Source organism: Epinephelus lanceolatus, chromosome 8 (genome assembly GCF_041903045.1).
Source record: "Epinephelus lanceolatus isolate andai-2023 chromosome 8, ASM4190304v1, whole genome shotgun sequence".
In the NCBI taxonomy this organism is placed as follows: Eukaryota; Metazoa; Chordata; class Actinopteri; order Perciformes; family Serranidae; genus Epinephelus; species Epinephelus lanceolatus.
The window spans coordinates 82,239-360,000 of record NC_135741.1 but is presented as its reverse complement, the minus strand read 5'-3'; the positions used below and the strand labels follow the sequence as shown (position 1 = coordinate 360,000).

At 44.3% G+C, this 277,762-nt stretch overlaps 6 protein-coding genes and 1 non-coding gene across 13 annotated transcripts in view; 3 read left to right on the top strand and 4 right to left on the bottom strand.

Annotated features, from left to right (window-relative positions):
- LOC117258228 (extracellular sulfatase Sulf-2-like) overlaps positions 1–25,124 on the top strand; it is a 100,751-nt gene extending 75,627 nt beyond the window's left edge. For 4 of the 7 annotated variants that reach the window (XM_078169685.1, XM_033628881.2, XM_033628883.2 and 1 more), the window contains 16 exons: positions 299–398; positions 1,836–1,911; positions 3,184–3,312; positions 4,384–4,440; positions 4,551–4,680; positions 9,309–9,552; positions 11,711–11,912; positions 13,881–13,977; positions 14,499–14,593; positions 14,726–14,782; positions 15,261–15,430; positions 15,593–15,735; positions 16,544–16,667; positions 17,303–17,339; positions 17,534–17,590; positions 20,662–25,124. In XM_078169685.1, the coding sequence (XP_078025811.1) occupies positions 299–398; positions 1,836–1,911; positions 3,184–3,312; positions 4,384–4,440; positions 4,551–4,680; positions 9,309–9,552; positions 11,711–11,912; positions 13,881–13,977; positions 14,499–14,593; positions 14,726–14,782; positions 15,261–15,430; positions 15,593–15,735; positions 16,544–16,667; positions 17,303–17,339; positions 17,534–17,590; positions 20,662–20,692 (1,749 nt within the window). In that variant the 3' untranslated portion in view covers positions 20,693–25,124. The remainder of the gene's footprint in view (positions 1–298; positions 399–1,835; positions 1,912–3,183; positions 3,313–4,383; positions 4,441–4,550; positions 4,681–9,308; positions 9,553–11,710; positions 11,913–13,880; positions 13,978–14,498; positions 14,594–14,725; positions 14,783–15,260; positions 15,431–15,592; positions 15,736–16,543; positions 16,668–17,302; positions 17,340–17,533; positions 17,591–20,661) is intronic. The other 3 variants (XM_033628886.2, XM_033628888.2, XM_078169686.1) reach the window with 3 other exon arrangements.
- Positions 25,125–26,275: 1,151 nt separating this feature from the next.
- LOC117258227 (myosin-7-like) lies at positions 26,276–63,951 on the bottom strand. The gene is made up of 46 exons (XM_078169684.1): positions 63,875–63,951; positions 58,289–58,388; positions 57,779–57,882; positions 57,413–57,556; positions 57,056–57,212; positions 55,789–55,816; positions 55,551–55,644; positions 55,133–55,225; positions 54,972–55,035; positions 53,605–53,703; positions 45,710–45,813; positions 45,473–45,611; positions 45,162–45,280; positions 44,915–45,064; positions 44,286–44,456; positions 43,960–44,139; positions 42,919–43,051; positions 42,720–42,796; positions 42,532–42,619; positions 42,004–42,121; positions 41,726–41,849; positions 41,451–41,587; positions 40,684–40,854; positions 40,467–40,551; positions 39,663–39,905; positions 39,374–39,550; positions 37,551–37,696; positions 37,286–37,376; positions 37,044–37,201; positions 36,629–36,860; positions 36,241–36,367; positions 35,478–35,596; positions 35,149–35,345; positions 34,884–35,067; positions 34,594–34,759; positions 33,437–33,561; positions 33,233–33,348; positions 32,887–33,073; positions 31,444–31,653; positions 31,196–31,321; positions 30,958–31,048; positions 30,788–30,867; positions 29,251–29,355; positions 29,040–29,135; positions 27,961–28,104; positions 26,276–27,887 (listed from the first exon to the last, which is right to left on the bottom strand). Exons 2-46 carry the CDS (start codon positions 58,386–58,388, stop codon positions 27,876–27,878), a joined length of 5,811 nt encoding a protein of 1,936 aa, XP_078025810.1. The 5' UTR covers positions 63,875–63,951; the 3' UTR covers positions 26,276–27,875.
- Positions 63,807–69,614, top strand: LOC144464178 (uncharacterized). Its single transcript, XM_078170341.1, has 5 exons — positions 63,807–63,882; positions 64,601–64,831; positions 65,120–65,623; positions 65,956–66,232; positions 69,557–69,614. The coding sequence occupies exons 1-5, from the start codon at positions 63,807–63,809 to the stop codon at positions 69,612–69,614; spliced, it is 1,146 nt and encodes a 381-aa protein (XP_078026467.1).
- A 21,562-nt stretch (positions 69,615–91,176) lies between these two features.
- Positions 91,177–217,488, bottom strand: itpr3 (inositol 1,4,5-trisphosphate receptor, type 3). The gene is made up of 60 exons (XM_078169682.1): positions 216,938–217,488; positions 192,371–192,441; positions 188,420–188,541; positions 187,787–187,873; positions 180,570–180,728; positions 179,940–180,038; positions 179,677–179,760; positions 178,424–178,570; positions 178,186–178,281; positions 177,774–177,818; positions 177,515–177,657; positions 170,016–170,115; positions 169,198–169,358; positions 168,391–168,532; positions 168,146–168,310; positions 167,871–168,043; positions 167,601–167,720; positions 167,399–167,480; positions 163,271–163,386; positions 162,812–163,063; positions 156,186–156,330; positions 155,935–156,079; positions 154,755–154,963; positions 153,902–154,022; positions 153,438–153,492; positions 152,417–152,582; positions 149,536–149,703; positions 147,159–147,233; positions 141,977–142,096; positions 140,427–140,549; positions 137,822–138,022; positions 137,623–137,738; positions 134,696–134,831; positions 134,172–134,297; positions 133,972–134,097; positions 133,749–133,869; positions 128,577–128,758; positions 126,703–126,851; positions 126,516–126,624; positions 126,148–126,241; positions 122,776–122,951; positions 121,126–121,285; positions 117,786–118,003; positions 117,471–117,671; positions 117,280–117,390; positions 111,910–112,005; positions 111,666–111,767; positions 111,416–111,499; positions 111,134–111,244; positions 110,650–110,842; positions 110,190–110,309; positions 103,113–103,288; positions 102,161–102,325; positions 101,827–102,016; positions 101,110–101,214; positions 98,895–99,013; positions 98,486–98,651; positions 95,723–95,883; positions 94,263–94,424; positions 91,177–92,211 (listed from the first exon to the last, which is right to left on the bottom strand). The coding sequence occupies exons 1-60, from the start codon at positions 217,027–217,029 to the stop codon at positions 92,095–92,097; spliced, it is 8,076 nt and encodes a 2,691-aa protein (XP_078025808.1). The 5' UTR covers positions 217,030–217,488; the 3' UTR covers positions 91,177–92,094.
- On the bottom strand, positions 99,034–100,824 carry LOC144464101 (uncharacterized). The gene has a single exon (XM_078169683.1). It carries the CDS (start codon positions 100,681–100,683, stop codon positions 99,043–99,045), a length of 1,641 nt encoding a protein of 546 aa, XP_078025809.1. The 5' UTR covers positions 100,684–100,824; the 3' UTR covers positions 99,034–99,042.
- Positions 150,548–150,620, bottom strand: trnak-uuu (transfer RNA lysine (anticodon UUU)). The gene has a single exon. It is a non-coding gene; the product is annotated as a tRNA-Lys (tRNA).
- Positions 217,489–234,403: 16,915 nt separating the features above from the next.
- LOC117257844 (G-protein coupled receptor 37-like 1) lies at positions 234,404–254,438 on the top strand. The gene is made up of 4 exons (XM_033628190.2): positions 234,404–235,763; positions 248,293–248,601; positions 249,634–250,005; positions 253,165–254,438. Exons 1-4 carry the CDS (start codon positions 235,056–235,058, stop codon positions 253,336–253,338), a joined length of 1,563 nt encoding a protein of 520 aa, XP_033484081.2. The 5' UTR covers positions 234,404–235,055; the 3' UTR covers positions 253,339–254,438.
- The last annotated feature ends 23,324 nt before the right edge of the window (positions 254,439–277,762 follow it).

The window sequence follows — 277,762 nt, the reverse complement described above, 5'->3', positions numbered from 1 at the left end:
TTTTAGAAACATGCCCTCCAAATTGTGAGAACACACCTTCTACACTCACCATGTTTTCTTTAAAAGTCACCACGACGACTCCATTTATCAGCCAGAAACTGTAAAAACAGAAATTATTACTGTATTTTGAAATTTCCAACAGTCCTTGAATGCATCTTATACAAAGATTATCAGGTACAGTGTTTCCCCAGGTCTGTTTGTAAACTTAAACCCAAAGTTAACTGTGAGTCCTTTAAAAAAAAACTACACTATATCTAAAAGGTGTCTCCTTCTGTCTGTCTGTCTGTCTGTCTGTCAGCTATACAACATGCTGGTGGAGACCGGAGAGCTGGAGAACACCTACATCATCTACACGTCTGATCATGGTTACCACATCGGACAGTTTGGCCTCGTCAAAGGTAAAAAATAAATTCTGATGTATAAACAGACCTGGGTACAGTGGTACAGTGTCACAGTGTCACAGTGGTACAGTGATACAGTGTCACAGTGGTACAGTGGCACTGTGCCACAGTGGTACAGTGGCACCGTGGTACAGTGTCACAGTGGTACAATGTCACAGTGGTACAGTGGTACAGTGTCACAGTGGCACAGTGTCACAGTGGTACAATGTCACAGTGGCACAGTGTCACAGTGGTGCAGTGGCACAGTGGTACAGTTGCATAGTGGTACAGTGGTACAGTGGTCCAGTGACATAGTTGTCCAGTGACACAGTGGTACATTGGTACATTGGCACAGTGGTACAGTGACTCAGTGGTACAGTGACACAGTGGTACAGCGGTACAGTGACTCAGTGGTAAAGTGACACAGTGGTCCAGTGACACAGTGGTACAGTGGAACAGTGGTACAGCGGTACAGTGACTCGGTGGTACAGTGACACAGTGGTACAGTGGTACAGTATCACAGTGGTCCAGTGGTCCAGTGACATAGTGGTCCAGTGACACAGTGGTACATTGGTACATTGGCACGGTGATACAGTGGCACAGTGGTACAGCGGTACAGTGTCACATTGGTACAGTGACACAGTGATACCGTGGTACAGTGGTGCAGCGGTACAGTGACACAGTGGTACAGTGGTAGAGCGGTAGAGCGGTACAGTGACACAACGGTACAGTGACACCGTGGTACAGCGGTACAGTGAAGGCCTGTTCATTACTATGAAAGCTGATCAGTGACACATTAATTCAATTCAGTTTTGTAAAAAAAAACAGTATGACTGTTTGCTCTCAATGAAACTTTGCTTCAAAGCTTGGGACACTTCCTGTGGGTGTGATCTGAACAGGAAGTCTGTTCAGATCACCTGACGTTATAAACAAATGAAAAGTCTTTCAGTGTTTTACTGAGACATTTTCAGCGTTGTGGCCTGTGGACTGATTCTGTCCTTCTGATGAAGTCAGCGAGCACAGAGGAGGAAAACGTCCTGTGAATCAGAGTCAGTGAGACAGTGACAGATCTGAAGGCACCAACATTCACCTTCATGATGGTGATGCATTTATGGTTCAGCGTCTCCTCACAGAACGGTCTGTATGATATCCTGTGAATCAGATGAGTTACTGAGGTCAGGTGTAGGAACAGACACATGGTGAAGAGGAACCTTAAAGTGACTCAGAGTTCACACACCTGTCTCCAGGTGAAAGTCCTGTGTTGTGTGACCACCTCAGTCTGTCTCCTCTCTGCACCGCTCACTGTTGCTTCCTTTTGTTTCTCCAATCAGCGTACTGGTCACATGATGCACAAATGTTGGTGCGTTAGTTTTTGTAGGAACACGTACGAATAGTTTCTGAGAACAGTCTGAACTGTGTGTGTGTGTGTGTGTGTGTGTGTGTGTGTGTCTGCAGGTAAATCCATGCCATATGAGTTTGACATCCGAGTCCCGTTCTTCATCAGAGGACCCAACGTGGAGCAAGGCAGCATGTAAACACACACACACACACACACATACACACATACACTGATGCTGCAGTGTGCCCAGAAACAATAATGGCGACTGCCATTTCTGCCAGTGACACTAGAGGTCACTGACAAAGTGCCAGTATTTGACGACTTCAGATTGAGACCAGGATGTACGAACCTTTCTTTTAATTTCTGACGGTCCTTGAACACAAAATGTGTGACGAACACTTCCATCAGAAAAAAACACCATAAGTTCATGTGGTGTTAAAACAGTGATATTTCAGTGAAATCACTTTATTCTACATCTTGTTTAAATTGCTCCAAAAATAAAGTGTTTGTAGGACGAGAGTGAAAAACTTTTGACTTTCAAACATCAAACATCATCATCTGAAAGATACACCAGTCCCTGAGCACAGTCACTGTAACGCCTCTGTAAAGGGACAGTCTGCCTGTCTGTCTGTCTGTCTTTCTGTCTCTCTGTCTGTCTGTGGCTTTAACGCAGCGTTTAAAGATTCAAATATCTAAAAATAAAACTGAGTCTGTGGATCAGAGAAACACTGGAATAAAATATGTGACACACTTTTTAGTCCGTGTGTGTGTGTGTGTGTGTGTGTGTGCGTGTGTGTGTCCTGCTAAAGTAGATTACAGAGGCGAGCTGTTCCACGAGGTGATCATGAGTTCAGAGCTGCACACACACGTTATCACATTATTAAACACCATCACATCAAATGAAATCAGACTTTAACAGGAAGTGTGAAGCTGAGATCCGGATGTTGAAAAAAGTCTCAGTTTTTCACTCTCGTCGTACGAACACTTTATTTTTGGACAAATTTTAAATGAGACGTAGAATAAAGTGACGCTGATGAAATGTCAGTTTTAATGTCACATGTGGTTATGAGGTGTTTTTTTCCCAGATGGAAATGTTCATCATACATGATGTGTTCAAGGACCGTCAGGAATTTGAAAATCCAACAATAATTTACATTTTTACAATGTGTGGCTGTGAGACATTGTGTCATTGTTGCCAAAATGACCAAAATTAAATTGTCAATATTTGGAAAACATGTTTTCTTTAAAAGGTGGCAGTGAAATAAACCAAAATACCTTTTATATCTGTAAGCCCCTCAGCCACAATAAAAAACAGAAGCCCCTCCACAGTGCTGAAAAAATTATTTGATGTCTCCTCCTTTTTGCACCCCGCCTCCCCCATCATAAATAACAACCCGTCCCTTTATGTTATATCATGTTTATGTTATGAATGAGTGTGTGTGTGTGTGTGTGTGTGTGTGTCAGTAACCATCACATGGTCCTGAACATCGATCTGGCTCCGACCATCCTGGACATCGCCGGCCTCGACACTCCGCCAGACATGGACGGGAAGTCGATCCTGTCTCTGCTGGACACCGACAAACCTGCCAACAGGTACACTCACACACACACACACACGCACACTCTCACACACTCACATACACACATATGGACATACATTCTCAGTGCTTTTATTTGAGTGCTGATCAAAGTAAATCAGAAGGTTCCTGTTTCAGCACATGTGAGAAAAAGACTGATTGAAGGCAGCTTCATGTGGCATCACCGCAGTGACAGACAGAGGTCAGAGGTCAGAGCAGAGAGTCACTGAAGCAAACACCTGAGTGCTCGTCCATCACACACAGTGATCAGACACCACCTGCCGTCTGCTTCACCTGAAGAGATTTAGATTTTCATTAATATCAGTAATGATCAAAGTATCCACGAAGGAAAACATAAAGGTCAGGAGGTCGACACAAACACATAGACACAAACACAAACAAACACAAACACACAGACACACAAACACACACAAACACAAACAAACACAGACACAAACACACAAACACAAACAGAGGATGTGACTAACCCATGTCTAACACAAATTCTATATTTCTCTTATGAAAACAGAATATTTGTGTCCTGCTGCCACAGAAACTCACTGCAGCACCAGGGGCGGTGGGGGGGGTGCAGCACGTTGTTGGTCTCAGTGATGTCTGAGGGAATTTTACTTTCACTTCTGCACAGTGTTTTATTTTTTCAGTCTTTCAGTGTCTCCTGAAATTGAAAAAGTCCTGTAGTTGTTTCCACTCTGGTTCTTCTTTTAACTGTGGCAGGAAAAATCCAAATATTATTCCTGAAAGTCAAAGTTACAAACATCCCAGAATAGAAAGCAGATGGAGGCAGAGTGTGTTATGAATATAATATCATTTTACATGTGGTGCTGAGAGGAGCTGAAACCACAGCCTGAATTTTTTATCCAACTCTGGTTGAACAGTGATTTTACATCAGCGTTCAGCAGCTCTGAGCCTGAGTCACCAAACAACAACTTCCTGTCGAGTTTCAGGAGTTAAAGCATTAAAAAGGTAGAAATAAAAAGAGGAGGGATGAAGGTGGAGGTGATGACTCTCTTATTAATAATGAATTCATGAGAATGAATGATGATCACATTTCCTCTGCTGTTTTCAGGTTCCAGCTGAACAGGAAGCCAAAGGTGTGGAGAGACTCCTTCCTGGTGGAGAGAGGGTAAACACATGACATCGCTATGACACAGTTTATTTACACCTGAATTTACCTGTTAACAGAGTGTTATGACATCAGAGCTGATCTGATTTTATTACACGCCGTGTTAACAGGAAGCTCCTGCACCAGCGTGTGGAGGGAAAAGAAGTGTCGCAGGAGGAGAACTTCCTGCCCAAACACCAACGAGTAAAAGACCTGTGTCAGAGAGCCGAGTACCAGACGGCCTGTCAGCAGACTGGACAGGTACAGAAACACCTGGAGTCTTAGACCACAGTTATCTGTCCTACTCCTGAAACACATACTGTACTCTCATCACTTTACTCCCATCACAGTGTTTTACTCCCCATCACAGTGTTTTACTCCAATTACAGTGTTTTACTCCCATCGCAGTGTTTCACTCCCATCACAGTGTTTTACTCCCATCGCAGTGTTTCACTCCCATCACAGTGTTTTACTCCCCATCACAGTGTTTTACTCCCATCGCAGTGTTTCACTCCCATCACAGTGTTTTACTCCCATCACAGTGTTTCACTCCCATCACAGTGTTTTACTCCCATCACAGTGTTTCACTCTCATCACAGTGTTTTACTCCAATTACAGTGTTTTACTCCCATCACAATGTTTCACTCCCATCACAGTGTTTTACTCCCATCGCAGTGTTTTACTCCCATCGCAGTGTTTCACTCCCATCACAGTGTTTTACTCCCATCACAGTGTTTTACTCCCATCACAGTGTTTCACTCCCATCACAGTGTTTTACTCCCATCACAGTGTTTCCTTCTAATCCCAATCACATTACTTTACTTCTGATCCTGCACAGTTATCTGTCCTACTCCTGAAACACATACTGTACTCTCATCACTTTACTCCCATCACAGTGTTTTACTCCCATCACAGTGTTTTACTCCAATTACAGTGTTTTACTCCCATCACAATGTTTCACTCCCATCACAGTGTTTTACTCCCATCACAGTGTTTTACTCCCATCGCAGTGTTTCACTCCCATCACAGTGTTTTACTCCCATCACAGTGTTTCCTTCTAATCCCAATCACATTACTTTACTTCTGATCCTGCACAGTTATCTGTCCTACTCCTGAAACACATACTGTACTCTCATCACTTTACTCCCATCACAGTGTTTTACTCCCATCACAGTGTTTTACTCCCATCACAGTGTTTTACTCCAATTACAGTGTTTTACTCCCATCACAATGTTTCACTCCCATCACAGTGTTTTACTCCCATCGCAGTGTTTCACTCCCATCACAGTGTTTTACTCCCCATCACAGTGTTTTACTCCCATCGCAGTGTTTCACTCCCATCACAGTGTTTTACTCCCATCACAGTGTTTTACTCCCATCGCAGTGTTTCACTCCCATCACAGTGTTTTACTCCCATCACAGTGTTTCCTTCTAATCCCAATCACATTACTTTACTTCTGATCCTGCTCCTTTACTCCCAGTCTTATTACTTTGCTCCCAATCCAGGTGCTTTACTTCTGATCCTAAACCTTACAATCCCATTACTTTATTCCTGATCTTATTAATGTACTCCTTGTCCTAATCCTTCTTCACTTCTGATCTTCTTAGTTTACTCCCATCCTGATCGTATTCTTCTCAGTTCTGTCACTTTACTACAGATTGTGTTACTGTACATCTGGTCCCATGACTTTATTCACCCCTCTCTTCACTCACTTTGCTCCTGATCCTGATCCTTTCCTCCTCTGCTACACCTGCTGACCATATCACTCAGTCGTGTTACTTTGGGTCACTTTATGTCTGATCCAGTTGATCTGATCGAACTCTGATAATTATTGATACTTTACATTAAATTCCTGCTCTCTGTTCAGATGTTAAACATGAGCACATTTTCCTTCCCAGAATGATCTAGAGCTTTTGTGGAATCAGACCAGTCCTGAGAACAGAATAAATGCAGATGAAACAGTGATGGTTCCTGTTCCTGTAACAAACAGAGATAGTTGAAAGAAAGCAGAGTAGAACAGAGAGAGATTCTGTCTCAGAGATGAAAACCAGATGTCGTCTCTACAAAGCTGACAGATACAATAACAGCAGTAATGACTCGCAGCAACACAACACAAAGGACCCAAAGCTGCCGAATCAAAGAGACGAGATGTGAAGAGAATCAAGATGGAAACTTTTAGAGAGCCATGTTGCTGTGTGTGTTTGTGCGTGTGTGTTCACGCTTGTTTGAAGTTAATTACACTTGTCGAAAAATCCCTTTAGCCAGTTGATTAGTCTCTTAGCAACAGTGTCTGCCGGCTGCTGGATGGCTCTGATAAACAGCCTGAGAAGACTCGCAGTGTGTGTGATTAACAACTCAGGCATTTGTCACTCTGTAATAACGAAGTGCGAAAGTAGGAGCGTGTTCAGCTCCTGATAATCAACTGCTGCACAGTCACAACACAAACTGATGCTCAGAGCAGAGTCTGACCTGCTGATATTCTGCAGGTGTCAGTCATGGTGGAGGGCTGATGCTCCTCTCTTTACAGGCTGCGTTCAGTTCATCCCACAGGTGCTCAAGAACGAGACACTTCAAGTCATGAATTAATCCAACTTTGTTAAGTTTAACTGAACTTTGACATCAGAAGGTTCTCTGATTTTCAGCCAGGTGAAGAGAGGTGAGCAGGATCCACCTGTCTGTAGGACATATTGATTGTTTCTGTCCTTGTTTGTCTTAATAAGTCTTAATAACAGGTTGGATAATAGTAGGGCTGAGAATCACCAGAGGACCCATGATATAATATTATTGTGATTTATGACCTTTTTTCCCCAAAGGAAAACTTAGTCAGCCTCAGTTTGACCTCCTCAGATCATAGACGTTGGAACTCGCACCCCAGCCTCCCTAACCACTGCATTACGCTTTAAAAAAAATAAAGAATCTGAATTTAAACTCAATTTGTCTGACTTACATTTATCTCTTTCATATCATTAATGCATAGATCTATGCTTTTGATGTGATATGCAGCCTGCCTGACTACATACAGTAGCCTTGGCATCCAGGATGTTGTGTCCATCCTGCAAACCTTGCAACCCCAAATCCGCCCTGCCCATATCTGTCACGGCATCCGAGCGCTCTTTCTGAGCCTTGCGCAGGCTGGAAACCTGGCTGCGCAACACCATGACGCAGGAGAGACTAACACATTTGGCCATTATGAACTCTCACAGTGACCTTATGGATGAAAGCGATGTCTCGACCCTGCTTAAAATCTTCATCAGTAGGTCAACTGAGAGAAGGTCCACTTTTGGAAATGCATGAAAGCCCTGAGTCAGGAGCGCAGACTTTTCTTTTTTTTCATTCAAGGTTACAAATAATGTTATGTTCCTTAAATGGCTTGATTTAGTTATCAAAGTTTCATTTTCTTAACAATAAAGATGCCTGGTTCATCAATTCTAGTTCTCTTATAACCGCATGTTATTATAAAATAACTTCAAATCAAATCCTTAATCATTGATAAGTGTGCGTGCTTCCCCCGCCCCTCCCAACAAAAATCCCGCCCCCCCTCTCAGAAAATAGTTCCGATGTCCATGCCTCAGATAAAGTTTTCAGTCTGTTCATCTTTAATCATTTGTATTGCAGCAGAGTGTGACACTGAGCAACAGCGTCGTAACACCTGCAGATCCTGACAGACTGAACTATGGGCAGGTTTAACGCCCTCTCAGAGGACAGATTAAGACCTGAGAAAAACACGTCACATGCAGGTATCCTGCTAACTGAATGACAACACCCATGTTAGAAGTGTCATCTGCTAGAGGAGGTCTGCAGTGGGGGTCACATACCTGTGTTCACGTGTTTTTAGCATGCAACAAAAGCCTTGGCTTCAGTGGCGCTGTATGGATGCTTGGGATGGGTCACGATTTTCGAATTTCGAATAGTCATTTTATTTTTGAAAAATCAATTTTTTAATGCGACCGTGCCGTCTTATTTGCCCCTTTATTTGACATGCAATTCAGATTATTCAAAAAATTGTTGAATAGTTGCCACAATTTTCGAATAGTGTTTTTGCTTGCGCTGCCCATCCCTAATGGACGCAGATCTTTCACAGGAAGTAGGTGATGGACTGTGTTGTTTTCTGAATGTAGCTGTGTTGAGCTCAGTGTGTCCAGTGTTGGGTGATTTTTAGTGTTAGCTTGGCCATCAGCGGCTAACGCTATCTCTGGATGGTGGCCTGTGAGGTCAGCCCTCATGTTCGTGTTTTATTCTCAAATGACACAGCTGTAAATCACGTGTCATGTCCAAGTCCTCTGTCTATGGTAAAACATCCAAAATAAGTCCAGATGTTTGATTTAAACACCGACGGCACATTTCTGATTTCTCTCTGTGCCGCCATCTTTGTTCTGATGAACTTCTGACTGAGACCTCTGCTGACCTCACCAGGAAACAAACCTCCAAATAAAACCAACTAATTCTATTATTCTAGGATCAAAAGTTGGATTCAAATGTGGATTTGCAAAAATGAATAATGTTTATAATAAACGATCGATACTTGGCATCCGTGTGTCGATACAATATTGCCACGCTAAATGTCACCATACTGTGCTGCATCCATTTTTCCCTCAAACCTCGATATCAGCTGCCACAGTTTATAGCCACATAGACTGACCACAGTGTTTTCTGTTCCGCCCACAGCGCACAAGTAAAACTCACTCACACTGCAGTTTAGTTTCTGTAAAAAGAATCAGGTCAGATTTATTATTATCTGATAAATTTAAATCAAATGGAGCTCAGCGTCTGATCAGTCCTGAAGTCATCATTTCATCAGCGGCTCATCCATCAGCTGACTGTTAATACTGTTACACAGATCTGACACTACATTTAATGTGTGTGTATGTGTCTGTGTGTTTGTGTGTAGAAGTGGCAGTGTGTGGAGGATGCCACGGGTAAACTCCGCCTCTTCAAATGTAAAAATGAAGGGGGAGGGGCTAAGAACTTCCAGAGGGGCATGGCCAGTCGTCAGCGTCCACTCAGCATCAAGTCTCAGCTGTACCACCGCAACCTTGATGCCTGTGACTGCAGCCTGCGTGACCTCCGACCTCTGAGCCCGCGGCCCTCCACGATGAGACCGTTCAACAAGAAACCTTTCTTCTCCAAGAAGAGTGAGTGTTGATGGTTCAGTCCAGCAGGGGGCAGCAGAGACTGTTAAACGCACCCGCTGCTAACTGTCATCACAGCAGCCATTTCTAGTTTCAGACCTACACAGTCATTTTCACAGCACAGAAAGTTTAGTTCTGTTTCCTCTGTAAAGTTTATAACTACAGGTCTTAGTCTGAATATTTGCTGCAGTGACAGTGTGTAAAATGTGAACGCAGCAGAGATCAGAGCAGAGCTGCAGAGACACACTGTGCACATGTATACACAGCGTCACTGTGTTGATTATTTCAGAAGCTAAAAGTTTAGCTCTCTTTCCTCTGTCAGGTTCATAACTACAGGTCTTAGTTTGAATATTTGCTGCAGTGACATCACCGCGCTGACCGCTGCACTCTCAGCAGAAAACTGCTCGCTGCTCCAATCTGCAGAGTCCTCCATGTAAAAAGCATCAGGTGCAGACACACCTGGCTTCTAAAGGAAATGGAAGACGACACACACCCTTTGCCTCATGCTCCTGACTCTGTGCCCAGATTATGCACCATGTAACTGGCAAAGGAGGAGATGGACACGCCCCAAATTCATTTGTGCCATGAGATATAGAGCACTCCAGGGATGATGTTTTTCTGTAGTCCGACCCTGAGGTTAGCGTCGCCCTGGTTCCCTCATCAAACAGCCAACAGGATGTCTCTTTTAGATTTTGGATCATTGCAGCAAATAAGCAAACGTTTGCTTTCAGGTAAAAAGTAAACAGCTAATGTTAGGCTGTAAACAAACTACACCACGGTCACGACTTAACGTCACCACCACAGTGAAGCTGTGATGTCGTGTTGGGCGTGATGGCGATCTGTAGTCTCATCCTCTCAGAAACCGACAGTGGAGTATTTACTGACGGAGAGTGGATGGTGAAAGTCACCAGGGAACAGGAAGTGCTAACATGCTAACTCATTAGGACTCTATAGATCATGTTGGTGAAGATTCGCTAAAGGTCACGCTGAAGTGTTTTGAGGTCGTTTCACCTCTGATCCAGGAAGCATCTTCAGTTCAGTTAAAACCAACCCAGAACTGATGAAGCTTCCTGGATCAGAGGCGAAACCACTTCAAGACACTCGAGCATGTCCAGTTAACTGCGATACAGCACTTAGGATCACTTTATAGACGATTTAAAAACGTCCCTGAGGCTGCAGCTAATCATTATTTTCTTTATCCAATAATCTGCCCATTATTTTCTTAATTAACTGATTAATTGTTATGAAAATAAAAAGGTTCAGAATATCATGAAACTGTCCCGCAGAGCTCATGGTGATGTTCCTGCAATGGTCTGTTTTATCTGACCAACGGTCCAAAAATCCAAAATCTGCTTATTATCAGCTTATTATCATACGACAAATAAAAGAATCAAACTCTCACTTCATGAAACCATCAAGTGTTTTTGATTTTTGCTTGAAAATGACTTAAACTGTTATTTGACTGTCAAATTAGTCGCCAGTTAATTTTCTGTTCTTGATTAATCTAATCAGCAGCTCTGATAAACACCCAGACAGTGCCTGTCATCGTTACCATGGTTACCTCCCAGGAACACGTCACTGTGTTTACTTACTATTGAAGTTTGAGTTTAAACACGCAGTGGATCATTAATAATCACTGTATTGATCCCTGAGGGGAAGTTATGAGTCGTTACAGTTGCTCTGATGTAAAAAATAGATCATAAGAGAATTATAATAAGTAACAATTAGTGTATGAAATAAAAGTATGTAAATATAAAGTAATAAAATAAATTAGAATAGAAATAATATGTGCGTTGTGCTACTGTGTTTAACATCAGTGCTTAACATATAAAACATTAAAATAAAATATATCGTCAGTGTGCTGAGGCTGTAAGTGTGAACATTTAACTACAATAGAAACAAACTCACAGAATTATATTTTATTCCAGTGTGTTTGAGTTTCTGTCTCCAGGAGGAAACACCTCTTGTTCCTCTGCAGTGTTTCAGTCGGCTCACCTGGTTTCCTGACGTGATGCTGACCTCTAGTGTCTGACATCAGAACTGCACATCACCTTTTTATTCTCTCATGAGTCTCTCAGAGCCTGACGGACATCGTTCAGAAACATCTGTGTGTTGTTGATCCTTCTGTGTGTGTGTGTGTGTGTGTGTGTGTGTGTCACAGAGTTTAAAGCCCTGAAGAGTTACTCCAGGAACCGTTACAGCCGCTCCGTGTCCATGACCAACAGTTATCCCGGTAACCACAGCTTGGGGGGCGGGGCCAACTGGGCTCAGTCAATAACAGACGAGCCTGAGGATGAGTTCAGCGGGATGGGAGGAGTTCCCAACGTCGTGGCCCCGCCCAACTCCCACAAGGTCACACACAGGTGAGTGTGTGTATGTGTGTGTGTGTGCGCATCAGAGTTTCAAAAGGCTGATAGCATGTTAGCTGTGATTTTATAAAATATTCGTAGAAAAATGAATGAATGAATTTTGATGATAAAATGTATTTCCTGACAGTTTTATTTGAAGCTACACTTCTTTAAAGGAAATCCATCTAAAGTTCTACATCATACAAACTGAACTCTGGAACTTCATCTTTATTTCTATGTAATCAAAAACAGTCACAGATCTGTGAACTGAAGCTTCACTGTTGTATTTTATTTGGAGAACTACAGCTTCTGATGTCGGGTTCAGACTTCATGATATCAGCCTGATTTACAGCTCGACGCAGCGTCGTACGGTGTCGGCTCGGATTGTGAATGACAAACAGTGTCGTACATGATAATCCATGGTTTCATCTGGTGTAGTGTGTCATAGTAGACGACAACTGACACCACGTCTGGGACGCCCCACAACGTCCTGACAGAAAGTCTAGCATGTTTGATTTTCTTTTTGTCTTCCACAACTTCTCCCATCACAGCCGTCACTTTGACCAATAGGAACATAGAGTGATCTGTTGCCGTGGAAACTGTACAACAACAGCCCAGCCTTTTAGATATTTCCTGTAGGGACGTTAGCACACAGAGTAAAAAAAATCAAGCTAGCAAAGAATGTTCTTTCTTCATAATGGAGGATATAAAGGAATCAAACCCACAGATAGTGTCTGGGCCTTTACTCAGCACAGCTGCAGAGGCTACAAGCCGCATCTCAAACACACCACACCATTTATCATTCTGGTTTTAGTTTAATCAAACGCAACACTTCCTGTTTCTGTTTCAAATTAAAAAGCCCCATTATCATTTCAGCAGCCAGAATCCCTTCACTTTCTAAACAGGCTTTTATTGTAAAACATTTGCAGGAACTTCCTGCGGAGGATTCAGTGATTCAAATGTAGCTCTGCCCACCTGCTGGCACTTTTTCTGTTGTTACAGTAACAGGTCAACTGGAACATGTACAGACACAGTGACTGAAATAATAGTAATAATAATAAAAATAGGACAATAATAATTTGATGACATCACACACGTCGTGAAAGATGACCAGTGATGATTGGTCGTGCACCAACGTATAGTCTGTCATGTCTGCCGGTCAAGTCACGGCACGATTTTACAACTCCACCATCACCATCACCATCACCTGATGTGACACAGAGACTGGTGACAAACGTCATGAAGTCTGAACCAGACAGAAGTTTTGGAATGAGCCTAAAAGATGTGAATGGTTTTCACTGGATTTCTCCCAGTAAGGTTTCTACATCCTCCAAAATCCCAGACACAAATATGGAGGATTCAACCTCAGTGTGTTCATTTCAGATCTACAACCCTGGTGTTGGTTACCAGGAGTGACCCACTGATACGTTGTGGTCTCTACACAGTGCCTGCTCTGATTCATTATTGTGGATAACACAGTGTGTAAATTAATACATACTTGAACTCAGTAAAAGAAACTATGGTTTCACAGCTCACCACTGGTGGGCAACAAATGCAGCTTTGTTCCAAAGGTGGTGTCAGAAGGTTTCTCTGTTTCAGGACATGTCAGAATCAGCTTTACACAGACGGACTTTAAGTGTCCTTAAACTCTTGGCTGCAGCCTTTAATGAGTATGTTATGGAGAAGCTGTAACTTAACTCCAGTGTGTGGTCTGGAGGAAACGTTGTGTAACAGCTGATGAATCCTGACTAACTCCTGTAAATGAGAATCATCAGCACAGATGGACGAAGGCTGTGACACGTCCCTTCAGCAGCTGTGAATTATTAAGAAAAATAATCTTTCTATCATAAACTAACACCTTCAGGGGAAAGTGTGAATTCTGCTCTGTCATTAAAACATAAATGTCAGCTCCTGTTACAGACTGCTGTTTATATAGTTTATGTGTTAATTATCACAGTTAATGATAATGTTATGCACCTGCAGATGTTCCATCCTGTCCAATGCCACAGTCAGGTGTGATACAGGAGTCTATCAGTCTCTGCAGGCCTGGAAGGATCACAAGCTGCACATCGACCACGAGGTAACACTCAACCAAGAGCTGGAGGAAGTACTCAGATACTTTACTGCAGTAATCTGGTACAGGTTACTTCAGTAGAATCAGTAACATGTTTTTAAAGTATTAAACATGTTAAAACTGTTGTAGTTGTTTGGGGTGGAGCTCATTTTAACTGTTAACTACTGATTGTTTTCATTATGGACTCATCTGCTGATTATTGTTGATCCATCGATCGATTGGTTGCTTTGTAAAAACAGTAGGAATATGGAGAGATGTTCCTCACAGTGAGCCCAAAGTGTTGTTTAGCCTCAACAGATACATTACAGTTACTAACATTATTAATTTTACATTACAATTATTAATATTGTTTTGTGTATAAAAATCTTAATCTGTCAGATAAATGTAGAACAAGAGAAGTAAAAAAGTATGAAAACCAAAGACTCAGTAAAGTACAGGTGCCTCAGGTGTGTCCTCTGTACTCAGTTATATTCCATCACTAACTGTCTCTGTTTCACCTGTGACTGAACGTTTTCTCTGTGTGTCAGATTGAGACGCTGCAGACCAAGATAAAGAACCTGAGAGAGGTCAGAGGTCACCTGAAGAAGGCCCGCCCCCTCCAGTGTGACTGTAATAAATATCTGTAAGTCAGACATGAGGCACAAACACACCACAGTCAGATACCAACGAAGAAGGAGCCAGGAGAATAATCCTGAGCTGCTGTGTGTGTGTGTGTGTGTGTGTGTGTGTGTGTGTGTGTGTGTGTGTGTTTCAGGTATAAATCCAAACTGAAGAACAAGCTGAGGTTCAGAGGAGGAGGACACCCGTTCAGGTTAGACTCAAACACTATGAACAAGGAGCAGACAGTGAATGCAGCTGATTGGCTGTGACAGAAGGTTCATTTACTCAAGTAAAGTACTGACGTACAAATTCCAAGTACTTTATTTGAGTATTTCCCTTTTATGCTTTTTCATACTTCTGCTCAGTCTCAGAGGGAACTTGTACTTGTTTTAACAAGCAGTAGATTTTCTGTATCTCCAGATGTGTTGATGTTGAATGTTTGTGACAAACTGAAGGATGAGGAAACTGAAGACAAGTTCTCACAGAGCGCAGAATCACAGGTTGATTCATTGGAGACATGAAAGTGTAGAAATACAAACAGAAGCTCAATCGTTCACTAACCAAGACTAGAAGACCCAAAACAAAACCCTGAGGAACTCCAACAGGAAATCACATGTCAGAGGGTTCCATGTGTATTTGCTGATGGTGATGATGATGATGTGTGTGTGTGTGTGTGTGTGTGTGTGCAGGAAGGGCGGAGCTCGGGACAAGAAGGCGTGGCTTCTAAAGGAGCAGAAGAGGAGGAAGAAAATGAGGAAGATGATCAAGAGGATCAGAAACAACGACACATGTTCAATGCCCGGACTCACCTGCTTCACACACGACAACCAGCACTGGCACACTGCACCATACTGGACATGTACGACACACACACACGCACACACACACACACACACACACACACACACACACACACAAACACACACATTTGATATTTGTATTCAATATGCTGTTTTACCAGAGACACAGTGTGTGATATTAATATATAATGTGTGTGTGTGTGTGTGTGTGTGTGTTGCAGTGGGTCCGTTCTGTGCCTGCACCAGCGCCAACAACAACACCTACTGGTGTCTGAGGACGATCAACGAGACCCACAACTTCCTGTTCTGTGAGTTCGCCACCGGCTTCCTGGAGTACTTTGACCTCAACACAGACCCATACCAGGTACACACACACACACACACACACACACACACTCAGGCGTATGATTTGAGGTTGAGCTCAAAGAAGAGATTAAAAACAAAATATCGGAATCACTTGGTAGTTTCACTTACTGGCTTTTATTTACATCTCATGGTCGAAACCTCTGGACAAAAACTCGTAACCTTGAGTGGAGACTGTTTGATCACAGATTATATTTCCACAGCAGGTTTGCTTTTTAAGAGAAGGGGTGATGCTCGATGAAGCGTCCATTATCACTTTCTAATGGCTGACGTGGAGGCCTGTACCATCTGACGCACAGCAGAGGCCATTATCCCGCTCACACTTATACTGTCCAACCTGCAGGGGGCGCTACAGTCTCCATCCTGTGGTGCTCACAGGACTGAAGGACTCATGTTACTCTCAGTGTTGGAAATGAACTGTAATCAGATTACAGACAGTGATACTGTTATGTGGGCGGTGCAATAACTTAGAACAGTAAACAGACAGTTTCACCAGAACTAGGTGTCCATTATCTGTTTTTAACAGACACCCTGCAGCCAGTCAGAATCCAGTATAGACCCACACCATGGTATAAACCAACTTAACTTGTCATGTCTGCAGCAGAACTTGACAACACATTGAATCTGTGAGAATCCTTGGAGAGACACAGACTGAGTAAATTTGACGGATCTGTTGGAGATCACCTGAAACATGTCGCCTGCTCAACATCTATGAATCTGTCCTGTGGTTCAGACATCAGTCACAGCTCTGCACATTTCTCTGTCCCTAACCCCGTCCCCTCTGACCTCTGACCTCTGTGTGTCTCCAGCTGATAAACGCCGTCAGCTCTTTAGACCGCACCGTCCTCAACCAGCTCCACGTTCAGCTGATGGAGCTCCGAGGCTGCAGGGGACACAAGCAGTGTAACCCCCGCACACGCTCACTGGAGCAGGGTAGGACACGCACACACACACACACACACACACACACAAACACACACACACACACACACACACGACTACCTCTTGAAGCTCATGGAGAGAATGCCAAGAGTGTGCAAAGCAGTAATCAGAGCAAAGGGTGGCTATTTTGAAGAAACTAGAATATAAAACATGTTTTCAGTTATTTCACCTTTTTTTGTTAAGTACATAACTCCACATGTCTTCATTCATAGTTTTGATGCCTTCAGTGAGAATCTACAATGTAAATAGTCATGAAAATAAAGAAAACGCATTGAATGAGAAGGTGTGTCCAAACTTTTGGCCTGTACTGTACCTGTCACTGACATTTCACATACCTGTCACATACCTGTCACTGACGTGTCACATACCTTTCACTGACGTTTCACATACCTGCCACTGACGTGTCACATACCTATCACATAACAGTCAGTGACCTGTCTGCAGGTCCACACACAGCTTGCTCATTGACACAGCCTCTATATCCCAGAATCCTTTGCACCCTGTCAGTCAGTGATGGTGCGTTGACGTGAAAAGTAAAGTCAGGAAATTAAGATGTCAAATTACATCTCTCTGAGGTGGAGACACAGGTGGCCTCTGCTCACTAACCAATCAGAGTGTCTCTTCAGCAGGGGGGCGGGAACACGGCAGCTTCGATGACTACAGGTACACACACACACACACACACACACACACACACACACAGTGACAGTGTGTTCTCCTGCTCTGAATGCTGCATGACTTCCTGATGGAGCTGATGGCTGCTGGTGACGGAGCAGAGTGTGTGTCTGTACATGTGTGTGTGTGTGTGTGTGTGTGTGTGTGTGTGTGTGTAACACGGTGTGTGTTTGTTGCATCAGGGTGTTTGAGAGGAGGAAGTGGCCGCGAATCAAGAAACCTTCATCGTCTCGAACCCTGTGAGTCTTCCTCTCTGTAGATCAGCTGGCTGCGTTCTGCTTACTGCTGTAATACTAAACCTGTCTGTCCATCTGCCTGCCTAACTGTCTGTCTGTCTGTGTGTCTGTCTGTCTGTCTGTCTAACTGCCTGCCTAACTGCCTGCCTAACTGCCTGTCTGTCTGTCTGTCTGCCTGTCCGTCTGTCTGTGTCTATCTGTCCGTCTGTCTGTGTCTATCTGTCCGTCTGTCCGTCTGTCTGTCTGCCTGTCTGTCTGTCTGTCTGTCTGTCTGTCTGCCTGTCTGTCTGTCTGTCTGTCTGTCTGCCTGTCTGTCTGCCTGTCTGTCTGCGTCTGCGTCACTGCTCTGTCTATAGTAAATTCACCATATCGTATTTCTGTCTGAACGTACAGTGTGAATTATTCTACCCTATCCACCTTATTTTCAAACACGGAAGTAAATAGTGACCAACTTCCGTTTTTTTGTGCGTAACTTCCGGTCAGCCACTTTCCCTCATGCTTTCCCTTACCGGAGCTAACGGTGCAAGCTAATTTTTTTTCAATTTTCAGTTGTTTATGTTAGTCAATCAGTTAGTTAGTTAGTTAGTTAGTTAGTCTGTGTATTTTGTATAACGTTAGATAACTGTGCCCACGTTTCCGTTATAACGGAAATTTATTCCCCCTAAACGCGAATAAATCGCACGTCAATCATAAACTATGAACCAAAAAAGCACAATCTATCCCGAGTGAGACAAACTGCTTGATCCCCGTCTCCAGTGTACCAGCAGAGAACCTGCAGAACCGAATCAGTGAAAAAACACACCGGGCTACACAGCCTCTCTACCTGAGCAGCTGAAGCTGCGGCTCACACCCTCGACACACAGACACACAGACGGTGCTTCTGCATGCCAGCCACACGTGTGCACAACTGTGAGAAATAAATATGTGAGGTGTACGCTGCTTTTCTATCTTTTTTCCCTTTTCTTTCTTTCTTTCTTTCTTTCTGTCAGCGACATACACTCCTAACACAGGACGGGTTGTTTTAATTGACTGAGTTGATCATTAAGCCATAGTGATGCGCGGATCGGCTCTGATAGCACCTGAATCAGCATGTACGCATCAACCATCCAGCCGTTACAACATGATTGAGCTAGCAAAGCAGTTTTGTGTTGCTATGTGTGGTATTTATTCAGTTTTGGGAAATCACGATGTCTAGAAAGCATCAGTGGCTGCAGCTGACAGGGACAGCTAACGTTAACACTAGCAGCAAAGCTAACATCAGGATCGTCATCTGTTAAAAGCCTCCCGTTGTCGGATACGACATGAAACTACTCCAGTTAGCTCAATCATGTTGTAACTAAGACATCCGCTGGAGAAAATATTTTTTTCACGGGCCACTTTGTGAGTTTAGTGAGTTATTACAGACACGGCTAACGGCTAACAGCTAACGGTTAGCCCAGCTAATCTACGATAACCATGTTATTAACTACACACAGAGAAAATACTAATGTTTGTTCAGTCATTGTGTTTATAGACTTTACAAACATCAGATTAGTCTAAACGGTGATACAGTGACGTGAAAAATGTGATATATACATATATATAGCTAAACTCAGCAAGGTAAACAACAAGGCGATTCCCATTTACACAGTGGTAAGAGTGCTGGACCGGAAGTGTCGCACAAAAAAACGGAATCTGGCTGCGTTCTGTTTTGCTTCTGTGTTTACGTGAAAAATAAGGTGGATACAGTGGACTCAAAGTATCCCACAATGCATTGTGAAAAGTGGTGTATAACCAGCGGTCTCTAACCAATCACGATATGCCATCATACACTGCACCAAAGGAATATATGTACTGTTGGGACTCAGCAGCATGATTACGACCTGCTGTTCATGATGAACTGTCAGTGACATGTTAAAGGTTGTTTCATGTGTGTCTGAGCCATGTTATAAACTGTTCGCTTCATGTGTCGTCGTCAGAACTTAAAATCAATTGGCGAATGATTTCCTTTGGTGCTAAACAAACTGTCGGCTGCAGGAGAGGGCTAATCCCACCAGCTAATGTTAGCGAGCTGGGTCGCTGCTCACTGTGATTTCCCTTTTCCACACGGGAGGGTCATAGGTTCATTCTGAACATGTGACTCACAACCATGTCAAGTTTGTAAAAACAAAACAAACCAAAAAAAATAGCAAAAAAAACCCCAACAACTTCATTTTGAAGTACAGTGAATTTCCGGCACAGAGCTTTTATTTTGAAGTGCTGTTTCCTGCTGTAGGTTGAGTGACAACTGCAGATCAATGATGTCATCTCTGACATGTTCAGACTCTTCTTCTTTGGTTTGGTGGTGATCATGGGAAACACGGTTTACAATGCTAAACATGTTAGCATGCTGCTGTTAGCATCTGAGCCTCAACAAACCTGGGACCACAAAACACCTTAAGTTTTCTCCTAAGTATGACACTTAAGGCTTAATTTCTCCTTAGCTGAGGGACTTACACAGTTGCACAGAGGGTTTCCTTAATTAACGAAAAAATTAAACTTCTGGAGGAATACAATCAGAGAAAGAACAAACTACAAAGTAAATCTGATCCTCAGGAAACAGAAAATGAATTCAGTCGAATCTAAAGGTTAAAATCAGAAGTGGTTCTCGTGGTCTCAGAACTCTTTATTTATCACCATGAACTCGTCATGTTGCAGTTAAGACAGAGTCAGAGGGACCTTAAGGGCTTTTTTAACCTTGCTTTGGTTTCTAAGGGCTTTTGTACAGCGGTCGAGGGATTCCTTAAGTTTCAGACCAAGACCAGGAGAAAACCTTAAATACTTAAGTGAACATTTTAAGGGAACCTTAAGGTGAAGATTTAAGGGTGTTTTGTGCAACTGATTTTATTTTGAGGAAACCTTAACTAGGACTTTAAGGAAAACCTTAAGGTGTTTTGTGCAACTGGCCCCAGATTCTTAGTGGAAACCTGAGGATGCTTCTGCTGCTGCATGTTGGCAGCTCACTGTCTGTCTGTCTGTCTTTCTGTCTGTAACTCACACACACACACACACACACACACACACACTCTCACTGTGGTCTCTGTGTGTCGCTGCAGAGGTCCGATCTGGGACGGCTGGAAGGGCTGAGCCTCCTGATTGGTCGGAGCAGGCTCCTGACTCCACCCACAGCAGCCTGAAGGAGCAGGGCGTGGTCGTCGAGGCGGCAGCGGCACCAGTCAACAACCACGCCCCCCTCTGTCTCAACCGGTTAGCCAGTCAGCTTCTGCCATCTCTGTGACATCACTTGGCCCCTCCCACCCCGCTGCTCAGGGAGACGCTGGGACGAAACACTGTTCATCAGCTGCTCCTCCTCCTCAGCTCCTATCTTCTCCCTGGAGGAGGAGGAGCAGCTTCGGGCAGAGGAGCCAGAGGAAGGAGGAAGGAGGCAAGGATGAGGACAGAGAGGAGGACGGTGGTGATGAAGAGGAGGATGAGGAGGAGGAGGAGGAGAGCAGGGTGAATGAAGTCCACAGACGACTGTTAAACATCAGCAGGGTCATTTAAGAGTCAGATATTTCTCTGATACTCCTGGTTCAGTCTGTAATCTGATTACTTTGTGTCTGATTTCCTTTAAACAGGTGAAACAATCTGTCCGTTTAGTCCGAGTGTTTCTGACGAAGATCATGTTTCAGCTTCAGCTGAGTGTCCATGATGTCGTATTTAAGATGACAAGTTTGAGCTCTTTATTCATGACAGTAATTTAGCTGGTTTACACCTCTTGACACATCTTGAAATGCATCTTGGGTGATCGGATCAAAACTGGACACGAGTGTTAAGGCCTCTGCACACTGAGTCCTTTTTTATCATCCAAAATTGTCGCACAACTAAAAATAAATATGACTTCACATTGTATTCATCATGTTTGCACACTGAGTCCCAATCTTTAGTCTTTCATTACATTTTTGGAACAGGTTCAATTTCCTGTGTTTTTCTCCTCCGTCAGAGTCGTTAGAGACGTCTGACTGAATCAGTGAAGAGGAGGAGGATGTGGACCTTCATGCAGCTGTGGTGCCAAATGAAAAACAGGGAGGAAGTGATGTCAGTCAGAGAGGTGACTCCAGAGGAGAGAGGCAGAGGAGGAAATGTGTCTTCATTTTCTCTCGTGTGGCGATTTTTCATAACAAGTAGAACAAATAGTCCTGTTTGTGCATGTGTGTGTCTTTCGGACCTGTCCTGTGTGTTAATGACAACAAGAGTGAAAAAACTGAATTTCCCCTCAGGGGGATTAATGAAGTATATAAAAAAATAAATAAATAAAAATAAAACTCATCAGAATCAGTGTGAAAGGTTTCTGTGCATGTTGATTATTTTCAGATGACAGATTAAAAAACGCATCCGAAAAAACGGACTCAGTGTGCAGAGGCCTTTAACGACCACCAAGGCACATCAGCCTCATCTCCACCAAACCCTTTCAGTGTAGAACCAGCAGTAAGCCTTCAGACATGGTACCTAGACCCTCGGTGTGTTCAGACAGTCCTCTTAAATGTGGGCGGGGTTGTTGTCACTCACTGCTCCGTCCAGCACTCGCTGTATTTCCTCATCAGCGGTGACACAGATGGAAGTCTGCACCTGGTTTATCGTCCACAGAACGAGGCTGCACGCCCACATTTTCACAACAAAATAGAACAGGCTGCAGTGAGAGTCTCTCTCCATGGGATATTTAAAAATAGCAGCTTTGTGCATTTAGTCCTTCTCAGGCAAGCTCAGGGGTTTAGTGTTGCTGTAGCCCACAGGAAGTGAGGATTAGAATATATGACCTTCACATAATCCGCTCCAAATTAATCTATATTTTTAAAGTCATTACTAAAAGTGTGTGTCATATAGAAACTAAAGTGATGGTCAAAGTTGTCACAGTGAAATTTAAGGTGTGCTGATGGATTCACGTCATCAACGTGGTGAATGTGAATGAATTATTTTTTCTCAGCAGCAAAACTTCCTTTCATTTTATAGTTTACTGATGTTTGTAAGAGCTGTGAGTGAGGACGTGTTGGACAGACGCAGGTGTGAGTGCCGTTCTGTCTCTGCTGTTGGTTTGTGTTTAAATCACCAGAAGCCATTTTAAACTGATTGAACAGAGTTCATAGTGAAAATCAGATCATCAGTAAACTGTTTTTGGCTCCACCCACTGAGGTTTAACTTTTCTGTCTCCAGAGCTGCGCCCCTTACAAACAGCGACAGAAAGCAACACTTCCTGTTTAGTTTCTTTCCCACCACCTTCATCGTTAATTTAATGTTTTTTCACAATTCAGTCTAAAAAGCTGAAAATCTAAGGTTAGTTTTATCGTCCAATTAAAATGAGTAAAACTCACAAAGAACAAAACCTCAAATCTTGCTCCTCCTCCTCCTCGTCCTCCTTGTCCTCCACCTGCTCCTCTTCCTCCTCTTCAGGTGACCTCCCAGCGGCCATATTTGTTTTACATGTTGATATTTAGTCTTTCTAACAGTCTGTAAAGACGTTAAAGGACCAGTCCGCCATGTTCTTATTGTTACTAAACTCAGACTGAGACGTCAAACACTGTGACATCACTGCTGATGTAACTGTGATGTCATGTCTTTTGTTTTTTTATTTTTTATTTCTTCCACTAACTAGAGTGTTGGTTACCGTGGTGACCGACGGCTTTACTGACAACAGAGCTACAGTTGTACTAACCTGGTGACTGACTACAGTTCCCACGATGCAACACGGCAGCCCTGAAGAGACCACGGCGAGAACATTTTGGATGAAAAACAAAAAAAGAACAAACAAGGATTTAAAAACAAAAAAAACTGTGGGAACTCGAACTCTCTTCATGTCTTGTGAGCCAATCAAAAGAGGACGACATGATGATGTCACTGTCACTGATGTTCCATGGGGGACGATGGTTTCCAGTTAAAGCTGAAAAAACCTTTTTTATTTCTTACTGGTGAAAACCATCACACGCCACCGTCCAGTCTCCTTCCTCTTGCACATGCCGTCACTTCCTGTTCACCTGATCTTTCTTTGTTCTTGTCCACTGTCAGATTTTTCACTGAATCCACCGACCGGTCTGAAAGGTTAAAGTTAGGACGTGTAACTTCAGAGATGTAAAATAGAAGTGTAGAAAAACACGACTGGATTCACACAAGAAGCAGACGTCAGACTTTGCACACGTCTGGTGGTCATGTGACTTCCTGCCTTCATCTTGTGACACAGCACAGATCAGATCTGATCCTCTGTTTTTAAACTTGAATTAAACACATCAGATGTGGGTCAGTGTTTCGATCACCTCTCACACACTCACACTGTCACTAAGGTCCCACTGCTGAAGGGTCTCTGGTGCAGCTCTGTCCTGACGACTGCTGCCTCACTGTGTCATTTCCTACAGCTCCCACAATGCCTTTCAGCAACACTCAGAGAACAGATAATCACTGTGTCACAAACCGGTGGTGTTTTCTGTCTGTAGGTTGATATCGTGCATCATCCTCACTGTGACCTCGTCACATGACCACCTTTGGTCATTAACATATGACGTCCACGGTACCCTGGGTGTGTTGGTTGTTGACGTTCTGGGACGCCGTGTCAACTTCAGCCTGTTACATGCATTGTCTGTTTTCAAAATACACTTCTGTTTTCACAGGAAATGTACAGTTTGATACAGTCTCTTTCAAAATAAAAGCACTACGTCGCTACACGACACACACACGTGGTTACATTTAGCCAACACACTCACGTGTTTACATTTAGCCGACACACACACATGGTTACGTTCAGTGAGGACACCATGTTACTGGATTGCCACTTTTCTTTAGGAGCATTTTGCCTCCATGGCGAGCTGCTGTCCGTCCATTTGTTTGGGTTTAGCGCTGATCAGTGCATCATATAATGCTGCATTTCTATTGGTTGATTAGTGGAGGTAGGTGGTAACAGCAACGTTTGATCAGCCTTCGCTCTTTGATTCTGACACCAACAATAGTGACGTGACGCGACGTCCAGTTATCGATGTGAGGAAGAAGACACAGCCTGCACCATGACATCATCACAGCGGTTTGATTCTGACAGTGTCAGAGTGTCGGAGGTGATCACTTCCTTCCTGTGTGAGCTCAGCCGAACGCTCTGCTGTCCGTAGGTTGTTTATTTTTAACCCCTCATGTGTTGGCTCTGCGGTGCTATTCACTAACAAGAAGCTCCTGGTTGTCTCTGAATGTATCTGTAAATGTTTTGGTGTGTTTTCTCAAGACTCGCACGAGAATCGCACCGTCCTGGACCAGCTGAGACTTCAGGTCAGAGAGTCCTGGTCCTGATCCGGACAGACTCACACACACACACACACACACACACACTGAAGGACAAACTGCTGAGCACTTTGACTGGAGGATGGAGGGATGAATGGACGAATAGAGGACTGGACAGGAAGTGAGGTCACATGATGTGAACCTGCCGTGCGCAGCCAGTTAATACTGATCTAACACACCTGTACAGTCGCCCGCTGACCTGAGGACAGTCTCTGGGTTTAGTTTGTGAATAAAGTGTCCAATGAAACATGGACCTGTTTCCTGCTCAGATTTTGTCTGTCTTTGTGTTTTAATTTGTCAATTGTTTGATCTGTGAATGTTGTCATGTTAAATGTATATGAGGTGACACGGTGTGCAGTGGTTAGCACCTTCACCTCACAGTAAGAGTGTTCTTGGTTCAGACCCCAGGGTGGGGGAGCCCTTCTGTGTGGAGTTTACATGTTCTCCCTGTGTCAGCGTGGGTTTCCTCCAGGTGCTCTGACATGTTCTCCCTGTGTCAGCGTGGGTTTCCTCCAGGTGCTCTGACATGTTCTCCCTGTGTCAGTGTGGGTTTCCTCCAGGTGCTCCCACATGTTCTCCCTGTGTCAGCGTGGGTTTCCTCCAGGTGCTCCGACATGTTCTCCCTGTGTCAGTGTGGGTTTCCTCCAGGTGCTCCCACATGTTCTCCCTGTGTCAGCGTGGGTTTCCTCCAGGTGCTCTGACATGTTCTCCCTGTGTCAGCGTGGGTTTCCTCCAGGTGCTCCCACATGTTCTCCCTGTGTCAGCGTGGGTTTCCTCCAGGTGCTCCCACATGTTCTCCCTGTGTCAGCGTGGGTTTCCTCCAGGTGCTCCGACATGTTCTCCCTGTGTCAGTGTGGGTTTCCTCCAGGTGCTCCCACATGTTCTCCCTGTGTCAGCGTGGGTTTCCTCCAGGTGCTCCGACATGTTCTCCCTGTGTCAGTGTGGGTTTCCTCCAGGTGCTCCCACATGTTCTCCCCGTGTCAGCGTGGGTTTCCTCCAGGTGCTCTGACATGTTCTCCCCGTGTCAGTGTGGGTTTCCTCCAGGTGCTCTGACATGTTCTCCCTGTGTCAGCGTGGGTTTCCTCCAGGTGCTCTGACATGTTCTAGACCGTAATGATTCAGGTGACACTTGACGTTTCCTCCTGTGTCACCATCAGGCTGATGGTTGGAACAGAGTCAGTGTCGCCCTGGTTCAAAAAGCAGAATTTTTCATTTGGACTTTATTTTTTTGATTATTACAGAAAATTAACTCTGAGACAAATGTTTATGATTCTTACAGGTTTTATTCAGCAGGATATTTTTTACTAATGAATATCAGGTTTATGATTATAGAAACGTAAATGTGTGTTTATATGTGTGTCGTCATGGTAACTGTTTTGTTGGATACCTTCATGGTTTGTTAAAGAAGTCAACAATTCGTTCATCAAACACCAAAAGGTATTTATTTTTCTTTTCTTGTCACTACACTGAAGCTTTGAGTCAGAAACATGGACTCCAGTAAAACACACATGTGCAGTCACATAGTCTGAAGACAGGCACCCTGACCCTTTGTCACCACCAGGGGGCAGAAGACCTGGAGTTTCATCATGTAAAGAAGCTGTGGCTAAATGTTAACAGACAGGTGTGGATCATAAGATGATGGGCCACAGACATGCAGAGGGCTCCACCACCTCCACTACACCTGAGCAACCACACAGACCTCAGAGCTGTCACACCTGTCTGATGTCATTTTGTGTCTTTGACCTCTTGTCCACCAACATGAAATGGGTTTTGTGCAGCTTTACTCACCTAAATATTAACATGAATATGAAAACAATTTAGTTTGTTAGTCTGTACATTTGGTTCCCAGTGGGAACCTGAGGTGTTACTGTGATGTCATCAGTGGGCGTGTCATGTTCTACAGGTTAGAGAGAGAGGACGGAGAAGTCAGGTAAGGAACTGTCTTCTAATCATCAATATTTGATTCATAAAAACAAATATGTGTAATAAAACAACACAGAGCTCGATATGATCTGCTGTCATGTTCCTACTGTTCACTGACACTGTGTGATGATGGCGAGTGATCAGAACGGTTCCCTTCAGAATGAGCAGATTTGCTTGATGACGCCCAAATTCAGCTTCAGGAACCAAAGCTAATGAGGTGGAAAGTTGTATCTGTGGTCACTGCGGTGAAGGCCAGTGGGGCCCCTGACACTTTGGGCCCCTGGTTCTGTGCCTGGTAGGCCCGTTCAGTAACCCCTGATGTCAGAGCATCATCCCTTTGTTTGTTTGTTTTGGAAACAGCTGACTGTAGTGGTGAGAGCCTGATGGACTCAACGTGCTGTTGAAACAAAGCTAGGCGCTAACAAAGTGTCAGACTGTTGTCAGTATGTTCTGACACATGTTTACATCACTGTCCTTAACGTATTAAAAACATCATGTAAATATAATGTAGCTCATATAAACACAGCCACTGTCTCTGCAGCAGTCGTTAGTCACTTCCTGTCCGGTCTTCTTAACTTCCTCCTCCGCTCTCACATCCACAAACATCCCTCAACTATTTCAGCAACAAGCAGCAAAGATTTCACTGAGAATGAGGAAGAGGAGAAGAAGAAGATCAGAGTCAGTGTCCATGTTTGGTGCAGACTGAGTCTGTGCTGGTATGTACTGCCTCCAGGAAATAGCCACAGCCATGTATCCCACTGATAAACGCTGTCTCCTCCTCACAGCTTTTTTATATTTGATGAACAGACAGTGATCAAAGATAACATCATGTTCTCCCCTTTGGAACTGAACACACACACACACACACACTGCTGAGACTGCGCAGGATTGTACCGTACTCACACTGCAGCTGACACCAGCGCTCGTACGTACTAGCTGCCCTCGCCACTTCCTGTACAAGCCTAACAGCTTTACAGTGGAGAAACACTGAAACATGATTACATACAGAAGCTGATACATCAGACTGAAACACAGCAACCAAACGCCACACAAACAGCAGACACACACTGACGGTGTGTGAGGAGGAGGCGGAGCTTCACTCAGCGATCTGCAAACAAAACAGGAAGTTAGAAATGCTCAACGTTAACACACAGCATCAGTAGCGTCTGACTGTGACTCACCATGGCGACCTTGCTGGTCTGTTCGCGGACTCGGATCCGCAGCTTGTTGACAGTCGTCTCGGCCATGTCGGCTCTCTCCTCTGCGTCGTCCAGCTCGTGTTGGACTTTCCTGAAACGCACCGTGGTGGAGCTCACCTGCTCCTCCTGGTGGACAAACAGAGGAACGACAGCTTTAAACCTGCAGTCACTTCTTTCTTTAGCCACCTGGGGGCAGCAGAAACAAGCTGTGAACATAACATTGAAATATCAGCATGTTTTATGTGTCAGGGACTGACAGGAACGTTAGAGAGCGCTGCGGCAGAGAATCAGGCTGTGATGTCACCACTCTGTTCACAGAGTCAGTGTCCATCCACTAACAGTGTTTTTGTCACTGACAGGCTCAGACTGTTATTCTGAGTGTCTGACAACATGATGACAGGATCCCTACAGAGATGGAGCTTTGAGTTAAAGAGGAAGATCCATTTTGTTTAACCAGAAATCACCATCACCGAACCCTCCAGACTCCATTTAGATAATCAGTCATGTTAGCCTGTATAGATCCAGCACTGTCTTCACATCTTACCTGTGAATTAAGGGTTAATTTCAGCCACACCAGAGCTGGTGATTGTTGGAACAGTGAAGAGACGAACCAAAATAATTTCTGTGCATCTTATTTAGTTTCTGTCGACTGTGAATGAAGTGAGTCTTATAAAGATAAAATGTTTATTTAAATGGAGTCTGGTTGGTTTGGAGATTTAAGACAGGTGGAGCAAAGTGTAATGACCCCTCCACTCCACTAGATGTCCCTGCGTCCTGGTGCTGCTGTTTCTAACTGTGTGTTGCAGGTGTTGAAGGAGGGTCGTCTGCTGGATGAGCTCCACCTGGACCAGCTGTGCTCTGCCAACAAACACCTGTCGCCCCCTGCAGTCGCCCTGTCCTCCCTCACAGACACAGCTGCTCTGTCTCCTGGTTGTTCCAGATATTTCCACACATGGCTGATGACTGACTGACCCTGTGGTAAACTGGTCTGTTCCTCCATCGTGTGTGTGACCTGTGTCATCTCACTTTAATGTGACGATGTCACAGTGATGAAGACTCACAGCGTTCTCTGCTTGTCTCTTGTAGCTCTTGACTTTGGTCTGAAGCTTTTCAATGAGCTCCTGCATCGTCAGCAGAGTCTTCCTGTCCTCCTCTGTCTGCAGGAACACAAGGAGAACCGTCACAACACAGAACCATCTGAACCATCAGACCATCAGAACGTGTGTATGACATGGACAGAAGCAGCAGCTGGGCGCTGTGAGGTCATCACACCTGGTACGTCAGCTCTTTGACTCTCTTCTCGTAGCGACGGACTCCTTTCTGATACTCCTCGCTCTTCTTCTGCTCCATCATCAGCTCCGTCTGCAGCTCCCTCACCTGCACACAGACAGGTAAAGACACAGTCCTCCATCACTACATCCTCTCGTCAGCTTTAACAGTGATGTCAGGATCACAGGAGGCTTCTCATCTGAACATGTCATCAGCTGTAGCAGGAGTTAGACAGCCAACAAAATTAAACTCTTTCCAGTGTTTCTGGATTGGACAGTTTTCCCACACTTAATAAACGTGTCATTCGGTTTGGGATCATTCAGGCTCTTTTATGTCATCGGGGTGTTTTCCACCAACAATAATTTGTCCCCTCTCTGACGAGTGTGATTGAGCTCAACGTGTAATGATTTCTAACTGATGACCAATGAAACCAAATGTCATTTCACCTCATTACCTGCAGGTTAACATTATTTTTCTTTTATCAAAATGCTCCTTGGTCAAATATGTACACACGAGTAAAGATTTTAACAGTTAGAATAAAATGCCATTATTGTTACCATGGTTGTGACTTTATGTCTAATCACTGCTTCACTTCCTCACTGCTTCACTTCCTCACTGCTTCACTTCTTCACTTCCTCACTGCTTCACTACTTCACTTCCTCACTGCTTCACTTCCTCACTACTTCACTTCCTCACTGCTTCACTGCTTCACTACTTCCTCACTGCTTCACTTCCTCACTGCTTCACTGCTTCACTTCCTCACTGTTTCACTGCTTCACTTCCTCACTGCTTCACTGCTTCACTTCCTCACTGTTTCACTGCTTCACTTCCTCACTGCTTCACTTCCTCACTGCTTCTCTGCTTCACTTCTTCACGGCTTCACTTCCTCACTGCTTCTCTGCTTCACTTCCTCACTGCTTCACTGCTTCACTTCCTCACTGCTTCACTGCTTCACTTCCTCACTGTTTCACTGCTTCACTTCCTCACTGCTTCACTGCTTCACTTCCTCACTGTTTCACTGCTTCACTTCCTCACTGCTTCACTGCTTCACTTCCTCACTGTTTCGCTGCTTCACTTCCTCACTGCTTCACTTCCTCACTGCTTCTCTGCTTCACTTCCTCACTGCTTCACTGTTTCACTTCCTCACTGCTTCTCTGCTTCACTTCGTCACGGCTTCACTGCTTCACTGTTTCACTTCCTCACTGCTTCTCTGCTTCACTTCCTCACTGCTTCACTGCTTCACTGCTTCACTTACTCACTGCTTCACTGTTTCACTTCCTCACTTCCTCACTGCTTCACTTCCTCACTGCTTCACTGCTTCACTGTTTCACTTCCTCACTTCCTCACTGCTTCACTTCCTCACTGCTTCACTGCTTCACTGTTTCACTTCCTCACTGCTTCACTTCCTCACTGGTCAGTGTCTGAGGTCTCTGTAGATCATCAACCAACCTCAGCGCTGTGGTTTTGACTCAGACTCTCAGACAGTAACGTACCAACCAGACACCAGCTGTAGAGACACTGTGGAGGATTTTTCACTCACTCTTGTCTCCAGTTTATGAATCTGTTTCTTTCCTCCCTTCAGCGCCATCTGCTCCGTCTCGTCCAGTTTGATCTGCAGCTCTGTGACAGAGACACAGTGTTAGCATCAACCTGCAGTGTCTCAGGTCGTCCGTCCAGCAGCTCAGCTCCTTCATTGTGTTTGTTTCGTACCTTTGACTGTTGAGATCATGTTGTTCTTCATCCTCTCCATCATACTGCTGCTGTCCTGCTCCTTCTTCAGCTCCTCCGCCATAACAGCCGCCTGATCAACAACACACAGAAGGTTCAGGTAAGAGCAGCGGTATGACCTCACATCCTCCCAATGACACATGAGAGGGTTAAAACCCAACAACACAGGAAACACCATCAGAAACAGGAAGCAGCTCAGAGGTCAGAGGTCAGGACTGACATCAGTGATGGCCTTCTTGGCCTTCTCCTCAGCACTGTGGCTCTCCTGCATGGCGTCGTCCACCTCTCCTGTCAGCACCGACAGATCCGCCTCCAGCTTCTTCTTCTGGTTCATCAGACCTGAGTTCTGAAACAGGAAATGAGTCCATCAGTCAGTTTGACATTCAGTCAGTCCCTCCATTAGTCTGTCATGTTATAGTTAACCTGTATCTGTGTGTGTGTGTGTGTGTGTGTGTGTGTGTTGTGTACCTGTGTGGAGAGCAGGTTAACTCTCTCTGTGACCTCCACTAGCTCATGTTCAGCCATCTTGCGGACGCGGTCGGTTTGTTCCAGGACTTCACGCAGCTCCTCCTCCTCGGCCGTCATCAACGTACAACGTCGCTCCAACAGGGTGATCTGTTCTTTGAGCTGATGGGCTAAATTAAGTTTATCCTCCAGTTCCACCTGATGCTCTTTGACCTATCAGAGGACAGAACACAGTGACATCAGTTTAAACACTCTGTTACATCACATGAGAAGAGACGCTACATATCTGGAAGTAGAGAAAGATTTAAAGAGGACCTGTTGTTCTCATTCTCAGGTTCAGACCTGTATTTTGGGTTTTTGATGGAACACATTTTAATATTCTATAAACACTTTGTTCTTCTCGTCCAGTCTGAGACGCTCCATGTTGGTGCCTGTCTCTTTAAGAACCCCTCCTGAAACTGCCCAGTCTGATCTGATTGGTCAGTGCTTCTCAGCCCCGGACCTTGATCAGGTGAGACTACCTGTGTCTGTAGGTGTCTAATGATCAGGTGAGTCTACCTGCGTCTGTAGCTGTCTGATGATCAGGTGAGTCTACCTGCATCTGTAGGTGTCTGATGATCAGGTGAGTCTACCTGCGTCTGTAGCTGTCTGATGATCAGGTGAGTCTACCTGCGTCTGTAGGTGTCTGATGATCAGGTGAGTCTACCTGCGTCTGTAGGTGTCTGATGATCAGGTGAGTCTACCTGCGTCTGTAGGTGTCTGATGATCAGGTGAGTCTACCTGCGTCTGTAGGTGTCTGATGATCAGGTGAGTCTACCTGCGTCTGTAGGTGTCTGATGATCAGGTGAGTCTACCTGCGTCTGTAGCTGTCTGATGATCAGGTGAGTCTACCTGCGTCTGTAGCTGTCTGATGATCAGGTGAGTCTACCTGCGTCTGTAGCTGTCTGATGATCAGGTGAGTCTACCTGCGTCTGTAGCTGTCTGATGATCAGGTGAGTCTACTTGCGTCTGTAGCTGTCTGATGATCAGGTGAGTCTACTTGCGTCTGTAGCTGTCTGATGATCAGGTGAGTCTACCTGCGTCTGTAGGTGTCTGATGATCAGGTGAGTCTACCTGCGTCTGTAGGTGTCTGATGATCAGGTGAGTCTACCTGCGTCTGTAGGTGTCTGATGATCAGGTGAGTCTACCTGCGTCTGTAGCTGTCTGATGATCAGGTGAGTCTACTTGCGTCTGTAGCTGTCTGATGATCAGGTGAGTCTACTTGCGTCTGTAGCTGTCTGATGATCAGGTGAGTCTACCTGCGTCTGTAGCTGTCTGATGATCAGGTGAGTCTACCTGCGTCTGTAGCTGTCTGATGATCAGGTGAGTCTACTTGCGTCTGTAGGTGTCTGATGATCAGGTGAGTCTACCTGCGTCTGTAGGTGTCTGATGATCAGGTGAGTCTACCTGCGTCTGTAGGTGTCTGATGAGCCTCTGGCTCTCGGCCGCCTGTCTGTTGGCATGTCCCAGCTGCAGCTCCATCTCGTTCAGGTCAGCCTCCATCTTCTTCTTCAGACGAACGGCCTCGCTGCGACTACGAACCTCCGCCTCCAAACTGGCCTGCATGGTGTCCAGGGAGCGCTGGTGGTTCCGCCTGGTGGACAGTGCTGGTATTACTGCCTGAATTCGTGCATTCTGCTATGGTTAGTTGGACGATTTAAAGTTCTGTTCTCTGGTGTTACTCTGGCCTCTGGCTGACTGTTGTGCTTCCGCTACATCTGAGTGTGTTATCTACTAACACATCCTGGGGTACCTGAGGTTGTCGATCTCTTCATCTTTCTCTGCGATCTTGCGCTCGATCTCAGTCCTTATCTGCTGCAGCTCCATCTGAAATCTCAAGGTCTTACTCTCCTCGTGCTCCAGAGTCCCCTGATGATGAGTCAGTGGGTACAGTAGTTCAGTAAACACTTCAGGGGGTACAGAGTTGACAGGTATCTACAACAGGTGAGTCATTTACCTCGGCTTCCTCCAGAGCTGCTCTGATGTCACTCTTCTCCACATCCAGGATCTTCTTCAGTCTCTCCAGCTCGTAGATGGTCTTCCCTCCCTGACTGATCTGATCTGCCAGGTCCAGGATCTCCTCTGGAGTCAAACACAGTCAGTTTGTCAGATAATCACAATATGAATTCAGGTCTATAACAGTGTCATCTCACTTTTAACTGTTGGTATCAAGTCTGATCCACAGCTTAGTCACAGTGATTTAGAGGTGTTTACTTTGATCACAGATTTTTATGGACTTTCAAACGGACCACAGGTCGGTGCTCTGGTCTGATGTCAGCTGTGAAACTGTCTGAAACACTGAGCCGTGGAAAATATTACAAACAATCAGATTCAAGATCTGGGGTCGGTTGCATAAAGCACTTAAAGATTTTCCTGTAACTCCGAATTAAGGTGTCCGGTTAACGGTTGCACAAAACAACTTCAGGTCCTCTCCTTAATGTCACCATAAGTTTTTCACCTTATCTTGGTCTCATACTTAAGGAATTGCTTAAAGTTCATAAAACCATTGCACAGAGGACCTCAGCAACTAAAGTAAGGACAAAAACACGAGGTACCTCTGACTGCATCTTAACGGCAACATGGCACTCAACTTTCTGAAGCTGAACTCTTCCTGCCCCGTTACAGTGAATGCTTGCTTTGTAGTTTTATGCAACAGGATCTTTTGAGTCAGATATTGTCGGGGCATTTCATGTACACAAAATAATGGCGTACCAAATCATTCACCGAGTGTCACTGACCCTCACCTGTCTGCTGAACACCGTAGTGAAGGTCCTGTCCCAGCAAGAGGAGGATGAGGTAGCAATAACAGGTCGGCCATCACAAGCACAAGTGCAAGCAAACAAACGTTCTCCATGGAAACAGTTTAATTTTACTGCTGTAAAATCTCTTTCAGTGCAGTAAATAATGAAACATCTTTTCTTGACTACAGAAACCTTTTGAGAGATTCTGTGCAACACCTTGAAGTAATTTCCTCACCGAAGGAAAAACTAATCTCTAAGTGCCAAATTTAAGGTGCGTTGTGCAGCCGGCCCCCCGAACTTTAAAATAACTGAAGTGATGTACGTATGTGGCTGCTGTAAGTGAAAAGGACAGACAGACAGACAGACAGAATACCCTGCAGGTTCTTGTTCTCTCGTCTGACTGTCTCCAGATGGTCGAGAGCTTCTTCATAGCTGTTCTTCAGTTTGAAGAGTTCGGTGCTCAGACTGCGCGACTCTCTCTGCGACGCCTCCAGGTCCGTTTGACTCTCCTCGAACTTCAGCTTCCAGTCACTTAACAACTGCATCAAACAACAAAAGCAAACTTGTTGCTGAACGTATCATTGTGCCGTCCTCCATGTCCACAGGTGATGAGTACTGCAGGTGAGACTGTGTTGAAGGACAGGGCCAGTGTGGCTGACTGACCTTGTCAAAGTTGCGTTGCCTCTTGTCCAGAGCCAGAGCAGCAGCGTTGGTTCGTTCCAGTTCAACCATCAGGTCTTCTATCTCCGTCTGCAGACTGTGTTTGGTTTTCTCCAGTGAGGAACATTTGGCATTAGACGTCTCCACGGCCTCCTCGGCTGTCTGAAGTTTGACGACCAACTTCTTTCTACAAACAGCAGCAGCGTGTAGTTAAAGGGACAGTTCACCCTAAACTGAATAACAGTTGTAGCTGCAGTGACTTTCTTACTTGGCGTCCTCCAGCTCCTCGATCCTCAGCACAGCGTCAGTCTCATACTTGGCTCTCCACTGAACCACCTGTCCATTGGCTTTGGACAGCTCCCTCTGCAGCTCCGCCTTGAACTCCTGCTCCTCCTCCAGCTGCTCTCTGAGCAGACTGCAGTCATGACGGGACGCTTGCACCGCGTGAGCCAGCGCCACACGAGCCTGAAGGACATGCATGTACACAGTAACCATCGCAGCTCACACAGAGACAGGTCAGATCTGTATTCATCTGTGAGTCTGAATGGATCCTGAACAGAGTCAGGAGCAGCAGATAAAGATGGAGGTCAGTCTCACCTTGGTCTCCTCCTCCAGCTGCTTCTTCAGGTCTTCAGAGTTTTGGCAAAGCCCCACCTTGGAGCGCTGCAGCTGACCAATCATAGCGTCTCGTTCCTCCAGACGACGGCTGTACTCAACTAGAGGAACAAGAGAAGAAGTTGAGAGCAGGTCAGTCGAACTCTGTATCAGATCTCGTGTTCATAACCTGAGAATTATATTTAATCCTTTAGAACAGAGCTCCTGCAGGAGACTGTTGTTGTCTGCATGAAACCAGAACAGGTAGAACAGTCTGTCTTCTATGTCATCGCCTTGGACACTCACACTCTTCATATAAAAATCATAATCATAAAATCATATCACAAAAACTAACTAAACTAACTTCTGGAGTGTTAACAAATATTTTGTTTATGTTTCTGCCTTTAAATATTTTGCATCAAAATGTTTAGTGTTTTGATTTAGTAAAATATTGTTTAAAAAAGTCTACTTTTTGTATTATTTTTAAATGACAATTTTTTTATACTTTAATAAATGATCCTGGTCTATATACCTCCATAACCTCTGAGCTCAGGTCATACAGATTTTAGTGACATGAGGCGTTTGAAAGCACTCCAAGAAATGACATCACAATGAGCTATGGGCACTGGTGGTTCAAAGAGTTAAGATGAATTCTTTACCCTCGAGCCTTCGAGGTATGAACACATGAATTCATGCTCTCATTGACTTGAAGTGTGTATTTTTATTACTCTGTGTGTGTGTGTGTGTGTGTGTGTGTGTGTCGTACCGCTCTCTGCAAGCGCTCGAGCTTTCTGAGCAGAGACTTCATTCAGCTGTCTCTGCAGCTCGTCGGCTCGGCTCCTGGTGTCATTCAGCTGGTCCTCAAATGCCCTGCACATCTTCTCCACAGTGCCCTGCACACACACACATGCACACACACACACGCACGCACACACACGCACACACACACACACACACACACACACACACACACACACACACACAAAGCAGCCATATCATCTGATGTCTGATTGTAAACGTGTACACAGTTTGGGGAATATCTTATTTGCCCAGTGCACTGCTGTGAGCCGCTGAGGGGCAAAGTGACAAAGTGTTGGTCTTTGATGACCTGGGAATGAGAATGGGTTGAGGGCTTCTTTAAACAGGAGTCTGACCTTGTTCCTGGTCAGTTGTTCCACGTTAGCAGCCAGGTCATCAGCCTCCAACCTGATCTCCACCTTCTCCTTCTCCAGTTTCTGTTTGACTCTCTGCAGAGCGTCGATCTGCTCGCTCAGCTCCGCCACCATGTCCGAGTGTTTCTTCCTCAGAGTGGCGGCCGTCGCCTCATGGTGAAGCCCTGCCTCCTCTAGCTCCCGTCGCATCTTCAGAAAGTCAGCCTCCCTTTTCCTGTTTGACATGAAGGGAGTTCTGTTCAGGTAAATACACCGTCAATTATTACAGTTCACCCTGATGAACCAAAGTTCACCGTCCAACAGCTGCTGAGATATCTGAAACAGTTTGAGTTGGAGTAGATTTGATGATGATGATGATGATGATGGTGATGGTGATGATGATGACAGTGATGATGACCTGTTGAGGGCTATCTGAGCAGCAGATGCTCCTCCCGCCTCCTCCAGTTTCTCTCCCAGCTCCTCCAGCTCTCTGCTTATGTCGTTCCTTTGACGTTCAGCTTTGGAGCGCCATGCCCGCTCCGCCTCCAGCGCCTCCTCCAGCTCCTCCATACGAGTCTGAGTGAGCGATGACAGAACACAGTGATGAAGAAGAAGATGAGAAAGCTAAAGAAAGTCCTACTGTGGATCAGTCTGACCAACCTGAAGCTCTTTAATCTTCTTCTGAAGCTGAGACACCAAACTCTGCTCGTCCTCCAGTTTGGACTGAAGCTGACTCGACTCAAAGTCTTTCCTTCAGTAGACATGGACAGAGACAGACAGAGAGAGGAAGACACAGAATAGGAAATGACATCATCTAAAAACCAGCAAATGTTGTTATTCAGTGGAGCTGAGCTCTTGTTGAGGAATCACCCCATCAGTACAGATAAACCTTAGAGACAACCAGCTCCAGATGTGGAGCTCTTACTTCTTCAGTCTGTCCTCCAGCTCTGTCTTCTGGTTCTCCATGTCCCTCACTGAGTCCATGGACAGCTTCAGATCCCCCTCCAGCTTCCGTTTGATTCGTTCCACTTCCATCCGAGCCTTCTTCTCCTGCTCCAAGGAGCTTTCTACCTGCAGGAAACAGAGGGAGAATGGGCTGTCAGGAACCAGGAACCATCTCAGAGAACAGAGTACTTTGACTTTGAAATGTACCAGAACCTTATAAGACCTGTATGTAAGGTTCTACTTTAATGTTTCACTCATCTGTGAATTAAAACCTTTAGGAAGTTCTCAAGGAGGTCTGGGCTGTCTCTTCTGAGGTTTTCAGGGTCCTTCAGGAGGTTCATGGGTCATTAGGAGGTTTCAAAGTTACATAAGGTGGTTCTTATGGTCACTGAATATGTTCTTAGGGCTTTTTGAGTTGTTCTTGTGGTCCTTCAGGAAGTTTCAGGGGTCTTGGTTGCTTATCTGACTCATTGGACATAGGCTGTGGGTACAGGTCTGACATGGGCCAGGTATTTCAGCAGGTACTCTCCTCCCCTTCCACTGTCTGTGTGCTATCATTCTGCAGGAGCACCACTGTTGCATCCTAGACTCAGCACCGCCAGAGACTACTGATGATATGGTGGTTCCACACCTTTCCTCAGCACTGACGCAAACTTGTGGACACAGGTCTGACTATGCAGTGGCCCTCTAGGATATTCTGGGGGTCATTGATGAGGTTCCAGAGGTCATTTAGGTGGTCCGTCTGGTCAATGAGGAAGTTCCAGGGTTTCTGTAGATGGTTCTAGTGGTGTATTAGGTCTTTGTAGTGGTCCATAAGGAGGTTTAGCTCGTTCTGGTGGTTTTTGTGGTCATTCTGGTGTGATCCAGTGGAACCTTTAGGAGGTTCAAGGGGTCCTTTGGGTAGTTGTAGAGGTCTACAGGAGTTCTGCTGGTCAATAAGCAGGAGGTAGAGATCCATTTTGTGGTTCTGGTGTCACTGAGGAGGTTCTAGCACCTTGCTGGATGATTCTTAAAGTTGTTGAGGAGGATCAGTGGGTCCTGTAGATGGTGTCTGGTCACTGGGAGGTTGTAGGAGTACTGTATGAGTGTAGGTGGTTCTCTGGGGATTTCTGGTGATCATTAAAAAGGTTCTAGAGGTTCTTTAGGCTCCTGTGGATAGCTCCATAGGTAATTGAGAAGATTCTATGGGGACTTTTAGGTGGTGCTCGTGATCATAAGAGAGGCCATAAAGGTCCTTGAGGAGGTTCTAGATGTTCTTCAGGTGATATTTGTGGTCACTGATGATGTTCTTGGTGTTCTCAAAATTACTGTAGTGTTCCTTTATTCATAGAACGTTCTTGTGGGCTTCGACTGTAGATGGTCCTTGAGAAGATTCCAGGAGTCCTGTGAATGGTTCTCTGGTGCTTGAAGAAGGTATGCATTCAGGAGGATCTAAAGGATCTATATGTGCTGCTAGTGGTCAATGAAGATATTTTAGTTCTCACGGAGGTGTTTCTTGGTTCCCTGTAGATGGTTGTAGTGGTCATTCAGGAGGTTCTGGAGGTCCCTTTGATTGGTTCTTGTGGTTATCCAGAAGGTTCCAGGGTCCTTTGGATGTTACTCGTGTCACTGAATGGGATCTAGAGATATTTTAGGGGTCCTTATGTAAGTTGGTACCTGTGGACTAGTACAGAATCTGACTAACACACTTGCTTAGCTTTTTCCTTTCATTTATCATGTTCCACGACAGTAGAACTTAGCAGACAGACAGACTCACAGACAGACAGTCACATTAAACCAACTCTGACTGAGATCAGTTCTTACATTGTCCACCTGCTGCTCCAGTCGAGCTTTGGCCTTGACCAACATGTTGACCTTGTCCTCCTGCGCCTGAAGGTCGTTCAGAGCCTGCTGATGAGCTTCCTGCAGAGCGGCTTTCTCTCTGCTCAGAGATGCTATGGATTCATCCAGAACACACATCTCATGGGACAGGTTCTTCACCTGGAAAGAGAGAGCAAGCTCATCAGCTCCTCCTATCACTGGACTGAAAACAGACAGCGGGTAAAGAGGAACCATGAAGTGAAGGAACCTGCTGTGGTTCTGGTTAACACACCTTGTTCTCCATTCCATGTCTCTCCTTCTCCACCTTAGCCAGAGTCATCTCCAGGTCGTCCATGTCTTTCTTCAGCGACACTGCTTCCTCCTCCAGCTGACGTTTCTTGGTCGTCAGCTTGGCGGTCACCTCCTCCTCATCCTCCAGACGTTCCTGCGTCTCCTTCAGCTTCGACTCCAGAGAGATCTTAGACTGGATCAGCTGGTTGCAGCGATCCTCTGCATCCGTCAGGTTCTCCTGCTCCTGGGTTGTTAAGATGGAGAAAAAAAAACATGACAAATGTTCTTTGAGATATTAAAGAAAAGAATGGGTTTATAAGATACCAGCTGATTCAAGAAGTTGCATTTGCAGAACTTTCTTTTTCTGAATAAATCAAAAATAAATATCTTAAGTCAAAACTAGAGATCAGTTTGTCTTTTAAAAAAAGAAATTCGGAGAAACGTTTTAGTGTGTCACGTTCAACATCACAGACAGGCCTGAAAACAGGTTAGTGAACGATATAGAGCAGCATAGAGGCCAGTGAAAATGTTACTTGTTTTTAAATCTCTTACGTATTCAGTCTTTCTTTCAAACTAATTTGGATCAATGTTTGAGTGGAGACAGGTGTGTCATTGTATCTCGCTGGTTAAGGGGCTAAAAATAGTGCTGTCACTTTGGTGTTGTGTTTCCATCATAGCTGATAAGACACGATGAACACCTGCAAGACTCGTGTGTCCTGGGTGTGAATGCTGATCATAACCTTAAATCCAGATGTTAGTGGATGTTAGCAGAGTTTTTCTGCAGAGGTGAAGTAGCTTTACTTACAGCCTGGAGCTGCAGAGCCAGGTCATTTTTCTCCTGAACCAAATCCACCTGACGCTCCTCCGCCTCCCGACGCTTTACCTCCGACCTGACGGAGAAAATAAACAAACCAAAGTGTAGGAAAAACTCTGAGCTGCAGATTTAAATTCATGTTGTACATTTTACTTTAGAAGTCCTGATTTATATAACCATGTTGACAGAGAGCAAGCAGCGAACTCACCTGTCGAAGGCCTCCTTCAACTTTTTGAACTCCTCATTGAGAGCAGCCAGTTCCTTCTCTATCTGGGCACTCCGCAGCAGGGGGCGGAGCTTATAGAACAACATCATCCACGGCCAAGTCCTCACACTAAAGTACGCTCTGAGGTTGAACTGGATCACCATTATGGCATCCCTGAGGGGAGGAGTCACAGACCACGCTCATCTTTACAGTCTAGCTGATGTTTTTACAAAGTCAGGTTTTCATTCTTCCATCAGACATTCAGATCAGTGGAACGTTCAACTAACTGAGGAGGTCAAACTTGTCCGATCACAGAACAGTCACCAGGAGAAAATGTTGGCGTTGTACGTTTCTGAAAACTACAGATACGTTTGATACATATCATACCAGTGTTTCTAAAGTGACGTAGTATCTGAGCGGACTCTGTCATCAGGAGGTGGAGGGGATGGTGGATGGTGAAACACCTGGTTGAGACACCTGCCAGACTGCAGACCACTGTTTAACACCAGCAACCTACAAAACTGGTTGTTTGTTTTTTAGTGACTTTTAGCCAAGAAAGAAGGTTGTTTTTGACATTGTTACTATACTGCCGGGGTTGTGCACATTATCTGCAACATGATAATGTGTAGACGTAATGTATCTGTGGTTTGCACAAAGGTACAATGCCAACATTTATTCTGGCAGCTTGCTGCAGATCACCTCCACTGAATTATTTCTTTGCAGTTAGTTTTGATATTGTCATTCATTCCTCTGATGGTTGTCATATTGACCTTTGCACCATCATCTTTTCGCGCTGCACCCTCATCAACTTCCCTCTGGCCATGGCCTGAACGATGGTGAGGAGCTGAGACAGACGGATGTCCCTCATGTCCTCCAGCTGACCCAACAGCCCCGCCTTAAAGAACACCTGAGAGGAAATAGATCATCAGAACACCATCTAGTCTTCATCTTATCTTTCCAAACTGAAGTTAGTGATGTTACAAACTGTACGACATACGACACCTCTGCCTTTAGACCGTGGTTATTCACAGTACTGGTGCTGTACCTTGGTGTGTCCAAACTTGTACTGGTTGTGGTCGATGTCTAGAGAGCCCAGCAGTTTCTCCACGGCTTTCCTGCTGTCCACAAACGAGTCCTCTGGAATCGCAGAAGGATTCAAGATGCGATAACTGAGACAGAAAAGCACACGTGGGTTACCAAAGAGTTCTGGGACCAAAAGTTCAGCAGGAGTGAAAACTCGAGGAAGGATTAAAGCTCACATCAGATCAGTGAAACACCTGAGACAGAAGCTTCAGTGTGAGTTTGGTTTGGTTTGGGACTGACCGTTGTTTGAACTCAGCGTACAGGATCCGGTTTGGAAAGCCCTTCCTGCAGATCCTGATCCCCTCGAGGACTCCATTACACCTCAGCTGGTGCAGGACCATGAAGGGATCGATCACACCTGGAAAACACACCAGCACACCTCAAACATCTTCAGCGAGAACGTCAGGATCATTTTGATATTTTATATTCAATCTGCTGTTTGTTCACTTCGCGGGGAACACTGATGTTTCGTTACTCTGCTCTTCTCTCTGTTTTCAATGACTTTGACCTGATGTTCTGTGAGTTTTGGGCCTTTGGTCGGACAAAATAAAAGATTTAAAGATAGTTGACCTTTTTTTTCATATTTTATAGAGAAAATATTCATGAAAAAGGAGCCGTTCTTAAATTCACACCACCACACTGGTGGTAATTAGCTGCTGTACAAACGGATAACTTCTCTGGGGGAGGACAGTCTCATGGTATGACACAGCAGCTACACGAGGTTGCTGGCGAGCCTGCAGACTTTCAGTGCTGCTGCTGTTTGGTTACCTGGACTCTTGTTGTCATTGGGGATAATGCAGCGGACAAAGTGAGGCTGAGTGCTGCGGAGGTTCGCCATCAGCTTCTTTAGATTCTCCTGCATTTAAACACACAGATGGACAGAAGAGTTGGAAGCGATCTTCAGGATGTGTCTCACATACAAATTGTCCTGCAGCAGAGTCAACAGTCCAACTGACCTTATGTAGCTGTGACACTGTCTGGAAGGAAGCTGCTTTCCTCTTCCTGTGTTTGCCTTCAGCCTTCGGATCACAGGCTACAACAACAAACACACTCAGTGTCACCACACACACACTTATATAGCTGATGTCTCCAGAGTGTGCCGAGTCTTTGCTGTTTGTTAGTCACTCTGTAAGTAATTTAAACTCTGTTAATTACCCATCTCAGAGCTGACGTAGTTCTCAAACAGTCCAGCCATGAGTTTGTTGGAGGATTTCTGGAACAGAGCCACCACCGTCTCGTTCAGAGGATCTCTGTTCTTATCCAACCAGCCTGTGATGTTGTACGGCACCTGCAGAGGGACAAACATCAGGTCATTCTGTGATGTACCATCAGCCATACAATACTCATCATCTACAGTCTCCTCTGTGTCCATCAGTACGCAGCAAACAGGAAACAAACATGTTGTTAAGTTCCCCAAGGCTCCGCCCTTGGGCCTCTTCTCTTCAGCACCTACAGGCTCCCACCAGCTGACAAACCAATCAGTGACATCACCATAGCTACGTCCATTATTCTTCCTGAAATTTAATCCATCATTAGTTACATTGCTGTGTTATTAGACACACGATAAATGCTCCCGCTCTGCCACAGTGTTTCTGTTTTCTGGTCCAGCACCATGAAATTTTATAAAGGCCTCAAAAATCTGATTTTAAAATGTGATCTCTTCCCTACTTGTCAGATTTTGACACTTGTGTGCAGGCTGTCAGCCTCGGGGTCGTGGTTACGTTCAGGCAACAGAAATACTTGGTTAGGGTTAGGATCGTGGTTGATATGAGTCAGTGAGCCGACTCAGGCTTCACCTCCAGCACGCCGCTGTTCATGTCCCCTGTGAATCCAAACGTCAGCGTTGAGTTATTTTAACTTAAATAATATATGTTGGTGATATGCACTGTTTTTCCAGCTGCTTTATAGGCACTAACCATGGGTGTTTGAAGCGACCTGACACTGTTTTCCCTCAGGGCACAGTGCCACAAAAAGTGGTTGTTTCATAGTTGCATAGCTCAGCTGTGTCTGAGGCTGATCAGGAAACAGAAACAAATTTTTACATAGCAGCATAAATTATATCACCGCTCACTTTTTCTGATCTTGAACCAGCAGTAAGATCACCTGTAATAAATACTGGTCAGTTCCAGCTGGATCCAGACTGAGTGAAGTCCCTTCAACAACAGGAGGAAAATGACACCATGTGCTGATACTCACCACGCCGGCGTAATGAACCAACTCAAAGTGTGTCTCATATTTGCGCTTCTTGTCCAGCCGTGGCCGCTGGAAGTTGGGCGACTTCCCGAAGTGGTTGTCGTAGAGTTTGGTTTTAAAGCTGTTGTCTGTGGCCTTGGGGAACATACACTCCTCCTCCATGATGGACAGAATACCCATGGGCTGAAACAAGATTAATCTCTGATCATATCTTTGATCATTCAGAATAATTCATTCATCAGATTTGAAATCATTACACACTTCTGCCTCATCTAATGAGACATATAACCACCTGGTGAGTACGTTTGGATGATGTCAGACATACACACCTTCTCGATGAGGTCGATGCAGGCCTGCAGGTCCAGGCCGAAGTCTATGAAGGTCCACTCGATGCCCTCGGTCTTGTACTCCTCCTGCTCCAGGATGAACATGTGATGGTTGAAGAACTGCTGCAGCTTCTCGTTGGTGAAGTTGATACACAGCTGCTCAAAGTTATTGAACTGCAGAAAGAGACAGACGATACGTCTCTGTAGGGTCAAAGGCAGGAAGGGGCGGAGCCAAGATTCATTCATCAAAGCAACGCCCACAAATCAGATTCTGTTCATCTGGATTGTCTGTGATCATGTTGAAGTCTTTGTGAAGGTGCTGTCAGACAGTCAGTGGTTCCACCAGCCTCTTAAAACTCACCTTCAAAGCTCTGCGCTCCACCAAGAAAGATGCATTTATTCATTTAAATGATTTTAACAGAAGAACTGTAAAACTGAATGGCACATATTGGTATTAGTCTTTAAAACTCTTACCCTGCACAACTTTGAATAAAATATAATGTGACGTAAACTTTCCAGAAACAGCTCACAGAAAGATCCAAAGTGACAGTCTACAGTCTGCCAAGTCACTGCTCATGTGGTTTGGATCCAAAACCTCAGACAGAAGTTGACTCTGTGACTCTCGTCTTTACCTCAAAGATCTCGAAGCCGGCGATGTCGAGGACCCCGATGAAATACTGTCGGGGCAAAGTGGTGTATAAGGACGAGTTGATGTGGCTCACCAACCACTTAAACATTCGGTCGTAGGTGGCTTTGGCCAGAGCCGCCACGGCGAAGTTCACCTGTAAGACAGCCAATCAGAGTCTTTGTTTAATGGATCGGTTGTTAGCATGATGGACCACAGACACAACAGGTACAAGAGATTGATTGATCGGTTACCTGTTCGACAGTCTGTCCTTTAACGATGAACTCGTGGCCGACTTTGACGCGGGGGTTCAGGAGGCCTTTCAGCAGGTCGGCAGAGTTGATGCCCATCAGATAGGCCGCCTTATCCACACCTAAACACACACACACACACACAAAACACACACACCTCTGTAAAGATGACATGGTATTTTATCCAGTCTACACTGATTTCCCTTTTTTTGCTGTTTGTTTTTAATGTGATCCTAATGCTTTTCTTTGTGTATGTTTTAATGTGCTGTAAATATGAGACAGGATAATTACTGTATCTGTATAACTCGTCTTACTCTCTGTGCCGTCGGCCTCGGCCTGCTCCTCTCTCTGCCTCTTCTTGAACTTCATGTTACCAAAGTGCATGATGGCTCCGACAATCTTGTAGCAGCCGTACTTCTCCTCTGGAGTGAAGCCCAGCGTGTCCATGGCGTGCTGCGTGCACACACACATCGTTTATATGTTATCAGACAATAGTGTGTGTGTGTGTGTGTGTGTGTGTGTTATTTGGTGGTGAAGAGTGTGTTTGTTACATCGGTGAGCTTCAGCTCCTCTCCGTCATTGATCCCGGCCACTGTGGTCACACCCTGAGAGCAGAACATGTAGTCGTACGGGTTGGTGGTCACCAGCAGCATGTCTGCAACACAGGACAACCTCGTTATTACAGCAGGAGACAGTCGTCCCCTGAGCCAGTCTGTGACACCAGGGGTCAACACGCCCGGGGCCCCGCTCCTGCCTGCTGCATGGCACAGCTCCACAGATACATTAATATAGCCTATATCAGTGTGTGTCACAGCACAACACATTAACACACAGATCAACACTACCTTTTATTTACTCACTTCATGAGTTTTAATTTTTAATCTGTGTCTGTGTTTCTGTTGGAAAACACTGTTGTTAATTATTTCTTTAATCGTTTAATTCCCTGGTATTTCCACTGCAGTTAATTTAAGTCTCTGTGTTAAACTGTAATTATGAAATGTTAATAAAGCTGATTGAACTGAATTGAATAGAAACAGCGCCCCCCTTTGTCACTGTGTGGTCGAACATAGTACTGCAGCCTGACAGTGGAGACCAGGTGAAGGTGGAGTCATTAAATAACGGACAGGTATCGTCACTGACATGGAGTGACATCACGGCTCACCGACACGGGACACGGAGAACATCCTATGACGTCACCCGGTAATCAAACTCCGGTCTGAAAACTAACAAGCCGAAGTTAGCATGTTTGACAGTTAGCTTGTTAGCAGGTGTTGCTAATGATGTCAGAGAAGCTACATCACAGCAAAGATGGCGGAGGGAGGAGAAGAGTTCTGTCAACATGTCAGAGAGAGAGAGACACCATGATGAGGGACAGACAGACTGCTGCATCAAGACAGGTGAGTCAGATACCTGTCTGTCTGTGTGTCTGTCTGTCTGTGTGTCTGTCTGTGTGTCTGTGTGTCTGTCTGTGTCTGACTGTCTGTCTGTCTGTATGTCTGACTGTCTGTGTGGGTACGGGTCGACCCGCTCATCACTACTCAGCTCAGTCTATAAAGGCTGTACACAACAGTAAGGCTATAGACATTATATTCTATTCTATTCTATTCTAATCAAAAGAAAGCATAGAATAATGTACTGAAGGAGACTGTTGTGCCATCACATTTTTTTGTGGTTTGGGAGGAAAGATCCGGTCACTGCTGTGCAAAACTCCGCAATACAATTAGGTCCGAAAAAAACTCCGGAGTCCCAGGTAGTTGGACAGGTAGTTGGACAGGTGGGTGGACAGGTTATTGGACAGGTAGTTGGACAGGTTATTGGACAGGTAGTTGGACAGGTAGGTGGACAGGTTATTGGACAGGTAGTTGGACAGGTGGGTGGACAGGTTGTTGGACAGGTAGGTGGAGTTAGACTGTTGTGCCATCACATTTTTTTGTGGTTTGGGAGGAAAGATCCGGTCACTGCTGTGCAAAACTCCGCAATACAATTAGGTCCGAAAAAAACTCCGGAGTCCCAGGTAGTTGGACAGGTAGGTGGACAGGTTATTGGACAGGTAGTTGGACAGGTTATTGGACAGGTAGTTGGACAGGTAGGTGGACAGGTTATTGGACAGGTAGTTGGACAGGTTGTTAGACAGGTTATTGGACAGGTAGTTGGACAGGTTGTTGGACAGGTTATTGGACAGGTAGGTGGACAGGTTGTTAGACAGGTTATTGGACAGGTAGTTGGACAGGTTATTGGGCAGGTAGGTGGACAGGTTGTTGGACAGGTTATTGGACAGGTAGGTGGACAGGTTGTTAGACAGGTTATTGGACAGGTTGTTAGACAGGTTATTGGACAGGTAGTTGGACAGGTTATTGGACAGGTAGTTGGACAGGTTGTTGGACAGGTAGGTGGACAGGACATGGACAGGTTGTTGGACAGGTTGTTGGACAGGACATGGACAGGTTGTTGGACAGGTAGTTGGACAGGTTATTGGACGGTTGTTGGACAGGTTGTTAGACAGGTTATTGGACAGGTAGTTGGACAGGTTGTTGGACAGGTTATTGGACAGGTAGGTGGACAGGTTGTTAGACAGGTTATTGGACAGGTAGTTGGACAGGTTATTGGGCAGGTAGGTGGACAGGTTGTTGGACAGGTTATTGGACAGGTAGGTGGACAGGTTGTTAGACAGGTTATTGGACAGGTTGTTAGACAGGTTATTGGACAGGTAGTTGGACAGGTTATTGGACAGGTAGTTGGACAGGTTGTTGGACAGGTAGGTGGACAGGACATGGACAGGTTGTTGGACAGGTTGTTGGACAGGACATGGACAGGTTGTTGGACAGGTAGTTGGACAGGTTATTGGACGGTTGTTGGACAGGTTGTTGGACAGGACATGGACAGGTAGGTGGACAGGTTGTTGGACAGGTAGGTGGACAGGTTATTGGACAGGTAGTTGGACAGGTTATTGGACAGGTAGGTGGACAGGTTGTTGGACAGGTTATTGGACAGGTAGTTAGACAGGTAGGTGGACAGGTTGTTAGACAGGTTATTGGACAGGTAGTTGGACAGGTAGGTGGACAGGTTATTGGACAGGTAGTTGGACAGGTTGTTAGACAGGTTATTGGACAGGTAGTTGGACAGGTTGTTGGACAGGTTGTTGGACAGGTTGTTGGAGTTAGACTGTTGTGCCATCACATTTTTTTGTGGTTTGGGAGGAAAGATCCGGTCACTGCTGTGCAAAACTCCGCAATACAATTAGGTCCGAAAAAAACTCCGGAGTCCCAGGTAGTTGGACAGGTAGGTGGACAGGTTATTGGACAGGTAGTTGGACAGGTTATTGGACAGGTAGTTGGACAGGTAGGTGGACAGGTTATTGGACAGGTAGTTGGACAGGTTGTTAGACAGGTTATTGGACAGGTAGTTGGACAGGTTGTTGGACAGGTTATTGGACAGGTAGGTGGACAGGTTGTTAGACAGGTTATTGGACAGGTAGTTGGACAGGTTATTGGGCAGGTAGGTGGACAGGTTGTTGGACAGGTTATTGGAGAGGTAGGTGGACAGGTTGTTAGACAGGTTATTGGACAGGTTGTTAGACAGGTTATTGGACAGGTAGTTGGACAGGTTATTGGACAGGTAGTTGGACAGGTAATTGGACAGGTAGTTGGGCAGGTTGTTGGACAGGTAGGTGGACAGGACATGGACAGGTTGTTGGACAGGTTGTTGGACAGGACATGGACAGGTTGTTGGACAGGTAGTTGGACAGGTTATTGGACGGTTGTTGGACAGGTTGTTGGACAGGACATGGACAGGTAGGTGGACAGGTAGGTGAACAGGTTATTGGACAGGTAGTTGGACAGGTTATTGGACAGGTAGGTGGACAGGTTGTTGGACAGGTTATTGGACAGGTAGTTGGACAGGTAGGTGAACAGGTTGTTAGACAGGTTATTGGACAGGTAGTTGGACAGGTAGGTGGACAAGTTATTGGACAGGTAGTTGGACAGGTTGTTAGACAGATTATTGGACAGGTAGTTGGACAGGTTGTTGGACAGGTAGGTGGACAGGTTGTTGGACAGGTTGTTGGACAGGTAGTTGGAGTTAGACTGTTGTGCCATCACATTTTTTTGTGGTTTGGGAGGAAAGATCCGGTCACTGCTGTGCAAAACTCCGCAATACAGTAGTTGGACAGGTAGTTGGACAGGTAGGTGGACAGGTTATTGGACAGGTAGTTGGACAGGTTATTGGACAGGTAGTTGGACAGTTAGGTTGACAGGTTATTGGACAGTTAGTTGGACAGGTTGTTAGACAGGTTATTGGACAGGTAGTTGGACAGGTTGTTGGACAGGTTATTGGACAGGTAGGTGGACAGGTTGTTGGACAGGTAGGTGGACAGGACATGCACAGGTTGTTGGACAGGTTGTTGGACAGGACATGGACAGGTTGTTGGACAGGTAGTTGGACAGGTTATTGGACAGGTAGGTGGACAGGTTGTTGGACAGGTAGGTGGACAGGACATGCACAGGTTGTTGGACAGGTTGTTGGACAGGACATGGACAGGTTGTTGGAGAGGTAGTTGGACAGGTTATTGGACGGTTGTTGGACAGGTTGTTGGACAGGACATGGACAGGTAGGTGGACAGGTTATTGGACAGGTAGCTGGACAGGTTATTGGACAGGTAAGTGGACAGGTTATTGGACAGGTTATTGGACAGGTAGTTGGACAGGTAGCTGGACAGGTTATTGGACAGGTAAGTGGACAGGTTATTGGACAGGTTATTGGACAGGTATTTGGACAGGTAGGTGGACAGGTTGTTGGACAGGTAGGTGGACAGGTTATTGGACAGGTTATTGGACAGGTAGTTGGACAGGTTGTTGGACAGGTAGGTGGACAGGTTATTGGACAGGTAGTTGGACAGGTAGGTGGACAGGTTGTTAGACAGGTTATTGGACAGGTAGTTGGACAGGTAGGTGGACAGGTTATTGGACAGGTAGTTGGACAGGTTGTTAGACAGATTATTGGACAGGTTGTTGGACAGGTTATTGGACAGGTTGTTGGACAGGTAGGTGGACAGGTTGTTGGACAGGTTGTTGGACAGGTAGGTGGACAGGTTATTGGACAGGTAGTTGGACAGGTTATTGGACAGGTTGTTGGACAGGCAGTTGGACAGGTTGTTGGACAGGTTATTGGACAGGTAGGTGGACAGGTTGTTGGACAGGTAGGTGGACAGGACATGCACAGGTTGTTGGACAGGTTGTTGGACAGGACATGGACAGGTTGTTGGACAGGTAGTTGGACAGGTTATTGGACAGGTAGGTGGACAGGTTGTTGGACAGGTAGGTGGACAGGACATGCACAGGTTGTTGGACAGGTTGTTGGACAGGACATGGACAGGTTGTTGGAGAGGTAGTTGGACAGGTTATTGGACGGTTGTTGGACAGGTTGTTGGACAGGACATGGACAGGTAGGTGGACAGGTTATTGGACAGGTAGCTGGACAGGTTATTGGACAGGTAAGTGGACAGGTTATTGGACAGGTTATTGGACAGGTAGTTGGACAGGTTATTGGACAGGTTATTGGACAGGTATTTGGACAGGTAGGTGGACAGGTTGTTGGACAGGTAGGTGGACAGGTTATTGGACAGGTTATTGGACAGGTAGTTGGACAGGTTGTTGGACAGGTAGGTGGACAGGTTATTGGACAGGTTATTGGACAGGTAGTTGGACAGGTAGGTGGACAGGTTGTTAGACAGGTTATTGGACAGGTAGTTGGACAGGTAGGTGGACAGGTTATTGGACAGGTAGTTGGACAGGTTGTTAGACAGATTATTGGACAGGTTGTTGGACAGGTTATTGGACAGGTTGTTGGACAGGTAGGTGGACAGGTTGTTGGACAGGTTGTTGGACAGGCAGTTGGACAGGTTGTTGGACAGGTAGTTGGACAGGTTATTGGATGGTTGTTGGACAGGTAGTTGGACAGGACATGGACAGGTAGGTGGACAGGTAGTTGGACAGGTAGGTGGACAGGTTATTGGACAGGTAGTTGGACAGGTTATTGGACAGGACATGGACAGGTAGGTGGACAGGTTGTTGGACAGGTAGGTGGACAGGTATTTGGACAGGTAGGTGGACAGGTTGTTGGACAGGTAGGTGGACAGGTTATTGGACAGGTTATTGGACAGGTAGTTGGACAGGTTATTGGACAGGTAGGTGGACAGGTTGTTAGACAGGTTATTGGACAGGTAGTTGGACAGGTAGGTGGACAGGTTATTGGACAGGTAGTTGGACAGGTTGTTAGACAGATTATTGGACAGGTAGTTGGACAGGTTATTGGACAGGTTGTTGGACAGGTAGGTGGACAGGTTGTTGGACAGGTTGTTGGACAGGTAGTTGGAGTTAGACTGTTGTGCCATCACATTTTTTTGTGGTTTGGGAGGAAAGATCCGGTCACTGCTGTGCAAAACTCCGCAATACAGTAGTTGGACAGGTAGTTGGACAGGTAGGTAGACAGGACATGGACAGGTTGTTGGACAGGTTGTTGGACAGGACATGGACAGGTTGTTGGACAGGTAGTTGGACAGGTTATTGGACGGTTGTTGGACAGGTTGTTGGACAGGACATGGACAGGTAGGTGGACAGGTTGTTGGACAGGTTATTGGACAGGTAGCTGGACAGGTTATTGGACAGGTAGGTGGACAGGTTATTGGACAGGTAGTTGGACAGGTAGGTGGACAGGTTGTTAGACAGGTTATTGGACAGGTAGTTGGACAGGTTATTGGACAGGTTGTTGGACAGGTAGTTGGACAGGCAGTTGGACAGGTTATTGGACAGGTAGTTGGACAGGTTGTTGGACAGGTAGGTGGACAGGTAGTTGGACAGGTTATTGGACAGGTAGTTGGACAGGTTATTGGACAGGTAGTTGGACAGGTTGTTGGACAGGTAGGTGGACAGGTAGTTGGACAGGTTATTGGACAGGCAGTTGGACAGGTTATTGGACAGGTAGGTGGACAGGTTATTGGACAGAACATGGACAGGTTGTTGGACAGGTAGGTGGACAGGTTGTTGGACAGGACATGGACAGGTTATTGGACAGGTAGTTGGACAGGTAGTTGGACAGGTAGTTGGACAGGTTATTGGACAGGTAGTTGGACAGGTTATTGGACAGGTAGTTGGACAGGTTGTTGGACAGGTAGGTGGACAAGTAGGTGGACAGGTTATTGGACAGGTAGTTGGACAGGTTGTTGGAGAGGTAGGTGGACAGGTTATTGGACAGGTAGTTGGACAGGTAGGTGGACAGGTTATTGGACAGGTAGTTGGACAGGTAGGTGGACAGGTTGTTAGACAGGTTATTGGACAGGTAGTTGGACAGGTTGTTGGACAGGTAGTTGGACAGGTTATTGGACAGGTTGATAGACAGGTTATTGGACAGGTTATTGGACAGGTAGTTGGACAGGTTATTGGACAGGTAGGTGGACAGGTTATTGGGCAGGTAGGTGGACAGGTAGGTGGACAGGTTATTGGACAGGTAGTTGGACAGGTTATTGGACAGGTAGTTGGACAGGTAGGTGGACAGGTTGTTGGACAGGTTGTTGGACAGGTAGGTGGACAAGTAGGTGGACAGGTAGGTGGACAGGTTATTGGACAGGCAGTTGGACAGGTTATTGGACAGGTTGTTGGACAGGTAGTTGGACAGGCAGTTGGACAGGTTATTGGACAGGTAGTTGGACAGGTTGTTGGACAGGTAGGTGGACAGGTAGTTGGACAGGTTATTGGACAGGTAGTTGGACAGGTTATTGGACAGGTAGTTGGACAGGTTGTTGGACAGGTAGGTGGACAGGTAGTTGGACAGGTTATTGGACAGGCAGTTGGACAGGTTATTGGACAGGTAGGTGGACAGGTTATTGGACAGGACATGGACAGGTTGTTGGACAGGTAGGTGGACAGGTTGTTGGACAGGACATGGACAGGTTATTGGACAGGTAGTTGGACAGGTAGTTGGACAGGTAGTTGGACAGGTTATTGGACAGGTAGTTGGACAGGTTATTGGACAGGTAGTTGGACAGGTTGTTGGACAGGTAGGTGGACAAGTAGGTGGACAGGTTATTGGACAGGTAGTTGGACAGGTTGTTGGAGAGGTAGGTGGACAGGTTATTGGACAGGTAGTTGGACAGGTAGGTGGACAGGTTATTGGACAGGTAGTTGGACAGGTTATTGGACAGGTAGGTGGACAAGTAGGTGGACAGGTAGTTGGACAGGTTATTGGACAGGTAGTTGGACAGGTAGTTGGACAGGTAGGTGGACAGGTAGTTGGAGAGGTAGGTGGACAGGTTATTGGACAGGTTGTTGGAGAGGTAGGTGGACAGGTTATTGGACAGGTTGTTGGACGGGTTGTTGGACGGGTTGTTGGACAGGTTGTTGGACGGGTTGTTGGACAGGTTGTTGGACAGGTAGGTGGTTGTGGGTGGAGTCACCTTGTAGCTCTGGCTTGTAATTGGACAGGATCTGGTAGTAGATGTGGTAGCTTCTCTCTGCAGGCTGCTGGAACACCACTCTGGACTTTTCCAGAAGATCTGATCAAACACACACATTAACACACACATTAACACACACAGTAACGCATGCAGTAACACACGCAGTAACACACACAGTAACACACACAGTAACGCACGCAGTAACACACGCAGTAACACACACAGTAACACATGCAGTAACACACGCAGTAACACACACAGTAACACACACAGTAACGCACGCAGTAACACACGCAGTAACACACACAGTAACACACACAGTAACGCACGCAGTAACACACGCAGTAACACACGCAGTAACACACACACAGTAACACATGCAGTAACACACGCAGTAACACACGCAGTAACACACACAGTAACACGCACAGTAACGCACGCAGTAACGCACGCAGTAACACACACACAGTAACACGCAGTAACACGCACAGTAACACACACAGTAACACACGCAGTAACACGCACAGTAACGCACGCAGTAACACACACACAGTAACACATGCAGTAACACACGCAGTAACACATGCAGTAACACACACACAGTAACACACGCAATAACACATGCAGTAACATAGTAACACACGCAGTAACACAGTAAAACATGCAGTAACATAGTAACACACGCAGTAACACAGTAACACACGCAGTAACACACGCAGTAACACATGCAGTAACACACGCAGTAACACACGCAGTAACACACACAGTAACGCACGCAGTAACACACGCAGTAACACACACAGTAACGCACGCAGTAACACACGCAGTAACACATGCAGTAACACACACAGTAACACATGCAGTAACACACGCAGTAACACACGCAGTAACACACACAGTAACACACGCCGTAACACGCACAGTAACGCACGCAGTAACGCACGCAGTAACACACACACAGTAACACACGCAGTAACACGCACAGTAACACACACAGTAACACACGCAGTAACACGCACAGTAACGCACGCAGTAACACACACACAGTAACACATGCAGTAACACACGCAGTAACACATGCAGTAACACACACACAGTAACACACGCAATAACACATGCAGTAACATAGTAACACACGCAGTAACACAGTAAAACATGCAGTAACATAGTAACACACGCAGTAACACAGTAACACACGCAGTAACACACACAGTAACACACTGGTGTACTGCAGGACTGTTATATATAGAATGACTACATTTATATTTGCAGCCAAATCAAAGCAGAGGTCAGAGGTCAGTGTGTTGCTGCTGTGTGTATTTTAAAGGGTGTTCACACACAGTCACACTGAGATAACTGTGACTCACAGATGTCGATGTCGGCAGACGCCAGCCTCCCTGTTGGCCCAAAATGAATCCTGATGAACTTCCCCTGAGATACACAAAGACAGACGAGTGAGGACGTTGTCCTCTGCTCCGCCCCCTGCTCCGCCCCCTGCTCTGCCTCACACTGACTTCATTTAACTCACAAAGCGAGAGGAGTTGTCGTTACGGATGGTTTTGGCGTTGCCGAAGGCCTCCATGGCCGGATTGGCTTCGATGATTTGGTCCTCTAAAGATCCCTGAGGACAGACAGACAGACAGATGGACAGTTGGACAGACAGAAAGACAGACAGGTAACTTAGTGCAGCTATTAAATGAATCTCAAACTAATGTGATAATAAGTCAGAGTCGATGTTTAAATGTTCTCTGCGGCTCTGTGAAGCTGAGCTGATGACACGAGACACGTGAGGACGCTGCCTCAGCTCTGATCTACAGTTTTCACCATTCTGACATTTTACAGACCAAAAGACAGATCAATTAATTAATTGAGGAAATAATTGACCCTCATAGAAAAAGTAAACGGAGAGTATTAATAAATGTTGCATAAAGAGAAACATGACTCACTCCTTTCTTCACGTTCTCTCCCAGAGCAGCGATGATGGCAAAGTACTGAATCACCCTCTTTGTGTTGACTGTCTTTCCTGCGCCGGACTCACCGCTGACAGGACGACACAACACACACACACACACACACTTTCACCAATATTACACTGCACTTAAATTTAAATTAAAAATGTGTAAATTCAAATTTGTCAGAAAAGTAAACTCTGCAGCCCGTCACGTTGAATCTGATCTGACTCACGTGATCAACATGGACTGGTTCTCTCGATCTGCAGACACAAATAAAAATCATGTCAACAAACAGCCAAGGAGAAAACATGAACATTTCCAGGACCAGAGGACGAGCCCTGTCGTCAAAGGAATTATTCCAGATTATTTTATATGTTCAATAAGAAGTCGTGTCGGTCGCAAATAACTTCTGTAAAGGCAGCTCTCGTGTTTCCTCACTCCTCCTTCCTCCCTCCTTGACTCCTAAAAGCACAATAAAGGAATCAAGACGTCCTTCAAGAAGGCAGGTCTCTAACGAGTGATGGAGGATAGAGGAGTGGAGGATAGAGGAGTGGAGGGTAGAGGAGTGGAGGATAGAGGAGTGGAGGATAGAGGAGTGGAGGGTAGAGGAGTGGAGGATAGAGGAGTGGAGGATTGAGGAGTGGAGGGTAGAGGAGTGGAGGGTAGAGGAGTGGAGGATTGAGGAGTGGAGGGTAGAGGAGTGGAGGGTAGAGGAGTGGAGGATTGAGGAGTGGAGGGTAGAGGAGTGGAGGGTAGAGGAGTGGAGGATTGAGGAGTGGAGGGTAGAGGAGTGGAGGATAGAGGAGTGGAGGATTGAGGAGTGGAGGATAGAGGAGTGGAGGGTAGAGGAGTGGAGGGTAGAGGAGTGGAGGATAGAGGAGTGGAGGATAGAGGAGTGGAGGGTAGAGGAGTGGAGGATAGAGGAGTGGAGGGTAGAGGAGTGGAGGGTAGAGGAGTGGAGGATAGAGGAGTGGAGGGTAGAGGAGTGGAGGATAGAGGAGTGGAGGATAGAGGAGTGGAGGGTAGAGGAGTGGAGGATAGAGGAGTGGAGGGTAGAGGAGTGGAGGATAGAGGAGTGGAGGGTAGAGGAGTGGAGGATAGAGGAGTGGAGAATTGAGGAGTGGAGGGTAGAGGAGTGGAGGATAGAGGAGTGGAGGATAGAGGAGTGGAGGATTGAGGAGTGGAGGGTAGAGGAGTGGAGGATAGAGGAGTGGAGGATTGAGGAGTGGAGGGTAGAGGAGTGGAGGATAGAGGAGTGGAGGATAGAGGAGTGGAGGATTGAGGAGTGGAGGGTAGAGGAGTGGAGGGTAGAGGAGTGGAGGAGGGACACTGGGATGAACCCTGGTTGGAAATCGTTCCTTTAACTGAGATAAAGCCGCAGCAGAGATGAACAGTAGATGGCGTCATGCTAACAGACTTGTAGCATGGTGAGCCAGTTAGTTGCAGTTCACCATGCCGGCAGGGCTAATGTCAGAGGTCATAGGTTACAGGTGACTCACTCTGCAGCATGTCGATGTAGGCGTTGTCAGCGATGGCGTAGATGTGTGGCGGTGTCTCTATACGGCGCCTCCCTTTGTAGCCCGCCACCACAGCAGCAGAGTAGACCGGCAACCATTTGTACGGGTTGACAGCCACGCAGAACAGACCGGAGTAGGTCTGAGACACAGGTGCAAGAGACAGGAGATGACAGACAGACAGACAGACAGACAGACGGGTAGAAGAAACAAGAGAAGACAGACAGATGGACAGACAGAAGAGAGCAGAGGACGGACAGACAGAAAAAAAAATCAGATCATTTGTTTGTTTTCTTCCAGGTGTGTAACGATTCATGAAGCCACGCCCACTAACACACTAACATAGATCATCCACATGCTGAACCTCCGTTTCATGTTGAAGAGGACGGACGCCTCGTTCAGGTGGGTCAACATGGCCATGTCCTCGATCATGTCAAACTTTGGAGGGTTCATCGGCTGGAGGTCGTTTTCTTTAACCACCAGGAACTGAAACACACACACACACACATCACAGAGGTTACAGACAGACCAGAAGACGCTCAGAGAGACAGCAGAGAAATGAAGTGGCTCCTGAACTCCAGGACTGATATAAATGTCATGTCTGTATTACAGCAGACGGCAGTACTGACCTTGAGTGACTTCTGAATGTGACGACTGAATCATGAATGATTCACATTAAATCAAACAGCCTATTATTGGGACACTTACCCGTCCGTCTTTGGTCTCCACCGTGGTTTTATCTCCGTTCAGCTCTTTAACCTCGACCTCAATGTACGCTTCCACATCATCAGGCATCCACACACGCTTCGTACCTGGGAGAATGACATCACACAGTTTTTACCCTGTGTACAGTAGAGGTCAGACCTGCGTCCTTCACCTTCTCAAAATGATCCCACACTTTGGATTTCCTGCCCGACATGTTATTAACTAGCCTGTGGAATAACTGCAGGTACCAGCCCTGGAGATTAACCTGACTCCTGTCTGACTGCTGAGCGTGGACACTTCCTGTGTCTGTCCTTTCAAAGTTAAGTCATACATGGTCCAGTCATATAGGTTTGGGTTTATTCTGACAGGGCACAGCTCCTGATAGAGTTTCATGGTTTTTGTTTTTGTTGTTTATTTCTGTGATTAAGGGACCCAACAAAATCTTGCCGACTAATGACCTTTGTGGTCGACCAACGTCTGGTCGACAGCCCAAAAGGCGGTATAAATACGTACCATCAAAAGCCAGGGCCTTGGCAGCCAGCTGCTCCAGGTTGGTGAGACGGAGGTAGCGAGCAGCTTCTCCAAACTCTGCCATATCTAGGAACCGAGACATCTGAGACACAACACGTGATAAATCACAGTATATGTTACCACAATACAACAAAATGTGATAAACCCCAGTGACACTGTCTCCTGATGATATCGAGTCATTAGGTGACTCCCGTCCTCACCAGGAGGTGCAGCAGGTTTGTTCTGACCCAGATCTGTGAGGCTGATAACATCACTCAGGTATAACATCCAGTTACACCATCAGACCAACAGGAGGATACAGGACCTCTGTCAGGGACTATTTTCAGTAGCGGATTAATCCACACATGGTGCTGTACTGAGTGTTAGTGTCAGCAGGACGGTGTGTGTGTCTCACTGACAACAGTATCTGTCAGCAGACACTCAACATGAACATGAAGACAAATATTAAACACATCAGCAGACATGAATATAATGTGGCATCATGTCCTCTCCTGCAGCCAGTGCTGTGAGTGGAGCCCAGAGTCAGACCTGAACTAAACCATGATGTCAACAAACAGGCATGGCGACCATCCTCACAGCACATTTGGCCTGAGTTGAAGCATTAGTCAGGATTTGAGACGGAGCTCACAGCTGCCACATCAGCTCAGGAGGATCCACTCACAATGCTCGGACCGCTCCCCGGATTATTTTCACTGTCACACCCTCAAACACACGGTCGGGACCAAACACACACAGTCGGGACCAAACACACACAGTCGGGACCAAACACACACGGTCGGGACCAAACACACACGGTCAGGACCAAACACACACGGTCAGGACCAAACACACACAGTCGGGACCAAACATACACGGTCAGGACCAAACACACACAGTCGGGACCAAACACACGCGGTCGGGACCAAACACACACGGTCAGGACCAAACACACACAGTCGGGACCAAACACACACGGTCGGGACCAAACACACACGGTCAGGACCAAACACACACGGTCAGGACCAAACACACACAGTCGGGACCAAACACACACGGTCGGGACCAAACACACACGGTCAGGACCAAACACACACGGTCAGGACCAAACACACACAGTCGGGACCAAACATACACGGTCAGGACCAAACACACACAGTCGGGACCAAACATACACGGTCAGGACCAAACACACACAGTCGGGACCAAACACACACGGTCAGGACCAAACACACACGGTCAGGACCAAACATACACGGTCAGGACCAAACACACACGGTCGGGACCAAACACACACAGTCGGGACCAAACACACACGGTCAGGACCAAACACACACGATCGGGACCAAACACACACAGTCGGGACCAAACACACACGATCAGGACCAAACACACACAGTCGGGACCAAACACACACGGTCAGGACCAAACACGCGGTCAGGACCAAACACACACAGTCGGGACCAAACACACACGATCAGGACCAAACACACACAGTCGGGACCAAACACACACGATCAGGACCAAACACACACAGTCGGGACCAAACACACACGATCAGGACCAAACACACACAGTCGGGACCAAACACACACAGTCAGGACCAAACACACACGATCAGGACCAAACACACACGGTCAGGACCAAACACACACACGATCAGGACCAAACACACGCGGTCAGGACCAAACACACACGGTCAGGACCAAACACACACGGTCAGGACCAAACACGCGGTCAGGACCAAACACACACAGTCAGGACCAAACATACGGTCAGGACCAAACACACACAGTCAGGACCAAACACACACGGTCAGGACCAAACACACACGGTCAGGACCAAACACACACAGTCGGGACCAAACACACACAGTCAGGACCAAACACACACGGTCAGGACCAAACACACACGGTCAGGACCAAACACACACAGTCAGGACCAAACACACACAGTCAGGACCAAACACACAGTCAGGACCAAACACACAGTCAGGACCAAACACACACAGTCAGGACCAAACACACAGTCAGGACCAAACACACGGTCAGGACCAAACACACACAGTCAGGACCAAACACACACGGTCAGGACCAAACACACAGTCAGGACCAAACACACACAGTCAGGACCAAACACACGGTCAGGACCAAACACACGGTCAGGACCAAACACACACAGTCAGGACCAAACACACGGTCAGGACCAAACACACACAGTCAGGACCAAACACACACGGTCAGGACCAAACACGCGGTCAGGACCAAACACACACGGTCAGGACCAAACACGCGGTCAGGACCAAACACACACAGTCAGGACCAAACACACACGGTCAGGACCAAACACACACGGTCAGGACCAAACACGCGGTCAGGACCAAACACACACAGTCAGGACCAAACACACAGTCAGGACCAAACACACAGTCAGGACCAAACACACACAGTCAGGACCAAACACACGGTCAGGACCAAACACACGGTCAGGACCAAACACACACAGTCAGGACCAAACACACGGTCAGGACCAAACACACGGTCAGGACCAAACACACACAGTCAGGACCAAACACACGGTCAGGACCAAACACGCGGTCAGGACCAAACACACAGTCAGGACCAAACACACACAGTCAGGACCAAACACACGGTCAGGACCAAACACACGGTCAGGACCAAACACACACAGTCGGGACCAAACGCACACGATCAGGACCAAACACACACAGTCGGGACCAAACACACACGGTCAGGACCAAACACACACGATCGGGACCAAACACACACAGTCGGGACCAAACACACACGATCAGGACCAAACACACACAGTCGGGACCAAACACACACGGTCAGGACCAAACACACACGATCAGGACCAAACGCGGTCAGGACCAAACACACACGGTCAGGACCAAACACGCACGATCACGACCAAACACGCGGTCAGGACCAAACACACACGGTCAGGACCAAACACACACGGTCAGGACCAAACACACACGATCAGGACCAAACACACACGGTCAGGACCAAACACACACGATCAGGACTAAACACACACGGTCAGGACCAAACACACACGGTCAGGACCAAACACACACGATCAGGACCAAACACACACGATCAGGACCAAACACACACGATCAGGACTAAACACACACGGTCAGGACCAAACACACACGGTCAGGACCAAACACACACGGTCAGGACCAAACACACACGGTCAGGACCAAACACGCACGATCAGGACCAAACACGCGGTCAGGACCAAACACACACGGTCAGGACCAAACACGCGGTCAGGACCAAACACACGGTCAGGACCAAACACGCGGTCAGGACCAAACACACACGGTCAGGACCAAACACGCACGATCAGGACCAAACACACGGTCAGGACCAAACACACACGATCAGGACCAAACACGCGGTCAGGACCAAACACACACGGTCAGGACCAAATACACACGGTCAGGACCAAACACACACGATCAGGACCAAACACACACGATCAGGACCAAACACACACGGTCAGGACCAAACACACACGATCAGGACCAAACACACACGGTCAGGACCAAATACACACGGTCAGGACCAAACACACACGATCAGGACCAAACACACACGATCAGGACCAAACACACACGATCAGGACCAAACACACACGGTCAGGACCAAACACACACGATCAGGACCAAACACACACGGTCAGGACCAAATACACACGGTCAGGACCAAACACACACAATCAGGACCAAACACACACGATCAGGACCAAACACACACGATCAGGACCAAACACACACGGTCAGGACCAAACACACACGATCAGGACCAAACACACACGATCAGGACCAAACACACACGGTCAGGACCAAACACACACGGTCAGGACCAAACACACACGGTCAGGACCAAACACACACGGTCAGGACCAAACACACGGTCAGGACCAAACACGCGGTCAGGACCAAACACACACGGTCAGGACCAAACACGCACGATCAGGACCAAACACGCGGTCAGGACCAAACACACACGGTCAGGACCAAACACGCGGTCAGGACCAAACACACGGTCAGGACCAAACACGCGGTCAGGACCAAACACACACGGTCAAGACCAAACACGCACGATCAGGACCAAACACGCGGTCAGGACCAAACACACACGGTCAGGACCAAACACGCGGTCAGGACCAAACACGCACGATCAGGACCAAACACGCCGTCAGGACCAAACACACGCGGTCAGGACCAAACACGCACGATCAGGACCAAACACGCAGTCAGGACCAAACACACACGGTCAGGACCAAACACACACGGTCAGGACCAAACACGCGGTCAGGACCAAACACGCGGTCAGGATGCATCAGCACTGGAAATAGAGGCGTTTTATCGTAGAGAGCCTCAGGTGAGACACAGCCAATCAGAGAGCCTCAGGTGAGACACAGCCAATCAGAGAGGTCCAGGTTCTGTTGATGTGATGCGATGCTTCATTGTATTGATTTTCTCCCTCGTCTGTCCTGACCAGTGGGACACTGAGGAGACACAGGGAGCAGATGAGACGTGACTCATGTCCAGTCTGTCTCCTGGAGGACGTTGATGATGTTCAGACTCTGAAGTGTTTTAGAGATAAAACCTGCTGCTGACCTGTGCTTCAGTTCATGTCTGATGGAAGACAAGTTTATGTTGGAGAATAATCCTGTGAGGTCTCAATGAGGAGGGCGAATCAGGAGTTTATCAGGATGTGATATTAAATCTGTTCTCTGGGTAACGACATGATGCTTGCTGATGTCACAGAGACAGTCAGTGGTCTGCGATCGATACGAGACGACATCAGTAAATATCCTGGTTCATCGTCGTCTGCTGTCAGTTCAGGAAGAAGGAGTGTGTGACAGAAACAGTGACTCAAACATGCTGTGAGATTTTCAAAATTGAGGCGCGTCTTAAAGACGAAGATTTCTATCAATGATTTCATTTTGTTTTGATAATATCGGATTGTTGAATCTAGTATTGACAAAAAGGCGAGCACGAGATGAGACAGGAGAGCAGGATCCACCTCAGCGGACAGTGACATATCAGTGCAGTGAGACCCAACTTGGCCCTCCGCAGGGCGCCAGGTGGCCCCTCGACTGTTTTAAAGTAAAGTGACTCACTGTGGAAACTTGTTTTGGACTTTGAATGTGAAAAAGGTTTGTTTATTAAAGAGAGTGCTGACACGGGTCTGAGATGATTATTATATATTAATATTTGTTTAATAACGGCCCTAACCTCCTGTCGTTCTGACAGCATGGCGCTAGAGCAAAGGAAGGTGATTATCCCTTCCTAATTAGTCATTAATCCAGAAGCTAAAAGACAGGCTGATAATCTGTGTCTCCGTGGACACCCTCAGGTCAGGGAGGTCCAGGACAGACCTGTCCCCTCTGACTCAGTCTGAACTCTGTAAAACCTGTTGGATAAATTCAGGAGGTCACACTTCGTCCTGACTCATCATGAGACTGATGATCCAGTGCCATGTCTCTGAGACAGACAGTGATGAGTGAAGACAGAGGCGATGTCCTGAGAGCAGGTGGAGTACTCACCGTGCCGGGTCAGTGTGAGACACTGCTGCTGCTGGTGGGTGTAGTTCAGGTGGAGTAGGAGCGTAGTCTGAGAGGACGTGCAGGAGGACAAAATAAGTCGTCCCACAGAGCATCACCTCTCTTTATCACCTCCCTGTGAAGCTGCCTGCATCATGTGACCTGCTGCGCTGCAGCTGATTGGTTGGACCGGTCCTGCTGAAGGATCATAAAAGGCCTGCTGTGGTGAGATGGACAGAAGTAAAGCCGGGTCGGCTCCGTCCTCATCCTCTGTGTCTCTGTCTGTCCCCTCCTCAATCTGAGGCTATACATGGAAACTGACTGCACATGTCTCACTGCTCTGTCCAGTCTGTCTCTGTGTCTCTCTGTGTGTCTGTGTCTCTGTGTGTCTCTGTGTCTCTGTGTGTCTGTGTCTTTGTGTGTCTCTGTGTCTCTGTGTGTCTCTGTGTCTCTCTGTGTGTCTGTGTCTCTGTGTCTCTCTGTGTCTCTGTGTCTCTCTGTGTCTCTCTGTGTGTCTCTGTGTGTCTCTGACATGGATTTGTCCATCAGTCTATGTATGGACATCTGTCCTCTCTGTGTCTCTGTGTCTCTCTGTGTCTCTCTGTGTGTCTCTGTGTGTCTCTGACATGGATTTGTCCATCAGTCTATGTATGGACATCTGTCCTCTCTGTGTCTCTCTGAGTCTCTCTGTGTGTCTCTGTGTGTCTCTGACATGGATTTGTCCATCAGTCTATGTATGGACATCTGTCCTCTCTGTGTCTCTCTGTGTCTCTGTATGTCTCTGTGTCTCTGTGTCTCTCTGTGTCTCTGTATGTCTCTGTGTCTCTCTGTGTCTCTGTATGTCTCTGTGTGTCTGTGTCTCTGTGTCTCTCTGTGTCTCTGTATGTCTCTGTGTGTCTGTGTCTCTCTGTGTCTCTGTGTCTCTGTGTGTCTGTGTGTCTCTCTGTGTCTCTGTATGTCTCTGTGTCTCTCTGTGTCTCTGTATGTCTCTGTGTGTCTGTGTCTCTCTGTGTCTCTGTGTCTCTGTGTGTCTGTGTGTCTCTGTGTGTCTGTGTGTGTCTCTGTGTCTCTCTGTGTCTCTGTGTGTCTGTGTGTGTCTCTGACATGGATTTGTCCATCAGTCTATGTATGGACATCTGTCCTCTCTGTGTCTCTGTGTCTCTCTGTGTCTCTGTGTGTCTGTGTGTGTCTCTGTGTCTCTGTGTGTCTGTGTCTATGTGTGTCTCTGTGTGTCTGTGTCTCTGTATGTCTCTGTGTGTCTGTGTCTCTGTGTGTCTCTGTGTGTCTGTGTCTCTGTGTGTCTGTGTCTCTGTATGTCTCTGTGTCTCTGTATGTCTCTGTGTCTCTGTGTCTCTGTGTGTCTGTGTCTCTGTATGTCTCTGTGTCTCTGTATGTCTCTGTGTCTCTGTGTCTCTCTGTGTCTCTGTGTCTCTGTATGTCTCTGTGTCTCTGTATGTCTCTGTGTCTCTGTGTGTCTGTGTCTCTGTATGTCTCTGTGTGTCTCTGTATGTCTCTGTGTCTCTGTGTCTCTCTGTGTCTCTGTGTCTCTCTGTATGTCTCTGTGTCTCTGTGTCTCTGTATGTCTCTGTGTCTCTGTGTCTCTGTGTCTCTCTGTGTCTCTGTGTCTCTGTGTGTCTCTGTGTCTCTGTGTGTCTCTGTGTCTCTGTCTCTGTGTCTCTGTGTCTCTCTGTGTCTCTGTATGTCTCTGTGTCTCTGTGTCTCTGTGTCTCTCTGTGTCTCTGTGTCTCTCTGTGTCTCTGTATGTCTCTGTGTCTCTGTGTCTCTGTTTGTCTCTGTGTCTCTGTGTTTCTGTGTCTCTCTGTGTCTCTGTGTCTCTGTATGTCTCTGTGTCTCTGTGTCTCTCTGTGTCTCTGTATGTCTCTGTGTCTCTGTGTCTCTGTATGTCTCTGTGTCTCTGTATGTCTCTGTGTCTCTGTGTCTCTGTATGTCTCTGTGTCTCTGTGTCTCTCTGTGTCTCTGTGTCTCTCTGTGTCTCTGTGTCTCTCTGTATGTCTCTGTGTCTCTGTGTCTCTCTGTGTCTCTGTGTCTCTCTGTGTCTCTGTATGTCTCTGTGTCTCTGTGTCTCTGTGTCTCTCTGTGTCTCTGTGTCTCTCTGTGTCTCTGTATGTCTCTGTGTCTCTGTGTCTCTGTTTGTCTCTGTGTCTCTGTGTCTCTGTGTCTCTCTGTGTCTCTGTGTCTCTGTATGTCTCTGTGTCTCTGTGTCTCTCTGTGTCTCTGTGTCTCTCTGTGTCTCTGTATGTCTCTGTGTCTCTGTGTCTCTGTATGTCTCTGTGTCTCTGTGTCTCTCTGTGTCTCTGTGTCTCTCTGTGTCTCTGTATGTCTCTGTGTCTCTGTGTCTCTGTATGTCTCTGTGTCTCTGTATGTCTCTGTGTCTCTGTGTCTCTGTATGTCTCTGTGTCTCTGTGTCTCTCTGTGTCTCTGTGTCTCTCTGTGTCTCTGTGTCTCTCTGTGTCTCTGTGTCTCTCTGTATGTCTCTGTGTCTCTGTGTCTCTCTGTGTCTCTGTGTCTCTCTGTGTCTCTGTATGTCTCTGTGTCTCTGTGTCTCTGTGTCTCTCTGTGTCTCTGTGTCTCTCTGTGTCTCTGTATGTCTCTGTGTCTCTGTGTCTCTGTGTCTCTCTGTGTCTCTGTGTCTCTGTATGTCTCTGTGTCTCTGTGTCTCTGTATGTCTCTGTGTCTCTGTATGTCTCTGTGTCTCTGTCTCTGTGTCTCTGTGTGTCTGTGTCTCTGTGTCTCTGTGTCTCTCTGTGTCTCTGTGTCTCTGTATGTCTCTGTGTGTCTGTGTCTCTGTGTGTCTGTGTCTCTGTATGTCTCTGTGTCTCTGTGTCTCTGTATGTCTCTGTGTCTCTGTATGTCTCTGTGTCTCTGTCTCTGTGTCTCTGTGTGTCTGTGTCTCTGTGTCTCTGTGTCTCTCTGTGTCTCTGTGTCTCTGTGTCTCTCTGTGTCTCTGTGTCTCTGTATGTCTCTGTGTGTCTGTGTCTCTGTGTGTCTGTGTCTCTGTATGTCTCTGTGTCTCTGTGTCTCTGTATGTCTCTGTGCGTCTGTGTCTCTGTGTCTCTCTGTGTGTCTCTGTGTGTCTCTGACATGGACTTGTCCATCAGTCTATGTATGGACATCTGTCCTCTCCGTGCCTCTGTGTCTCCGTCTAAACAATAACATCACTTTATTACAACTTCAATCTTTTTATAGCTGAGTGACCCTGTGATAAGCCCCGCCCCTCTCAGCTACTCAGTCCCTTCTCATGTGACACACATGTAGTGGACATTTATGACTGTCTCTGGATTAAGCAGGATTTATAACTCTGCGTTGTAACGCCACGTCACAGTGACGCAGACCTCCTGTTTGTCTCTGTAAGCTGAAACCATTTCCCTCAGTGGAAACAAAGCTTTGATTTACTTTAATTTCACAGATAAACAATAAATAGTGAAGACAATAAAGCTTCCACACACTGTGTGAGATTTATCCTGGCTGAAATATGGGAGTCCTTGTCATTGGTCCGACATCCCATTAGTCCGACGGTCCACGGTGCTGAATGGCTCCTGGTGGGCGTATTTCTGCCTTGATGGTGCGCCGCGACCGGCTCTGGGTCAGCTGGGAAAGGCTTGAGGTGAAGCAGGCTCACGGCTTATGAGTTTGTCACTTTCTTTTTCATTTTAACCCACACCATGATCTTTTCCTGACCCTAACCAAGTGGTTTTTGTGCCTAAACCTAACCAGACCTTAACCACAGGGCATCATGATGATTTCGGAATGGCTTTGGAACAATGGGTTTACTATGGTCGGAACAATTTGCTGTCGGACCAATGGGCATTTCCCAAATTATGAGCAGAGGAAATCTCTGCTAGCTGCTAGGCTAATTTATACAATGTAAAATACCATAGGCTTATGCTAATAACGTTAGCATGTTGTATTTGTGGGGATCTGTGCCATCACATACAGGGTTCCTGCAGATCCTTCAGAAGTTTTAAAAAGCACAAAATTCATTCATCTAAAGTCAGGCCTTAGTTTGTATTGAAGCGTCTGTAATCACTCTGTCCACAGATTGTAAAATGACGAGATGTAGGTACGTGACGCTCAGGTGAGAGGATCCACTGTCTGACACTCAGCTGGCACTGTAACCTGCTGAACCACAGCTCAACAAAAAGAAAACTCTCTGACTAACTCCAGGCGCTTCTCACTTCTCTTCTTTCTCACAGTCCTGCACCGAGTCAGGTACCTGACAGGTAACTTGCAGGTACCTGACTTGGTGCAGGACCACATTCATCCAGTCTCTGCTCAACCTGTGAGACCCACAGTGACACATAGACACCTGTAGCACACGGGCTGAGTAAACAGTTGTACTTTATTGGACTGGGTTTATTTTCTTTACCCTCCATCAGCCGATAATTCTCTCTTTAAAGAGTGGATATCTTCCTCACTCCCCACAGACCACGTTCTTACAGGCTGTCATTTTATCTTGATCTCACTCACCTTACTCAGAATGAACTCTGCACAGAGTTGCATCCCCCGGTAGTGCTGAGTCACTTTATGTCAGAAAGGTGCACTTTAAGCAGCATCACACAGTGCACAGCAAAATGACAATCATTCGTTCGTCGACCGTCATCATGTGGTGTTTAGAAGAGAACAAATCACATGCACCTGAAAAGACACCTCAATCTGCAGCATGATGAACACATGAATGAATCCCCGTCTGTAGCCAGCTTCAGCTCAGATAAAGATAACAGCACCATCATCATCATCATCATCATCGTCATCGTCATCATCATCATCATCACTGCACTGCGACCATTATTGTTATTATTTTATTCAGTATTATTTCAAGTCTTATTTGATGCACAGATTTGTTAGTTGGCAGGAAATCAAAACTGTGTCTGTTTAATTTGGGGTAAAAAAGTTTTTTTATTTCTCTGAGATGAGGTGAATTCAGGTGATGAAGAATTTTACTTAACGTCATATTTTGATGCCCAGATGAGGACATTAGCAGGAGTGTAGCACAGGAAGTGAACGCAGCGTTCTGTTAATTGAAATGTGAAAGTGAAATAAAAATATAAACAATCAATAATCATGATCTCACTATCGATCAATGTGATCATGATCATGTTTTTGCCCATAATGGTGCAGCTGCACTAACCAGCCAGCCAGCTAACATTATGTTACTAGAGCTGATTTGTGCAGGTCCAACATTTTGACATATTTCCACGTCCGCCCTCCCTCTGATGGACATGACCACGCCCACCTGGAGAAACAGATTTCTGATTTGGAAAGAAAATGTTTTTGTAAATTTATCAAATACGATATATCAGGCAAAAACCATTGAGCAGATTTTGATTCTGGATCACTGCTGAAAACTGAAAAATAAAACCCTGCAGATTCTGTTTCAGTCTGGATACGATGTCCAGAATGTCCCTCAGCAAAGTCCCTGTCCTGGTTGTTGCTCCTCAGATCAGCTGTTGCTGTCTGCGGTCGGAGGTCAAGTCCAGGTCTCAGAGTGGTCTAATGCTGCTGATTGTCTTGTCCCTGAATCCTCACAGAGACTCACAGAGGCCTCGTGTTACTGCAGGACTCCCCGATGGGCTCTAAATCCTGCAACAATGTTAAGACACCTGTAATGCTCCAAACACGTCCTTTAAAATGTCTCTTTGTGTTGGTGAATTATTGTCCTGGCAGGGTCCCAGTGGAGGTCACAGCGGGCCCCATCGGGGCTTTAGGTTGTCTGGCTGGTTAGAACGACACAGCTCAGCGACGGATCACAGCGACATGTTGAAGCTACAGTAACAGCAGTGCTCTCTGAGGGCTGTGTCTGATCTTAAAGGTTAAACACAGGAGCAGATAGTCAGAGATGCGTTCATGTTCCCAGAGGATGAATCTGAATGATTGCAGAGACCCTTTGACCTTTTGTTTTGCTGCCATTGAAACTAATTTCAACTTAACTCTGATGTGGTGGGGAGGCGGGGCTCTGAGCTGGGGTTTGATCTGACTGGGTTCAGGCCGCTGTCAGGAGGTCAGTCCCTGGATCTGCTGCCCACTCTCCTCCTGGTGAGGTGGTCTGGAGCGGCGGGGAGTGAGGCGGAGGACACCCTGTGATTCGAGGCTTTAGCTAACGTTAGCTACATAAACATGAAGCTGCAGTTGTGAGTCTTTAGCTACTGTTAGCAGAACGCTAAACATTAGCAACATTTTCTGTCCATCTCTGAAACTCTTCACTGTTACTGACTCATGTTTTATTGAGCTTCCTGTCAGACTGCGTTTGATCAGTGCGACTTCCTGTTTGTGTTGCTCTGCAGTGTAAATGCATCTGTGTCTGTACAACAGCCAATAGGGGACGTCCTCTCTCTGAAATGACCTGTGATCGGACAAAATCTCCTCACAACAAGAGGAGGAGCAGGAGTCCAGTTCTCTGTCAGTGAATCACAGTGTTATTAAAGATTATTATGGGATGTTTGCCCAGTGATGTCAGAATCAAACAGCCTAACTCAGCTGTAAGAAAACCAGTAAACGGTCACATGTGAGAAACTGGAACCAGTGAAAGTTTGGCGTTCTGTTATTTTTCCATGGATGGACTGATCAGTGAATTTCATGTTTTACATGTTTAAAGAGGTTAAAAAACGTCTCAGGATGAAATCACGTCACGGCAGTGAAACCTGCTGCTGTCTGTGTCCACGGACTGTCGGTTAGTTGTTATTGATGGATTAATAACTGTGTTTGGTGTGAACGTTGTTGTGGTGTTGCTGCTGTGTGTTATGGACGTATTAGTTTTTAGTGAAAGGGTTAGTGTGAACGTCTCCTCCGGTGTTGGCTGAGCTGTGTGACCCTCTGTGTGCCTGGACCTGTTTTATAAATAAAGGTTTACTGCTGATGCCACTACACATTTCTCTGTAAGCCCTCCATCCATCCTCCCATCCCCACCAGCTGTCTTTCTCCTCTTCATCCCTTCATCCCTCCATCTGACAGTGGACGAGAAAAAACCATTGGAGGATGGATTGTTGGCTTCCCAGAGAGGTTAGATTTTCTCCGGGAAAGGAACCAGATCTGTGCCGATTGAATGACTTCTCATCTCTCTGTTATATACCTCCATCTCTCTGTCATCCCTCCATCATCTCTCCTCCCTCCATCCTTCTCCAGTTGTCTGTCCAGTTGATTCTCTCTAATCCAGGGTAACTTTGTTTGAAGCCTAAATACTGACTCACACACCGCTAATAATACCACACACACACACACGCACACCTCTAATAATACTACACACACACACACACACGCACACTGCTAATAATACCACACACACACACACACACACACACGCACACACACCCACACACGCACACACACACACACACACACACACACACTCAGAAAATTCAGTTTATATCTGCAGACACCCAAACATGTCACCTTCAGCTGTGACCCAGTAAACACTGCAAACTCTCTGTGCCCCCGACTGAAGATTGAAGACTGGAGACTGGAGACTTAAGACTGGAGACTTAAGACAGTAGACTGAAGACTGGATACTGAAGACTGAAGACTGAAGACAGGAGACGGGAGACTGGAGACTGAAGACTGGAGACTTAAGACAGTAGACTGAAGACTGGATACTGAAGACTGAAGACTGAAGACAGGAGACTGGAGACGGGAGACTGGAGACTTAAGACAGTAGACTGAAGACTGGATACTGAAGACTGAAGACTGGAGACTGGAGACGGGAGACTGGAGACTGAAGACTGGAGACTTAAGACAGTAGACTGAAGACTGGATACTGAAGACTGAAGACTGAAGACAGGAGACTGGAGACGGGAGACTGGAGACGGGAGACTGGAGACTTAAGACTGGAGATGGGAGACTGAAGACAGGAGACTGGAGACTTAAGACTGGAGATGGGAGACTGAAGACTTAAGACAGGAGACTGAAGACAGGAGACTGGAGACTTAAGACTGGAGACTGAAGACTGGAGACTGGAGACAGGAGACTGGAGACTTAAGACTGGAGATGGGAGACTGGAGACAGGAGACTGGAGACTGAAGACTGAAGACAGGAGACTGGAGACTGGAGACAGGAGACTGGAGACTTAAGACAGGACACTGAAGACAGGAGACTGGAGACTGAAGACTGGAGACTTAAGACTGAAGACTGGAGACAGGAGACTGGAGACTGACGACTGGAGACTTAAGACAGGAGACGGGAGACTGGAGACAGGAGACTGAAGACAGGAAACTGGAGACTTAAGACTGGAGATGGGAGACTGAAGACTGGAGACTGAAGACAGGAGACTGGAGACTGACGACTGGAGACAGGAGACTGAAGACAGGAGACTGGAGACTTAAGACTGGAGATGGGAGACTGAAGACTGGAGACTGAAGACAGGAGACTGGAGACTGACGACTGGAGACAGGAGACTGAAGACAGGAGACTGGAGACTTAAGACTGGAGATGGGAGACTGAAGACAGGAGACTGAAGACAGGAGACTGGAGACTGACGACTGGAGACAGGAGACTGAAGACAGGAGACTGGAGACTTAAGACTGGAGATGGGAGACTGAAGACTGGAGACTGAAGACTGGAGACGGGAGACTGGAGACTGAAGACAGGAGACTGAAGACTGAAGACTGGAGACTGGAGACTGAAGACTGGAGACGGGAGACTGAAGACTGGAGACTGGAGACTGAAGACTGGAGACTGGAGACTGAAGACAGGAGACTGGAGACTTAAGACTGGAGACGGGAGACTGAAGACTGGAGACTGGAGACTGAAGACAGGAGACTGGAGACTTAAGACTGGAGACGGGAGACTGAAGACTGGAGACGGGAGACTGAAGACAGGAGACTGGAGACTCTGGGCAGATTTAACGCCCTCTCAGAGGACAGACGGGTCTGTCTCTTGATCTGCTTTTAAAATGTAGAATTACAGCCTGTAGTGAGGAACAGCCCAGAGCCAGTGAAACTCCACCAGATCGTCTCCATCATCCGTCAGATGTGGGCACTGGTTAGTTAGCATCATCTCAGACACAGAGTCTTGACAGATGTGTCATGTGAACACTTTAATCTGACTTCTAATCTTGTTTTTGTAGAAAAATATAATCCTGTCTCAGACCATGAAGCACTCTGACACACTGTGTGGATCTGTTCTGAATCAAAATGGCCGCCCTGGATTAGAAGTTTAAACAAACTCCATCACTTGGTATGAATTAAACACCCTGAACAGCAGCTTCATCTACATCAGTGTGTAAAATATAAATAATACACACACACACACACACACACACACACACACACTGCCTGTGCACAGTGTTAATGCCAGTATAATACAGTATAAACCTTCTACATATGAGCCAGACCACACACTCACACACCTGTCATACAACCACACACACACACACACACACACACACACACACACACACACACACACACTCACACACCTGTCATACAACCACACACACACACACACACACACACACAGAACAATGGGGCTATAAACTTATTTTAGTTACACAACAGACACACCGAGGAAACCCTGAGCTGCTCAGCTAAATCCCTGCGCTGTCACTCACACACTCCTCAGCATACACAGTACCCACACACACACACACACACTAATGTGTGCTCATGTTAAACTGAAAGTACAAAAGGTGTGTATCAGACCAGTCTGCAGTGTTTCCTCTGTGTCCCTGAGCCGTGAGCTGCACATGTATCTGTGGACGGAGAGGAGCTCAGAGTTACTGGGGGGCTCTCTGGTTTATCAGTGAATGAACTCAAGTGTCACAGAGATGCAGTCACAGCTGACTCACATGAACCGCTCCAACACAGGTTCAGTTTGCAGTGGCAGGTTCTTCTCTGCACGTCTGTCTCGTCACACTGCATTTCTATAAACATCGGAAACAGAAGCCGGATGTAGTTTGGTTACAGGACGCAGTGGTCTGGTTGCTGTAGCCTGCATGAGACCTTTTTAGCTGATCTGTAGTCTGTCTGAATCAGAGGCAACATGGTGATTACACTGCTGTGTGTGTGTGTGAGAAGCCGTAAACCTGTGGATTTGATTCATTAGTAGTGAATGAACTTGGTGGAGGTGGAGGCGAGTAATGTAACTGTAACACTGTAGATATCAGGACGAGCATGACAAACAAAATATATCTACAGAAAGTACAGTTACAAAGTAATCCCTAAGAACTGTATCCAAAAAATGAGGTCTCATCCTTTAGGATACTCTGACAGATATTTGTGAGGATACTTTACAGTGAGGCAGATATAACATCGTAGAAGTAAAGGAACATCGGTAAATTGTAACGTTTACCAATAGGCTGCGTGCACCATGTTTGGGGCGTCTGTCAGAATGTTGACGGGACAAGCTCATTTATGACTCGGTTCTGAATTTTTGATCCTTGAAGGTTTTAGGCCCAATCCCAATTCCTATCTTAACCCTCAATCTTAACCCTCAGTGTCAAAAATCCACGCTCCCGCAAAGTGCTAGTGCTGTCCCGATTCTCCGAGTGTTGAGTTGAAGGTCAAGAATAAGGGCTGTATGGACCTCACTTTTAAGATTTTCCAGGACCACCCTTGGCAATAAGTGCTATCCCAGACTCCTTTGCGTATCATCCGCCGAGCTCAGCCGAACCCAGCCGAGTACAGACGATTCGGTCAATGCAAGATGGCGGCGACAAGCGTAAGGAAGCGGAGTTATCAATGTGAGTATTTTCCTTGTTAATAGTTGTTTTAAAATTATGATAACCATTGCATTATCTTAATTTAACGTCATTTTACGGACTATAGACCTCTTTGTAGCGTAACACACATATTTGGCTTGCCTGCCCCACTGCACGTAACCCTGGTTCTCTGATAACCGAGTATGCTGTCATTCAGTCACAAAAAGTCATTTTTCTTAGTGATAATGTAGTTGTTAAGTTGTGTTAATATACATGAAATGTTTGCATCAACATTTTTGTAAGATGACCGGACGGTGTCATCTCCTGTAGCTGTAGAGTCTGCACCTGGTAACGTTACAGCTGCAGGTTAACGTTAGTGATCGTATTATCTGGTGACTTTCCGCTGAATAAGTTACGTCAGTTGTTGTGGTACAGGTTATTTGGTTGAATATCAACTTAAAACCCAAAGAGTGAAATGTTAACGTGGATGAAAGTCACCAGATAACACTTGTGTGACTGTGTAAACAGCCTCACCAGTTCTGCTGGATGTTGACTACAGTATTCATTGTGATAATACTTGCAATACTGCATGAAACTAAACTAATAACTTAACGAATATATGACAGGTAGCCCAAAAAAGATATAAAAGAAAAGAAAGTAATGTTGTTATCTCTGTTCCATTTCAGGGCCACCAGACAAAACACAAGCCCTGATTCATTTCAGGGCCACCAATGAAGACAAGTTTACAAAAAGCAAGCAGGCTCCAAAAAAACTATGGGAGTGAGTAATTTGTAACTTGTGAACTGTTCATATTCATAACATAATTCTCGGTCACAACGGCAACTGTTCCCCTAATGATCAAGCATTCTGTTTCAATATGAAATCAGCACAGCTGCAGACGGCATTGTCGAGTTTGGTAACTGTACATTTGTTTTGGAGCTGCCCCTATACTGTCACTTTTTGGAAAGATTTTGTTGAGTATATTTGTTGCAACATTTATGTTCTATTTTCACTACTGTACAAAGATGTGCTGTTTGGATTTTATGATGTCAGCATTTCAAAACAAAAACAATTCTGTATCATTAATCTATCTATTATCTTAGCGAAATTCCATATTCATAAGAGAAAATTTTGAAAATATGTAAACAATTTAATTGTTTGAGCTGCTGAACTTTTTTATTTATTTATTTGTTTATTTTATTTCTTTTTCTTTTCTCTTAACCCTGGCATATTTGTTCTGTTCATGTCTGTCACTGCTTGTTTTGTACAAGTATTGAAATAAAGTGTTGGGAAAAAAAACCTCATCACGTCTTTTTATCGACGACTACTGATGACATATATTTCTTCTTCTTTGAACTGACAGACTGGACGGAGTTTTGGCATATTGTTGCCCCCGACAGTCTTAAGACGTATTTGCCTTTGAGGGGTGTCCCATTTTAAAGTCACAAGATAGCCCTTAACACTTGGTTTTGAGGGCTAGTGAGATTGAGGGTTGAGCTTGAGAATTAAGATTGAGGGTTAAGATGGGAATTGGGATTAGGCCTTATATTTGTTAAACTTTCCTCAAGCTGAGAAAAGAGATTTAAAATCTGTGACATCATCACGATGTAAGGTTTATGAGGTGAGCAGGAACTTGTGGGTGGGGCCAGCATTAGAAACACTCTTGAGCATATTCAGTGGTGGTGGTAAAGCTGGACACCAGAAACTTTATTTGGTGTAGAGCCAGGTGAGCAGCTCCATTGGACTGAACAGGACCCATCTGTGTCTGACTGATGTGGGACTGCTGACTCTGATTTTAGAGGAACCATTTATTGATCACTGATTCAGCGAATATTTAGAGCTGAAGCGAAAATAGATCATTACTATGTGCTCTGATTTACCGCTGATGTGACCCTGCAGAGGTGCTCAGAACGCTGCTGTCTGACTGATGACTTTATGAGAGAATATTTAACATTATTATAAACTGTAAACCAGTTCCATACATGAACTTATGACTAGATTTGTCAGACCTGCGGCTTCTCTTTGCTCTGCAGCTATAAAGTCCAGTTCAGACCAAAGATCAGTGACAAGATGAAACCATTTTAGAACGTGTCAGAGAAAAGTGTCAGCGGTGTGAACTGGCCGGTCTGAGCTGGACTCAAGCCGGCTGATGATGTCATCTGATGCTCAGCTGGTCAAATGGCTGGCGGCTGGTTTTTAAGCACGTCACCTGTTTCAACAGCCTATCAGCTTGTAGTGAAGTCAGATGGTCAAGTCAAAATGACCACAGACAACGTGTTGGCTTGCTGCAGCACTTCCTGTCAATGTTACAGATCAGAAGCACAGAGAGTTGTTGACTAGAGATGATGCGCCGTCTCATGGTGGTCACTTCCTGTCAACGTTACAGATCAGAAGCACAGAGAGTTGTTGACTAGAGATGATGCGCCGTCTCATGGCGGTCACTTCCTGTCGACGTTACAGATCAGAAGCACAGAGAGTTGTTGACTAGAGATGATGCGCCGTCTCATGGCGGTCACTTCCTGTCAACGTTACAGATCAGAAGCACAGAGAGTTGTTGACTAGAGATGATACACCGTCTCATCGTGGTCACTTCCTGTGAACCAACAGCTTTTTACAACATTACAGAAAGAGCACTGACAGTAGATGTTTGTTTCAACTCGTCTCATCATGAATCTTTGGTTGGAACTGGACTTTACTGACAACTGCATCACCATCCTCAGAGAAGTCGTCCCACACTGCGCGTTCACTGCCTCATCTTCCTGTAGGTGACACAGGAATAAACATTTAATCAAAGCTACACGTTGTTAAAAGCAGGAAGTAAAAGTAGGAACTGAAGCTGTGACTAGATGAGTTAGAAGTAAAATATCTCTTTGAAATAGTGGAGTAGATGGATAGAGTAAAGAGATCAAGTATTAGAAAATTAAAATATGTTTGAACTGTACTGATGTCCTGCTGGTTGTTAAACCTGTGTAGCATTCTGTTACTGTCTGACAGTTAACGGATCACCTTTAGTGTGACAGACCGAAGCTGAAGCTGAATGAGCGAACAACAGCTGCTGCAGCCTGTGACGAAGAACAGCTGGAGCTACATTCCACTGAGGCTCCAAAGCAAAGCTCCAAAATCCTGCTGGATGCTACAGACACACACACACACACACACGGACCATAGGTAGCTCAGACTGTGAGGTCACCTGTTCTAATGGAAACCAGTGCTGCATATATCCATAGGACAAACATACATAACATCAGATCACACACACTGACAGATGGACGGACAGACGGATGAGCTCAGAAACACCTTTTTATAGAGCATTATGCACTCTCTCTCTGTCTCTCTGTCTCTCTCTCTCTCACACACACACACACACAGAATAACCTTACTGTGTGTGTGTGTGTGTGTGTGTGTGCGCGCATTTGATGCAAAACACAGCATTAGTTGGAGCCGTTCTCATCTCTAGAAATCTAGCCATGTTTATTAGTAAATCAACCCAGAGCTGAGATCAGGACTCAGAGTCGCAGTCCTGTACGCTTCTCCGAGCTTCTAGTTCAGTTACCCAGCCATAGTTTTCATAGTTTTATACAAACGGTGTCTGTCCCCTGACCACCTAAATTATTTAAATCTAAAATTAAACAAAGAGGAGTTTTGCATAACAACCTCATAAAAATTAAAACCTCTTCTGTGACAGAAAGACAAAACAGGAGAATTAAATGCGGACTGTTAAATATCAGGTCTCTATCGTCTAAAGCAGTGTTAGTAAACAAATTAATATCAGATAATCATATTGATTTACTCAGTCTCACTGAAACCTGGCTTCAGTCAGGGTGTACATGAACCCACTCCCCCACTGTTTTAACCATACCCTCAATCTAGTTCTGATGTATGGAATTGAAATTGATAACCTAAAAGTCTTTCCACAGAGTCCCTTGCTATCGGATCATTATCTGATTACTTTTGATTTCTTTTTACTCGATTACACGCCACTCAGCAACAGTTACTATACTAGATGTTTATCAGATAGTGCTGTCGCAAAATTTAAGGAAATGATTACTCCGTCGTTAAATTCAATACCAAGTCCCTCAGTAACAGAGGTTTCCCGTACCGACTTTAACCTCTCCCCAATTGATCATCTTGTCAATAGCGCCGTAGGCTCGCTGCGAACAACACTCGACTCTGTAGCTCCTCTTAAAAAGAAGTTAACAAAGCAAAGAAAGTTCACTCCTTGGTACTGTCAAACTCAAAAATTAAAACAAATATTGCGAAAATTTGTTAAATTCAGACAAAACTGAAGTTATTGTTCTCAGAGACTCTTTATCTGATGACATAGTTTCTCTAGATGGCATTGCTCTGGCCTCTAGCACTACCGTAAGAAACCTTGGAGTAATATTTGATCAAGATTTGTCTTTTAATTCTCATTTAAAACAAACCTCACAGACTGTGTTTTTTCATCCGTGTAATATTGCGAAAATTATCCTGTCCAAAGAAGATGCAGAAAAACTGCTCCATGCTTTTGTTACCTCTCGGCTAGATTACTGTAACTCCCTATTATCAGGTAGCTCTAAAAAGTCTTTGAAGACTCAAACTAATTCAGAACGCGTGTACTAACAGGAACTAAGAAACAAGATCATATTTCTCCTGTTTTAGCTTCTCTGCACTGGCTCCCTCTAAAATCCAGAATTGAATTTAAGATCCTACTGTTAACTTATAAAGCTCTAAATGGTCAAGCTCCGTCATATCTTAGAGAGCTCATAGTGCCATATTATCCCACCAGAACACTGCGCTCTGAGAACGCAGGGTTACTCGTGGTCCCTAAAGTCTCCAAAAGTAGATCAGGAGCCAGAGCCTTCAGCTATCAGGCTCCTCTCCTGTGGAATCATCTTCCTGTTACGGTCCGGGAGGCAGACACCGTCTCCACATTTAAGACTAGACTTAAGACTTTCCTCTTTGATAAAGCTTATAGTTAGGGCTGGCTCAGGCTTGCCCTGTACCAGCCCCTAGTTAGGCTGACTTAGGCCTAGTCTGCCGGAGGACCCCCTATAATACACCGGGCACCTTCTGTCCTTCTCTCTCTCTCTCTCTCTCTTCTTTGTGAAAAGTTGGTTATTCTTCACTTGCTAACATTCATGTCCTATTATTGCATCTTGCTAACTCGGCCATTCTGGATGTCACTAACTCGGCTTCTTCTCCGGAGCCTTTGTGCACCACTGTCTCTCAGATTAACTCATATCACAGCGGTGCCTGGACAGCGTGACGTGTGTGGTTGTGCTGCTGCCGTGGTCCTGCCAGATGCCTCCTGCTGCTGCTGCCATCATTAGTCATTAGTCATACTTCTACTGTTATTATACACATATGACTATTGTCACACATGTATACTGCCAGATATTAATACATACTTTCAACATATTGTACCACAGTAGCCTGCATCTCTGTCTCTCTCTCTCTCTGTTTCTATCTCTCTCTCTGTCTCATTGTGTCATACGGATTATTGTTAATTTATTATGCTGATCTGTTCTGTACGACATCTATTGCACGTCTGTCCGTCCTGGAAGAGGGATCCCTCCTCAGTAGATCATCCTGAGGTTTCTACCATTTTATTTGCTGTTGAAAGGGTTATTCCTGGTCAGCGGTGAGGGTCCTAAGGACAGAGGGATGTCATATGCTGTAAAGCTTCTGAGACAAATTGTGATTTGTGATACTGGCCTTTAAAAATAAAATTGAATTGATAAACTATAATATGACGTTTGTTCATGATTTTGGACGACATGCTATACTATGACGTATTTTCATTATTTTGGATGACATGCTGTACTATGATGTTTCTTTCTAGATCTTGGACGACATGCTATACGATGACGTATTTTCATGATTTTGGATGACATGCTAGACTATGATGTATTTTCATTATTTTGGACGACATGCTATACTATGTCGTTTCTTTCTAGATCGTGGACGACATGCTATACTATGACGTATTTTCATGATTTTGGACATGCTATACTATGACGTATTTTCATGATTTTGGACGACATGCTATGCTATGACTTGTTTTCATGATTTTGGACGACATGCTATACTATGACGTATTTTCATGATCGTGGACGACATGCTATACTATGATGTATTTTCATTATTTTGGACGACATGCTATACTATGGCGTTTCTTTCTAGATCGTGGACGACATGCTATACTATGAAGTATTTTCTTTATCTGGACGACATGCTATACTATGACGTATTTTCATGATTTTGGATGACGTGCTATACTATGACGTATTTTCATGATTTTGGACGACGTGCTATGCTATGACGTGTTTTCATGATTTTGGACGACATGCTATACTATGACGTATTTTCATTATTTTGGACGACATGCTATATTATGACATATTTTCATTATTTTGGACGACATGCTATACTATGGCGTTTCTTTCTAGATTTTGGACGACATGCTATACTGTTACATTTCTTTCTAAATTTTTGATGACATGCTATACTATGGCGTTTCTTTCTAGATTTTGGACGACATGCTATACTGTTACATTTCTTTCTAAATTTTTGATGACATGCTATACTATGATGTTTTTTCAGGATTTTGCATTATTTTTGATGACATGCTATACTATGACGTATTTTCATGATTTTGTTCATCATGCTATACAATACTATGACGTATTTTCATGATCTTGGACGACATGCTATACTGTGATGTTTTTTCAGGATTTTGGAAGATATGCTATACTATGACGTATTTTCATGATTTTGGACGACATGCTATACTATGACGTATTTTCATGATTTTGGACGACATGCTATACTATGACGTATTTTCATGATCGTGGACGACATGCTATACTATGACGTATTTTCATGATTTTGGACGACATGCTATGCTATGACTTGTTTTCATGATTTTGGACGACATGCTATACTATGACGTATTTTCATGATCGTGGACGACATGCTATACTATGATGTATTTTCATTATTTTGGACGACATGCTATACTATGGCGTTTCTTTCTAGATCGTGGACGACATGCTATACTATGACGTATTTTCATGATCGTGGACGACATGCTATACTATGATGTATTTTCATTATTTTGGACGACATGCTATACTATGGCGTTTCTTTCTAGATCGTGGACGACATGCTATACTATGAAGTATTTTCTTTATCTGGACGACATGCTATACTATGACGTATTTTCATTATTTTGGACGACATGCTATACTATGACGTCTTTTCATGATTTTGGATGACGTGCTATACTATGACGTATTTTCATGATTTTGGACGACGTGCTATGCTATGACGTGTTTTCATGATTTTGGACGACATGCTATACTATGACGTATTTTCATTATTTTGGACGACATGCTATACCATGACGTATTTTCATTATTTTGGACGACATGCTATACTATGGCGTTTCTTTCTAGATTTTGGACGACATGCTATACTGTTACATTTCTTTCTAAATTTTTGATGACATGCTATACTATGATGTTTTTTCAGGATTTTGCATTAATTTTGATGACATGCTATACTATGACGTATTTTCATGATTTTGTTCATCATGCTATACAATACTATGACGTATTTTCATGATCTTGGACGACATGCTATACTATAATGTTTTTCCATGATATTGTTCGTCTACAATGACGTATATGCATTATTTTTGAAGACATGCTTTACTATGACGTTTTTTCATGATCTTGGACGACATGCTATACTGTAATGTTTTTTCAGGATTTTGGAAGATATGCTATACTATGACGTATTTTCATGGTTTTGTTCGTGATGCTATACTGTGACGTATTTTCATTATTTTTGATGACATGCTATACTATGACGTTTTTTCATGATTTTGGACGACATACTATACAATGATGTTTTTTCATGATCTTGGACGACATGCTATACTAAGACGTATTTTCATGATTTTGTTTGTCATGCTACACAATAACGTATTTTTATGATTTTGTTCATCATGCTATACAATAACGTATTTGCATTATTTTGGACAACATGCTCTGCTATGATATTTTTTCATGGTTTTGGACGACATGCTATACTATGACGTTTTTTCATGATTTTGGACGACATGCTATACTATGATGTTTTTTCATGATGTTGTTCATCATGCTTTACAATAATATGTTTTCATGGTTTTGTTTGTCATGCCATACAATAACGTATTTGCATTATTTTGAAAGACATGCTCTGCTATGATATTTTTTCACGATTTTGGACGACATGCTATACTATGACGTTCTTTCATGATCTTGGACGACATGCTATACTATAATGTTTTTCCATGATGTTGTTCGTCTACAATGACGTATATGCATTATTTTTGAAGACATGCTTTACTATGACGTTTTTTCATGATCTTGGACCGCATGCTATACTGTAATGTTTTTTCAGGATTTTGGAAGATATGCTATACTATGACGTATTTTCATGGTTTTGTTCGTGATGCTATACTGTGACGTATTTTCATTATTTTTGATGACATGCTATACTATGACGTTTTTTCATGATTTTGGACGACATACTATACAATGATGTTTTTTCATGATCTTGGACGACATGCTATACTAAGACGTATTTTCATGATTTTGTTTGTCATGCTACACAATAACGTATTTTTATGATTTTGTTCATCATGCTATACAATAACGTATTTGCATTATTTTGGACAACATGCTCTGCTATGATATTTTTTCATGGTTTTGGACGACATGCTATACTATGACGTTTTGTCATGATGTTGTTCATCATGCTTTACAATAATATGTTTTCATGGTTTTGTTTGTCATGCCATACAATAACGTATTTGCATTATTTTGAAAGACATGCTCTGCTATGATATTTTTTCACGATTTTGGACGACATGCTATACTATGACGTTCTTTCATGATCTTGGACGACATGCTATACTATGAAGTTTTTCCATGATGTTGTTCGTCTACAATGACGTATATGCATTATTTTGGACGACATGCTTTACTGTGACGTTTTTTCATGATCTTGGAAGACATGCTATACTATGGCATTTTTCATGATTTTGGACGACATACTATACTATGATGTTTTATCACGATTTTGGACGACATGCTATACTATGATGTTTTTTCACGATTTTGGATGACATGTTATACTATGGCGTATTTTCATGATTTTGGACGACATGCTATACTATGATGGTTTTTCGTGATTTTGGACGACATGCTATACTATGAAGTATTTTCACGATTTTAGACGACATGGTATACTATGATGTTTTTTCACGATTTTGGACGACATGTTATACTGTGATGTTTTTTCACGATTTTGGACGACATGCTAAAGTGTGACGTTTCTTCATGATTTTGGACGACATGCTATACAATACTGTATTTGCATTATTTTGGACGACATGCTGTACTATGACTTTTTTTCATGATTTTTCACGACATGCTATACTATGACATATTTTCATGATTTTGAACGACATGCTATACTATGACGTATTTTCATGATTTTGTTCGTCATGCTATACTATGACGTAGATGCATGATTTTGGACGACATGCTATACTACGACGTAGATGCATGATTTTTGACGACAAGCTATACTATGATGTTTTTTCATGATCTTGGACGACATGCTATACTATGATGTTTTTTCATGATTTTGTTTGTCATGCTATACAATAACGTATTTTCATGATTTTCTTCGTCATGCTATACAATGACGTATTTGCATTATTTTGGACGACATGCTCTGCTATGATATTTTTTAATGATGTTAGACGACATGCTATACTATGATGTTTTTTCATGATTTTGGACGACATGCTATACTATGATGTATATGCATTTTTTTGGACAACATGTGATACTATGACGTATTTTCATGATGTTGGACGACATGCTATACTATGATGTTTTTTCATGATCTTGGACGACATGCTATGCTATGATGTATATGCATTTTTTTGGACAACATGTGATACTATGACGTATTTTCATGATGTTGGACGACATGCTATACTATGATGTTTTTTCATGATCTTGGACGACATGCTATACTATGACGTATTTTCATGATTTTGGATGACATGCTATACTCTGATGTTCTTTCATGATTTTGGACGACATGCTATACTAAGATGTTCTTTCATGATTTTGGATGACATGCTATACTATGATGTTTTTTCATGATTTTGGACGACATGCTATACTATGATGTTCTTTCATGATTTTGGACGACGTTATACTATGACATATATGCATTTTTTTGGACAACATGTGATACTATGACACATTTTCATGATGTTGGACGACATGCTATACTATGAAGTATTTTCACGATTTTGGACGACATGCTATACTAAGATGTTCTTTCATGATTTTGGATGACATGCTATACTATGATGTTCTTTCATGATTTTGGAGGACAAGCTATACAATGATGTTCTTTCATGATTTTGGACGACGTTATACTATGACATATATGCATTTTTTTGGACAACATGTGATACTATGACATATTTTCATGATGTTGGACGACATGCTATACTATGATGTTTTTTCATGATCTTGGACGACATGCTAAACTATGATGTTTTTTTCATGATGTTGTTCGTCATGCTTTACAATAATGTGGTTTCATGGTTTTGTTCATCATGCCATACAATAACGTATTTGCATTATTTTGGAAGACATGCTCTGCTATGATATTTTTTCACGATTTGGGACGACATGCTATACTATGACGTTTTTTCATGATCTTGGACGACATGCTATACTATGAAGTTTTTCCATGATGTTGTTCGTCTACAATGACGTATATGCATTATTTTGGACGACATGCTTTACTGTAACGTTTTTTCATGATCTTGGAAGACATGCTATACTATGGCATTTTTCATGATTTTGGACGACATGCTATACTATGATGTTTTTTCATGATTTTTGACGACATGTTATAATATAATGTTTATTCATGATCTTGGACGACATGCTATACTTTGACGTATATGCATCATTTTGGATGACATGCTATACTATGATGTTTTTTCATGATTTTGGACGACATGCTATACCATGATGTTTATTCATGACCTTGGACGACATGCTATACTATGACGTTTTTTCATGATTTTGGATGACATGCTATACTATGATGTTTTTCATGATTCTGGACGACATGCTATACTATGATGTTTATTCATGATCTTGGACGACATGCTATACTATGATGTTCTTTCATGATTTTGGACGACATCCTATAATATCATGTATTTTCATGATTTTGGACGACATGCTATACTATGACGTTTTTTCATGATTTTGGACGACATGCTTTACTATGATGTTTTTTCATGATTTTGGACGACATGCTATACTATGACGTTTTTTCATGGTTTTGGACGACATGTTATACTATGACGTTTTTTCATGATTTTGGACGACGTCCTATAATATGATGTTTTTTCATTATTTTGGACGACATGCCATAGTATGATGTTTTTTCATGATTTTGGACGACATGCTATACTATGATGTTCTTTCATGATTTTGGACGACATCCTATAATATGATGTTTTTTCATTATTTTGGACGACATGCCATACTATGATGTTTTTTCATGATTTTGGACGACATGCTATACAATAATGTTTATTCATGATCTTGGACAACATGCTATATTGTGACGTATATGAATTATTTTGGACGACATGCTATACTAAGATGTTCTTTTACGATCTTGGACGACATGCTATACTATGACCTTTTTTCATGATTTTGGACGACATGCTATACTATGACCTTTTTTCATGATTTTGGACGACATGCTATACTATGACGTTTTTTCATGATTTTGGACGACATGCTATTCTATGACGTATTTGCATTATTTTGGACGAAATGCTATACTAAGATGTTCTTTCACGATCTTGGACGACATGCTATACTATGATGTTTTTTCATTATCTTGGTCGACATGCTACACTATGATGTTCTTTCATGATTTTGGACGACATGCTATACTATGACGTTTTTTCATGATTTTGGACGACATGCTATACAATGACGTTTTTTCATGATTTTGGACGACATGCTATACAATGATGTTTTTTCATCATTTTGGACGACATGCTATACAATGATGTTTTTTGATGATTTGTGACGACATGCTATACTATGACGTTTTTTCATGATTTTGGACTACATGCTATACAATGATGTTTTTTCATCATTTTGGACAACATGCTATACAATGATGTTTTTTCATCATTTTGGACGACATGCTATACAATGATGTTTTTTCATTATTTTGGACGACATGCTATACTATGATGTTTTTTCATGATTTTGGACGACATGGTATACTTTGACTTTTTTCATGATTTTGGACCACATGCTATACTATGACGTATTTTCATGATTTTGGACGACATGCTATACTATGACGTTTATTCATGATCTTGGTCAACATGCTACACTATTATGTTTATTAATTATTTTGGATGACATGCTATGCCATGACGTATTTTCATGATTTTGTTTGTCATGCTATACAATGACATATTTGCATGATTTTGAACGACATGCTATACTATGACGTTTATTCATGATCTTGGTCAACTTGCTATATTATGACATTTATTAATTATTTTGGATGACATGCTATACTATGACGTATTTTCATGATTTTGTTTGTCATACTATACAATGACATATTTGCATGATTTTGGACGACATGCTATACAATGACATATTTGCATGATTTTGGATGACAGGCTACACAATGACATATTTGCATGATTTTGGATGACAGGCTACACAATGACATATTTGTATAATTTTGAATGACATGCTATACTATGATGTTTTTTCATGATTTTGGACGACATTCTATAGTGTGACGTATTCGCATTATTTTGGACGACATGCTATACAATGACATACTTGCATGATTTTGGACGACATGCTATTCTATGACGTATTTGCATTATTTTGGACGAAATGCTATACTAAGATGTTCTTTCACGATCTTGGACGACATGCTATACTATGATGTTTTTTCATTATCTTGGTCGACATGCTACACTATGATGTTCTTTCATGATTTTGGACGACATGCTATACTATGACGTTTTTTCATGATTTTGGACGACATGCTATACAATGACGTTTTTTCATGATTTTGGACGACATGCTATACAATGATGTTTTTTCATCATTTTGGACGACATGCTATACAATGATGTTTTTTGATGATTTGTGACGACATGCTATACTATGACGTTTTTTCATGATTTTGGACTACATGCTATACAATGATGTTTTTTCATCATTTTGGACAACATGCTATACAATGATGTTTTTTCATCATTTTGGACGACATGCTATACAATGATGTTTTTTCATTATTTTGGACGACATGCTATACTATGATGTTTTTTCATGATTTTGGACGACATGGTATACTTTGACTTTTTTCATGATTTTGGACCACATGCTATACTATGACGTATTTTCATGATTTTGGACGACATGCTATACTATGACGTTTATTCATGATCTTGGTCAACATGCTACACTATTATGTTTATTATTTTGGATGACATGCTATGCCATGACGTATTTTCATGATTTTGTTTGTCATGCTATACAATGACATATTTGCATGATTTTGAACGACATGCTATACTATGACGTTTATTCATGATCTTGGTCAACTTGCTATATTATGACATTTATTAATTATTTTGGATGACATGCTATACTATGACGTATTTTCATGATTTTGTTTGTCATACTATACAATGACATATTTGCATGATTTTGGACGACATGCTATACAATGACATATTTGCATGATTTTGGATGACAGGCTACACAATGACATATTTGCATGATTTTGGATGACAGGCTACACAATGACATATTTGTATAATTTTGAATGACATGCTATACTATGACGTTTTTTCATGATTTTGGACGACATTCTATAGTGTGACGTATTCGCATTATTTTGGACGACATGCTATACAATGACATACTTGCATGATTTTGGACGACATGCTATACTACGATGTTTTTTCATGATTTTGGACGACATGCTATACTATGATGTTCTTTCATGATTTTGGACGACATGCTATACTGTGACGTATATGCATTATTTTGGACGACATGCTATACTATGATGTTCTTTCATGATTTTGGACGACATGCTACACTATGATGTTCTTTCATTATTTTGGACGACATGCCATACTATGATGTTTTTTCATGATTTTGGACGACATGCTATACAATAATGTTTATTCATGATCTTGGACAACATGCTATATTGTGACGTATATGAATTATTTTGGACGATATGCTATACTAAAATGTTCTTTTACGATCTTGGACGACATGCTATACTATGACCTTTTTTCATGATTTTGGACGACATGCTATACTATGACGTTTTTTCATGATTTTGGACGACATGCTATACTAAGATGTTCTTTCACGATCTTGGACGACATGCTATTCTATGACGTATTTGCATTATTTTGGACGAAATGCTATACTAAGATGTTCTTTCACGATCTTGGACGACATGCTATACTATGATGTTTTTTCATTATCTTGGTCGACATGCTACACTATGATGTTCTTTCATGATTTTGGACGACATGCTATACTATGACGTTTTTTCATGATTTTGGACGACATGCTATACGATGACGTTTTTTCATGATTTTGGACGATATGCTATACAATGATGTTTTTTCATCATTTTGGACGACATGCTATACAATGATGTTTTTTCATCATTTTGGACGACATGCTATACAATGATGTTTTTTGATGATTTGTGACGACATGCTATACTATGACGTTTTTTCATGATTTTGGACTACATGCTATACAATGATGTTTTTTCATCATTTTGGACAACATGCTATACAATGATGTTTTTTCATCATTTTGGACGACATGCTATACAATGATGTTTTTTCATTATTTTGGACGACATGCTATACTATGACGTATTTTCATGATTTTGGACGACATGCTATACTATGACGTTTATTCATGATCTTGGTCAACATGCTACACTATTATGTTTATTAATTATTTTGGATGACATGCTATGCCATGACGTATTTTCATGATTTTGTTTGTCATGCTATACAATGACATATTTGCATGATTTTGAACGACATGCTATACTATGACGTTTATTCATGATCTTGGTCAACTTGCTATATTATGACATTTATTAATTATTTTGGACGACATGCTATACTATGACGTTTATTCATGATCTTGGTCAACATGCTACACTATTATGTTTATTAATTATTTTGGATGACATGCTATGCCATGACGTATTTTCATGATTTTGTTTGTCATGCTATACAATGACATATTTGCATGATTTTGAACGACATGCTATACTATGACGTTTATTCATGATCTTGGTCAACTTGCTATATTATGACATTTATTAATTATTTTGGATGACATGCTATACTATGACGTATTTTCATGATTTTGTTTGTCATACTATACAATGACATATTTGCATGATTTTGGACGACATGCTATACAATGACATATTTGCATGATTTTGGATGACAGGCTACACAATGACATATTTGCATGATTTTGGATGACAGGCTACACAATGACATATTTGTATAATTTTGAATGACATGCTATACTATGATGTTTTTTCATTATTTTGGACGACATGCTATAGTGTGACGTATTCGCATTATTTTGGACGACATGCTATACAATGACATACTTGCATGATTTTGGACGACATGCTATACTACGATGTTTTTTCATGATTTTGGACGACATGCTATACTATGATGTTCTTTCATGATTTTGGACGACATGCTATACTGTGACGTATATGCATTATTTTGGACGACATGCTATACTATGATGTTCTTTCATGATTTTGGACGACATGCTACACTATGATGTTCTTTCATGATTTTGGACGACATGCTACACTATGATGTTCTTTCATGATTTTGGACGACATGATATACTATGATGTTCTTTCATGATTTTGGACGACATGCTATACTGTGACGTATATGCATTATTTTGGACGACATGCTATACTATGATGTTCTTTCATGATTTTGGACGACATGCTATACTGTGACGTATATGCATTATTTTGGACAACATGCTATACTATGATGTTTTTCATGGTTTTGGATGACATGCTACACTATGATGTTGTTTCATGATTTTGGACGACATGCTATGTTTTTTCATTATTTTGGACGACATGCTATAGTATGATGGTTTTTCACGATTTTGGACGACATGCTATACTATGATGTATTTTTATGATTTTTGACGACATGCTATATTGTAACTTTTTTCATTATTTTGGACGACATGCTATACTATGATGTTTTTTCAGATATTATACCTTTTTGACAATTGTTTGGTATAATACATATAATCAGTGTCTTTATTTAATTTTTATTGGTTATTATTCCATAAATTGATAACATTTGTTTGACATGTAGAAAATTGTCACATCACGGTGTAAAATAATCATTTAAATATAATTTCTGCATTTTTAATGTAAATGTAAGTGTATGTACAAACGTAATGCAGAAACGTCATGTTTCTCATTAAAATATTTTATTTATTTTGAAGATGTGATCTACATGACACTCTCCTGCTCCTGCTATTCGTCCCTCCTCCGTGTACCCGTCTGTTCTCATTCAAAAAAAAAAACAGTACATACTTTTCTTGCAGTTAATCTAAAAGCAGCTCAGTTGAAATCCAGTGTCTGTAATGAGCTAGTTACAGTGTCAAACAAACAAGAGCTGCTCTCTTCATAAATATATATCACTATTAAACCTTAATAATATTTATATCACTTAAAAACTAGTCTCCCCAGATTTAAAATAAAAAACACACAACTGGGTTCAACTCACTTTACATTCACACAGATATTACTGAAAAAGTTAATTCTGCCATCAGCAGATACATGCTGCACGTCAGTCTCTGTAAAATAACTAAAGTGAGTTGATGGTTATTCTTTAAGCGCACACACACACACACACACACACACACACACACACACACACACACACACACAAGCACATTCCAGCAGTTTCTATGACACAGAGCAACTTGTAGTCGTTCAACCAGGAAGTCTGTGATTCTCCTCAAGTTTTTTTTAGCCGTATGAGTTTTTCTTTGTGCAGAAAATCTGTTGCAGTGTTTGTTCTTAACCACAAACCAATATAAGTTAGTTAGATTGAGTATTTAGGTCAACAGGTGTGCTGTTCCTGAGACAGACGTGCTGATCCTGAGACAGACGTAGACTACAGATCTAACTCTGAATCAGCCAGACATTAAAAAGTCAAAGCAAACAAAGAAATGTACTTCTGATGAAATATGTATCAGTAGTTTGTTTCATAGCTTCATTCTAGTGTTTTTCTTGTCTCCTGTGAATCAGTCCATCAGTCCAGCTGGATGCTTTGAACATGTGGATCCTGTAGTCAACAGTCCGTCTGATCATTTGCAGTCTATGTTTTGTAGATCTGGTGGTTTCCTCCCGCGGCACTTGGAGGCAGCGCAGCGCTCGCCCCTGCCTGGACGTCAACAAATCCCATCCTCTGCCTCCTCTTCCTCTGCTCCGTCATCTACAGGAACACAGAAGGTACAGTGAGTATGTTTGAGTTTAACATCCCTCAGTGCAAGTGAGAAAAACAAAACTACGTTATAACTGACATATGAGTGTCCTAATACAGTATGTCATAACATGTAATCAGAGAAATGTCAAAGTATGTTCCAACATTTGATTAAAAACATCATGTTGCACTGTGACTTTTAAATGTTAAAACACACACTGGTTTTCTTGGGTGGGACTACTGGCCTTGACAGACAGACTCCTTCAGCCAATCAGTAGAGAAACAACAGTGAACGTTGGATTTTTATCAGTGAACAGAGGAGTGACTCATTCACACCATGAGGACAGAAGGAAGAGATTAATCACAGTCCTCAGCTCCTCTGCTGAATCTCTGTCCCGTCTTCTTCTGAACAGCAGCACAGGGCAGAAACCAGCTGAATGTGGGGCGGCGGGTGCAGGGCGAGCAGCGGGCAGGACGCTGCTGAGCGTTCTTTGTGACTGAGCCTTCATTGACAACAGTTTGTTACTGATGTCACACTCACAGTTTGGACCGACAGACAACAGAACCACCTGAGTGAGGTCGGTTCTGAAAGTCTCACAGTGACACAGACTGATACAGGAGCACTGTGGGGACTGATTGGTCAGTCTGCTCGGCTCTGAGAGCACAACGTGACAGCGTCATGTTTCCTGTGGTGACAGTGAGGCGAGACACGCAGCTGACACGTTAACGTGCTCGTGTATTATAAAGCTAAAATATGTTTCGCTGCCTCGTCCAGCGTTAGCAGAGAAACACATCTGTCAGATGGAGACAACTCAGTGAGGTCATACTGCTGTTGTTGTTGTTGTTGTTGTTGTTTACTTGTTGTTATTGACTCAGTGATGTCACTTATTGCTGTGTTTAATCTGTGTTTACACTTAGCGCTTGTTGCTTCAGGAGCCACTGTCATTGATCTGGAAGCTGTGGCCTGAATGTTACCTCATCAACTACAACTCAGTCCCTGATTGGCTGCTGACGCTGTCAGTATGGCTCCTCTCCTGTGGAATCATCTTCCTGTTACGGTCCGGGAGGCAGACACCGTCTCCACATGTAAGACTAGACTTAAGACTTTCCTCTTTGATAAAGCTTATAGTCAGGGCTGGGCTCTCATGTCCTATTACTGCATGTCACTAACTCGGCCATTCTGGATGTCACTAACTCGGCTTCTTCTCCGGAGCCTTTGTGCTCCACTGTCTCTCAGATTAACTCATATCACAGCGGTGCCTGGACAGCGTGACGTGTGTGGTTGTGCTGCTGCCGTGGTCCTGCCAGATGCCTCCTGCTGCTGCTGCCATCATTAGTCATTAGTCATACTTCTACTGTTATTATACACATATGACTATTGTCACACATGTATACTGCCAGATATTAATACATACTTTCAACATATTATACCACAGTAGCCAGAACTATAACTATAATATTATTACTTTCATTAATGTTGTTGTAAGCTACTGTCATTACCTGCATCTCTCTCTCTGTCTCTCTCTCTGTCTCTCTCTCTCTCTGTCTCTCTCTCTGTCTCTCTCTCTCTCTGTCTCTCTCTCTCTCTCTCTCTCTCTCTGTCTCATTGTCTCATACGGATTACTGTTAATTTATTATGCTGATCTGTTCTGTACGACATCTATTGCACGTCTGTCCGTCCTGGAAGAGGGATCCCTCCTCAGTGTCTCTTCCTGAGCTTTCTACCGTTTTTTCCCCATTAAAGGGTTTTTTGGGGAGTTTTTCCTGATCAGCTGTGAGGGTCATAAGGACAGAGGGATGTTGTATGCTGTAAAGCCCTGTGAGGCAAATTGTGATTTGTGATATTGGGCTTTATAAATAAAATTGATTGACTGACTGATTGATACGGTTCTGACCCCTGATTGGCCCGACTGGAAGTGTTTGTGGCAGCAGACTGAGTCCAGACTGATACAGTGAGAAACAGGATGTTGAGCTGTCGTCACCAGGACAGTCGCACCAGGGTAGTTTCCTTGTAGTTCAATGTGTGTGTGTGTATTTGTGTATGTGTGTGTGTGTGTTCCTACCTGCTCTTTGAGCTCTGTCAGCTGAGTGGTCAGCGTCATCACCACTTTCATCGTTGCGGCCAGTTTGTCCTGTAACATCCTCATCTCGTTCTGCTCGCCGTCGCCGTCCGTCACCACCAGAGACATGGCCTGCATCCGTGGAAACCAATCCAGGTTGTTGTTCTGAAACAGAAGTGACTGTTGATGAGGTGTCTGTTGTTTACATGTCTGTGTGTACAGAGGGGTATTCCAGGTAGGAGGTTCAACATACTCTGAGTCTAATCCTGAACTCTGACTTGACTTACCCTGAGCTGGGAAACTCTGATTATCCGGTTCCAGAACAGCTGATTTGAGTTAGTTCAGTCAACTCTGAGTAGGTACACCTTGAGTTAAGCACGTGCACAACCACAATAAAAAGCCATCATCAATGGAGCCCTGATACCTCGAGTCACCATGGCAACCGGAGAGAAAAAGTGATCAACTTATTTCACACCTGTGGACTTGGAGGTGCTCATGAATGCCTACAGTGAATATGAGCATATATTTCATAAACAAAGTAACAGCACTAAAGCTGCCAAGGAGAGAGAGGCAGCATGGGAAATTTAGCAAGCAGGATCTTATTTGACGGGATGTTGGTGGCTTAGTGGATAGAGCAGGCGTCCCATATATAGGTTGGTTTGGGCGCAGCGGCCTGGCTTCAACTCCGGCCTGTGGCACCTTGCTGCATGTCACTTCCTTTAAAAACTATCATACCCAAGATCTCCCCCCCCCCCCGCCACCCAGCAAAAATCTCACTCTGAACTGAGATCAAAACCTGAGAGCCCTGCCATTAATTTACATTTAACCACGCCTAATTAAAATCGTAGCTTACAGGTGAAAAAACTGGTTTTGAATAAAATCTGATTTTCATGTAGGTTCAATCTCACAGGGGAAAAACACACTTCAGCTTAAAATGAAATATAAAAACATCATTCAAACAGGTAAGGCACATTTGACTTGGCCATGACTGTACCTTCCTTTAATTTGATTCATATTTGATTTATTAGATTTATATAGATTTTATATAGATTTGATATGTGTGTCCGGTAAATGATTGAGTCTAATGAAAAACTGTACGGTTCAAACAGATATTCATTGGGGAAAGACAGCACATCTAGACGGGGTGTGAAGATCCTCTCCCAGCGTAAAGCATTGTGAATTAATTCTGCCTACATACGAACAACCCATGTGTGTCTGCCAGCTTGCTTCAGGCTCGGCAGTAGGGAGGATTTCTTGTAGGGTTTCTTGTAGAAAACCTGCCAGTGAGCAGGTTAGGTTCACAGAGTCAGTTGCCATGGTGATTGACTCAGAGTTTGACTTACCTCTCTGTCTGGAACTGAAAACCCAGAGTTTCCCTCATCTCAGGGTTAACACACTCAGAGTTTTCACTAAACCCGCTTTCTGGAACACCTCCCATGTGACATCTTGTGTGTGTGTTTTACTTTGATCATGTGAGCCACGTAGCTCTCTGGTCCCGTGTAGTCCGTCTTGTTCTTCTCTCGCACCAGGACGATGAAGTACAGGTAGTTCCAGATGTTGTGTTCCAGTTTGATGTGTTCTTCAAACGACACCGTCTTGTTGTCAAACTTGTCTCTCTCCAAACCTGCAACCACACACACAGCGCCACTGGTCACATGACCTACAGTCCTCACATGACCTACAGTCCTCACATGATCTACAGTCCTCACATGATCTACAGTCCTCACATGATCTACAGTCCTCACATGACCTACAGTCCTCACATGACCTACAATCCTCACATGATCTACAGTCCTCACATGACCTACAGTCCTCACGACCTACAGTCCTCACATGACCTACAGTCCTCACATGACCTACAGTCCTCACGACCTACAGTCCTCACATGATCTACAGTCCTCACATGACCTACAGTCCTCACATGATCTACAGTCCTCACGACCTACAGTCCTCACATGATCTACAGTCCTCACATGACCTACAGTCCTCACATGACCTACAATCCTCACATGATCTACAGTCCTCACATGATCTACAGTCCTCACATGCTCTACAGTCCTCACATGATCTACAGTCCTCACATGATCTACAGTCCTCACGACCTACAGTCCTCACATGATCTACAGTCCTCACATGATCTACAGTCCTCACGACCTACAGTCCTCACATGACCTACAGTCCTCACATGATCTACAGTCCTCACATGATCTACAGTCCTCACATGACCTACAATCCTCACATGATCTACAGTCCTCACATGACCTACAGTCCTCACATGACCTACAATCCTCACATGATCTACAGACCTCACATGATCTACAGTCCTCACATGACCTACAGTCCTCACATGATCAACAGTCCTCACATGACCTACAGTCCTCACATGATCTACAGTCCTCACATGATCTACAGTCCTCACATGACTTACAGTCCTCACATGATCTACAGTCCTCACATGACTTACAGTCCTCACATGATCAACAGTCCTCACATGATCTACAGTCCTCACATGACCTACAACCCTCACATGATCTACAGTCCTCACGACCTACAGTCCTCACATGATCTACAGTCCTCACATGACCTACAGTCCTCATGACCTACAGTCCTCACATGACCTACAGTCCTCACATGACCTACAGTCCTCACATGATCTACAGTCCTCACATGACCTACAGTCCTCACGACCTACAGTCCTCACATGATCTACAGTCCTCACATGATCTACAGTCCTCACATGACCTACAATCCTCACATGATCTACAGTCCTCACATGATCTACAGTCCTCACATGCTCTACAGTCCTCACATGATCTACAGTCCTCACATGCTCTACAGTCCTCACATGACCTACAGTCCTCACATGATCTACAGTCCTCACATGCTCTACAGTCCTCACATGATCTACAGTCCTCACATGATCTACAGTCCTCACATGACCTACAATCCTCACATGATCTACAGTCCTCACATGATCTACAGTCCTCACATGATCTACAGTCCTCACATGACCTACAGTCCTCACATGATCTACAGTCCTCACATGCTCTACAGTCCTCACATGACCTACAATCCTCACATGATCTACAGACCTCACATGATCTACAGTCCTCACATGACCTACAGTCCTCACATGATCAACAGTCCTCACATGATCTACAGTCCTCACATGACTTACAGTCCTCACATGATCTACAGTCCTCACATGATCTACAGTCCTCACATGACTTACAGTCCTCACATGATCAACAGTCCTCACATGATCTACAGTCCTCACATGACCTACAACCCTCACATGATCTACAGTCCTCACGACCTACAGTCCTCACATGACCTACAGTCCTCACATGACCTACAGTCCTCACATGATCTACAGTCCTCACATGACCTACAGTCCTCACATGACCTACAGTCCTCACATGACCTACAGTCCTCACATGATCTACAGTCCTCACATGACTTACAGTCCTCACATGATCAACAGTCCTCACATGATCTCCAGTCCTCACATGCTCTACAGTCCTCACATGACCTACAGTCCTCACATGATCTACAGTCCTCACATGACCTACAGTCCTCACATGCTCTACAGTCCTCACATGACCTACAGTCCTCACATGATCTACAGTCCTCACATGATCTACAGTCGTCACATGATCTACAGTCCTCACATGACTTACAGTCCTCACATGATCTACAGTCCTCACGACCTACAGTCCTCACATGATCTACAGTCCTCACATGCTCTACAGTCCTCACATGACCTACAGTCCTCACATGATCTACAGTCCTCACATGACCTACAGTCCTCACATGCTCTACAGTCCTCACATGACCTACAGTCCTCACATGATCTACAGTCCTCACATGACTTACAGTCCTCACATGATCTACAGTCCTCACATGCTCTACAGTCCTCACATGACCTACAGTCCTCACGACTTACAGTCCTCACATGACTTACAGTCCTCACATGATCTACAGTCCTCACATGATCTACAGTCCTCACATGACCTACAGTCCTCACATGACTTACAGTCCTCACATGATCTACAGTCCTCACATGCTCTACAGTCCTCATATGATCTACAGTCCTCACATGACCTACAGTCCTCACATGACTTACAGTCCTCACATGACCTACAGTCCTCACATGACTTACAGTCCTCACATGATCTACAGTCCTCACATGAGGACACATGGAGGTCACATGTTCTTATACTCACCACAGATGAAACACGTGGTCTTCAGGATCTCCTCTTTCTTCTGTTTCTCGCTCCTCAGGTCGGCGAATGTGTCGATGATGACGCCAAAGATCAGGTTGAGGACGATGATGATGACGATGAAGTAGAAGAGCAGGTCGTAGACCACCCGGGCAGGAAACAGCGGCTCCTACACACACAGATACAGGTTAACACGTTACGACGAGTTTTAACTCCACACTGTGAAATGAAGTCGACCCTCTGCAGGATTATGTCATCACATATTGATGACATCAGAGTGTCAGCAGTGTTTGAAGGTTGTAGTGATGAAGCTTCAGCTTTACTGTTAATGAGTGACCTCTGCCCTCAGGCTGCTCCTGTCCTGACTGATGTTAATGATGGGATGGAAACAGGAATATAAAGTGTTGTTTACGTTCTTGGATGGTTTGCGGAGAACGTCTCCGACTCCTCCTCCGTTCCTCAGTCCATGGTTCAACACGGTGACGATACACATCAGCAGAGTGTCACATGCTCGCTCCGAGCTCGCCTCCTCTGAAACACACACACACACACACACACCGTCACTGCTGTAGTAACAAGAGTTTTAAGGTTGTGAGTTCCAACACCTGTACCTCCTGTATCTCCTGTACCTCCTGTACCACCTGTACCTCCTGAACCACCTGTTCCTCCTGTACCTCCTGAACCACCTGCACCTCCTGTACCACCTGTACCTCCTGTACCTCCTGAACCACCTGCACCTCCTGTACCACCTGTAACTCCTGAACCACCTGTACCTCCTGAACCATCTGTTCATCCTGTACCACCTGTACCTCCTGTATCTCCTGAACCACCTGTACCTCCTGAACCACATGTACCTCCTGAACCACCTGTTCCTCCTGTACCACCTGTCCCTCCTGAACCACCTGTACCACCTGCACCTCCTGAACCACCTGTTCATCCTGTACCTCCTGTACCACCTGCACCTCCTGAACCACCTGTTCCTCCTGTACCTCCTGTACCTCCTGAACCACCTGCACCTCCTGTACCTCCTGTACCTCCTGTACCACCTGCACCTCCTGAACCACCTGTTCCTCCTGTACCTCCTGTACCTCCTGAACCACCTGCACCTCCTGTACCACCTGTACCTCCTGTACCTCCTGTACCTCCTGAACCACCTGTTCATCCTGTACCTCCTGTACCTCCTGTACCACCTGTTCCTCCTGTACCTCCTGTACCTCCTGAACCACCTGCACCTCCTGTACCACCTGTACCTCCTGTACCTCCTGTACCTCCTGAACCACCTGTTCATCCTGTACCTCCTGTACCACCTGCACCTCCTGAACCACCTGTTCCTCCTGTACCTCCTGTACCTCCTGAACCACCTGCACCTCCTGTACCACCTGTACCACCTGTACCTCCTGTACCTCCTGAACCACCTGTTCATCCTGTACCTCCTGTACCTCCTGAACCACTTGCACCTCCTGTACCACCTGTACCTCCTGAACCACCTGTACCACCTGTTCCTCCTGTACCACCTGTACCTCCTGAACCACTTGCACCTCCTGTACCACCTGTACCTCCTGAACCACCTGTACCACCTGTACCTCCTGTACCTCCTGAACCACCTGTACCACCTGTACCTCCTGTACCTCCTGAACCACCTGTACCACCTGTACCCCCACCTCCTGTACCACCTGTACCTCCTGTAGCACCCGTACCTCCTGTACCACCTGTTCCTCCTGTACCACCTGTCCCACCTGTACCTCCTGTACCTCCTGTTCCTCCTGTACCTCCTGTACCACCTGTAACACCTGCACCTCCCGTAACACCTGTACCTCCTGTAACACCTGTAACACCTGCACCTTCTGTAACATCTGTACCACCTGTAACACGTGCACCTCCAGTAACACCTGTACCTCCTGTAAAACCTGTACCACTTGTAACACCTGCACCACCTGTACCACCTGTACCTCCTGAACCACCTGTTCATCCTGAACCACCTGTACCACCTGTACCTCCTGTACCTCCTGAACCACCTGTACCCCCATCTCCTGTACTACCTGTACCACCTGTATCTCCTGTACCACCCGTACCTCCTGTACCACCTGTCCCACCTGTACCTCCTGTACCACCTGTTCCACCTGTTCCTCCTGTACCAGCTGTTCCTCCTGTACCACCTGTACCTCCTGTACCTCCTGTTCTTCCCGTACCTCCTGAACCATGTTTTCCTCCTTTGCCTCGTGTACCTCCTGAACCACCTGTTCCTCCTGTACCGCCTGTAACACCTGCACCTCCTGTAACACCTGTACCACCTGTAACACCTGCACCTCCTGTAACACCTGCACCTCCTGAACCACCTGTTCCTCCTGTACCACCTGTAACAGCTGCACCTCCTGTAACACCTGCACCTCCTGTAACACCTGTACCTCCACACCACAACAGTTCAGCAGAGGAAGATTCAGTGTGTCTGCAGTTTGCAAGTCAGCATGATTTACTTTCTGTTCTGACCCACAATCCTCTGCACAGCGGACAATACGTCACATTGACTGAGCCGCAGACAGATGATTGACAGCTGATTGACAGATGACTGACAGCTGACAACAGTCGAAATCGTAAATGGATTGTACTTGTGTCAGTCTATCTCTTACCTTCGTCATCTGGGACACTGAGGGCGTCCGTCTCATCGGTGCAGCTGACGCTGTCTGCTGAACATGACTTGAGGAAATCCTGAGACGCTTCAGTCTGCTGAGGAGCTGAACACACACACACACACACACACTGTTACACACACAACCAGTAAACCTGACCAGTATAAACACACCCTGCATGTTAGCACTCAGTTCTCAGCTCAGCTGGTTTATTTTGTTGGCTGTTTATCTTTACTCACAGCACCTGATATTCTAACCAGAAACATCTTCAGATAACCAGTGAGCAGAGGCTCAGACTGGTGGTGACAACATCACATCTGATGTGAGCTGTGTTTCTACTACCACCTGACGACCCGACACACAGAGTTCGTTTTTTATCTTTAAACTCTGAACACAGTGAATTATAATAATCATATAAACACTGAACGGTCTTCAGTCTGATGGATCTGATTAATAAAGAATCAGAATCAGAGGATGAATTATTGAGTTCTGGCTGAAACATGTTTTGTAAGGTCACACTGACCTTTGACCACTAAATTCTAATCAGGTCATCATTGAGTCCACGTGGACATATGTGCCAAATTTGAATAAATTCCCTCAAGGTGTTCTTGAGATATGGCACTTACAAGAATAGATGGCCGGATAGACGGACAGAAAACCTGAAACATAACACGCCCACCTGCGGCTAATGGTGGCGTGGAGGCATGATAAAGTCACCTGCTGCGATCTGCACCAGTGGGTCGACCTCCATGATGAAGTCCTCCTTGAGACACAAGAAGCCGACGATGGAGAAGAGGTAGACGAGGATGAGGGCGAGCAGCGCCGTCAGCAGGATGGAGCGACCGTTACGGGTGACGCTCTTAATCACGTTAAACAGAGTCTCCTCCCGGTAGATCAGGTCAAACAGCTGGACACAGAGAGGGACAGGGGACAGAGGGACACGGGACAGAGGGACAGAGAGACAGATAATCATTCAGAGAGTTAGTGTTGGTTGGAGCTGTGTAAGAATGAGCTCAGTGTTGTTGTTGTTGTTGTTGTTGTTGTTGTTTACCAGGATGCTGTAGAAGAGCTCGTGGACAAACAGTCCCAGTGTGGACGTCAGAACGTACGCCAGGTGGTACAGGAACTCCACGTCCATCACCATGGCCTTGTATCCCATAATAAAGGTCCCGTTGTTTCCGACGAAGCTGACCACGAACACCACCTTATTGATCAGCTGGAAACAGGAAACACAGTCATGTGACTGACAGACAATAGAAGAAGAAACCTGAGGACGTCTTACAGAGGACACACAGCCTACACACAGTCTGATTAACACACTTTAAGAAAAGGCACAAATACAGGGAACCTTCAGCAGAGTCCTGCAGCGGGTCAGGTACCGACAGGTGACCCTCAAACAGCTGTGTCACAGGTACCAATATGTATTTATATATAAACTGAGCTCCAGGTGGGCAGCAGGTGAAAACGACAACATACTTTTTATTTTTCAGAATAAAACGCAGCACAAAGATGTGCAGTAATATTCTGACAGTTGCTTTTATTTTGAAAGTCAGTGACACCAGTGTAACCTTTGACCCCGTGGTCACATTGGACGTGGAGGACTCCAGCCATGACACTTTGCAGCCCGAGGATGAGGTGGCAGCCTACATGGAGTTCAGATCCTTTGGAGGTTTGATGGTGGTGGAAGGAGCATGCTAACATGTTTCCTAACCTGGCAGTGATTGAATGTTTCCAACATCCAGTCAAAGAGACGTCCAATTCAAGAATGGAGAACCAGCTTCATGTGAGGGACTGGAGCCTGGGGGGGTTGATCGGGGGGGAGGGGCGCAGGACTTTAATTAACGGGTGACTTAGACATAATGACGGGTAACGGGTTGGGTCTGGTACTGACAGTCGATTCAATCTGACCCCTGATCAGCTGATCTCAGTCTGCAACACCATCACTCTACAACTCTGAGCACTCCTCACCTGCCCAGATGGATTATGGGTAATGTGTTACTTACGTTGAGTGACCCCAGCAGTATGAGCGTGTTGCCGATGCCCAGGTGATAGATGGATCTGAGGATCAGGGCGATGGTTAGAGGCTGGAGGCCGTAACGCTGAGAGAACAGGCCCAACACTGACAGACCGGTCAGGATCCAGAACAGCATCAGCAAAAGGGAGTCATCAATCGCTCCTACTGTGGGGGGAGGAGGAGAGGAGGAGACAAGGAGGAGAGGAGGAGAGGCGAAGGGGTTGAGAGAAACTTTAGTTTTCAGCTCAGTTAATGTTCCTGTACGGAGGCCTGTAGGTGTCACTGTTACATTTCATTAATTGTTCATTTCTAATAAATTTCAGGTTTAAATATTAAAAAATAAATAATATTTCCTGGTAAAATAAAATCATCAGATGAAAAACGCAGTGAGAAATAATGTTGACAATATTCCACAGCTGAAAACTGACATAAAGAAAATAAAACTTAATGTGACATTTGATTTCTCTCTCTCTCTCTCTCTCTCTCGTATTCTATTACTGCATCTTGCTAACTCGGCCATTCTGGATGTCACTAACTCGGCTTCTTCTCCGGAGCCTTTGTGCTCCACTGTCTCTCAGATTAACTCATATCACAGCGGTGCCTGGACAGCGTGACGTGTGTGGTTGTGCTGCTGCCGTGGTCCTGCCAGATGCCTCCTGCTGCTGCTGCCATCATTAGTCATTAGTCATACTTCTACTGTTATTATACACATATGACTATTGTCACACATGTATACTGCCAGATATTAATACATACTTTCAACATATTGTACCACAGTAGCCAGAACTATAACTATAATATTATTACTTTCATTAATGTTGTTGTAACCTACTGTCATTACCTGCATCTCTCTCTCTCTCTCTCTCTCTCTCTTTCTGTCTCATTGTGTCATACGGATTACTGTTAATTTATTATGTTGATCTGTTCTGTACGACATCTATTGCACGTCTGTCCGTCCTGGAAGAGGGATCCCTCCTCAGTTGCTCTTCCTGAGCTTTCTACTGTTTTTTTTCCCCGTTAAAGGGTTTTTTTGGGGAGTTTTTCCTGATCAGCTGTGAGGGTCTTAAGGACAGAGGGATGTCGTATGCTGTACAGCCCTGTGAGGCAAATTGTGATTTGTGATATTGGGCTTTATAAATAAAATTGATTGATTGATTGATTGATTGATTGATTTTCTTTTTTTAAACAGTTCAGTGGATGTTCAGCCTGAACCTGAAACTGGACCTTTATATTTCATTACCATCTCAGTTTGAGCTCATTTCTGATTAAAATTTAATTTTTATTTACAAACATCAGGATTCTTCTTCTTGTTCATTTGATTATTCAAATACTGAGTATTCTCAGTAGTACCCACAGTACTCTCAGTGGTACCGACAGTACTCTCAGTGGTACCGACAATACTCTCAGTGGTACCGACAGTACTCTCAGTGGTACCGACAATACTCTCAGTGGTACCGACAGTACTCTCAGTGGTACTTACAGTACTCTCAGTAGTACCGACAGTACTCTCAGTAGTACTAACAGTACACTAACGGTACTTTCAGTAGTAAAAACGGTACACTAACGGTACTTTCAGTAGTACTAACGGTACTCTCAGTAGTACTAACGGTACTTTCAGTAGTACTAACAGTACTGTCAGTAGTGCTAATGGTACTCTAGGGACTACTAACAGTGCTCTCAGTAGTAGTAGTAGAAGTAGTACGCTTCCTGCTTCTGAAGAGTGCAGACACTTTCCTGCTTGCTCCAGCCTGCTCCCTTCTTTACTCTGCTTTTTAATCGTTTTACTCCTTCTACAAATCCTGGAAAATCTCTATATCCATCATTTCATGAATTATTTTAAGTAAACCAAGACTTTGAAGAACATTTTTATATTTTTAACCGATCTGACGAGCCAGCAACATGTCCGGGGGAAGAAACCAAACAAATTCCTTCTGTGAACGCTGTCGGAGATATCAACAAGAAATGAATGAGCTACAAGCACGGATATTTGCTTTAGAATCTGAAAAAGGACTTCACAAGATGCTCCCAGTGACATCCGGTGGTAAGAAGCCCACAGTTACTTTCAGTAAAAAGGGTGAAAAACCTGCTACTTTCATCTTAAACGTGAGTGATACTGTGTCTTTTCCAAAACTCTGTAAAGACCAAAATGCCTCATCCTGGAGAGAACTTGGTGCTAAGCCAAAGCAGCACAAAGTGATGAGAGACAATGTTAATACCTACATAACATCACCCAAAATACAGCTTACAAACAGATTTTTGCCACTGTCAGAGACTGAATTTAATGTTTTTAACAAACAAAGAGAAAATGGATTATCTTCACGAAACTGGAGCCATAAAGTCGGCAAAAGACAGCAGGCAGACAGACAATCTGGCCCAAACGTCAAGGTCAGAGATACGCTGCTGATAGGAGAACCATGGAAGAATTCCAACATGCTGCTGTCCCAGTGCCACTGTCTCTGAGATGACAACACTCCTTCCAAAAGTTTTGTCTACACACCGAGGAGTCAAACAGCTGATCGTGCACGTGGGTGCAGTGGACATCAGAAAGGAACAGACTGAAGTCTTGAAAAGGGATTTCACTAAGTTCTTCAAGGAGCTTGATAAAGTGAAGGTCAAGGCATTCATTAGTGGACCTCTTCCAAACATAGACAGGAAGATAAACAAGTTCAGCCGGCTGCTTCAGCTGAACACATGGCTGTCCAAAGAGTGTGCGCACAGAGGTTTGCACTACATTGAGAACTTTTATCTGTTCTGGAAACGAGAGGACCTGTTCAAGGGAAAGGGCCCACACTTGTGCAGAGGTGGGAGGAGAGTGCTGACGGAACACCTCCTCCACGCTCTGAGTCATCAAAATGGGCCGGGACAGGGTCCTGAGTGACCAGTGAGAGAAAAGAGGAACGAGAGAAGCATCTCTGTCGCAGAAGCCAGAGATCAAGCCAGTGTTTCAGCACCAGCTGCACCACAACAGCCTCCACCGCCTCCAGCGAAGGATTCAGCTCCAGCACCACAACAGCCTCCACCGCCCCCAGTGAAGGATTCAGGCCCGCCATCGGTTCCACCTCCCCCCGGGCCCTCATCACAGGCCTTGGACTCATCTGTGACGGCCCCAGCAGAAGTTTCAGACCTGGCAGCACCCCTATCACCTCCTCTACCCACAGACCAGCCCTGGGCCCCCCCTGCCACATCTACCCCCTCTAGAGATTTGTCCCTCTCCTTTTCATCCCCACCTTCCCCCATGGGCCTTCCCAACCATCTTGAAAGCCTGATCAAATCAGGGATTAAGATGGTTCCCCTCACCCCTAATATAGCAAGGTCAAGACTTCTATCACCAACTATGCTGAACTCTTCCCCGTATAAAACTGTGCCCCTCAAGTCACACAGGAGCTTCAACTCTTCTGCTTCACAAACTAAAGCTCCCCCAGTTCCTCCCCCTCGGTTTTCATCTGGTCCATCACCCAAACTTTCCCCTGCTCGTCCTCCCCTGCCTGCCCCCAGAGCTGGTATCCCTAAGAGCTAGGATGCACAGGGCCTTTGCTGTCCCAGAACTTACAGCCATGATAAAGGTAATATCAAACTGGGGCCCTGTGAGACAATATTCTCCCCTAGTGCTATATCTACAGCCACACCACATAGACCAGATTACAGAAGGACAGTTAGACTGTCCAATCAGAGAAATTTAATCCATATCCCTTGTAAGAAGATAATGTCCAGTCCTACTGAAACTAATCTGAAACTTGCTGTGCTTAATGTCAGATCCTTGTCTAACAAATCATTTTTAATTAATAATTTGATCTCTTTGTATAATCTTGATTTTATGTTTTTAACTCAAACATGGCTTGACAAAAACACAGGTAATGCTGTTCTAACGGAATCAGCTCCACCCAACTACAAATTTGAATCTGAAACACGAGAAAACAAAAAGGGTGGAGGTGTCTGTGCAATATTTAGAGATCATATGGTTATGCACAGGTTGTCATTTGGGGTGTTTTCATCATTTGAGTATGTATCCTTTAAAATGGAGCTAAAACAATCTCCGTCCATACTGTATGTAGTTATATACAAGCCTCCCCAGCACTGTCAAAGTTTTATTGATGATTTTACCAGGATGCTTTCAATTGTATGCACAGACTTTGATGGTTTGGTCGTTACAGGTGATTTTAATGTACATGTGGATAATGTCTGTGACAGAAATGCTAAAGAGCTCACCGCTGTCCTTGAAACCTTTGGCCTGACTCAGCATGTGTGTGAGCCCACCCACAGCAGAGCGCAGCACACTCTGGACCTGCTCATTACAAAGGGGGTTAATATTTCAAACGTCAATGTGGTTGATGTTGCTCTGTCTGATCATTTCTGTGACTTCTTTGACCTGTCTGTTTCTCCCAAACCACCGGCTGGTCCTGCAGTTGTTCGGAGGAGACATATAAATAACAGCACAGGTGCTCTGTTCATGGAAATGATAAACTTTGAAAATGCCTCATGTTCTAATGTTGATGATTTGTTGAACTCTGTTACTTCGAGTGTTTTGAATGTTCTGGACACCATTGCCCCTGTGAAGGTTAAAATGGTTAAAAATAAGCAGAAGGCGCCATGGAGGAATGACGACTCGGTCAGGGCACAGAAAAGGGAGTACCGGAGGGCCGAGCGGAAATGGCGCAAGTCAAAGCTTCATGTTCATTATGAAATTTCTAAAGAAAAGTTGTACGTGTTCAACCGGATCTTACGTAGAACAAGGGAGAGGTACTTTTCTGAAATTATTGGAAACTGCAGTAACAACTCGCATGTCTTATTTGCAACAGTGAACAGATTAACAAACCCTCCAGCTCAACTGCCGTTGGAACTGATCTCCACATCTAAGTGTAATGAGTTTGCAGTATTCTTCAGCGACAAGGTTCAGACCATTAAAAATGCCATCAATTCCACAACACCAATAACAACCCTGCAGCCACCTAGACACTTAGAGCTGACTCATTTTGCACCTGTAACTGACAAAACTGTCCAAGAGATCATCACCAGTCTGAGTTCATCTACATGCTGCCTCGATGTGTTACCCACTAGATTTCTAAAGTCTGTGCTGAGCAGTTTGTTACCACCACTCGCTCACATAGTTAACATGTCACTACAATCTGGAACATTCCCAAAGGCCTTGAAAACTGCAGTCATAAAGCCTCTCCTAAAGAAGAGCAGTCTTGATGCCACAGTACTGAACAACTACCGGCCCATTTCAAATCTGCCATTTTTAGGCAAAGTCCTTGAGAAAGTTGTTTACCAACAGCTTACTGACTTTCTCCTAATGAACAACTCCTTTGATGTTTTCCAGTCAGGTTTTAGACCCCATCACAGCACTGAGACCGCTCTTATTAAGGTGACAAATGACATCCGCCTGAACACTGACACAGGCAAAATCTCAGTTTTAGTCCTGCTAGATCTGAGTGCTGCTTTTGACACTGTCGATCATGAGATCCTTTCACAGAGACTAGAGGACTGGGTGGGCATCTCTGGCACTGCCCTAAATTGGCTGAAGTCCTATCTAGAAGACAGGAAGTACTTTGTTGAAATTGCTAACTGTGTCTCAGACCACATGGCCTTGACCTGTGGGGTGCCCCAAGGGTCAATCCTGGGACCCCTTCTGTTCAATCTCTACATGCTGCCTTTAGGCCAGTTAATACAAAGTAATAATGTGTCCTACCTCAACTATGCAGACGACACTCAGATCTATGTCTCACTGACAGCAGGTGAATATGGACCAGTGGATTCACTCTGTCACTGCATCCAACAGGTCAGTGTGTGGATGCAAAACAACTTTCTCCAGCTAAATTCAGACAAGACTGAAGTCATCGTATTTGGTCCACAGAAACAAAGAGAAAGTGTCAGCAGTCACCTCCAGTCTCTCTCTCTAAAACCTACAAATCAGGTTAGAAATCTCGGGGTAATAATGGACTCAGACTTGAACTTTAACAGCCACATCAAATCAATAACATCAGCAGCTTTTTACCATCTAAAAAACATTGCCAAAATCAAAGGTATAGTGTCTAAACCTGACTTGGAGAGACTTATCCATGCATATGTCTCTAGTAGGTTAGACTACTGTAACGGCCTGCTCACTGGCCTCTCCAAACGGGCCGTAAGACAGCTGCAGTACATCCAGAATGCTGCTGCTCGGGTCCTGACCAGAACCAGGAAGTACGAGCACATTAGTCCTGTGCTGAGGTCTCTACACTGGCTTCCTGTGGCTCAGAGAATAGACTTTAAAGCAGCTCTGCTTGTGTACAAGTCTCTCCACGGCCTAGCACCAAAGTACATCTCTGACATGTTAGTGCCATATGAACCATCTTGGACTCTGAGGACCTCAGGGACCGGCCTCGTGCTGGTGCCCAGAGTCAGGACTAAACATGGGGAATCAGGATTCCAGTTTTATGCAGCTAAAATCTGGAACAGTCTTTCTGAAGATGTGAGACAGGCCTCTACTCTGACAATGTTCAAATTTAGGCTCAAAACAGCTCTATTTCACTGTGCATATGACTGAAAGGATCTTATCTGCACTCTCCTCTTTTAAAGTTCATTTTATAATGATTATTTATGTTTTTATTTTGTATTGTGATTTTAATGCATTTTCTTGCACTGTAAAGCACTTTGAATTACTTTGTGTACGAATTGTGTTCTACAAATAAACTTGCCTTGCCTTGCCTACTAACGGTACACTAACGGTACTTTCAGTAGTACTAACGGTACTCTCAGTAGTACTAACGGTACTCTAGGGAGTACTAACAGTACTCTCAGTAGTACTAACGGTACACTAACAGTACTCTCAGTAGTACTAATGTACTCTAGGGAGTACTAACAGTACTCTCAGTAGTACTAACGGTACACTAACAGTACTCTCAGTAGTACTAATGTACTCTAGGGAGTACTAACAGTACTCTCAGTAGTACTAACGGTACTCTCAGTAGTACTAATGGTACTCTAGGGAGTACTAACAGTACTCTCAGTAGTACTAACGGTACACTAACGGAACTTTCAGTAGTACTAACGGTACTCTAGGGAGTACTAACAGTGCTCTCAGTAGTACCTTGTCCTGAGTCGTAGGGGTAGAAGAAGGCGATGATGAGGTTGATGAAGACAGCGAGGTTGAAGGAAATGGTTCCCCATAGAGACATCCTCCTGGAGAACCAGTACAACACAGGCATACCTGCAATACACACAGGTACACACAATATATACACAATGTACACACACAGGTACAGAGTGAAACTGCTTAGGATCTTAATATTTTAGTGTGTGTGTGTGTGTGTATGTGTTACAGGGTGATACAGTGTGTGTTGTGTGTGTTACTGTGTGTTACTGTGTGTATTGTGTGTGTATTGTGTGTGTTACAGTGTGTTACTGTGTGTGTTGTGTGTGTGTTACAGTGTGTGTTGTGTCTTACAGTGTGTTACAGTGTGTGTTGTGTGTGTTACTGTGTGTGTTGTGTGTGTTACAGTGTGTTGCTGTGTGTGTTGTGTGTGTGTTACAGTGTGTGTTGGACTCACTCCTGAGCTTCTTCTGCCACTCCATCTCTCCGTGCAGGAAGGATGTTTGTGCGAAGAAGTGTGTGACCTTTGACCCCTGCTCGTCCTGCTCCGTGGTGTTGAACACTCGGGTCTTTGACTCCTCCGTCAGGAACTCACAGATGGGATGGACAGGAAACACAATCTGCTCCATGCTGCGGTCATCACGGACGATCTGTCACAACAATTGTCACTGTCATCATCATCATCATCATCGTCGTCATCATCACCATAACCATCATCATCGTTATTATCATCACATGGAGTCAACAACTAACCCATCTCCATGACAACAGAGCCAAAGCTCCTGAGGATGCCCACCAGGATGAAGGCTTGAAGGGAAACACTGGTCATGTTTTACCTGGACTCAGTTTCCCATGATTCTGTGTGTCAGTGTCCGAGACAACGACAGCTCTGACATGTTGTATCACTGTATACAGGAACACTGAACAGGTAGTGTCAATACCTCTATCTGTGAGGTGAGCTGGTCGTAGAACTCCAGTGGGTCCTGTTCCACCACAGCAGCTGGAGCTGTGGACTTCAACATCTGGGACAGAGGACGGTTGTTCAGGTTCAACTGTGGACACAAAGCACAGGGTGAGGACTACTAAAGTAATCAGAGTACTGCTCAGAGTACTGCTGGCATTAGACGGGTGTTGACAGACACCTGTCTAATGCAGACAGTACTCAGACAGACAGACAGACAGACACTGAGACAGACAGACAGACAGACAGACAGACAGGTTACCATGGAGGAGATCCCCTCGTCGCCCTCTATATTTTTTTTCGGAGGTTTCAGGAGGTTCTGAAGGACCTTGTTGTGTCTGGCCAACTGCAGACAGACGAACAAACAAACAAACAAACAAACAATAGGAGCATAAAGTTATTCACAGAACAACAAACTGTGGCTGAGACAAGAGGAGAGTGAAACCTCCTGTCAGCCAATCACAGAGCACAGAGAGGTACTACGAGCCAATGAGGAGCTTGTGTTCGGTCACCTGCTGAGCCAGGATGTAGATGTTGTGTCCCACCTCCCGGGGGGAGACCTCCACCCCCTCACACTCACTCTCCTGATGGTAGGCCTTCTTTATCACCTCTACCTGTCGATGTGCACACACATACAGACAGACACAGACACAGACGCGTACACACACACAGAGTTAGATGACATGTGAACACACACACACACACACACACACACACACACATCAGTAACATGAAATCAGTAGGAGAGAGTGGTACCAGCTCTCGGGGTCGGAGGTTGAACAGGATCCTCTCTGCGTTCTCGCTGTCATGGCGACTCTCCATCAGAGCCAGCAGCAGCTTGGAGGCGTTGTCCTGGTAACGGAAAAGAAAACAGCAGCAGGTAAACAGGTAAACAGCTGTGACTCTGACGGGTGGGGTACCTGAGCAGGTAGAGTACAGAGTACCTGAGCAGGTAGAGGACAGAGTACCTGAACAGGTAGAGGACAGTGTACCTGAGCAGGTAGAGGACAGTGTACCTGAGCAGGTAGAGGACAGAGTACCTGAACAGGTAGAGGACAGTGTACCTGAACAGGTAGAGGACAGTGTACCTGAGCAGGTAGAGGACAGAGTACCTGAGCAGGTAGAGGACAGAGTACCTGAACAGGTAGAGGACAGTGTACCTGAGCAGGTAGAGTACAGAGTACCTGAGCAGGTAGAGGACAGAGTACCTGAGCAGGTAGAGGACAGAGTACCTGAACAGGTAGAGGACAGTGTACCTGAACAGGTAGAGTACAGAGTACCTGAGCAGGTAGAGGACAGAGTACCTGAGCAGGTAGAGTACAGAGTACCTGAGCAGGTAGAGGACAGAGTACCTGAGCAGGTAGAGGACAGAGTACCTGAGCAGGTAGAGGACAGAGTACCTGAACAGGTAGAGGACAGTGTACCTGAGCAGGTAGAGGACAGTGTACCTGAGCAGGTAGAGTACAGAGTACCTGAGCAGGTAGAGGACAGAGTACCTGAGCAGGTAGAGGACAGAGTACCTGAACAGGTAGAGGACAGTGTACCTGAGCAGGTAGAGGACAGTGTACCTGAGCAGGTAGAGGACAGAGTACCTGAGCAGGTAAAGTACAGAGTACCTGAGCAGGTAGAGGACAGAGTACCTGAGCAGGTAAAGGACAGAGTACCTGAGCAGGTAAAGGACAGAGTACCTGAGCAGGTAGAGGACAGAGTACCAAAGCAGGTAGAGGACAGAGTACCTGAGCAGGTAAAGTACAGAGTACCTGAGCAGGTAAAGGACAGAGTACCTGAGCAGGTAGAGGACAGAGTACCAAAGCAGGTAGAGCACAGAGTACCTGTTAATAATTGGCAAACTTTCTGGGGAAAACCTGGTCTTATTAGGAGAGACGGCATTCACCCCACTTTGGATGGAGCTGCTCTCATTTCTAGGAACCTGGCAAATTTTATTAGTAATTTAAATCCCTGACAACCCAGAGTTGAGACCAGGACAGAGAGTCGCAGTCCTATACGCCTCTCTGAGCTTCTAGTTCAGTTACCCAGCCATAGTTTTCATAGTTTTATACAAACGGTGTCTGTCCCCCGACCACCTAAATTATTTAAATCTAAAATTAAACAAAGAGGAGTTGTGCATAACAACCTCATAAAAATTAAAACCTCTTCTGTGACAGAAAGACAAAACAGGAGAATTAAATGCGGACTGTTAAATATCAGGTCTCTATCGTCTAAAGCAGTGTTAGTAAACGAATTAATATCAGATAATCATATTGATTTACTCAGTCTCACTGAAACCTGGCTGTGTCAAGATGAATATGTTAGTCTAAATGAGTCCACTCCTCCCAGTCATAATAATACCCACATTCCTCGAGGCAGCGGCCGAGGAGGGGGAGTTGCAGCCATTTTTAACTCTAGTCTGTTAATCAGCCCTAAACCTAAACTAGATTATAATTCATTTGAAAGCCTCGTTCTTAGTGTTTTACATCCGACCTGGAAAACCTCGCAGCCACTTTTATTTGTTATAGTGTACCGTGCTCCTGGCCCGTATTCTGAATTTGTATCTGAATTCTCAGAGTTTTTATCCAGTTTAGTTCTTAAATCAGATAAAGTTATTATTGTAGGCGATTTTAACATTCATGTCGACGTTGATAATGACTCCCTGGCTACCGCGTTTACCTCATTATTAGACTCCATTGGCTTCAGTCAGGGTGTACATGAACCCACTCACTGTTTTAACCATACCCTCGATCTAGTTCTGACGTATGGAATTGAAATTGATAACCTAAAAGTCTTTCCACAGAATCCCTTGCTATCAGATCATTATCTGATTACTTTTGATTTCTTTTTACTCGATTACACGCCACTCAGCAACAGTTACTATACTAGATGTTTATCAGATAGTGCTGTCACAAAATTTAAGGAAAAGATTACTTCGTCGTTAAATTCAATACCAATACCTTCAGTAACAGAGGTTTCCCGTGCCGACTTTAACCTCTCCCAAATTGATCATTTTGTTGATAGCGCCGTAGGCTCGCTGCGAACAACGCTCGACTCTGTAGCTCCTCTTAAAAAGAAGTTAACAAAGCAAAGAAAGTTTGCTCCTTGGTATAACTCTCAAACCCGTAGGTTAAAACAAATATCGCGAAAATTTGAAAGGAATTGGCGATTAACCAAACTGGAAGAATCTCATTTAATCTGGACAGACAGTCTCAAAACTTATAAGAGGGGCCTCCGCAATGCCAGAGCAAACTATTACTCAGCATTAATAGAAGAAAACAAGAACAACCCCAGGTTTCTTTTCAGCACTGTAGCCAGGCTGACTGAGAGTCAAAGCTCTATTGAGCCTTGTATTCCTTTAGCCCTTAGCAGTAATGATTTTATGAGCTTTTTTAATGACAAAATTCTAACTATTAGAGGCAAAATTCATGACCTCCTGCCCTCAGATGGTAGGCCTACCTACCTAACCTCAAACACAGCTGTAGAATCTAATATATATTTAGATTGCTTCTCCCCAATTTCTCTTCAAGAATTGACCGCAGTGATTTCTTCATCTAAATCATCAACGTGTCTCTTAGACCCCATCCCAACTAGGCTACTTAAGGAGGTCTTTCCTTTAGTTAACACTCATATATTAGATATGATCAATATATCCCTATTAACAGGCTATGTACCACAGTCTTTTAAGGTAGCTGTAATTAAACCTCTCCTAAAAAAGCCCACCCTGGATCCAGAGGTGTTAGCCAACTATAGACCAATATCTAATCTTCCCTTTATGTCAAAGATCCTTGAGAAAGTAGTCGCAGACCAGCTGTGTGATTTTCTCCAGGATAATAATTTATTTGAGGAATTTCAGTCAGGATTTAGAGTGCATCATAGCACTGAGACAGCTCTAGTTAAAATTACAAATGACCTTCTGATTGCTTCAGACAAAGGACTCGTCTCTGTTCTTGTTTTATTAGATCTTAGTGCGGCGTTTGACACAATTGACCATCAAATTCTACTGCAGAGACTGGATCACTTAATTGGCCTAAAAGGTTCAGCACTAAGCTGGTTTAAATCTTATTTATCTGATCGTTTTCAATTTGTTGACGTTCGTAATGAATCATCCTTACGTACCAAAGTTTGTTTTGGAGTTCCGCAAGGTTCTGTGCTCGGACCAATCCTATTTACTCTATATATGCTTCCTTTAGGTAACATCATTAGAAATCACTCTATAAATTTCCATTGTTATGCGGATGATACACAGTTGTATTTATCGATGAAGCCTGAAGAAAGTAATCAATTAACTAAACTCCATAACTGCCTTAAAGACATAAAAAATTGGATGAGCACCAATTTCCTGATGTTAAATTCAGACAAAACTGAAGTTATTGTTCTTGGCCCCAAACAACTCAGAGACTCTTTATCTGATGACATAGTTTCTCCAGATGGCATTGCTCTGGCCTCTAGCACTACCGTAAGAAACCTCGGAGTAATATTTGATCAAGATTTGTCTTTTAATTCTCATTTAAAGCAAACCTCACGGACTGCATTTTTTCATCTGCGTAATATTGCGAAAATTAGGCCTATCCTGACCCGAAAAGATGCAGAAAAATTGGTCCACGCTTTTGTTACCTCAAGGCTGGATTACTGTAACTCTCTATTATCAGGTAGCTCTAGTAAGTCCTTAAAAACTCTCCAGCTAATTCAGAATGCAGCAGCTCGTGTACTAACAGGAACTAAGAAACGAGATCATATTTCTCCTGTTTTAGCTTCTCTGCACTGGCTCCCTGTAAAATCCAGAATTGAATTTAAAATCCTACTGTTAACTTATAAAGCTCTAAATGGTCAAGCTCCGTCATATCTTAGAGAGCTCATAGTGCCATATTATCCCACCAGAACACTGCGCTCTGAGAACGCAGGGTTACTCGTGGTCCCTAAAGTCTCCAAAAGTAGATCAGGAGCCAGAGCCTTCAGCTATCAGGCTCCTCTCCTGTGGAATCATCTTCCTGTTACGGTCCGGGAGGCAGACACCGTCTCCACATTTAAGACTAGACTTAAGACTTTCCTCTTTGATAAAGCTTATAGTTAGGGCTGGCTCAGGCTTGCCCTGTACCAGCCCCTAGTTAGGCTGACTTAGGCCTAGTCTGCCGGAGGACCCCCTATAATACACCGGGCTCCCTCTCTCTCCCTCCCTCTCTCTCTCTCTCTCTCTCTCTCTCTCTCTCTCCCTCTCTCTCTCTCTCTCTCTCTCATATCCTATTACTGCATCTTGCTAACTCGGCCATTCTGGATGTCACTAACTCGGCTTCTTCTCCGGAGCCTTTGTGCTCCACTGTCTCTCAGATTAACTCATATCACAGCGGTGCCTGGACAGCGTGACGTGTGTGGTTGTGCTGCTGCCGTGGTCCTGCCAGATGCCTCCTGCTGCTGCTGCCATCATTAGTCATTAGTCATACTTCTACTGTTATTATACACATATGACTATTGTCACACATGTATACTGCCAGATATTAATACATACTTTCAACATATTGTACCACAGTAGCCAGAACTATAACTATAATATTATTACTTTCAATAATGTTGTTGTAAGCTACTGTCATTACCTGCATCTCTTTCTCTCTCTCTGTCTCATTGTGTCATATGGATTACTGTTAATTTATTATGCTGATCTGTTCTGTACGACATCTATTGCACGTCTGTCCGTCCTGGAAGAGGGATCCCTCCTCAGTTGCTCTTCCTGAGGTTTCTACCGTTTTTTTTCCCCGTTAAAGGGGTTTTTTTTGGGGAGTTTTTCCTTATCCGCTGTGAGGGTCTTAAGGACAGAGGGATGTCGTATGCTGTAAAGCCCTGTGAGGCAAATTGTGATTTGTGATATTGGGCTTTATAAATAAAATTGAATTGAATTGAATACCTGAGCAGGTGGAGGACAGAGTACCTGAGCAGGTGGAGGACAGAGTACCTGAGCAGGTAGAGGACAGAGTACCTGAGCAGGTAGAGGACAGAGTACCTGAGCAGGTGGAGGACAGAGTACCTGAGCAGGTAGAGGACAGAGTACCAAAGCAGGTAGAAGACAGAGTACCTGAGCAGGTGGAGGACAGAGTACCTGAGCAGGTAGAGGACAGAGTACCTGAGCAGGTAGAGACAGCATACCTTCAGTTGGAGAACCATCTCCATCTGATAGCGGCACAGAGGACTGATATCATTTAGGATCAGAGCTGTGATGATGTCGATGCCGTTGGACTCGTGGGTCACAATACATGTCTGTAACACACACAGAGAAACTGAGTGTCCGCGTCCATGATGAATGTCCCTCTGTCCGTCCTTGTGTTGACTCTGTGTACCTGGTTCTCCTGGCAGGGTCCCTGGCAGTACTCGGTGAGTGTCTCCAGGGTCTGAGTGATCAGGTGGACGTTGGATTCATTGATGTAGAGGCCCAGCAGACCCAGGCCTCCGGTGGTGCTTCCACACATGATGTCCAGGAACTGAAGAGTCTCACACACCAGGTTGTAGTTGGTCTTATTGTTCTGACAACGCAAGAAGTTCTGGAAACACACACACACACACACACACACACAAAGTCCTAATGTCATTCTCCTTACCTGGTTCCAGTCCTTATGCTAAAGTAGGCTAACCATGTCCGGACTCCAGAAACTGACCTGCAGGTCCTGGTTGTGGTTCTCACAGAGCAGCTGGAGGAACCTCAGGATCGGCTTCATGATTATCACGGCTGGTCCCATCTCCGTCTCCACCTCCCGCTGCTCTGCTACTGGCTGAACTGGCAGGGCAGAGGCGCCTGTTACCGGGGCGATGGACTGACCCTGGACCAACAATGGGTGACCGCCTGTACCAGGAAGTACTAATGTTGCAGAGCCACCTGTACAAAGAGGAAAACTATTAGTAACTAGAACAGAGGACCCAGTAGAGAGCAGGTCTCCACCAGGCAGCCGCCTTCTGGCTGCAGCTGCCAGAGTTGATCTCAGACACTTCAGGCAACACAGACGGTGCAGCTGTGGCCTCCTGAGTACCTTACAAGTTGGCAGTGAAGACAACAAGAACAAAGTTTTTTTGTGTCATCTTATATCACACCTGCCTTTAGTCGCTCATAACAAAACGTGTGGAATTAATCTGCAGATGCTCTGGGTCAAAATGAGACCAGACATGTTGTGTGATGTCAGTTTTTGTGAGATGAGCTGCAGACAAACGGATTCACACTCACGACCAAACACATGATCCCCTCCAGGCAATATGTCTCTGTTTAAGACCTCGTGATCTCAGGGGGAACGTGTTGTCTAATATCTAACATGATCCTAAATTAGTTCATCCATATGTATTCAAATATTCAACAGGTAAAAAGAAAGGTATCTCAAATAAGACGAAACAAACCAGAGCTCCAGTGAGGACTAACACCACTCTAGATTGAATTCAAACTAAATTTAAGTAAAACTGTTAAAATGTAAATTAAACAAAACCAATCATGACGATTAAGGTCGGTTCAAATTCAGCTTGACTCACAGAAAATAAAATCTGTTTAATAAACTTTCTTAGGTCTGACTGAGTATTTTAGAGAAACATTCTAAGATTTTAATACGGAGGACATCACTTTTCCAGAATAAAGTCAAAACATCGTGAGGAATGTTTTGAGAATTAAGTTGTAATGTTCCAATTAAAATTAGGGCTGGGTTAAAAAAAAAAAAAAATTCTACGATTTTTAATCAATTCTCATTTTATTTCCTGGAGATCGATTGGTACGTCCAAAGATTGATTTTTTAATATTATTTCCCACCACAAACTTTAACCCCGCTAGTCTCGCGTCATCGGTTTTGTGCATGTGTACCGCAACCTCTCTCAGTGCAGTGAATTGTGAAACCAAAACCTGCAACATGGCGGAGTCAGACACAGGCAAAGCCCTTCTCAAAACGCCGCAAAAACTTAAGGCAGAGGTCTGGCACCATTTCGGTTTCAGAAACCTTAAAGAAAAAAAAACGAGCTTGACAAAAGCAAAGCGATTTGCAAGGCATGCCAAATGGTAAATACTGCAGAAACACGACTAATCTCCGTAACCACTTGTTGAGACATCACCCAGACCTGCTATCTGAGCCGTCCACCACCGGGTCGCAACAAAAGAAACTTAAGGATTCTCTACAATTACACGTTCCAAGAAAATAACCAAGGCTATTGCAACTTTCGTGTGCAAAGATATGCGCCCATATTCCGTCATGGAAAATGAAGGCTTCAGGAGGGTCATGAAGGTAGCCAAACCACACTATGTTATGGTGACACATAAACATCTGTGTGAAGACATTATCCCGAACATGTAGAAATCTGTGAAAGAAAGCATCAAGATTAAACTGCAGTCAGCTGAGAGGGTTGGCATCACCAGTGATACCTGGACATTCGTGGCGACGGAATCCTACATGACTGTTTCCACTCATTACATAGACGACGAGTAGAACCTCCTCTCACATGTTCTACAGACCACAGAAGTTGAAACTGACCACAGCTCTGTCAGTCTAGCTTAAATGTTGACGACGGCGATACAGGAGTGGGAGCTGACGAGCAAAGATTCAGCCAGAGGAGGACAGTTTACAGCCTAAGTCAAGTTTAATTTCCAGTTTGAGTTTATTTTGTTTGCACTTTAATAGGCAATGCCTTTCTATTTCTAATGCAAAATGCACTAAAGCTTTGATGGGACTTTTAGACAGTTTACAGTTGGAAGTTTAAAATGTCCAGTTCACATGGTTGCACTTTGAAGGCAATTGAATGTCTTTTGCATTTCTAAAGAAGCTACACAAAACTGTGAGACACAGTGAAGTGTATTTATGTTTCCTTGGGTACCTTTGATGTTTATTTACACGAGGTGATGAGAGTTTGGTTACTTTGAAGCCACTACTAGCCAGTAACCAGCACTTTGTTTACATTTACACTGCCTCAATCTTTGTTACTGTTTTCATATTGATTAGACTGATTGCATTAGAAAGACTGGTGATAGTAGTTAGTCATTCTGCTTGTCACACTGATGCTGACTGGAGAGTCTGCACAACATGCAGCACAAAGTCTACTGTGACCCTACAGTAAATGTGCTGTTCACAGCTGTTTGTGGGCCAAATGGCTATGACAAAATTAAAATAAAAGTACATTTGTATTTGTTAACAGCTTTGGGGTCAATTCTTAATAATAATAATAATAATAATAATAATAATAATATTAACAATAACGATAATAATATTTTTTTAATAATGCACCAAGTTAGAGATCCAGTACAATTAGAGCTTTTGTTCATTTTGAATCTAATTCTGCCCACAGCATATTTTTGAAAGCAATACTATCAACATTCTGGGAGGGGGATTGATCCTTGCAATTTAAAACAGTTTCAGCCATTAACTACCAATATTTCATATTTATTTGCTGTCAAATGACAATATAATACTAGTACTGATGTGTTGTATAAATGGGCAGTCATGCAATTCAGGTTACAGCTCAAAAAAACAGGTTTCGTTCGTCCGATAGTAATACTAACGGAATCGATATTGAATCAAATCGAATTGAATTGAATCATGATCATCAATTCTGAATCTTGTGAATCGGAATCGAATCGATTCTTGAAATTTGAATCGATACCGAGCCCTAACTAAAGCTTCTGTCTGTTCCGCTCAGATTATGAATGAATATGTAAAAATAATATAACTTCAACTTTTTTTCTTTTAAAATCACAACTTTTTTTCTCAAAATATATATAAAAAATATATATATTTTTTTCCAGTGGCCGTCACAGAGCCTCAGAATTATGAACTTTTTTATCTGATTTCAAATGGAGACCGCAGAGTGCTCAGACACACTTTAGACAAAAGCAACAGAAAACATGAAGACAGCATTTTAATATTTTTATATTTAAACTCTGATCAGATGGACTTTTTATAAATGTGACATCAGATGAAAACAGCAGTCAGAATATGAAGGTATAAAAACATCAGAGGTCTGAGGAATCGTGGTTCTCACCGTTCTCCAGCTCCTTCTCGTTGGCCTTGTGCGTCATCTCTCCGACATTAACAGAAACTGTAGCTTTGATATCCGTCTGAGCTTCTTTCATCCGGTCATGAAGAACCTTAAAGAACTTCTCTGACTTGTTGTCGCCCATCATCAGTTTGTAGAACGAGTTCTGCAGAACGATGTTTACACACAGTGAGCTCAGACTCTACCTGTTGATGTTCTGACTCTACCTGTGGATGCTCTGACTCTACCTGTGAATGCTCTGACTCTACCTGTTGATGTTCTGACTCTACCTGTTGATGTTCTGACTCTACCTGTGGATGCTCTGACTGTACCTGTGAATGCTCTGACTCTACCTGTTGATGTTCTGACTGTACCTGCGGATGCTCTGACTCTACCTGTGAATGCTCTGACTCTACCTGTTGATGTTCTGACTGTAGCTGTGAATGCTCTGACTCTACCTGTTGATGTTCTGACTGTAGCTGTAAATGCTCTGACTCTACCTGTTGATGTGCTGACTCTACCTGTGGATGTTCCGATTCTACCTGTTGATGCCCTGACTCTACCTGTTGATGTTCTGACTGTAGCTGTGAATGCTCTGACTCTACCTGTTGATGCTCTGACTCTACCTGTTGGTGCTCTGACTCTACCTGTTGATGTTCTGACTCTACCTGTTGGTGCTCTGACTCTACCTGTTGGTGCTCTGACTCTACCTGTTGATGCTCTGACTCTACCTGTGAATGCTCTGACTCTACCTGTTGATGTTCTGACTCTACCTGTTGATGTTCTGACTGTACCTGTGGATGCTCTGACTCTACCTGTGAATGCTCTGACTCTACCTGTTGATGTTCTGACTCTACCTGTGGATGCTCTGACTCTACCTGTGAATGCTCTGACTCTACCTGTGAATGCTCTGACTCTACCTGTGGATGCTCTGACTCTACCTGTGAATGCTCTGACTCTACCTGTGGATGTTCCGACTCTACCTGTTGATGCCCTGACTCTACCTGTTGATGTTCTGACTCTACCTGTGAATGCTCTGACTTTACCTGTTGGTGCTCTGACTCTACCTGTTGATGCTCTGACTCTATCTGTTGATGCTCTTACTCTACTTGTGAATGCTCTGACTCTACCTGTTGATGTTCTGACTGTACCTGTGGATGCTCTGACTCTACCTGTGAATGCTCTGACTCTACCTGTTGATGTTCTGACTCTACCTGTGGATGCTCTGACTCTACCTGTGAATGCTCTGACTCTACCTGTTGATGTTCTGACTCTACCTGTGGATGCTCTGACTCTACCTGTGAATGCTCTGACTCTACCTGTGGATGTTCCGACTCTACCTGTTGATGCCCTGACTCTACCTGTTGATGTTCTGACTCTACCTGTGAATGCTCTGACTTTACCTGTTGGTGCTCTGACTCTACCTGTTGATGCTCTGACTCTATCTGTTGATGCTCTTACTCTACTTGTTGATGCTGTGACTCAACCTGTTGGTGCTCTGACTCAACCTGTTGATGCTCTGACTCTACCTGTGGATGTTCTGACTCTACCTGTTGGTGCTCTGACTCTACCTGTTGGTGCTCTGACTCTACCTGTTGGTGCTCTGACTCTACTTGTTGAAGCTCTGACTCAACCTGCTCTAGAGGTGGATCTCACCTGGATCTCAGTGTTCCCTCCCTCCAGTAGACAGATGGCAAGCTGGATGCTCTCCTGGAAGATCTTGTCGTTCTTGGTGCTCATCACCAGATCAGTGAACAGCTTCGTTCCTCCTTCTCTGTCCAGACGACACTGAACAGCCGCCACCGCCGCCCAGTCCCGGTCCTGCTCTACCCCTGTGACATGAAGGAAACACATATTCATAGGATGACATCACAAACACATGGCTTCTAAACATCAGAGTTGTCGGTGAAGATTCTCAGCCATCCAGGTCATGGTAATTGTAAGTACTATATCATTGGCAACTGGACTTGCTTGCATCGGGTCGAAAATGTGCCCATGAGGACAGAGGTGAAGGTGAAGGAACAGAAACACATCAGGGAAGCACTTCAAACCTGTGGCTACCCCAATTGGGTCTTTGCAAAAACCTCTAAAAGACCCAGAGCAGACAGAGAGGAAGGGACACAAAAACGTAACAACATTGTCGTTCCTTATGTCACAGGAGGATTTTCAACAAACACCACATCCCGATGCACGTCAAACCCAGTAAAACACTGAGACACTCCTTTAAGGACAGCAATGTGCACATCTTGGCCAGGGAGGGCCATCTATGTCAAGCTGGAACGACCATCGTTAAATAGAGGGGGTGACTTACGACACCACTTATCATCCACCTACAATGCAGTCCTGGGATCCCTCCCCACACGACTTCACACCCATTCACCCCTGGTCCCATGTGACCCTAATGAGTCACATGGTGACCAGGTGGGCTAATGACTCACATTGTGACCTTAATGACTCTGAAACTAAGAGCTCACGTGACCCCTATGACTCTGCAAGGGTTCCCACACACACAGGGTTTATAGCCTGCAACTTTGTACCAGTCATTTAGAACTGAAGAAGCTTATTGGATGAGAGGTCATTGCTTCAAGAAACGCAAGCAAGTCCAGTTGCCTCCGATATAGCACTTATGAAGAAAAGAAAAGCCACCAAAGAAACTTAACAGTACGTTTTGTTTCTGTTTGTGTGTTATTTATTTGTTTATTCATGTATTTACTTGGCCTACTTATTTATGTATTTTTCATTCATTTGTTTATTTATTTTAATGACAAAAGAATAACATAGAGAAGTTCAGGTAAAGAGCAGCAGACGGCCGACAGATCAAACAGAAGCGATACATGTTAAGAATATGAAGTGGGAGGAAATGTTATTTTTCTCCATGGTAACGAAACATTACATCAGTTCCTGTTTCCAACACAGAGAGGGAAGTTTGTCCAAAAGCTGCTGCCGTATTTGTCCCCTACACCGTGGTAGAGGAGCTTTGTCCAGCTGTGAAGGAGACGAAAGACGAACTGAGGAGGGTCCGGTTTAGGAAAGGTCCAAAGACAGGAATCCATCAGTGGGAAGACTGTGAGGGCTCATTTATGCTTAACGTTAGAGATGGAGACAGACGGAGCCTTCTCTTTGTGTTCATTTCGTCCGCATTTGTGTAGGATAAGTGAGATACGGCTGTAGGAGACGACAACTGCATTTTTTCATCTGCGTAATATTGTGAAAATTAGGCCTATCCTGACCCGAAAAGATGCAGAAAAATTGGTCCATGCTTTTGTTACCTCAAGGCTGGATTACTGTAACTCTCTATTATCAGGTAGCTCTAGTAAGTCCTTAAAAACTCTCCAGCTAATTCAGAATGTAGCAGCACGTGTACTAACAGGAACTAAGAAACGAGATCATATTTCTCCTGTTTTAGCTTCTCTGCACTGGCTCCCTGTAAAATCCAGAATTGAATTTAAAATCCTACTGTTAACTTATAAAGCTCTAAATGGTCAAGCTCCGTCATATCTTAGAGAGCTCATAGTGCCATATTATCCCACCAGAACACTGCGCTCTGAGAACGCAGGGTTACTCGTGGTCCCTAAAGTCTCCAAAAGTAGATCAGGAGCCAGAGCCTTCAGCTATCAGGCTCCTCTCCTGTGGAATCATCTTCCTGTTACGGTCCGGGAGGCAGACACCGTCTCCACATTTAAGACTAGACTTAAGACTTTCCTCTTTGATAAAGCTTATAGTTAGGGCTGGCTCAGGCTTGCCCTGTACCAGCCCCTAGTTAAACTGACTTAGGCCTAGTCTGCCGGAGGACCCCCCTATAATACACCGGGCACCTTCTCTCCTTCTCTCCTTCTCTCTCGTATTCTATTACTGCATCTTGCTAACTCGGCCATTCTGGATGTCACTAACTCGGCTTCTTCTCCGGAGCCTTTGTGCTCCACTGTCTCTCAGATTAACTCATATCACAGCGGTGCCTGGACAGCGTGACGTGTGTGGTTGTGCTGCTGCCGTGGTCCTGCCAGATGCCTCCTGCTGCTGCTGCCATCATTAGTCATTAGTCATACTTCTACTGTTATTATACACATATGACTATTGTCACACATGTATACTGCCAGATACTAATACATACTTTCAACATATTGTACCACAGTAGCCAGAACTATAACTATAATATTATTACTTTCATTAATGTTGTTGTAAGCTACTGTCATTACCTGCATCTCTCTCTCTCTCTCTGTCTCATTGTGTCATATGGATTACTGTTAATTTATTATGCTGATCTGTTCTGTACGACATCTATTGCACGTCTGTCCGTCCTGGAAGAGGGATCCCTCCTCAGTTGCTCTTCCTGAGGTTTCTACCGTTTTTTTTCCCCGTTAAAGGGTTTTTTTTTGGGGAGTTTTTCCTTATCCGCTGTGAGGGTCTTAAGGACAGAGGGATGTCGTATGCTGTAAAGCCCTGTGAGGCAAATTGTGATTTGTGATATTGGGCTTTATAAATAAAATTGATTGATTGATTGATTGAATTGACAAAGAAATACAGGTAGAAATATAAATAATGGCGCTGCAGAACATATAGAATAGAATTCTCCATCCACATGTTGTGATGTGTTTAATGACGCACAGAACACTACCTCTGTTTAAAGGTGCAGTATTACGACCTCCTCCACCGTCACCTCATTTGTTGTTGTGTGAAAGTTTTGACTCCGCACTCTGGTGCCATCTATTTGCTGTATCTATGACATCATAACGGACACATGGACGCATGAGGACAGTGACGTTTATGACGTTTGAAACAGACAGATCTATTTTCATTTCACGTGTCTGTAAGGCTTGAGTTCATCGCAGCAGCGTTTTGATTTGACCAAAGGTTTTACTACGTTGTGTCAATGCTGAATGCAGCTGTGATGTCACTGTTTCATGTGTTTGACATCATCAGTAAATAATCATTTAAAGTTACATGTGTGTCTCCTTCCTCTGTGTGGCGCTGTGACGCCATTTTAATCTCTGCTGTGACAGAAGGTGTGTGTGGTATGAAGCAGTGTACCTGAAGCTCCGAGCTCGGCCAGGTCAGACTTTGGGTTGTTCTTCTTGTTTGGAAACAGATAATTCTGCAGTAAAACTTTCCTCAGAGAGATTCCCTGAAACCACAACACACACGGTCACTGCAGTCAGACCCAGAAACACTTCACTGACCCCTGCGGGGAAACGGTCAATCATTACAGGTCAAACATGAACTAAAAATAATAAACTATCAGGAGCAGCTGCAACATCCTGCGTGCACACTCAGCACACATGCACCAAACAACAGCCACCAGCTCTCAGTGTGAAGAGGAAGTTTCACAGCCAGAGTGCAAACGTGATCGACACAACCGGAGGTCATATTGATCTTTAAATGTCCAACAACTAACTGACCTTCTCATCAAAGTCCAGTGTCCTGATCAGCATCTCCTGCAGAGTCCTCAGGACTTTAATACACAACTTCTCCTCTGCACACATCAGCGCCTTGGTGTGCTGGATCAGCCTACAAACACACGCACATTTCCCATCATGCATCTGTGTATCAGAAGGTCACTTGGGGACTCAGAGGACCTGGACCTACTTAGAGATGAAGCCTCCGGACTCGCAGCGCTGTCGGGCGTCAGTTCCCTCCAGAAACAGCAGCTCCGGCTGGTGCAGGACGTCCACCAGCACCGACAGCTCAGCGTTGACCAGCGGCTTCAGACGCTCCTCCAGAGTGTTGATGATGTCCTGTGGTCACAGACAGGTCACAGACGGGTCACAGACAGGTCACAGACGGGTCACAGACAGGTCACAGACAGGTCACAGATGGGTCACAGACAGGTCACAGACGGGTAACAGACAGGTCACAGACAGGTCGTAGACGGGTCACAGACAGGTCACAGACAGGTCACAGATGGGTCACAGACAGGTCACAGACGGGTCACAGACAGGTCACAGACGGGTAACAGACAGGTCACAGACAGGTCACAGACGGGTCACAGACAGGTCACAGACAGGTCACAGATGGGTCACAGACAGGTCACAGACAGGTCACAGGCCACAGACGGGTCACAGACAGGTCACAGACGGGTCACAGACAGGTCACAGACAGGTCACAGACGGGTAACAGATGGGTAACAGACGGTCACAGACAGGTCACAGACGGGTAACAGGGCACAGACGGGTCACAGACAGGTCACAGACGGGTCACAGACAGGTCACAGACAGGTCACAGACGGTCACAGACAGGTCACAGTCAGGTCACAGGCCACAGACGGGTCACAGACAGGTCACAGACAGGTCACAGATGGCTAACAGACGGTCACAGACAGGTCACAGACGGGTAACAGACCGGCCACAGACAGGTCACAGACGGGTCACAGACAGGTCACAGACGGGTCACAGACGGGTAACAGACGGTCACAAACAGGTAACAGACAGGTCACAGACGGGTCACAGACAGGTCACAGACAGGTCACAGACGGGTAACAGATGGGTAACAGACGGTCACAGACAGGTCACAGACGGGTAACAGGCCACAGACGGGTCACAGACAGGTCACAGACGGGTCACAGACGGGTCACAGACAGGTCACAGACAGGTCACAGACGGGTAACAGATGGGTAACAGACGGTCACAGACAGGTCACAGACGGGTAACAGGCCACAGACGGGTCACAGACAGGTCACAGACGGGTCACAGACGGGTCACAGACAGGTCACAGACAGGTCACAGACGGGTCACAGACGGTCACAGACAGGTCACAGGCCACAGACGGGTCACAGACAGGTCACAGACGGGTCACAGACGGGTCACAGACAGGTCACAGACGGGTAACAGATGGGTAACAGACGGTCACAGACAGGTCACAGACGGGTCACAGACCGGCCACAGACAGGTCACAGACGGGTCACAGACGGGTCACAGACGGGTAACAGACGGTCACAGACAGGTAACAGACAGGTCACAGACAGGTCACAGACGGGTCACAGACGGTCACAGACAGGTCACAGACAGGTCACAGACGGGTCACAGACGGGTCACAGACAGGTCACAGACGGGTAACAGACGGTCACAGACGGTCACAGACAGGTAACAGACAGGTCACAGACGGGTCACAGACGGTCACAGACAGGTCACAGACAGGTAACAGACGGTCACAGACAGGTCACAGACGGGTCACAGACGGGTAACAGATGGTCACAGACAGGTCACAGATGGGTAACAGACAGGTCACAGACAGGTCACAGATGGGTAACAGACGGGTCACAGACGGGTAACAGACGGTCACAGACAGGTCACAGATGGGTAACAGACAGGTCACAGACGGGTAACAGACGGTCACAGACAGGTCACAGATGGGTCACGTTTGTGTAGCAGTGTGTTTGTGTAGCAGTGTGTTTGTGTAGCGGTGTGTTTGTGTAGCAGTGTGTTTGTGTAGCAGTGTGTTTGTGTAGCAGTGTGTTTGTGCACCTGAAGCTTCTCGATGATGTTCTTGTAGTCCCAGGGGTTGCTGGGAGTGATGGGTCTGGAGGAGCGCAGGGAGGACTTGTAGTTTGGGTTGGAGCGGGACAGAGAGTTGAGAGCAGAGCTGGACAACATGGAGCTGATCTGAGCCTCCAGGTCCAGAGGAAGAGAGATGGAGCGACTCTTCGCTGAGGAAGAAGAAATAAGAAGAAGACTCAGTTTCTGTGAGGAACAAACTCAGATCATCTCGTCGGTCTGAGGAGAAGCAGTTCAGTGGTGATCCTACGATATGAAAATACTCTGTTATAAGTTGAAGCCGTGTATCTAAGTACCAGTGAAGCAGTGAACTGTCCTCATATCAGTTAAAGGTAAAGGTTCAGTCTGAACAGACTCCATCCTCACCGCAGTCTCTTTATTATTATCATGATTATTGTTAATTCTTATTATTAACACAATAACACACCAAATATATTTAATGTATCTGATGTTTTACAGTTGAATTTACTGAGTAATAATGTGATGTATTTTACATGTTTACCAGTGGTTTTAAAGCTCCAGATTAAAGTGAATATAATCAGCGTGTTTTCTTTAGTGTGTGTGTAACAGAGTTAATAAGGTCAAAGGTTAAACCCCTCTGTCCATTCAGTCTGTGTGTCTCAGATAAATCTGTATCTCTGCTGCTGAGATGATTTAAGTTCAGATTATATTCAGACTGATGGAGCGACAGTTAAATCTTTTCACACTGTTTCCTGTGACATATGACAGTGTGCATAAACACTACACCAACATTAATATCCCACAGTGGATCAGTGTTTATGACCACAGATGGAAACAGTCTGGGTTTCCCAGTTTGGATGAACCTTCGCGCTCTACGAAGGTCTGTAAGATGTACCTTAGCTAAGGGACTTCTGCTAAGGTACATTGTAAGTTGGAGCTGTCCGTGCCTCCAGCTCTGGTCCACCCAGACAGTGGACAGTGGTCCAGAAGAAGTGGCAAGACTCCGCCAGTTTGGCCAAAAGGCGAGGGGCGGCAATTTGCCGAGAGGCTGCCAAAACCAGTGGTGGACTCAGGACTGCTCCCACCCTCACCCCCGAGGAGGAAAAGGTCCTGTCAGTCATTGGCCACACAGCCTCCCAAGGCATCACGGGGGGCATTGATTGGCAGCAAAATGTTTTTAAAAAAGGAATTGGGGTACTTTATGATAGTGGGCTTATTGTGTTGAGAAATAAAGGGTAACTGTGATGCTTTGACTGTGGGACAGGGACCGTTTGCAAAGGAAAAGTGGAGGAGAAAAGGAACTTCAGGCAAAAATGTTGATGATGTTTTGTCTTGTCTTGTGCTGCACGATATTCAGGCGGGGGGTTGACACCATCGTCGTCGTCATCATCCTCTCCTTCATTCTCCTCCAAAGGAAGACATGCTTGCGCACGCACAGCAATTCTGTTACATTGCTGTGACCAAGGTGACAACACAGCATTTTGCGGGGTTAAACTTAAGTCCTCCCGTCGACCAAAGGATGCATCTGGACCGGAGCTTCTAGCGGCCAACGGTGCCTTCAACCAAGCCCCTGGTGCGGATGTGGGCAGAGTTGTACTCCTGCTCGGCATGTGTAATGGGGACAGTCACTGGTGTCAGCAGGTAGGTTCGGAGCGGGTAGCCACTATCCCCGAGGAAAAAACCTCTGCCAAACGCTTCTCTGGCAGCATCTTGTCCCACAGATGAGTCAGCCCAGATGTAACTGTCGTGCGTGCTGCCGGGCCACTTTGCAACAACATCCACAAAAGAGCCCTCTGTGGTCCATCACCACTTGGGTGTTGATGCCGGAATATCCCTTCCAGCAGATGAAGGCCTGGTCATCCATGGACGGGTTGGACACGGGATTAGGGTCCCATCCACCAGTCCAATCACCCGGGGAATACCAGCCACAGCATGGAAGCCCTGGTGAGCCTCGGTGATGTCCTCTCTCCTTGCAGGCATCTTTATGTAGTCTTGTTCATGACCAGCAAGGACATTGGTCACCGCTTCCACACTCTGTGAAACCGATGCCTTGCTCAGCCCGAATCCGTCTCCCACCACCTCCAAAAAACTACCCACTGCCTAAAAACGCAGAGCTGCCAGAAGCTGTACGTCTGGGCTGAGGGTGAAGTTGCACTTGGTAGCTCTGGAAGTGTGCGGGGACACAAGTGCCAGCAGATTCAGGATCTCCTCACGTGGCAGCCAGTATTGTGACAAGATGGCCCTGTCATTAGACTTCAGTTTGATCAATTAGTCAAGTATCTGTCAGATATTCAGTATTTGGTGGGAGGGTACAGCCTGTAGCCTCATCAGAAAAGACATATCCTCAGTTAGTTAGCTCCATTAAATAAATGAATGATTGAATGAATAAATAAATAAACCCACATATTCATAATATTCAATATTCATGATTATTTTTCATGAAGTTAATTATAAACTGACGATGTAATGTGCATAAGGAGTCTAGATGTGAATTATACTGCAACTGTCCATTTAAAAAGCATAATGTTGGCCTCATAGAGCTCAAACTGTGACAGGATGAACAGAGCGCATCACTAAGGGACAGATCTACCTGTCAGAAGACAGATCTTCACCAAGGAGAGTCTGGGAAACAGCCTGAAGCTTAAGGGAGACCTTAAGATACAACTTAGGATGCACGTAGTGCTACAAAGGCTCTGGGACACGGGGCCCTGATGGTTTACATCTACACTGTAAAAACATTTTGTCTGTGAGGTCAAAGGTAAACAGACCTGAACAGGAGATAGATTCACCTGTTACTTTCATCATGGGTCACTACAAAGACAGTATGATGTGTTCAAAAGGAGTCACACAGAGAGAAACTAAATCCTGCACAGAAACATTCAGAAGGACTGATGATGGTTCAGAGAAGCAGCTGCTGCCCTCTGGTGGTCGATTCAGAGCGTCTCACTGCTGACTGAACACATTTAATAATTCATTTTGGAGTCAGATCAGACACTGGGTCATGATGATGTCATATATTTATCTTTGCTATGTTTTGTGTATGATGCTGACGTGTTTAAATGATGAACGGACCTGCACTTGTACGGCTCCTTTCTCATCACCTGACCACTCAAAGCACTTGTTACACTATGAGTCAAATTCACACACCAATGAACAGCCATCAGCAGCAGTCTGGGGTTCAGTATCTTGCTCAAGGATACTTCAACATGTGGACTGAAGGTGCAGGAGATTGAGCACCCAATCTTCAGATTGGTGGTAGACCCACTCTGCCTCTGAGCCACATCCACCCCAACTGTTATATGTTGTATTGTTTATGGCTGCAGTTTGGGTGAAGAGCCCGAGACGAGTGTCCCACTGTGAAGGGCAGTAAAGTTCATCTGGAATCTTCAACCTTGATTTTAAATCGTCGCCCTCTGAACCTGAACCTGAACCAGATTAAATTGTGAGGTACAGATTCTCATCCTGAGCTCACTCTGACACACTGAACCTTCAAATCTTCATCTGCTGAGTCACTGTAAAGTTTTCACATAAATGTAGTGAAGTAAAATAAAAATATAAAGTAACACTGCAGTGAAACACAAACACCTCAGAGTCAATGATACTGTCATCCACTGGCTGATGGAGTGTGTGTGTCTCAGCGTGTGTGTGTGTGTGTGTCTCAGTGTGTGTCTCAGTGTGTGTGTCTCATTGTGTGTGTCTCAGTGTGTGTCTCATTGTGTGTGTGTCAGTGTGTGTGTGTCTCAGTGTGTGTGTGTCTCAGTGTGTGTGTGTGTGTGTGTGTCTCAGTGTGTGTGTGTGTGTGTGTGTCTCAGTGTGTGTGTCTGTGTGTGTCTCAGTGTGTGTGTCTGTGTGTGTGTCTCAGTGTGTGTGTCTCAGTGTGTGTGTCTGTGTGTGTCTCAGTGTGTGTGTGTGTGTGTCTCAGTGTGTGTGTGTGTGTGTGTGTCTCAGTGTGTGTGTCTCAGTGTGTGTCTCAGTGTGTGTGTGTCTCAGTGTGTGTGTCTGTGTGTGTGTCTCAGTGTGTGTGTGTCTCAGTGTGTGTGTCTGTGTGTGTGTCTCAGTGTGTGTCTCAGTGTGTGTGTGTGTGTGTGTGTGTGTGTCTCAGTGTGTGTGTGTGTGTGTGTGTGTCTCAGTGTGTGTGTCTGTGTGTGTGTCTCAGTGTGTGTCTCAGTGTGTGTGTCTGTGTGTGTGTCTCAGTGTGTGTCTCAGTGTGTGTGTCTGTGTGTGTGTCTCAGTGTGTGTGTGTCTCAGTGTGTGTCTGTGTGTGTGTCTCAGTGTGTGTCTCAGTGTGTGTGTGTGTGTGTGTGTGTGTCTCAGTGTGTGTGTCTGTGTGTGTGTCTCAGTGTGTGTCTGTGTGTGTGTCTCAGTGTGTGTGTCTGTGTGTGTCTCAGTGTGTGTCTCATTGTGTGTGTCTGTGTGTGTGTGTGTCTCAGTGTGTGTCTCATTGTGTGTGTCTGTGTGTGTGTGTGTGTGTCTCAGTGTGTGTCTCATTGTGCGTGTCTGTGTGTGTGTGTGTCTCAGTGTGTGTCTCATTGTGTGTGTCTCAGTGCGTGTGTCTCAGTGTGTGTCTCATTGTGTGTGTCTCAGTGTGTGTCTCATTGTGTGTGTCTGTGTGTGTGTGTGTCTCAGTGTGTGTCTCATTGTGTGTGTCTGTGTGTGTGTGTGTGTGTCTCAGTGTGTGTCTCATTGTGCGTGTCTGTGTGTGTGTGTGTCTCAGTGTGTGTCTCATTGTGTGTGTCTCAGTGTGTGGGTCTCAGTGTGTGTCTCAGTATGTGTGTGTCTCATTGTGTGTCTCAGTGTGTCTCAGTGTGTGTCTCAGTGTGCGTGTCTGTGTGTGTGTCTCATTGTGTGTCTCATTGTGTGTGTCTGTGTGTGTGTCTCAGTGTGTCTCATTGTGTGTCTCATTGTGTGTGTGTCTCAGTGTGTGTCTCATTGTGTGTGTCTCAGTGTGTGTCTCATTGTGTGTGTGTCTCAGTGTGTGTCTCATTGTGTGTGTCTCAGTTTGTGTGTCTCATTGTGTGTGTGTCTCATTGTGTGTGTGTCTCATTGTGTGTGTCTCATTGTGTGTGTCTCATTTTGTGTGTGTCTCATTGTGTGTGTCTCATTGTGTGTGTCTCAGTGTGTGTCTCATTGTGTGTGTCTCATTTGTGTGTCTCAGTGTGTGTGTGTCTCAGTGTGTGTTACCTGTCATAGCGAGGGTCTTGATGCATGTCTCCACCTGTCCTCGGTGCTGCTGCTGCAGCCAGGGACAGTCCAACAGACGGACAGATGACTGCAGCAGCTGAGTGACGATGGTGTGATGAGTCTGACACACAGAGACAGACACAGAGACAGAGACGTTCCTTTTAATGTGTGAAGCTGAAAATGAAGACGTGTGGACAGAGTCCTGTCTCTGTCATGTCCTCACCTGCAGAGATGTGCTGTTCTCAGAGAATGGCGAGCTGAAGAAGGCGCTGATGGTGTCAAAGACCACGTTGATGATGTATTTCTCCAGAATGGGGTCGGACAGACGTTTGTCTCGTTTGTTACAGACCTGCAGAGGACACAGAGGACATTGGTCTCTTGGTCCAATAAGACATCAGTCAGAGGTACAGAGATCTGTCTTACTCTGGCCATGTCCACGGTGAAGTCCTCAAACAGCTTCCAGATGTGATTGGACGTGTAGATCTCCTTCATCTCCACCTCTGTGTCCACGTAACAGTGATTCACAAAGTTCACATAGGCCACCTTCACCTAGGGACAGAGACAGATGGACAGACAGACAGACAGACAGACAGACAGACAGACAGACACACAGACAGACAGACAGACAGACAGACAGAGAAAGACAGACAGAGAAAGACAGACAGAATTATAATGAGCTCCACCTGCTGCAACATGAAACTGTTAATCAGATCATTACTGCAGAATCAGAGTACTGCTGATACTTTATTACTTTGATACTTTTACTTCAGTCAGATTCTGACTGCAGGACTTTAACTTGCAACAGAGTAATAGATTACTTGGAGTAATAGAGTATTTTTCTGCACAGCGGCTCAGTGGTACATTTACACAGTTACTTCAGTAGGAGATCTGAGTACTTCATCCACTAGAGCCACACACACACACACATACACACAGTGTGTCAGTACCTCAGTGATGCAGTCCTCGTGTGTCACTACTCGGACGACGTCCTCCAGAGGCAGCAGAGATGTACATTTGATCTCAGTGTAGACGTTCTTCCCCTCAGCGCACGCCGCCAACAGCTCCACCAGAGAGATGTGGTACCTGCACACATCAACAACACACATCAAAACACAACAACACACATCAGAACACAACAACACACATCAAAACACAACACACAACACACATCGACACACAACAAAACACATCAAAACACAACAACACACAACAACACACATCAAAACACAACAACACACATCGACACACATCGACACACATCAACACACAACAACACACATCGACACACATCGACACACATCAACACACAACAACACACAACAACACACATCAACACACAACAACACAAAACAACACACAACGCATATCAACACACATCAACACACAACAACACACAACACACAACACACAACAACACACAACACACAACAACACAAAACAACGCACAACGCACATCAACACACAACAACACACAACAACGCACATCAACACACATCAACACACAACAACGCACAACAACACACATCAACACACAACACACAACAACGCACAACAACGCACATCAACACTTATCAACACACAACACAAAACAACGCACAACAACGCATATCAACACACAACAACGCACATCAACACACATCAACACACAACAACACACAACAATGCACATCAACACACATCAACACACAACAACGCACAACAACACACATCGACACACAACACACAACAACGCACAACAATGCACATCAACACACATCAACACACAACACACATCAACACACAACAACGCACAACAACACACATTAACACACATCAAAACACAACAACACACATCAACACATCAACACACATCGACACACATCAAAACACAACAACACACATCAACACACATCGACACACATCAACACAAAACAACACACATTAACACACAAAAACACAACAACACACATTAACACACAACAACACACAACAAGACACATCAACACACATCAACACACAACAACACACAACACACATCAACACACAACACACATCGACACACATCAAAACACAACGACACACATCAAAACACAACGACACACATTAACACACAACAACACACAACACACAACAAGACACATCAACACACAACAACACACAACACACATCAACACACAACACACATCGACACACATCAAAACACAACGACACACATCAAAACACAACGACACACATCAAAACACATCAACACACAACGTACAACACACAACAACACACATCAACACACAAGACACATCAACACACAAAAACACACAACAACACAACACACAACAACACACAACAAGACACATCAACACACAACACACATCGACACACATCAACACACAGCACACAACAACACACATCGACACACATCAAAACACATCAACACACAACAACGTACAACACACAACAACACACAACAACGCACATAAACACACAACAACACACATCAACACACAACACACATCAAAACACAACAACACACAACAAAGTATAACACACAACAACAACACACAACAACACACATCAACACACAACACACATCAACACACAACACCCAACAACACTCAACAACACATCAACACACATCAACACACAACAGCACACAACAACACAACACACATCAACACACAACAAGACACTTTCACTCAACATCTTCACATTATGAAACTTGACCTTTGTGTGTGTGTGTGTGTGTGTGCGTGTGTGTGTGTTCATGCGTGCGTGTGGACAACTTCCATCACAAAATCCATCATCTCAGGAGACAGAAACACATGAACTGAAGTTTCTAATGTCATTCTTTTAGACTTTTACTCCACCTGAGGAGTAACTGTGGACACTGACACATTACTGACACATCTGTGTGATGTCGTACTGTGTGTCATCATGTCATCAGACACATTACTGACACATCTGTGTGATGTCGTACTGTGTGTCATCATGTCATCAGACACATCACTGACACATCTGTGTGATGTCGTACTGTGTGTCATCATGTCATCACAGACACATCACTGACACATCTGTGTGATGTCGTACTGTGTGTCATCATGTCATCACAGACACATCACTGACACATCTGTGTGATGTCGTACTGTGTGTCATCATGTTCAGTGTGTTATAACGTCTCCTCCGTATCCCTTCCTGCCTCTGCGTCCTGAGGCTGCCTGCCAGCAGCGGGGATCAGAAGCTGACCTCGTCCTGGTGATCGGCACATCTGGATGATGTCAGTATATGTTGGATGTGTTGCGTTCACATCTCCTGCAGCTGCGGAGCGACGCCGACACACAGCCCTGTTCTTAAACAGAACTCTCTCTGCGGTGCTGCTGCAGCTGACCGACAGCGGGAACCTGCAGGTGTGTCTTCAGCTGTTGTGTCGTGTTCTTCAGTTTGTTGTATTTCATGTCATAGGCCCAAAGATATTGATCCATATCTGATAATGATCAGACTGTGACCCTCTGCCTAACCCTCCCTGTGTCCACAGAGATTCAGTTATTTATTTAATCTTCTGTATCATCAGACTGTTGTTAATAGAAGTGGGGTTATAGTAGTAACCACTGTGTATGTGAACGTATGAACTGTGATAAACAACATGATCCTCATCCATTACCATCAACCTTACTTCTTCTGATAAGTAACTGATTACTCTACAAAGAAATATTGAAAAGTAACTTATTACTTTCAAATGAAGGTAACTAGTAATATGTAATCTATTACATTTTAAGAGTAACTTGCTGAACACTGTTGATCAGTGCTGATAGGACGTTTTACAAACTGTCATTGACACTTACTTTAGTAAAGTATCTGAGTACTTCACCATTGCTGGGGTACATACTGTTGTTGCCATGGTTACCTGAGTGGGCTGTTCTCGCTGACCCCCTCCCTGCTCTCTGCCATCAACTCCAACATGACGTTGAACGAAGCCTTGTCGTTGTAGAAGACGACCACGTCCTCCCCTGCGTTGGTTAACTGTGGACAGATAACGGCGTCACGTCAGCTCTCAGACACACAGAGACATTCTGGACATTTGAATGTCTCGTCCCTGTCCTCACCTCGGTCATGATCATGTCCTGACACTTCTTGACGTACTTGCCCTCGGCCTTGATGATGGTGTGCAGGAAGTTGAGGTACTGGACGTGGCGGCCGTGCGTGGCCAGGCAGTGGATGAAGTGCTGCAGGACACTCTCTGAGATCTCACTGCACAGCTGGTAGTTGTTGTTGAAGATGTGCTGCACCGTCTCCGCCTCCAGCAGCTGCAGACAGACGAGGACGAGGACATCATATCATTATTAGTGTGCAATGAATCTTTCAGTCATTCAGTTTGTGAAACGTCAGAAACAGCTCTGACTGATGTGATCATGTGGTCATGATCTCATAACACTGTCGGTTTGACGAAGAGCCTCGGGGGTGGGGCCAAGATTTCAGTCTGATCTGATGAAGTCAGCTGACATCAGAGTCATGACTTCTTCTATCAGCTGATCTCTGCATGTGAAGGCTGATACATTTTAAAAAGCTAACATAAAGCTAACTCATCATCAGACCAGAGCCGAAGTCTTCCACTTCTCCACAGCAGCTGTTTACCTGACGCTCGAACGTGATTGGTCAGTACGACTCAGACGTCAAACCAAAACCATAAAAACTTCCGATTCTCGGTCATCCAGGTCATGGTGATCTTAAGTGTTATATTATAGCCAGCTGGACCTGTTTGAGATGTTTCATGTCTCATCTCTCACCACCCACTGCAGCACAAGTTGGGAGTCATCAGGACCCAGGTCTGAGTGTGCGGAAGTTCGCTGCATAGATCAGCCTCTCATTGGCTACTCCAACTGGGCCAAAACCTCGCAGAGACCCAGAGCAGACAGAGAGGAAGACACAAAAAACAAACAACACTGTCATTCCTTATGTCACAGGAGTGTCTGAGAAACTCAGGAGGATCTTCTCAAGGCAATTGAATCGAAAGCAACTGGACTTAGTTTTGTCTTAGAAGACGTTTCACCTCTTATCCAAGAGGCTTCATCAGTTCATGCTTGTCTGACTAGGCTGGAACTAGTCTGACAAACTGGTGTGGAAACAACCCAGGTATTTAACCTCTGGGGAGGTCTTCACAAGGCCAATGATGTCATTGGTTCATTAGTGCTACAATGGTGTGTCAACGACGGTCACTGAAACTCCTGCTGCAACGGTAGTCGTTGGGAGTCATTAGAGTCACATGAGGCCATTTGTGAACGACCGTTGTTTTTAGAGGTTAAATTTCCTGGGCAAGGATGAAAGGACAGCATTATAGGTGGGGGATAGGGAGGAGGATCTTCAGCAAACACCACATCCCTGTGCACATCAAACCCAGTCACACACAGACAGAAACTTGTCCACCCTAAGGACAAAACACCCAGACATAAGCAGAGTACTGTAGTGTGAGTAGTTCAGTGCAGCCAGATGCACAGATCTGTACATGGGTGAAACAAAACAACCGCTCCACAAACACATGGCACAGCACAGGAGAGCCAGCTCCTCAGGTCCAGACTCAGCTGTCCACTTACATCTACAGGAGAAGGGACACTCTCTAGAGGACAGCAATGTGCACATCTTGGCCAGGGAGGAAACATGGTTTGAAAGATGGGTGAAAGAAGCCATCTACGTCAAACTGGAACGACCATCTTTTAACAGAGGAGGTGGCCTATGACACCACTTATCACCACCTACACTGCCATCCTTCGACCCCTCCCCAGAAGAACTTACACCCATTCACACCTGGACCCATCCAACACTAACAACACACGTGATGTGTGGGTGGGTCAACGACTCACATGTGACCTTAATGACTCTGTCAGGGTTCACATCCACACAGAGTTTAAAGCCTGCGACTCTGCACCAGTCCGTTAGAACTGAAGTCGCATTTCATCACCTACAGATTCTATGGTCACATTCAGATATCTGCTTATAAAGATTCATGTGATCATAAAGACGTTCAGCTTCGTTCTAAAGTTCTGACGAGCAAATGTTTGTTCTTAATCAAATCACTGTAATTAAATTATAAGTCTTTGTTTCTGGTGAACTGTGTTGTTGAAGGTGACGTCTTGATTTGTCAGACAGTCCAAAACTACAAAATACTTAATTAACAATCAGAAGAACAGCACACTAAATAAACTGGAACCACAGTTATACAACAACCAAAACTAGTCCTCAGTCATTAAAACAGCGGATTCATTTTCAGTCCATTAACAGACTGTTTGTTGTTGACTTGTCAAGTCAAGTGTTTCTGAAGCTCAAAATCTCGTAAACTGTGATGAGTCACACTGGAGACAATCCACATCACGTACGCTCCATCAGAGGAGTTTTGTAACTGTTACATAATGAAATATTCTTTTAAAAAGATGACACGCAGCCTTTTCCCTCGACTCTACAGGGGAAACAGTGACACTATGAATATTAATGCTCTCCAGAGGATGAACCCTTTAGAGCTTAATGACTCAGTGATCTTTCCTTCATCAACGCCCTCAGATCAGACTTTACATGTTCAGATCCAGGACTCATCCAATCATTAGTCAGCTGTGTTGAACACTGTAATGACCCCTGCAGCCTGTAGGGGGCACTGTTGAACGTTTACGTTGTCTGATAACAGACTAAAATCTGTATTGATCTATTATAGAAGCAGCGTACCCCAGGGTTGAGGAAGAGGTTGAGGTTCTTGTGCAGCAGCGCCTGGTTCTCCTGGTTTCCCATACAGAACTTCTGTAGGAACAGGTGAGTGTACCTGATAATCTCCTGCATCTTCACATCATTCTGCAGACAAACATAGAGATGAAGAGGTTAACACTGTGGTGGCAAAAAGGCCCAGAAATGTCAGACAGTTAAGGTCAGACTAGAAGCAGAATATGTACCTAGATTTAACAACCGTCAACGGGGCAAGGTAATAAGAGCAGAGTGTTCCAAAACAATTCTCTCTCTCTCTCTCTCTCTCTCTCTCACACACACACACACACATACGGAAAGTTAGGTAGGATGTCTGTCAAAAGAGGAATATAGGAATGTTTGGTGAGCTGTTCTCCTGGGCTGCGCTTACAATAAAATACCTGCAAAAGGCTGTGAACTGACCTCATGTCATCGAGTCACTGAGAGGGATCTGTTGGTGTTTTTAATCCAGCTGAAGTCTTCCCTAACTCAAACTAACAGGCTCAGGACTGATGTCCCAAAGATTCAGTGGCTCAAAACCTGAGCTTCAGTTCCACGTAGCTGTTTTTAACATTCTGGAACAACGCTGCTTTTCTCCAGTCAGCTAGATGAGTTCATTTATTTACTGTATGAGAGGGAGAGGGTCTTAAAGGTTTTTAGAGACAGAAAAATACTGAAACAAAAAGCTTAACTAGGTCCAGCTGACCACTAACCCCAAGTTCAGACTACACGTTATCAGCCTGATACAGTGTCGTCTCAGATCATGAACGACAGCGAGTGTCGTACACGATAATCCATGGTTTCATCTGGTGTAGTGTGTCATATTAGACGACAACGTCTGGGACGCCTCACGACGTTCAAACAGGAAGTCTGGCATGTTTGATTTTCTTTTTGTTGTGTTTTTTTTAGTTTAATCAAACTCAACAATTCCTGTTTATGTTTCAAATTAAAACCTGAGAGAATCCCTTCATTTTCTAAAAAGGCTTTTATTGTTAAACATTTGCAGGAACTTCCTGTGGAGGATTCAGTGAGGATTAGTTTACACGTGGTACTTCAAATGTAGCTCCGCCTATCTGGTGACACTTTTTATGTCACTACAGTAACAGCTCAGCTGGAACATGAACAGACACAGTGACTGAGATAATATTAATGATAATAATAATAATAATAATATTAATGATAATAATAATAATAATAATAATAATAATAAAAACAGGACAATAATAATTTGATGACATCACACATGTCGTGAACGACGACCCGTGATTGGTCGACCAACATGCAGTCTGTCATGTCTGTCAGCCAAGTCACGGCACGATTTTATGACTCCACCATCACCTGATGTGTCACAGAGTGTCAGAATGACAACCGTGGTGTCATCTGAACCCGTCACTACAGCCTGAAACATTCTGTAGACACGACAGTCTGAGAAAATAAAGACACCACTGACCTTCATTATTTCCAGGCTCTCAAAGTAAATCAGCCACAGCTCAGTGACTCTGTTAGAACGCTCTTATTTTGACAGTCCCCAGACTCACCTGGTCGTAGGACACCTGCAGAAGGTCCAGCATCACTTTATGAGCTCCCATGTTCTTCAACAGCCTTTGTTGCTTCTTCCAAACTCCACTGCTGCACATTTTATTCAACCTCTCCAGGATCTGCAGACGACAGAGACAAGATGGCTCTCACTCCTCTGACCAATATGTTTCTGATCAACGTGTTTCTGATCAACATGTTTCTGATCAATGTTTCTGATCAACGTGCTTCTGATCAACATGTTTCTGATAAATATGTTTCTGATCAGTATGTTCCTGATCGACGTTTCCGATCGATATGTTTCTGATCGATGTTTCCGATCGATATGTTTCTGATCGACGTTTCCGATCGATACGTTTCTGACTGACATGCTTCTGATCTATGTTTCTGATCAGCATGTTTTTGATTGACATGTTTCTGATCAATATGTTTCTGATCGACATGTTTCTGATCAATATGTTTCTGATCGACATGTTTCTGATAAATATGTTTCTTATCGACATGTTTCTGATAAATGTTTCTGATCAGTATGTTTCTGAACGACATGTTTCTACTCAGTATGTTTCTGATTGACATGTTTCCGATCGACATGTTCCTGATCGATGTTTCCGATCGATATGTTTCTGATTGACATGTGTCTGATCAGCATGTTTCTGATCGACATGTTCCTGATCGATGTTTCCGATCGATATGTTTCTGATTGACATGTTTCTGATCAATACGTTTCTGATTGACATGTTTCTGATCTGTGTTTCTGATTGACATGTTTCTGATGGACATGTTTTTGATTGACATGTTTCTTATCAACATGTTTCTGATCAATACGTTTCTGACTGACATGTTTCTGATCTGTTTCTGATCTATGTTTCTGATCAACATGTTTTTGATTGACGTTTCTTATCGTGTTTCTGATCGACATGTTTCTGATCGATACGTTTTTGATTGACATGTTTCTGATCAATACGTTTCTGATTGACATGTTTCTGATCTGTGTTTCTGATGGACATGTTTCTGATCTGTGTTTCTGATGGACATGTTTCTGATCTGTGTTTTTGATTGACATGTTTCTGATCAATACGTTTCTGATTGACATGTTTCTGATCTGTGTTTCTGATGGACATGTTTCTGATCTGTGTTTTTGATTTACATGTTTCTTATCAACATGTTTCTGATCGACATGTTTCTGATCAATATGTTTCTGATCGACATGTTTTTGATTGACATGTTTCTTATCAACATGTTTCCGATCGACATGTTTCTGATCAATATGTTTTTGATCAACATGTTTTTGATTGACATGTTTCTTATCAACATGTTTCCGATCGACATGTTTCTGATCAATACGTTTCTGATCGACATGTTTCTGCTTGACATGTTTCTGTTCTATGTTTCTGACTGACATGTTTTTGATTGACATGTTTCTGATCAATATGTTTCTGATTGACATATTTCTGATCAATATGTTTCTGACTGACATGTTTTTGATTGACATGTTTCTTATCAACATGTTTCTGATTGACAAGTTTCTGATCAATATGTTTCTGATCGACATGTTTCTGATCAATATGTGTCTGATCGACATGTTTCTGATTGACATGTTTCTGATCAATATGTTTCTGATCAATGTGTGTCTGATCTACATGTTTCTGTTTGACATGTTTCTGATCAATCTGTGTCTGATCAGTATGTTCCTGATCAGTATGTTTCTGATAGACATGTTTCTGATTGACATGTTTCTGATCGACATGTTTCTGATCAATATGTTTCTGATCAATGTTTCTGATCAGTATGTTTCTGATAGACATGTTTCTGATTGATATGTTTCCGAACGACATGTTTCCGATCGACATGTTTCTGATTGATATGTTTCTGATCAGTATGTTTCTGATCGACATGTTTCTGATTGATATGTTTCTGAACGATATGTTTCCGATCGACATGTTTCTGATCAACATGTTTCTGATCAGTATGTTTCTGATCGACATGTTTCTGATTGATATGTTTCCGAACGATATGTTTCCGATCGACATGTTTCTGATCGACATGTTTCTGATCAGTATGTTTCTGATCAGTATGTTTCTGATTGACATGTTTCCAATCGAGATGTTTCTGATCAATGTTTCTGATAAACATGTTTCTGAACGACATGTTTCTGATCAATATGTTTCTGATTGATATGTTTCTGATTGAACAGTTAATGGAAGCTGCTGTTACTCACAGTGAGGTAAAGTTACCTACTGACTTCTGATCCAGAAAACAAACAGATGAAGAACAGAGAGACTGAAACATGTTTTAGTTCAAGTGATGATCAAAACATATATTTATATATCTGACAGATAGAAACACAGTCTCCATCCATGTCAGTGAAAACATGGATGCTTCACACACAGAAGATCTATACAATCAGCACAGTTTCAAGATTAGAGTCACCAATTCAGTATCTGACCAAATGTCTCCCCTTCTGTTCCTGAGATATGACGTTAAAACATGATGATGTCACAGTCAAGCTGACCTTTGACCTTTTGACCTTCATTATTTTATCCTGTTATCCTGTTGTGTCAAGTTTTGTGAGGTGACACTGACCTTTGACCTTCATTATTTTATCCTGTTATCCTGTTGTGTGACCTTTGACCTTCGACCACAAAATTCTAATCAGTTTATTCTACAGTGGACGTTTGTGCCAAATATTAAGACATTCCCTGATGTGTTTCTGAGATATTGTGACACTGATATATTCTGTGTTTCCCGTTAGTTTTGAAATGATCTTTTCTCAGATGGATGGATCTGGGGCAGGGTGGGACTTCATGGGTTAGAATCAAACCCACGGCCGCTGCAGCGAGGACAAGGCCTTTGTATGTGCGGTGTCGACTCTACTAGGTGAGATAATGGGCGTCATGTTTCCTGTTACTTTTGATGCCAAACAGGTTGTTTACTGTAAGAATGGTGAGGGTAAGATGGTGACCTGAGGAGGATGAAGTGGTTTGATGCTTGGGCTAAAAACTCACTGAGTATAAAGTTAACAAGTTCAAGCTGTCAGTTTGAAACCATGAGAGAACTTTGATGATCTGGTCATAAGTCTAACAGACAGAAGGCGGTAACATGGACGGGATGAAAAAGATAAAATTCCAGCGTGAACGTTTCGTGTGATTCACTGACACAGACTGTGATTAAAAACAGAAACAGTTTGAAAGCTGAACTTAAAGCGATAGAGGAAACATAAGATCATCTGGACTGAGGTAAAGTCGACACATCGAGGCATCAATCAAATGTTTGGAAGCCAAAAAAACACAAACAAACATTTTGATTGGCTAAACTTTATACTGTAATTTTACAGAAAACATGACCTGCAGATTGTTTCCCTTATTTCTTACAGTGCAGTTGTTTTAGGTCACGTCTACAGATGGTTTTGAAAATGATATTTTCCTCCACATGTCTCCTCATCCACACAAAGAGACTTCAGATCACCACAACAGAGTTTATAAAGGTGCAGAGTTTTCCAAACTCTGGTTTCTTTGTTTCTGTGTGGTTGTAAAACAAAACATCATCTGTTTACTTCACATACGCCCACTGCTCCATCCATTCATCCTTCCTCATCCTCTTATCTGGGGTCAGGTCTCTGGGGCAGCAGGTTGAGCAAAGTGCTCCAGACGTCCCTCTGCTCAGCAACACTCTCCAGCTCCTCCTGGAGGACCCCGAGGTGTTCCCAGACCAGATGAGATCTATAATCCCTCCAGTGTGTTCTGGGTCTGCCCCGGGGCCTCCTACCAGCTGGACCAGGAGGATCCTGATCAGATGTTGAACCACCTCAACATGAAGGAGCAGCGGCTCTACTCCGAGCTCCCTCCAGATGTCTGACTCCTCCCCCTATCTCTAAGGCTGAGCCCAGACACCCTACAGAGGAAACTCATTTCACACGCTTGTATCAGTGACCTCATTCTTTCAGTCACTACCCAGAGCTCATGACCATAGGTGAGGGTTGGGACGCAGGTAGACCAGCTCAGCTCCCTCTGAACCACGATGGTCCAGCACAGTGCCCACATCACTGCAGACACCACACCAAACCACCAATCCATCTCATGCTCCAACCTACCCTCACTGTGAACAAGTCCCTGAGATACTCCTTCTCTTGGGTCAGTAACTCTCTCCCAACCCAGAGGGAACAATCCACTGTTCTCCAGCAGAGAACCATGACCTCAGACTGGGAGGAGATGACTCTGCAAACCACCCCCATGAATACAGCAAACAGGATCGAAGACAGAATCTGTCATGTTGCTTTGTGCAATGAGTTCGCACCAGAAACTAGAACAACAATGACGACTGTCAGTTTGCTTATGCTCTGCTTGGACTCATGATGACTTTACATTTAAACTCTGTATTGCTGCACAACTTCCTGGACAAACAGAGGCGTCTGCTGCGCTCAGTGTGATCTGGTCCTTCTCAGTGTCTGAAGTTTAAAGTCTGGCAGATCCAATGGTTTTGTATCAGGACCAGTGGAACCAGCAGATGGTGGGACACTTCCCACAGTGGGACTGTTGTTGATGAGCAGTGGGAGGAAAACTTTCACATGTCCAGAGGATGAGTCGTACGTTTAAATAAACATTTAAATAAAATTGACTGATTGATTGATGTTTGAGCTCCTTCGTCCTTACATGAAAGACTCAGCAGTGATGAGATCTCCAGCAGGTGTTTGAAAAAGGTCAAAGATTCTGTTTTTATAAAATAGAGTGGGAAAATATCTGTTTTCAAAACTATCTGTAGGTGTGTGGACAGACAGGGTGTCAGGACAGGGAGCTGCTTCAGAGCCAGTATGAACAGGAGGAATGATTAGACACACCTACAACTCTGTCTGTCAACACACAGTGTGAGTGAGTATAAATCTATAATAATTAAAACCTGTCATTTATTTTTCTCTTTATTTATATTTATGCATTCTGTCTGGTTTTTATCCAGAGTGATTTTTAGGAGGAAATAATTAACCTGATCATTCTGATCAGTGAAACCCATCATTTCTGAAGAGACTAAGACAAAAGCACCACATCAATGAAGAGACATCACAGCCCCGCCCACACGGATTGACTGACAGGTGATCTGTTGCACCACAGGAACACCAGGACAGAGACGGAGACCAAAACAACCCAGAATCAGTTGATAACTGATCAAAGACAGACTGACAAGTGTGCTCACCTCTTTGACCTTCTGGTAGTTCTCATTTCCTTTCTCCAGCTTGTCCTTCTTGGGCGTGGCGTCCTCTGATGCCCCCTGCAGGGTGTAGAGGGTAAGACAGCATATGCAGTTCTCTCTGGGTACGTTACTACATTATATAGACCTGAATCATGTGTTAAACATTATAAACACATATATGTTAATGTGAGTGTTGGGCTGATTGGTCAGATATGAACACATGAAGACATTTAAGTCTCGTGGATCCTCGGGTAGCTCTGTGGACACAAACGCTTATCTGACTTCCAGTTTAACTAAACTAACTCTGCAGCACAGAGTTCAGTATGAAGACAGAGACTCCTGCATATCTAAAGCAGCAGAACTTTACTGTCCATAAAAAAACCTGAATATCATGTGCATTAAGGCTGTGCAATTAATCGTCTGGTGATCGCAATTACGATTTTGAGGTCAAAAGATTTCAAAATTAATAAAATCGAGGGTAAACGATTTTTGGTCACGGACACCTGAAGATGTTATTTCTCTTCTGTGGAAGCCGCGCATGTGCAATACCACCCCCTCCCCTCCTGTCCTCTGTTCACTCCACGAGCCAGTCAAGTAGGTGAACTACGAAAATGTGAGGGGCAGGTGATTGCAGAAGATTTCAACAACAGTGTGCGGAAAATGGCAGAGGGAGAGCGAGAGAGGTTGGTCTGCAGGTGTGTGTGTGTGTGTGTGTGTGCGTGTGCGCGCGTGCTCGCATTGGGGCCAAACTCCGCCATGCGTGATACAGAGAGCAGAGGAGAATTGTAAACGTGCGACCACGTAGAGACAGAAATGACATGCCGTCGTGTATAAACAATATAAATCATCACGTGCGCCACATAATCGTGATTTCAATTTTGACCAAAATAATCGTGACTATGATTTTTTCCATAATTGAGCAGCCCTAATGTGCATGTAGCCGTGGTGACTTTCAGACTCAGTGATGAAGACAAATGAAATAATATCAGACCAACTTTGGCCTGAACCCAACTGCTGTTTGTTAGGTTGTTGTTTTAATGGTTTGATATGTGAGTGTGTATAAGATGGATGACAGTGGTAAAAATGAGTTGTTACGACACGTTCAGAGGATTGTGCGTCAGTTTCACAGCAGAACAAAACAACAAAGAGACAGGGAAGTGTGACATGCAACAAAAACCCTGAACCAGTTCTGACCCAGGCCTGGACAACTGCACCTCAACCATCCGAGACGTCCACAAGCACCACACCAACGTTCAGCACAGGAAGTGCAGAAACACAGATGCAGAGGTTCAGCAGGTAGTTTTAGAGTTTATGTTTAGTGGTTTAGTTTCATTAGTGATATTAATGTTAATAATAATCTACTGAGAAAATGTTTCTGATGCTGGTTTGAGTTGTGACTGTGAGTCAGTTAGCTCGTTAGTGTTTAAACTCTGTTAGTTGTTTGTGAGTTATTTACAGAAGCTTCGAACGTCACTCAGCCGTCAGCATAAAGATGTCACAGCTGTTCGTTCTGACAGTGTTAGATAATAACCATAAAGTGTGTGGAAGTGTGACCCTCAACTCATGTTCACTTTTTCAGATACTTTAATTCTGTGTCCAATAATTAGCCTCTGGAAACAGATATGACCCCGTCCGTTATATCATCAACTGTTTGATGTCGAGGTGCTCAGGGAGAGTTATTAATTGGATGAATAATTAACTCTGAAACACCAACAGCTGTCAGCAGAAACAAGCCTTCATCAGGACATCAAAAAATATATGATAATATTCTTTAAAACACAATAATCTGATTAGTGAAAAACCTGCCAGGAAATACTGAATTAAAAACAAACCAGAAGCACTTTGTGACTGATCTTTAAAGACAAACAGGAGCTCAAACAGTCACAGGAAAATCACACAAGGAACTATATGAGATCGTTTTTTTTTTGTTTTTTTTTAAAGATATTTTTGGGGGCATTTTTTGCCTTTAATGGACAGGACAGTCAAGCGTGAAAGGGGGAGAGAGAGAGGGGATGACATGCAGCAAAGGGCCACAGGCTGGACTCGAACCCGAGCCGCTGCGGCAACAGCCCCGTACATGGGGCGCCTGCTCTACCACTAAGCCACCGACGCCCCGTTTTTTTTTTTTTTGAGAACATTTCAAACGTTTAAAAAGCAGAACTGAACACAAATGGAGGAATGAGGCTCTAAGTGAGACAACAAACTGCGTCCTAAACGTCAGCTCTGCTGTTTGACACATTGATGAAGGCTTGTAAAGCTTTATTAACTTTAATCATCCTCAGTTTACGTTTAACCTCATCTCCAACAGGTACTTTACCTTTTTCAGTATTAAGGCTGGTTATGAAAGTAAAGCTGACAGTGATGATGTGTTTGTTCCCACCTCTCCTTTCTCCTTCTTGTCTTTCTTTTCTTTCTTCCCATCACCTCCTCCTGAGCCCTTCTTCTCCACCCACAGCTCAGATTTCTCCACCAGCGTTCGCAGTCGATCCAGATCTGCCTTGATCAGCTTGTAGTTCTCCACATCCTGAGCTGAGATCAGCAGCTGGACCTGCAGAGACACAAGAACACATTTAGGAGGATTAACATGAGCGTCCTGGTCAGTTGATCTGTTGGTAATCTTCTTCCACTTCCACTGATTCAGAGTGATTCACACTCAGTAAAGCGGGGTCAATAATGGACGTAGAATCAATCAACGCTGCAGCAGTTTTAGTCACAATGATCCAAATTTAGCTGGAGCTGGGACGAACACTAAAAACCTCATCATATGAGAAACTACTGATCATGGCAGCCTAAATCGACTTTGCTTCTTTCCTAAATCAAATCATAACTTGACCAGAACTACGAACCAGACTCGACACACAGAATCTGAATCTGACTGAATGAAATCCAAACAAAACAAACCTCAGATAAAGGCCGGACTGTCAGGTAGTAAAACAGTTCACAGGGGAACACTGTCTGGTGTAAAGGATAGAAACTCGTCTGTCAAAGCTTCACGAGATGAATCCCGATCCTGGGTTTGTCAGATTTTATTCCCATTTGAGTTCTTCTTCTCACTTCTTCAATGAACTGCTGTTTTATTTGAATGAAAACTCATTTATGGACTGGATCAAGAACCTGTGATGGTGTGTGTGTGTGTGTGTGTGTGTGTGTGTGTATGTGCCGACATTTAGATTCAGACGGTGATGTCAAAGCTCACAGATGACACACTGACAGACGCCTGTTAACTCAACTGTTGATCAAGTCTGCAGGTGAGCACACAGATCACCTGTAAACCTCCATCCACACCTCACACATGATCCAGTCGTACAAAATCAATGTACAGTCTCACATGAATGCTGCTCACTTCACCTGAGACATTCTTGATCAGACTTATCATGTGAACAAAGACATATCGCCTGAACAGGGACTTGAACCCTGGACCCTCAGATTAAAAGTCTGATGCTCTACCGACTGAGCTACCCAGGCTTCAGACATACTTCAGAAAGCAGCTGATGTGGGTCCAGAGTCTGTATCATGTTCCTAGTGTTCAGTAAACTCCACCTTTAACTCCACCTCTCAGTGTTTTAACAGTTACAGTACAGGAGATGGATCTAATCTTATGTCCTGTTGAGTGTTACAGAACAGTTTTAAAACTACCGCCAACTTCAAATTTGAACTTCTCTAAAAAAAGAAGGTAAGGTAAGTGTTTGATTCTGAGGATTTATTTTTCTGGACGGCCCACAGTCCACAGTTTCCTGTCACTCTGCCCCTACTGTGATCAATGACACACACATCTGTTGGGTTTTTAAAGTCTTCCATATCATCACACACAGAGACATATTTATCAAAACCCTCAGATTAATTATATCACGGTCACAAATATGAGTCAGACAGTGATGTGATCAGTCAGAAAATCATACATAATCCTGACATGACATGAAAACGGATCAGCTCTGCAGATGTCACGATGCAGCTGACCCAAGACCTCAGGCACAACAGGGGGACATCTGGATTCACCCAATGAACTGAAGGACTTTATGGACATATTGACAATGTTGACTCAGTGAAACAAGTGTTGAATCAACAGATTACACAAAATCTGTATTGCCTGAACAGGGACTTGAACCCTGGATTAAGTCTCTAGGGCTCTACCGAAGGACCTACCCGGTGTTCTTCGATGTAACGTCAGGACAACAAAATGTCTCCAACTTTACAAACTAAGTGACTGTGAGCTGGGTCGGCCATTAGTTTAGTGAAGAGGCTGTCGGATAGTTCTCTACCATCATCAGAACATCACGTAAGGAAATATCCCTTATAATAACCACATCAAGTGTTAATTATAAATAAGTGTTGTTCACGTGTTGATGGACAGTTGTTAGCTAACACTTGCTAAACTGTTAGCATCATTCTTCTTCTGGTGTTTTGGTGAAAACGCTTCAGGTCCAGGGTCCAGAGGACCTCCGGTAGAGCTTCAATCAGTGAGTACAACACTGAGCTCTGCAGACACCATACACACCAGACTCATCACCTTGACCGTCACATCCAAAGTCTGATGTGACAAAACAGTCAGACAGTACCAAAACTGAGACACTCAGTCCGTCTCCAGTCACAGTGTAGTGGAGCTACAGTCCCAGCTGGACGAGGACATCTAACTGGCCTACTGTCCTTGTCCCAGTATACAAGCACGGGAGGGGAATCCATTTATTGGGCCAAGTATGTGCGACTCCTCTACGATAGGTGGAGATATGCCCCCTTTCAGCTTGTTAGTATTGAACCTTTTCCTGTTGACCTATTACGTCACAGACCAAACAATGGACAAACAAGTTAGCTACGGTTAGCTAGCAGCTAACTGCTACCATGGTGGACAACTTTACAGCTCTGTACATTTGGTCCGTCCAAAAAGTCACGGCTCTGGATGTAGATTTCTCCATGTTGTTACCGGCTTCTTCTTCTCTTACACATTTAATGCTATTGGACTTCCGGGTCAAAGCCCGGGGCGGAAACTGTGGAGCATGCTCAGAGCGCCTCGGCCAGTTTGGGTCTGATTGACTGTATACATGCAGGAGTCACATGATCTGGGTGTGTTAGTCCCACTGTGACAGTCAGAAGATTCTGTGGAAAGTGAAGTGACGTCACTTGAAATCAGGCCAGTTTATGATGCTCGCCGCTTTTGCCATTCTGTTTCCTGCTTCAGCTTTTGTGTCTAAGCACTTTGACATGGATTATGGTTGTGTGTGTGTGTGTGTGTGTGTGTGGGTGTGTGTGTGAGTGTGTGTGTGTACCTGTTTGAAGGTGTGCAGCACTTCCTGTCTCTGGCTGAAGTGTCTGAAGAGCAGCTGCAGAGCTCCAGACACCAGAGGAGGGTAGTCGTGCATCGTGAGGTGGATCAGCACTCGCAGGAACATCCGACCGCCTTCATCGTCCACCTCCAGGATACTGTTCCCCTTACTGTACAGACATACACACACACACACACACACACACACACGGACACACACGGTCACACACACACACACACACACACGGACACATTATGTTTATGTAACAGTTAGTTCAGACTGAGTGATCTGATTGGACAGGAGACATTCAGTGAGTGCTGATATACATACGCATGTATCTGACACATTAAGAGTGGTCATGTGACCACCAATAACCTTTGACTTAAATACTGAATGGTCAAAAAAGGACGAAGGGATGGAGCCTGAATACTTGACTGTAAATCTGCAGGTGTGATCACGTGACATCAGGTGACGCATGCTGATGAAGCTGTTAACTCATCATCATCATCATCACACGTGCTCCACCACAGAGACCGTCAGACTGATGTCACACAGATGAAGCTACATGACACACAGCAGCTGCTCTGAGGTGACGTGTCGACCTACACAGATGTTAGTTAATGTGCAGGAATGTTTGTGTTGCTTAGCAACAGTCCAGTCCACTTGCAGAACTATTTGTGTGGGCGGAGCCATATAAATCATTAAATAAACAAACAATCAGAAGCTGTTGTCACTTTTTACTGTTGATAAATGAAGCCTGTAGAGCTGTGGTATAACAGTGATGTCACACTGGAGGCGGAGCTGTTGGACTGAAGATCAGGCCTGACGATCTTCATCACTCGGTCTGTGGCCTCGTGTCTACAACTGAATCACAGCTATGATGACGTACAAGACAACAGCGCCACCTCCAGGGTGATGATTAAATATCTGCTTCTTAAAATCAGTTCATGTTCAACAGTGACTCAGTTTGTAATGAATGAATGAATCCGTCAGTGTCACGTCTGTGTGCAGCGTCACCACGTACCCGACTCCAAACATGGCCTCCGCCTGCTCCCCGATGTGCTGCAGGTTGATGGTGGCTGAGGGACAAACACACAGAGGGTTAATAAACAACAGGACTACGTTCACACACACACACACACACACAGGTGTGTATGAGTTGAAATGATTCATGTCAACAGACATGAAACAGAGACACATGGTGTGAACACTGCCTCCACGTTTAATCTCTCTAACATAAGTGTTTCTACCTGTGGTTTCCATGGTGACGGGGACATCTGACAGCGTTGGGAGGAGCAACAACACAAACACTTACTAAACTCTGCAGGATGTGTGTTACAGTAGATCACACACTCACGTAGATGTTTTTAAAAAGTCATATCTAAATAAATAGTTTATTTTTCTTTTTTCAAATCAGTTTTCATCAGAGACAGTGAGAGCAGCACAGACTGGTTGTTATACTCTGTTCGTGTGTGTGTGTGTGTGTACCTGCGTGCTCCATGTTGGTGGTGGCGTCAGCGTCGGCCATGGGATACACATCCACAAACTCCTTCTTAAAGACGGACAGCAGAAAGGAGAGGCGGTAATCCAAACGGACGTTCAGGATGAACTGATGAAGAGGAGGAGGAGGAGGAGGACAAGATGGACAGGTCACAGCTCAACAACACGTTTTAACATCAACTAAACACAGGGTCGACTGTGGAGACATCACTAAACCAGCACAAACCCTCCTCTGATGGTGCGACTCAGAGCAACAGGAAGTCAGCCTGGGTTTAACGCCAATCAGTGACTGAACTGTGAACTACGACCTCTGCGAAGATCAAACGATGACACGAGACCCAAGAAGATTTTTCAGTGCCCGTTACTGACAAAAGAGACAGTTTGAACCAAAGACAAAAAAAAAATCTGTCTACAAAACAGATTTCAGTCTTTAATTCAGACCCAAACACAATCTGTGGATTTTATAATTGTTCTCAGTGTTTGATCCAAAATGAGAATCTGGTTCTTCTCTGCTCTTTGACATGAAAACGTCATGTGTTCACACTGAATCTCACAGGTTCATATCATCAGTGATTCAAGGTGATATATCAAAGTTTAGTTCTCTCAGTATGAAGTTGTGTTCAGTGTCTGAATCACAGACTCTGTCCTCAGGATGAAACAGGAAGTGCCTGGAAGTTTTATTTTGAAGTGTCCTGTAGCGTTGTCAGCAGTGTAGCTTCATTTAATAATAAGTTCAGTAAAATGTTTTGTGGCTAACAGACAGTAGAGGGGGCAGAATATCACTTCACTATGATCTTAATGCTAAATAAACTCGTCTCTGACAGACTGAATTACCAGATACCTGTAATATCTCCAGGATCTTCAGCTTGGTATCCATCACCGTCAGGTCCATCTTATCAATACTGTCTTTACTGCCTCTCTGCGGGTCAAGCACGAGTCCCGCCGCCGCCCCTCGGGCTCCTCCACCTCCAAATATGGACTGCTTCCTGTTGAGGACCATGGTGGACATCATCTGACCCATCCCGTGGATGGAGCGCTTCACGTTCTTCCCTTCAGATGGGGAACAGAGGAGCAAAGGTCTACGTTATTAACCTGACACAGATCAGACGCTGAGGCATCATCATCATCATCATCTGAAGTCACGTGAAGATTCTCAGTCATCAGACACGTACGGTGACAAACTGAAGCAAACGCAGAGTGAGCTTCGGTTTGATTCACATGTGCTGACCTAAGGAGGTCCCACAGAGGTATGACCGCTTCATTATCATCCTCCTGCCATCACCTCTCAGGTGCTTTCACATTAATTAATTTCAATAATCTGACTTTAACGACTCGCACAAGCTGTCTCCTGACATGACGTCATCAGACCTTACCTGCTTTTTTAACCTCCTAAGCTTCCTACGCCTGCCAGCTGTCCCTTTCATGCAGACATAAATTCAGCACCTGAAAGTGAGATGACTCCCCCTCTCTGAGATCGTACCTTTCATACAGAATGGTGAGGTGGAATAATGTGACTTTCTCACATTGAACAGGTGGTGTGACGACGCTCCAGTAATAAACCTGACTTACTGATCAACAGAAACAGAGAAAATTATAAATAACAGAATGTAAATCATAAATCTGACATGAGCCAAAGTACAGGTGATGACACAGAGCAGGAGAACTACTGAGCAGAAGTCTGACCTGCTGAAGTTCAGCAGAGGAACCAGAAAAGCAAAACATATCATCCTTATAAAAAAAAACACTGAGCTCTGTCAAAGTAAGACAGTGTTTTATCAGACAGAAAGTTCAGCTTTTAGCAACTCATTTAAAGTTTTCTAATCAGACCCCATTTGGAAGTTTTCATCAGATAAGTTTTTACTGACTCCAGTGACAGTAAAGAAAATATCTTTCAGCCAACGAAGCTTTAAACATGAGACACACCAGGTTTTAGCAGTCGTCAGCACTGATCAACAGCGTGAGAATAAACCAGACCTGTGTTTGCTGGTTTAGGCGAACAGGAGCCGGAGCAGAGACAGTACCTGATCCATCATCATGGAATAACATCCCGGCGTATCCAGGGTTGGGTCTGCAGTCAATGATTCCTAGCAGGGTCCTGGTGAGTCGGAGCAACTCAAAGAAACTGTAGAAACCAAAGTAAATCAAATGTCTGGCCAAACTCACCACCTGAGGACAGAGAGGACAGAGAGGACAGAGAGGACACAAAGGACGTGATCACAGGACTGAAGGACTGAGACAGCTTTACATTAGGACAGGAAGTAAAGGGACCAACCTCATAGGTGAGCTTGTTTTTCTCCTCATTGTGGAACGGCAGCTCGTCGTTCAGGACGTTGTTGAGATATTCCTCCATGAATGCCATTGTGTTGGAGAAACGGTTCTTCTTGTTGTCTCTGCTGTCGTCCATGTTGGAGTCGTAACTGAGGATCACACACATCACAACACATTAAGTACAGTAAGTAAGAACCAGCTGCAAACTTGGTCGACTCTGTGATTCAAGAACGTCTGATCTGGTTGAACCTTTTATTCTGTGATTAACGGAGCATCTCCCTGCACATCACAGATTCTCTACACCAACCTTCATCATGTTTCTGCAGACAGGATTATTAACCAACAAACTTCTGCCAGGAGAAGAAGAAGGAGAAGGTTCCTCTGGAGGAACCGATCAACTGAAGTGACCTGAGCTGTGAAAACTATAAAATGTATGTCAGCCAACACTTTCCCCTGGACTGGACAAGGGTAGACCTGATTTGGGTGTCCTTATAAACCAGGCCTCAAAGACTTGTGGACATAATAGACATGTTGCTGAGGGCTGCACATATTCACATGTCATTCATGACCACAAGCAGACTGTGGACCTCCTGCAGAGCACTACTGATAATATTATCACCTGAACAGGGACTTGAACCCTCTAGAGTGAATACATGCAGCTGTGCATATTCAGATCAACCAGCCCTAACATGCTGTTTATTACGTCAAAATATGGAAGAGTGAAACACAGCTTGTGTCAGGACTCTGGTGGCAGACCTGTTGAACTTTGTGAACACAGCCTCCATCTTTCATTCCTTGAACCACCTTCTTAGAAATATGATGTGTATCATGATTCTTACACATATCCAAAAACTTTCAATCCAACTTGGCATCTGTGGGACATAGCAGTGTTGAGGCTGTGTTCCAAAATGTTTAAAAGTGGCTAACAAAGGCTAACCTGGTTACAACTGGTACTACTAACAACATCTTGATTTTCCAACTTGTTGTGATGGGACTCAGGTGTGACGTCATTCCCAGCTCCGACCTCCCAGGTCAATGGAACGAAGCATTTCTCCTTCCCAACAGAAATATGAGCTTTTCTTCTGGGCATGAATCTCTACCCCTGCAAACTGTTGGCTGGTTGGTTTGTACACAACGTATCCATGACAACGGAGCTGACCGTCAACAGGCAAGTGGCCGGGTGTCAGCTATGCAGACTTCCAGGAGATATTTCTCAAAATTATCACTGTGGATCTCCTAAAGACCTCCATGATCTTATCCACGATCTTATCCATGATCTTATCCACAAGATAACCTTGAGGAAATCTAAACAAAAGCGTCCCAGTGACAGAGTTTTGGATGTAACGCAAATGTTCCAGGGAAGTCTCCAAGTGTCCAAATCAACAATATACACAAGACACAAGCAGACTTCCGGCAGACCTCCGTTAAAGGGTTTTTTTTGGGGAGTTTTTCCTTATCTGCTGCGAGGATCATAAGGCCAGAGGGATGTCGTATGCTGTAAAGCCCTGTGAGGCAAATTGTGATTTGTGATATTGGGCTTTATAAATAAAATTGATTGATTGAATGATTGAATGACAACAATAATGATCATCACAGACACATCAGAAAACAAACTTATCACCTGAACAAGGACCCTGGACCCTCAGATTTAAAGTCTGACGTTATACTGACTGAGCTAGCCAGGCTTCAAGAAGAGTATCATAGGGAGAAGACCATCACCCAAAATGATTTAAGCCATGAAAACCATAAAACCTTTGTCCATTACCGCCTCCTTCTGGACTGGAGGAGGACAGACCCTGATTTACATGCAGACTGTAGGATGGGTTGTATCAGATCTCTGATCTGACCAACAAAAACACATAAATGTGGCTGATACACAACTCATTTATGACCATGAGAAGACTGAGGACCTCCTGTAGACAAACTCTAACTGCATCACTCTTGGCAGAAAACCACTCACTTTTCATATTTAACAAATCCATCATGTAAACAACAGAGCAGGTGCAGACACACCTGGCTTTTAAAGGGATTTGGAGAAGACGCCCCGATTGGGTGAATTCATGTTACACCCAAAACACTGCTGTGAATACAAACCCTTTGGGCCTTACTTTGCTCCCAGCTTATGTGTCATTTAACTAGTAAAAGTGGAGTTGAAGACTCCCTGCATGCAGCTGCTCCATGCTCTGTGGTCCATGATCTATACATTGTCTAAACTGAGTCCTGGATGTGTTCAGACCTGCACCAACACACAGCTCATTTAGGACCACATGCAGACTGAGGACCTCCATGAATAACGGCAACAGTGATCATCTCAGACTCTTCACACAGCAGACTTATAGCCTGAGCAGAGACTTGAACCCTGGACCCCTGGAATGTTGCTGACCCTGATTTACATGTAGACTGGTAAAAACCAAGTCAGGATACAATCAGACATCTGATGTGGCCAAAAAAGACACATACAGTACAGGCCAAAAGTTTGGACACACCTTCTCATTCAATGCGTTTTCTTTCTTTTCATGACTATTTACATTGTAGATTCTCACTGAAGGCATCAAAACTATGAATGAACACATGTGGAGTTATGTACTTAACAAAAAAAGGTGAAATAACTGAAAAAAAATAACTGACTGTGGAGGCCAGGTCATCTGCCGCAGCACTCCATCACTCTCCTTCTTGGTCAAATAGCCCTTACACAGCCTGGAGGTGTGTTTGGGGTCATTGTCCTGTTGAAAAATAAATGATCGTCCAACTAAACGCAAACCGGATGGGATGGCATGTCGCTGCGGGATGCTGTGGTAGCCATGCTGGTTCAGTGTGCCTTCAATTTTGAATAAATCCCCAACAGTGTCACCAGCAAAACACCCCCACACCATCACACCTCCTCCTCCATGCTTCACAGTGGGAACCAGGCATGTGGAATCCATCCGTTCACCTTTTCTGCGTCTCACAAAGACACGGCGGTTGGAACCAAAGATCTCAAATTTGGACTCATCAGACCAAAGCACAGATTTCCACTGGTCTAATGTCCATTCCTTGTGTTTCTTGGCCCAAACAAATCTCTTCTGCTTGTTGCCTCTCCTTAGCAGTGGTTTCCTAGCAGCTATTTGACCATGAAGGCCTGATTGGCGCAGTCTCCTCTTAACAGTTGTTCTAGAGATGGGTCTGCTGCTAGAACTCTGTGTGGCATTCATCTGGTCTCTGATCTGAGCTGCTGTTAACTTGCGATTTCTGAGGCTGGTGACTCGGATGAACTTATCCTCAGAAGCAGAGGTGACTCTTGGTCTTCCTTTCCTGGGTCGGTCCTCATGTGTGCCAGTTTCGTTGTAGCGCTTGATGGTTTTTGCGACTCCACTTGGGGACACATTTAAAGTTTTTGCAATTTTCCGGACTGACTGACCTTCATTTCTTAAAGTAATGATGGCCACTCGTTTTTCTTTAGTTAGCTGATTGGTTCTAATATGAATTTTAACAGTTGTCCAATAGGGCTGTCGGCTGTGTATTAACCTGACTTCTGCACAACACAACTGATGGTCCCAACCCCATTGATAAAGCAAGAAATTCCACTAATTAACCCTGATAAGGCACACCTGTGAAGTGGAAACCATTTCAGGTGACTACCTCTTGAAGCTCATGGAGAGAATGCCAAGAGTGTGCAAAGCAGTAATCAGAGCAAAGGGTGGCTATTTTGAAGAAACTAGAATATAAAACATGTTTTCAGTTATTTCACCTTTTTTTGTTAAGTACATAACTCCACATGTGTTCATTCATAGTTTTTATGCCTTCAGTGAGAATCTACAATGTAAATAGTCATGAAAATAAAGAAAACGCATTGAATGAGAAGGTGTGTCCAAACTTTTGGCCTGTACTGTATATGTGGCTATGTGTAATTAACAATGTTCTCATAAACAGGGCCTCAAAGACTTGACATAACAAAATGCAATCTGCTTAGAAGGTGCTGAGGGTGCATGAATGCACAGCTCCTTCATGCCACAAGCAGACTGTGGACCTCCTGCAGACCTCCATGAATAGTGACCATGAGGGGCATCAAACATGTCCCACATTAAAACCTGAACCCTGGACCCTCAGATCAAAAGTCTTATGCTCTACTGATTAACTACCCAGGCTTCGTGGAATCAATCAATCAATTTTATGTATAAAGCCCAATATCACAAATCACAATTTGCCTCACAGGGCTTTACAGCATACGACATCCCTCTGTCCTTATGACCCTCACAGCTGATCAGGAAAAACTCCCCAAAAAAACCCTTTAACAGGGAAAAAAAATGGTAGAAACCTCAGGAAGAGCAACTGAGGAGGGATCCCTCTTCCAGGACGGACAGACGTGCAATAGATGTCGTACAGAACAGATCAGCATAATAAATTAACAGTAATCTGTATGACACAATGAGACAGAGAGAGAGAGAGAGAGAGAGAGAGAGAGACAGAGAGAGAGAGAGAGACAGACAGAGAGAGAGAGAGAGAGAGAGAGAGAGAGAGAGAGAGAGAGAGAGACAGAGAGAGAGAGAGAGAGACAGAGACAGAGACAGAGAGAGAGAGAGAGATGCAGGTAATGACAGTAGCTTACAACAACATTATTGAAAGTAATAATATTATAGTTATAGTTCTGGCTACTGTGGTACAATATGTTGAAAGTATGTATTAATATCAGACAGTATACTTGTGTGACAATAGTCATATGTGTATAATAACAGTAGAAGTATGACTAATGACTAATGATGGCAGCAGCAGCAGGAGGCATCTGGCAGGACCACGGCAGCAGCACAACCACACACGTCACGCTGTCCAGGCACCGCTGTGATATGAGTTAATCTGAGAGACAGTGGAGCACAAAGGCTCCGGAAGCTGTCCTCTGGAGGACTTCAGGACCTGACAACATCTGAGACAATGAAAACCATAAAACTTCAGTCCATCACCACCTCCTCGTGATTTGCATGTAGACTCATATTCCAGTTTACATGCAACTGTGCATATTCAGATTAACGAGCCCTAACATGCTGTTTATTACGTCAAAATATGGGGCCTCTTTGTCACATTCTTTAGGTCATTCCTGAGCAGTTTTTATGTTGTGACATGGTTCATTGTCCCACTGGGGAGAGTCTGTCTGTGCATCTGTCTGTGTGGACGCCCTCAGGTACCAGTCTAATCAGTGTTGACAAGGTAATCAGTGTTGTTTTCTTCATCTATCAGTGGTTTTAATAGCTGACTGGTGTCTGTGGCTGAGTTCAAATGACCTTGCCCTAATTCACAGGACTCAAAGACCCAAAGACATGTTGCATGAGATTTCTGATCTGACCAACAGAGACACATAAATGTGGCTGATACACAACTCATGACTCAAAAAGACTGAGGAGCTCCTGTAGACAAACTCTAACTCATCACTCTCAGCAGAACTTCTCATGTTTGCTAAACCCATCATGTAAACAGCAGAGCAGGTGCAGACACACCTGGCTTTTAAAGGGATTTGGAGAAGACACTCTGATTGGGTGAATTCATGTTACACCCAAAACACTGCTGTGAATACAAATGTTTTGCTGCCTTGGGCCTTACTCAGTGTGGTGAACTAGTAAAAGTGGAGTTGAACACTCCCTGCAGGCAGCTGCTCCATGCTCTGTGGACCATAAGCTATACATTGTTTAAACTGAGTCCTGGATGTGTTCAGACCTGCACCAACACACAGCTCATTTAGGACCACATGCAGACTGTGGACCTCCATGAATAACGACAACAGTGATCATCTCAGACTCTTCACACAGCAGACTTATAGCCTGAGCAGAGACTTGAACCCTGGACCCCCAGACTGAGGGCCTGGGGCTCTACCGACTCAGTCCTCTGCAGGAGGGCAGACCTTGAATTGTATGTGCCCTGTCAAACCAAGATAGGTTGCAAACTGATTTCTGACCTTGCAAAAAGAGGAACATATACTGTGTGTGGATACATGTCAATGACAGCGTCCTCCTAAATCGGGCTTCAAAGACATTTGGATGTAACAGGCACACTGCAGAGAAGTCAGAAAGTGCAGCAGCCGGCCAAAATTCACCTCTCATTCATAACCAGAAGCAGACTGTGGACCTCCTGCAGAGCTACTTGAATGACAGTGAGCACTGCAGGTGATTTTATCGCCTGAACAGTCTCAAAGACCTTTGGACTTGGACTACAGGCATGTTCCCACTGGAAGTCTGAAGCTTGGTCAAACGGCAAATCCAATCACAGCCTCATGCAGACTGTGGATGTTCTGCAAGTTAATACTCTTGTGAAGCCTGGGCAGCTCAGTCAATACAGCATCAGACTTTTAATCTGAGCATCCAGGGCTCAAGTCCCTGATTACAGGACATGTGTGATGCTGACTGTTGTTATCAATCATGAAGCTCTGCAGGACGTCCACAGTCTGCTCCTGGTCATTAATGACATGTGAATATGTGCAGTTCTCGGCATCTGTTACATCCACAGCTCTTTGTGACCTGTTTATGAGGACGCTGTCATTCAGAGTCGTCTTCTTGTTTTCAAACTAAATTACAGTCGAAGTCTGTCCAGAAACTCCAGTTCAGGCAGGATAAAAACAAACTTCAACAATACCCAGAATGCACTGCTGCAGTATTAAAATCTACCAACTCTTTGATGGTGATGGACGTGGGGATCTCGGTCCAGAGGCGGGCGAACTTCACAGGTGTGACCAGCTCCTGAGGGTCTCGGTCTACGTGTGCGTGGAGCATGAGGCGGCAGAAGGACGCCCGCAGGTCAAAGGGCAGCGTTTCGTCCATCATACACAGGAAGATCAGCTCCACGTCCAGCTGCTTGGAGATCTCGTCTATGGCCAGATACTGACGGTCCAGACACATCCGGGCAAACAGCTTCAGCTGGTACCTGAGGGCATCCACACAGACAGACAGACAGACAGACAGACAGACAGACGGATGGATGGACAGACAGGCAGACAGACAGACAGACGGATGGACGGATGGACAGACTCTGTGAGCTGTGATTTCTTTTGTTGGAGTTAATTTACAATAAACTGAAAGTTAACAGTTTCATGTTCATGACATCATCTCTGGACAGCAGCTGTGTGTCTACCTGTAGTAGGTGAGGACGTTCTCATCGTGAGCGTTTCCTTGTCTCGCCTCCTGAGCCAGCTGTCTGATGCTCTTCTCCTGTCTCTCATTGGTCTTATCTGTCCATACCAGCCACACCTGCAGCGAGAGACGAGGACAAAATCAAACTGATGAGACAGAGACGACCACCTGCAGCTTCATGTGGTGAAGGTGAAGACACTGTCTTTGTCCGCTGTGTTTCACCCTGCATGTTAACTGTACTGAGTGTGTGCATCAGGTGCTTCCCCAACAGCAAACCGTGGATGACAAGGGACGTCAAACATCTGCTGCAGGGAAGAATTACAGCCTTCAGGTCTGGCAACAGGGACCTGTACAGTGCTGCCAGGTCCAACCTGAAGAGAGGCATCAAGGCAGCCAAGGAGGACTACAGCGAGGGAAACCCACAGAAGGCATGGCAAGGTATTCAGCACCTGATCTAATATAAATACAGCAAAGACACCTCCACCACCTCCAGTGACTCTTTGGCAGAGGAACTGAATCCCTTTTTTGCCCGCTTCGAGGTGACTGATACAGCCAGTGGGAACCTGCTGCCTCCAGCCTCAGACAGCCTGGTGCTTACTGTGAGCACAGAGGACGTCAGGAGGGTGCTCTGAGGTGTTAACTCCAGCAGAGCTGCTGGTCCTGATGGCAGCCCGGGGAGGGCACTTAGAGAGTGCGCCGACCGGCTGGCAGAGGTATTCAGCAAAATCTTTAACCCCTGTCTGTCTACATGCACTGTCCCCAAATGCTTTTAATCTGCCACTTTAGTTCCTGTCCCCAAGAAATAATCCATCAACAGCCTCAGTGACTTCAGACCAGTAGCTCTCTCAGCCCAGAACATCATTGGTACACAGTTGCAGCACTTGAGGACTTGTACAAAAGCAGCTGTCTCCGCAGGGCCACAAACATAATTAAGGACTCTTCCCACCCAGGACACCAACACCTCACGCTGCTGCCCTCTGGAAGGTGATACAGATCTATGATAGGCTTGTGCCGATTTCCGGTTTAACCGGTTCAGTCCGGTTTAAGAGCTCCACCCGGTTTAAAGCCATATTTGGTAATCCTGTTCAGAAACACTTTTTGTTATACTGGGTGAAATGGTCCTTCATCCTGAGAGTAGTCAATACATAATGTGTTCAGAAAAGGAATGAAAAAAATCTGATCTCTGTTGCAGCTGCAGGCCTGTAAAAACTCTGACCAATCCCTGCCCCTCGGTGCGAGTGGAAAGAACCAATCAGATGCCTTCATGTCTCATCCTTATATATTGCTCTGGCCCTGCCCACGCCCCCTCTGTCCCTCCCTCCTCCCTGCGTGCACTCATCACGTGTCACCGTTGCCGGAAATATTCAGCACACTCCTCAGCAGAAATACTGAGTTAGCAGGAGTTTGCCGAACAATGGCAGAGAAAATGCAGCCAAAAGTACCACTTCCAGCTTTACTTGTAAAGGCTTGCCCCACTAAACAGGCTGAGAAAAGAAAGTTAGAGGCAGAAAAGGCTGCTACGAAAAAGACTTTGGATAAAGCCAGAGGACAAACCAGAGTCAACAACGGTGCAGCTTTTGAACGGTGGAGACAACTGAGGGAGCTGAAGGGCCTGCAAAGTGATGCAGAGGTTGCTGTTAGAGGTGGGATACCCGACCGAAGCCCGACGGGTCCCTTCGGGACCCAACAGATCGGGACGGGTTCAGGTAGTATTCTAGAAGTGGCGGTCGGGCCGGGTCGGGTTCGGCGGCCTATTTTCTATATGTTTTTCCCCTCTATTTTCCATTCAGAGCTGGGATTTCCGTTTTTAAGATTCGCTTGAGGGCACCTGAATGCACCACAGCCTTTTAGGGACCCTCTGCACCGAAAAGGGCTGCTTTTGACTTTGAAGACTGGGAAAATCTACCCCTGGATAACAGTATCGATGAAGTGGAACTGTATGCAACACAGAATCACGTCAAGACGAACGAGAGGGATCTTTTGGGCTGGTGGCGAGAACACCAAAACACCTATCCCAAGCTAAGTGTCCTGGCTCGCGGCATATTGGCTATCCCAGCTAGCAGCAGCGCAAGTGAGCGCAATTTCAGTGCTGCAGTGGACGCTATCCTCTTCCTTCATAGCTCCAAGTAAACCATGATGGTTGGATGTAAATAGTTCAGTTAAACGGCTAAGTTACAGCTTCAAGTTCAAGACTGGGTTCGAGTTAACAACGCTTCAAAATGAGTTCAGCAAGAGACAATGGACTTCAATCATTAATGGTAAGACATATTTTTTTAATATTTATCACTTCTGAATGCTGATAATGTGTAATGTGTTAGGTGTAGGCTACACCTGCTGTGGTGTTATACAGCAAACACCTGCTGTTGTCCTGTTTTGTTTCACCTTCACCCGCCGTGGTGATTGTTGTAACGTTAATATCAAGGTTACATGATAAACATGATGTGGTGCTGCTGTTTTCGCCTTCACCCGCCGTGGTGATATTGGCTTAATATTTGGCATCTGCCGTGGTGCTTTTGTACATTATTATCCCTGGCATTTACATTCTTTTTTTTTTTTCTATAAAACCTTGTAAGAGTGCCTGATTGGTGCCACGTATGTGAGGAATCATGTCATATTTTCATGTCGGAAATGACTCGTTTTTTGGCTTTATGGCAAGCATGGCAGTATTATTTTATTTTGCTGTATGTTGCGCATCTGCTTATATAAGTCGGGCTCGGTCGGGTCGGTAATAATTTTGGTCGGGTCGGTCAGTACCAAGTCGGGTTTGGTCGGGTAACAGTCTGAGAATCTCAGCCCGACCCCACCTCTAGTTGCTGTCTTTCTGTTGGACAAGTAATTATTTGTTTGCTTCGGGGGGATTTGTTATTTTCGTGGAATATGTAATGTTAGCCAACTTAGCTACTTTTGTAGCTCGTATTAGCCCAATGCTAACATTAGCTTCTCTGTCGGTGTACTGCAGGATGCGCGTTCAAGTTTGTGGGGGCGTGGCTTTGGACGGAGCACTGACGGGAGGGGGAGGAGGGTGGTGGAGCTGAGAGGAGGTGCCGCTTTCAAATCTTGCTAGCTCTCCAACATTACCAACTATGGCTTTAATTCATGTCAACCGGATAAACTGAGAAAAAAAAAAAGCTTTTCACATCAGCGGTGTGTCAAGGGACTATATTCAACTTATCTTGCATTGTAACATGCATTATGACAACTTAATAAGGTTTATGTTTGTTTATAAATGAAGTGGAGGAGCCTACAAGTGTTTAGTTTGTCTCAGAGGCTGCAGAGGGACTCCGCAGCTCCGCTCAGCTCAGCTGACTGTTGCTGCTGCGAGAGATCAACTTTCATTGGGGGCGGGGAAAAGTGTGAGGGAGCCAGCAGTCATTCAGTTTGTTGCCCTAGTAACTTCTTGGTGTCCTTCTGCTTATTCTTCTTCTTGTTTAACCTTGTGTGTATTTGCGCTTAATACAGCATTACCGCCACCTGGTAGATTGGAAGCGCATTACACCTATAATGGGCTTTTATTGTGAAAAATAGCTCAAATGTGATCCCCAGTGGTAAAATTAGGTATATAATTCAATATATCGGTTCGGTTCGATATTTGGCTTTAAATCAAACCGGTTGGAAAATTTTCAAACCGGCACAAGCCTAGTCTATGAGATCTCACACTTACAGACTCCTCAACAGTTTTGATCCGAGTGCTATTAAGATAATTAATTCATATTAATTCAATATACAATAGAGCATAGTGTGTTTGCTCCTTGGCTGGGCCAGTCGTGCAGATCAGTCTATACTGCTGCTGCTCTCATTACACTGCACTGATTTATATTATTTATTTATTTATTACTGCATTTTATATTCTGGTGTATTTTATGTGTCTCACTGTTGCTGGTTATTGTTTATTGTCTATGTCTTTTGCTGTTTTCATGTGTAATAGCCCAGAGATCACACAGTTTTGTTGTACTGCTGTGCAGTGACAATAAAGGCATTAAATTAAATTGAATTATATGTTCGATAGAGGGAGAATAATCTCAGAAGGATTCAGTTCAATAAACTGATTCTCATCCGTTTAAATTCCACCTGTATTTAACCTCATCAGACTGAGCAGTCGTATCACAGGTAACCAAAAAGACAGGTGTACCTCGTCTTCGTCTCCATAGTCGTCCATCCCCATATATTCTCCTTGACCACCACCAGGGGGCGACTCTCTGGGGACACGGCGTCTGGACGGAACAAAACAGACGTCAGGTGAGATAATGACATGTTGACATTAAAGATGAACTCTGTGGACAGGTGAGATATTTAACAGGCTCAATGACTGTCTGTAGAGCTTCTGTCCTCACTCAGTCTTGATGAGGATGTCCTGGTTTTTGGGTTCCAGCACACATTTACAGATCAGCTCCTGAGTGACGGGGATCGCCACATTGTTGGACACACACAGGTCGGACAGGTAGTCCAGGAACCTACACACACACACACACACACACACACACACACACACACATACATACACACAGCATGAGAATAATACTGACACCAAGAACATACCTCTACTCCCTCCTGTCCCCCCCCCCTCACCTCCCCCACTCTCCCCTCGTCTCCCTCATGTGTACCTGGGCTCCCGGTTCTTGCGGACCAGGCTGACGAAGGTCTCCACCTCGGTCTTGGTGATGTGTTTCTCCAGCAGTTTGCGATTGTTGTGCAGCAGAGCGGTGATGGTGTCTTCCGCCAGGATGTCGTAACCGATCTGACTCTGCATCACCCCGAACTGCTTCGCTATGTGCTCCTGGGGGGGGGGGGGGGGGGGGGGTTGATTCACATTTACTGGTAACAGTAACAAAGCTGCCATCACTGTCATCACCATCATCTTCATCATCATCATCCTCACCTGGTTCTTACGGTAGTCCTCCTGGGAGTGTCGGAGGACTCTGTAGCAGAGCCTGAACATGTACTGGTACGGAGCGTTCTTCTGGTCGGCCAGCTCCTCCAGACGCAGCAGAGGACCATCACCTCCCCCACGGTCCTTAAAGGGCGCCTTCAGGATGCCGAAGATCTGAACACACGATCACATGATGGTCATGTTTCCTGTTTCTGCCTCATGATGTCATTTTAAACCTGTGAGTGATGTCAGACCTGTTTGAGGATGTTCTGCTCCCTCATCAGTTTCTGTCTCTCTCGGTTGGCTTTGGTCATGACCACGTCTAGGACCGGCTGACCGCTGTTGATGACGTCAGCCACGAAGAAAACCACGTCCTCCAGCAGCTTGATGGCGAATCTGACCAACAGAAGACGGTGAACATTTACTCCCTGCTCTAACTACCATCAGATTTCAGGACTCAGAGACAGTTCAGGCAATATTCTGGCTGAATGTTAAATATAATTTCCAGAAGTGATCGATTCATTAGACGACAGACTTCCTGTTTCACCTTCTCTTTGTTCTTGAATCATTTCTACTGAAACATTCCCATAGACCGAGACGATCATCTGGCAGAAGACTGACAACATTTAACACCTCCTGATTTATATCTATTAAAAAGCTGAACTGACGTTTGACACATTGCTTGTTTTCTATCAATAGTCTGAAACTGAATAAATTATTCTTTAAGAAAAAACCCAGCTCTGCTCTGCAGCAGTCAGACGACAGTTTCTGACCAAAAGGGAAAAAAAAAAATATGAACTAGATTTTGAAAATGGATTTTTAAATTCTCAGAAAACGTGAAGCCTCAGCCTGAACTGAGACAACTAAATTTAAAGGTAGTTTTTGATCATGAACTTACATGAAGATTTCAGCGCAGATCAAATGTCACAGAGACAAAGAAAATCAAAGTGAGAGTCTTTACAACAAATAAACTTCCTGTTATTTTCCACGACTGTCACACTACAGACATGTACAGACATCACAGTGGTTTTTAAATCCACTCTCGCTGCATGGTGACGTACCGCCGGTCGTTCTGGCTGATGAAGCCCTGACTGAACTGGTCCACCATGGTGCTCAGCATGGCGCTGGCATCATTGGCAAAGTCCAGATCTCTGATCTCCATCACAGGGACGGAGACGATGGCGAACGCCTCCTTGTCCTCTTTGGTGGGACACGTCCCCAACTGCAGAACAAGAGACATAAACACACACGTCACACACTGACGGACAGAAACTCAGCTCACACACACTCAAACACATGGTCCATGTTCTAGTGACGGTCGGGGTTGAACTATGGTCACATGACTTTTCTCTCTTCCATTAAAAACTGTTTCACACTTCCTGTTTCTATGATTGAGACAAATACAGGACATTTATCTTCAGTAAAATAACTCTGACTGCAGCAGACTTTGATCTTCAGGACACATAGACATCCATTTGTCTTTATGTCACTGGGTCTGATTCTGATCCACACTCTTATTTCCTTTCAGTTCTCACATGATCTGATTTTATATTTGATTTTAAAACCTTTAATTTGTTTAATAAAAAAGTTCTCAAATGTTAAATGTCTCAACACAAGGAGCACGAGGCGAGTCTGATCAAACAAGTTGGTTGTTAGTGTTGGACAATCTGTGAGACTCTGCTCTGATCTGCAGACATGGGACAACTTAATCAGACCAATTAATTCATCAGCTGATCAACAGGAAGTTGATCAAAGTAACACCGGCTGTTGGCCTTTCCTGTCTGGATGGATCTGATCTAATGATCTGATCTGATGATCTGTGTGGAACCTTCAACCAACAAACCAAACAACATCAACTCTGACCCTGAGAGGAACTGACCATGAGTCTGATGGGTCTCTCCTCGTCTATGTCTATGGGGACGTTGGTGCTCTGGATCCAGGTGTTGGTGCACAGGTGTCTCAGTCGCACGTACGAGTTTCTGGAACACAAACAGACACTCTTTGTTCCTCTGATGGTTTATAGTCCTGAACTGTCCTCTGAAAGTTTATAGTCCTGAACTGTCCTCTGAAGGTTTATAGTCCTGAACTGTCCTCTGAAAGTTTATAGTCCTGAACTGTCCTCTGAAAGTTTATAGTCCTGAACTGTCCTCTGAAGGTTTATAGTCCTGAACTGTCCTCTGAAAGTTTATAGTCCTGAACTGTCCTCTGAAAGTTTATAGTCCTGAACTGTCCTCTGAAAGTTTATAGTCCTGAACTGTCCTCTGAAGGTTTATAGTCCTGAACTGTCCTCTGAAGATTTATAGCCCTGAACTGTCCTCTGAAGGTTTATAGTCCTGAACTGTCCTCTGATGGCTGATAGTCCTGAACTGTCCTCTGAAAGTTTATAGTCCTGAACTGTCCTCTGAAAGTTTATAGTCCTGAACTGTCCTCTGATGGCTGATAGTCCTGAACTGTCCTCTGAAAGTTTATAGTCCTGAACTGTCCTCTGAAGGTTTATAGTCCTGAACTGTCCTCTGAAGGTTTATAGCCCTGAACTGTCCTCTGAAGGTTTATAGTCCTGAACTGTCCTCTGATGGCTGATAGTCCTGAACTGTCCTCTGAAAGTTTATAGCCCTGAACTGTCCTCTGAAGGTTTATGGTCCTGAACTGTCCTCTGAAGGTTTATAGTCCTGAACTGTCCTCTGATGGCTGATAGTCCTGAACTGTCCTCTGAAGGTTTATAGTCCTGAACTGTCCTCTGAAGGTTTATAGCCCTGAACTGTCCTCTGAAGGTTTATAGTCCTGAACTGTCCTCTGATGGCTGATAGTCCTGAACTGTCCTCTGAAAGTTGATAGTCCTGAACCGTCCTCTGAAGGTTTATAGTCCTGAACTGTCCTCTGATGGTTTATAGTCCTGAACTGTCCTCTGAAGGTTTTTAGTCCTGAACTGTCCTCTGAAGGTTTATAGTCCTGAACTGTCCTCTGAAAGTTTATAGTCCTGAACTGTCCTCTGAAAGTTTATAGTCCTGAACTGTCCTATGAAGGTTTATAGTCCTGAACTGTCCTCTGATGGTTTATAGTCCTGAACTGTCCTCTGAAAGTTTATAGTCCTGAACTGTCCTATGAAGGTTTATAGTCCTGAACTGTCCTCTGATGGTTTATAGTCCTGAACTGTCCTCTGAAAGTTTATAGTCCTGAACTGTCCTCTGAAAGTTTATAGTCCTGAACTGTCCTATAAAGGTTTATAGTCCTGAACTGTCCTCTGATGGTTTATAGTCCTGAACTGTCCTCTGAAAGTTTATAGTCCTGAACTGTCCTATGAAGGTTTATAGTCCTGAACTGTCCTCTGATGGGTTATAGTCCTGAACTGTCCTCTGAAAGTTTATAGTCCTGAACTGTCCTCTGATGGTTTATAGTCCTGAACTGTCCTCTGATGGTTTATAGTCCTGAACTGTCCTCTGAAGGTTTATAGTCCTGAACTGTCCTCTGAAAGTTTATAGTCCTGAACTGTCCTCTGAAGGCTGATAGTCCTGAACTGTCCTCTGAAGGCTGATAGTCCTGAACTGTCCTCTAAAAGTTCATAGCCCTGAACTGTCCTCTGAAGGCTGATAGTCCTGAACTGTCCTCTAAAAGTTCATAGTCCTGAACTGTCCTCTGAAGGCTGATAGTCCTGAACTGTCCTCTAAAAGTTTATAGTCCTGAACTGTCCTCTGAAGGCTGATAGTCCTGAACTGTCCTCTGAAAGTTTATAGTCCTGAACTGTCCTCTGAAGGTTTATAGTCCTGAACTGTCCTCTGAAGGCTGATAGTCCTGAACTGTCCTCTGAAAGTTTATAGTCCTGAACTGTCCTCTGATGGTTTATAGTCCTGAACTGTCCTCTGATGGTTTATAGTCCTGAAATGTCCTCTGAAAGTTTATAGTCCTGAACTGTCCTCTGAAGGTTTATAGTCCTGAACTGTCCTCTGAAGGCTGATAGTCCTGAACTGTCCTCTGATGGTTTATAGTCCTGAAATGTCCTCTGAAAGTTTATAGTCCTGAACTGTCCTCTGATGGTTTATAGTCCTGAACTGTCCTCTGAAGGTTTATAGTCCTGAACTGTCCTCTGAAAGTTTATAGTCCTGAACTGTCCTCTGATGGTTTATAGTCCTGAACTGTCCTCTAAAAGTTTATAGTCCTGAACTGTCCTCTGAAGGTTTATAGTCCTGAACTGTCCTCTGAAGGTTTATAGTCCTGAACTGTCCTCTGAAGGTTTATAGTCCTGAACTGTTCTCTGATGGTTTATAGTCCTGAACTGTTCTCTGAAGGCTGATAGTCCTGAACTGTCCTCTGAAGACTGATAGTCCTGAACTGTCCTCTGAAGGTTTATAGTCCTGAACTGTCCTCTGAAAGTTTATAGTCCTGAACTGTCCTCTGAAGGCTGATAGTCCTGAACTGTCCTCTGAAGGTTTATAGTCCTGAACTGTCCTCTGAAGGTTTATAGTCCTGAACTGTCCTCTGAAAGTTTATAGTCCTGAACTGTCCTCTGAAGGTTTATAGTCCTGAACTGTCCTCTGAAGGTTTATAGTCCTGAACTGTTCTCTGATGGTTTATAGTCCTGAACTGTTCTCTGAAGGCTGATAGTCCTGAACTGTCCTCTGAAGGTTTATAGTCCTGAACTGTCCTCTGAAGGTTTATAGTCCTGAACTGTCCTCTGAAGGTTTATAGTCCTGAACTGTTCTCTGATGGTTTATAGTCCTGAACTGTTCTCTGAAGGCTGATAGTCCTGAACTGTCCTCTGAAGACTGATAGTCCTGAACTGTCCTCTGAAGGTTTATAGTCCTGAACTGTCCTCTGAAAGTTTATAGTCCTGAACTGTCCTCTGAAGGCTGATAGTCCTGAACTGTCCTCTGAAAGTTTATAGTCCTGAACTGTCCTCTGAAGGTTTATAGTCCTGAACTGTCCTCTGAAAGTTTATAGTCCTGAACTGTCCTCTGAAGGCTGATAGTCCTGAACTGTCCTCTGAAAGTTTATAGTCCTGAACTGTCCTCTGAAGGCTGATAGTCCTGAACTGTCCTCTGATGGTTTATAGTCCTGAACTGTTCTCTGAAGGTTTATAGTCCTGAACTGTCCTCTGATGGTTTATAGTCCTGAACTGTCCTCTGAAGGCTGATAGTCCTGAACTGTCCTCTGAAGGCTGATAGTCCTGAACTGCCCTCTGAAGGCTGATAGTCCTGAACTGTCCTCTGAAAGTTTATAGTCCTGAACTGTCCTCTGATGGTTTATAGTCCTGAACTGTCCTCTGAAGGTTTATAGTCCTGAACTGTCCTCTGAAGGATGATAGTCGTGAACTGTCCTCTGAAAGTTTATAGTCCTGAACTGTCCTCTGAAGGTTTATAGTCCTGAACTGTCCTCTGATGGTTTATAGTCCTGAACTGTCCTCTGAAGGTTTATAGTCCTGAACTGTCCTCTGAAAGTTTATAGTCCTGAACTGTCCTCTGAAGGTTTATAGTCCTGAACTGTCCTCTGATGGTTTATAGTCCTGAACTGTCCTCTGAAAGTTTATAGTCCTGAACTGTCCTCTGAAGGTTTATAGTCCTGAACTGTCCTCTGAAAGTTTATAGTCCTGAACTGTCCTCTGAAAGTTTATAGTCCTGAACTGTCCTATGAAGGTTTATAGTCCTGAACTGTCCTCTGATGGTTTATAGTCCTGAACTGTCCTCTGAAAGTTTATAGTCCTGAACTGTCCTCTGAAAGTTTATAGTCCTGAACTGTCCTATAAAGGTTTATAGTCCTGAACTGTCCTCTGATGGTTTATAGTCCTGAACTGTCCTCTGAAAGTTTATAGTCCTGAACTGTCCTATGAAGGTTTATAGTCCTGAACTGTCCTCTGATGGGTTATAGTCCTGAACTGTCCTCTGAAAGTTTATAGTCCTGAACTGTCCTCTGATGGTTTATAGTCCTGAACTGTCCTCTGATGGTTTATAGTCCTGAACTGTCCTCTGAAGGCTGATAGTCCTGAACTGTCCTCTGAAGGCTGATAGTCCTGAACTGTCCTCTAAAAGTTCATAGCCCTGAACTGTCCTCTGAAGGCTGATAGTCCTGAACTGTCCTCTAAAAGTTCATAGTCCTGAACTGTCCTCTGAAGGCTGATAGTCCTGAACTGTCCTCTAAAAGTTTATAGTCCTGAACTGTCCTCTGAAGGCTGATAGTCCTGAACTGTCCTCTGAAAGTTTATAGTCCTGAACTGTCCTCTGAAGGTTTATAGTCCTGAACTGTCCTCTGAAGGCTGATAGTCCTGAACTGTCCTCTGAAAGTTTATAGTCCTGAACTGTCCTCTGATGGTTTATAGTCCTGAACTGTCCTCTGATGGTTTATAGTCCTGAAATGTCCTCTGAAAGTTTATAGTCCTGAACTGTCCTCTGAAGGTTTATAGTCCTGAACTGTCCTCTGAAGGCTGATAGTCCTGAACTGTCCTCTGATGGTTTATAGTCCTGAAATGTCCTCTGAAAGTTTATAGTCCTGAACTGTCCTCTGATGGTTTATAGTCCTGAACTGTCCTCTGAAGGTTTATAGTCCTGAACTGTCCTCTGAAAGTTTATAGTCCTGAACTGTCCTCTGATGGTTTATAGTCCTGAACTGTCCTCTAAAAGTTTATAGTCCTGAACTGTCCTCTGAAGGTTTATAGTCCTGAACTGTCCTCTGAAGGTTTATAGTCCTGAACTGTCCTCTGAAGGTTTATAGTCCTGAACTGTTCTCTGATGGTTTATAGTCCTGAACTGTTCTCTGAAGGCTGATAGTCCTGAACTGTCCTCTGAAGACTGATAGTCCTGAACTGTCCTCTGAAGGTTTATAGTCCTGAACTGTCCTCTGAAAGTTTATAGTCCTGAACTGTCCTCTGAAGGCTGATAGTCCTGAACTGTCCTCTGAAGGTTTATAGTCCTGAACTGTCCTCTGAAGGTTTATAGTCCTGAACTGTCCTCTGAAAGTTTATAGTCCTGAACTGTCCTCTGAAGGTTTATAGTCCTGAACTGTCCTCTGAAGGTTTATAGTCCTGAACTGTTCTCTGATGGTTTATAGTCCTGAACTGTTCTCTGAAGGCTGATAGTCCTGAACTGTCCTCTGAAGGTTTATAGTCCTGAACTGTCCTCTGAAGGTTTATAGTCCTGAACTGTTCTCTGATGGTTTATAGTCCTGAACTGTTCTCTGAAGGCTGATAGTCCTGAACTGTCCTCTGAAGACTGATAGTCCTGAACTGTCCTCTGAAGGTTTATAGTCCTGAACTGTCCTCTGAAAGTTTATAGTCCTGAACTGTCCTCTGAAGGCTGATAGTCCTGAACTGTCCTCTGAAAGTTTATAGTCCTGAACTGTCCTCTGAAGGTTTATAGTCCTGAACTGTCCTCTGAAAGTTTATAGTCCTGAACTGTCCTCTGAAGGCTGATAGTCCTGAACTGTCCTCTGAAAGTTTATAGTCCTGAACTGTCCTCTGAAGGCTGATAGTCCTGAACTGTCCTCTGATGGTTTATAGTCCTGAACTGTTCTCTGAAGGTTTATAGTCCTGAACTGTCCTCTGATGGTTTATAGTCCTGAACTGTCCTCTGAAGGCTGATAGTCCTGAACTGTCCTCTGAAGGCTGATAGTCCTGAACTGCCCTCTGAAGGCTGATAGTCCTGAACTGTCCTCTGAAAGTTTATAGTCCTGAACTGTCCTCTGATGGTTTATAGTCCTGAACTGTCCTCTGAAGGTTTATAGTCCTGAACTGTCCTCTGAAGGATGATAGTCGTGAACTGTCCTCTGAAAGTTTATAGTCCTGAACTGTCCTCTGAAGGTTTATAGTCCTGAACTGTCCTCTGATGGTTTATAGTCCTGAACTGTCCTCTGAAGGTTTATAGTCCTGAACTGTCCTCTGAAAGTTTATAGTCCTGAACTGTCCTCTGAAGGTTTATAGTCCTGAACTGTCCTCTGAAAGTTTATAGTCCTGAACTGTCCTCTGAAGGCTGATAGTCCTGAACTGTCCTCTGAAGGTTTATAGTCCTGAACTGTCCTCTGAAGGTTTATAGTCCTGAACTGTCCTCTGAAAGTTTATAGTCCTGAACTGTCCTCTGATGGTTTATAGTCCTGAACTGTCCTCTGAAAGTTTATAGTCCTGAACTGTCCTCTGAAGGTTTATAGTCCTGAACTGTCCTCTGAAAGTTTATAGTCCTGAACTGTCCTCTGATGGTTTATAGTCCTGAACTGTCCTCTGAAGGTTTATAGTCCTGAACTGTCCTCTGAAAGTTTATAGTCCTGAACTGTCCTCTGAAAGTTTATAGTCCTGAACTGTCCTCTGATGGTTTATAGTCCTGAACTGTCCTCTGAAGGTTTATAGTCCTGAACTGTCCTCTGAAAGTTTATAGTCCTGAACTGTCCTCTGAAAGTTTATAGTCCTGAACTGTCCTCTGATGGTTTATAGTCCTGAACTGTCCTCTGAAGGTTTATAGTCCTGAACTGTCCTCTGAAAGTTTATAGTCCTGAACTGTCCTCTGAAGGTTTATAGTCCTGAACTGTCCTCTGAAGGCTGATAGTCCTGAACTGTCCTCTGAAAGTTTATAGTCCTGAACTGTCCTCTGAAAGTTTATAGTCCTGAACTGTCCTCTGATGGTTTATAGTCCTGAACTGTCCTCTGAAGGTTTATAGTCCTGAACTGTCCTCTGAAAGTTTATAGTCCTGAACTGTCCTCTGATGGTTTATAGTCCTGAACTGTCCTCTGATGGTTTATAGTCCTGAACTGTCCTCTGAAGGCTGATAGTCCTGAACTGTCCTCTAAAAGTTTATAGTCCTGAACTGTCCTCTGAAGGTTTATAGTCCTGAACTGTCCTCTGAAAGTTTATAGTCCTGAACTGTCCTCTGAAGGTTTATAGTCCTGAACTGTCCTCTGAAGGTTTATAGTCCTGAACTGTCCTCTGAAGGCTGATAGTCCTGAACTGTCCTCTGAAAGTTTATAGTCCTGAACTGTCCTCTGAAGGTTTATAGTCCTGAACTGTCCTCTGAAGGTTTATAGTCCTGAACTGTCCTCAGTGGTGTGATCTACTGTCAGCTCCTCTTTACAACAAACACTGCTTCACTCATCATCTGACAGCTCTGATATCTGTCTGATCCCTGTAACACTGCTGTCACTGAAACTAAAGACTTCCTGCACAGACATTTCACAATAAAAGTTTTTAGAGAGACAGATGTGTGCCGTCGTCTGACTGAACCAGCAGGTTAAATGGTTGAATGGTTGAATTATTTCAGTCCAGGAAGGTTTTAGATTTTTAATCTGATGTGCAGAAACCTGATTTCTTCACAATAAAAGCCTCAGTGGGACTTTGTCTATCTGTCATTCTCTGCAGTCTTTTATTGTGAAACATACAGGAAGTAAAACAAACCATGGTGATGTCCTACCGTGGTACGAAGGAGTCGGTCTTCTGCAGCGTGGTCGGGTCGAGCTCGAACAGTGAGGCAATGTCGTTCCCATGAGCTACTGCTACCAACTTGTACTTGATCCTCTCGCCGTGGGAGCGCTTGTTGCCACGACTACCATCCATCTACAGACAGATCAGAGGTCAGAGGTCAGAGGTGACAGAGTTCATGTGATCTTTACTTTAGACAGATGAACTGCTGCTGATCCTTTAGCCGTACAGATGTTAAATCAGTGACTCACCGAGGGCGTTGGCTCGGCATTGTCTCCTTTATACCCCGGGTTCTCCTACAACAACAACAACAACAACAAGTTAGAGCCAAACACATGATTCACTGCAGGAAAACAAAGAACTTCATCATCGATGACAAACACAGACAACAGTTGAGACTGAGCTCCGTGTTTCTGAGTTACAGGTGAGATAAATCATGTTGCTTCACATCAGAGCTGAAAATGACTCTATTAATTTATTAATCAATTAACAGGAAATTAATCTGTTTTAATAACAAATGAATTTTTGTAAGTTAAAATGACAACACGTGAATATCTGTGGAAATTTAATGATCTGAGTCCTCCAGGAGGGTAAACTGTTCATCCAATCACAAGTCACAATTATTCATTCATCCATCCCTCCACCCAGCGTTGCCATGGTTACCTCAGCAGCCAGGTAGTTGCCGGTGGCGAGGTGTTTGAAGCGGTAGAGGCTGTTCCAGTGTCCCGCTCCCCCACGACACGGATCATGATGGACAACCTGACGGACCAATCAGTACACAGAGTTCAACACAGCGACAGTGGCACAGGAAACAGTGTGTGTGTTACAGAATGTGTGTGTGTGTGTGTTACAGTGTGTGTGTGTGGTTAGGGTTGGTTAGTGTGCGTATTTGTATGTGTACCTCGACCTCCCACAGGGCATTGGAGCTGGTAGCCGACGTTGCAGACTGTCTCAGGGTGGTTCGGAGGAAAACGTGCAGTTTGCTTTTGTACTCGTCGCAGGTCAGAAACTTCTCCTGCTCTGCGTGGAACAAACGCACCACGTCGCCCTGACACACAGGAAGTCAGAAAGACGTTAAAGGAGCCCTCCGCAGAGTTTACCTCGCACTGTATGGCCTGAGTCAGACATACCGACATAACATCACAGTTTGACCTCATTCTTTTTGTAACTTTAACTTTAGACAAGTTCAGTTTCCATGGTGACGTGGTTTGTTTACCACATAAATCTGATTCACACCTCTGATTGGCTCTCGAACAGATTGGTTCTTGAACAGCTGAGGCTCATGGGTAATGTAGTACTTTAAGAGATCCAAAAAGTTAAAAAAAAAAAAAGTTCATATTTGTCACTCCCTCCGTTTTTCTCTGTCGTACTTCATCATGTTTTAAGTTTTCAAACTATAGCTCCATAATAATTTGGACGTGTAAACAGAAAGTAGAATGTTGCCATGGATTCAGTACGTTAGCAGTGGGCTACAAATTTAGCTCCAAATTATTCTGTTATCGTTTACACATTTTGGCAAATCAGCACCTTCAAAAACACAGCGAATGAAGTGTGTGTGAACCTGAGGACGTACAGAGAGCTGTCACTGATCAGTCTGAGACAACTTAAAGACAGAACGATTCTCCGTCACCTTCTGCAATTATAGGAACGTCTTTATTTATGATATCTAAAGAGATTTATTCACTGAACATCACTGAGATAATCTGTGGAAGAATCTGTGGAAGAATCTCTGCAGGTTTCAGTCACATGAAATCGTGATAATCAGGCACTGAGTGATTAAGAACAACCTTAATAAGCTCCATGAGCTGTGTGTGTGTGTGTGTATTTAAATCTGCTCCTGATGAATAAATACAAAGACTGTGATAGAGTCAGAACACAGAGCTGAGAGGTCGTCAGATCGACAGGTGAATTAAACAGGAAAATTTTTTTTCTCTGTCCACAGTATCAGATGAATTGATCAGACGTGTTTCTAATGTTTGTTTCTGTCTCTGTGAGAATCTGGAACATTTCAGGACAGGTCACACACACACTGACTCATTTCACTGGGTCACGGAGTACCATAGAGTACTCCTTTATACTGTGTGTAGTGTGTGTAGTGCAGTAAAAGTACTCAGTTACTGTGTGTAGTGTGTGTAGTGCAGTAAAAGTACTCACTCCTTTGAGGACTTCCTCTCTGTGGTCACTGAACATCATGAACAGGTTGATCTTCCAGCTGGTGTTACAGTTCACAGAGTTCACCTGCAGGGGGCGCATCAGATATACAACACTCAGCATCACCACTATACTCAATACTACTATCAGTCTGTCTGTCTGTATCTGTTCACAGAGGTCACCTGCAGGGGGCACCACAGGTCATCAACTATCAGTGTCAGTACTCTGATTACTCTGAGTACTCTGAGTAGTACTGTGTATCTCACCTCCTTGCAGCCTGGGTGGTCGCTCAGTTCGTAGTTGGAGGCGTGGAGCGGCTGACCGGCGTTCACTGGGTTCAGAATCACTTTATCTCCCACAACCACCTGCAACAGGAAACAGCACACACTCAGTACTCACACCACTAACAATACTACCAATACTACTACTATGAATACTAATACTACTACTAATACTGCTTAAAGTACTTCTACAGAGAACATCTGGTCTGATCTGCAGTCAGTCAGAGGTTTTATAGGATCAGTGTCTCCTCCATCTTACACAGTCACACTGACTGCTGATAACAGTGATTACTGATTATTATTGTCATTAATATTATTATTATTATTATTTATCCAGGAACTCCCACATGAACATATTTCTGTGTACATCTGTAAAATTTGTCCTGAAGGTGGCGCTGCAGTGAAGCTCAAGATGTGTCTAAACTCCTGATGATTCATCTTCTGGAGATCATGAACACGAGCAGAGTGACACACTGTGTGTGTGTGTGTGTGTGTGTGTGTGTGTGTGTGTGTGTGTGTGTGACACAGTGTGTGTGTGTGTGTGTGTGTGTGTGTGTGTTTGAGATAGTGTGTGTCTGTGTGTGTGTTCAGGTGTGTAGTATGAGGTGTGTTTACGTTGTCCCCGTTGGCGCGGAGCTTCCAGAAGGGCTGGATGAAGAGCCAGGAGCCTTCGTTCCCCGTCCCGTCCAGAGTGACCCTCATGGCGTTCTTCTCCAGCAGAGCTGGCAGACGTTTGTTCACCGTCAGGTATTTATTACTCTTCATGTGGAGCAGCTGAGGACACACAACACGGGCGATTATTTTTCCAGACATCAGACACACTTCAGGTACAACTGTGCTCATAGTCTGCACTGTACTCCAACATCACATCTCTTCTTCTTCACTGGTGTTAAAACCCATCACATGTACATCAGCACACATCAGATACACTCTGGTGATACTGTTCACCTGACAGGTACAGTCTGTGTTTCTACAGCCTGGATGATCTGTGTTACTGTTAAACACCTGTCAGTGACACACACAGCCCTCCACCACCATCAACATACACACCATCCTGCTGACACTAATGTGGATCCATCCGCTGCTGAAAATAGTCCCCTATGAGCAGCTGTCTTAAGGTTCATGAGTGAGTCTTCAAACATTATTCAGATACACTCAGACGACACTTTACTTGCTTTGAATCACTCCTGCTGTTCATGCTGTAAAATCAAACATCACTTCCTGTTTCAGTTTTAATATCAGAGGACAGAATCCAGATGTGTTTCAGAGTTTCTCTGCTGAGCTGCAGATGAAGGAAAATCACGCACAGGTCTGTGTAGTAAACAGACTGTGACTGTGGCAGGTAGATGTTCACATGGTCTGTCTGACTCAATGTGTCATGTGCCATGTTTCTACAGTAGCCAAGAGGGGACAAACCAAACACTGACACTTTTTTTTTTGTTTTCATTTATTTTTTATCAGGGACCATGTACAGAGAACATTGGACTCAACAGACTAAAGATGCACTGCCCCAGATTATAGCTTTTTAGCTAGTTTCCATCTGCAATCCCTGAGGCAGGCAAAAGAAGAAATAACAAAAGAAAAAATAAAATATTACAAAGAGACATATAAAAAGACAGACTGAAACGGTACAAGAAAATAGAGTGCATTGAAATCCATGGGACGACGCACACACAGCGTCCAAAGTGCTTGTGCTCACAGTTCCAGAGAAAACAGTCATACAGGGTGCGCACGCCCATACAGAGTCTGCAGTGTAATGAGGCAGATAGAGCACCCACATGTCTCATTTGGTCTTCATGTAATGTGTACATAAAGTACATAGTGCAAAATGAGAACAGGATATTCACAGGTGTTAAATGGCGATTAATCTACTACATAAAGTGCATGGTGCAAGATAAGAACAAGATAATCACAGGTCATATAAGCAATAGATCTACACACTAAAATAGGAGACACATACAGGGTACCTATACCAATATGCAATGGAACAGTAACTCGATCGACCGCTTATGAAAAGAAAAAGACAACAGGACAGCATACCTCGACAGCAGAGTACCTGCTCAATGCTGACAGTTTTGGTTACTTAAAATCATTTTTTTGCTTCTCTAGAGAAGGCTTCATAGTTAGCACAGATTTTCAAATCTGTTGGAAGATTATTCCATTCCGTTATAGCCTTGTACAAGAAAGCTGTTTGTGCAAAGGCAGTTTTACGTTTGGGAATACAACACTGCCACCTAGAGGTACTTCTCGATACCCTGCCCATCTGTTCAGAGATCAGCTGAACAAAGGGCTTATGGGGTGGAGGTGCAGTGTTGTGAATGATTTTAAAAACCAGACGTACATCTGCATACATGATCATGTTATCAACGTTTAGCATCTTATGTTTGTTGAGTATGTGGCAATGATGATACTGTCGTGTTTTCTTATCCAAAATTTTAAGAGCTTGTTTGTACAGTGACTCAAGGGGCTTCAGGGTCGTCTTGTTAGCTTGGGACCAGCATGAGATACAGTAGTTAAAATGTGACATAATCATGGCATTAAAAAAGGTTTTGGCTGCTTCCATCGTAAGTGAATTTCTGATACATCTGAAATTTGCAAGGTTGTATTTCAGAGCGCGACTCACCTGTTTTATGTGTTTTTTAAAACTGAGAGTGGAATCCAAAATGATACCCAGGTATTTAAATTCAGTTACATTAGTTATTTTTTCTCCATTTACAGTTATGTAGGGATAGTCCTTGTGCTTTTGTTTGTTGGTGAAAAACATGGTTGCTGTTTTCTTAACATTTAAAGTGAGACATGATTCATTTAGCCAGTTAGAGACTTTCTCCATGGCGACTGTTAACTTGGCAGCCACTTGGTCTGCATCCCTCCCATGTGTGTGGATAACCGTATCGTCCGCGTACATTTGTATGTCTATATCACAGACCGACAGGAGGTCGTTTATGTACAGAGTGAACAGTAGTGGGCCTAAAATCGAACCTTGTGGCACCCCTAGGAAAACTTCATGTTTTCATAGTTATCAGCCCCTCTGTGAAACATTGCTGACTATGAACCTGTGTGTTTCTGAGAGGAAGAGACCTCTGTGGATAATTCAGCTCCTCAACAATCAACACTGAAGGAATTCCGACCAGGAGAAGTTTCAACTGGTTGTAATCTGTGATCTATAATCTGTGATCTGTGATCTATAACCTGTTATCTGTAATCTGTGATCTATAATCTGTGATCTGTGATCTGTAATCTGTGATCTGGGATCTGGGATCTGTAATCTATAATCTGTAAACTGTGATCTGCAATCTGAAATCTGTGATCTGTGATCTGTAATCTGTGATCTGAAATCTGTAATCTGGGATCTGTAATCTATAATCTGTAAACTGTGATCTGTAATCTGTGATCGGTAATCTTTGATCTGTAATCTGTAATCTTTGATCTGTAATCTGTAATCTTTGATCTGTAATCTGTGATCTGTAATCTGTGATCTGTAATCTTTGATCTCTAATCTGTGATCTGTAATCTTTGATCTCTAATCTGTAATCTTTGATCTGTAATCTGTGATCTGTAATCTTTGATCTATAATCTGTGATCTGTAATCTTTGATCTGTAATCTTTGATCTGTAACCTGTGATCTGCAATCTGTGATCTGTAATCTGACATCTGCGATCTGTAATCTTTGATCTGTAATCTGTGATCTGTAATCTGTAATCTTTGATCTGTGATCTGTAACCTGTGATCTGTAATCTGTGATCTGTAATCTGGAATCCTCCTGAATCTGAACAAGTGTTGTTTTTTATAAAAGTTTAAATTTACTTTCTGCTGAGAACATTTACGTCTGCGGAATGTTTCAGTTTTATCTTGACTCTGTTTAAACACTGAGACGTGTAAAATGTTCTGCAGGTTAATGTGGAGCCACACCTTCAACACACACACACACACACACACAAAAACACACACACACACACACACACACACACACACCTTTCTCCTGCAGGATTCTTTATCTCAACAATCTGACACAGTTTCACTCAGCAGCAGCCACACCCAGTGTGTGTGTGTGTGTGTGTGTGTGTGTGTCATAGGCATATCAGCACAGTCAAAAGGACACGTGTTGCCGTGGCGAGGAGGGTGTGGTTTGGCTGGTTGACATGGCAGCAGGAATCTCTCTGTCAACACACCCTGACACAGAACAGTCCTGGAGTCTCTCTGAGAGTCTCATCAGGATCTACCTGTCCTGGATCAGCTGATCCTGCTGGATCTCACTGTGTTGCTGGTCTTTAAATCACCCAGAGGATCCGCTGATCCTGATCCAGAGTTGTGAACCCCAGACCTCAGACCAGCAGGTGGATCAGTCAGTATGGACGCACTGAGACTGGTTTTATCAGGACTCAACTGAACACAGGTTCACCACAGAGACTGACCTCAGACCAGAGTGCGACTGATCCTGACTTTATTTGAGTGGAGAAAAACCCTGCTAGCCACCAGGCTAATTTATACATTGTAAAATGCCATAGGCTCGTGCTCATAGCGTTACCATGTAGCAGGTTAAGTGGTGACTCTGTATTGCCTGTAGGTGTGAATGGCTGTCAGCTGGGATAGGCTCCAACCCCCGTGACCTCTGACAGGATAAGTGGTTACAGAGAGTGAATGAATGAATGAATGAATGAATTAATTAATTAATTAATGGATGAATGAATGAAAATTTCTTTGTTTCTTCTCACATGAATATTTTAGAAACCAACATGTGGTCAGATAATTAAACATGATTCTGTGTCACAGATTAAATGACACTAAAGTATAAATGAATTAAACTCTGCTTCATCTGAAACATTAACTTCCTGTTTACATGTGAATGACTGTGATAAATCTCCACTGACACACTGATCAAACACTGACAGGACAAGACTTTTATACTTCTACTTTAAAGCTTCACTGTGTCAGATTCAGGAGGATTACAGATTACAGATTACAACCAGTTGAAACTTCTCCTGGTTAGAATTCCTTCAGTGTTGATTGTTGAGGAGCTGAATTATTCACAGAGGTCTCTTCCTCTCAGAAACACACAGGTTCACAGTCAGCAATGTTTCACAGAGGGGCTGATAACTATGAACACATGAATGTCACTATCTAAGGTCAGTGTTTGGTTTGTCCCCTCTTGGCTACTGTAGAAACATGGCAGGGACACATCACCTGGACCGCAGTAACCTTTATCTATCCCCCACACAGACCGAGTCCTTTACTCAGACTGAGTCCCCCACACAGACCGAGTCCTTTACACAGACTGAGTCTCCCACACAGACTAAGTCCCCCACACAGACCAAGTCTTCTACACAGACTGAGTCCCCCACACAGACCGAATCCTTTACACAGACCGAGTCCTCCACACAGACTGAGTCCCCCACACAGACCGAGTCTTCCACACAGACTAAGTCCCCCACACAGACCAAGTCTTCTACACAGACTAAGTCCCCCACACAGACCGAATCCTTTACACAGACCGAGTCCTCCACACAGACTGAGTCCCCCACACAGACCGAGTCCTCCACACAGACTGAGTCCCCCACACAGACCAAGTCTTCTACACAGACTGAGTCCCCCACACAGACTGAGTCTTCTACACAGACTAAGTCCTCCACACAGACTAAGTCCCCCACACAGACCGAGTCTTCTACACAGACTGAGTCCCCCACACAGACCAAGTCTTCTACACAGACTAAGTCCTCCACACAGACCGAGTCTTCTACACAGACTAAGTCCCCCACACAGACCAAGTCTTCTACACAGACTGAGTCCCCCACACAGACTGAGTCCCCCACACAGACCAAGTCTTCTACACAGACTAAGTCCTCCACACAGACTAAGTCCCCCACACAGACCGAGTCTTCTACACAGACTAAGTCCTCCACACAGACTGAGTCTTCTACACAGACTGAGTCCCCCACACAGACCGAGTCTTCTACACAGACTGAGTCCCCCACACAGACCGAATCCTTTACACAGACCGAGTCCTCCACACAGACTGAGTCCCCCACACAGACCGAGTCTTCCACACAGACTAAGTCCCCCACACAGACCAAGTCTTCTACACAGACTAAGTCCCCCACACAGACCGAATCCTTTACACAGACCGAGTCCTCCACACAGACTGAGTCCCCCACACAGACCGAGTCCTCCACACAGACTGAGTCCCCCACACAGACCAAGTCTTCTACACAGACTGAGTCCCCCACACAGACTGAGTCTTCTACACAGACTAAGTCCTCCACACAGACTAAGTCCCCCACACAGACCGAGTCTTCTACACAGACTGAGTCCCCCACACAGACCAAGTCTTCTACACAGACTAAGTCCTCCACACAGACCGAGTCTTCTACACAGACTAAGTCCCCCACACAGACCAAGTCTTCTACACAGACTGAGTCCCCCACACAGACTGAGTCCCCCACACAGACCAAGTCTTCTACACAGACTAAGTCCTCCACACAGACTAAGTCCCCCACACAGACCGAGTCTTCTACACAGACTAAGTCCTCCACACAGACTGAGTCTTCTACACAGACTGAGTCCCCCACACAGACCGAGTCTTCTACACAGACTAAGTCCCCCACACAGACCAAGTCTTCTACACAGACTGAGTCCCCCACACAGACCGAATCCTTTACACAGACCGAGTCCTCCACACAGACCGAATCCTTTACACAGACCGAGTCCCCCACACAGACCGAGTCTTCTACACAGACTAAGTCCCCCACACAGACCAAGTCTTCTACACAGACTAAGTCCCCCACACAGACCGAATCCTTTACACAGACCGAGTCCTCCACACAGACTGAGTCCCCCACACAGACCGAGTCCTCCACACAGACTGAGTCCCCCACACAGACCAAGTCTTCTACACAGACCGAGTCCTCCACACAGACTGAGTCCCCCACACAGACCAAGTCTTCTACACAGACTGAGTCCCCCACACAGACCGAATCCTTTACACAGACCGAGTCCCCCACACAGACCGAGTCTTCTACACAGACTAAGTCCCCCACACAGACCAAGTCTTCTACACAGACTGAGTCCCCCACACAGACCGAGTCTTCTACACAGACTAAGTCCCCCACACAGACCAAGTCTTCTACACAGACTAAGTCCCCCACACAGACCGAATCCTTTACACAGACCGAGTCCTCCACACAGACTGAGTCCCCCACACAGACCGAGTCCTCCACACAGACTGAGTCCCCCACACAGACCAAGTCTTCTACACAGACTGAGTCCCCCACACAGACTGAGTCCCCCACACAGACCAAGTCTTCTACACAGACTAAGTCCTCCACACAGACTAAGTCCCCCACACAGACCGAGTCTTCTACACAGACTGAGTCCCCCACACAGACCGAGTACTCCACACAGACTGAGTCCCCCACACAGACTGAGTCCCCCACACAGACCAAGTCTTCTACACAGACTAAGTCCTCCACACAGACTAAGTCCCCCACACAGACCGAGTCTTCTACACAGACTAAGTCCCCCACACAGACCGAGTCTTCTACACAGACTAAGTCCTCCACACAGACCAAGTCTTCTACACAGACTGAGTCCCCCACACAGACCGAATCCTTTACACAGACTAAGTCCCCCACACAGACCAAGTCTTCTACACAGACTGAGTCCCCCACACAGACTGAGTCCTCTGGAGCGGCCCCAGGTTTGATCCCACCCTGTGGCCCTTTGGTTCGTGTCATGTCTCAGCCCCCTTCTTGTCAAACTCACTCTGTCTCATAACAAAGGTAAAAAGACCCCAAAAATAATCTATCACTAATCTATCAATAATAATCGTTAATCTTTACCTGTATGACAGTTCCATATTTGACAACATCTCCGTGGACCTTCTTGTTTTCTGTCTCGTTCTGTTTCTGCTCCAGGTTGGATGCATGCTGCAACACACACACACACACACACACACAAACACACACACACACAAGTCAGTGTATCTGGGTCTGTCATCAAACAATAACAAAGAACAGCTGATGATTATGTCAGAGTGTTGGTGATGACATCACATGTGTGCTGTTTGTGGACACACATGCGTGTGTTTACTACAGGACGTGTTAGCTTTAGCTTAGCACAAACACTGGCAACAGAATCAAAGTGTTAGCCAGCTGTTAGCTTAGGATGTTAATATTTTAATCTGTCATGTGCTTGTTGTTCTTTTGTTACGTAGTGCCTCTGAAATATAACGTCATGATCAGATGTCATTTAAACTGTTGACAGTTCAGATCAGTTATTAATTCAGTTTATTGTTAGCTTATTAGCATCTGCTAACAGAGGAGAGAATGTGGACGTTGTTAGGACTAACAGCTAATGTTAGCCTGGCTAGTGTTAACCTGGCTTTTCAAACAGGAAATCACATCTTTGTATTGCGTGTGTGTGTGTGTGTGTGTGTGTGTGTGTGTGTATCAGTGTGTCTGTGTGTGTGTTACCTGAAGTTTCTGCAGCAGGACGACGTCAGCGATTTTGTCCTTCTCATGTTTCGCCTGTTTCGCTTTCCAGAACTGTTTCTGAGCCGAGTACCGACTCATGGGACACACCTTAAAGAGACAGTCTGAGGACAGACACCATGGGAACAACAGGACGGGACAGGACAGGACATGATGGAACGGGATGGGACAGGACAGCACAAAAAACAACACAACAGATGAGAAGAGAATAAAATGTGTTAATAAAGTTAAATTGAATCTGACAGTGTGAATCCATCATTCATTCATCAGAGACATCAGAGGACACCTGCAGGAGGACGGAGACGTGTCTTTACATGTTGTATTTATTTTATTCTGCACACTGAGGGGTTACATGGCGTCTCACTGTGGTCAGTTGGGGTGAATACATCCAGAGCTCCTATTGGTTGGTGGACCAGCGCCTGAGGCTAACTGGTTGTTTTGGTTTTTAGAGAATCAAACTGGTGAAACATCTGATGTCACAAAGCTTACGTTAGCTCCACCCCCTTAATACAGAGACACAAACTGTGGACTCAGTCTGTTGTGTCCATCAGAGGATAGAGGCCACAGGACAGGATCAGAGGACAGGATGTGGGGACGGAGTGAAAATAGAGAGGAGGTAAATATTGACTCTCCTCCAACAGCTCCTGAACATTAACAACGTGACACAGTGCTACTGTGCGTCCGTCCCTCTGTCTCTGTGTGTGCTGAAGACAAATATGTCCCTGTGTGTAAGACAAACATGTCCATGTGTGTAAGACAAACATGTCCCTGCGTGTGAAGCAGTAAATGGACATTCAGGTTTAAAGACATCTTGACTTAAGGAAATAAATTTTAAACACACACAGAGTGTTTGTGCTTTCAGCTCAGAGTTTCATGTTTACATCAGACTGTCACTGATTCACTTTCACTCAGTCCATAACACAGACGTCCACAGGTCCACAGGTCCACACGTCCACAGGTCCACAGGTCCAAACGTCCACACGTCCACACCGACCGGCTGACAGGACGATAAAAACAGAACCTTTTGTTCCTAATTTTCTGATTTATTTCTCATGTTTTTGTGTTTTGTTTAGATCTCAAGATGAAACGGTGATGTCACTGTCGGAGGACACAGGTTAGAGTCTAAATACTGTATAGACATAAAATTATTAGTGTCTCCACTTCCTGCCGCTGTGATAATAAAGTTATGACATCATGTGTTTAACCTGTGTCTCATACAGGTGGAGTATGACCTCATCACACGTAAATCAGTCCTTTAATAGACTGGTTAAATGTCTCACTCTCCATCTGTCCTCTGACTGGAGATCTGTCACTGTATGATGAAGAGTGAGGAAGACTGATGAGACGTCTTCAATCAAACAGTTTCTCTGATGTCATCACACCTCACGTCATCGTTAAAATAAATGTCAGCTGTTTGTTTGTTTAAATTTTCAGAGTTTTGTTTCTGGGACATTTTTTTAGTCCAAATCTGCAGCTGGGAACACAGAAGGGGGGCGGAGCTATGTCACCTGTCCATCTGTCTGTCTGCCTGCCTGTCTCTCAGTGTGACCCAGTTATAAACTAGTCCATCAGTGTCCCTGGGCAGTCTCAGTTCAGATGGTCCAACATGTTGGACAGTGACCTCAGCAGCAGCAGCAGCAGCAGCAGCAGCAGCAGATGAACTCACATCATTTATATTTCATTAAAGCTCTCTGGAGCTTTTAACAGCTCCACTTGGTCCTTATGACAAAGAACTGACCCAGGACCAGGACCAGGACCAGGACCAGGACCAGGACCTGGTCTCGATCATGATGTATACCGCCTGATATTAATACATACTTTCAACATATTGTACCACAGTAGCCAGAACTATAACTATAATATTATTACTTTCAATAATGTTGTTGTAACCTACTGTCATTACCTGCATCTCTCTCTCTGTCTCTCTCTCTCTCTCTCTCTCTCTCTCTCTCTCTCTGTCTCATTGTGTCATACGGATTACTGTTAATTTATTATGCTGATCTGTTCTGTACGACATCTATTGCACGTCTGTCCGTCCTGGAAGAGGGATCCCTCCTCAGTTGCTCTTCCTGAGGTTTCTACCGTTTTTTCCCCGTTAAAGGGTTTTTTGGGGAGTTTTTCCTGATCAGCTGTGAGGGTCATAAGGACAGAGGGATGTCGTATGCTGTAAAGCCCTATGAGGCAAACTGTGATTTGTGATATTGGGCTTTATAAATAAAATTGAATTGAATTTAACCAACAGAAACACATCAGAGGAGCGGCACCAACGGGTTCATAGCCTACATGTTAAATCAGGAACAGACACCATAAATAATAAATGTGATGCTCATGGATCTGAGTCCAAACCCCCTCCAGTCTAATCAGGTCTGGTCCTGCTGGTCCCTCCAAAATAAATTATCCCCTCCACATGCACAACTAACTGTTTCTCTCTCTCTCTCTCTCTCTCTCTCTCTCTCTCTCTCTCTGGCGTATGGCCTTAGACCTTCAGCTCCATTGCAGCAGACCCCACCTCTGCATTGCTGCACCAAAGTGTCCCATGCCTGTCCTCAGGTGGTTGAGGACTGTCCACTGCTTTTGGGGCAGGTGCTGGCCAAGAACATCCGTGGGATCTTCGATGTAGTGGTGAAGCCTTGATAGTTCTGCTGCCTGCCACTAGTTCCTCCATCTTGCCTTGACCCAGGAAGCCTTGCTGGTGTCAGCTGATGTTGTGCAGAGCAGTACCTGGGCATTTGTGGCAAAAGGGCGCTGGGACTTGGGGGGCACATGCGCTCTGGTGTCACTCATCTGTGCCTTTTGAGCGAGGGCCAGCGTGGCTGCTTCTCATCTGACCTCCGGTGGAGCGATACCAGCAAGGACAGGCAGTTGGTTTGCTGGGGTGGCTCGTAGGCATCCAGAGAACCTGAACCTGAATTTTATTTATAAAGCCCAATATCACAAATCACAATTTGCCTCACAGGGCTTTACAGCATACGACATCTCTCTGTCCTTATGACCCTCACAGCTGATCAGGAAAAACTCCCCAAAAAACCCCTTTAACGGGGGAAAAAAAACGGTAGAAACCTCAGGAAGAGCAACTGAGGAGGGATCCCTCTTCCAGGACGGACAGACGTGCAATAGATGTCGTACAGAACAGCGACAGAGACAGCCCGTAGGACGGTGTTGAGGGCAGTGTCCAGCTTCTTCACATGGGAACTGCGTCACCAGACTGGAGCACAGTACTCTGCAGCGGGGAACACCAGGGCCTTGGTGGAAATGCGCAGCATGTAGTACCGGCTAGGCGGTGTATCAGCGCAGCACAGGCGGCGGTCTTTGCCTTGACACTGTCCAGGTGTTGTTTAAAGAACAGTGTTCTGTCAAGCTTCACACCGAGGTACGCGGGAGAGGGTTGGAACTGTAGCTGGGCATCATCAACCATGATGGTCATTTTGCAGGTTGCTTCCTTGTTGTAGAGGTGGACAGTTCGTATCTAAAGAACTGGCGCCTCAAGCTCAGCATTAATAAGACTGTGTCAACAAACTGTTTCCTGCCGTCACAGATAAAACAGCACAACGTCTCTGCATCTGGATTTTTATCATTAAAAAGACACAATAACAACTTTATAATGAAACAGCCTCAAGATGTGTGAACAGATATGATTCAACTGAAACTGCTCAGTAAAGACATTTCAGATATTAAACAGCCGCTGTGAGAACAATGACAAATTCCTGTCCTGCAGCCAGTTAAACCTGCTGCCCTTCAGATTTAACTTCAGTAGAATCAACTTAAAACTGCTCCATCAGAAAAACACTGGTTGTTACCAAATATTTAAAAATACAGACTGTTTCAGATCTGACTGAAACACCTCCTGATATAAAACCTGCACCTGTATGCGTGACATCTCACACACACAAACACACACACACACACACACACACACACACACACACACTGTACCTCTGAACTTCTTGGGAGGATTCTCCAGATCTCCAGCAGCCGGTTCGACCACACAGCGGTCATCTACCAACCTGCAGACAAACACCACAGAAGAAGAAGAGATGTCTGTTAGAGATGCCAGAGGAGACGAGGAGATGAGGAGACGAGGGGACAAGGGGAGAGGAAGGAGGAGGTAGAGAGGAGAGGACAGGGAGGAAGAGGAGGACCAGACTGAGGAGGATGACCGAAGGAAAGAGGAGAAACGTTTTATATATATATATATATATATATATATATATATATATGTATACATATACACATATTCATTCATTCATTCATCTTCTAACCGCTTCATCCTCTTGAGGGTCACCGGGGGGCTGGAGCCTATCCCAGCTGACATTGGGCGAGAGGCAGGGTTCACCCTGGACAGGACGCCAGACTATCACAGGGCTGACACATAGAGACAGACAACCATTCACGCTCACATTCACACCTCCGGACAATTTACAGTTATCAATTAACCTAGTTCTCAATCTGCATGTCTTTTGACTGTGGGAGGAAGCCGGAGTGCCCGAAGAGAACCCACGCTGACACGGGGAGAACATGCAAACTCCACACAGAAGGGCTCCCATATATATATACATATATTCAGTTATATGTTTATGTGTCTGTTTGTTCAGTCTGAGATGCTTTAATGACCCTGTGAGTGTTTCCTGCCTCAGTTTAATGACACATGGTGTCAGGACCAGGTTCTGACTGCAGATCTCTGACACACATTAACACATCTGTCAAAGACCGAGGTGGACGACTCCAGTCACATGACCTGCACATGTGTGACTTCTCTGACCTCCGGTCAAAGAGGCGACTGCTGACCACCAACAGCTCACCTCTGATTTCACTGTCACAGACACATCAGCAGCCATATTCATCTTTAGGCTGGTCGACATATTGATCTCCAAATCACACAAACACCAGAGGAGCATCAGGATCAGAACCTTCATCTGATCAGGAGGATTAAAGAGGTTAAAACCTTTGTTACAGTCAGACTGAGCCGACATAGAGTCCCACACAAACATGACGACAGCATCAAACCACAGCAAACCACATATCTCAGACTACATGACATCACACAGAGCATTAAAGAGGCAGCGACAGTTTGTCAGGTGAGTGAAGCAGCTCCTGGTTTATTCTCAGTGTCACATCATTGAGTTTAACCTGCAGACTGATCCAGGGTCAGAGTTCACTCTTACACAGATGACACTGTCTTTTATTCCTCTTCATGACGTCACGCTGAGTCTACAGTGATCACTGAACCTGCTCCATCACCTGAACCTGCTCCATCACCTGAACCTGCTCCATCACCTGAACCATCACCTGAACCTGCTCCACCACCTGAACCTGCTCCATCACCTGAACCTGCTCCATCATCTGAACCTGCTCCATCACCTGAACCTGCTCCATCACCTGAACCTTCTCCATCACCTGAACCTTCTCCATCACCTGAACCTTCTCCATCACCTGAACCTGCTCCATCACCTGAACCTTCTCCATCACCTGAACCTGCTCCATCACCTGAACCTGCTCCATCATCTGAACCTGCTCCATCACCTGAACCTTCTCCATCACCTGAACCTGCTCCATCACCTGAACCTTGTCTATCACCTGAACCTGCTCCATCATCTGAACCTTCTGGGCGGCGTCCTGTTCCACTGTCCAGACACACTGTTACGACACAGTTCATCACTCAGCGTTCAGACTCATCACTGCAGACGATACCAGGACAAACCATCACTGACTTTAATAAGCACACTGTCTCACCTGCAGCTGCAGTGTTAATGTTTATTTACTCATAAATGTCTTTTATGATTTAATGACAGGTATTTTTTCTTTGATGTGAGATGAAACCGATGATCTGAATAGGTGCTGCTCAGATAAAACAAACTGTCTGAATCTGTCTCATTTTTCAACATTTTCTGATATTTAACAGAAACGACGGATCAATGAATCAGGAAAATAATTATCATAATGAAAATGATCATTGCTTACAGTCCTGCTCTCGACATCATCACAACAGCTGGGACAAACATTAAAAGTACAGTTCACAGGATCAGAGCATCAACATGCATCTTGTCTTCTGACAGGACGTCACATGTTATGATGCATTAGAGGAACGCAGTGGTGAGTCAGGGTGGTACGAGGTGACAGAGCAGATACAGATCAGGTGTGAGATTAAACACATGAACTGTAAAGAGGAAACAGCACTGAGCTGCTGTCTGTGGTCACTCTTCCTCCTCCTCCTCCTCTGTTTATACACTCGGCCTCTGACTCATCATGTTTCCACTCTGTTCACAAATTCATTCACACTGACACATAAACTGTGAACTGCAGCTCCGCCAACAGCCAATCAGGATGGCCGCCCTATCTGATGAACCACGCTCCCAAAAAATTCATCTTCATTCATATACATTTATATCTAGGAAAGAACATTATGATTCATTTGGGTCTTAAAGTCAGTAAACACAGAATCACCTGACCAGACAATATCAATAATCAATACTATGTCATATATAAACTACAATCACCGGCCCACGGTTGTATGACTCCACCCACCAGTCCACCCAGTGGTTGTATGACTCCGCACACCAGTCCACCTTGTGGTTGTATGACTCCACCCACCAGTCCACCCTGTGGTTGTATGACTCCGCCCACCAGTCCACCCTGTGGTCGTATGACTCCGCACACCAGTCCACCCTGTGGTTGTATGACTCCGCCCACCAGTCCACCTTGTGGTTGTATGACTCCGCCCACCATTCCACCCAGTGGCTGTATGACTCCGCCCACCAGTCCACCTTGTGGTTGTATGACTCCACCCACCAGTCCACCCTGTGGTTATGACTCCACCCACCAGTCCACCTTGTGGTTGTATGACTCCACCCACCAGTCCACCCTGTGGTTATGACTCCACCCACCAGTCCATCCTGTGGTCGTATGACTCCGCACACCAGTCCACCCTGTGGTTGTATGACTCCGCCCACCAGTCCACCCTGTGGTTGTATGACTCCGCCCACCAGTCCAGTGTCTCTGACAGTCTCCATCCATGTCAGTGAAAACATGGATGCTTCACACACAGAAGATCTATACAATCAGCACAGCCAACCAATCCAGTATCACGACCAAATGTATCCCCTTCTGTTCCTGAGATATATGACCTTTGACCTTTTAACTTTCATTATTTTATCCTGTTAGCCATCTGTGTCAAGTTTGGTCAGAATTGGTGAATTAATTCTTCAGTTGTCGACAAAAGTAAAAAGTAAAGCTGCAGCAGCTTCTTCTGTCACACACTGATTCAGTCATCAGATAATGTCGTCTCACATCGATCAAAGACTCCTGAATCAGGTTCGTGATATTGGTAAATATCATATTGCTGTTCAAAGAATTGATATGATATCATATCGTGATAAAAACTGGTGATTCACACACTCGTTGGCAGATTAATCAGCAGCACAGAGTCTGTGGCAGCTAACAGCAACATACAACAGCTAACAACCGCAAACACCAGCTAACACCAGCATACAACAGCTAACAACAGCTAACAGCAGCACACAGCAGCTAACAACAGCCAACAGCAGCATACAACAGCTAACAACAGCTAACAGCAGCTAACAACAGCTAACAGCAACATACAACAGCTAACAACCGCAAACACCAGCATACAACAGCTAACACCAGCACACAGCAGCTAACAACAGCTAACAGCAGCAAACACCAACTAACACCAGCATACAACAGCTAACAACAGCTAACATCAGCACAGAGCAGCTAACAGCAACATACAACAGCTAACAACCGCAAACACCAACTAACACCAGCATACAACAGCTAACAACAGCTAACAACAGCTAACATCAGCACAGAGCAGCTAACACCAGCATACAACAGCTAACAACAGCTAACAACAGCCAACAGCAGCATACAACAGCTAACATAAGCACAGAGCAGCTAACAACAGCTAACACCAGCATACAACAGCTAACAACAGCTAACAGCAGCATACAACAGCTAACATCAGCACAGAGCAGCTAACAACAGCTAACACCAGCCAACAGCAGCTAACAGCAACAAACGTTAGCACGAAGCTCACAGCCACAGCAGAGAGCAGGAAGTGGCAGCTGATTGGTTCAGACTGACTGAAGGTTCTTTGGTGTTGATCATGTGTTTATGTGACCGAGACGTTAATTCATCAGAGACGTAACGACCGCTCTGCTGACACCTCTGATGTCATCTGTGTTTATACAGCAGGGGGAGGGGCTTATGTTCAGGATGCCTCCAGTGTGTCATCGAGCAGACTTTTAGCTCCGCCCACAAAGTCCTGGACACAGACATGATGAAAATAGTTTAACTCCACAGATCAGTCTGACACACACACTCTGTTTTCTGACATGAAACGTGTTCACACAGAAATCTGACTCAACTTCACAAAATTATTTTAGTTAACAGTTAACGAATCAGTGTGAGAAAATAAAAATACACTAACTGAAGTAAATAAACTCTGAGACTGATGTCAGTAACATGACACCGTGCGTGTGTGTGTGTGTGTGTGTGTGTGTGTGTGGTCATCAGAGTGAATCTCTCGTATCATCACACACACACCAGTCCTGCTCTATGGCTGAATGAACAGGTGATGGTGCTCGCTGCAGGAAGTTTAGACCTGGACTTTTATTGTGAAAGAACCACCTGGACTTTCACAGTAAAGGTCCTATTGTGTCCGAGTGAGGACACCTGTCTCACAGAGAGGAACTGAGAAGACACCTGTCTCACAGAGGACACCTGTCTTGCAGAGACAACCCGAGAGGACACCTGTCTCACAGAGATGAACTGAGAGGACACCTGTCTCACAGAGGACACCTGTCTCACAGAGAGGACACCTGTATTACAGTGACAACATGAGAGGACACCTGTCTCACAGAGAAGACATCTGTCTCACAGAGAAGACACCTATCTCATAGAGAGGACACCTGTATTACAGAGACAACCCGAGAGGATACCTGTCTCACAGAGATGAACTGAGAGGACACCTGTCTCACAGAGAGTACACCTGTATTACAGTGACAACATGAGAGGACACCTGTATTACAGAGACAACCCGAGAGGACACCTGTCTCACAGACATGAACTGAGAGGACACCTGTCTCACAGAGAGGACACCTGTTTCACAGAGATGACACCTGTATTACAGTGACTACATGAGAGAACACCTGTCTGACAGAGAAGACACCTGTCTCACAGAGGACACCTGTCTCACAGAGAAGACACCTGTATTACAGTGATGACATGAGAGGACACCTGTCTCACAGAGGACAACTGTCTCACAGAGAAGACACCTGTCTCACAGAGAAGATACCTGTCTCACAGAAGACAGCTGTCTCAGAGAGATGACCTGAGAGGACACCTGTCTCACAGAGAAGACACCTGTCTCACAGAGGACACCTGTCTCACAGAGGATACCTGTCACACAGAGAAGATACCTGTCTCACAGAAGACAGCTGTCTCAGAGAGATGACCTGAGAGGACACCTGTCTCACAGAGGACACCTGTCTCACAGAGAAGACACCTGTCTCACAGAAGACAGCTGTCACACAGAGATGACCTGAGAGGACACCTGTCTCACAGAGGACACCTGTCTCACAGAGAAGACACCTGTCTCACAGAAGACAGCTGTCTCACAGAGAAGATACCTGTCTCACAGAAGACAGCTGTCTCAGAGAGATGACCTGAGAGGACACCTGTCTCACAGAGGACACCTGTCTCACAGAGGACACCTGACTCACAGAAGACAGCTGTCTCAGAGAGATGACCTGAGAGGACACCTGTCTCACAGAGACAACTGGCCGTGACACTATTTGAATGACTGAGTCATGTTTTTGCATCGTGGCTCAGTCAAGGTCACGACGGCCAATCACACGCCAAAACCACAGCCTGTAAACAAATCAGCTGACTGACAGAAATCATGGAGGACCCGCCCTTCATACACCTGAGATCATCATCATCTTCATCATTATCATTATCTTCATCTTCATCGTTCAAAGAACTGAACCCAGAGGACAGACAGTAATGGAGGTCATGTGGTTGTTCATCTGGTCCTGTCACACACACACACACACACACACACACACACACACACACACACAGACACACACACAGCATGCTAACGTTAGCATAACTGAATCAGTCTCTTGTTCTGTTTCTAGTTCAGTTCAGATTATTAAAGGATCAATAATTTGTTCTTTTTTTCACTTTATCTTTCTTGTTTCTTCTCTTCTCCTCTTTTCTCTTCTCCTCTTCTCCTCTCTTCTCTTCTCCTGTCTTCTCTTCTATTCTCCTCTTCTCTTCTTCTCTTCTCCTCTCTTCTGTTCTCCTCTCTTCTCTTTCCCTCCTCTTCTCTTCTCCTCTTCTCTTCTCCTCTCTCCTCTTTTCCTCCTCTTCTCTTCTCCTCTTCACTTCTCTTTCCCTCCTCTTCTCTTCTCTCCTCTCTTCTCTTCTCTTTCAGGCCTCTTCACTTCTCTTTCCCTCCTTTTCTCCTCTCTTCTCTTCTCCTCTTCTCTTCTCTTTCCCTTTCCCTCTTCTTCTCTTCTACTCTCTTCTCTTCTCTTTCCCTCCTCTTCTCCTCTCTTCTCTTCTTCTCTTTCCCTCCTCTTCTCCTCTCTTCTCTTCTCCTCTTCTCTCCTCTTTCCCTCCTCTTCTCTTCTACTCTCCTCATCTTCTCTTTCCCTCCTCTTCTCTTTTTTCTTTTCTTCTGTTGTCTGTCCTTAAAATGTTTCCTTCTTCTCCTCCTGTCCGACATTTTTAACTCCTCCTCATCATCACTTCATCTTTCTTTACTTTCTGTTTTCTCTTCTTCTTTTCTGTTATTACTTTTGTCTCCTTCTTGTTTGTCCACACTTTGTCCCAAAGTCTTTACTCTCCAAAAATGTCCTCACTTTTCCTTCTATTCTACCTCTGTTGTGCCTTCTTTCACCTCTCCTCCATTCTTCTCCTCCTCCTCCTCCTCCTCCTGTCTCCTCCTCCTCCCGTCTCCTCCTCCTATTTCTGTCTTATCCTCCTCCCTCTCCTCCTCCTCTCGTCCGTCTTTTGTCTTTTAAATGTCTTCACTTTCCAAAACATGTTTCCATTTTCCAAAACATTCTCTTAATCGCTGTCCTCCTGTGTCTCTTTGTTGTCCTCTTCCTGTCTCTTTCTTTCTTTAGAAGTCTGAGTTTTCTCGACCGCCCACAGAGTCAGCCGTCCATCACTCACACAGCCGTCAGCTCCTTTGTGTGTGTGTGTGTGTGTGTGTGTGTGTGTGTGCCAGGTGTGTCCCAGGTGTTTGCTCCATTCAGAGGACACACACTGTCTCAGGTATGTTGACTCAGTGACTAACGGGTTGTTCAGCTGGCGTGTTTTGTACAGATCACATCATCAACATCTGTCTCAGCTCTCGGTTAACAAGCTCTCAGTTAACGAGCCGTCAAACAGCTCATCATCAGCTGGTTGTCCTTTCTCTGTGTCTGTCTTTTGTCCTCACTGGGTCTGTCCAGTGAGGACTGACCCTCCTCTGTAAACCTGCCTATAGAGGAGGGTCTGTGTGTTCAGCAGGTCCAAGGAGTTGACAACTTTTCCTTGGTCACAAAATACCGACAGAGCTGATTGTTTTTTGATTTGATTGATTTAATTTTACAGAGTAGAAACAACTCGGCAATTTTCTGACAATTAACGAGGAATGAACAATGAACTGAAACACACACACCTGAGGGATACCACACATCTACATTCACTGTGTCCCATCATGAGCCTGCTACATGGCATCCACAACAACAACAACAACAACAACAGTAATTCTAATAATATTAATAATTATAATAATAATAATAATTATAATAATAATAATAAGTAGCCGTCAGTTTTCTCAGAGTGAAGTTATAAATTGTGGATGAAGAAAATTCAAACTGCTGCAGAGCTTCAGATCTGTGACTTTTTAAAGAGACAAAACAGAAATGTTTCTACAGATGAAATTCAGTTTGATCAGGAGGCTGATGTACATCAAGCAGGTCTGATTGTTGCTGTGATGTCATTAATGTCTAACTCGTCTCTGTGATGTCATTAATGTCTGAGTCATCTCTGTGAATCTTCATCGACTGTGAAATGTTGTTTGTGTTTTTCATCCTGCTGCTGCATGAGAAAAAACTGATTTGAATATGGATTTGTTTTTCTGAGTGAGCGCAGGTGTTTTCACCTCCATCACAGACTGAACCTGCAGGACCAGACAAAACCTGAGACTGTTTCTGACTAACAGGCGCTTCAGTTTGACTGTTTCTGACTAACAGAGACTCTCAGGCGCTTCAGTTTGACTGTTTCTGACTAACGGAGGCTCTCAGACGTTTTTTTTTTTACTATTTCTGACTGACAGAGACTCTCAGATGCTTCAGTTTGACTGTTTGCTCATATAAGGGTAATTTACACAAAAATGTTCAGACATGCAGAACAAAAAGTCACAGCAGAGCAAAGGGATGAAATTATTTACATTAATTCTGCCTAAAGTCCGACTAAACCTAACACAAAGCCGCCGCTAAATGTCTCAATACGTCTTTTTACGTCACACTTTTCTGTTTGCTTTTTATTAAGTAAAACTTCAGTTTTCATTCTACTCTTTCACTCGTTTCTTTTGTTTAGTTTAACTAGCCCCCCTGCTGGACGCTGCTCAGCCCTGCAGCAGATGTTTCCCGCTCATTGTATTAAAACCAGAAAAATCCTAGAAATAATTTTCTCCATAGACCTCCATTATAAAGAGACGTCTGTCAAACTGTTGACGAGACACATCTGACTGTAAACGAGCTCAACTATGACTCTTTCTGTTCTGAAGTTTGGATCCATGGAGGTTTTACATTTGTAAAACTTTCCACCAGCTGAGAAAAGAGATTTAAAAATCTGTGACATCATCACGTCATAAAGTCTGTGAGCTGAGCGGGAACTTGTGGGCGGAGCCAGCAGGAGAAACCACCGCACACTGCTGAAGTAAACCTGAGAAAACTTTTCAAGCCTGTGCACCAGGTGAGCAACTCCACTGGACTGAACAGATGCCATGTTGGCATCCAGTATCTGGTTATTATTACACATCTGTGAGATTAACCCTTTCACATCCTGCTGATATGATTTATGAAGAACTCTGCAACGCAGTTTAACTTTCCTGAGACATCAGACAGAGACACCGACTTCAGCTCTCAGCAGTGACGTCATGTCAACATTTACTCAGAGCAGAGCGGCTGATCTGAGATCAGAAATCTGAGATCAGAGATCAGAGATCAGAGATCAGATCATCAGAGGAGTGTATCTGAGCGGTGACATGTTTGTGTTTCAGTCTCAGTTTGATCAGCTGAAGCGACGTCCTGTTTAAATCCTATTTGTTTTGATGCTGTGACTTCATGAGGACTGACTGAGTTCAACTGTTTGGTTTTCAGCAGGTTACAACTCTTTATTTCGCCTCTCTCATCAATCAACCATTGATTATTGATCAGCCTCACAGAACACTGTCATCACCTGCTGCTGGTTCATTGGAGGTTCTTAGAAACAGACTGAAGAAGATCAGAGAGGCAGCCTTCGTCACCGACCGCCCAAATCTATGGAGCACACGACCCACAGATATGAGAGAAGCTGCTCGCTAAATATTTGTATCTGTTGACTTTAACCTTTAAAGAGCTCGGACTCTGACACAGGTCTCAAAGTCCTGATCCAGACTGTGATGACTCGTCTTCAGACCATGTTACACCTCCACCTGGTCTCGGGAGATTCAGACCAGCAGGTTTAATTTCTGTTGGTTAAGAGACAAACAAAGTCCCAAAACCACCCAGCAAGCTGGAAATGTGACCTTGTTCTTACAGGAAATGAATGAATGAATAAACAGAGACTGTAACAGACGGATCAGTGTCTGAGCTCTCAACCTGTCAGTGATTTTATTACAAGATCTTCAGGTGTGTCGGCCTCATGCTTTTTGATTAGACGGGTGGAGGACGGACACAGGCAGACGATGGAGGAAGTGCAGGATTATTTACATTTCTCCTGCCTGACAGTCTTCGTCTTCATCGTGGTCACCATCTTACAGTGGTTCATCATGTCAGCAAGCTGAGGCTGAGCGTCATCAGGTCCACAGGTATTTAGTCATCCAGGCTGAGCAGCATCAGCCAAACTGATCAAACGGTCAGGTGTAACTGCCACCAGCGTCTGTCCTCATCAACATACTGAATGGAGACCTGAACTCAGCAGTTAAATCGGTGTCCTGTTCCAAACTATCCTTACTCTATAGAGTGCTGAAGTCACGCCCCTTCCGGTGAAGCTCATGGGACCTTAGATTGGAAAAAATATGAATGGCAGTGAATGAGGAGAGAAATGTTATCTTTTGGTCCCGTTTGAGTTGTGACATGAAATCCAAATATGTTGTTAATGAATTTAAAACATAAATTTTAAGGTCAAGAAAGTCATACTGTGTGGTAAAACTGTTGAGATATAAGCTTTTGAAAAAATGTAATTAGAAAAACTACACAGGAGGAGGTCGCGTATGTGACGTCAGAGCTTTCGCTCGCTTCCTGCAGCTTGGAGTGACTGCAGCCTGGCACAAAACACACAGACATCTTCAATCATAAATCGATTAATCATATAACAGTGGAATTTCAGCGGGGAGGCCAAGCTGCAGGAAGCGAGCGAAAGCTATGACGTCACATACGCAACCTCCTCCTGTGTACTCTTGAGTCTTTCTAATTAAAAAGCTTATATCTCAACAGTTTTACCACAAGTATGACTTTCTTGACCTTAAAATTTATGTTCTAAATTCATTAACAACATATTTAGATTTCATGTCGCAACTCTAACGGGAACAAAAGATAATATTGCTCTCCCCATTCAGTGCCATTCATATTTTTTCCGATCTAAGGTCCCATGAGCTCTGCTGGAAGGGGCGTGACTTCAGAACTCTATCAGTGTTTAAAAATCCACCATCAGTCAACCCCTCATTACCTCTGATGGTTCGATGTCCTGACAATTAATATGTAGTAGCCTCTGTGCTGGTCACTGATCCTCTGAGATGGAGGAGGACTAAAAGAATGTGGTGGCGATCAACCTTCATTCATTGAGGTATGGCGAACACTCAGGTTGAGACGATGTCACAGAATAATAATGAAACATGTCTATAAAACAAACGATTGTTAAACAGGAAATAATAGACGAGTCAAAATTAAACACGTGTCAGATTGTACTGAGGTCTCCCCCAGACTGCTTATAAAATGCACCTTATTCGATCAAAGCACTTTATTCCATCGGCGCACTTTAAACAGCACTTTATGGCATTACTGCTAACTCTGCACTTTACTTCCATGTATGATAGTTTGTCTGTTTGTGAACTATTCTTACTGTTTGTTTTAATTACTGTTTTTGTTTTTTAATTGTCTGTGACCTGCCAAGGGACAACGGAAGTAAATTAGCAGTCCTGCTAACTCCGGCATATTTACATTTGTTTTTATACTGATGTTCATCAATATGTATTGTCCCTTCCAAATAAACGCTTAAATAAATGAATAAATAAATGGAAGGTGGGAGTCACCTGACGCCTCTGATATGATGTCATCAACATGATACTATATTACTGATTTTTTAAAATGTTTTAAAATAAGTTGAATATTGTGATAATATATATGGTAATATATATTGTTATAAAATATATGGAAATATATATTGTGATAATATATATGGTAATATATATTGTTATAAAATATACAGAAATATATATTATGATAATATATATGGTAATATATATTGTTATAACATATATGGTAATATATATTGTGATAACATATATGGAAATATATATAATGTGATTTATTACCTCTTTTCAACTGTAAATTAAAAAAAAATCTTTGTCAATATGTTTTTATCTGAACTCAGTCAGTCATCACAGAAACATGTGGAATGGAAAATTATTATTCTCAAAGGCTCATAAAAACTGTAATTTGTATTTCCAGTTGTAACCATTTCTATAAATAAATACATCATTAACCTCCATGTATTGATACAATATCACCACACAAAATATTGTCATACTATGCTGTATTGATTTTCTCCACCCCTCTTAACTCTACCGTCTGGACCAGTGGCAGTTGCTGGTCTGTCAAAGAGGGGAAACTCACTTTAAGTTTACATCATAAATTTGTCATATTGTAGCGAGGCAGTAACTTAAAAAAGGAACATTTAATTGAAGCAGTTTTTCAACCACACTCATGCCACAGAACCACAGCAACACACACACCTCAAAGATTTTCAGATGGGTTAGGGCCAACTCCTCAGTAAGAAAAGTAGCTATTGGCTGTCCTAAAAGTCGCTAGAAGTCGCTAAGTGACGTCATCGCCTAATTTGCATAATTGTCCATATGCATGTAATTGTAATGGCTGCTGTAGGAGAGAGGAATAACGGAGGAAAGGAATAAACACCCTGAATATGTTTAGAACTACAAATGAACCTTCTTTCAGTGATTTATATTAGACAAAGAAAATTTTACATTTACATCCCGCCCTGACTGTAAACCACGTCGGGATCAGCCAGCGGCGGTTCCGCACATGCGCGATTCACTTGCAGTCTGGACGTGGAGGGGTTAACATCTCCTGCTCTGACTGCTGCTGGGAGGGAGGACTGGCCGTCTGTGAGTGCTTTGGGGCGAGAAAGGAGCCCACGGCAGCATCCGCTGCTCGTTGAGAAGAATAAGAATGATACGTGTTCTCACAACAGAGTCTCCAGAAGTCCTCAATAACATCAGAAAAAGTCATTTGTTTTGTCACTAGTCGCTTTTTTGAAAAAGAGTCGCTAGAGGGGTCTGAAAAGTCACTAAATATAGTGACAAAGTCGCTAAGTTGGCAACATTGGTCTACACCACCAGAACTGATTTTCTCTCAAAATAAGTCTCCCTGAAAGGAGCAGCACCTTAACACTTGCCCAGGTAACAAACAGTGCTACATAGCAACATTCTCTGAACATTCTCAAATATTACTGAAACACACATTTATTATATGAATTCTGCCCTCCGCTCCAGTTGCAGAAAATGGTCTGTGACCCTGTCTTACCAACTGCACACACACAACACAACTACAGCTTTGTGATTCAACGAACAAACTAACTAACTAACTAACGACACTGAACAGGACACAAACTCAATACCGCAACATGTATGTCTTTATTTACAGTGTGTGTCGTGTGTGTACTAGTGTTGTCACGATACCAAAATCTTTGTTTCGGTACCAATACCAATATGAATTGTGATACTTTTCGATACTCTTCAGTACTTTTCCTAAGGAAAAGTCCTTTTGGATACAAACCTTTAGAACAATAAATAGTAGAGGTGTAACGGTACCAAAAAAATCATGGTTCGGTAAGTACCTTGGTACGGACATCACGGTTTGGTAACTCAAATGTTCAACCAAGTTTGTGTTGTCTCGTGTTGTCTCCCTTTGCGAGGCAGACCTTCTCTTGTCTTTTTTCACGTACGCCAGCTGCGAATGTTGATACAGGTGTTGTCATACACACCACTTGTGCAATCTGTGCTCCAATAGGAACAAGAAAGGCGTTTGTGTGCATAAATGAGTAAAATAAATTAACTAAATTAATGAATTGAATCAGTTTCAAAGTACCAGTATTTTCCAAATGCAGTATAGTACCGTTTGGAATACTCTAGTACCGCGGTATTATTTTAGTACCGGTATACCGTGCAACACTAGTGTGTACTGTACAAACAGTGAAAATGAGCTATATGGCTTATGGAAATAAGGAACTCCGGACAGCACTCTGTCAGAAGACTCCACTCGCCGATGCCAGTGTGTATTTCCAAAGCGCTGTCAATCACAAACGGGTTCAGCCTTTTAGACAATTCCTCCAATCATCATGTGTCCTCTCCCGCCTACCACTCCATTAGGTCCCAGGGAATCTCAGCCTCCCTGGAAGTGACAATTTTGTCGCATTTATCCAATGAGCGTCTCGCTTTGCTGCATGAAAAAAACCTGGTCAGTGCTGTCTCATAGGAATGCTTGGAGGCTCCGTGTCCACCGTGCTGACACGAGAATGTATGACAGGGAGGTCGCGTTTGCAAACTGGTGATAAACAGCTGACATTAAACGCATCCTAGAGCTCGTTTAATGCAATGTAAATTGTTATTTTCATATAAATTCAATAGTGCATATTTGACCATTTCTTCTATGAAATTTAAGGGGAAGTTCAGCCTCCCTTGTTGTCTCAGAGCAATCGCCCCTGGACTGCACTGTCTGTACAGTCTATACTGTCTTTATAGTCTGTACTGTCTGTACTCTCTGTACCGTCTGTACAGTCTGTACTGTCTGTGCTCTCTGTACTGTCTGTACAGTCTGTACTCTCTGTACTGTCTGTACTCTCTGTATTCTCTGTACCGTCTGTACTCTCTGTACCGTCTGTACTCTCTGTACTGTCTGTACTGTCTGTACTCTCTGTATTCTCTGTACCGTCTGTACTCTCTGTACCGTCTGTATTCTCTGTACTGTCTGTACTGTCTGTACTCTCTGTATTCTCTGTACCGTCTGTACTCTCTGTACCGTCTGTATTCTCTGTACTCTCTGTACTGTCTGTACTCTCTGTATTCTCTGTACCGTCTGTACTCTCTGTACCGTCTGTACTGTCTGTACTCTCTGTACTCTCTGTACTGTCTGTACTCTCTGTACTGTCTGTACTCTCTGTACTCTCTGTACTGTCTGTACTCTCTGTACCGTCTGTATTCTCTGTACTCTCTGTACTGTCTGTACTCTCTGTATTCTCTGTACCGTCTGTACTCTCTGTACCGTCTGTACTGTCTGTACTCTCTGTACTCTCTGTACTCTCTGTACCGTCTGTACTGTCTGTACTCTCTGTACTCTCTGTACTGTCTGTACTCTCTGTACTGTCTGTACTCTCTGTACTCTCTGTACTGTCTGTACTCTCTGTACCGTCTGTATTCTCTGTACTCTCTGTACTGTCTGTACTCTCTGTATTCTCTGTACCGTCTGTACTCTCTGTACCGTCTGTATTCTCTGTACTCTCTGTACTGTCTGTACTCTCTGTATTCTCTGTACCGTCTGTACTCTCTGTACCGTCTGTACTGTCTGTACTCTCTGTACTCTCTGTACTGTCTGTACTCTCTGTACTGTCTGTACTCTCTGTACTCTCTGTACTGTCTGTACTCTCTGTACCGTCTGTATTCTCTGTACTCTCTGTACTGTCTGTACTCTCTGTATTCTCTGTACCGTCTGTACTCTCTGTACCGTCTGTACTGTCTGTACTCTCTGTACTCTCTGTACTCTCTGTACCGTCTGTACTGTCTGTACTCTCTGTACTCTCTGTACTGTCTGTACTCTCTGTACTGTCTGTACTCTCTGTACTCTCTGTACTGTCTGTACTCTCTGTACCGTCTGTATTCTCTGTACTCTCTGTACTGTCTGTACTCTCTGTATTCTCTGTACCGTCTGTACTCTCTGTACCGTCTGTACTGTCTGTACTCTCTGTACTCTCTGTACTCTCTGTACTGTCTGTACTCTCTGTACTCTCTGTACTGTCTGTACTCTCTGTACCGTCTGTACTCTCTGTACCGTCTGTACTCTCTGTACAGTCTGTACTCTCTGTACTGTCTGTACCGTCTGTACTCTCTGTACCGTCTGTACTGTCCGTACTGTCTCTACTCTCTGTACTGTCTCTACTCTCTGTACTGTCTGTACCGTCTGTACTCTCTGTACTGTCTGTACCGTCTCTACTCTCTGTACTCTCTGTACTGTCTGTACTCTCTGTACTGTCTGTACCGTCTCTACTCTTTGTACTGTCTGTACCGTCTGCACTCTCTGTACAGTCTGTACTGTCTGTACTCTCTGTACAGACAGTACAGACTGTACTGTCTGTACTCTGTATCTTCTGTACTCTCTGTACAGTCTGTACGGTCTGTACCGTCTGTACTGTCTGTACTGTCTGTACTCTCTGTACCATCTGTACTCTCTGTACTGTCTGTGCTCTCTGTACTGTCTGTACCATCTGTACTGTCTGTACTGTCTGTACCGTCTGTACTCTCTGTACCATCTGTACTCTCTGTACTGTCTGTACCGTCTGTACCGTCTGTACTCTCTGTACCATCTATACCGTCTGTACTGTCTGTACCGTCTGTACTCTCTGTACAATCTGTACCGTCTGTACTGTCTGTACAGTCTGTACCGTCTGTACTGTCTGTACTGTCTGTACTCTCTGTACAGTCTGTACTCTCTGTACTGTCTGTACTTTTTGTACAGTCTGTAGTCTCTGTACAGTCTGTACAGTCTGTACTCTCTATACAGTCTGTACCGTCTGTACAGTCTGTACTCTCTGTACTGTCTGTACTTTTTGTACCGTCTGTACTGTCTGTACTGTCTGTATCGTCTGTACTCTCTGTACCATCTGTACCGTCTGTACTCTCTGTACCATCTGTACTGTCTGTACTCTCTGTACCGTCTGTACTGTCTGTACTGTCTGTACTGTCTGTACCGTCTGTACTGTCTGTACTCTCTGTACTGTCTGTACTCTCTGTACAGTCTGTACTGTCTGTACAGTCTGTACTGTCTGTATCGTCTGTACAGTCTGTACTGTCTGTACTCTCTGTACAGTCTGTACTCTCTGTACTGTCTGTACTCTCTGTACCGTCTGTACTCTGTACCGTCTGTACTCTCTGTACTCTCTGTACAGTCTGTACTGTCTATCCCATCTGTACTCTCTGTACTGTCTGTACCGTCTGTACTCTCTGTACTGTCTGTACAGTCTGTACTCTCTGTACTGTCTGTACTTTTTGTACAGTCTGTACTGTCTGTACTCTCTGTACAGTCTGTACTGTCTGTACCGTCTGTACTCTCTGTACAGTCTGTACTCTGTACAGTCTGTACTGTCTGCACTCTCTGTACTGTCTGTACTCTCTGTACAGTCTGTACCGTCTGTACTCTCTGTACTGTCTGTACCGTCTGTACTCTCTGTACTGTCTGTATTCTCTGTACCGTCTGTACTCTCTGTACTGTCTGTACTCTCTGTACTGTCTGTACTGTCTGTACTCTCTGTACTGTCTGTACTGTCTGTACTCTCTGTACAGTCTGTACTGTCTGCACTCTCTGTATAGTCTGTACTGTCTGTACAGTCTGTAGGATCTTTGGTCTTCTATCTGCTACGAAGTGACTCAGTCCTTCAGTTGTGTTGTTCTGGGTTCAGAACAACACAACATGAAGATTTCTCAGCTATAAACAAACATTTATATATATGAACCTTTGTTTTATAAAGTGTTGTTTTGTTGAGAGGAGGCGGAGTCAGAGAGTCACCAACAAGTCAAGTTAAAGAAACTGGAAAAGGTCACGATCAAGTCAAATACAAAAGAGAGGGTGTACGACCATGGCACAGGAAACACACACACACACACACACACACACACACAGTGGCACAGTGGAAATCTCTCTTGGACAGACTGTGTACCACTTCCTTTTCCTGTCATACAATCACACTCAGCTGCCACTTTCTCTGTGTGTGTGTGTGTGTGTGTGTGTGTGTTAAAGGTTTTAATTCAACGTCAGGTTAGAGTCACTTTCTGCTTCACATGTTCACAAACAGTTAAAGAAAAATAAATTTGACTTTAGGAAAGTTAAACCCAGAATGTTGAAGATTCTCAGTTGTTCAGGTCGTGGTGATCATAACCACTGTATCAGGACCTGGACCTGTTTGAGACTGACAAGTCTCTGGGATCAGAGGCAAAACTTCCTCAAGAAACTCAAACAGGTCCAGGTCCTGATACAGAAGTTAGGATTAAACCCAGAATCTGCAGAGAGGTGCTTTACTCCTTCAAAATAAAACAGGCATCAGGCATCATGTAAACTATGTTTCTGTGACCCATGTTGCGCTGTGTGTTTGTGTCAAAGATGATGTGTAAATAAAGTTGAGTTTTTCACACAGTATTTGTAAATAAGTGGCATCGTATGTTTACATCATAAAACACATTTGTTGAGTTGGTGAAGTGGACTCAAGTTAGCTTTCTGACATCAGCATGCTTTGCTTCATCTCGTTATCTCATTCAGTGTTGGACTGTAACGATCAGAGGAGCTCGTTCAGAGCTGACCTGAATGCTTTGATTGTTGCCATTGTGACCAACATCCAAATCAGTGTTCATATTATTCGTTTTTTATAAAATATAAATTATATATCTGCATAAAACTCCCAAACAGCCCATTAAAGAAGATGTAATAACACAATGTGATTCATTTAGCATCAACACTGATAATTATTAATTATTAAACCAGAGGACAAACACACAGTCTCACAGGGACAGGAAGATTTATCTGTCGCAGGTCAGAGAGAACGGTCAAAAACGAAACAAAAAAACAACAACAAAAAGCTGGTCCCAGAACAAGAGCCTCGTTGACAGAGAGGTGACCGTCACAGCTCCAGGAAACACACCCCACCAAAGGTGAACCCTCCTCGGCCATGGAGGACCGCTCTCCTCCCTGAACTGAGACTAAACAACCTACACTGGATTTTACTGGTGGACAGACAGACAGAGAGCTGATGAAGTTTGGGGCTGGATAAAGGCTGGATGAAATGTTTGTCTAAAGCACTATTCGGACGGGATTAGTTTTATATAGGGACGTGGGGTAATGTCACTTTACCACAGGACGTCAGTAATATTAATGGCCGATTCGCACGGGATAAGAAATATCAGTAAAACTACCACAAGTGGGAGGGGTAAATCCATTCACGCACCGCCGTGCCCTCCTGCCATCATGTGCGTATGATAGGACTGTCAAAAGCACCATGAAATTGAGTTTGAATATTTTCGATTTAATTTAGTAGAGTTCGAATAATATTAGAATTTATTATTATTAGTATTAGTAGGCTATTAGTATTATTATTATTATTATTATTTTTTTTTTTTTTACAAAAAACCCCCACAAAAAATAAGATGCTTATTGCTGACGCAATATGAACGTGACACTCGGATGAAAACACCCGTTCTGACCTCACTGAAGTGCCAGGTATGACCAACTTCTGCCTCACTATCTGAGCAATGTTTGGATACTTCAGTGCGTAGTTTTCCACCACAAGAGTGGATCCTGGCCGGCTCGTAGTGGTGTCTCATTCTGGTAACGTTTCATCTCTTCTTCAAAAAGTGTAGGCAGGGAGGCAGCAGGTGCAACACTCTCCCTGAATGTCTCCTCGAACAGGTCACACATCGCGGACAGCGCAGTGGGTGGTGTTGGTGCAGCGGGCTCCTCTGTCGGCGCCTCTCCCTCCCTCTGCGTCCCAAACAGGATTTGCCGTGATATACAACGTTATTGATAGTATTAATTAATTATTAATGATATTCAAATTATCAAATTTAGGTTCCAACTTATAAAAAAATATATATATTCAAATATATTTCTAACTTCGATTTTTTTTTTTGACAGCCCTAACACACATATTTACAGCTGGTCTATTCGCACGGGATTAGTACTACCTGAGGTAATTGTCCGGGACCCTTTTACAGAAGGTAAAAGTCGCAGTAATCTTTACTGACATCGTGCCGTAATGATTACTGACATGGCACATTCGGACGGGACTAAAATCTCTGGTAATTATTACTTTACCCCACGTACCTATGTAAAACTAATCTCGTCTGAATAGGGCTTTAGAGTCCCGATGACAAACTTCTGTCTCAAAGTCCGGAAGACAAACTTCTGTCTCAAAGTCCTGAAGACAAACTTCTGTCTCAAAGTCCAGAAGACAAACTTCTGTCTCAAAGTCCTGAAGACAAACTTCTGTCTCAAAGTCCAGAAGACAAACTTCTGTCTCAAAGTCCTGAAGGCAAACTTCTGTCTCAAAGTCCAGAAGACAAACTGCTGTCTCAAAGTCCTGAAGACAAACTTCTGTCTCAAAGTCCAGAAGACAAACTGCTGTCTCAAAGTCCTGAAGGCAAACTTCTGTCTCAAAGTCCAGAAGACAAACTGCTGTCTCAAAGTCCTGAAGACAAACTTCTGTCTCAAAGTCCAGAAGACAAACTGCTGTCTCAAAGTCCTGAAGACACACTCTGTCTTAAAGACAATTGTCAGTTGCTAATCACACATTATCAGCTCTAGCATGTTTATAAATTAGCCGCGCAGCTAGCTGACTTTCCTCCTCTGTTCATATCTTAACAAATTTGGTGCAACGTTATTATTTTTTTTTTTGTTTCAGTCTCTGCGTCTCCTGACAGAACAGCTCAGTTGAATTTCACACTGTGTGAACGTTATTGCAGTCGAACATTGATTTATTCCCGAGTAAATAACGCTCTCCTCATCGCCTTCCTCTCGGCTGCTCGCCGTCTGCCTGCTGCTGTTCGATGGTGACGCAGACTTTCAAAATAAAAGTGTATCCTAAAGATGAAGACATATATATCGATGTTTTCACTTGGCATCAATGATATTGGATCACTGATCATTTAATTGATATATTTTCGATATATATCGATCCAGATCGATGGATCATTACACCCTTACTGTGATGTGGCACAGCAGTGCCCCCTAGCTGTATTTTGAAAGGTGCTCTTTTATTTTGAAACTCCTTGGCTTTCTATTGGTTGTTAGAGTCACATGGGTAAGGTCACAGGTCAGACCGGCCATCTTGGTTGTTATTATGGATAGAAATGTGCTCCAGAGCATCCCTCTTTTAATCTGGTGCATCCACCGTCATTGAGCCCTGGAGAAGCTTTGTTTGTTAGTTTTATTATATATTATATTTGTGCAGTTTGTAGTTTGTGGATATTGATTGCTTATTTCATATTTTTTTTTACCTTTAGATGCTAATGCTAAAAGTGCTATTTTGTTGTATGCAGCATGTTTATATGTAGCATCTAGCTCTATGTTGTAAGCTACCTGCACTTTATAACACTTTTATGTATATAAAAACATTTTTCTGTATTCCTATTCCAGTTTCACAAGAAACGGCTTCTGGCTTTGTAAAGCTCTGACAAAGACCAACAGTAAACAGCCTCAACTTACTTAAACGTCCGAGTCATCATTCAGTGCCAAAGCTAGTGTTTAGCTATCTGTTACTCTGTGCAGTCACGCACACACAGTGGACAGAATACTTACTACTAGCCAACCAACAGAAATGCAGCATGAAATGAGCCAATCAAACAGACAGATAGCAGCTCGCCATGGAGGCAAAACTAAAGCGCTAAAAGACGTGAGGAAAACCTTGTGAAGCTTTGTGATGTGTCCTCCAGCTCTGACCATGATCGCGTAAAGAAGGACGAAGCATGGAAGGAAATAGAGGTGGAGCTACAGCCGCCAGGTGAGACACCTACAGCTAGCAGACACACACACACACACACACACACACACACTGCAGGATATAGTGACCACTAAACTGTGGGTTATGTTAATGTGTCCCTCTGTGTTGTCCTTCACAGTTGAATTAATAACCCTGCAGCATCACTCAGTGTGTGAAGCTGTGACATCATAGCCTATGATTCAGTGGGCGCCGTCATCGTACAGTCTGCTGACATCACACTGGATGGTTGTTAGCTCCATGTCTCACAGTGGAGCTGACTGATCAGATGTTACGGTCTGTGGGAGGATTAAAGACAATGAGTCTATTTAACATTTTAAAACTACAGTCATTTATTTCTCAGTGGTGAGAGAAGTCCTGTGGACTGTCCTGATCTTATTACTGCTCAGAGACACGAGGTTTGTCTCCTCCCAAATATCTCTGTATTTGACTCGCTGACTCTCTTTGTTTGAAATGTCAGGTTAAATATCTTTTTAAAAAGATATGAACCTGAACATCACAGACACAGAGCTGAGAGACTGTTACAAACTGTGACGCCTTCACTCGTCACTGTGCGCTCTACTCCAGGGCCGGCGGCCATCTTTGACCTTTGGCAGGTTCAGTCACTGTATCTGTTCATGTATAAAACTGTACGTGGTGAACTCCCCTCACACACTGTGACTGAGCTGAAGCTTCAGTCTGAGGTCGACAGGTTTAGGCCATGTTTACACGAAAATGATCCACTGAAAACAGAATCGTTTCTCATTTTCGTTTTGAAAAAAGTTCCGCGTTTGGACGACAACATTTTGATAACAATCGCCGTGCACTGCAGTATACATGCGTGGCCAGTAGTTGGTGGTGTGACGCTTACGCTTCCTTCTACAGAGCAGTGATGTAAAAAAAAAACAAAAAAAAAAACGTTTGTCTGGATGGACCATAGATATATATAATCATATATATATACATATATATATATATATATATATATATATATATATATATATCTCATCATCATGTATATGATATCTATGGGTCGGACGACGAGGTGGAGTTGCTACAGTAAATCTACACTATGATGGGGAAGTGTTGATAAATCCAACAGGGTGAGCAGCACAAGCAGAGCTCGGGAGTCCGCCATTGTTGTTGTAATGGTCAACTTTCTTGTGCATGCCTAGTGACTGGAAGCGTAATGCGCATGTGCCAAAAGTCTCCGTTTTCAGAGGAACTGTATATTGGAAGTTTACCTGACAACGGAGACACTGCCGTTTCAAAAAAATTGCACTCTGGAACCCGTTTTCAAAATGTTGCATTTTCAGGCACCCAAAACGCCGCTGTCGTGTAAACGATCGGCCAAAATGCAACTAAAGTTTATTGTCTTCAGTTGAAATCGTTGTCGTATAAACGGGACCTCAGCCTGGTTGGAAGTTCCTGGTGAACGGACACCTTTAGGTGCTCTGATCCTCTCGCTCTGACAGACCCTCAGATCTGATACTGGGAGAACTGGGCTCTGTCTGATGTTACCGATCTGATAAGGATGGATGTGTGAAGGTGTTTTCATATCTAATATCTCTGATGTTGGATTATGGGTAATATTTTTTGTCTTCATCTGGTCTCCTTTAAAATAAACACCTGGTTAATCATGTGACCTGTTTGTAAACACACAGTCGCTCCTCCGTCAGGAGGCGAGTACAAACCCTACACCCAGGAGGACACCGACACCATGAACCCACCGAGTACTACAGAGACCTCATGACCTTTCCTCTAGCACCCCCTCAGGACAAACAAACAAACCTCAACTCTTGGTGCGAAGCAAATGTGTGATTTGGCTCCGCCCTCTCTGAACTGGTGTTCTTTTAGTTTTCCCCAAGCTAAACTCATAGACGGTACCTGGTACTTCTTCTGAGGTTCCAAGTGGGCGGAGTTAAAACCCTGCAGACCACTGATTGGTCAGAGAGAGTCCTCTGTAACAAGACACATGATGTCCTGCACACATCTTTATAAACAGTCAAGTGACCGTCAATAATGAGCATCCACTCGACCCAGATGTTAAAACATGGTGGCCCACTAACACACCGTTCACTTTGTACACTACACTGTGGTCGACTAACAACGTGCAGATGCCCTCTGTTCAGCTCCCAGTGAGAGGACTGTGTTCAATCAATCAATCAATCAATCAATTTTATTTATAAAGCCCAATATCACAAATCACAATTTGCCTCACAGGGCTTTACAGCATACGACATCCCTCTGTCCTTATGACCATTAAAGATGATGTCATCACAGTTGTACATAGCGTCATGATGATGATGATGATCCCAGAGTTTCATCTACTGTGGAAACTAAACTGACCAAAACACCTCCCATCAGAGAATTCAGAAATCAGACGCAGCGCTCTGAGGTCGTCTGTAGTGTGTGTCAGTAATGAAACTGCAGCTGTGTAAGAACCACAGCACAGAAACACTCCAGTAACGTACGAGTACCTCACACCTGCTCTTTAGTACAGTAACTGAGTAAATGTACTTAGTTTCTTTCCTCCACTGTTCACATTAATATATTTATTTACAACTCTGATTGATAAACGTTTTAAAATAAAGTTCTGTTTCTGCTCAATGATTACTGACTAATAATCATATCGTCACATCTTTAATCTGAAAAAATAAACTGTATCTGAAGCTCATATTTAGAGTCTTAAGTATTTACCTATAAAATGATGGTGAAATGTGCCTTTAATTTCTGACAGCTCAGTTTGTCCATGAATGAACAGGTGTAAAGTGTTTCAGAGGAAAAACAACATGTAAACTTTAAAATTTATCTGTAGCTCAGTTTTGACCTGGAACATGCTGGCGAGAGTGATTTTAATATCTGAACCTCTGAGGGTGAAATTAGTGATTCAGAATCAGAGAAATATTAACATGAATAAATAAAGGCTGAGACTCAGATACTGACGCTGACTGTAAGAGGACAGTGTGGGGACAGTATGAGGACAGAGGACAGTATGAGGACAGTGTGAGGACAGAGGACAGTATGAGGACAGAGGACAGTATGAGGACAGTATGAGGACAGAGGACAGTGTGAGGACAGTGTGAGGACAGAGGACAGTATAAGGACAGTATGAGGACAGTATGAGGACAGAGGACAGTATGAGGACAGTATGAGGAAAGAGGACAGTGTGAGGACAGAGGACAGTATGAGGACAGAGGACAGTATGAGGACAGAGGACAGAGGACAGTATGAGGACAGAGGACTCACCCCAGAGTGCTGATGAAGCCGTTGACGGATCCCTCGGCGTACAGAGACACGATGTCCCCGATGTGGAGGAAACTGGAGGCAGAGTCCGACATCCTGCAGCTGATCCGGGACCCGCCAACAGACTGAGACGAAGGTGCAGATACTCAGGTGGACCGGGACAGACAATCTTTACCTCTGTCTCAATGTCTCCGTGTGAGCGGGAGGACTCTTCAGAGACAGTACAGGAAAGTTAGTGTCTCCTGCAACCTCAGATCAGATCAGATCTGTCTGTCCCTCGGTGTGAGACAGGCTCAGAGAGATAAAATGTCTTAGAGAGAGACAGCCGGGTTCATGACAGCAAACTGGAAAAACCTCCCGACCAGTCCGCAGCAGCAGATTCAAACTTCAGACTCCTCAGTCAGCTCCTCACAGACTCAAACAGCAGGTTATAAACTCCTCTCAGACTCGAACCCGCAGCTCCGGACCCTGTCAGACCCGATCCTCGGTCTCCTCCTGGTCTCTAACAGAGCTTGTGTCGTGCAGCAGTTTAACGTGTTCACACACACACGGAGGTGAACCGAGCTGTTCCCTCCCTCCTCTGACACTGTGTGTGTGTGTGTGTGTGTGCGCGCGTGTGTGTGTGTGTGTGTGTGTGTTGGCGTGCACGTGCGGTGCGTGCTCCCGCTGAAGACTCGGGTAAAAAAACCAGGAAGTGAGCCGAGGTGTTGATAAGGCTGACACACAGCTTCAAGACGGAACAAAACACACTCACACACACACACGGGCGTGCACGGGCGAGTCCACGAGGCGTGTGCACGCGCACACATGTCCTCCAGTACCCCCCCCCCCCCACGAACAAAACACAGCAAACCGGATAATCAACATTTTGACACAAATAAACACATCAAACAGGAAACAGATCAAATAAAAACTGTTTAAAGTTTCAACTTTATTATTTCAAACTAAAATATACATAAATATATTTAATGTCACCTGATCAGGTTAATTTAAGAACAGGTCGTTATTTATGGGGGGGGGGGGTCGTCAAATATTGTTTTAAGCAGTGGGGAGGGACTTGTGTTGTTTGGTTGAGGGGCGAGGTTTACACATTTACATGGTTTTATTTTGGATTTATTTTACTGCTGATTTTTACAGAAAACATGTTCTCTGTAAAAATCAGCAAAATAACTTGTTTATAAGCCAGAAACTGAAACAACAGAAATTATTGTGAGATTACCAATAGTCCCTGAACACATCATGTGGGAGGAACACTTCTGTTAGAAAAGAAATACCTGATGTTAAAATATTGATATTTCATCACAATCATTTTTTATTCTACATCTAACTTAAAATTTGTCCAAAAATAAAAACTTTTTTTTTAACTTTCAAACAAGGTCTGTCTGTGTTTAACCCTCAGTGTGACCTCACAGGAGCGGTGACCTCACAGGAGCGGTGGCTGCAGCACCTCCTCTGTAGGTTTGTTTCCTGTCAAAGTTGCTCTGTGAAGCTCATGAAGCTAATAAAGTCCACATTTGGACCACAACCCATCTGTTTGAAACCACTGGTCCACACTGGCTGAGCGGCTACTTCATGTTTAGCGTGCTGCTAACTTACAGAGGGATGAAAATGATGAGTTTTCTGACTGCAGGACTTTTATTATCACAGGGAGGTGTTTGGTGCTTTACTGAGAGAGATACACACTGTGTGTGTGTGTGTGGAGCTGCTGTTTTAACAACAGGAAGTCCAGTCAGCATGACTTCACACAAACACACACACACAGTGACATTAGTTTATCAGATGAATCTTCTTCAGTCTGATGACGCGTTTGGGTTCAACACAGGTTCCTTCGTGTCGACACAGGTGACATTTGGTTCTGAAGGATCCAGGACTGAAGGTCTCGGTGAAAACACGCCCCTCCCACACTACTGTGAAATGATCATCATACAGTTGGATGAATCTGATTGGCCACCACCTGAAGAAGGGAACCACAGGGTACACAGAGGTGCTGATGTCACTGGTGGAGACAGACATCCGTCTAATCACAGATCTTCATCCTGAGGGACGGAGACAGAGACAGGAAAATAAATCTACATCAGGTGTGACGCTCTAACTGAAGGACTGATGGACTGAGGGACTGATGGACTGATGGACTGATGGACAGATGGACTGATGGACTGAGGGACTGATGGACTGATGGACTGATGGACAGATGGACTGAAGGACTGACGGACTGATGGACTGACGGACCGAAGGACCGACGGACCGATGGACCGAAGGACCGATGGACCGAAGGACCGATGGACCGACGGACCGACGGACCGAAGGACCGATGGACCAATGGACCGAAGGACCGACGGACCGACGGACCGATGGACTGATGGACCGATGGACCAATGGACCGAAGGACCGATGGACCGACGGACCGAAGGACCGACGGACTGATGGACTGATGGACCGATGGACCGATGGACCAATGGACCGAAGGACCGATGGACCGATGGACTGAAGGACTGATGGACCGAAGGACCGATGGACCAATGGACTGAAGGACCGAAGGACCGATGGACTGAAGGACTGATGGACTGATGGACCGAAGGACCAATGGACTGATGGACTGATGGACCGAAGGACCGATGGACTGAAGGACTGATGGACTGATGGGCCAATGGGCCGATGGACCGAAGGAGCACTATTATTAAATTGCTGGTAGAGTGTATTGACAGAGGAGAGGCGTTCACCAGACAAACAGGAGTGGAGGAGAGGATTTTACTCCACTTCTCCCGGTCAGAGATGCTGGGTGCCCAGTAGCTGCGAAGGCTGCCCTCACATTTATGGCCAGTGACCGACATGATCTCCCTGCTCTCCAGGCCAGCTTGGGAGAGCTGTGTGGATGAACGTTAACTGATTTTGATGCTCCTCAGTCTGAGGCCGTTGCTATGGCGTCCTTAGCAACGGAGCAGCAGAGCAGCAGTGATACCTCAAGAAATAAACACAGCAGAATTTTGTTGATTGACCAATCAGAATCAAGTATTTAAGAGTGCCATGTTCTAAAAAAAAAGATAAGTAAGACAGCAAATATAAAAGGTAATAAGGGCACATAAAGTAACAATGAAAAACAACAACAATGAACAAACAACAGCAAACAGTAACAGCAGCATGGCTAAGGTAGCCTTATACGGTGTGCAATAGTGCAAATAGTCCAGTGCAAAATAATCAGGAGGTAGTTGTTGTAACTCCATAGCTGCAGAGCTACAGAGGTACAGAGCTAAAGTGCCCCACCAGAGTTCAATAGTAAAACAGCGTCAGGGAAGAAGCTGCTCCTCAGTCTGGTGGTCCTGCTCTTAGTGCTCCGCAGCATCCTGCCTGAAGGGAGGGGGACAAAGAGAAACAAGAAATATTGGCAATTTAACAATTTCTTCATTTAACAAACAGGAGCCTCAGTAGTGTGGGGAAGAACCATACACAGCCACACCAGCCTGGCACCTCCTCCTCCCCAGTCTTCAACCAGCATTTGTCACAAGTCAGCCAATGTGGTTGTGTGGTCTCCACTCCCAAAGTCTGGAGGTAGTCTCTGATAAACCCCGCTCTATGGCGGCAAGCGTTGTCATCTTGGAGGATAGAGTTCGGTCCCACACTGTGGAGATATGGGATTGCCACTGGTTGCAGAATTTCATCTCGACATCTCTCTGCATTGAGATCGCCTCAAATGATGACAACCTTGTTTTTCCAGTGAGGGAGATGCCGCCCCACATCATCACACTGCCTCCACCAAAAGATGTTACACTATCGGTGTGGCAATCAGCAAAGTGTTCCTCCCCACGCTTTGACCCTACGATCCAGCTGCTCTAGGCAAAATCTGGAGTCATCACTGAACATAATGTTCCTCCACATGTTCATGTACCAGAAGCTCAAAACAAGAGTCAACAGCAAAAACAAAAGCTGTTTGGCATTGGTAGAGAAGATTTGGCAAATTTTTCATGGGCACAACCCACATACTCAGCTCTGCTGCTCATCCCACAAATACATGTTCCTTACAAATGTGGCTCCATTTAAAAGGAAAATAAACAGGCTTTCCAACGGTGTAAGATTTATTGAAGAAATAATCTACTAAACACACGTCCTTACTTTTTGTGCTTAGAGTAAATACACACACATATATATACACATATACACACAGTCTACATGCGTGAAGAGTACAGAGGAGTGTGTGTGTGTGTGTGTGTGTGTTGTGTGGAGTGTGTGTGTGAGGATCAGTAACACAGTGTGTGTTGTTGATGTTCTCCATCAGTAGTCCGCTCGCTCCACCTGTTCTGTCCATTCACAGATTTATAACATCAGCTGTGTGTGTGTGTGTGTGTGTGTGTGTGTGTGTGTGGTCTCCATGGTGACAGCAGGCCGCCAGGGTCTCCGTGGTCTCCGTGGCAATGAAGAGAAACAGGCCAACAACATGTTTGTTTCTGGAGGGGTAAAAAAAAGACTTCCGCTGGGCAACAAATCTACACCTGAGTGTGTGTGTGTGTGTGTTACTGTGTGTTACTGTGTGTGTGTGTGTGTTACTGTGTGTGTGTGTGTATGATATACTGTACACACTGTGGGCCGCGGTCCTCTTTCAGTCTCAGAAACAACCTGCTGCTGCTCAGACACTGTGGACGTCTGAACACTGATCAGACGTGTTTGCAGAGACTCGATCGTTAGTTACAGGTTGTTAATAATCAATAATCATGTTCTGATGAACAGACGTGTCCTATCAGCTCCAGACGTCTCTCCACGTCATGTTCAAGTCTCTACAAACTTCATGTCTCTGGTTCAAACGTCCTCACACAGAGAATCAGTGCTCAGACTCAGGCTGCTCTCACTCATATCTCTGATGTCTTCCTACAAACATCAACCCACCCATCATGTGACCAATGAGCTGACGGCAGTAAACAGGAAGTAGTCCTGAGCACTTGTAAGGAGGCAGGTTGGGGTGGTGGGTGGAGTCACGTGTTCAGATCCGTGTGAACTTTGAGTGGTTTCTGTACCTAAACCTGACCTCTGTGACTTTACCTTAAAGACATAACTGTGCGGATGTGATGTCATTCGTAGGATGTCACATGAACCGTTCTATGAGAATCTCAAAGTACTTTTATGCAAGTAAACTGTACCAGAGTAAAGTTCTACTTTACCGATACTTTATTGATACTTCAGTCAGATTTATAATGCAGGACTCCATGGTGACTGCTACGCCAACGTTAATGAGCTCATCTAACGACTCACAGGAACACAGCCGAGGTCACGTCAGAAGACGAACCAATCAGAGGACAGAGGACTGGATAGTTAACACTCATATATTAGATATGATCAATATATCCTTATTAACAGGCTATGTAAAACAGTCTTTTAAGGTAGCTGTAATTAAACCCCTACTAAAAAAGCCCACCCTGGATCCAGAGGTGTTAGCCAACTATAGACCAATATCTAATCTTCCCTTTATGTCAAAGATCCTTGAGAAAGTAGTCGCAGACCAGCTGTGTGATTTTCTCCAGGATAATAATTTATTTGAGGAATTTCAGTCAGGATTTAGAGTGCATCATAGCACTGAGACAGCACTAGTTAAAATTACAAATGACCTTCTGATTGCTTCAGACAAAGGACTCGTCTCTGTTCTTGTTTTATTAGATCTTAGTGCGGCGTTTGACACTATTGACCATCAAATTCTACTGCAGAGACTGGAACACTTAATTGGCCTAAAAGGTTCTGCACTAAGCTGGTTTACATCTTATTTATCTGATCGTTTTCAGTTTGTTGACGTTCATAATGAATCATCCTTATGTACCAAAGTTTGTTTTGGAGTTCCGCAAGGTTCTGTGCTCGGACCAATCCTATTTACTCTATATATGCTTCCTTTAGGTAACATCATTAGAAATCACTCTGTAAATTTCCATTGTTATGCGGATGATACACAGTTGTATTTATCGATGAAGCCAGAAAAAAGTAATCAATTAACTAAACTCCATAACTGCCTTAAAGACATAAAAACTTGGATGAGCAGCAATTTCCTGATGTTAAATTCAGACAAAACTGAAGTTATTGTTCTTGGCCCCAAACAACTCAGAGACTCTTTATCTGATGACATAGTTTCTCTAGATGGCATTGCTCTGGCCTCTAGCACTACCGTAAGAAACCTTGGAGTAATATTTGATCAAGATTTGTCTTTCAATTCTCATTCTCTAAAACAAACCTCACGGACTGCATTTTTTCATCTGCGTAATATTGTGAAAATTAGGCCTATCCTGACCCAAAAAGATGCAGAAAAATTGGTCCACGCTTTTGTTACCTCTAGGCTGGATTACTGTAACTCTCTATTATCAGGTAGCTCTAGTAAGTCCTTAAAAACTCTCCAGCTAATTCAGAATGCAGCAGCACGTGTACTAACAGGAACTAAGAAACGAGATCATATTTCTCCTGTTTTAGCTTCTCTGCACTGGCTCCCTGTAAAATCCAGAATTGAATTTAAAATCCTACTGTTAACTTATAAAGCTCTAAATGGTCAAGCTCCGTCATATCTTAGAGAGCTCATAGTGCCATATTATCCCACCAGAACACTGCGCTCTGAGAACGCAGGGTTACTCGTGGTCCCTAAAGTCTCCAAAAGTAGATCAGGAGCCAGAGCCTTCAGCTATCAGGCTCCTCTCCTGTGGAATCATCTTCCTGTTACGGTCCGGGAGGCAGACACCGTCTCCACATTTAAGACTAGACTTAAGACTTTCCTCTTTGATAAAGCTTATAGTTAGGGCTGGCTCAGGCTTGCCCTGTACCAGCCCCTAGTTAGGCTGACTTAGGCCTAGTCTGCCGGAGGACCCCCCTATAATACACCGGGCACCTTCTCTCCTTCTCTCTCTCTCTCTCTCTCTCTCTCTCTCTCTTTCTCTCTCGTATTCTATTACTGCATCTTGCTAACTCGGCCATTCTGGATGTCACTAACTCGGCTTCTTCTCCGGAGCCTTTGTGCTCCACTGTCTCTCAGATTAACTCATATCACAGCGGTGCCTGGACAGCGTGACGTGTGTGGTTGTGCTGCTGCCGTGGTCCTGCCAGATGCCTCCTGCTGCTGCTGCCATCATTAGTCATTAGTCATACTTCTACTGTTATTATACACATATGACTATTGTCACACATGTATACTGCCAGATATTAATACATACTTTCAACATATTGTACCACAGTAGCCGGAACTATAACTATAATATTATTACTTTCAATAATGTTGTTGTAAGCTACTGTCATTACCTGCATCTCTCTCTCTCTCTCTCTCTCTCTCTCTCTGTCTCATTGTGTCATACGGATTACTGTTAATTTATTATGCTGATCTGTTCTGTACGACATCTATTGCACGTCTGTCCGTCCTGGAAGAGGGATCCCTCCTCAGTTGCTCTTCCTGAGGTTTCTAACGTTTTTTTCCCCGTTAAAGGGTTTTTTGGGGAGTTTTTCCTGATCAGCTGTGAGGGTCTTAAGGACAGAGGGATGTCGTATGCTGTAAAGCCCTGTGAGGCAAATTGTGATTTGTGATATTGGGCTTTATAAATAAAATTGATTGATTGATTGATTGATTGACAGACCAGAGCCACTGTGAAAGTGAGCCAATCAGAGGACAGAACAGAGCCACTGTGAGAGTGAACCAATCAGAGGACAGAACAGAGCCACTGTGAGAGTGAACCAATCAGAGGACAGGACAGAGCCGCTCTGACAGCAGCACCGTATTAAACTGTGTCAGACTGAAGATATTAACATCAAACACCTCGACATCAGGACAATACTGTGGGGCTGATTAATACACAGAGAAATTTATGATCAATAATCAACTTGACCGAATGACTCATTAAAGACAAATAACAGAACAGTTTGATCAGTTCAGAAAATAATATCAAACTTTGCTGTCATTAAGCTTTTAAAATGATTGTACATAAAATCTGAGATGACATCTGGTCTCATGTAAATATGAATAATAAATATAATAAGTAATTAATAAGTATGATTAATAAATATAATAAGTAATTAAATAAGTATGAATATAATAAATATAATTAGTAATTATTGAGTATGACTATAATAAATATAATTAGTAATTATTAAGTATGAATATAATAAATATAATAAGTAATTAATAAGTATGAATATAATAAATATAATAAGTAATAATTATGAATATAATAAATATAATTAGTAATTATTGAGTATGACTATAATAAATATAATTAGTAATTATTAAGTATGAATATAATAAATATAATAAGTAATTATTAAGTATGAATATAATAAATATAATAAGTAATTAATAAGTATGAATATAATAAATATAATAAGTAATTAATAAGTATGAATATAATAAATAATAAGTAATTAATAAGTATGAATATAATAAATATAATTAGTAATTATTGAGTATGAATATAATAAATATAATAAGTAATTATTAAGTATGAATATAATAAATATGATAAGATCTCAAATCATTTTAATAAACTGTTTATATTTGTTAATTTTCTGTGTCACAAGTTAAACTGGATGATGTTAGTTTGTTCACTGGTGTTTGACACTCGGACTCGTCGATGTTTCTGCTGCTCGTTTGGTCCCGTTGCTCTTATAGAAAGAGATTTTAAATCTTCCTGAGACTTGACCTGATTAAAGAAGGTTTTATATATATATATATATATATATATATACACACATACATATATATATAATAAAGTTATTTGTACGACATGAGTTCATCATTGACCAGAAAACATCAAGGGGCATCCAGATCAATAATTCATGTTACAGTCAGTTTAATGTTTAAACTACTTTCTTCATCCTCTCCTCTCCTCCTCCTCCTCCTCCTCCTCCTCTCCACAGAGTCTTCACAGATCTGACTTTATTTTCAGACCTGAATCTGGTGTCAATAAACTTTCAGAGATCATCAGACTGAACAGAGTTTAACTCTCTGATGGCTCATCACATGCTCATACATGTGTGACACAGTTGTGTCTACCTTTTGAAGTGATGGGGGCTGGCGGCGGGCTGGACGCTGGGAGGACAGAGGGATGGACGGATTTAGAAAAAGACAGCTGTCTAAATAGGGAGAAGATCTAAAAAAGACGAAGAGGCGATTTTCCATCTGAACTTGAAAACATAAACTTGTTTGGAGTTCACGGCGCCGGACGAGGTCAAACAACTGGGCCAGACAGAGAACAGACAGCTGACAGAAACATTTATAATTCATCTTCTGCTGTTTTTAGATCATTTGGATGATTTGATCTGAGACTGTTCAAAGATTCAGCTGCTGGTTTCCTCTAACAGCTGAGACACAAACACACACAGCTACACTTTATGACACATTATTATACTTTATACCATATTGTGGTCGCAGCTCTGTGACGAGTCACCACAACAGATCATAAATAAATGAAAACACTGTACCTCTGATGAAGATGAGTGTCTCTGCACTAGAGCAAAGACAATTATTAAACCATACGGACTACACAGATGCAGATATTGAACAACATCAGAGATCAGAGCGACGCTGTGATTTTGTTTCTGTATTTATTTGATGAGTGTCAGAGGGTTAGGGCTGAGATCTGATAACTGATGTTCACATGATAATAAAGACCTGGTGTCTCATGATCATAGTGACGTATCTACTGCAGGGACGACGGAGACGATGGGGATGAGGTCCGACCTGTCAGTGGATGAACCAGGCGGACGGTGGACGGCTCTGAGTTGCAGCTCCAAACCAAACAGGACTGTCAGCTCAGAGATTTAGATCGGATTTAAGAGAAAGGAGGAATTTCACGCTCTGTTGTTTCACACCAACATTTTCCACCAACTTTCTGCCTTATAAGGTGTGTGTGTGTTACTGTGTGTGTGTGTGTGTGTGTGTGTGTGTGCGTTGACCCCTGGTACCCTCCGTGTCTTTCCACTGCTCACACTGTTATAAAGACCTTATATAGAGCTGCAGCAGCAGAGACGACTGAGCAGGATGCTGTGTCCATATCCGGCCTGTCTGCTCACCTGATTGGCTGAGGCCGTCACACCTGAAAGACCTGGATGACCTGGAGTCTTTGGATGGAGACATGAGGATGATGAGTTCAGATCAAGAAGACTTTAAAGTGTTCAGACAAACAGAGCCGGGTCGTCCTGTCAGACTTCTCATTATTCAATCAGACACACGGGGCATCACAAGGTGGGTTTCCATCCACCTATTTTTATTCGCATTTTCAACAATTGCGAAAAGAAACTTGAATGGAAACACCAGAAATTCGAAAAAGGGCCGAAATATCGCAAAAAAGTTTTTATGCTTGGAGGGGATGGAAAAGTCAGCGTATCGATATTAGGAAAATGCGACTTTTGGCAATGGAAACAGATTTAGCAAATAAACAATGACGTAGGCTCCCGAATCCTACTTCTACTTCACACACACACCTGTGTGAACTTAGAGAGAGGTAATTACTCCAGTGTCAGGTGAGTGTATTTCACAACTTACCTGAATAAACTGGACATGTTGAATACCGCTGCATCATGTGCGCTGCCTGGTGTACCAACACAGACATCACGGCATTATGTAGGCTACGCTGACAACGCTGATATGAGTGTAATGAGGGCTCTCGCAGTGGCCAAGAAGTTCCCAAGGAATCTCTCCATCTCGTCGTAGTCATGGATGTGCCGGTAATTGTTTACATCAGTTGTGGACATGAGACGCTCTCAATGACGTCATCTCACGGTGCCCTCTTCTTCTACGGGTGTTCTTTTGCATTTTATTTTTCATGAGAAGCGCCACCTTCTGCTCGACCTGTTGACTCCCAATACTCATTTTCACAAAATTCGCTTAAAATTTGCGATACATTTGGATGGAAACCCAGCTACAGTTGGACTGATGACCAGGGGCCTCAGTGGGGGAGGGGGGCCAAAAACCTGGAATAAAAAGTTCGGTTTCGTCTTGTTTTGTATTCCTAAATAGTCAGTAGGAGTAAATATCAGTGACATAATGTCTTTAAAACTGTCTGAATAATCTTCAGTTTCAGTTTAAAGACTGAACTTTGTCTAAGATGGCGTTAGCTCTCTGACCTGTATCGTTTCTAAAGTGACGTGTCATCTGAGCTGACTTCATCATCAGGAGGTCGAGTGTGTGCTGTCTCCTCTCTGAGGCTGTGCTCTGTCAGATCGACTTTGATGAATGACTCAGGCGGCAGGTAGCTACACGTCCTGAGAATCTGGCAGACGACGAGCGTTTGTCTGTTTGTGTGAGTCAGCAGTTTATTTAACACCAGAGAAACAGAGTTCAGAACATTAATGATATTAAAGTTGATCCATGTGGTGACGAGTCGACACAGAGACACTCTGCAGTCAGACGGGACACATGTATGTATCTGTTACAGTTTATATGTTGACAGACACACAGCAGTTCAGGGTTGTTTGTGTCATTAATGTTTCCAGGCTGACGGGTTTTTTCACAAGGTGTCATTAAATGTTCGTCGGTGACTAAAGTGTTTGGTAGGTTGTAACGTGCAGGAGTCTGATGACCGGTGGAACATGTTTCACTTCCAGGGAAGAACAAAAACACGCTGAAGGAATCTCCCGACATCTTTACAGCAGGACGTCAATCAGCTATAACACAGCCACGATTCTCTGCCGTCACATGATGTCATCACCAGGAGAATATACTGGGACCAGAGACACAGGTGGACAAGTGAGACACCTGGAGGGTTGTCCCTGTCTTCAGTTTTAATAAGAGCTGATCTATATGGTTTATAAAGGACTGTTGTCAGGTTTTTTCTCAGCTACATGCAGAGTTCATGTTTCAGACGTACCAATGTGACTCAGTTATCTTTTAGTATTTAATGCAACATGTTTGTGAACGTGCTGCACAGCTTCGTCCACAAGGTGGAGCCTCATTCGTCGAGGATGATCAGCTTTTGTAGTTCAGTTTCTGGTGAGAGGCTGAAGGTCCTGAAACACCAGGCTGATCATCGACTGGTGGTCAACGTTGGGCCGTCACCTCAGTTGGTGTGGTGTGTCTGTTGACACCAATCAGCCCTTGTTAGCAGCTTTTCAGCTACTTCATCATGTTGAGCCCGTCGGTGAATGACCTCCCTCTGACTGTCAGCTGAGCTCAGCGTCAGTGAGTGAAGGAGGAGCTAAAGTCCAGAGGGAGTGAGACCAAAATAACTTGTTCCATCAGGTCAGATTATTTTTCTCCTCAGCAGAAACGTTTCCTGATGGTTTGTGTTATTGTTCACTGGCACACGGTAAATATGCTCTGATTGTGTTGTTCATGTGCTAACTGGCTAACTAGCATCAAGACACTCTTCCTGGTGATGAATACAGACGACCGCCGTCTGCTGCTGTGGAGAATCATTTCCTCTAAGCAGGAGCAGAATGGATGAGCTGATTGGTCATCGGCTGGAGTCTTTGTGGTGTGTTCAGATGCAACTTTTTTGGTGGAGACACTGCGTCGACACAGCAGGGGGCCTTTGTCACTGCTTGTCCTTTGATGATTGACGTGGTGATTGTGTGTCTCTGAGCCTCGACAGCTTCACAGCAGAGACTTCTCCTGTTTCTGTTTCTGCTGTGAAGCTCAGAGATAAAGTGAAACTCTGTCTTTGCTGAATTGTTGAATGTTTTGAGGATGAGGATGATGTCATCATTGACCTCACAGTATCAGTCATCTGAAGGTTCTTGAGATCTCCAGAATGTGGCGTTGAACACGTTTTAGAATGAAGGCATAGTTTGAACGTCTCTCTAGCTCTGTTTTCATTCTTCTGTCACTTTTCATGTGACGACCGAGTGCAGCAGCATCGAGATGTTGATGCTTCTGCACTCGGCCGTCACCATGTCTCTGAACTGTGTGAACGCCCATTTAGCAAACACTGTACAGAGATCACACACACAACACATATCAGACAATCATAACCACATGATGTGTGTGTGTGTGCTCAGAGACCTGATAACATCCTGATAACGTGACCTTTGTAAATCTTGCAACTCAACGTTTGATTGGCTGTGAGTCTGTGCTTGTTTAAATAAAGTTTCAGCTGTGACTCTTCACAGTTATGGAACAAAAACATTTTTAATATCAGACATTTGAGTCAGGGAACAGATTTTAATAAAGTCAGTAACTGTTTCTGTCTGTCTGAATCTGTCTGTCTGAATCTGTCTGTCTGAATCTGAATCTGTCTGTCTGAATCTGTCTGTCTGAATCTGTCTGAATCTGTCTGTCTGAATCCGTCTGTCTGAATCTGCCTGAATCTGTCTGAATCTGTCTGAATCTATCTGTCTGAATCTGTCTGTCTGAATCTGTCTGAATCTATCTGTCTGAATCTGTCTGAATCCGTCTGTCTGAATCTGTTTGTCTGAATCTGTCTGAATCTGTCTGTCTGAATCTGTCTGAATCTGTTTGTCTGAATCTGTCTGAATCTGTCTGTCTGAATCTGTCTGAATCTGTTTGTCTGAATCTGTCTGAATCTGTCTGTCTGAATCTGTCTGAATCTGTTTGTCTGAATCTGTCTGAATCTGTCTGTCTGAATCTGTCTGTCTGAATCTGTTTGTCTGAATCTGTCTGAATCTGTCTGTGTCTGTCTGAATCTGTCTGTCTGAATCTGTTTGAATCTGTCTGAATCTGTCTGTTTCTGTCTGAATCTGTCTGTCTGAATCTGTCTGAATCTGTCTGTCTGAATCTGTCTAAATCTGTCTGAATCTGTCTGTCTGAATCTGTCTGTCTGAATCTGTCTGAATCTGTCTGAATCCGTCTGTCTGAATCTGTCTGTCTGAATCCGTCTGTCTGAATCTGTCTGAATCCATCTGTCTGAATCTGTCTGTCTGAATCCGTCTGTCTGAATCTGTCTGAATCTGTCTGTCTGAATCTGTCTGAATCTATCTGTCTGAATCTGTCTGCCTGAATCTGTCTGAATCTATCTGTCTGAATCTGTCTGAATCTGTCTGTCTGAATCTATCTGTCTGAATCTATTTGTCTGAATCTGTCTGAATCTGTCTGTCTGAATCTGTCTGAATCTGTCTGAATCCGTCTGTCTGAATCTGTCTGTCTGAATCCGTCTGTCTGAATCTGTCTGAATCCATCTGTCTGAATCTGTCTGTCTGAATCTGTCTGTCTGAATCTGTCTGAATCTGTCTGTCTGAATCTGTCTGAATCTATCTGTCTGAATCTATTTGTCTGAATCTGTCTGAATCTGTCTGTCTGAATCTGTCTGAATCTGTCTGTCTGAATCTGTTTGTCTGAATCTGTCTGTCTGAATCTGTCTGTCTGAATCTGTTTGTCTGAATCTGTCTGAATCTGTCTGTGTCTGTCTGAATCTGTCTTAATCTGTCTGTCTGAATCAGTTTGAATCTGTCTGAATCTGTCTGTTTCTGTCTGAATCTGTCTGAATCTGTCTGTCTGAATCTGTCTGAATCTGTCTGTCTGAATCTGTCTAAATCTGTCTGAATCTGTCTGAATCCGTCTGTCTGAATCCGTCTGTCTGAATCTGTCTGTCTGAATCTGTCTGAATCCGTCTGTCTGAATCTGTCTGTCTGAATCTGTCTGAATCTGTCTGAATTTGTCTGTCTGAATCTGTCTGAATCTGTCTGTCTGAATCTGTGATGATCATCTTTGATTTTTACATTATTGTTGTTCAGTTGTTTGTTTTTTAACTTGTGTTTGTTTCTGCTTGATTTTAAAACACGTGTTGCTCTCTGATAATGGCAGGTGTATCAATAAAGTTCATTCATTCAAACAGATACTGTGAAGGTGTCACTTTGTACTGCCGCTCACTGTGAACATTTATCACTATTTTTTACAAACAAACAAACAAACAAACAAACAGTCAGTCTACTCGTGGAGAAATAAACCAGCAGATGAATCCATAATGATAGTAATACTCTGACTCACTCAGTGTTACTGCAGTAATATTTCACACAGTGATGTAGGAGACGCTGCTCCTCAGAACAACAGTCCCCTCCAGTGATTCAGAGTGGAGCTGCAGCTCAGAGTCAGATTAACCATCAGTCATGTTAAATATGACATTATTTCTGACTTTAAATGTGAGTCATCTCTGAACACTGTAGAAACGTTCCGTCACTTCACACCTTAAAGTCCAGCTGAGACCAAAGATTCACAACATCTACTGTCAATGCTCTGTTCTGTTGACAGGAAGTGACCACCATGAGACGGCGCATCATCTCTAGTCAACAACTCTCTGTGCTTCTGATCTGTGACGTTGACAGGAAGTGACCACCATGAGACGGCGTATCATCTCTAGTCAACAACTCTCTGTGCTTCTGATCTGTAACACTGACAGGAAGTGACCGCCATGAGACGGTGCATCATCTCTAGTCAACAACTCTCTGTGCTTCTGATCTGTAACGTTGACAGGAAGTGACCACCATGAGATGGCATATCATCTCTAGTCAACGACTCTCTGTGCTTCTGATCTGTAACGTCGACAGGAAGTGACCGCCATGAGACGGCATATCATCTCTAGTCAACAACTCTCTGTGCTTCTGATCTGTAACGTCGACAGGAAGTGACCGCCATGAGACGGTGTATCATCTCTAGTCAACCAGTCTCTGTGCTTCTGATCTGTAATGTTGACAGGAAGTGACCGCCATGAGACGGTGTATCATCTCTAGTCAACGACTCTCTGTGCTTCTGATCTGTGACGTTGACAGGAAGTGACCACCATGAGACGGCGCATCATCTCTAGTCAACAACTCTCTGTGCTTCTGATCTGTAACGTTGACAGGAAGCGACCACCATGAGACGGTGTATCATCTGTAGTCAACGACTCTCTGTGCTTCTGATCTGTAACGTTGACAGGAAGTGACCGCCATGAGACGGCGTATCATCTCTAGTCAACAACTCTCTGTGCTTCTGATCTGTAACGTCGACAGGAAGTGACCGCCATGAGACGGTGTATCATCTCTAGTCAACCAGTCTCTGTGCTTCTGATCTGTAATGTTGACAGGAAGTGACCGCCATGAGACGGTGTATCATCTCTAGTCAACGACTCTCTGTGCTTCTGATCTGTGACGTTGACAGGAAGTGACCACCATGAGACGGCGCATCATCTCTAGTCAACAACTCTCTGTGCTTCTGATCTGTAACGTTGACAGGAAGCGACCACCATGAGACGGTGTATCATGTCTAGTCAACAACTCTCTGTGCTTCTGATCTGTAACGTTGACAGGAAGTGACCGCCATGAGACGGCGTATCATCTGTAGTCAACGACTCTCTGTGCTTCTGATCTGTAACGTTGACAGGAAGTGACCGCCATGAGACGGTGTATCATGTCTAGTCAACAACTCTCTGTGCTTCTGATCTGTAACGTTGACAGGAAGTGACCGCCATGAGACGGTGTATCATCTGTAGTCAACGACTCTCTGTGCTTCTGATCTGTAACGTTGACAGGAAGTGACCACCATGAGACGGCGTATCATGTCTAGTCAACAACTCTCTGTGCTTCTGATCTGTAACGTTGACAGGAAGCGACCACCATGAGACGGTGTATCATCTGTAGTCAACGACTCTCTGTGCTTCTGATCTGTAACGTTGACAGGAAGTGACCACGATGAGACGGCGTATCATGTCTAGTCAATAACTCTCTGTGCTTCCGTTCTGATTTGCAGCTTTTCAGACTTATTTTGTGGCTGAATATAATTTGTAGCTTCTTAAAATCTGAATGAGGATAGTGATAGTGAGATACTGGCAACAGTGATGAAACAAGAGTCTGAATTCAGTGGTGAGGACACAGGAAAGGTTTTCTTCTGATGACTCTTCCGTGAAGGTCATACCTGTCCAGGCGTGTCTGCACAGTAGAACAGTGCACCACCACTCTTCCTTTCTAACAATCCTACGAGCAGCTCTCTCACAAAGTTTTCAGCTTGACCTCCACAGTTCCTGTTAACTGCCATTTCTTAATGACATGACCAAGTGAGGAAACAGCTCCCTGAAAACACTTTGCTATCTTCTTCTAGTCGTCATGATGACGCACTGACACATGTTGGCACACTTACGTAGTAGCAATGTTATACCAACATATGTTTGTCATTTGGATTTTTACTTTCTGTTTTACAATATGAAGGGATGTCTAAAATGTTCATCAATCTTGAGGACATAAAAAATGTAAAGACATTAAAGGGTTAATTACAGGAGACAGGCCGTAGAGATGCTGGACATGGTTCCCAGTAAAACCACCATCACACCACTAGAGGGCAGCATGACTGAGAGAGAGAGTGAGAGAGAGAGAGAGAGAGAGAGAGAGAGTGTGTGTGTGTGTTTGTGTGTGTGAGAGAGGGAAAAAGAGAAAAAGAAAGTATGTGTGCATGATTGTGCAGACAAATGTGTGTATTTGTGTGTGTGCGTATGTGTGTGCCAATGTTGTTTGTATGCATGTGTTTGTGTTTGCCTGTCACTGTGTGTGACTGTGTGTATTTCAGTGTGTGTGTATCCTGACAAAGGCTCCATCCAGCCGTGTTGCAGAGGGCTGCTGGTTCCCAGAGACCCTCACAGCTCCAGGACGCCCAGTCTCTCTGCAGCCTGCAGCTCAGACACACCAGCCCTGACACGGACTCAGACCTCAGCCTGCTCCCCCTCCTTCTCCTGGAGCTCCGACACCTGTGTGGACTAATGGACAGGAAACACGGAGTCCAGTTTTAAAGTGGGAAAGTTTGGAGTCTATAGAGACAACGCCTGAAGAGAAGAGAAGAGAAGAGAAGAGAAGAGAAGAACCTCAGAGGATATCTTCATCTTGTCTGGACTACAATCTTATTTAAGATCTCAAGGACGTCTCAGCAAACATCAGCGTTTTTTTTTCATCAATTAGAAACTTTCTGTTTGACATCTAACAGCTGACACTCTGGTGTAATTTAACTGTTTTCTGGATTGGCGACTTTGCCAAACACGTCACTGTCCTCTGGTGATTTTCCTCAGACTCACTCTGAACCAGACCTTTCATCATCTGAGAGGTTGCGGGTTCGTCTCCTGGTTCTGAGTTCTTGGATTTTTTTTGGAACGATTTTCTGAAACTTAATTGAAGCTCTGAAAGAATTTTGCACCTTCATTCTGTCATCACGTCTTGTAAAGCTCAAACACCGATCCTAAAACTGTCTGTCACAGTTAAAACCTGCGTCATGGCCTTGTCTGTTGGTCTGTGGGTATGTCTCTGCCTGCCGCTGCTGTTCATGGACGCAAAGAGCGTTGGACAACATGACAGTCAGAGCGACGCCCTTGACCAACCCTCCTCCCTCGTCAAACTGGAACCTCTTTGGATCACCAAGCAGCAGCTCAGGACCGTGGACGCCCCCAACCACAGCCTCCCCCTCCCCGAGCTGCTGGATCTAGACGTGGACCAGCACCATCGCCAGGCCCGCGGCGCTGATGAGGAGGAGCAACAGTCCACTTTCAGCCAATCCTTCGAGAATGACTCGGTGACGGCGCCACAGGCCACTGAGTTTGACAACGGGACAAAAGTAGGAGCGGGAGAGACTGGTAATCATGATGATAACACCAATCTCCATGGAAATGCCTCCAGCTCTGACCACGATGCCCCGGGACTCTTCAACCCCTTCTACCCGCTGGCAGACAGCTCGTACGCAGCATACGCGGTCCTCTTCCTGGCCGGCCTGGTGCTGGCGGTGGGCGTGGTGGGAAATATGGCGGTAATGTGTATAGTCTGGAACAACTACTACATGAGGTCAGCCTGGAACTACCTGCTGGCCAGCATGGCATTCTGGGACTTCCTGGTCCTGGTGCTCTGCCTTCCTGTGGTGGTCCTAAACCAGCTCTCCCATAGGAGGATCCTGGGTGACATCACCTGCCGCATGGTGCCTTATATGGAGGTGGGTGGGGCTTATGTGCAAGTGGGATAAGACCTTTGGGGATTCTGATTAACATATTGTGTTTGTTGTGCCATACTTTTATTTTCAACTTCCTGTGTGCTAATAAACTAAACTCAGCTGTACAGGAAGTGTGTGAGGAGGAAGCGGAAGTGTGTGAGAAGGAAGAGGAAGTGTGTGAGGGGGAAGAGGGAGGAAATGTGTGAGGACGAAGAGGAAGTGTGTGAGGAGGAGGAAGTGTGTTAGGAGGAAGAGGAAGTGTGTGAGGAGGAGGAAGTGTGTTAGGAGGAAGAGGAAGTGTGTGAAGAGGAAGAGGAAGTGAGTGAGGAGGAAGAGGAATTGTGTGAGGAGGAAGAGGAAGTGTGTGAGGACGAAGAGGAAGTGTGTGAGGAGGAAGAGGAAGTGTGTGAGAAGGAAGAGGGAGGAAGTGTGTGAGGATGAAGAGGAAGTGTGTGAGGAGGAGGAGGGAGTGTGTTAGGAGGAAGAGGAAGTCTGTGAAGAGGAAGAGGAAGTGAGTGAGGAGGAAGAGGAATTGTGTCAGGAGGAAGAGGAAGTGTGTGAGGACGAAGAGGAAGTGTGTGAGGAGGAGGAGGGAGTGTGTGAGGAGGAAGAGGAAGTGTGTGAGGACGAAGTGTGTTAGGAGGAAAAGGAAGTGTGAGTCAGAGAGAGTCAGAAGGCTTTCACTAAAACAACCACCATGTCCTGCACTGATGACGTCATCCTTATCGCGGACACATCAGTACTCATTAGTATTGTGTCAGTGTGAGTTTCCTCCAGGTGCTCCGACATGTTCTCCCCGTGTAAGCGTGGGTTTCCTCCAGGTGCTCCGACAAGTTCTCCCCGTGTCAGCGTGGGTTTCTCCAGGTGCTCTGACATGTTCTCCCCATGTAAGCATGGGTTTCCTCCAGATGCTCCAACATGTTCTCCCTGTGTCAGCGTGGGTTTCCTCCAGGTGCTCTGACATGTTCTCCCCGTGTCAGCGTGGGTTTCCCCCAGGTGCTCTGACATGTTCTCCCTGTGTCAGCGTGGGTTTCCTCCAGGTGCTCTGACATGCTCTCCCCGTGTCAGCGTGGGTTTCCTCCAGGTCCTCCGACATTTTCTCCCTGTGTCAGTGTGGGTTTCCTCCAGGTGCTCTGACATGTTCTCCCTGTGTCAGTGTGGGTTTCCTCCAGGTGCTCTGACATGTTCACTGCTGCATGAGTTCACTACTCCACCAGGTCACTGCTTCATCATTTCACTGCTCCTCAGTTCACTGCTCCATCAGGTCACTGCTTCTCAGTTCACTGCTCCATCAGGTCACTGCTCCATCAATTCACTGTGCTATTAGGGCACTGCTCTGTCATGTCACTGCTCCATCAGGTCACTGCTCCATCAGGTCACCGCTCCTCAGGTCACTGTGCTATTAGGTCACTGTTCTGTCAGGTCACTGCTCCATCAGGTCACTGCTCCATCAGTTCACTGCTCCATCAGGTCACTGCTCCTCAGGTCACTGCTCTGTCAGGTCACTGCTCCATCAGGTCACTGCTCCATCAGGTCACTGCTCCATCAGGTCACTGCTCCATCAGTTCACTGCTCCTCAGGTCACTGCTCCATCAGTTCACTGCTCCATCAGTTCACTGCTCCTCAGTGCAGTGCTCCATCGGGTCACTGTTCCTCAGTTCACTGCTCCATCAGGTCACTGCTCCTCAGTTCATTGCTCCATCAGGTTACTGCTCCATCAGGTCACTGCTCCATCAGGTCACTGCTCCTCAGTTCATTGCTCCATCAGGTTACTGCTCCATCAGGTCACTGCTCCATCAGGTCACTGCTCCTCAGATCACTGTGCTATTAGGTCACTGCTCTGTCAGGTCACTGCTCCATCAGTTCACTGCTCCTCAGTGTAGTGCTCCATCGGGTCACTGTTCCTCAGTTCACTGCTCCATCAGGTCACTGCTCCTCAGGTCATTGCTCCATCAGGTCACTGCTCCATCAGGTCACTGCTTCATCAGTTCACTGCTCCATCAGTTCACTGCTCCATCAGGTCACTGCTCCATCAGTTCACTGCTCCTCAGGTCACTGTGCTATTAGGTCACTGCTCTGTCAGGTCACTGCTCCATCAGTTTACTGCTCCATCAGGTCACTGCTCCTCTGTTCAGTGCTCCATTAGGTCACTGCTCTGTCAGATCACTGCTCCATCAGTTCACTGCTCCATTAGGTCACTGCTCCATCAGGTCACCGCTCCATCAGGTTACTGCTCCTCAGTTCACTGCTCCTCAGTTCACTGCTCCATCAGGTCACTGCTCCATCAGTTCACTGCTCCATCAGGTCACTGCTCCTCAGTTCACTGCTCCATCAGTTCACTGCTCCATCAGGTCACTGCTCCTCAGTTCACTGCTCCATCAGTTCACTGCTCCATCAGGTCACTGCTCCTCAGTTCACTGCTCCATCAGGTCACTGCTCCATCAGTTTACTGCTCCATCAGTTCACTGCTCCTCAGTTCAGTGCTCCATCAGTTCACTGCTCCATCAGGTCACTGCCCCTCAGTTCAGTGCTCCATCAGTTCACTGCTCCATCCATTCACTGCTCCATAAGGGCACTGCTCCTTTGTTCAGTGCTCCATCAGTTCACTGCTCTGTCAGGTCACTGCTCCATCAGTTCACTGCTCTGTCAGGTCACTGCTCCATCAGTTCACTGCTCCATCAGTTCACTGCTCCATCAGGTAACTGCTGTGTCAGATCACTGGTCCATCAGGCAAATGCTGTGTCAGATCACTGCTCTGTCAGGTCACTGCTCCGTCTGGTTCAGTGGTCAGAGGACTCCTCTGTTTGTCGTTTTAGTTCTGACTTTGTGCTGGATCAGATTTCATCAAACAGCCGTCACACAGACTGAAGCTGTGAGTCGGTTGTCATGGTAACCTGTTGCTATCTCTGCTGGAACATCCTGCTGTTGCTTTCAATGTTTGACGGGAACAAATTTGTGAAACTTTTTTTGTATGATTTGTGACCCTCCGTCTGTGGCGGCCATATTACAGCTCTGCTCAGCTGAACAGACGTGATTGATCAGTTTTTCAGATTTAGATTTTGTTCTCTTTGTTTCCACCTGCAATCTTTGTGCTAAGCTAGGCTAACATGTCTTGGACTTGTCTCTGTAATGGGCATGCAAACATCAAACTGATCAGACTCTGGAGACAGTGGCAAAGCAATATTCATGTATTTCCCAAAATGTCAGAGACTTTCTTTATAAGTGCTCCTGTGGATGAAGGCGTAGATGAAGATGTAGATGAAGATGTAGATGATGTAGATGAAGACGTAGGCTAGATAAAGCCGTAGATAAAGTCTACAATGAAGATATAGGTGAAGACGTAGATGAAGACATAGGTGAAGATGTAGATGATGTAGATGAAGATGTAGATAAAGACGTAGATGAAGATGTAGGTGATGTAGATGAAGACGTAGGTGAAGATGTAGATGAAGACATAGATGAAGATGTAGATGATGTAGATGAAGACGCAGATAAAGTCAAAGATGAAGATGTAGATGAAGACGTAGGCTAGATAAAGATGTAGATGAAGACGTACATGAAGTCTAAGATGAAGACATAGATGAAGATGTAAAGTCTAAGATGAAGATATAGGCTAGATAAAAACGTAGATGAAGACGTAGTTGAAGATGTAGATGAAGACGTAGATGAAGACATAGATAAAGTCTAAGATGAAGATGTAGATGAAGACGTAGGCTAGATAAAGACGTAGATGAAGACATAGATAAAGTCTAAGATGAAGATGTAGATGATGTAGATGAAGACGTAGATGAAGACAGGTGAAGATGTAGATGAAGACGTAGATGATGTAGATGAAGACGTAGATGAAGACGTAGATGATGTAGATGAAGATGTAGATAAAGACATAGATGAAGATGTAGGTGATGTAGATGAAGACGTAGATGAAGATGTAGATGGCAACATAGATGAAGATGAAGAAGCCTTTGTGCTCCACTGTCTCTCAGATTAACTCATATCGCAGCGGTGCCTGGACAGTGTGACGTGTGTGGTTGTGCTGCTGCCGTGGTCCTGCCAGATGCCTCCTGCTGCTGCTGCCATCATTAGTCATTAGTCATACTTCTACTGTTATTATACACATATGACTATTGTCACACATGTATACTGCCAGATATTAATACATACTTTCAACATATTGTACCACAGTAGCCAGAACTATAACTATAATATTATTACTTTCAATAATGTTGTTGTAAGCTACTGTCATTACCTGCATCTCTCTCTCTCTCTCTCTCTCTGTCTCTCTCTCTCTCTCTCTCTCTCTCTCTGTCTCATTGTGTCATACGGATTACTGTTAATTTATCATGCTGATCTGTTCTGTACGACATCTATTGCACATCTGTCCGTCCTGGAAGAGGGATCCCTCCTCAGTTGCTCTTCCTGAGCTTTCTACCATTTTTTCCCCATTAAAGGTTTTTTTGGGGAGTTTTTCCTGATCAGCTGTGAGGGTCCTAAGGACAGAGGGATGTCGTATGCTGTAAAGCCCTGTGAGGCAAATTGTGATTTGTGATACTGGGCTTTATAAATAAAATTGATTGATTGATTGATGTTGATAATGTAGATGAAGACGTAGGTGAAGATGTAGATGATGACGTAGATGAAGATGTAGATGAAGACGTAGATGATCTAGATGAAGACGTAGACGAAGATGTAGATGACGACGTAGATGATCTAGATGAAGACGTAGATGATGTAGATGAAGACATAGATGAAGATGTAGATGATCTAGATCAAGACGTAGATGATGTAGATGAAGACGCAGATGAAGACATACTGTACGACATCCCTCTGTCCTTAGGACCCTCACAGCTGATCAGGAAAAACTCCCCAAAAAACCCTTTAACAGGGGAAAAAAAACCAGTAGAAAGCTCAGGAAGAGCAACTGAGGAGGGATCCCTCTTCCAGGACGGACAGACGTGCAATAGATGTCGTACAGAACAGATCAGCATGATAAATTAACAGTAATCCATATGACACAATGAGACAGAGAGAGAGAGAGACAGAGAGAGAGAGAGAGATGCAGGTAATGACAGTAGCTTACAACAACATTAATAAAAGTAATAATATTATAATTATAGTTCTGGCTAATGTGGTACAATATGTTGAATATATATATTAATATCTGATAGTATACATATGTGACAATAATCATATGTGTATAATAACAGTAGAAGTATGACTAATGATAACAGCAGCAGCAGGAGGCATCTGGCAGGACCACGGCAGCAGCACAACCACACACGTCACGCTGTTCAGGCACCGCTGTGATATGAGTTAATCTGAGAGACAGTGGAGCACAAAGGCTCCGGAGAAGAAGCCGAGTTAGTGACATCCAGAATGGCCGAGTTAGTGACATGCAGTACAGCCGAGTTAGCAAGATGCAGTAACAGGACATGAGTGTTAGCAAGGGAGAGAGAGAGAGAGAAGGAGAGAAGGTGCCCGGTGTATTATAGGGGGGTCCTCCGGCAGACTAGGCCTAAGTCAGCCTAACTAGGGGCTGGTACAGGGCAAGCCTGAGCCAGCCCTAACTATAAGCTTTATCAAAGAGGAAAGTCTTAAGTCTAGTCTTAAATGTGGAGACGGTGTCTGCCTCCCAGACCGTAACAGGAAGATGATTCCACAGGAGAGGAGCCTGATAGCTGAAGGCTCTGGCTCCTGATCTACTTTTGGAGACTTTAGGGACCACGAGTAACCCTGCGTTCTCAGAGCGCAGTGTTCTGGTGGGATAATATGGCACTATGAGCTCTCTAAGATATGACGGAGCTTGACCATTTAGAGCTTTATAAGTTAACAGTAGGATTTTAAATTCAATTCTGGATTTTACAGGGAGCCAGTGCAGAGAAGCTAAAACAGGAGAAATATAATCTCTTTTCTTAGTTCCTATTAGTACACGAGCTGCTGCATTCTGAATTAGCTGGAGAGTTTTTAAGGACTTACTAGAGCTACCTGATAATAGAGAGTTACAGTAATCCAGCCTTGAGGTAACAAAAGCCGTGGTCCTGCCAGATGCCTCCTGCTGCTGCTGTTATCATTAGTCATACTTCTACTGTTATTATACACATATGATTATTGTCACATATGTATACTATGAGATATTAATACATACTTTCAACATATTGTACCACAGTAGCCAGAATTATAATTATAATATTATTACTTTCATTAATGTTGTTGTAAGCTACTGTCATTACCGTCTGTCCTGCATCTGTCTCTCTCTGTCTGTCTCTGTCTCTCTCTCTGTCTCTCTCTCTTTCTGTCTCATTGTGTCATACAGATTACTGTTACTTTATCATGTTGATCTGTTCTGTACGACATCTATTGCACATCTGTCCGTCCTGGAAGAGGGATCCCTCCTCAGTTGCTATTTAGATAAGATAAGATAAGATAAGATGCACCGTTATTGATCCCACAATTGAGAAATTCCAGTGTTACAGCAGTCAAGGGTAAAGAGTCAAATTAAAGATTTCAATATTTAAAAACTTAAAAAACTAGGCATGCAGAAAAAAGTACAAAAAATCCAGGAAACAGCAATAAATAATGATAATAATAACAATAATAATAATAATATTAATAATAATAATAATAATAATGAGCAGTGGATATAAAGTGAGCAATGGATTAAAGTGAACATATTTAGTGCAAAGTGAATATTGAATGTGCAAATAAACAACAACATGGGGGACAGCAATGCTCATAGTGGTGTCCCTAAAGTGTCCATGGTGTCCCTAAATTGTCCATAGTGTCCCTAAAGTGTCCATGGTGCAGTTTACTGTGAGCAGTGCTGGTTTTAATCTAATAAAACTGTTCTGTCAGGTCAGTAGTTGGATTAAAACAAAAGGATTAAGAACGTCACCTGGGGTCTATTACTTTATTCATCAGCATTTTAGGAATTCACTGAGCCTTTTTTATATGAATCAAACTATATATTTTAAAGATCTGTGTCTTCAGCAGGAACCACTGGGTTTGGAGATCAGAGCCACTGATAGGAAGTCAGACAGTATTGAGAGACACGCTAACACATTGTTGGTTTGGGTCTGTTGGTTGACTTTAAAACAAATATAAAATAAAGCAACAGAGACACATCATTTAAAACTGACCCGAGACCAGGCAGGAAGATCTCTGAACAGACTCAAACAAACACTGAGGGGGGAACTCGTTGTCTGCGACATATATGAATCACTACCAGAGAATCAGATGTGTCTTTGTGCTGTGTAAAAGATGTAAAGACCTCGCTGTTCTGCCTCTATGATGCTACTGCAGCCACTTTTACCTCGTTCATACTACACGATTTCAGCCTTGATTTTCTGCTCACCGACAGTTTTAGGAGCTCGTTGATAAAAAAACATCAGAGACAAATCAGCATGAACTGCGGCGGTATTTGTGAACTGTTCAAAGCTACAAACCGAGAGGCTCAGCGACGCGTCCCAGACGCTCCCCTGATATTAAATATCTGGACCTGCGCTACACAGGCTGAGGACGCTATGTTAAGCTTCTCAGGACAGTGAAGACATGACCTACCCTCCTCCCCCTCTGATTGGCTGCTGCTTGTTGCCTTTGTTGGGTGGGTTGGTTAGGTTTAGACATGAGGAATGGGATTAGTCAGGGTTAGGGTAAGAATGTCAGTGTAAGCCAATCAGAGGCTGAGTAAGGGAGAGTAGGGTCATCCGAGGAAACATAAATTTGTGTTGAGAACAAGCAGCACTGTGGAGACGGAGATAAAGGACAGAGAGCGGGGAGAAGGTGAAGTGCATCATTTTTGCTGACGTATTGCGATAAGCGTGTTGTGACATTTCCGGTGTTTTCTGTGACAGCGTCTCTGTGCTGCTTTAGTGAATTCTACTAGCCTGCTTTCTGCTTTTCTCACCTCAGTTTCTTAACATCTACTCCAAGTCTTAACCCACATTAGTTCTGTTTAAGCGCTTATAGCTCTCCTCCTTTTACAACTTTCTTGCTAATCTCTTAGCTGTTGTTTGCACGTTACTAGCCTTGGTAGCTACATTAGCTTAACAGTTAGCGATGGCTTCTCCCTCTGCTCTTTCTTGCTCGGTGTGCCAGATGTTTAGTTATGCCTCTGCCTCCTTTAGCGACAGTGGTAATTGTAATAAGTGTAGCTTATTTGCTGCGTTGGAGGCGAGGCTTAGTGAATTAGAAGCGCGGCTCCGCACCATGGAAAACCATTCAGTAGCTGCGGTAGTTAGCCAGCCCCCTGTAGCTGGTACGGAGCCACATAGCATAGCCTCTTCGAGTGGACCTCTGGGAACCCCCGTGCAGCCAGGAGACTGGGTAACTGTCCGGGAGAAGTGTAGCTCCAAGCCGAAGCCCATGGTTCACCACCAGCCTGTTCATGTTTCCAACCACTTTTCCACACTCGGCGACACAGTGAGGATAAAACTCTGGTTATTGGCAGCTCTATTCTGAGAAACGTGAAGTTAGCAACACCAGGGGCCATAGTCAAATGTATCCCTGGGGCCAGAGCGGGCGGCACTGAGTCAGATTTAAAACTGCTGGCTAAAGCTAAACGTAGATTCAGTAAGATTCTTATTCACATCGGCGGCAATGACACTTGGTTACGCCAATCGGAGGTCACTAAAATTAATATTGTCTTGGTGTGTGAATATGCAAAAACTATGTCGGACTCCGTAGGTTTCTCTGAACTCCTCCCACTGATCACTGATGACATGTTTAGCCGCATGTCATCATTTAATCACTGGCTGTCCAGGTGGTGTCCAGCAAACAATGTGGGTTTCGTTAATCATTGGCAAACTTTCTGGGGAAAACCTGGTCTTACTAGGAGAGACGGCATTCATCCCACTTTGGATGGAGCTGCTCTCATTTCTAGGAGCCTGGCAAATTTTATTAGTATTGGTGTCTTTACAGGCCTGAGTAAAAAATCAATCAGACAACTACAGCTCGTCCAGAACGCTGCTGCCAGAGTCCTCACCAACACCAAGAGAGTGGAGCACATTACACCAGTGCTTAAATCACTGCACTGGCTTCCTGTGTGTCAAAGGATAGACTTTAAAATCTTGTTACTTGTCTATAAAGCACTAAATGGTCTCGGGCCTAAAGACATCTCTGATATACTTGTACGTTATGAAGCATTCAGACCCCTCAGATCATCTGGAACAGGTTTACTCAGTGTTCCCAGGATCAAAACCAAACAAGATGAAGCAGCCTTTAGTTTCTATGCTCCCCGCCTGTGGAACAAACTTCCAGAATATCTGAGGTCGGCTGAAACTGTCAACTCATTTAAATCAGGGCTTAAAACATTACTATTTACTGCAGCTTACCAGTGAACTAGATATGTAACTTATTGTTAGGATAATCTGTAGCTATTGTTTTTATATTTGTCTGCTGTTGCTTTTGCTTTATGTTTGCTTTTTAAATGCATTTTCTGCACTGTTTTTCTTGCTTTTAGCTTTTGTTTTTAATGATCTATTGTTCCTTTAATGTTTTATCTTAACGTATTTCTCCTGTAAAGCACATTGAATTGCCTTGTTTATGAATGGTGCTATATAAATAAAATTGCCTTGCCTTGCCTAGTAATTTAAATCCCTGACAACCCAGAGTTGAGTTCAGGACTATACACCTCTCCGAGCTTCTAGTTCAGTTACCCAGCCATAGTTTTCATAGCTTTATACAAACGGTGTCTGTCCCCCGACCACCTAAATTATTTAAATCTAAAATTAAAAGAGGAGTTGTGCATAACAACCTCATAAAAATTAAAACCTCTTCTGTGACAGAAAGACAAAACAGGAGAATTAAATGCGGACTGTTAAATATCAGGTCTCTATCGTCTAAAGCAGTGTTAGTAAACGAACTAATATCAGATAATCATATTGATTTACTCAGTCTCACTGAAACCTGGCTGTGTCAAGATGAATATGTTAGTCTTAATGAGTCCACTCCTCCCAGTCATAATAATACCCACATTCCTCGAGGCAGCGGCCGAGGAGGGGGAGTTGCAGCCATTTTTAACTCTAGTCTGTTAATCAGCCCTAAACCTAAACTAGATTATAATTCATTTGAAAGCCTCGTTCTTAGTCTTTTACATCCGACCTGGAAAACCTTGCAGCCACTTTTATTTGTTATAGTGTACCGTGCTCCTGGCCCGTATTCTGAATTTGTTTCTGAATTCTCAGAGTTTTTATCCAGTTTAGTTCTTAAATCAGCTAAAGTTATTATTGTAGGCAATTTTAACATTCATGTCGACGTTGATAATGACTCCCTGGCTACCGCGTTTATCTCATTATTAGACTCCATTGGCTCCAGTCAGGGTGTACATGAACCCACTCACTGTTTTAACCATACCCTCGATCTAGTTCTGACGTCTTTCCACAGAACCCCTCAGTATCGGATCATTATCTGATTACTTTTGATTTCTTTTTACTCGATTACACGCCACTCAGCAACAGTTACTATACTAGATGTTTATCAGATAGTGCTGTCGCAAAATTTAAGGAAATGATTACTCCGTCATTAAATTCAATACCAAGTCCTACAGTAACAGACGTTTCCCATGCCGACTTTAACCTCTCCCGAATTGATCATCTTGTTGATAGCGCCGTAGGCTCGCTGCGAACAACGCTCGACTCTGTAGCTCCTCTTAAAAAGAAGTTAACAAAGCAAAGAAAGTTTGCTCCTTAGTATAACTCTCAAACCCATAAGTTAAAACAAATATTGCGAAAATTTGAAAGGAATTGGCGATTAACCAAACTGGAAGAATCTCGTTTAATCTGGGGAGACAGTCTCAAAACGTATAAGAGGGGCCTCCGCAATGCCAGAGCAAACTATTACTCAGCATTAATAGAGGAAAACAAGAACAACCCCAGGTTTCTTTTCAGCACTGTAGCCAGGCTGACTGAGAGTCAAAGCTCTATTGAGCCTTGTATTCCTTTAGCCCTTAGCAGTAATGATTTTATGAGCTTTTTTAATGACAAAATTCTAACTATTAGAGGCAAAATTCATGACCTCCTGTCCTCAGATAGTAGGCCTACCTATTTAACCTCAAACACGGCTGTAAGACCTAATATATATTTAGATTGCTTCTCACCAATTTCTTTTCAAGAATTGACAGCAGTGATTTCTTCATCTAAATCATCAACGTGTCTCTTAGACCCCATCCCAACTAGGCTACTTAAGGAGGTCTTACCTTTAGTTAACACTCATATATTAGATATGATCAATATATCCCTATTAACAGGCTATGTACCACAGTCTTTTAAGGTAGCCGTAATTAAACCTCTACTAAAAAAGGCCACCCTGGATCCAGAGGTGTTAGCCAACTATAGACCAATATCTAATCTTCCCTTTATGTCAAAGATCCTTGAGAAAGTAGTCGCAGACCAGCTGTGTGATTTTCTCCATGATAATAATTTATTTGAGGAATTTCAGTCAGGATTTAGAGTGCATCATAGCACTGAGACAGCACTAGTTAAAATTACAAATGACCTTCTGATTGCTTCAGACAAAGGACTTGTCTCTGTACTTGTTTTATTAGATCTTAGTGCAGCGTTTGACACTATTGACCATCAAATTCTGCTACAGAGACTGGATCACTTAATTGGCCTAAAATGTTCTGCACTAAGCTGGTTTAAATCTTATTTATCTGATCGTTTTCAGTTCTGTACGACATCTATTGCACGTCTGTCCGTCCTGGAAGAGGGATCCCTCCTCAGTTGCTCTTCCTGAGGTTTCTACCATTTTTTCCCCATTAAAGGTTTTTTGTTTGGGGAGTTTTTCCTGATCAGCTGTGAGGGTCATAAGGACAGAGGGATGTCGTATGCTGTAAAGCCCTGTGAGGCAAATTGTGATTTGTGATATTGGGCTTTATAAATAAAATTGATTGATTGATTGATTGATTGTTGTACACAATGTTTCTGTAAGTTATTAAAACTCTGAATGCTGCGAAGTTAACATGATGATCAAAAAACATCCAGGTTAAATTAATTGAGATCAGTTTTTGGTTTCTAAAGATGATTTTTTTCTAAAACAAGAGAGACTGTTGGAACATCCAGCGAACCTTCCTTCACCATGAACACCACTCTCACAGAGTTACAGGCTAATTTATATTAAGTTCAGTGACATGTAAAAACATCAGGAGGATGTAACATGTCGGATGGCAAGTTAAGACGGTGGCATTTGAAACTCTGTGGTAACGCAGACTGTATCTCTTCATCTCAGACACATTATAGGAACAGATATGTAAAGTGAAGTCACAATGGAAAAAAGACAAAATGAGCTAACACACCTGATGCTAACGCTACCGTCAGTGAACGCACCATGTAAGTGAAGCTAACTCAGACTGTTCACTGACAGGCTTCTTTACTACTGCTGTTGGTTCACAGAGAAGAACCAGAGTAACAGGAGGATATTTAAAAACTGAACTACGTCTTTGAGTCCTGACAATTTTAGTGAGATCAGATTATCAGGTTTGATTAAAACATTCTGACATCTCTGACCTTCATCATCGCTCTCCTCCTCCTCATTTCTGCAGGCTGTGTCTCTGGGCATCACCTCCTTCACACTCTGCGCTCTGGGCATCGATCGTTTCCACGCCGCTACCTCCTCGTCCCAGCCGAAGGCCCGGCGGGTGGAGCGCTGCCGCACGGTGCTGCTGAAGCTGCTGCTGGTGTGGCTCGCCGCCCTGCTGTTGTCCAGCCCCGAAATCTTCCTGTGGCAGCTTAGCCAGGCCGTGTCCCCGTCCACCGGCCGGCTGGTCGACTCTTGCACCATCACCCCCTCCTCCCCTCTGTCCCTCTACCTGCCCGACTCTCTCCACTCTCTGCTGCTCAGGTACCACCAGGTGAGGATGCAACACACACACTGAGACACACACTCACACACATTGAGACACACTTAGACATACACACACACACACACACACACACACACACACTCGTCTTTAACGTCACTTTTAAAAACCTGTTATTTTATATTTGATTTCATTTTATCGAGGCAGGTTGGATCAAACTGACACAGGACTTCACCCCACAAGACTGGTGATCATACAAAACCAAGTGAACTCTAGGTTATTGTAATGTACATCGTCACATCGTCACGTGACATTTGAGTCGTAATGTACATCATCATGTGATGTTTGAGTTGTTGTAATGTATGTCATCACATCACCACATGACGTTTGAGTTGTTGTTACGTATGTCGTCACATCGTCATGCGATGTTTGAGTTGTTGTAACGTATGTCGTCACATGACGTTTGAGTTGTAACAGATGTCATCACGTTGTCACATGACATTTGAGTTGTTGTAACGTAAGTTGTCACTTGGGAAAATCACGTTAGAGCTATTGTAACGTAAATCGTCACATTGTCATGTGACATTTGAGTTGTTGTAATGTATGTTGTCACATTGGTACGTGATGTTTGAGTTATTGTAACGTAAATCGTCACATCGTAACGAGATGTTTAAGTTGTAACGTACGTTGTCAAATTGTCACGTGACGTTTGAGTTGTAACGTAAATCGTCACAGTCACCTGATGTTTGAGTTGTAACATCTGTTGTCACATTGGTACATGACATTTGATTCATTGTAACATACGTCGTCATGAAGTGATGTTTGAGTAGTTGTAACGTACGCTGTCGCATCGGCACGATACGTTTGAGTTGTTGTAACATAAGTTGTCACATCGTCACGTGGCGTTACGTACAAAACTTTATTCGAAGACGAGGCCTGACTGTGATTATTTTCCAAATATGCAGAGGTGCTAATTTAAGATATCATACTAACTGTCATACGAGGACTCATATTATTATGAACAACTGAAGTACCACAAAGTATGACTGTAAGTAATCAGATTACTGCTGGACTCTGTCCCAGGGTCGTATGTGGTGGTGTTTCGGCTGCTACTTCTGCCTCCCCATCCTCTTCACCATCCTCTGCCAGATGGCCACGCGTAACGTCAACAATGACTCAAGTTCCACTCAGAAGCAACGTAACCAAGACGACCGCTCCGCCAATCAGAAGCGCCAGCAGCACCAGGCGGTTGAGCGCCAGCTCAACTGCACGCTGTTGGCCTTAGCGGTGGTTTACGGTGTCTGCGCTCTTCCCGAACACATCTGCAACATCACGCTGGCCTACATGCACATTACGGTGTCCGAGGACACGGCCGCCATGCTGACTCTGCTGCATCACTTCCTGTTGTTCTTTAAGTCATCAGTGACGCCGGTGCTGCTGCTGTGTCTGTGTAAGGTAAGTCACGTGGTTAATGGAGGAGATGGTCACATGGTCATTAATTGGTCACTGAGAAGACACCTCTGATTGGTCCCTGAGACATCCTCTGATTGGTCTCTGAGACGTCGTCTGATTGGTCCCTGAGGCGTCCTCTGACTGGTTCTTGAGACATCCTCTGATTGGTCCCCGAGGTGTCCTCTGATTGGTCCTTGAGACGTCCTCTGATTGGTCACAGAGACGTCCTCTGGTCACAGAGACGTTCTCACAGAGATGTCCTCTGATTGGTCCCTGAGGCATCCTCTGATTGGTCACAGAGATCCTCTGATTGGTCCCTCAGACGTCTTCTGATTGATCCCTGAGATGTCCTCTGATTGGTCCTTGAGACGTCCTCTGATTGGTTCCCGAGGCATCCTCTGATTGGTCCCTGAGACGTCCTCTGATTGGTCCCTGAGATGTCCTCTAATTGGTCCCTGAGGCATCCTCTGATTGGTCACTGAGATCCTCTGATTGTTCCCTGAGATCCTCTGATTGTTCCCTGAGACGTCCTCTGATTGGTCCCTCAGACGTCTTCTGATTGATCCCTCAGATGTCCTCTGATTGATCCCTCAGATGTCCTCTGATTGATCCCTGAGACGTCTTCTGATTGGTCCTTGAGACGTCCTCTGATTGGTTCCCGAGGCATCCTCTGATTGGTCCCTCAGACGTCTTCTGATTGATCCCTCAGATGTCCTCTGATTGATCCCTCAGACAACCTCTGATTGGTCACTGAGACGTCCCCTGATTGGTCCCTGAGACATCCTCTGATTGTTCCCTGAGATGTCTTCTGATTGGTCCCTGAGATGTCCTCTGATTGGTCACAGAGACGTCCTCTGATTGGTCAGAAAGACATCCTCTGATTGGTCAGAAAGACATCCTCTGATTGGTCACAGAGACGTTCTCTGGTCACAGAGACGTTCTCACAGAGATGTTCTCTGATTGGTCCCTGAGGCATCCTCTGATTGGTCACAGAGATCCTCTGATTGATCCCTCAGACGTCTTCTGACTGATCCCTGAGATGTCCTCTGATTGATCCCTCAGATGTCCTCTGATTGATCCCTGAGACGTCCTCTGATTGGTCCCTGAGACGTCCTCTGATTGGTCCCTGAGACGTCCTCTGATTGGTCCCGAGGCATCTGCTGATTGGTCCTTGAGACGTCCTCTGATTGGTCCCTGAGACGTCCTCTGATTGATCCCTCAGACATCTTCTGATTGATCCCTCAGATGTCCTCTGATTGATCCCTCAGATGTCCTCTGATTGATCCCTGAGACGTCCTTTGATTCATCCCTCAGATGTCCTCTGATTGGTCACTGAGACGTCCTCTGATTGGTCACAGAGATGTCCTCTGATTGGTCACAGAGACGTCCTCACAGAGAGATCCTCTGTTTCGTCCCTGAGACGTCCTCTGATTGTTCCCTGAGATCCTCTGATTGGTCCCTGAGACGTCCTCTGATTGGTCCCTCAGACGTCTTCTGATTGATCCCTGAGATGTCCTCTGATTGATTCCTCAGATGTCCTCTGATTAGTCCCTGAGACATCCTCTGATTGGTTCTTGAGACATCCTCTGATTGATCCCTCAGATGTCCTCTGATTGGTCACAGAGACGTTTTCAGACAGAAGTCCTCTGGTCACTGAGACCCTCAGATTGGTCACTGAGATGTCCTCTGATTGGTCCCTGAGATGTCCTCTGATTGGTCCCTGAGACGTCCTCTGATTGGTCCCGAGGCATCTGCTGATTGGTCCTTGAGACGTCCTCTGATTGGTCCCTGAGACGTCCTCTGATTGATCCCTCAGACATCTTCTGATTGATCCCTCAGATGTCCTCTGATTGATCCCTCAGATGTCCTCTGATTGATCCCTGAGACGTCCTTTGATTCATCCCTCAGATGTCCTCTGATTGGTCACTGAGACGTCCTCTGATTGGTCCCTGAGACGTCCTCTGATTGGTCCCGAGGCATCTGCTGATTGGTCCTTGAGACGTCCTCTGATTGGTCCCTGAGACGTCCTCTGATTGATCCCTCAGACATCTTCTGATTGATCCCTCAGATGTCCTCTGATTGATCCCTCAGATGTCCTCTGATTGATCCCTGAGACGTCCTTTGATTCATCCCTCAGATGTCCTCTGATTGGTCACTGAGACGTCCTCTGATTGGTCACAGAGATGTCCTCTGATTGGTCACAGAGACGTCCTCACAGAGAGATCCTCTGTTTCGTCCCTGAGACGTCCTCTGATTGTTCCCTGAGATCCTCTGATTGGTCCCTGAGACGTCCTCTGATTGGTCCCTCAGACGTCTTCTGATTGATCCCTGAGATGTCCTCTGATTGATTCCTCAGATGTCCTCTGATTAGTCCCTGAGACATCCTCTGATTGGTTCTTGAGACATCCTCTGATTGATCCCTCAGATGTCCTCTGATTGGTCACAGAGACGTTTTCAGACAGAAGTCCTCTGGTCACTGAGACCCTCAGATTGGTCACTGAGATGTCCTCTGATTGGTCCCTGAGATGTCCTCTGATTGGTCCCTGAGACGTCCTCTGATTGGTCCCGAGGCATCTGCTGATTGGTCCTTGAGACGTCCTCTGATTGGTCCCTGAGACGTCCTCTGATTGATCCCTCAGACATCTTCTGATTGATCCCTCAGATGTCCTCTGATTGATCCCTCAGATGTCCTCTGATTGATCCCTGAGACGTCCTTTGATTCATCCCTCAGATGTCCTCTGATTGGTCACTGAGACGTCCTCTGATTGGTCACAGAGATGTTCTCTGATTGGTCACAGAGACGTCCTCACAGAGAGATCCTCTGTTTCGTCCCTGAGACGTCCTCTGATTGTTCCCTGAGATCCTCTGATTGGTCCCTGAGACGTCCTCTGATTGGTCCCTCAGACGTCTTCTGATTGATCCCTGAGATGTCCTCTGATTGATTCCTCAGATGTCCTCTGATTAGTCCCTGAGACATCCTCTGATTGGTTCTTGAGACATCCTCTGATTGATCCCTCAGATGTCCTCTGATTGGTCACAGAGACGTTTTCAGACAGAAGTCCTCTGGTCACTGAGACCCTCAGATTGGTCACTGAGATGTCCTCTGATTGGTCCCTGAGATGTCCTAATTGGTCCCTGACCCAGGTGTCTCTGTGTCTTCAGGCTCTGGGACAGGCCTTCATGGACTGTTGCTGCTGCTGCTGTCAGGAGTGTCAGCCAACCACCACTCAGGGCTTGCCAAGCTCCGCCCAGGTCAAACTGAAGGCAGCCAATGAGACGTCCATCTTCTTCGACAAGGCTAAAGAGACGTCAGCCATCTTGTCCATCTCCAGCTAGAGACATAGGTCCCTTTGTAACCTTCAGTCCACCATGTCCTCATCCATGAGTCAATCCTTTGTTTGACCCTTCATCATCATCATCATCATCATCCTCAGTGTTAACTTGTCCTCTGTCCAAAGCTCCTCCTCCAGAACACTTGTAGACCATCTGTCTGTCTCTCTGTCCTCTCGTCCTCCTTCAGAGTCTCCATGTGTGTGATATCCTCTATGGACACAGTGTTTTCCCTGCAGCTTCCTGTCTGTACAGGAAGTGATGTTTAATCTGTAGCGAGGTTAGAAAAGTTGCTGTTGTTGCACAACCAGCTGCTGTAAAAGCAGGAGCCTGTTTCAGGACGCCACACAGACTCCTCCCCCCAACTTCCTGCTGTGATGACGTACGATCTGAAAACCACAGACATCCAAAGGGTTCACCTGTTTCATGGAGAAGAAGCTGAAACAGGAAGTTACATCAGAAACAGCAGAACAACAGTGTGTCGCACAAACAGGGTTTCGGTTAGGGACTTTTCTTTATCTATCAGAGGAGGGGGCGGAGCAGCAGTGTGACTCCGCCCTCCACCATAAATGAGGGTTTTTTTGGGAAAAATTTTAAACAAGATGTAGACTGTTTTAACATCAGATCTGTTTTGTTTTTTTTTTTTTAATGATGGACGCGTTCATCACATGATGTGTTCAAGGACCGTTGGAAATTTGAAAATCCAACAATAATTTCTGTTTTTAGAGTTTCGGCTGACAAACGAGTCCTTTTGGAAATTTTTAAAGAAAACATGTTTGAAGATCTGCAGTAAAATAAATCCAAAATAAAACATGTAAGCCCCGCCCCTCAGCCAGAATGAAACCATAAGCCCCTCCCCAATGGTTAAAAAATGATTTGACGGATGAAAGTTTCAGCGTTGGCATGATCGACACAACGTGGGGTCATATTCAAATTTAGCCGTCCAACGAAAAGAAACGGAATGACTATGCAAAGGTTTTTAACCTGACGGGATTCCAGGCATCTGAATCACCACAGATTCACTTAGTGATGTACGAACAGTGAACCAATCAGGACTTCATTGATGGGAGATCTGAGTTTAAAGTATTGCCCAAAATTACCCCACCCCCAGCAATTTGGAAACAACCCTAGTGTTCTGTCGTAACGCCACCCACATCTAGAGAAAAACCTGTTTGGTTCACTGGAAGTGTTTTTTGATTTAATGTCGTCAAGCTGCCGCAGAAGCTGCAGCCCGTACCTTCTGTGGTGACGTCCAGCGTGATGTGTTTAAAGGAGTTGCCACCAAAACATCAGAATATCAGTGGCGTCTGAAACCTTTCAGTCAGCTGATGGGGGTCAGATGGAGAAGAAGAACTGAAGGTGTCAGATAGAGAACTTTACTGGTTTCAATTTAACAATCCTGGAATCAGTTTCTGAGAGGAGATGTCTCCATCTGTGGATCGATGAAGCTCTGCAGGTTTTATCTGGTCCGATGAGGCTCTGCAGGTTTTATCTGGACAGATGAGGTTCTGCAGGTTCATTAATAGGCCCATTTCCACCGCAGGAACTTTGGGGCAATTTTACGGGGCCGGGGCCGTTGGTGCGTGTCTCCACCGCAGGAACCACCCCCGAAGGACAGAGTTCCGGAACTTTTACAGGGGCTAAACAAGTCCCTGCCTCGGAGTAGGTACTCAGAACGGCCCCGAAAGACTCCTGGCTGGGGCTTGGGGGTTACTTGGTGCTGATTGGATATACTCACGGCGAAATGTGACGTCAACAGAAAGCAACAAAATAGCCGGCATTTTTAAAACTCAGCAGACGAGGGTTAGCTCGCTCATATAGCTAGCACCGCAACAAACTGAAGAACCGGTCTGTGAAAAACATATTTTTTTCCGGCGGATATCTTAGTTACATGATTAAGCTAGCAAAGCAGTTTTGTGTTGCTATGTGTGGTATTTATTCAGTTTTGGTAAATCGCAATGTCTAGAAAGCATCAGTGGCTGCAGCTGACAGGGACAGCTAACGTTAACACTAGCAGCAAAGCTAACATCAGGATCGTCATCCGTTAAAAGCCTCCCGTTGTCAGAAACGACATGAAACTACTCCAGTTAGCTCAATCATGTTGTAACTAAGACATCCGCTGGAAAAAATATTTTTTTCACGGGCCACTTTGTGAGTTTACTGAGTTATTACAGACACCGCTATCGGCTAACAGCTATCAGCATCCCTACGTCGCCCCGGTCAAAATGGTCGCACAATGATTACATCACATCCAGAGCCCGGTAACTTTACAGGAACCTTCCTCCTACTCCGCTCTCTCAGTGGAGACACGGTGGTTGAGAGGGCCGAGCGAGAGGACGTTCCTGTAGTAGTTCCTGCCCCCCAAATAGTACCAGGAACTTCTTCAGTGGAAACAGGCCTAATGTTTCCTAGAGGAAAGAAGGAGGTGAAGGAAGGGAGGGAGGAGATCTGAAGAGTGTTTGAACAGGACTCTCGGTACCGAGGCGGCCTCTCTGTACAGGAAGTTAAAGTGTGTAGTTAGTGTGTCATTGTATTAATGTTTCACTCAGACAGAAGATATAGTGACGTCGTTTTAATTTTAGATTTATAACTAATCTTTATATGAAGTGAGTCATTTCTTTTTCAATGTCACATGAATGTTTGTAAAGTTCACTGTCAGCATGTTCAGTTCATATGTGTCAGAGCCAACTGTGCCTTAGTGTACCTTCAGCCCTCAGCTCAGACTGTCAGGCTGTCTGAATCAACAGATGATGTAACAGTCAGAGAAAATAGTCTGACTAACGTTAACACTGAGCAGCTCCCTCAAACTGAGTCACCGTCTGATGCTACAAGTTTTAATAAAATAAAATAAAAAGATCAATCAGATCTGTGCATGCTTGAGAGCGGCCATGCCCTCAACAACGTGTTTTAATGCCGTTATCTCAAGATTATGATTTATTTATTTCATTATCTGAAGAAAATAAAGCGCGATAACTGGAGTTGATGAAATAAATAACCCGTGTCACAGCGTGTCCTCGTACAACTATTCAGATGATGTCCCTCAAACTATCACTCCATTCTGTAGCTCTGCCCCTTGTTATAAACGTTCGGTTCTTGAAGAGTACGTTAAAGTTCACACGGCTCTGAACCGAAACCCGCATCCTCACTGAGGCCTGACGTCCTGAATAAGACAGTTTCACATGAATCACGCAGGACGTCGGAAAGTTGATGCAGGTGGTTTATATTTGATGCTGTTTGTCACATATGAACCATAAATATAAACCGTGATTGTGTTTTTTTACTTTATTAGTCTCTTCTTACAGATGGTAAAATGCTGTTTTATTTCCTGGACTGGAGAAAAGACATGTGACTTACTAACTGATGTCATGTTGGAGTTTAATGTGAACATGAAGTGTCTGTTTCAATCTAAAAATCTAACTTCAGTGTCTGTCGTCCATTTTTCTGTCAATGTGTCTCTGCAGGTTGACTTGATCTTGTGAAGGAGGCATAAACCGACAGATCCCATGTAGACATGATAATTTATAAATAAAGTTGTGTAATTTAAACTGCAGCTGTCTGGAAAACTTATTGATGCAATAATGATGTCACTGACCAAACAACCTGCGGAGTCCCTCAGGGTTCATGTCTGAGGCATCTGTCATTCGACCTGTTTGATGTCTGTAGCTGAAAGTTTCAGGAGTTATGACGAAGGTTCATTAAAGTTTAGACATAGTGACTCAGCTGAAGTTTTTAATGACCCAAAAAACTGATGGATGAATCATCAGAATGATGAAGGACTGGTTTTAAAAAACGATCTGGTTCTTCTATGATGATGTAATTGACTTCATCAGGCTGATGATTAATGAAGGTTAATTAACAAGACAAAAACAGGGCGTCAGTAGCATAGTGGGTAGTGCCGGTGCCCCATGTACAGAGGCTATGCCTCACTGCAGCGGTAGCAGGTTCGATTCCAGCTTGCAACCCCTTGCTGCATGTCATCCCCCCCAACTCTCTCTCTCTCCCCAGTCCACACTGTCCTGTTGATTAAGGGCAAAAAGCCCAAAAAATAATCTTTAAAAAAAACAAGACAAAACGTCCGTCGACGAGGAAACATTTAAAGTCATCTCTCACCTTCAGTCTGAGGAGAGAAAAACTACAGATACTAAAACTATTCATTTTATTTTAAATTACAAACCTTTTGTTTCTATAATGTTAAATATTCAAAGACAAACAGCCGGACAACAACTTTGTTCAAATTAAAAACTAAATTCTAAAACTGTTAAAATTAAGGTCAGGAACAATGTGATGAAGACGAAGGAAACAAGATGGAGTCAAACACTAACTGAGCTCAGGAACCTCTGAAAACATTTATTTTAACATTTAAAGAACAAATAAAATCTGGTTTCATTTTCAATGAAAAAAAAAACAGACAGAGAAACTCATGTGAAGGAATCCTTCGTCTCAGAGCAGCTACGAGCTGCTGCACTGCATATCAATGACCTCACTACTGTCCCGTCGCCATGGGATACCAGCCCAAATTCACTCACACACACACACACACACACACACACACAGACACTGACACACACGCACGTACACACACACACACACACACACACACATACACTGACACACACGCATGTACACACACACACACACACACACACACACACACACACCATGGGGGGGTGGGGGGGGGGGGGCATTAGAAAGTCCAAAAGTTTGTTGTACTGTGACCTCACGCCTCTGTCACCACATTTCATCTGTTTCTTCTGTTGCTGATAACGAACTGTCAGAAACTTCAGGTGAGTAAAAACATGATACAAGGAGCTCTTCAGAGGAGGACCGGCGGGGGGGGGGGTGGGGTGGGGGGGGTGGAGGAGGAGGAACAGATGGAGAGATTGATGGAGGAACAGAGTGTTTCAGGAGGTGATGTTGTTCTCATTAGTAGTGGTGAGAGTTCGTCTGAAACAAACGACCGAACAGAAACTCCTCTGTTCACTAATGAAGCCACACACACACACACACACACACACACACACACAGGCGACTAGACCTCCATTGGTCATACAAGAACAGACTGGATGGGAACCAACTGTTACTTAACACGAAGGTCACAGGTTCGAGTCCCACATATTCTCTTAAGGGGTGTGTGTGTGTGTGTGTGTGTGTGTGTGTGTGTGTGTGTGTATGTGTTTCTCCTCCTCCTCTTATTAATTAATTTAATCTTTCTGGTGTCGGCCTGAATTTAGATTTTTGTAGATCTGCTTTAAAACAAAATTGAATATCTCAAATACACTGAACAGAGTCCTGCAGACACGAGTTAGCATGTTAGCATGTTAGCATGTTAGCACTTCCTGTTCCCTAGTGTTTTTGGTTAGATGTGTGATATGAGGTCTGTGTTAACATGAGCTGGAGAGACGTCAATAGTCCACTGTCAGTTTACAGCTTTATGTGACGTTAAGTCATGTGACCGTGGCGTATTTTGTTTACGGCCTGGTTGTGATGGTGACGTTAAGTCCTGTTTGAGGAGGGAACCAGGCCAGTGCTAACTTCAGAAAGAGGTCATCCCTTTAGACAGACAGAGAGACATGAGCGTGAGGAAGATGAGACAAAGTCTTTGACAGGTTTGAGGACGGATGATGTTCAGTGGGAAAAATGTGGTAAAGTTTCTTTGACACGTAAAATTCATAAGAAAACTGATCGACATTACTGTAAGCACAGAAACACAGACACTTCACTGGCTTCTGGATCGTACATCAACATCAACGTTTTCTGGATAAAAATGCACCATACTGTTTCTACATATCCTCGTGTAATGACTTGTAATGACATCATATGAACTAGTGGTGTCCTGATGTAAAGGTACGTGATAGGTAAGTTAAGTAAAGTTGCCGTGGTTGGCTTCAGAAAAAGAAACATGATGTCCTTTATAAAGACTCAGAGTTCACTTGGTCCTGAACAGCGATCTTCGGAGGTAAGTCCTGTGTTCTGTGACCTGTTCACCACCCCAACCTGCGACCTTACAGGACCACTTCCTTCTTCAATCCCAGCAGCACAATGGTCACATGATCACAGCCTCCCAAAATACGAGGGTTACACATGAATACTGGCTCATGATACCGTGGCATGAGTTTGCATTTTGGTGAATTACTTTGATATTTTCAGTCAGAAAACGTAGGAACTGTCAGAGCGTTTTTATTTATTGACTCAGTTCTTGTCATTTTTAATTTAAGAGTTTATTATCTATGTTAGAAAATAAAGTTTTTCCACTAGTTAATCATGATCTGGGCCCTCATTTATAAAGCTCGCTTACGCACAAAACGGGGCTTGAAAGTGGCGTATGCCACTTCCCACGCAAAGGTTGTGATTTATAAAAATAAACTTGGCGGGAGAATGTGCGCACCTGTAAGCAAACTCTGAGTCATGCGTGCACATATTTTGGAGACACTGGGAAGTGGCGACGCAGATGGCGAGGTGGAGAAGTGGAGTCAGATTTTTATTGATGTCTCACATTAATTTAATGTCACGCTATATCCACCTTAGATCCACGTTATCATTGAAATTAAATCCAGCAGCCTTATTTTGCGCTTGGAGTGAGTGATAATTGTTTCATAAAAACATTGTAAAATCCAACTCAAATCCTGAATCGAAATTCTTTCTAAATATGTATTTAATCTGCTGTAATGGTTTTGGGTCCGTGTAGCTCTTTGGAGTTAGAGGACAGGCAGAAACTCACTTTCACACACGTGTGGGATTTCAAAAAATGCTCGTCGTTTATTTTTAGGTCCACTTAAAACACTCCAACCTTACCAAGCCCGGTTGTACGGCTACTACAACTCCACACATGAACACAATAGTTGGCACACGTACTTACAACCATTACTTTATTTATTTATTTATTTATTTTTTAACTTTATTTTTTCATGTTTTTTTTGTACAAAACATGGGCAGCATCAGTGTAATGAACAGAAATAGGTATGGGTACAATATGATGCAGCTAAGTAATACGAATGCTAGCCATGTGGTGCCCTTATAGACACAAAAGAAACAACAAAAAAGGAGAGAAGAACAAAAGGTATATGTACATGTATATGTACATGCACACAAAGGTATATGCCTGTGCACCTGATCTCACGAGTGCACATGTTTACTTACACCCTTTTGTCTAAATAGTCATACACAATCATACACAGTTGCACACATACATATGAACACTCATAGGAACGAAACATGAGAGAACCGTGGGGTTGCGAGTAGGTCGTATGTCACATACATTACAGCAATATAGTTGCAATATTGTTTTTCTTAAAACCAAAATATATAAAGCATTAAGGTTGGTTATCACCTCTTCTTGTAATATAAGTGCTCCATTTTTCCCAGAGGGCATCACCTTTGTCCCTTTGTAATCTGAGACTAAACGTCAGTAGTTCCATTGTTTGGATGTCTTTAATTATGGCCTCCCACTGATTAACCGTGGGAGGTTCTGTGTTGAGCCATCTTCTTGTTATGGCTTTTTTGCTGGCAGCCATGAAGATTTTTAGGAGGTATCTGTCTTTTTTTTGGTAATTCTGTGTCCATATTGCCCAGGTAGAATGATAAACAAGTGAAATTAAAATTATACTGCAAGACTTCACTGATAATACTTTGAACTCCCTCCTAGAAGGATTTAAGCATGGGACAGCTCCAAAATATGTGTGTATGATCTGCCATACTGTGTCCACACCCTCTCCAGCATGTGGGTTGTAGTCCTGTGTGTTTAGACTTTTGCTTTGGTGTTATGAAGAATCGGATATAGTTTTTCCAGGAAAAGTCTCTCCATAGTTGTGAGGCTGTAGAAGTGATTACGATTCCCAACTCTTTTTCCCATTTCGCCTTAATATAGTTTGTTGAATGACCTCTTAATTCAGCTATATGTCTATACAGTTCGCCAATGATCTTTCTGGACAGTTTTGTATTATAGACTTTGATAAACATCTTACTTACAACCATTACTGTTGTGTTGAGAGACATAAAGGAAAGCGGGAGCACATAGGTGTAGTCCGACCAGCGTTTGGGTGCGCTCTCAACAGACAGAAATCTTAACAAGCGCTGCTTGATGACGTTGCTGTTAAGCGACACAGTATACATCATGTTAAAGGCACATTTCATATATTCGACTGTTACACTGCACTGCCTCTAACGTCTCATTGTCCACTCTGTGAGTGCAGGAGGGGGAGAGGACGGCGCGACTGCATGGAATATATTTATTTATTTAGCTAAATATTTCCAGTGCATTTATCATGTCTCGAAATACAGCCATTAAGCACAACCGTTACACTCATTTCATCAGCCCTACTTAGACATGTGCTGTTCATGACAAAACCGGCATGAAGAAACGTGTTCGCCTATTACACTTTCATCTTTGAATTGTATTTCAAATTACACGTTGTATTTTGGGACAGGGATACCACTGGTTCATGCTGTAATTCAGGCCGGGTGTCTGATCAGACTAATTGCCATAAACATATAAATACTGTGGTGACCCTCGTGCATAATTGCACAAGATGACACTGGCACATCCTCCTTTTTGCCTCCACCTTTAATGAATGTGATTCTTTATGTCGCACATCAATGTCAAACATCCTCAAATTTAAAAGCAACACATTAACTACATGTTGGTAAAGGAGGAGAAATATTTGGTCTACCTTTAGATCAGACCACTTTTTTTTTCTCTGTCACTGTCCGTGCAGTCCCACAGACACAGCTGACAGCATCAGCAGCGCTGATGTGTTGCCACTTTGCTTTCTTTTATTAGTGATCCTGCTGCTGTGGCCACCAAATAAAATCTTTCTTCAGTCCTCCACCTCCCGTTAAAGTGTCTCAAGCTCAGTCTCGGAGAAATTCCGTTTTTTGGTTTGTTTCTCACACCTGTTGCCGTGACTCACAAAACGAGAGAACACTCGCATGCCGGCTTATTTATATGCAGATCGCATTCATGAGGTGATTTGCATGACCATTTATGGTTGAACTAGGGCGTGTAGAGGGCGGAATATGAGGCGGATCTGGATGTGCACAACTCCAGGAGGTCTGTGATTTATAAAGAGAACATTGTGTGCAAGTGTGTGTGCACACGGTTTTATGAATCAGATTATTTTTTGGCGCACGCCATTTTCAGCTTTTGGGTGCACGTCGACTTTTAGTATGAATCCTAAGCACTCTTTTATAAATGAGGCCCCTGGATATTTAGTCTGTAATCTCTGCTGGACGCTCAGTCAGTGTGTGTCAGACTAAAGCAAGATTTATGGTTGTGTGTAGACCTTACACATGTAGCCTACGCATGTCGTCTATGTCGTTGTGAGCATTTTTACTTGTGTCTGTATCACTCTGCAGTTACACCTCCAAAACACTAGTCGGCGGTGGAGATTTCTGTTAGGAGCTGTAAAGTTTATTTGATTCAAACATTACACATGGCTTAATAGGCACAATTTCAAATACAAGTACACAAATCAGCTTCACTATAAATCGCAGAACTGACAGACAAACACTTGTCTTTATCTGGACACATTTTCCCCACAAATACAACATGCTAACGTTATTAGCACAAGCCTATGGCATTTTACATTGTCTAAATTAGCCTAGCAATTTAGCGATCTTTTCCTCTTCTCATATAAAACCAGGGACAACAGTAACATGTAACAAAGGTAATGGCACATAATTTGGCTCCATTACAACTCACAAGATTCACCAACAAAATAACTGTCACACCAAATACGTTTCCAAAGAAATACAAAATGCTAACGTTATTAGTGCCAGCCTATGGCATTTTACATTGTGTAAATTAGCCTAGCAATGAGCGGAGATTTCCTCTGCTTATATGAGGCCAAGATAAATCCCAAAGTATGAATCCCTGAAATTACACAAAAGACTTAAAATGTTTTTTTTAGTGGAGGCTTTACTGTCTTCACAGTTTATTGTTTCTTATCTGTGGAATACAAGTAAATACAAGCTTCATTTCCACTGAGGGAAATGGTGTCAGCTTACAGAGACAGACAGGAGGTCTGCGTCACCGCAACGTGTGGTTACAATTCTGGGGAGATGCATGTCTACAGGAGTGTGTGTCAGATATGAACTGGATCAGTAGAGGAGTGCGTGTCAGATTGACATGAAGATAAGATACACCTTTATTGATCCCACAATTGAGAAATTCAAAGAGAGTCAAATTAAAGATATCAGTATTTAAAAACTTAAAAAACTAGGCATGCAGAAAAAAAAGTACAAAAGATACAAGAAACAGCAATAAATAATAATAATAATAATAATAATAATAATAATAATGAGCACTGGATAAAAAAAGTGAGCAATGGATTAGAGTGAACATATTTAGTGCCAAGTGAATACTGAATGTGCAAATAACAACATGGGGGACAGCAATGCTTATAGTGGTGTCAATAAAGTGTCCATAGTGTCAATAAAGTGTCCATGGTGCAGTTTACTGTGAGCAGTGCTGGTTATGTAGCCTGACAGCAGCAGGCAGGAAGGACCTGCGATAGCGTTCCTTCACACACTTTGGTTGAATCAGTCTATCGCTGAAGGAGCTCTCCAGAGCTTTTATCTCCTCCTGCAGAGGATGGGAGTCATTAGTCCTCAGAGACGACAGCTTGGCTGTCGTCCTCCTTTCTCCCACCACCTGCACAGAGTCCAGAGAGCATCCCAGGACAGAGCTGGCCTTCTTGATCAGCTTGTCCAGTCTCTTCCTATCTGCAGCTGAGACACTGCTGCCCCAGCAGACCACTCCGTAAAAGATGGCTGATGCCACCACAGTGTCAAAGAAGGTCTTCAGGAGCGCCCCCTGCACTCCAAAAGACCTGAGCCGCCTCAGCAGGTAGAGTCTGCTTTGGCCTTTCCTGTACAGTGCTGTTATGTGATCAGTCCAGTCCAGTTTATTGTTAAGATGAACACCCAGGTACTTATAAGATGTCACCATCTCAATGTCCTTTCCCTGGATGTTCACCGGTGTTGGGGGGAGGAGTCTGCGCCTGCAGAAATCCACCATCAGCTCTTTGGTTTTCCCCGTGTTGATCTGAAGGTGGTTCCTCAGGCACCAGTCCACAAAATCCTGGTTCAGTTCTCTGTACTCCCTGTCGTCCCCATCTGTGATGAGGCCGACAATGGCAGAGTCGTCAGAGAACTTCTGCAGATGACAGGTGGGGGTGTGGTATGAAAAGTCTGCAGTGTAGAGGGTGAAGAGGAACGGTGCCAGCACTGTCCCCTACGGGGCCCCCGTACTGCAGACAACCAAGTCCAATACACAATCCTGGGTCCTGACATACTGCGGCCGGTCCGTGAGGTAGTCCAGGATCCAGGATGTGAGGTGATTAGCCACCCCTATGTGCTCCAGTTTGTCCCTCAGAAGCGCAGACTGTATGGTGTTGAAAGCGCTGGAGAAGTCAAAGAACATGATTCTCACAGAGCTTCCAGGCTTCTCCAGGTGAGAAAGAGCTCTATGCAGGAGGAAGATGATGGCGTCGTCCACCCCAATGCCAGACTGGTAGGCAAACTGCAGTGGGTCCATTGAAGGGCCTACTGCAGGGCGGAGACGAGACAGGACCAGGCGCTCCAGAGTCTTCATGAGGTGTGATGTTAATGCCACTGGTCTGAAGCTGCTGAAGTCCTTGGGGTGCGGAGTCTTGGGCACAGGTACCACGCAGGATGTCTTCCACAGCTGTGGTACTCTCCCCAGCCTCACGCTCAGACTGAAGATGGTTTCAACTATCCCGCACAGTTGGTCTGCGCAGGACTTCAGGAGCCTGGAGCTGATGCTGTCTGGACCCGCAGCCTTTCTCGTCTTTATCCTCCTCAGCTGATCTCTCACCTGAAAGGTAGTGAAGGACAAGCTGGAGCAGGGGGGCTGTGTGCTGGGGGGTGGAGCTGATGAGGTGGGGGGAGGAGTGGGGAGTGGTGAGATGTCTGGGGGAGCGGGGGTGGGGGAGGTGTCGAAGCAGTGTGCCAGGAGTGTAGGTGGGGGGGAAGGTGAAGGTGAGGATGAGGGGGGTTGCAGCCGTGATGTCTGGGCCAGGGGAGGGGCAGACTGATCAAATCTATTGAAGAACAGATTCAGATCATTCACCCACTGCTGGTCACCTCTGGCCTGGGAGTCTGGCTGTTTGTGTCCTGAGATGGTTTTCAGACCTCTCCAGACTCTGCTGACGTCGCTCTGCTGCAGCTGTTCCTCCATCTTCTTTTTATATCCTTCCTTTCCCCGCCTGATGTTTCTCCGTAGCTCCTTCTGCACAGCCTTCAGCTCCTCCTTAGTTCCAGAGTTAAAAGTTCTCTGCTTCTCCTTCAGGAGAGCTTTTATATCTGGAGTAAACCAGGGTTTGGTGTTGGAGAAGTAGCATACAGTCCTGGTGGGTACGGTGTTTTCCACACAGAAGTTTATGTAGTCCGTAATGCATGATGTCATACTGTCAGTGTTCCTCCCCATGGTAATCACTGAGTACCTGCCACACAGTGGTCTCGAAGCAGTCTTTCAGGGCCTCCTCGGCCTCCTCAGACCACCTCTACACAGTGCGGGTGGTTGCTGGTTCTCTCTGCACCAGAGGTTTGTAAACAGGCAGAAGATGAACCAGGTTGTGATCAGCTCTTCCCAGGGGGGGCAGGGGGGGTGAGTGGTATGCCTCCTTGGTGTTAGCATAAAATAAATCCAGTGTTTTATTGTCTCTGGTGTGGCAGGAAACATACTGGGTGAAGGTGGGCAGGGTGGTGGATGGACAGGCGTGGTTGAAGTCCCCAGAGATCAGAAGGAGGGCCTGAGGGTGCTGTGTCTGCAGCCTACTTGTAACAGAGTGGAGAACGTCACAAGCAGACTCAGCTTTAGCAGACGGGGGGACATACACTGCTACAATAATGACATGAGAAAACTCCCTGGGTAGATAATATGGTCTCATGCCAACAGCCAGCAGCTCAATGTCCCTGCAGCAACGCTGTTCCTTGATAGTGATGTGCCCAGAGTTACACCATCTATCATTCACAAACACAGCCAGCCCCCCTCCTTTCCTCTTACCGCTGTCCGCTGTCCTGTCGTGTCTGATGAGCTGGAATCCGTCCTGCGCGGCGATCGTGTCCGATACTTCCACGTTCAGCCATGTGTCGGTAAACACCAGCATGCTGCTCTGCCAGTACTCTCTCTGATGGCGAGTCAGCACCGACAGCTCATCCATCTTGTTGGGGAGCGATCTTACGTTCCCCATGATGACAGACGGGAGGACAGGTTTGTACTGTCTCCTCCGGTGTTGGCGCTGCACTCCAGCGCGACATCCCCTTCTCCTTCTCCGCAGCTCGCCGGGAATGTCGTGCCTCTCCTTGGGCCGCACCGCGGTGTGACGCAGCGCTAACAGCTGGTCCCGGGTGGAGGCACGGCTGGGCGCTGGACATGATTGTATCCATAGAAAAAAGGGAGAAAGACCGCTATAAAGAAAGCGGTCTTTGTCTCCATAACAAAGCAAAACATAAGTGTTAGCTAGCCAAACTGAAAAAAACTCAAAGTGAGAAAGTTAAAAAGAAAAGATAGAGAAAAGCTCGGTGGTGAGCAAGAGCTGCTGTAACAGCGTCCGCACTAGAGGCGCCATCTTTGTGTTCATTATCTTTATGTATCATTTATCATATTGTAAATAATATGTAATAACGATGCCTGAGCTCAGATGTACATAGATACCATACTAGGCATGCTGCTGGAGGTAGATTCATACTACGCAAAGTTAAAACTAGTATGTTGAAGAACACTGTAATGTACAGAGCTATGGTGACATGGACCCTAAAGATCGCTTTAAAATATCACTGAAACATTATCTCCTGATTAAACAGCTCTCTTCATCTAATGATGATTACCGAGCAACTAGGTAAGTTTAAAAGAGTATCTAGAGGATCTTATATACTACAGGAGCGTTACTAGTTAAATTATATATCTTATTATGTAATATCGGTCACTATGATGACATCATGGATGATGTCATCACTATGAAACCTTTTTGAGATTCCTGAAGCGCTTGGAAACTTTTATGTGGTTCATCTCTAATTTATAATGCCTTGTTCAGTAAACTAAATATGACTCATCTGTACTTTATACCTCTGTATAAGAATTTTGTTTTTGATTATTTATTCTTTGTGACTAGAGCTAAGTCCTGTCTTGTGTTGTATTGTGTTTTGTTTGTTGTTGTTGTGGTGGTGGTGGCAGGATGTTATCAGTGACTGTCATGTGTACAGTATTGTGTCAGGTGTGGACCAGGAGGAAGAACCGTTCCTGGAAATGAAACATGTGTATATTATGGGATGTTTGGTATTTATGTCTCCTCATTGCAGGTGATGATGAACTGACAGCTGAAGCTCAGAGTCTGTGCGTGCGTGTGTGTGTGTGTGTGTGTGTGTGTGCGTGTGTGTGTGTGTGTGTGTCTGACGAAGGCTCATTTAACCAAAGTAAATTATAACTTAAACTTAACTATTATAACTAATGACATATATACTGTATATATATCATAATATTCACGGGTGAAGCGCATAAAGTTTTTGTGTGTGTTTCTGTGTGTGCGTGTGTGTGTGTGTGTGTGTGTCTGACGAAGGCTCATTTAACCAAAGTAAATTATAACTTAAACTTAACTATTATAACTAATGACATATATACTGTATATATATCATAATATTCACGGGTGAAGCGCATAAAGTCTTTGTGTGTGTTTCTGTGTGTGTGTGTGTGTGTGTGTGTGTGTGTGTGCGTGTGAGACCAAGGTTGAGTTAACTCAGTAACTTTATTATTCTCAGTCTGTAACTCTGAACGTTTCACACAGTCACCGTGTGAACGCTGACATGAAGCACTACTTGTCTACAAGTGTGTGTGTGTGTGTGTGTGTGTGTGTGTGTGTGTGTGTAACTTAGCCCTCTCATCAGCAGCACATTGTGACTGAATGAAGAGTGACAAGTGTGTGTCCATGTGTGTTTCTGTGTGTGTTTCTCCCTGAGCACAAACTCAATGAACACAAACTAATCTGACCTGAATGTCTCACACACACACACACACACAAACACACACACACACAGTGAAAACCAGGAGCACAATGTTGGTTTTGTTCTGTGGGAAAACTGATGAGGGAAGGAGCGAAGAGGAGGAGGAGGAGGAGGGGATTCTGTTGCCGTGACAACAAGCACAGGGTCCCCGATGGAGAGCTCACACGCACACACAAACACATGCACACACACACACACACACACACACACACACACACACGCACACAGAGTCACAGAGTGGTGGGACCACCTTGTACTGCAGACAGGAAACAGTGAGGCCTGCTGCTTTGTTGATCGGTATAAAAGCACACACACACACACACACACACACAAACAGCTGACAGTGTAAAAGTTTTACCCACTTGTTGACAAGTACCAGAGAGACTGGGACAGACAGGAGACAGGAGGACAGAGGGAGGGAGGACAGAGGGAGGACAGAAGGAAGGAGGACAGAGAGAGGGAGGACAGAGGGAGAGAGGACAGAGGAAGGGAGGACAGAGGAAGGGAGGACAGAGGGAGGACAGAGAGAGAGAGGACAGAGAGAGGGAGGACAGAGGGAGGACAGAGGAAGGGAGGACAGAGAGAGGACAGAGGAAGGGAGGACAGAGGAAGGGAGGACAGAGGGAGGACAGAGAGAGAGAGGACAGAGAGAGGGAGGACAGAGGGAGGACAGAGGAAGGGAGGACAGAGAGAGGACAGAGGGAAGGAGGACAGAGAGAGGGAGGAGAGAGGGAGGACAGAGGAAGGGAGGACAGAGGGAGGGAGGACAGAGGGAGGATAGAGGGTGACGGGACAGAGGAAGGGAGGACAGAGGGAGGGAGGACAGAAGGAAGATAGAGGGAGGACAGAGGGAGGGAAGACAGAGAGGACAGAGGGCAGAGAACAGAGGAAGGAAGGACAGAAGGAGGGAGGAGAGAGGGAGGACAGAGTAAGAACAGAGTAAGGAAAGACAGAGGGAGGAGGACAGAAGGAGGGAGGATGGGGGGGACTAAGGGAGGGGGACAGAGGGAGGGTGGACAGAGGGAGGACAGAGGGAGGACAAAGGGAGGAGGACAGAGGGAGGACAAAGGGAGGAGGACAGAGGGAGGACAGACAGAGGATGGAGGGAGGAGGACAATGGGAGGAGGACAGAGGGAGGGAGGACAGAGGGAGGACAGACAGGGGGAGGACCCCGTTAAAGGGTTTTTCTGGGGGAGTTTTTCCTGATCAGCTGTGAGGGTCCTAAGGACAGAGGGATGTCGTATGCTGTAAAGCCCTGTGAGGCAAATTGTGATTTGTGATATTGGACTTTATAAATAAAATTGATTGATTGATTGATTTGCAGAGGAAGGACAATGGGAGGAGGACAAAAAGAGGGAGGACAGAGAAAGGACAGACAGGTGGAGGACAGAGGGAGGAGGACAGTAACCAAACCTACAGTAACAGAACCTAGAGACAGACAAAACCTACAGTGACAGAATCTAGAGTAACTGAACCTACATTAACTGAACCTACAGTAACTGAGCCTACATTAACTGAACCCACAGTAACTGAGCCTACAGTAACTGAACCTACAGTAACTGAGCCTACAGTGACTGAACCTACAGTAACTGAACCTACAGTGACCAAACCTACAGTGACTGAACCTACAGTGACCAACCCTACAGTGACTGAACCTACAGTAACTGAACCTACAGTGACTGAGCCTACAGTAACTGAACCTACAGTAACTGAACCTACAGTGACTGAACCTACAGTGACCAACCCTACAGTAACTGAACCTACAATAACCAAACCTACAGTAACTGAACCTACAGTGACTGAACCTACAGTAACTGAACCTACAGTAACTGAACCTACAGTGACTGAACCTACAGTGACCAACCCTACAGTAACTGAACCTACAATAACCAAACCTACAGTAACTGAACCTACAGTAACTGAACCTACAGTAACCAAACCTACAGTAACTGAACCTACAGTGACCAAACCTATAGTAACTGAACCTACAGTGACTGAGCCTACAGTGACCAAATCTACAGTAACTGAACCTACAGTGACTGAGCCTACAGTGACTGAACCTACAGTGACCAAACCTATAGTAACTGAACCTACAGTGACTGAGCCTACAGTGACTGAACCTACAGCGACTGAACCTACAGTGACCAAATCTACAGTAACTGAACCTACAGTGACCAACCCTACAGTAACTGAACCTACAGTGACTGAGTCTAGTGACTGAACCTACAGTAACTGAACCTACAGTGACCAAACCTACAGAAACTGAACCTACAGTAACCAGACCTACAGTGACTGAACCTACAGTGACCAAACCTACAGTAACCAGACCTACAGAAACTGAACCTAGAGTGACTGAACCTACAGTAACGAGACCTACAGAAACTGAACCTACAGTGACAGAATCTACAGTAAATGAACCTACACTAACCAGACCTACAGAAACTGAACCTACAGTGACTGAACCTACAGTGACCAAACCTACAGTAACTGAACCTACAGTGACCAAACCTACAGTGACTGAACCTACAGTAACTGAACCTACAGACACTGGACCTACAGTAACTGAACCTACACTAACTGAACCTACACTAACTGCGCCTACAGTGACTGAACCTACAGTGACCAACCTTACAGTAAATGAGCCTACAGTGACTGAACCTACAGACACCGGACCTACAGTAACCGTATTTACAGTAACTGAACCTACAGAGACCGGACCTACAGTAACCGTATTTACAGTAACTGAACCTACAGAGACCAGATCTACAGTAACTGATCCTACACTAACTGCACCTATAGTAACTGAACCTACAGTGACCAACCCTACAGTAACTGAATCTACACTAACTGCACCTATAGTAAGTGAACCTACAGTGACCAACCCTACAGTAACTGAACCTACACTAACTGCACCTACAGTGACTGAACCTACAGTGACCAACCCTACAGTAACTGAGCCTACAGTAACTGAAGCTACAGTAACCAAACCTACAGAAACCGGACCTACAGTAACCGTACTTACAGTAACTGAACCTACAGAGACCGGACCTACAGTAACTGATCCTACATTAACTGAACCTACAGTGACCAAACCTACAGTAACTGAGCCTACAGTGACTGAACCTACAGTAACTGAGGCTACAGAAACTGAACCTACAGTGACTTAACCTACAGGAACCGTACCTACACTAACTGATCTTACACTAACTGCACCTACAGTAACTGAGCTTACAGTGACTGAACCTACAGTAACTGAAGCTACAGTGACTGAACCTACAGTAACTGATCCTACACTAACTGAACCTATAGTAACTGAACCTACAGTAACAGAACCTAGAGACAGACAAAACCTACAGTGACAGAATTTAGAGTAACCGAACCTACAGTAACTGCACCTACTGTAACTGAACCTACACTAACTGAACCTACAGTGACTGAACCTACATTGACCAACCCTACAGTAACTGAACCTACAGTGACCAACCCTACAGTAACTGAACCTACAGTAACTGAACCTACAGTGACTGAGCCTACAATGACCAAACCTACAGTAACTGAACCTACAGTGACTGAACCTACATTGACCAACCCTACAGTAACTGAACCTACAGTGACCAACCCTACAGTAACTGAACCTACAGTAACTGAACCTACAGTGACCAACCCTACAGTAACTGAACCTACAGTGACTGAACCTACAGTAACTGAGCCTACAGTGACCAAACCTACAGTGACTGAGCCTACAGTGACTGAACCTACAGTAACTGAACCTACAGTGACTGAACCTACAGTAACTGAGCCTACAGTGACCAAACCTACAGTGACTGAGCCTACAGTGACTGAACCTACAGTAACTGAACCTACAGTGACTGAACCTACAGTAACTGAACCTACAGTGACTGAACCTACATTGACCAACCCTACAGTAACTGAACCTACAGTGACTGAACCTACAGTAACTGAACCTACAGTGACCGAACCTACAGTGACTGAGCCTACAGTGACCAAACCTACAGTGACCAAATCTACAGTAACTGAGCCTACAGTGACCAAACCTACAGTAACTGAGCCTACAGTAACCGTACCTACAGTAACTGAACCTACACTAACTGAGCTTACAGTAACTGAACCTACAGACACTAGACCTACAGTAACTGATCCTACACTAACTGAAGCTACACTAACTGCGCCTACAGTGACTGAACCTACAGTGACCAACCCTACAGTAACTGAGCCTACAGTAACTGTACCTACAGTAACTGAACCTATACTAACTGAGCTTACAGTAACTGAACCTACAGACACTGGACCTACAGTAACTGATTCTACACTAACTGAACCTACACTAACTGTGCCTACAGTGACTGGACCTACAGTGACCAACCCTACAGTAACTAAACCTACAGTGACCAACCCTACAGTAACTGAGCCTACGGTGACTGAACCTACATGACTGAACCTACATAGACCGGACCTACAGTAACCGTACTTACAGTAACTGAACCTACAGAGACCGGACCTACAGTAACTGATCATACACTAACTGCACCTACAGTAATTGAACCTACAGTGTCCAACCCTACAGTAACTGAACCTACACTAACTGCACCTACAGTGACTGCACCTACAGTGACTGAACCTACAATAACTGAGCCTACAGTAACTGAAGCTACAGAGACCGGACCTACAGTAACCGTACTTACAGTAACTGAACCTACAGAGACCGGACCTACAGTAACTGATCCTACAGTAACTGAACCTACACTAACTGAACCTACAGTGACTGAACCTACAGAGACTGGACCTACAGTAACCGTACTTACAGTAACTGAACCTACAGTAACTGAACCTACAGTGACCAACCCTACAATAACTGAGCCCACAGTAACTGAAGCTACAGTAACCGAACCTACAGAGACCGGACCTACAGTAACTGTACTTACAGTAACTGAACCTACAGTAACTGATCCTACAGTAACTGAACCTGCAGTGACTGTACCTACAGTAACTGAACCTAGAGACAGAGAAAACCTACAGTGACAGAATCTAGAGTAACCGAATCTACAATAACTGAGCCTACAGTAACTGAACCTAAAGTGACTGCACCTACTGTAACTGAACCTACAGTAACGGAACCAATAGTAACTGATCCTAGAGACTGACTGAACCTACAGTAACTGAACCTAAGGTAAAAGAACCAACAGTAACAGAACCTAAAGTAACTGAACATACCGTAACTGAACCTACAGACTAACAGAACTTACAGTGACAGAACCTACAGTAACTGGACCTGCAGTAACTGAACCTACAGACAGACAAAAACCTACAGTGACAGAACCTATAGTAACTGGACCTGCAGTAACTGAACCTACAGACTCTCAGACCCTACAGTGACAGAATCTACAGTAACAGAACCTAAACTAACCAAACCTACAGTGACTGAACCTACAGTGACTCATGATTTTAAACTAACCCATAATCATTGATGTTCTTTAAACGTTGAACTTTTTGTTTGTGTTGAAAAGCCGGTCAGTGGACAGACAGTCAGTGGACAGTGAAGACGAGATGTTTTTCAGAGTTCTCTCGAGCACTTGACAAATGTTATCTGAACTAAAGAAAACAAAACAAACAAAAATGTTTGGTGGTATTTTGTATGTTGCTGAGACCTGATGATTCACACACACACAGACAGATAGACAGTTATTAGACACATTAACACTGTCAGAGGAAACACTGATGAGGTTTACTGTGTGTCTGCTGCCCCCTGCTGTCTAATCTACAGCTGTGCATCATTCAAACAAAGATCTACAGTGAGTGTTACCTATAGACGAATTTGGCAAGCGATTTGTGTATGCCGCCACCTTGCGGCGGCGCCATTGCTGCCGTGACATGTGTCAGTCATCAATTCATTATGCTGTCATTGTGAACTGACTCTCTACAATGACAGCATCATGAATAGCTGGATTGATGATGTTAGACAGTGGCCTCCGGTAACTGATGAAGGTATTTTAAATGGGTACCGATATTAATTTAGAAATTAATCATTTGTGTGTTTGTTTGTGATAAGCAGGAAAGATTAGAGTAATAGGGAGATAACAGACTATCATTAAACACTGTGTAAGATAACGTTAGCATACGTTACGTGTGCTGACGTTAGCAAGCTAGCAGTGTGACATTTAATCATTATGGACAGGCTACGTGACTAAAAACAACAACACCATGTGTTTGTATTTTGTTTTAGGAATTCAAGACTATTTTATTGATCGCCTGGCCTCCGATGACCAGAAAAACGGCAATTACGGGTCTCTGATTGAGGGTCAAAATTACCTGAGCTTCGGATGGGTCGAGCAAACTTTACACCGCCTTTTAGATGACCATCACATCATATTGAAGGCGATCAATATTGATCACCTTCAATATGATGTGATGGTCACGTAGCCTGTCCATACTGATTAAATGTAACGCTGCTAGCTTGCTAACGTCAGCACACGTAACGTATGCTAACATTATATTACACAGTGTTTAATGATATTATCTCTCTATTACTCTAATCTTTCCTGCTTATTGCTCAAACAAATAATTAATTTCTATATTAATATCGGTACTCGTTTAAGATACCTTCATCAGTTACCGGATTGTAGAGAGTCAGTTCACAATGACAGCATAATGAATTGACATGTAACCGCAGCAATGGCGCCGCCGCAAGATGGCGGCATACACAAATCGCTTGCCGAATTCGTCTATAGTACAGCTGATCTACAGTCAGTGTTACCTACAGTACGACTCATCTAGTCAGTGTTACCTACAGTACAGCTGATCTACAGTCAGTGTTACCTACAGTACGACTCATCTACAGTCAGTGTTACCTACAGTACGACTCATCTACAGTCAGTGTTACCTACAGTACAGCTGATCTACAGTCAGTGTTACCTACAGTATGACTCATCTACAGTCAGTGTTACCTACAGTACAGCTGATCTACAGTCAGTGTGTTACCTACAGTACAACTGATTAACAGTCAGTGTTACCTACAGTACAGCTGATCTACAGTCAGTGTGTTACCTACAGTACAACTGATTAACAGTCAGTGTTACCTACAGTACAACTGATCTAGTCATTGTGTTACCTACAGTACAACTGATCTACAGTCAGTGTGTTACCTACAGTACAACTGATTTACAGTGTTACCTACAGTACAACTGATCTACAGTGTGTTACCTACAATACAGCTGATCTACAGTCAGTGTGTTACCTACAGTACAACTGATCTACAGTCAGTGTTACCTACAGTACAACTGATCTACAGTCATTGTTACCTACAGTACAACTGATCTAGTACAGACGTGGAGGTTCAGTCACTTCCTGCTGTGGACGAGTCGGCAACAAAACATATTTCAGACACCTACAGGATCAGTTGATGTGAATGAATATTTTGGCAATGAATATAAAATATTTCCAGTTTTAACTTTGTAGTTTCTGTTTGTGTTGATTGTCGCCTTCAGGCTGCCGTAGCATCGATACTGATGTTTATAATTTAATTACCTCATCAACTCAGAGTTTAAACTTTAGTTTTAGTTCAGTCAGATTCACATAGCATTTTTTTCATGGTTTCATTTACAGTGTGTTGTTTCTTTTATTTGTTGGTTTGTTTTGATGTGTTGGATACCAAAATGTGATCAATGACTGATAATACAAAAATATGTTTAATACTTCAGAACAAAGACACGGACGGCCTCGTGTTGTTTCTCCATAGTATTTAATTAGTATCATACACAAGCATGTTTCTATTAAAACACATTATATCAACTGAATTAAACAATAATGTACAAACAGGTTCAAACTGACCGGCCGTCTCAGCGTGTTCACGCTGCACGTACAAACCTCGACACGACACGGCAACGCATCTACACCAAAACTACAGATCAACAACAGAACCAGACGAACCCGCCCAGAGCACCACTCATCACGATACCTCAAACTTCTCTTCAAATTTAAACTTTAATTCCTTTTATGTAACCATCGGTGGCTATGACTCTGTTTTATAGATAATAAATAAATAAATCACCTCTATGAAACTTTGACAATTAGATGATACTTAGGAACTGTTCTTTATTTATCAGAGGAGGAAAATCCATGACCCTCCTTCCACCAGAAATGTACTGACCCTAATCCTAACTTTAATCCTGACCCGAACTTTAACCCTACCTCAAACTAACTCGAACTCGAACACCGTTGGACTGTCAGAACGTCCTGCAGGTAAGGATACATCGGATCTTTAAGTCTGACTGAGGAACAAAATCTGCTGATAAAGATGGCGTGACTCGGATGAAAGCTTTCTGAGGTTGACGCTCATGTGTCGACATGTTTTTAAGGTTTCAGTTGTACGTTTTTTTTTTTTTTTTACAATAGGTTGTTCAGGTTGTTATAAAATGATGATGATGATGATTCCAAGGAGCGTTATCTTAAGAATAAAAAGGTTGGTAGTTTAGATTCTGTCAAAGGTTTCCAGTTTCATTGTTTCTGATTTTTTCTCGACGTGATGACAAAGAGGATCCGTCTGGTTTTGTGGCGCTCAGCGTTCTGTCTGGATTTGTCGTGTTCTGGCGGTGACTGCAGAGATCTGCGTTTTCTGATGAGGAAACGAGCATACAGGATCACAGAGTTTGTTTGTGCAGGATCACAGGACGTCATTAAAAAATCTGGGCAGACTTTCCAACACGACAACCATAAAGCAGCGAATCATCTGTGATAAGTTCTGTTAGCACATGGTCATTCTGTTATTGTCCTCGGACAGGAAGTCGCATGTGAAGACACAGTTTGTTTTATTGCACTGTTTGTAGTAGACTTCCTGTTGTGTCCTTACTTTACTGATCTGTAGTTAATATTCAGGTCGACTCGTTGCATTATGGCTGTCTCATTGGCGAGGTTGCACCAGATTAACCAGTTCCTTCATCAGGTCCCACATAAATACGATCCCTGCCCTTAGCATGCAAACAGAAGAGACCAGAGCCAATCAGAACACAGCTGCAGGGGAGACTTCAGCATTCACACGTTGGACCTGATAAATACCCACAGCGGTCGTCTGAAGGTGCCGCTTGGCTGTAACGGACACTTGTCAGCTGGTAAACTGGTCAAAGTGGCTGGTGAATCAGAGTTTACCAGGAGACGTGTCCACCTCAGGGTCTGACCTCACGTTCCTCTGCGCTCAAACAATGAACACAAGACGGTTTTAGTGTTAACAGGATTACTAAAAAATACATTTAGGAAACTGGATCGAGCTGGTGGCCTGAGGACGTCAATACGCTTCAAACTGCTTGTCAGATCAAACGGTGCCTGAAATCTTCTTCCCACACTGTAATTGGACAAGCGGCGTCCAACCATTTACGAAAACATGGGTCTTACTTCTATGTGT

Bases quoted from the DNA above. Each gene is read 5' to 3' on its own strand.
- LOC117258227 (XM_078169684.1), bottom strand. From the start codon at position 58,388: ATGTCTCGGTTCCTAGATATGGCAGAGTTTGGAGAAGCTGCTCGCTAC. The intron at 53,704-54,971 runs GTGAGTCACAGT...GTGTTTGATCAG, and splicing joins GTCTGCCGACATCGACATCT to ATCTTCTGGAAAAGTCCAGA. The intron at 33,074-33,232 runs GTACCCCAGGAT...ACTGTCCACCAG, and splicing joins GAAGAGATCGACAACCTCAG to GCGGAACCACCAGCGCTCCC.
- LOC144464178 (XM_078170341.1), top strand. From the start codon at position 63,807: ATGTCTCTGAGACAGACAGTGATGAGTGAAGACAGAGGCGATGTCCTG. The intron at 63,883-64,600 runs GTCAGTGTGAGA...TTTGTCCATCAG, and splicing joins TGGAGTACTCACCGTGCCGG to TCTATGTATGGACATCTGTC. The intron at 64,832-65,119 runs TCTGTGTCTCTC...TGTCTCTGTATG, and splicing joins TCTCTGTGTCTCTGTATGTC to TCTCTGTGTGTCTGTGTCTC.
- LOC144464101 (XM_078169683.1), bottom strand. From the start codon at position 100,683: ATGGTTCAGGAGGTACGGGAAGAACAGGAGGTACAGGAGGTACAGGTG.
- itpr3 (XM_078169682.1), bottom strand. From the start codon at position 217,029: ATGTCGGACTCTGCCTCCAGTTTCCTCCACATCGGGGACATCGTGTCT. The intron at 167,481-167,600 runs GTGAGGACAGAA...TGTTCCGTCCAG, and splicing joins GACATCCTCATCAAGACTGA to ACGCCGTGTCCCCAGAGAGT. The intron at 117,672-117,785 runs GTCAGTTTCTGG...GTGTGTTTCCAG, and splicing joins ACCACAACCAGGACCTGCAG to AACTTCTTGCGTTGTCAGAA.
- LOC117257844 (XM_033628190.2), top strand. From the start codon at position 235,056: ATGGCCTTGTCTGTTGGTCTGTGGGTATGTCTCTGCCTGCCGCTGCTG. The intron at 235,764-248,292 runs GTGGGTGGGGCT...TCATTTCTGCAG, and splicing joins GCATGGTGCCTTATATGGAG to GCTGTGTCTCTGGGCATCAC. The intron at 250,006-253,164 runs GTAAGTCACGTG...CTGTGTCTTCAG, and splicing joins TGCTGCTGTGTCTGTGTAAG to GCTCTGGGACAGGCCTTCAT.